The sequence below is a fragment of the Bacillus rossius genome, chromosome 16, assembly GCF_032445375.1.
Source record: "Bacillus rossius redtenbacheri isolate Brsri chromosome 16, Brsri_v3, whole genome shotgun sequence".
Lineage (NCBI taxonomy): Eukaryota > Metazoa > Arthropoda > Insecta > Phasmatodea > Bacillidae > Bacillus > Bacillus rossius.
In genome coordinates, this window is record NC_086343.1 from 30885241 (window position 1) to 31173598 (window position 288358).

Below are 288358 nucleotides of genomic sequence, written 5' to 3' on the forward strand. Positions count from 1 at the left end.
TAAATATGATTATTTTTTATTCATAAAGTACGCAATTATTTCATCAATGTTTTGTTATGACGTTGTCACGTTAAACTGTCGTCCGTAAACTGACTTTACAGACAACCAATATTTTTTTCTTTTCTTCGCTGCGGTCCACTCTTGAGGCTGGACCACTGGACGTGGGGCGGACTCCAGGAGACCAGGAGACCAGGAGACCGTGACCCAGAAACTCAGGGGACTGCCGGCGGCAGAGGTCGGGGCGCGCGGGAAACCAGTCGGTTAGGGAAACCGGTTTCGCGGCGTGGGAATAAAAAACCGGCTCCCGGTTGTGGCTTGCGAACTTGATCCAGCGCGACGGCCGGTTCCACATGCCGCCAGGCGGGGCGTCCTCTCAGCAGACCTGCGACACCCCGTGGTCTTAACTTTTAATTAATAATGAACATAAATAATTAAGATGAAGGTTTAATCAGATTTATTAAATAATATGATAATTTTTAATTTATAGTGCAAATAAATTATACATACGGGAACATGAACTGATATACACTTGAAACTACACTCGAAAAAAATTCTTTAACATCATTTATATCATTAATATTCTTAATAAATTTATGTTTTTGATTATATCGATGAGTAGAAAACGGAAAAATTCGCGGGTTCAATGACCTGTGGGATGAACTCCATAGCTCTACGTACACTCGGTCAAATGCCACCCACTCATTGGCTGCTGTCGTGTGAGACGTCCCAACGTAGCAGCCTGTGATTCGATAAAGCTATGGTTGGGTGTTTCTCATTGGCCCAGAGTGATCCAGGTGAGTTGTGAGCCAATAGCAGAGGCAGCACTGAGGTATAACTATTTGTATTTTAGCCTATCGCGAAATGAATTCGAGAATTTTTCCGGTCTCTATCAATGAGTATTTGAAATCAAGCACTAAAATATACGATTTAAGACACATATATAATTTTTATTTGGTGGACGGACGTCGCTAGCGTGTGTCGGTCAGGATTGTCCTGTGACCCTGCCCCATCAAGGAGTACAACTAACCTCGTCAGGGGTGTATGTGTTAGTGAGGCGGGATGATAAATGCGACGCTCGCTGGTGCTTCCAGCGCCGTGTCTCCTCTGGACTGGCGCGCAGTATTCTCGTCGTCACAGGACAACTGTGAAATTTTAGCGGTGACCGTAACATTATACGGCCGAGAAATGAAGATAAAGATGTAATGCAAGCCCCTTAAGTGCTTTCGATAATCTGTACTGGTTGTTTTACGTCTAAAATTTACTCTGAAAACACGCGTTTTAGCCATTTTAATTCTTCTAAAAATAGAGTTTAAAAACTTAATCCGAAATCAAAAGTACTTTTCGGCCCTCAGCGAACTCTTAAATGCTTTTTCGTGAGCAGACCCCACCCGGATGTCTTGAGTAGTTTTGGAATCGCGTTGTTTTACCTGAAGCTCTGCGCACCGTGTGTGCCATGGTGGGCTCTGCGCATGCGCACAGGCCGCAGTCCGAGGTTACTCGGGATCCTTCGGGGCGATTCGGGATCACATCGACGCGAGAACAAGGCTCACGACCCTTTACCCCGCCATTATGTGGCTCTGTCAGAAAAGCGGCACAGCAATTTATAACGCGCTAACAAAAACCAATAATAACGTACGCTGCACCGGTGCAGGCAACGGCATCCAGAAAGGCATTCATACACAAAAAAAAAATTCTGAACTTTTACAAAAGATTTCTTTGGTAACCAGTTGCCAAGAAATAGTTAGTAATATTATAAAAAAGATATTGTAACTTTGTACAACCACGACTATGGTTATTTTTTCATACATGAAATGAGTGTTTATTACGAAAGTTGACTCATTATTTTATATTTTAAATTATGTCTCATTCAAGCATAATTGTATTAAAGGATGGAAAAGATAGTCGAATATTCAACAATTTGACATTATTTGGTTTTACAGCGCTTATGAACGCGCGCACTTAATACTGGAAAGCTATTCAGGGAACGGTTTGTAAAAAAGAAAACTTCAAATATTGGTGGTGCTGGGATAACACAAAGCGTTCATAAATGCCCGGGTGGTAATCCGAAGCCCCAGTATCAATGCGAACACTATTTTGTAGTGGTACAGTTGTGTTCATGTAAATATACAAGTTGACAAATATCTGTAGGTTATCTTGAATATTTCTGTTCAGTTTACATGGGAAAATATGTGGAGGACCTGAGTTCGACTACCGGTCTGTCCCCATGAGACCAGCTGCTTGCCTGGACCACACCTCGAGCCGTGTGTCGTGGTGCGACAGCCAGAGCCGGGCATCGAACCACGGACCCGCGCAGTTCCAGGCGACAAACTGCCGCCCGTCACAATGTGTCCCACTCCTAGTTTACAGTATACAGGGTCTGATATCATCCTGCTTGATAACATTTTAAAATACTATTTGTATACCATCCTTAAATGTAATTAGTAGGGCCATGCATATTTCGCGAAAAGATTCCGAAACTAACTGAAAGTTAAAACGCTGTAGCATCGTCTGTGTTTCGTGATTGGGTGAGTTTCTTTCAGGTACATGACGATTGTTAAAACTCCAATCACAGTAATTCATTGCGGAAGCAAATGCGTCCTGAATGGCTCAGCAAAATAAGGCAACTACTTCTCTCGCAGGAAGAAACCGCTGCTGAGGGTATACATTGTTGCAGGTCCAATCAGTGTTCAGATCTTTTCGCGACAAATGCTTGCCCCTAGTAATTAGTTATATTCTTGGCGTGTAAGCATCTTAGCTCCGGATATAATCGCATTAGTCAGGAGTAATTTCGCGAATGGAACAGCAGTCGCTTGGAACGGAAATGTGTAACAACGGTGCTGCCATCTGTGGCGGATTGCGCGAACCGAAGTTAATAAGAGGTAAAGGGCAACTAAGTACTTAATAAATTTTAACCAGATGGGCAGCATTTTGATAAATTTCCTTTTGTAAATTCAGGTCCGAAGCCGGGGATTTGTACTTTTTCAAGACTTTTTTCAATTTTATAGGAGCCGTTTTATTGTATAGTATAACCTTTCGCTCTGCAGATCGAATGATTTGATAGTCGACGTAGCTGCACCGGCAGAGAATTATAATAGAGACGGGTGTGGAAAGTACGTGTGGTTCAAGTAAATAAATGTAGTTGAAAACACAATTTGCGTTTATTCCTCTCGCCCGGCATTATTTTAAGGAAATTGACATTAAATTTCGTGTCCGAGTATCATATTATAAGTGCATTTGCAACATGAGAACACATGAAATTGTTCGTTACCGAGGTAAGATATTACACATCACAGGCAAGTACTAAAAGACACGTTCACATTTTTTTTGAAGTGAAACTTCTAATGCGACTTCCAACAAGGTTGCGTTAAACGTTTAACGCTACCATGGAGGGGGTATGAAAGCACTGTTGCGTTAAACGTTCAACGCTCCTGGGGAGGGGGAATAGAAGAGACAGAGCGAGAGTGAATGCGTGGCACTCTAACGCATGCGCATAGTATACCTGTTACAAAAACAATGACAACAATTTAGCAACGAGTAGCGTCCAATATTCCAACGCAAGAGGGAGAGAGAAAGAAAGATACACAAAGGTAGAAAGTAGGAGAGAGAAAGAGAGTGAGTCGGTAGATCCCAAGCACATGCGCGTGGTATTCTTGCTATGCAGCGAAGTGAACAGTGTGGGCGTCGTGAAAACCAAAGGGGGAACTACCATTGATGCAGTTTTTGCAAGAAATATTGAAAAAATAGAACTCAAACATTTTGTATCTTACTTTAGTTATCATAATCCCATTGTTAATGTTATAGATTTGGATATTTCTCCACTCGAAAATCACAATTAAAAGATGCGATCAATTGTGAATTGTAAGCAATGTTAATAAAGTTTGTCTTAAAGAAACAATATGATTTCACTAAAAATCAATTTCTACCCCTTCCTATTTTCATTTCCACATTACGAAGTTTCACTTCTTCCGCTCGGAGGGACTCCACGCACCTTTTTTTTTATTACTAATGGATGATTTTTCTAAAACCATAAATAAGTGTATATTAACAGTTTTATTACAGCTATAGTCATTCTGAAAAAAATTATATATTAAAAGCCCAATAATTGTTTCATAGTAAAACTATTTGTAGCAGTGAAATAAACGACATGGTGTCGGTCGGGGCTCGAACCAACGCTATGCTGAGTGCAATTTCCGAAAACTATGTGCGTAGAAAACCAGATGAAGGAGAATCTTGCATATGTGATCAGATTCTTGAGGAAGTAGTTCCAACTGTGCTGCCTTCCTCAATGCCATTACTTACAACATTAAAGAGGCCTATTTATTTAAGTTCACTGTGAAAATTCATCGTATGAGTGCTGTTGTTGCAAATTTCAAAATGAGTCAATGCGTTGGCATGAATATGGATGATGATGGTGATGATTTCGGAGCCCGACGAGCGGTAAGAAGACGTGCGCTGGTTTCTCGCGCTTTCTTGAGATCACTCCATGCTAGTATGATTCCTTAAACCAGGCCATCTCGTTTATAAGCGTTATATGATTCCGTTTCCGATGGTCTCGCTGTCAAACGGACCTTCAACTCAACAAATACTATAGAACTCAAAACCGGACACTCTCTGGAAATAATGGAAACCACTGGGGAAGCCTACAGTTAACAGCTATTCCTAACTCCACGGTTCACAAGGATGAAAGCCATGCCCGAACAGTTACGAAGTTCTCCGAATTTTGCTAATCACTCGTGAAAAACACCATAATATAAAGATGTATATATTATGCGGTATTTTAAATAACATTACATTTTAGTTACGATACCTTAACATAATATACAGCCCCGGAAAACATAAAGAACTATCTGACTGACCTAACCTAACCTATTACTTCGGTCAACTTCAGAACTGTTTGGGTTGTGGTTGTGGCTTTCAACCCTGTGAACTGTAGGCTATCCTTGGGGTTCCCCTCTTTAATTATTTAACTGTCAAAGATACGTTCAACTTAAGAAATACTAAAGAGCTCAGGGGCTGGCCTTGTCTGAATGATTACATGGTAATTATTCTTCAGCTAATTGTTGTGCAAAATTGGTTAGACGCCCAAAACATTGACAGAAATGTAGTGTCATGATTTAAGAAACAACGATCGGGAAGGATTTATGAAAAAAAAGTAAGAAAGTATGCTTCTTTATGGTTACTGTGCATTGGTAGTAGTCAGGGGCGTTGAGAAGGGGGGGGGGATCATAGGGATACATCCCCCCCTCCCCGAAATGTGTGGAAGGTTTTTTTTACCTGAGTTGAGTTTGTAATTTTTTTGTATCTTAAAAGAAAGATTGTAATAATTCAATTGCCACACATAATTGTTACTGAGCCATTGTAACCATAAAAAGTATTCAAGTACGTAGTTTCATCTTTCTCCGATAGATGGCAAACAATGCCAAAAGATACAGAACAGTGTAGGGAATTAAAATCCGCGTGAAAGTATTTAAGCATTAACAATGGCATTTTTACGAACTAATGTTTGCCACACTGTTTGTTGATGATGATGATGATGATGATGATACTGTAATTTTTTGACACTGGCGTTTTATTTATATTTTATTAAAGCTTATTGTGTCGGTGATCTTATTTTGTGATAAAAAAATTAGTAATCTAAAAAGAAAACATTCACAAGCATTTGAAGCTACTCATAATACAAAGAAAACTATCAGTGATTATTTTAAAAGTGAACAACATGTGGATAGGGATGCTTCTCAAAGCACCTCTTCGCCTGCTTCATCATTGGACTCTCAGTTACAACATCATAATTTACCAGCACAAGACCAGCCGCAAGTACCTACCACCGAACCTGATAGTATCAACGCAAGTAGTAATACATCCGTTGATACTTGTGATGATGTTTTAAATAATCAATTTGATGTTGGTTTGTATGTAAATAACAAAAGACTTGATGATACTCTGAAATACAACATAGTAAAGATGCCATGGACTCCACCAGAGAATTATAAATTTCCAGCTGGTAACAGAAATTTAAAATTTCAAAGGCATTGGATAAGTGAGTTTACCTGGTTAGCCTACTCAGAACACTTACAAGGAGCACTTTGCCGTGTTTGTTGTGTGTTTGGAAGTGAACAAGTGGGTAAGGGAGAACATCAGCCTGTAGGGGCTTTAGTAGGTCAAGCATTTACTCGTTGGAAAAATGCAAAAAGTGACTAGACAGCATGAATCCACATCATACCACAAGAGATGCCATGTTTTTGCAGATAATTTTGTTTCTGTATTTGAAAGGAAGCGGGATGATATAATTCTCGAACTTGATTCGGAAAAAAAACTTAAAATTCAGGAAAATAGACAAAAACTTATGCCTATCATTAAAACAGTTATATTTTGTGGTAGGCAGGAGATTGCATTACGTGGCCATCATGACTCTGGGCCATTGTTGACTGAATCGTTAGAAAATGATGGTAATTTTCGCAGCCTTTTAAGAATTCGCTTAGAAAGTGGAGATGAAATCCTAAGAAAACACATTAACACCTGTTCAGGTAATTCTTCATATATAAGCCCTGATATTCATAACCAGATTATTGATGCCTGCGAGGAACTTTTTTCACACAAAATAGTAAGCAGAGTTAATGATTCAGAGTGCTTTAGTATTTTAGCTGACGAAACAGCTGATATAAGGGGAATTGAACAGTTATTGCTTTGTGTCAGGTATGTTAACAATACAGATTCTGGCTATATAATTAGAGAAGACTTTTTGAAATTTGTGCCAGTATATGACCTTCGTGGGTCAGCTCTTGCATCGACGATACTTACAACTCTGAAAAATAGTGGTATAAATTTAGATAATTTGTGTGGCCAAGGATATTATGGCGCAGCAAGTATGAGTGGACGATTACAGGGTTGCCAGTCAGCTATTCGCCAGTCATACCCAGCAGCTGTGTATGTTCATTGTGCAAGCCATTCTCTTAATTTAGCTTTGACTCATGCTTGTAGCCTACCAGAAATTAGAAACTGCATAGGGACAGTAAAATAAGTAGTTTCATTTTTTAGAAGTTCACCCAGAAGACAAGATGTTCTAAGAAATTGTATACTGCAAAAAGACCCTAGTATGCAGAGAACAAGACTTTTGAAACTTTGTGAAATTTTATGGGTTGAGCACCAAGAGTCATTGTTTTTGTTTCATGAACTTTACGATTATATATGTGAAGCACTGTTAGAGCTTCAAAATATCAGTCATGCAGACACTTCTACAAAGGCATTCAACTTTCATTGTGCTTTACAGCAGAGCAAATTTATCATTTCACGTGAGATATGTTGCGAAATATTTGGCTTCACAGTCAATTTGTCAAATATTTTACAAGGTAAGAAGTGCGACATTTCCGCATGTGTTAAGTATGCAGAATCGCTAAAATTAGAAATCCAAGGTCTGCGCAGTAACGCCACCACTAAATTCAATTAATATGTATTCCGCTGCAGTAAAACGGGCGCAAGACAATGATTTTGAAATCACTATACCGAGGAAATGTTGAAAACAAGTTCAGCGTTCTAATTATGCTACAAGCAATGCAGAAGAATATTACAGGCAGTCAATTTACATACATTTCCTAGACTATTTTATTAATCAAATTGATCAAAGGTTCTTGCTTCACAAAAATGTTTTGTGCTCATTAGAATTTCTTCTGCCAAGGAAATGTGTTCACCTTTCAGACATTGACATTCGAAGCAACATTCAAACTCTACTTGAGCAGTATCCTCAAGACATTTCTCAAACGGTGGCTGTTAGTGAAGTCCAGATGTGGCGACGAAAGTGGCTACTAGAAAAGAACACTGTTCAGTTGCAGAGTGATTTTATTGAATCATTGAATATGTGTGACAGTAATTTCTTCCCATTCACTCACAAAATGCTAAAACTTTTGGCTACTTTGCCAGTGTCCACAGCATCAAGTGAGAGGTCATTTTCTACACTCCGTAGACTTAAATCATATCTGCGCAACAGTATGTCAGAAAACCGCTTGAATAGATTAGCATTTAGCAATGCTTACAATTCACCGAGATACAGAAGTTGATCCTGAAAGTATTTTGGACATATTTGCAAGAAAAAATCGCCGTATACTATTCTGCTGAAAAATTAGAAGTGACTTAAAAAACAGATCTGTGTACAAAATTTAGAGTGCAGCTAAAGTTTGTACTAAATTGCAAAAATTGTACAAATCACAAATGTACTTTAATCATAACACAGTTATTAATTATGTTGCTAATGTTTTTACATACATGTAATTGTAAGTTTTAATGATTTTTTTCAGCCAAATACATGTCTGGAGGCATAGAGAAGTGGGGAAAAGGGAGGTTTGGCAAAGTAATTTTTGTGACTTCTGAAAAAAACAAATATTCTCGGAGTATAATATATTGGTTGAATGTGCATACAGTACATATTTTGTGTTCAAAAGAAGGCCAGATTTTCTGGAGTTATTGTTACCTTAGTTATACTAAGGGTTTTGTAATTTTTTTTGTGAACTTTTTAAATTAAAGGTAACAGCCTGCATCTGTTCCCGTTCCTCATCCTCTAGACTTAAGGAAATTTGAATGTTTTGTGATGCCTGAAGAGGACATGTTTCTGAATTGGTTTTATTTATTTGGAAAAGTTAATTTGTGTTATTTTAGTATTCAAAATAAATATTATTTACAGCAGTACAATATTCAATGTTATATTATGAAAACTGCTAAAATAGCACCATTATTCACGTAAAAATCCAAATTTCCCCGGAGGAGGACCCCCGGACCCCCCGCTTCATAAAGGGGGGTGGATGAATAGCCAAATGTTTAATTCCCCCCCCCCAATAAAATCCTGGCTACGCCCCTGGTAGTAGTAGAGATTGTCAAACACAGGTATCAGCAGGAGTCGCGCACAGGCCAGACTGCGCTCTGGGGCAAGCATCCGCCACTAATGACGGGGTAAAGACCCGCACTACGTGTTTCATGCAGATCTTTGCCCCTCGCCCGTGTATGTCTAACATACATAAATTAAACTGTTTAAAATAATGTTTTAATTTGAAGTCTCAGCCTCTCTAATGCTCAATATTTTGCTGTGGGTTTAGGCACTTGGAGGAAAATGTTTTGGCAATGTAAATGTAAATTTCATGATTTAAGAAAACAATTTTAAATAACTTTTTTTCCTTGATAAAAGTGAGTGTTGGGGAGTGAGCGGGGGTCTGTGAGTGGTGGGCACTGGTCACCCCTGCTGCCCCGCACACACGCGAACACGCGCTGTTGCACTCCTGCGGTCCTGGCCGCCGCCCACGGTCGCAGCCTCGCCCCTGAACCTCAAGGCCACTTCCACAATGAGTGGCCACTTCCACAATGAGTGGCCACTTCCACAATGAGTGGCCACTTCCACCACGAGTGTAACCTCTCAGGTCTCGGTACACGGCATTCCGCGAACAACCCGGGTGCTGCAATCCGTGGCGGCTGCCACGAACCCGAGTTCACAAACACAAAGGCTAACTCTATAGTTTAATACAATAACTTCGACATAAGTCATTGCAGTTTTACACTGTTTTACATTGGAAATTTTTTTTACATGCAATTGAAAATATATACCCACAAAAATCAAGCCTAAATCAGTAGATGTTAAACGGACGAACCCAGATATTATGGACAGCACAACCATGACTGCACAGACGAACAAATTCAAACTGAAATTTCAGTCAGCACTAGAGTTCTATGGAAGAAATTTACATAGTCATTAAAAAAATAAAAATAAACAGCAGAGACGATCACACTGTAAGTGCAGGCACACAACGAAATCTGGACAACGCAGCAAATATACGAACACAACGATGAAGATAAACAGCAATTATGGATATTTAATGATGACCACATCGATGGACACAGTAGGTTTCCTACGGCAAAACAGTTGCGACGTTTCGGTAACTGGCAGCTGTTCCCGTCATCAGGCACGAACAGGCTGGTATCGGACACTTTATAGAATCAACTGTGAACTGAATTTTAACAATATGGGTAGAATTTAAATAAAATTACTTGTCAGAAATCAGGTCCAAAGCTTCAATTCTTTTTCTGTTTTACCGGAGCCGTTGAATTATTTACGATGGATATTCGTAAAGTAAGCTCCGTTTGGTCATTAAAAAATAAACTTGTGTTAAAAAGTTTCTATTAGCAGTTTTAATTTACTTCGTATCTTCTTCACATCGCTATTGGTAACACTGCACCAGTTTCTTACACCCCTCTGCACAGAAACGGACGCCTTGGCCATAGGCATCATGGACTTCAAATTTACAATGCGTGTAGCCTATTTCCAGGCGCTTAGTAAACATCCCCGGAAAAGTTTTAAGCTATCTCCGTTCTCGAGTCGAAAATTCATTGCTGCCGTGTTTTTAGACGAAAAGGGCATCGTTTTGGTTGATTTACATAAACTTGTGTCAGCAATTACAACAAAAATTAAAAAAGTTACGTTTGTCAACTGGTTTAATTTCCAGGCGGTGAAATTCTATGCAGATGGGTTAAAGAAACTAGCGCAACGTTACGAAAAGTTCTAGGAACTATATGGCGATTATATGATAATGTTAAGTAAATCTTTAGTAAATTAAAACTGCCAATAAAGAAAATTTTTCTCACGAATTAATTTTTTTAATGACCAAACAAAGTTTACCTTACCAATACCTCTCGTAGATTAAAACTTCGCTCTGCAAATTGATAATATTCGTTAGTCGACGTAGCTGCTCCGGCAGCGCTTTCTAGCGGTGGGTGCATGTAGCATTAAAATCTGAAGATGGCTATTTCAATACGTAAATCTTTAACAACTGCTCGCATTGACATCAATATAAACGCAACTACTTAATGCCCGTAAATATTGTGATACATGTGTGTATTCAGGCGGTAAATGAGATAGCCTGCTTCCAGCATCTGTCTCTTGAAGCATTATGACTTCCATAGTTACAATGCATTCGTCACACTTTACATGCTAAATTTTGTGAACTGTGGTATCTAAAGCAAAATACACTTTAATAAACAAGTTGTATTTTTATGACAGGCTATTTCCTCACAAATAAAAGTGTGTCTTCCAAAATTTTCTCTTGTCGTCTTTGATAACCCACATGGTTTGTCCAGCATTCAGGTCTTTGTGCTTTAAGTCAGATTTGGAGTAGTTTTAGTTGAATTACTAGTTCAATCTATTCTTCAAAATACCTTCATTTGAGTGTGCATGCTTAACAATCAGTGTCCCTGATTTTAGGGCTGTTGAAAACTGAGTGTGGTGAGTGTTGCACACCTTCCAAGCGTCAAAAAATTTAGTTTTAGATTTTATTGTAATTTCTCGCGAAAATGGTGGGGTATAGGGTAGTAGAAAAGGGTGATCTTTTTAGTTACTTTTGACATGTAGGTCAATAATCAGACCTTAAAAACAAACATTATTTCTCCTCGTCACAAAAATTAATATGAAATAAGGACGTTACCCTAAAAAATGTCCAGTAAATAATTGTACTTCAGCGAGCAGATGTGCAGTATTTGTAGAACTTGGTTTAATGAAGTATTACACATACTATTGCCATTTCATCAAAAATATTTTCCTTATTATTTTCAAAATACTACCTGCTCAGCTGCAACTTCAAAGGCGTATAGGCCTACACTAATGGGAAGCAATAGTAGTATAGCATGGTCGGTCCTAGTCCAGGAGTAGGAGTGGAAGTAGTGGTGGGTGGTCAGTCTGCCGATGGCTTCCATGGAGGAAGGATCCAAAGCCATTATTTTTAATGACCTTGTCGGGTTTGAACCGAGGACTCTATGATTTTTTTAAAATTAAAATTTAATTATTATTTTTAGAGGTGGGACGATACCACACTTTCGATACTCGATTCTGTAGAGTTTTTTTCAGTTCGATACTTTAGATACTTCGATACTTTCGATACTTCGATACTTTCGATACTCAAGGGAAAAATATTTTCCCATTAAGTAACAATTATTACAAATAACATAAATTAGTTTTAAACTATATAAATTCAATCTATCATACCAGCACAATGTTAGATTAAACTTAAATACATAATGTGTAAATAATTGCATTATATTAATGAAAAATATGAATTCATCATTATATATACATATAATAAAACCACCAGAAATGTAAAATACAGTCCATAATCAAGTAAAGCTGACATGAGAAACAGTGGCCTTACAAAATGTTTGAAGTCCTTTCTTGGAGGGGGGAAAAAGTCACCAAGCCTAAATTAGAAATAAAAAAATTAGGCTATTGTAAAAAGAAAATCAGAAATTTTTGCTTGTTTGTTTCATTTTACAAACAACTTTATGCAACAGAACAATTATCAATAAAATTTTAACTTGAGAAACGTAAAATACAAAACAATTCGATCGTAAGAAAACAATAACAAACGGGTATATTCAGTTCAAAGATTAATGAATGCACAAAATATGAGATCCGTGCCTTGGTAAAGCGCTTGGTGCTGGCCATAGATGCTACTAGCGAAGTGCACAGTCTTCCTGATACTATCCATATCTATGGTGCAATAAAGTTATTTTCTTACGTTTGCAAAGGTAAACAATGAACTTTTTCCAAATAAAATAATTAATTAAAACGTAATTGATCAGGAGGAATATATATAACAAAAAAATTTGTGAATTTTAGGACTTTTCCGCTTCGTAAAAACGTATGAAACGGGAAATGAATGATTTTATAAGTGTTTGTTCCGGGAAAGTAAACCATTGTAAATATAGTACTTTCGGCGGGACCAAAATTAATCGGCGTATGACACGGGAAAATGTATGAAACGGGAACGTATCATCGAGGTTCTACTTTAGTTGTATTTTGTACGATGGCGACTCAAAACTTAATTCAATACAAATGAACAAGCATTCCGGTACCTATCGAAAAAATGTATCGAACTTAGAGTTTCGATACTCGATACTTTGCGATACCGTCAAGTATCGAAGGTATCGAGGTATCGAAAATCCCATCACTAATTTATTTTATAAAATTTAAATTTTTCCCAGTAAAATCTGATATTTACGAATTTTCAATATGGCAGACATTATTCAAAATTGTGAAGGTTGAATATTAAAATTTTACTAATTCTTTTTTTTTTAATTTTTTCGTTAAAATTGATAATAATTGCGGATTTGCAATATGTTTCCGTAACGAAAATTGCAACGATGACATCATAAACATGCAAGATGGCAACTGTGATGAAAAGTGCAGTGTTATAGAATCTAAGATGGCAGGTATAACGAAAAGTGTAACATTCTAGAATTCAAGATGGTGGCCGTGACGTAATAATCCGAGATGATGGAAGTTATTTTTATTACAGTTTAATTAATTTTTTTTTATAAATTTATAATTTTTCTGTTAAAATCATATATTTATAGATTTTCATGATGGCGGGCGTAACGAAAAGTGCAGCGATGGCGGTCGAAGTCAAGGTCAAATATTCCCTTCAGAGGCTTATTGGAGGCTTTCCCATGGGGAATTTGTCTCAATGGGCACATTTAAAGCCTCTGGCGTTTTGGGGAAATAAAATGAGAAACTTTCCCTCAAAACAGGGAAAACATTTTTTATCTGATGTTTTGAGATTTTTGGCAGAATTATATCTCCTAATAAATGGACATTTTGGCTGATTTTGACAAATTTGGGCAAATTTCGAGTAATTTTCAGCAATTTTGAAGTTCAAGGTCACGCAAAATGACCGCCGTGACGTCACAATCCAATATGGCGGACCGGCGTCACGTTCTTCACTACTACTGTGCTCGGACCGGCCGAGCTATACTACTAGCAATTTATACCATATGTCATAAATATATGTTTTTAACTTATGTTGACGTTTTGAATCTGTAGTCGAAGTTTGTTGAATTCAGACTCATCATGTATACATAACTCTCGCATTTATTTTTACTGGCGTTTTTACGTATTTAAATATTAAAAATCCACGTGAAACCCATTCTTGCTACATTAAGGACCTACCTAAGTCGTTTTCTCGTCCCCGAAAACAACTATTAAGTAAATTTAAACGAGATTTTAATAGGCTTTTCTAAAACGCAAGTACATACGATAAGTTGAAAACATGTATACGACTTATGCTCTAAGATAATTCCCAAGGCTGGCATGCATCTATGAATAATAAACTCTACGAATGTAATAGGAAACAAAAATTTAATTTGATTTTAAGCTTTAGTTACGGTTATCACTGGCCGAGAATTGTACCAAGGACGGATATCGATTGAATGAATCATTACTTTAATAACTGATGTTTTTTATGATTTTTGGAATATCTTTTTTAAATTTCTAGGTCAATAAAAACAAATTTCCAATATGGCGATCATATCGGTTTACTGGAGGCTGGTCGGTGAGGAACATAAGCTGCTCTTAGAATTTCGAGCATGATTTATAGAATAAGTATTTTTATCTATTGAATTTATTTATTCATTTATTTATTGAAGTTGTATTTAAATATTTTTTATTAAATTAAATTATTTCCCAAATAATTATAGATTTTAAAGATGGTAGACGAAATGTTATTGTATCAAAATGGCTGACCTTATTTATTAAAATTTTATTTATCAAATTGTTAATTAATTTTAAAATATTCCCCGATTTTCTAGCATAAAAATACGGTTTGTGAAGCAACTAAAATTGAAACAGAGATGTCATAATTCATAATGGTGGCTATGGCATTCTAATGGTCGATTTAATGACCTCGGCGTCTTATTGCGGCTTGCTCATGGGAAATTTAAACCACTTTGGGGAATTTTTCCTTCGAAATACGGGAATTATAATTTTTCTAATTTTTGAAATTTTTTGACTGAATTCGACGAATATTTTTTATTGTAAATTTTTAAGAGTTATGAGTCATTTTGGGGGATTTTTATAAAATTTTGAAAGTCGAGGTCAAAGGTCAAAGTCGAGTACATCCATACTAAGAGAAATGTTTGTTTGCCTCAACAAAATATTTGTTTATATATGGCGAAATAAATATATTTTGTTAATTCAAACAAATATTTTGTAGTAGGAAAGATTCTGTTGACCCAACAAAATGATTTTGTCAACTCAGATGTATATTTGGTTAGGTGTAACAAATTATTTTTGTTACTTACCGAGTTTGGTTAAACTAACAAAATATTTTGTTCCACCAAGTAAATATTTGTTTCGCCATATATAAACAAATATTTGTTTGATTCAAACAAACCTTTTTCTCTATTCAAGATGGTCGCCGTGACGTCAGAATCCACTATTGCGGACATCAGCTCAGGCTCCACACCCAGAACCCAGGCGTCGGACAAACATTTTACATTCTACTGTCATGAACCTGCAGTCTGTTTGTCGGTCGGATTCAGTATCAGCCTGTGTAATCAAAATAGAGTTCGCCTGTCGCTGTTGCTCGTGTAGCGAGGATACTTAAAAGTCCTAGCCGTGATATTTGGTACTCCAGTACCATTGGTGCTCTAGTCAGAGTTCGTGTGCACCTCGGTGACTTTTTGTGAATAATTTATTATATGTATTTTTATCTCGGTATACGGCATTTGGTGGGAGTAATTTCGTGAATGGAACGGAAAAAATGTAACCACGGCAAGGGGCGCAAATCTGTAGGATTCGCAAGGCGGGCCGCGCGAAAATTTGTGGGGTTAACAGAAACTTCACCTTCGGATACGCTGCTCATTATGTTGTATACTGCCCATATCTTGGCCTACATGCATGCAATAAGCAGAACACTTTAAAATATACAGTTTTTCATAAGACAGAGATTTGGCATCAAACCCGTTTCACAGTCACTCTTTTGAAAGTGCAGGAAGGCCCCTTTCAGTGTGGGGCTTCTTAATTTCGGGGGGAGGGTTTTTTTTTGTCTAACCCCCCCCCCCCCCCTTTTCATTCAACGTAATTTCCGCCCATGACCACGGTGCTGCTTTCCGTGGCGGATGGCGCGACACAAAGTCCACAAATCCACAGGGAAACTTTATAGTATTAACGGTTTAATGACTTTTGACAAGATGGGCAGCGTTTCAATAAAATTCCTTGTCTAAAATCATTTCCAAAGCCAGGGTTCAGTATTTTTTTTTTCTTTCCAGTCTTTTTCGCTTTTGTAGGAGCCGTTTCATTACGTAATTTAACCTTTCGGTCTGCGAATCGATAATCGATTGATTTGTAAGTCGACGCAGCTGCTCCGGCAGCGCATTCTAGCGGCGAGTGCAGAAACTACGTGTGATTCGCGTCAAGAAATATCCTTAAAAACACAATTTTTGTATATTTATCTATCACGTTAGGCATTATTTTAAATAATTCTACGTTGAATTTCCTGACAGACTTTCGTGTTATAGGACAGCACACGCGTCTGTTAGTTACCGAGATTACATGTCACACACGGCTGGCGAGTACTGGAAGACTCGTCAACGTATTTTTGTCCTTTGTTAATAATTGTGTTGAGGGACATCGGCTTCTCACTATCCCGTGCGAAAAACATCTACACAGCGTAACGAATAAAGTAGAGGGTCAGAAATTTTAAGATCGTTGCAGGTTTTTGTCGTTACAAATTTGTCATTTCCTTCCATCGGGCGTGTGTGGTCGATAACACAAGAGTTTTTATTATAATACTACCTGCCCGTATTTTTGTGTACATTTTTAATGAGGTCTTCCATTTTGATCTCAAAAGCTAAATATTCTTCGAACCGAAAACTTTTGAATCCATTATAGCGTCTTCGGTTTCTAATTGGACGATGTTATGTAAAAATGGTTCAAACCACAAACATTTTCAACTGAGTAAATTGAGCTCCAAGTTGAACACTCAATAACTGGTATTGTGGCAGTGCGTTGAATGTTTGGTCGCAAGATGGCATAGTAGCAAGGAATGACTGTTAGAAAAATTTAGCTCAATTAAAAGTGTCATTTTACCTACACAATTAGTTCAATAACATTTTTTTCCCCTTTTGTTGGTTAAATCATTTGTGCATAACACCATCAGTAGTATATAATAGGGGCTCCGGAAACAGGCGCCAGGCGGCGGTGCCTGTGGTGCCGACCGCCATTTTGGATTTGTGACGTCACGGCGGCAAAAATTCCTTAAAATTCCTCAAAAATGACTCAAAATGACTCAAAAATTCCCGTTTTAAGAAAAAAATTCCCGTTTTCGAGGGAAAAATTCCCGTTTCGAGGAAAATTTCCCGTTTTCGTTCGTAAAAATCCCAGCGGCTAGAAATGTCCTTAAAGAGGCTTAAGCATCCTTAACTCAAGCCTCAGTTAAGCCTCTATCAGGATGTGACCTTACCATTGACCTTGACCCCAGCGGCCATTTTTGATCCGCCATTTCGGATGACGTAATTGTGTTCTCGAACATTCCGTCATTGTGTTATCCGCCATTTTGAATTATGACATCACCGTTGCAATTCCCGTTACAGCCGCCATCTTTAACTTTTTTATTTATTATCCGATTTTAATGAAACATTTTTAAAATTTATAAAAAAAATTAAATAATAAAATTTTAATAAATTATTTATAAAAAATTGTACTTTTACGACACGGAGTTCGGAGTCCTCGGTTCGAACCCGGTGAGGGTAAAAAAAATAAAAATAGCGACCGATCCTTCCCCTGTGGTGGCTGCTGGCAGACTGACTCCCACCACTTTTTTTCAAAGCATATATAACATCATCTAGTATGACGTCATGACCGCCATCTTGTCTTCGATGCTGGAAGCCATCATCATTGTATCGTCGGCTAGAGTGCACCGACGCCATGTTAGTTTAATTCGTATCCGCTAGAGTGCAGTAATCATTTATTATTGCTGTGACACCCGCCATCTTGTCATTTAGCGGCCATCTTGAAAATCCGTAATTATTTAGCTATAAATTCGGGAAAAATTCCAAAATTCATTAAATAAATCACTCATTAATTTACATATTGATTCGATCGATTCCCGTCCTCGGTTCGATACCCGATCGATGCAATAATGTTTAATTTTATGAAAAAATAATAATTTCAATAAACCATGTTCAACATTCGTAAAGAGACTCTAAATCCTCTACGACCATCATCCTATCAGACATCAAGACCACCATATTGGAAATTCGTAATTGTAATGCTAGAAATTCGGGAAAAATTCCAAAATTCATTAAATAAATTTGTAATCTATATACTGATTGATTAGGTCGACTAAGGTCCTTGGTTCGATCCCTGGTCAATACAAAAAAATTAAATATAACATCAATTTAACATAATAGTAACAGGTTCGAGGAATTAAACACTGCAAGTTCTTTTACAAACATAATATTTATTACATAATCTCTATTCTACTACAGGATCAGTTGCGAAAGCCAGCAATCTTACAATCATTTAGTTCCGCATCGGTGTGAAATGAATAATTCTTAGCTCCAATCGGTTTATACTAGACAGAGTCCAACCAGAACCTTTACTGACATAGTCCTCCTCTTCTTAACAGAGTTTCCGGACACCGTGTTTAACAGTTTGCTTCACATCGTCAGAACTGTAAATTACTGCAGCCGATGTCTTGAATGCACACTTTTTCACTTTGTCATCGAACGGATATGGCTTACCATATAGACAGTCGAACCACAAGTTATATTTTAATGGACCGTTTGTTGCTACGTATCAGTAAGCCGATTGATTATGTCCTCTCTGATATCATCAAGAAAATTACAAATGTCTTTCGACTCACCTAACGTATTTAAATAATAGTAGTCCTTCAATGTTCCACGAAATGCATACTGCGCCAAATAGAAGCCATTATCGTTCACTTGTAATGCTCCGAACACAGTCTTAGGTTTATTTTCCTGTTCAGACGTCATACCAATCGGTTGCTGCACATCGGTTTTCTTGCTTGTACGCTCACGAGCCTTCAACCTAAACCGAGGAGTCGAAATTTCTGCAGGTTGTTACGCCTCTCGTGACTCAAAATTAATTATTTTAAATTAATTAAAAAGAGCCTTGGAAACTTGCTGGGTAAGAATAATAAGAAAAATAAGTCTATTGACCAGAGGTGGCACGAGGTGGAGAACAAGACAATTTGGAACTCCCTGACACAAGCAACTAGGGAGCTGGGGGATCGGTTAAGGGAAGAAGGTATATCATAAATAAATTAACACTACACAAGTAGCTTGGTCTATAGGTTCCCTTTTTTATTTAAAAATGTAAATAATGAATTCTGTTTTCATTTGATTTGGCATTTATAAGTTCCCAATTAATATATTAATTATATACTTAAGTTTTTCGAGAACGGGCCGGCCTTCTATTAGTATAACAACACATACTCAACTTTACCAACAAACAATTCAATAAACAAAAATTTATAAGTATCACACCAACATTTGATTTGTCCAATTATTACATCGATGATTAGTTTTATTGATTCTACATATTCTTGAGGAAAGCACTGTTCGCTGGTAGGCTATTCATTCGATTAATGTAGTTCGTAGATAGAAAGTTGGGGGGGGGGGGGGGTGTTGATTTTACATTACCACCCGGGTCTTCAAAAGATAATGTCGGGTCGCGGAAACATCTCTTCTAACGTGACCCGCAGTGGAGGTGCAGGACCACGAGCTGGGAGCAATTTGTCTCTCCAGCACTTCGACCCTGCCTGAAACCCAAATCAAATTCAAAACGAATTAGACTTGCTTCCAGACAGTCCTACACCGTCGGCGCAAAAGGCCAACAAACGGGAATGTGGGGGAAAAGTCCGCATTACTCACCAAACAGGGTGTAGAGTTCGGAGCTCACTAGGTGTCTCGCGCCGACATCAGGATGCCGCGGACCGAGAAGACGCGGATGCGCGAACGAAGCCGAAAATTAAAAATAAAAAAATACTAAAACTTAAAAATTAGAGAAATGACTTGAACTAATTACTACTACTGACCGACTACTGAACAAATGGGATCACATCCCTTAGAGAAACTGACTACATCTCTTCTGCACCCGAATTCGCAATTCCCGCGAAAAACCTCCTAGCGCAGAGGACGTCGAGAAGACGTGGTCAGTAGCCGCGATCAGAGGACTGAGTCCACGAGGGCGGACATAGCTCCTAATTAAAACAGGCGCTAAAGCCCTAGGGAGAAGGGGGGAAGGTTCGGTTCTAAGCCGAAAATTTCCGAAGGAGTCCGAGGCGGGCGTGACAAGAACACGACATGCGCGCTCTCTACCGGACAGAAACGAAGGCAACGAACAATCGACTTCTACAGGCCGCGAGAAGAAAGCATAGTGCCTTATGGCACCGCGACGCTGCTTTCTAGCGGCGTAAGGGGGAACTACTTGAGGCGGTGAGCTGACTTGCCACCAGGTGTCATGAGCGTAGTCTCAGCTCGCTGGCCACCATGGGTGAAGTTGCTTTTTTCTGCCGCTAGGTTTCGCGGAGGTCTCTTTAGGTCTCTTGGCTAAGTTCATGTCAGGTCACTGCTCCTGGATATCTCAGAACTAAAGTGATGTGGAGAGAGAGGGGGGGGGGGTACAGAAAACGCCACTCTGCTGGGAACACAGCTCCACTGGATCCCCATGCGTGACGAGACATGCCATTCTCAGCAGGTCTCTACAAGGTAGCAGCTTGCAGCCCAGGAGATGCTCTATGCAGTTTTGGTCATGCAGGTAATTAAAATTACAAACTCGGGACGTGACTGCAGGCGAGAGAAATTTCAACCGGGCTGACCATGTCCACATTAGACAGCAAAATATCAGATTGGCCCCCTGGGAAGGGGCTTCGGTCCACTGGCACAAAGTTTATCCGTGGCGTACACCGGTCTAACAAAAAGTAAATCACCCCCATTAACAACTAGATAAATTTAAAAAATAAGAAAACCCCTAAAAATTTTAAAATTATAGAAAAAATTTAAAAAAAGGTGACGAAATGCCTAAATTCCGGCACAAGGTAGTTCAGCAGTAGGCACACGGACTTCACCTTTACAGTTTTTCGCATGTCGTCACAAATTATCAATTCGAGTAAACCATTCATGACACTCATCACAGCGAAACTTCATGCGAGAAGGATTCTTCTTGCATTTGCTCCTCTCATGTCTTCGTGCATCATGAGCAAATGCGAACGTCATATCACAGTAGCTGCAAGGATACTGGGGTGATGAAGACGAACCTTTCAGACCCGATCCAGATACTGACGTTGCCGCAGTTGCACCATCTCCAGGCATACTCTTATCAACATCAATGCATCGTTGTTGTATAGAAACCTTTACTTTCTGCCGAACAGCAGGACCTTTGCATTTTTCATGTGTGTTTTCATATTATCTTGTCTTGAAAATTGCCTGTGACATTTGTTACCGCCAATCATTTTGCGATAAAGGTTCTTGGCACATTCTCTATTCACATGTCGTCGAGCATTGCTGTTGTTTGAGAAAATCTTGTCGCAGTAACAGCACCGATGTTCGTTAGTTAATGTCGATTCGGCATCCATTGAAGTCTCCATTGATGGCGAACCAGCGTTCGCCGAGTTTCCCTGTGCAGCCAGAACTAGCAGCATTAAAGTCTCTTCTGCTGGCGGTACCACGTCTGTTGAAGTCTCCTCCAGTGTTGACATCGACGTTGCCAACGGGATCTGCTCCACCATCGTCGACGCTGACGTCATGGTTCCCGCAGTCGATGGTACAACCTCCATCGAGTTCGTCGTTAAAGTCGGTAAAGATGCCATCGAGTTCGCAAGAACAGGTAATTATGTGATTAATGCACCAGAAGAAACAAACTAGGTGATCCTTACACCGACGACGTCAGTAACAAACTGAGCATCCTGTTGTCTAGGACTCGCTCATATACATGCACCGTATGGAATAATACGCTAGTCAAATCAAGAACAATTTACTAAAATACTAGAGTCAAAACAACATTAAAAAAATAGAAGCACCATCAACAAAAAAGGAAGCACATTTGGAAGCACCATCAAAAAAGGAAAAACAATAGGAAACACCGTCAACAAAAAGGCAGCACATCTGGAAGCACCGACAACGAAAAGATAGCACCGCCATCGAAAAGGCAGCACATTCGGAAGCACCGACAACGAAAAGGCAGCACATTTGGAAGCACCGCCATCGAAATGGCAGCACATTAAGAAGCACCGACTACGAAAAGGCAGCACATTTGGAAGCACCGACAACGAAAAGGCAGCACATTTGGAAGCACCGACTACGAAAAGACAGCACATTTGGAAGCACCGACAACGAAAAGGCAGCACATTTGGAAGCACCGCCATCGAAATGGCAGCACATTAAGAAGCACCGACTACGAAAAGGCAGCACATTTGGCAGCACCGACAACGAAAAGGCAGCACATTTGGAAGCACCGACAACGAAAAGATAGCACCGCCATCGAAAAGGCAGCACATTCGGAAGCACCGACTACGAAAAGGCAGCACATTTGGAAGCACCGACAACTAAAAGATAGCACCGCCATCGAAAAGGCAGCACATTCGGAGGCACCGACTACGAAAAGGCAGCACATTTGGAAGCACCGTCAACGAAAAGGCAGCAAATTCGGAAGCACCGACAACGAAAAGGCAGCACATTTGGAAGCACCACCATCGATAAGGCAGCACATTCGGAAGCACCTATTACGAAATGGCAGCACATTTGGAAGCACCTACAACGAGAAGATAGCACCGCCATCGAAAAGGCAGCACATTCGGAAGCACCGACTACGAAAAGGCAGCACATTTGGAAGCACCGTCAACGAAAAGGCAGCCAAGTCGGAAGAACCGACAACGAAAAGGCAGCACATTCGGAAGCACCGACAACGAAAAGGCAGCACATTTGGAAGCACCGACAACGAAAAGGCAGCACATTTGGAAGTACCATCATCGAAAAGGCAGCACATTTGGAAGCACCGACAACGAAAAGGAAGCACATTTGGAAGCACCGACAACGAAAAGGCTGCACCACCATCGAATAAGAAAGCACATTTTGGAAGCACCATCGAATAAGGAAGCACATTTGGAAGCTCCATCAACAAAAAAGGCAAAAAGGAAGCACAATTGCGAGATCTAAGTCTTAATTAGAAATCAGAAGACAAGAAATAAAAACATTAAATGTTTATAATTTTAATTATTTTTTTATTTCTTTACATTATACAAAAGGAAGTAAAACAAGCCATTATTGTATGTAGCCAGGTTTCCTCAGTTCCTTGAGTATGAAGGATATTTCTTTGATGCACGAATAGTTTCCTGCACAAAGCGAACCATGTAGAAGTCTTAGCCGGTCAACCAATATGTTTGGATCTTTCCATGATGTGTAATCAATCTCTTCTACCACCATCTTCCTTGCACGTTTATAATATATATTATGATCTCTGGTGTCTTCCGTTTTACCACCAACCTCAGGGTAACTTTCATTATTGGACGGTGATCATCACAAGCTTGATCAGATTTATTTAATATATCACGTCGTTTCCATCGTTTCGGTCTCAGGACACCACCACATTCTTCTATCTTGTCAGCTTTAGGTGCTTCATCATAGTCTATGTCTTTGTCAACAGCCTCAGAGTCACTGTAACAATCACCGTAGAAGGAATCGTCTTCACCCAATTTACCGTAAGAATTCGATGTTGATGATGTTGAAGTGTCTTCATCGTCTTCATGCTTCCTTTTTAGGAGTCCATCATTTCTACAAAGTAGGAATGATCTACTTGAATTCGGCTGGAATATATTCTCACTTTTTACGTTAAGGATTCTTCCACTGTCTTCATTCTTCCGTAAATCATCAACCTCCTTCAATTTAAGTTCTTTGTCGAGATCGGAAGAGCCAGGAAAATTATTGTCGTAATGTAGATCACCCTTCCTTAGTCTAGTAGATTCATCGTTGTCCTCTAGCTTGTACGCAGGCTTGGCGTTACAAGTTCTGCCATGTCTTTTTAAGCTCTCTCTCCGCGTAAACGTCTTGCTACATCGAACACATCTTATCATATTGCGTAGTGGATTTTTAACACAGTCATTCTTCTCGTGTTGTCTTTTATTCTTTCTCAAGATAAACTCTTTGCTGCAAAACTCACACCTATGTTCTTTCGATACAGCGTCAGATCCTAAATCGGAATTCATATTAGTTACCGAGACTAATGCCAGATGCAAACTAAGAGTTTTAAATTAATAACCATTACTTAAATACAATTTTTTAAATATTTCGTCAGCGAGAGTTAATTTATCTTATGCAAAGGTACTTGCTGCAACTAGTTCCGCTTTTCAACATCAGATGACGTCACGTATTGCTTGCAGGTAAATAATATTTATTTCTTTTATGCAGGATGCGGGATGCTCACTATCGATCGTATAAGAAGGATAGCTACGATAGTCTCCAAGGAGAAGGAAGTTCGTCCTTCCTGCTAGTGCTTCTCAGATTTCTCACGGTCCACCATCTTGGATTCCGACGTCACGGTGGCCATAATGGATGAGTGTGACCTTGAACTTTGACCGAAACCGCAGGAATGATCGCAAGCACACGGATTAACCATCAAAATATTAACAAGAATAATCGGGAGCACACGGAGAAAACCACCATAATATTGTTACGATCGCGCTTGGCTGCAGTGCTTGGCGTCGCCGCGCTCGTTCGGCCTGTCTGCGCCCCCTTCCACCTGCATCCTCTCCCTGGTATCTCGTGCCATACTATCTCGCGACATCCTGACTGTCGCGGCGCGCACCTGCCTCAGATCGAGTTACTTAAGGGAGGCCGCACTGCGGAATGGAGGGACTCAGACATGTTTATCGGTGTGTTTTGTGGGAACCCGATGCTTGTTGCGTTTATCGGCGTTCTTTGAGCAGCCGCCGCGTCCTTCGAGGACTCACGAAGCGTTTCTGGACATTTCGACGGCGAAGGTCGCGCGATATCTCGGAGACATGCCCGATTGTTCTGGACGGGAACCCAAGGGCTATAAAAGGAGGTTGGGCCGACCTCAGAGTCAGTAAAAGTCTGAGTGGGGAGTTCTCCCTCGGCGGAGTTTCCGGGCGATAGTGCCGCGGGTGCGGCAGAGTGGCGAAGTCCTTGGACGAAGGTTCCAGGGCAGGGAGTGAGAGAGTTCAGTGGAGTCGGGAGTTTTCCCGCGGTGGAGTTTCCGGGCGATAGAGTCGCGGGCGCGGCGGAGTCCCGAGTGAAGTTGCGAGCGAGTCGTCGTGTGGGATCCCGGCGAAGAGTGTGACGGCAGCGGCGGAGTGCGGCGACGGAGTCCCGCGGCGGAGACCTACGAGGGGTGCTGCGGTCAGAGTTGCGCCGCAAGTGCGGCCCAGCGAGGTGTGTGAAACGAGTGACTGGGGAATTGACATTTCTTTACGTGTAGTTAATTATTTGCCATCTTAAAAGATTATTTGTAAATGACAAGTAGTTGTAATAAATAAAACTGTGTGTGTGAAATAAAATCTATTAATTGGGCTATCCTTTACGAACCCTCGCGGAAAATCGTAACATTTTGGTGTCAGAAGTGGGATAGCACTAATTAATAGATTTATGATTCAGTTACATTATTAGAATAAAAGTTAAGGATATAGTTTAGTTTACGAGAATATAGTTAGTGTTTAGAACTTTAGTGAATTTGAAATTTTCTAGAGTTAGTTTGAGTATACTGTAGTCAGTGTTAGTTTTGAATGTAATAGAGTTATCGTTAGTTTAATTAGAAGGTTCGGCTAGACCATTTAAAATTAAGAACAGTATTAGAAAAAAAATATTTAGGTTGATTAATTAGTAAATGCTTTAGAAAGAGATGGCTGCTGAAGAGTTTAATGTAGAAGATATCAGGAAGATAAGGGTTATCCTGGAAGAAATGGTGAATGACATGAGGGAATGGATAACCAGTATGAAGAACTCTGCGAAAGAAGTGAAGAGTGAAAATAATGAGAGTAAGGACCATCATGAAGAAACGAAGAGTGGGTCAAATAATAGCCTAGAGGAAATGAAGAAGGATCAGGATGAAATGAAGAGTGGCCAGGAAGAAATTAAGAATGAAATGAAGACCGAAGTGAAGATAAGCCTAGAAGAGAAGAACAGCCAAGAGAATAATAGCCATGATAAAAACAGTAAAGAGAAGACCAGCCAAGAGAAGACCAGCCAAGAGAAGACCAGCGAAAAGAAGACCAGCGAAGAGAAGACCAGCGAAGAGAAGACCAGCGAAGAGAAGACCAGTGAAGAGAAGACCAGTGAAGAGAAGACCAGCGAAGAGGATACCAGCCTAGAGGGGAACAGCGAAGTGGAAATTAGCCAGGACATGAAGATGAAAGAAGAACTGAAGAAAAGAACAGAAGCAGTGAAGATGAGTTACAAAGTAAGGAACATTGAAAAAGAAGAAATGAAGAAAAACGAAAGAGAGAGGGGAAAATTCACAAAAGAGCTGAAGAAAAGCCGAGAAGAGATGTACATGAGTCAAGAAGAGATAGAGAAGTGCAAAGAAGAAACGAAGGAAGACCAAGAAGAAACACAGGAAGACAAAGAAGAGGTGAAGAAGGACCAAGAACAGGGGAATAAAGACCGAGAAGAGAAAATGAGAACACAAAGAGTGAAGAAGATGGTGCAAGGAGTAACTGAAAGCAGTCCAGACGATATTCATAAGAACAAAGAGGGAATGAGTAACCAAGAAGAGACGAAGAAGAGCCGGGAAGAAATGCTGTGCGAACAAGTAGCTGCGAGAGAAGAAATGGAGAGAAAAAGGGAAGGAACAAGGAAACTGTTGGAAGGCAATAAGCAATGCACTCAAGAGTATCGGGTCCGTCCAAGGCATCGGTCAGCCCGTCTCGGGCAGCTGGCTGAACGACATGGGGCATCTGCGACGCAGAAGTGTCGCCGGGTGACAAGAGAAGCTACATCTAATGAGAGAGAGGGTTATCTGGTGAGACTGTACAGCCCGCGATGGAGAAAAGGCAGGAGGCCTAAACTTCGAGTAGCATGGGGACCTCCAGGAGGAGATGCATTACCTGTTCGGGACGAACAGGTTTAAGGAGGGGGCAATGTTACGATCGCGCTTGGCTGCAGTGCTTGGCGTCGCCGCGCTCGTTCGGCCTGTCTGCGCCCCCTTCCACCTGCATCCTCTCCCTGGTATCTCGTGCCATACTATCTCGCGACATCCTGACTGTCGCGGCGCGCACCTGCCTCAGATCGAGTTACTTAAGGGAGGCCGCACTGCGGAATGGAGGGACTCAGACATGTTTATCGGTGTGTTTTGTGGGAACCCGATGCTTGTTGCGTTTATCGGCGTTCTTTGAGCAGCTGCCGCGTCCTTCGAGGACTCACGAAGCGTTTCTGGACATTTCGACGGCGAAGGTCGCGCGATATCTCGGAGACATGCCCGATTGTTCTGGACGGGAACCCAAGGGCTATAAAAGGAGGTTGGGCCGACCTCAGAGTCAGTAAAAGTCTGAGTGGGGAGTTCTCCCTCGGCGGAGTTTCCGGGCGATAGTGCCGCGGGTGCGGCAGAGTGGCGAAGTCCTTGGACGAAGGTTCCAGGGCAGGGAGTGAGAGAGTTCAGTGGAGTCGGGAGTTTTCCCGCGGTGGAGTTTCCGGGCGATAGAGTCGCGGGCGCGGCGGAGTCCCGAGTGAAGTTGCGAGCGAGTCGTCGTGTGGGATCCCGGCGAAGAGTGTGACGGCAGCGGCGGAGTGCGGCGACGGAGTCCCGCGGCGGAGACCTACGAGGGGTACTGCGGTCAGAGTTGCGCCGCAAGTGCGGCCCAGCGAGGTGTGTGAAACGAGTGACTGGAGAATTGACATTTCTTTACGTGTAGTTAATTATTTGCCATCTTAAAAGATTATTTGTAAATGACAAGTAGTTGTAATAAATAAAACTGTGTGTGTGAAATAAAATCTATTAATTGGGCTATCCTTTACGAACCCTCGCGGAAAATCGTAACAATATTGACAAAAATAATCAGAAGCACACGGAGAAAAACGACACAAGTTTTCTTTGATATCATAAAATTTGTCAATATTATGGTGGTTTTCTCCGTGTGCTCCCGATTATTCTTGTTAATATTTTGATGGTTAATCCGTGTGCTTGCGATCATTCCTGCGGTTTCGGTCAAAGTCCAAGGTCACACTCATCCATTATGGCCACTGTGACGTCGGAATCAAAGATGGTGGACCGTGAGAAATCTGAGAAGCACTAGCAGGAAGGACGAACTTCCTTCTCCTTGGAGACTATCGTAGCTATCCTTCTTATACGATCGATAGTGAGCATCCCGCATCCTGCATAAAAGAAATAAATATTATTTACCTGCAAGCAATACGTGACGTCATCTGATGTTGAAAAGCGGAACTAGTTGCAGCAAGTACCTTTGCATAAGATAAATTAACTCTCGCTGACGAAATATTTAAAAAATTGTATTTAAGTAATGGTTATTAATTTAAAACTCTTAGTTTGCATCTGGCATTAGTCTCGGTAACTAATATGAATTCCGATTTAGGATCTGACGCTGTATCGAAAGAACATAGGTGTGAGTTTTGCAGCAAAGAGTTTATCTTGAGAAAGAATAAAAGACAACACGAGAAGAATGACTGTGTTAAAAATCCACTACGCAATATGATAAGATGTGTTCGATGTAGCAAGACGTTTACGCGGAGAGAGAGCTTAAAAAGACATGGCAGAACTTGTAACGCCATGCCTGCGTACAAGCTAGAGGACAAAGATGAATCTACTAGACTAAGGAAGAGTGATCTACATTACGACAATAATTTTCCTGGCTCTTCCGATCTCGACAAAGAACTTAAATTGAAGGAGGTTGATGATTTACAGAAGAATAAACAAAGTGGAAGAATCCTTAACGTGAAAAGTGAGAATATATTCCAACCGAATTCAAGTAGATCATTCCTACTTTGTAGAAATGATGGACTCCTAAAAAGGAAGCATGAAGACGATGAAGACACTTCAACATCATCAACATCGAATTCTTACGGTAAATTGAGTGAAGACGATTCCTTCTACGGTGATTGTTACAGTGACTCTGAGGCTGTTGACAAAGACATAGACTATGATGAAGCACCTAAAGCTAACAAGATCGAAGAATGTGGTGGTGTCCTGAGACCGAAACGATGGAAACGACGTGATATATTAAATAAATCTGATCAAGCTTGTGATGATCACCGTCTCAAAAATGAAAGTTACCCTGAGGTTGGTGGTAAAACGGAAGACACCAGAGATAATAATATATATTATAAACGTGCAAGGAAGATGGTGGTAGAAGAGATTGATTACACATCATGGAAAGATCCAAACATATTGGTTGACCAGCTAAGACTTCTACATGGTTCGCTTTGTGCAGGAAACTATTCGTGCATCAAAGAAATATCCTTCATACTCAAGGAACTGAGGAAACCTGGCTACATACAATAATGGCTTGTTTTACTTGCTTTTGTATAATGTAAAGAAATAAAATAAATAATTAAAATTATAAACATTTAATGTTTTTATTTCTTGTCTTCTGATTTCTAATTAAGACTTAGATCTCGCAAATTGTGCTTCCTTTTTGCCTTTTTTGTTGATGGAACTTCCAAATGTGCTTCCTTATTCGATGGTACTTCCAAAATGTGCTTCCTTATTCGATTGTGGTGCAGCCTTTTTGTTGTCGGTGCTTCCAAATGTGCTGCCTTTTCGTAGTCGGTGCTTCCAAATGTTTTGCCTTTTCGTAGTCGGTGCTTCCAAATGTGCTGCCTTTTCGTTGTCGGTGCTGCCAAATGTGCTGCCTTTTCGTAGTCGGTGCTTCCAAATGTGCTGCCTTTTCGTTTTCCGGTGCTGCCAAATGTGCGTCCTTTTCGTTGATGGTGCTTCCAAATGTGCTGCCTTTTCGTAGTCGGTGCTTCCTAATGTGCTGCCTTTTCGATGAAGGTGCTTCCAAATGTGCTGCCTTTTTGATGGTGGTGCTTCCAAATGTGCTGCCATTTCGATGGCGGTGTTTCCAAATGTGCTGCCTTTTCGTTGTCGGTGCTTCAGAATGTGCTGCCTTTTCGTTGACGGTGCTTCCAAATGTGCTGCCTTTTCGTAGTCGGTGCTTCCGAATGTGCTGCCTTTTCGATGGCGGTGCTATCTTTTCGTTGTCGGTGCTTCGAAATATGCTGCCTTTTCGTAGTCGGTGCTTCCGAATGTGCTGCCTTGTCGATGGTGGTGCTTCCAAATGTGCTGCGTTTTCGTTGTCGGTGCTTCCGAATGTGCTGCCTTTTCGTTGACAGTGCTTCGAAATGTGCTGCCTTTTCGTTGTCGGTGCTTCCGTTTGTGCTGCCTTTTCGATGGCGGTGCTATCTTTTCGTTGTCGGAGCTTCCAAATGTGCTGCCTTTCCGTAGTCGGTGCTTCCGAATGTGCTGCCTTTTCGATGGCGGTGCTATCTTTTCGTTGTCGGTGCTTCCAAATGTGCTGCCTTTTCGTTGTCGGCGCTGCCAAATGTGCTGCCTTTTCGTAGTCGGTGCTTCCAAATGTGCTGCCTTTTCGATGACGGTGCTTCCAAATGTGCTGCCTTTTCGTAGTCGGTGCTTCCAAATGTGCTGCCATTTTGATGGCGGTGCTTCCAAATGTGCTGCCTTTTCGTTTTCGTTGCTTCCAGATGTGCTGCCTTTTCGTTTACGGTGCTTCCTATTGTTTTTCCTTTTTTGATTGTGCTTCCAAATGTGCTTCCTTTTTTGTTGATGGTGCTTCTATTTTTTTAATGTTGTTTTGACTCTAGTATTTTATTAAATTGTTCTTGATTTGACTAGCGTATTATTCCATACGGTGCATGTATATAAGCGAGTCCTAGACAACAGGATGCTCAGTTTGTTACTGACGTCGTCGGTGTAAGGATCACCTAGTTTGTTTCTTCTGGTGCATTAATCACGTAATTACCTGTTCTTGCGAACTCGATGGCATCTTTACCGACTTTAACGACGAACTCGATGGAGGTTGTACCATCGACTGCGGGAACCATGACGTCAGCGTCGACGATGGTGGAGCAGATCCCGTTGGCAACGTCGATGTCAACACTGGAGGAGACACAACAGACGTGGTACCGCCAGCAGAAGAGACTTTAATGCCGCTAGTGCTGGCTGCACAGGGAAAGTCGGCGAACGCTGGTTCGCCATCAATGGAGACTTCAATGGATGCCGAATCGACAACTAACGAACATCGGTGCTGTTACTGCGACAAGATTTTCTCAAACAACCGCAATGCTCGACGACATGAGAATAGAGAATGTGCCAAGAACCTTTATCGTAAAATGATTGGCTGTAAGAAATGTCACAGACAATTTTCAAGTCATGATAATATGAAAACGCACATGAAGAGATGAAAAGAACCTGCTGTTCGGCAGTAAGTAAAGGTTTCTATACAACAACGATGCATTGATGTTCATAAGAGTATGCCTGGAGATGGTGCAACTGCGGCAACGTCAGTATCTGGATCGGGTCTGAAAGGTTCGTCTTCATCACCCCGGTATCCTTGCAGCTACTGTGATATGACGTTCGCATTTGCTCATGATGCACGAAGACATGAGAGGAGCAAATGCAAGAAGAATCCTTCTCGCATGAAGTTTCGCTGTGATGAGTGTCATGAATAGTTTACTCGAATTGATAATTTGCGACGACATGCGAAAAACTGTAAAGGTGAAGTCCGTGTGCCTACTGCTGAACTACCTGCAGAAATTTCGACTCCTTGGTTTAGGTTGAAGGCTCGTGAGCGTACAAGCAAGAAAACCGATGTGCAGCAACCGATTGGTATGACGTCTGAACAGGAAAATAAACCTAAGACTGTGTTCGGAGCATTACAAGTGAACGATAATGGCTTCTATTTGGCGCAGTATGCATTTCGTGGAACATTGAAGGACTACTATTATTTAAATACGTTAGGTGAGTCGAAAGACATTTGTAATTTTCTTGATGATATCAGAGAGGACATAATCAATCGGCTTACTGATACGTAGCAACAAACGGTCCATTAAAATATAACTTGTGGTTCGACTGTCTATATGGTAAGCCATATCCGTTCGATGACAAAGTGAAAAAGTGTGCATTCAAGACATCGGCTGCAGTAATTTACAGTTCTGACGATGTGAAGCAAACTGTTAAACACGGTGTCCGGAAACTCTGTTAAGAAGAGGAGGACTATGTCAGTAAAGGTTCTGGTTGGACTCTGTCTAGTATAAACCGATTGGAGCTAAGAATTATTCATTTCACACCGATGCGGAACTAAATGATTGTAAGATTGCTGGCTTTCGCAACTGATCCTGTAGTAGAATAGAGATTATGCAATAAATATTATGTTTGTAAAAGAACTTGCAGTGTTTAATTCCTCGAACCTGTTACTATTATGTTAAATTGATGTTATATTTAATTTTTTGTATCGACCCGGGATCGAACCAAGGACCTTAGTCGACCTAATCAATCAGTATATAGATTACAAATTTATTTAATGAATTTTGGAATTTTTCCCGAATTTCTAGCATTACAATTACGAATTTCCAATATGGTGGTCTTGATGTCTGATAGGATGATGGTCGTAGAGGATTTAGAGTCTCTTTACGAATGTTGAACATGGTTTATTGAAATTATTATTTTTTCATAAAATTAAACATTATTGCATCGATCGGGTATCGAACCGAGGACGGGAATCGATCGAATCAATATGTAAATTAATGAGTGATTTATTTAATGAATTTTGGAAATTTTCCCGAATTTCTAGCTAAATAATTCCGGATTTTCAAGATGGCCGCCAAATGACAAGATGGCGGGTGTCACAGCAATAATAAATGATTACTGCACTCTAGCGGATACGAATTAAACTAACATGGCGTCGGTGCACTCTAGCCGACGATACAATGATGATGGCTTCCAGCATCGAAGACAAGATGGCGGTCATGACGTCATACTAGATGATGTTATATATGCTTTAAAAAAAAGTGGTGGGAGTCAGTCTGCCAGCAGCCACCACGGGGGAAGGATCGGTCGCTATTTTTATTTTTTTTACCCTCACCGGGTTCGAACCGAGGACTCCGAACTCCGTGTCGTAAAAGTACAATTTTTTATAAATAATTTATTAAAATTTTATTATTTAATTTTTTTTATAAATTTTAAAAATGTTTCATTAAAATCGGATAATAAATAAAAAAGTTAAAGATGGCGGCTGTAACGGGAATTGCAACGGTGATGTCATAATTTAAAATGGCGGATAACACAATGCCGGAATGTTCGAGAACACAATTACGTCATCCGAAATGGCGGATCCAAAATGGCCGCCGGGGTCAAGGTCAAGGGTTAAGGTCACATCCTGATAGAGGCTTAACTGAGGCTTGAGTTAAGGATGTTTAAGGCTCGGTCTCAGTCATGAGAAATTGTCCTTGCGGCACTCTGGCCGTTGAGGGGTGGAAAGATGAGCAGAATTCACAACACAATGCCTTACCCCCTCTCTAGATCAGCGAGGGAGGTAGGTTTTCCTTCGCCCCTTGGTTACCCTTCACCCCTCCTACGCATGGAACCGGTATTTACGGACTGCACCCCTCCCCCTCGTCCATCCGGTAAGTTGTTATCTCACAGGCGACCGGGAGGGAAAATCCTTCCGTCTGGCCAAGGCTCAGTAGCCTCGCATTTCAGACATGTGATTTGTCACGGCCACTATCGGTAACACACCGCGCCAGTCAGAAGGTGTCGTCTGCGTGTCATTCTGTTCTGTTTTGATATAGTTTGTATAGACCTAGTAACACAGGATTTTGCCCTGGTTTTATAACTGGTTTGTTTTTATATCTCAGTGCTATGGATAAGTGTATCAGTATAAATAGTTTTCCAATAACAAATTGGGAAATAATAATAAAAAATTAAAAAAGATAAAATTTATCTTATTTTCAGTAATTATGGTGTTTATAAGATCTTGTTTGGCTAGCCTTGCGCTGCATTCCTACTCCAGACATTACAATCTGTAAGTGCGAGGTTTACTTTTACCAATGCCAAACAGCAAATCGACACATAAACACACGGCATTTCTTGAAAACACTGTACCGTTGTCATGTAATTTTCATAACAAGTCAAATTCGGCCATTAAAAATACTTGAAGGAAACTACGCAGGCAAGATTTAAATATGAACTTTTTGACAATTTTCACAATTTTGTTTTCTTTTCATATACTAAATAGGATAAAAACTAAAGGATCATCTTTAGATAATAAATGTTTAAATTTTATTTTAAAATACCATAATCCCACACCGTTTACTTCCTGAGATACGCACATACGCATACAAGCTGAGTCTCACTAAAAAAAATCTACATCCCCAGTCCTCTTGAATAGATGTATGGGAACGTTTTCAGTTTTCTGTATAATCAGTTTTAAGACAGTAATTTACAATAAAAGAATGTAAACATCAACGAAAGTTAGTCTCCAAATGAAAAAAGTTGTCCGATTATGTGTAAAATGACAAAGAACCATATTCTAAACTCATCCGCTTAAATGTCATGCTGTAAACAAGGGAGCATGAAAATGTTCTGCATTTCATGGAGTAAAGCGGGAGTACAAATTCGATACTAATATATATATATATATATATACACACACACTAGCTGACCCGGCAAACGTTGTTTTGCCATATAAATTATTTCTAGGGAATTTCTAGTGTAGAAAAAAACTAACTTATTGTAGGTATGTAAGGATGTGGTATATGAGGATGTGGTGAAAGAGGCATGGAGCGCTGTGAACGATGAGGGAATATAAAAATAAACAAAACACCAAAAATTAATTTTTATAATTTATTTTAATTTATTATTTAAAATTATATATATCATTAATTAAATACGATAGTAACAATAACAATCAATGGCATTGGCAGCAATGAGCCCATTTTATGATACTTGGCCTCTGATTTTGAATGTAAAATTGTATTGTTGACCATTTGCATTAGTATTTCGAACTATTTCTGTTGCTCCAAACGATGTCATTTGAAAGCATGAACTGAATGTTCGAATTGACTTCATGAACACGCTAGAATCTGGATCCGTGCCGATAAGTAAACCGTTCAATGGTGGTGTTTCAATTTCAATTTCCTGACGCGCAACACATCCCGGCTGGCTCATTTTTGAATTTCAGAGCATGACAATGCGGGTATTCCTTGTCCATAGCACCAATTACCGCTTTTGAATGAGCATAATATTCAATATCGGGCTCATACTGGAATGCTGGACGCAGGAATGAATCAGATGTAAATGCTCGATGTACCTGTTGGCGTTGTTGGTCATTTGTTCTGCGTCTATTGACTGTGAAACGGCGTGATTGTCGTTGTTCTAATCTTCTTTATTCATTGCGTTCAGCTCGAGTATCTTCTGATAGTTCTTGACGCAATTGCGCCATGCTCACACGCGCATCAGTATTTTGTTTCTGGATTTCTTCTTCGGTTTTTTTATCTCGTCTATTTCGCATGCTTCTAGATCTGCTTGTATCACGGATCAAATTAGCCCATTTGCGTTGTTTTGTTGGCATTGTTCACTGTACAAAACACACATAAATAAAACTAATTGAATTACTTAATGAAGAAAAACATTATAGTAATAATGTATTTAATCTTTGATCGTACACACATAGATATACATATACATGTAAATATTAGACTGTTTTACGAAAGGGAAAAATGTTACTTTTCTTAATTATATCGAAAATATATTGTTAGAAATGGTGAAAAAGAAAATATGTGGAAATTACAACTCTTATAAATGAATAAAAAAAATTTACCCAATTATAATAAAAATCTAACTTTCACCTAATTTTTTTTGACCATTTCCAACAATATATTTTCGATATAAATAAAAAAAAATATTTTTTTTATAATAAATGTATAAGAATAATGTATACTTACAACACAAAATCCGTTGTTGGCGGGAGATCGTGACACGTGTTCAGTACTTTTGAGGGTATGTAAATCACTTAATGAACTAATGGTGCGAACTACACTCAAAATTAATAATTTTATTAATTATTAATAAAATAGGAATAAATAATTATAGTCAATCAAATTAATAATAAATTTACTTGAGAATATAGTTAATATGAGAGTTACACTGAGATAGTAAAATTATAATTGTAAACGTTACGCTTGATGCATAAACATTAATAATGGGCTAAAATTGTTGAGGGAGTGAGAGAAGGCTTATTGTGTGAGAGAAACAGGAGACCGGCTTCGGTCTCATCCCTACTCCGTGCTGTTTACGGGGTGAGAAGTGACACGGGTAGACTCCTGGCGGGGAAGGTTGATCAAGTGTTAATTGATCAGCTATCGACCGGGGTTGAAAAATATAAAATTCTATTAAAAATTAGTGGTAGGTGATAGAAGGGTGAAAATTTATGGTTGTATGTATTTTTTAATGGCACATTATAAAAAAATAAAAAATAAAAAATTGTCCAAAAAATTTAAAAAAAAATATTAGGGGTTGACAACCCTTATCACTTAGGGGTATGAAAAATAGATAGTAGCCGATTCTCAGACCTACTGAATATGCATACAAAATTTGATAAAAATCGGTTAAGCCGTTTCAGAGGAGTATTGTAACTAACACTGTGACACGAGAATTTTATATATATAAGATATATATATGTGTATATATACACACACACAAATATAAAGAAATAAAATCGTACAGATTTGGTACTTACTACACCAGAAAGTAAACTATAGTTGTTTCTGTAAGATCTCTTCCCCCGGTAGCAACAGCTACAACTGTGAGTAATGGAATGCCATCATGTTCTATGTGACCACTTTTCTTGGCCTCTTCAATTTCTTCCTTCACGGCTGTTTTCATTTCAGCTTGCGCAGCCTTCGCCCAATGTTCCTCCAAATTGTCATGATAATTTTTAAATGTGTTAGGTGCCATTCATGGGATATTCATTTCTTCTAGCTGAGACTGTCCTCCGCCAGTACTTATTGATGCTGACATAGCAGCAGTGTTTACATCCATGGATGTAGAGCTACGTTTTATATTCGTCCAAACGGTGGATTTCAAATCGCACATTTGGCAGTTCAGTACTTTTCCCGAATTCAGGCCTTCTCTTTTATCAGAAATGGGAATCATATATTTCAATGAACAATGAAAGGGAATGTGATCATCTAAGTCTTTTAACAGTTGGAAAAGGAAGCCGATATCAACAATACGTCTACCTTTAAAGGAATATGGACTTTTCTATGCACTCGTATCAACATTATTGATGTTTCTGGAAAAAAACAAAGGTCACTATAAACGGGCAATGGTAAATGCGTACTGCGAAGTGCAATAGAAAATAGTTTATTTATATGGTTGCTATTAAATACCTAAAAAAAATTAAATAGTACGCTGGTACAATTTGTAAATCTTCATATACTTCACAAGTTTAAGGACAGTTTAACTTAACTGAAACCGGAATAGTTTTTTTCCTATGCGTAAAACGGCTAAGTTCCAGTAAAATAATATTTATATCCTAAGGCAAGTGCACAATGGAAAATAAAGTGGTAAGGACTATGAGAGGCTGTTCAAATATACAACTTTTGTAAGGCATTGCTTAAATTCTAAATTGTGTGTGTCTACCAAAGTATGCACAACACAGTGCAACTAGTTTCCCCTCGTCAATACGAATACAACGCAGTTTATAACAGTCGGCGAGTACGTTTAATTTCAGGGACATACAGAGTCAGGTAGGGACAATTTTCATATGTTGATTTCAAAAGACCTAAACTTACCGTGAACAGCCTACACTGTAAAACATTACAAACATTAAAAAATGTTTTATACTTTAAAAAAAATCGAAACTAGCTCGCAAGAATTTTATGGTAAAAAAACACACCATTTACAATACAATTTACAAGTTATTTGTGTGTGGTCTACCAGTATCACATATCTTGTCGAATTGTCGAGTGAAAAAATATATATTTTTTTAAATATTTGGCTATAATTTATTTGTAAGTTCGCATTAATCTATATGTGTAATTTTATACATTTTTTATGTAGCTAATAACACCGTCATAGATAAGTGTAAATTATCTAATTTATGTAATTAACTTAGTTTATATTATGGTACTTCTGTTAAAATAAATAATAGTTTAAGAAACTAAAAAACACGCTTTGATAGAAAAAACAGACTAAAAAGTAAAAATAAATAGTTAAAAAAAAACTACAAATACACGCTTTAATAGAAAACCAAGCTAAAATAAAAGGTATAAAATAATTTTTAATAAATTTAAATTAATAATAGTGTGACTAACCAAAAACATTATTTAATTGTAAAAATGCGTGGGGTGCTTTTTAAGATATTTCCATAATGACTCTACTCTTGTCAATAAAATATAACAATTGACATCAAGCACCCCACGTTTTTTACAATAATTTTTTTTATCACACTATTCATAAATTAAATTTATTGAAAATTATTTTCTACTTTTTAGTTTGGTTTTCTATTAAAGCTTGTTTTTTTAGTTTTTTTTAACTATTTATTTTTTAATTTTTAGTTTGATTTTCTATCAAAGCGTGTTTTTTTAAGTTATTAAAATATTATTTATTTTTTACTTTTTAGTTTGGTTTTCTATTAAAGCGTGTTTTTTTTTGTTTTTTAAACTATTATTTATTTTTACTTTTTAGATCAATTTATCATTAATGTGTGGTTTTTAATTTTAAACGATAATTTATTAAGCTCCCTCTGGAAACTTTATTTCATACGAGTACATGGTGCAAGACACTACCATGTCTCCGGGTATAAAAAATCTCTAATCCTGAAGATCCTGATCAGGATAATGGGACAAACTGGTACTTTGTATAGAATGAAACTCGGTGGTGCTTTGTCGTCTCGAGCTAAACAGGGTCCGCTCCTGCGCCGACGAAGCTAAAACAATAAAACAAATACCTGGAACGCGGGAAAGACAACATCCGCCCGACCGACCACATCCTGCATCTTCGTGTATTGTCGGAAGCAAAAAGAAAAAGAGGGTCGCAGGTAAGTTGTGGCCACAGCGGGTGGTACCCCACCCCCTAAACCTCCCTTGCGAAAGTCCAAGCTCTCGCTCTGCCGGAGCGCGGAGGGGAAGGATATTGCCGGTGGTGGGGGAACAGATCTCAGGGTCGCGCATTCTTCAGGCAAACGCCGGAACTAAATATAAATATTTGAAATACTGTTTATAAGTAAACCATCTATCGAATGTACACAAATGTATATATATACAATATCCTCGTAAAATTTCCTATAGCTGTATTGTAAAATAAAACCAATTTTTGATAATTAAAAAATGAACAAATATAATATTTTTTAAAACTTATAAAAAGCAGTTAAGCCGCTAACTTTTACTATGCAGCCAATGTCAACCATGTCAACTTGCTGTAGATAATTAATTTTATGCTTTCTGATGTTTCTAAGCTGTGCTAAGAGTGCAGCAAAATGAACACTTTTTCCCATTGCATTTCTGCTATGAGACCGAGCCTTAAGCCTCTTTAAGGACATTTCTAGCCGCTGGGATTTTTACGAACTAAAACGGGAAATTTTCCCTCGAAACGGGAATTTTTCCCTCGAAAACGGGAATTTTTTTCTTAAAACGGGAATTTTTGAGTCATTTTTGAGGAATTTTGAGGAATATTTGCCGCCGTGACGTCACAAATCCAAGATGGCGGTCGGCACCACAGGCACCGCCGCCTGGCGCCTGTTTCCGGAGCCCCTATTATATACTACTACCATCCAAAAATAATCCCGTAAAGTCTTGGTTGTATTTTTTTTTTTTTTCAGAAGCTGACATATAATTTTCATCCTTTGTTTTTCCCTCGCGGCGTGGCAGTGGCGTGCCGAAGAGGAGGGGCATGACAATTGAGCAGTAAGTGTTTATTTTTTGTTATGTTGCCTACCACTTTATGCCAACAGCCAAAGGGTCAACTTGTCCTTGTTCAAAACATCATTATCAAATTGTAATCAAATATCAGAATGTTCATGTTACACCCGTGCCTTGTCCGGGAGGGACTCGAACCCAGGACCCCTCGCACCGTAAGCCGGTGTACATCCGACTATGCTAGCAGCAAGTGTTTTCTTCCCATGGACTCCCGTAGCGAAGCATGATACACATCAGCTGATGTACCTGTACGTTCACTAGAGAAGTCTGCAGGCAGAACACTGTCACACTGCTCATTTCATAGGCAAACTTCCTCGTTTATATATATATATATATACACACATACATATATATAGTAGGCCAAGTAAAAGACAAATAGTTTTTTTTAATACAATGTTTTCAAAAACACTTTTAAATATATCAATGTATTGATATAATTATAAGACCATTATAAATGGCAAGACAACCTGGGTAATTAAATGAAACTTGGAATTATTTTATAAAGGCTGCTTTAACATTGGAAATCTCTGAAGAATCCAATATGCACATTATGTCAATGCTACAGAAATTCATTCAGTCGTCAGAAACTGTTTGCATTGATGAAATAGTCTCTGATGAATAAATTCCACATAATAACCACTTTACTTAACTTGATAGGTTATCTCAAATGTGTAAATGCTATTTGTTCTTAGGCCTACATCAATGCACAGAGATGTTTTTAAATTTAATTCAACTGCACATATTTCTACAGAAATTCTTAAAGAAAAAACTTTATAAGGGTAGTCAGATCTAAATTAAAAACAAAAAAGAAATAAGTTGAAATATATATATATTTAAAAACATACACAAAAATGTGCAGAACTTCATTCTCTGACTTACAAAAAGCTTCTAAAAATGAATATTTTTTATATATATAGAATTATAGCAATACAAACCTTGAGAAATTGAGATATTTACAAAAACTATAAACATATTTAAAACTACTATACAAATCTCTACAGTTGGAGTTGTGTTCACAAAAACTATAAGAATAATTGAAACTACTAAGCATACATGTTGATGTATGCAACAACTAATACTGCTACATTGAAAATTGCACACACACAGTAAAAATTACAAAATACATGCTAAGTACTTTATACATTCACATAAGGCCTACATTAAAACCGTTAACAATACTTATATATGTAAAGCTATGTTATTTGTTAAGTTTGAATGGTCTTCGTGAAGGGTTCGCAAAAGTAATAGGATTTCCGCACACGAGTTTTGCATTTCTCTTTCCATACGACATAACGCAGCAGATGTTTTCGTTCCCAGATCTTCAACAGCAGTGCTGTTCTCTTCGACCTTCCGACCCAAGGATGCGAGCTTAATCTCGTATTCATTAATCTTATCGTCAAACTGCCTTTTAATGGTTTCCAGGCAGAGTGTTTCGTGCCTTCGATTCAGGATGTCCATCGCGGACTGGACGATGTCAGAGTCCATGTCAGAACCCTTAATCCAGCGAAGCACGTGTCGAAACCACAGACGCACTTCCCGCGCTATGCATTCCCAGTTTAAGTTCGAATGTAACGGAGTTCCGGTGACCTTCAAGTTCGGCATGACTTCAAAGCACGTGTCATCTCTGGACGTAGCTTCAGGGAAGAGGGCGAAGAATTTGAAGTGGCTTGTTGAAGGACTGGTGGGGTAAAACACGGTAGAGTTAGTCGAAACATAAATGTCCTCAAACAGCATGATGAGACGTATGGTGGAAACAACACTAAGAAACAGCGCCTTTTCTTTGATGGCCTGTGTATCACTGACTGCCAAACCGTTAAGTAAGTTCAGCATGGCAAGCGAAACAATCAGAACGAACACGACCAGGACGACGTGACTGGTGCCCGAGAGAAGTTCCAGAGGCAAGTCTTTGAACTCATACTCCCCTGTAGCCAGAACAATAGTTCGCACAAGAGAGAACCACGGCATCACGAATGTCTGATCATGTTCGCCCCCATAGAACAGCACGTGGAAACACATGGAAAAACCAATAATAATCAGAAGGAACCAACAAAAGTACCTGAGGAATGTAAACAGCACTGTTTTTAACATTTCATACTGGACAGACCACAAAGGAAGTCGTCCTGTTAACAGCACCAGCTCCATCCAGGACAAAAAAACTAACAACACACACATATGCCTCATATCTCCTTCAATACTGCCATCTACCGCTATGACAACAGACGTAAATAAGAATATGATAACTTCGAGTATATTCTCCAATGAGATATATCTCCAGCGTAGAATAAATATTTGAATTATTTCACGTAGTAGCATGATACCCATTAAAATTGATGTAACTATCATAAGAACATTACGAATTACATTGCTTTCAGATACTCCACTTTCTACACGTACCATTTCTACAGATAAATACGCGCTAAGGCACAAAACAAACACTGTATAAAGCCAAATGTTAAAATAAAATGGGAGCCTTAATCTATGATACTTTAAATTCAAAAAACTTCTAATAATTGGATGGAGAATCAAATGCCTGAGATGTTTCTTACTACTTATGTGCTCAATAACTCTCATCTCACCCTCTATTCCACCAGAAGAGTTGCAAGTTGCAGGGGGAACAAAAAGGTACTTGAAATAAACAGTATAGGACCTTTTATGAGGTTCACCAGAATGATCCAGGCATGAATCGAGGAATTCTTCCAGAGTATCTGGAGCTATGTCATCCAGAAGGTACCTCCCATTATTACAAGTCTCCCAGATATTAGATCCCCGACGCAACAATGTCAGAGCACCATCTTGATTTTTGCTGACTAATGCAAGATGAGCTGGAGTATATCCTCTTTTCTCCTTCTGATTCACATCAAGGGCCTCAGATGTACTAGCATCTCTCCAGTCCAAGAGAAAATTAAGGCAGACTTTTGCTCTCTCAGCATCTTCAACTGTAACAAACCAACACTCGGCAGCAAAGTGCAGCAAGTTTCTACCCTGACTACCCACAGCAAAAACATCAGTTTCTGAGTACTTCATCAGCGTCTTGAGCACAGCGAGATTCGCAAAACGCGCAGCCAAGTGAAGAGCAGTGTTGCCTCTGTTATTCCTGGCATTTATATCGATGCCCTTGCGACTAAGTAACAAAATAACACAAAGCTCTATTAGTTCATTGTTACCAATGGCAGCATCAGGGTTCTCGGAGAGTTTGTGCAAGAGAGTGTTTTTGTTGCTGTCCTTCGGTATTGTCTTCACTTTCTTGTGACCCAGAAGGACTTTCAGCACCACGAAATTTCCGCACCTCGCTGCCATTTGCACCGGCGTCAAATCATCCTTGTTTACAACATTGACATTTATTTCTGGCATGTCCATCAACTGCTGGGTGCATTCGTCGAACCTGCCTTTGTTGGCCTTGTCCCTGTACCTGGCACACGACACATAATGCAAGGCTGTGTTCCCGTGGCTGTCTTCAACATTGTACTCCGTCCCTGTTCTGCCCAGAAGCTCGCGAAGAGCCCCGATGTTACCAGCCCCAGCGGCGAGATGAACGGCACGCTTGTTTGTTTCTCTCTTGGTGTGCTCCTCGATGCTTATCTCCAGCCGGCACTCGTTCACAGCCATCGTCGTGGGAAACGTATCCCTCACCGCAAGACGAGGAATCTTGGCATTCGGGTCCAGTCCACTGTCCAAAAGGATTCGCAAATACTTCCCACTGCTGTCCCGCCAACATGCTGTTGCCACGCAAACATCGGCGGAAAACATCCCGTCGGTGTTGCCATGTCTCGCCAGTGCCTCCCTGAAGCTCTTCTCGTCGTCGCAAAGCATGAATATGACGAGATCATCTTCGATGTCGACAGGGAGCTGGGGCGCTCGCACCTCTTCGTCCCTGAGTTGGAAGAGATCGCTGCTGATGCAGTCTAACTCCTGAATCATCATGTACCTTTGGTCACGACTTTGTGGCACGGTAACTGGTGGAGACTCGGTATCACTGGAATAAAGAGAAAAACTATATCAGAAAGAGACTTCAACAAACACAGCAGAATTACATCGTAGTTTAAAGTAGTAAAGGTTTTAAGATAAGGCCTTTTTACAAGAATTTCCATTACTAAAATTAGGAGGTAAAACAGTTAGGGTGCATTAATTACTTTATTTTCACTCCTAACAGTTAATGCATTAAAATATATATAGAAATGTACAGTATTTTTAATTACAACAGGTTAACTATCTGAATAACTGTTCTGTACATAAAATATCCAAAAAAATCTATGAATATATTTTACACCTAACTAACCATAGCATGTCCCTATGATAGAGCCATTTATTTGAGATCTCACCAGGCATAAAGTACCTACTGAAAAGAAACAATCGATAAAGGTTGCTATTACCTGAATAACCTCTTTACAACTAATTTGTATTTCATATCAAAATAATTCCGATGTATATTGATATGCATGATTTGAAATATAAAATATGGCTGAGTTGGTTGTGACTGATTATAAAGTAAATCCTATTCTTAAAATGCGTCAATTCATGTAAATAAATAATATATTTTTGACATATGTAAATATTATTTCATCTGAATAGGAAATTATGCATCTAGGATTCGTAAAATTCATTTAATCAGTGTTGGTAAAATAAGACTGGTGATTCAAAATTATACTCAACTTTTCACACATGATTTATTATTATCTGGAAACAATTTACTTTATAACCATAAGCTGAATCATGTATTGGAAACAATAATCGAATGTGTCATGTTTTCAAACTGTACAAAACTTTAATAAAGAAAATATTTAATGAAAATAAGCTCTATGATTTTATTGTTAATATATATATAAATATACATAATATGAAATCAAAACACAGTTAAGTAATTTACTATGGTCCGATGAAAGTTTTTCAGATGTTAAGGACCACTTTATTTTAAAAATAAGTAAAGCTCTATTTTTTGAGATCTTTTGTTGAGAAAATATTCTACAATGACTGACTGCCAAGTATAAAAAGGTAGCATCAATGCATTAATTACGAATTATTTTAACAACACAAAAATAGGCTAAAGAGGTTTGATAATATCCTAACCATAAGATAAACCACCACAAGCCAGGTAGAGTATCTTTACCAAGCTATCTGGCGGGCTCGAAACATTTGATATGTCTGAAAAAGAACATTATCACCGCATTTCCAAAATGGAATAACGACATCGAAGGCATGAAAATAAGTTTGACCATTTTTGTACGGAAAATCAGTGCCGTCCAATAGCAAATATAAGCTTCCTTGCTTAAACTACAGGCGTAGATGGATTCCAGAAAATAATAAACTCAAAAGCGCAATTACTTTACAAAGGTGAGGAAGTCTCTGTGCGACCTATTTAACAAAGCTCTTGAAATTTTAAAGATGTTATCTCAAAAGTGCCACTTAACTCTAATCAATTAAAATATGCTGTGACATGACTCATATATAAATAGCATTGGCATGTCTTATTTTAATATAGACAATAAATGCCACATTAACTGCCAAGATCCAGAGAAAGAAATTCAGATGATGTTTCCTCTATAAGGGATTGGTGAATGAAAATGAGCATTTGAAAATAGTGCATTGTAATAATGATAGTATAAGGTGCCCAACCAAATACGTGGTAAAATTTCACTATTCCAGGACGAAATTACAAAATGTCCCTATTTTTTTATTAGATTATTTACCTATTTGGCAAATTTCTGAAATAAATTTTAAAAAAATCCAGCTTCCACCATCCACATAGCTGGCCTAGTTAAAAAAAAAGAACCTTGCACACACCATTTAGTAATGTGTATGACTATGCACTATGAATATCCAATACTTTTCAATGATTTCAAGTATATTCCCTGACTTTCACTGACCAATTACAACTTTCCTGACTTTTCCCTTATTTACCCTGACTCTCCAGCTTGTAACAATAATAATTTTGGGTTTTGGATTGAGACTTTGTCTTTGGGTATGATAATACCCTTGAAGTTTCAGCGCGCCTAGTTGCAGCCACCTTCAAGGGCGATTAACAACTGGCAGAGTAATAAAATAGGGCCATTCACAACCGAGCGAGCTATGGCGGCAATGATTTGAGGAATGCCTGTTCAATCAGGTAGCCATGAAGTATGATGTCCACTAGAATTTTGGTAAACCTTAACGCACACATTCAATTTGATAAATTCCATGGATCATTCTGTCATGACTTGTCCACTTAAAGGGTTAAGGATAGTGCAAATGGTATTTCTATCATAATGGTGTGTTTCAAAAAGAAATAGTTCGGTTTCAGGTGGCCGCCAGGCCAGAATATTAAACGGCGTGCAGAGCACCAGCAGAACGAGCATGGTTCTCTCTTTCACCCGTCATGAGGACGACGCATCATCGGTATGACGCTTCGCCACTAAAAGCGAGCCTGCAAATCGCCATACCCAAGGCGTCATCGCTAATGACACGCCCGTCGACCGTACGACACCCTTTTAACCCCGTCATACAGCCGACGAATGTCTTTCCTTTCACTGAATGCAGGAAATAATTATTCTTTCAAACAATCTCAATAGTTTTCTCGTCAAATTTAATTTTTTGCCTCAATCCTATACACTAAGAAATGATTTAGACGCGATACATCTATAAAAAGGTTATGTTGGTCTCTGAACCAACTTCGAAACTACTTGACTTCATTAATAGCTACGTGGCATGAATAAATAGTATTGTATGTTTCGTGCGAATAAGTCGCCATGATTCTTATTTTATTGTTATTTTAAACCGCAAAATGCTAATTTCGCAAAAATTTGCTATATTAAAAAAAAATAATATACATGCAAGCTGTTCAAGTTTGTCATATTATATAATAACAAATAAAGGTCAAGACAGAATGATGTACCCACTATTTTGAATAAGATAACGTGAAATTAGTCAATTATGGTTGACAAAAATTAAGTGTAAAACACATACAAACGTTGCATTAATATAAATTCTAAAATAGCGAATTTTGTCAGTACTTATTGACCAAATTCATTTTATGTAAACTGCATATGTACCCAATAATAAGAGTTCTAAATATTATCTGATTATTTGGCTGAAAAAATTTCGGGTGCAACAAACCACGGCTTTTTAAAAAAAAAAAAAAAAAAAAAAACTGGGGTTTTATGTAAAAAAAAAATATTTATCATTTCCTTAAGCGGAATAATACCAAATCCATCGATATTGTGTAGGAACTTTTATTAAAAACAATTATTTATACAACTATTCTCTACTGCAAGGGGTGAAATATAGGTTAAATGACAGAAAAAAGTTATTTACTCCCTTACATGGCATATTTTAAAATTTGTTTTAAAATATTATATACTTTATTATTATTAAACATGTTAATACACATTTTGATACGAAGAACCATTACCTACTGCAAATGGTGGCAAAAATAGGGACTAAAGAAGAAATAATCTCATAACTCTCTTAATAGGCATACTTACTATCACAATCAGTTCAACTTTTTTTTTTGTAAAGCTTCTAAATACTGAGTACCAAACTATTTTGTCCAATACATTTTTTGATTACTGCAGCCCTGCGCACAAGGGGCGAAAATATTTGTTTGATGCTTATCTTAGCTTACAAAATGGGTAGGTAGGTACCGAACAATGATATTTTTATGGAAGGTTTTACAATCGACACAGTACCTGCGCCAGACCAATCTCAAGCTCATTGATATGTCATTATCGAAAATATTCTTTAAATTGAAAGAAATGGCAACATTCGAAACATTTTGGCTTCATGGAGTTTGCGAGAATGCTTTTTGAATATTGGCGAACATATCGAATGTTCTGTACATTAAGTTTTTACAATCTTTCAGTAGTTCATAGAATGCTAGAATGCTCCAGAATCTTCTAGAATGTTCTGCCATATCTACCATTTTGGTCTCGGCCAGCACCATTAGGAACAAGTCAGTTCCATAAGAAATAAAACTTAGAAATCTACCTCAACCTAAGCAGTGCCGAAAGGGATATTTTTATTTGGTAAGAGATATGTTACATTGTTAAACTTTACTGAGACGTTGCAAATGTTAGTTGTAATGAACATTTTTTCTTGACCCAGCGATGTAAATCCATCAATTCAAAGGCTCAAATGTCGTTAAATATTTAATTCAAGAAAACAAATTCAAGAACTATGACTAAAGCTCCTAGGAATAAACCAGGTAGGGAGATTGACATTCGGAGATTTGTCACAGCCAAGCTCCAGAGGAACTCAACATAGCAGGAAAGCCAAGACATCCGAGAGCTGGTACGCACTTCTTCATTTGCAACCAAGATCGTCTTGATGTTATGTGACTTTGTGCAAGTTGCAAGCACTATGTGTTCGAGGCGTGTGTTGGGCAGTCAAAATCAGACACAGAGATCTTCTATTGTCTCCATTGTGCCTAAAAATGTTTTTGTGCCCTCGTATTTTTACGTTTATAGTAACATCATAGGTTGTTCAGCTTCTAGTGAGTTATATTTCGATAAATGTGTACACATGCGAAGTGTGTGTTGGGCTGACTAATCAGAGATTTTGTTTTGTCCCCAAGTGCCCAATTTTGATATTAAGTGATTTTTCGGTGTATAATATCTTCAGAGGTCGTTGAGCCTCTATTATGTTTTTTTTTTTTAATAATTTAGTGCTATACAAACACATTCAGAAATTTTTTATAACTTAGCCAAGTAAATATTATTGCGTGGCCTTATTTGAAGCATCTCGCTCCTAACAAGACCACTTTGCACTTATTTGAAAGAAAAAAAAATTAATATATGGCTAACTATGAACGTATTGAAGTAAAGAATTATTCAACATGAATTGAATTGATCAAGTAGGTAAGTTTTGATGAAATCGTGTAGCTCCTCTATAATTTTTTTAACCTTTTAAAAAACGACACGCAAACAATAAGTTAATGCGTCTAACATCTCTGCGATCTGCGTACAGTATACCGAAAAAATGCCCGAGTGTTTGTTACTATGTTAATGCTGCCATCTATCCGTAATACGAACTAAACAGGAAACACTCCTACCAGGCAACTATAGCTAGAGGTGGGTTGTTACAGCAATTATCGGTATCTGTTCCAACCTGATACTGATACAGCATTGTACCATGTTACAAGTCTCTGATACTTCTGTATCAGACAGTCCCAGGAGGCAACAAAGCTCCGCGTACGCAGACCGTGCGACCGGAAGGAGAATCTGATACATTATTTATCACGCCTGGTAATTCTCTACCTCTGATACTCTCATGCCCGCCTGATACAACCAGTATCAATCAGTTCAACATTCACTGCAGTTCGTCCTGGCCGTGTATCACCATGTACATTGTTGCGGGCTGTCATGCTTTGTAGTTAGTATCTTTATAGTGAAATAAGGAATGGATAAGTGCACGAAAAAGACTTCATTTGTGTGGAATTTTTTCACGGAAAATGAGTTTGCTAATTGTAATTTGTGTAAACAAAAACTGAGTTATAAATCATCATCGACTAATCTGAAGAAACATTTGAAACGTAAACATTGATATAGTATGCTCACTAATGTACCTATCTGTTTTTTTATTTTTGATAAAATCGTGAATTTTTAATGTATAAAAACACTAGTTACTAATTGTTTTCGAAAAAAGAAAGTCCATATGTTGATTACATCTGTTATTAGTGTCAACTGAGAATTTATTTGCATTTTCATAGCTGTTAGGTGCACAAATATAAATATTATATCTTGTATTAATGTACTTTTTAATATTAAAATTTCATTAGTTTTATTATTGAACGAGACGGTGCACGCACTGCGCACTGAGCGTACTTTGAAGTAGGACAATAAACAAAACGACTTGTAACAATTTCGCTTTGCGCCTCTCCTTCAACGCCTTCCCCTACGCTTCCTCGCCTACATTCTTTACCTTCTTTATCCCTTATTCGTCGTTCCTGCTCCCACCCCTTTCACAAGCTCCACCCAACTTATCATCTGCGATCCTGTTCTGCACACATTGGCCGTGGTGTTGTTCCAGGCGAATTCTGACCTGATACTAAAGTACTTGATACTTTTCAAGTGTACTAGTTTGCCGTTCCTGATACAGGCGCGTATCAGTGACAAAGTATCAGGTTGATACTTTTCGACCCACCTCTAACTATAGCAAACGTTGTTCATTTGAAACAATTATCACGTGCTACGCCATCCGTTAAATGGTCGTTAGTTACCAACAGCACGAGTAAATTTATGCGTGATGTCGCATTAGAATTGTGTACACAACTAATTTAGTAGCTCACAGCGAACACGTGACAGCTTAATGACTGCTATGTAAAGATGATAATGATAAGAGGTTAATAGCTAATATACCTATCATCTCAGCAAACATAAGATAGTAGTTATGCACAAACTAGCTATGTATAAAAACGATAATTTCGGTAATTGTTCCGTATCACGAAAGCATGTTTCTCTCTTGATACTGTATAATTGGTCCTGTAACTCAAAATTTCTGGTTTAATAAAAAAATAACATTCCACAAAACTTAACACAATGTTTATAATGTGATATTTTTTGTCTCGAGTATTTCTTACGTACTAAAATAAAACAACCCTTCACGTATCTTATAGAGGTGTAAAAGTAACGAAAAAAAGCGTACCCGTAAGTTTTCGTTACTATAACAATCAGTACTCGTTACTATCGTATCGTTCCTCGTTACTTCTGATACCGCATAACATGCAACGAATCGAGTCGTATTGCGTACGCGTACAATATGACGTCGCGTAAATAATAATAAATAGAATATATACAATTAACAATATTTGATAATTAACAGTTTTTGTTAACCAAGAAACAATTAAATCTCATTACAGCGACCTTATTATATTATCTCTTTTAAGATAATAAAAAAAAACTGAAAATTCGCGATAATAAAAAAACAAAAACATACATATTTCTAATTTGTAAAAAATACTTTCTTACGTTGTTTCTGTTCCAATCTCAAACTTTGTCTACACACACAATACCTTTAATAAACAGTAAAAAAACTTGGATGACGAATTTCCAAATTATACTTTACTTAATAAACAAACATCGTTTTTTGTAACGTAAATTCATCGAATATGCGCGCGCATGCGTGAAACATACGAAACATGCGAGTAACGAAATGCAGCCGTGTGTAACGTTTCGTTACTCGTATATAGACGTCGCACCCGTTACTCAGTAACGAATACATACGGTTTGCTACAGCTCTAGTATCTTAGGATCCATTATACAGGTTCAAGGGATATAATTGGGTCGTGATACAGAATTTCCCCTAAATGATAACCATGCCATGCAGGAGATCGGTGCTTGTTTACAAACACCACGCCCATTGTAACACAACTCTTAGGTTAGGTTAGGTTATGTTAGCACGTGCAGACTTGCCTTAGGTTGCTCTGCCTGGCACCCATTTCCGCAGTTGCACCCGTCACCTAGACCCTGAGCACGACCTACGCCAACACATCACGACCTCGCCGCGTCTTCAGCTGACGAGTGCAGGCGGCACAGTGGCGGCTAAGTGGCTGGCGCGCGGGTCGCACTCGACAATCGATATATGCGGCGAAACGATTTTCTCACAGCGCTCTGTCGACGTTCAGTTTATTGTACGCAGGGGCGCAACAGGGGGGCAAGGGTATTTTTCCCACCCTCTGAAACCTTGAAGTGGGGGCAAACGGGGGCAAAGAGAGTGCTGTGTAATCAATTTTTAGATAATAAAACTGCTTAAATAGCACCATTTTCCACCTTGAAATACAAATTTTCCCGGGCTTCAATATGGGGGATCGATGATTCTTTATAAAAATGTATATTGCCCCCCCCCCCCCCCCTTTGGAAATTTAGTTGTTGCGCCCCTGATTATACGTATAGTGCAGAGGTTCCAAACTGGTGACCCGCTAGATTTAGACGTGATAATGTCTTATAAATCGATGAACACCAGCTGCACGCACAAAAAATTGTCACGTTCCGCCTGAGCCGAGCGTGCAAGAACCGGCCAACCACCGTGCGAGAAAATCTTCTATAATATCAAACAGGTTAAGGCGGCGTTTTAACCAATTGTTTGTGAATATATTTAAACAAATTATTTTAATTAAATTTGCAAAAACTGTAAATAATATTTGAAAATTAAAAATTATGCATTTATTCATCAATGTTTTCTTATGACGTTATCACGTAAAATTATCGTCCGTAAACCGACTTTACAGACAAGCCCCCTTTTTTGTACCGAAATTATATCATAGCTAGTTTTATTCAGCTCATAATTTTGGTGTTTTTTTAAAAATGAAAGTAGGCTAGCCAAGACAACTAAGTTTTTTTCTAGAACACATCAGGTTTTGTTGCATAGGATAAAAAGAGGGGAGGGGGGGGGGGGGGGAGTGACAGCCAAGAAACATGAAATGAGTTTTTGTGATAGAAATGCAAACCATTTCTTGAAGTAGCCAGTGGCATTGCAGTTAATCCTAAAAAGTTTCAGTTCTGCAATAAATTAAATTCTCGTTATTTGTACAACCCAAAAAGGTTAAAAATGTAACTTTGGCAGCTAATTATGCAAAAAGTATGCAACTATATATATTTTTCATTTCGTTAAAGTTAAACGATTAAAAATGTCTAAAAGTTGATCAGTGATTAATATAAATCTAAAATCATGACCTGGAACAGGTCATACACCCTTAAGGGTCCACAAAAAACATTAGAATTATCACACCCTCTCCCATAAGTGCTTAAGGCTGGGCAAGGGCATATTCACAAGCCACCCTCTAAATCTGCCACAGCGACCGGGTTCACAAACTAATAATAATGGTGTTTTCAAATACCATTTCATAAATTATGTAAAACACAAAAATGCTAAGCAAGCAAATTAAAACTTCCTAGTTTACACCTCCCATCGTTGAAATACAATTTTATTTTTATCTAACTAATCACACAGTGAAGCAAACACCTCCTTTAAATCAAATTACTAAGAACTTCACACGTTTTCAATAAAAAAAGATTATTCACGAAGACAAATTTTCTTCATTTTTACAGTTTCAAGTTGCATATTTTTTCAACTACCTATGGCTATTACCAATAGTTTTCTTGCTCTTGCAAAGTTTATAAACCCAGCCAAAGACTTAAAGAATGATGGTGACAGCCAGTATTTTAGCATCTCCTGTAAACTGGTTCAAAAAGTCCCGAACTACTTATGACTCCAAACCATTTAATCAACTTTACTCTCACGTCTTTGGAAAGGGCACTTACCACCACCCTGCGGTCCAGTCATCGCCTCTCACATAACCAAAACCTCAGCATGCATGCCAACCAATAACCCAGGCAACTCATTTCACACAACTGCTCCTCGGTTCTGTCCAACACATTCTCCACTTTTGTCCTAAAGAACCGCAACTCCATTATCTTCGTGATGTGGGCATACTTCGAAGAGAACCAAATTATTTATCAGCAATCATTTGGAGTTGGGTGACCACTCCGAGTGGTCATCAAATCACTCGCACTCCATCTGGCCTGCTTTGTGGAAGTCTGGAGTTTCTGTGATGTCACTTGGTTACGTACATGCTGACACACAGAAACTTGCAACTATGTAGTCAGAGCCTTGCTCCACCTGATAATTGAAATTGAGTAACATTGCATGAACTTTGTCATTTTATCTCAGGTTTTAGCCTACATACAAAATGTTTAGCTACTGTACAGATTTGACATGATGTGTACATTCCAGGAACAATTAGTATGCTTTATTTTTCTCAATTGCACTTCACTGTTATTTGAAATGCTCACTTTAAGTATACACTTAGTTTGAGCAGTGATTTTTCAAATCACCAATATACTTGCAAATGTTACTTTTATTTATCAATTAATGGTAATCCCTTCAACTTGAAAAATGCCTAACATTTTTAGAGAATGTTGTGAACTGTCCCAACATTTTGTACATAACTGCCTCAGCCCTAACACTACGAGTGTATTTGTTCACTGAAGTGGACAATATATATCTCAATGATAGTGTATAAAACTTTGAATATGTGGGTTAAATTATACATTATTATTACAGTATAAATTTTTCACCACACAAAATATTTTTTTCCCCAACAAGAATTTTTTTCTCTCAATAAACTAACAAAGTGTTCAGAAGTAATGACAAAAATGTGTCCAAACATAGGATTTGGTGATAGCAAAAATCATCCACAAGATGTGGCATGGATGCTTCTGATGTGACCCTATTAAAGGATGGTCAACCCAAAAATGAGGACCAATCAAAAAATAGCATGCCAGTTTGTCTCTCCAGTATGATTCTTCAGAATCTACAACAATCCCATCTAACCCATTTCAAGCAACTTTTGTGTTAGTGATGGAATGAACAATTGAGCAGTATAACAGTAATACTACAGCTCTCATGCACAGCAATTAAAAAGTATATATATATATATATATATATATATATATATATATATATATATATATATATATATATATAAAATTTTACAATAATGTGTTAAATTGCAGTGATTACTTCTTCACGTGACAAGGCGCTACCCCGAGGTAACAGCACCGATGGAACGAATGTATGGTCAGGAGAAGGGAGCATCCAGAGAGCCCGCCAGCGAACAGCAACATTTGACCAGTTTCCTGTACGGCAAGAATCAGGCCCACCAGGGATCTAACCCGGATCTTCAAGAGAAGTGAGCGCAGGAGATAGTTCCAGTGGTAGGGTAGTGTTAGAGTGCAAGTCTGTCTACTTGTTTAAAAGGATAGCTCTCACCTGGACTCAACTTATCTCCACATGCTTGTCCGGACTAACTGGATATCAGACAAGGGGTATCCAGATTAGCAGGACTTATGTTCACTATACTTACTTTTTAAAATGTGTCATAAGTTTTCTGCAGAAATTTTTTTTTGTGTAGTTTAGATGATGAATCATCCAGAAACTATTAACTGTGCACATCAGTGAATTTCTGTTGTGTGTTCAGTTTTCACTACGAGATTCTACTGCACAGCATCCCATGGTTCCACCAGAATAGCTATCACTCTGGGAAATTCACTACGTTTACACTAGATAATGGAATAATACTGTCCGTAGATCAAGATTAAAAGTACACAAACTTACCTAGTCATTTTTTCATTTGACACTAACAAGATTTACCAGTGTCTCGAAAATACAAAATTTCAGGAAATTTTGCAAAGGGAAGAAAATATGCATTATTATTATGAATCTAAGTGATAATATCATCACTTGTGAAATGATTTAGAGACAAAAACTTATATAGAGTTTTCAACTGAAGAACCTAACACTGTTAATTTTTACAAAATACAACAATTATTATTCCAAGAGCTCTAGGAAAAAAAAAGAGGATAATTTACTATCCTTACGCAAAAAAATTGAACACAAATTTGCTAACACCTGAATGATGAAAATTATTTTCTTTAAATAATTCAACATACAAGCCACCCAAAGCATATTCAAATCTCATTAATGCAGAATTACAAACAACATTTTTGGCACTTTGTGATAAGGTTTGTTCAAAACAAACTACATATAACAAATTTAATGTAATAAACAATACTTACAATTTCCTATGAATGAATATATATATATATATATATATATATAAACACATCAAGGGAAATAAAAATTCATACTTTTCAATAATGTAAACTTCTAAAAAATGGTTAAATGAGATGCATTTATTAACTGCAATATTATTTAAACCTATAATTGGTAATGTTTGAATGGTTTACTGTGTTTTTACTATTAAATCACTTAAGGGAATTAAAACATCTTTATTAAATAGCATAAAACAAAAGTTTATCCAAGTCTAGTCTATGTCTGTTCGCTTAGTACTTCTAAACTACACAATGGATTTTGATAAGGTTTTCACCATTATTTAGAGAATTTCTTCCCGAATTTTTAAGTGGGCTAACAAATTTATACAGTAGAGGAATCTCTTATGTTTTGTAATAAAGTCATAAAAAGATGCTTTTAGGGCTTCCATGGCTTACACTGACATATATATCTGATACATCAAATTAATGTACTGCAGTTTCTAGGTCTTAGAAAAGTCTGCGTTAGTATATGTCTATATTGTAAATTTGACTTACAGTAACATTTTTTATATTTCAAAATTGGTAAAAAAAAAAAAAAAAAAAAACTTTTTTTTTTTTAATTTTTTGAACTTCTATATTTTCTACCTATGCTGGTGCATTTTTTTTAATTACCTAACTGCATGAAGACCCCCTCCCCACCAAAACAATTTTTCACCTAGCAAATCTTACTTCTATCGTACGTCGAGTTGAGGACAACGGTACACACTACATACAAACTCCACCACCATAATTATGTACGGTCATTTTTCTCTAAATGTTTAGCAAAAATGTTTGACAATGGACTAAGTATGATGTTAATCAATCATATATTTATATTTTAAAGATGCTCATGTTTATTTTTGTTACGTAATAACTGTAAGAGACATTCTTTAGGTAAAAAGGTTTCACTGTCAGCTATTAGCCAAAGTAGGGTCTATGTTAAAAATGTTTGTCAACCTAACTCATTTCCCTACTACAACTCTGAAAACATTCTGTGCAACTAAAAATTGATAAACAGCAAAATACCACGCAACAATTTCTGGGAATGGAAACTTCCGGCGTGACAACAAAAAAGGGGGTGGGGGGAATAGTAACGAACTATCTCCAGAGAACATCGTCGTTATAATGTTTTTAACTTACAAACATTGTGTTGAAATCTACAAAACTATAGTTAATAAAATCAATTGCTATACACAGGACCCTCATTTGTCTCTGAAGAAAGTTTGACTCATACATATTTATACAGATTCCAATTAGCAGTGATTTGCCACCCATGTTTTACTAAAATCAAGGAGTGCATAAAAATAAACTACTAATCGATGAGCAACCTGGTAAAATGCCAAAAATCGTGCTTGCATATGAGTGCTATTTTATAATTTAAAGATAGCATAAACATTGAAGCCACAAGAAAAAATTGTAGTTTTACTTTGCAGGCATCTTTATAGGTAAAAAAAAACCCTAAAAAAATTAAATCTGAACCAACCAACGGCATACTTACTGAAAGCTTTTTATAACCACCCTGATGAAAAAATTTTGAAAGAAAAAAAAAATACAAAAAAAATTACTACGTAACAAAAATATGCCTAAGATATCAGCCTTTTTTTATTATTGACAGTCAACTTTACATAATGAGGCCAAAATGTACAAACCTGTAAAATGCACTCTTAGAAAAAACACAAACATGTAACATGAATTAACAACCTCTTTTTTTCATACTCATAAAAACTCTCATCATAAGATAAAAAGATGCAAACACAACAAAAAAAAATCATATAAAATTCAACTCTTTGTTCAGTCTGAACAGTTTCCAGGGAATGAGAATGAATTTTGTTTATATATTTTGTATGTACAACTTGACTACCGGGATGACAATGAGAGCGAAAAATTTGTCGCAACATCACGAAAAAATCATTCACATCAATAACAATATTTAATTGCATTCCATTGCTTGCACGCAATAAATTCAATAGAAAATATAGAAGGAAAAAAAATAACACACACATTTAGTCTTGTTGAAATTATTTTTCAATGATGATCGCACTTACAAAATAACACTAGTCTACACATATACACATTGAGATATTATTTCTTTTTTTTAGTACACTAATTTTTTTCTGAATACTACAACTGACTCTTCATTGACAGAATAGTACACAAAGCCAATTATGTCAGCCAAGGTATGCTTGAATTGCGTTCCACAGGCCCGTCAAAACACAAATAATTAAAAATAAATAAATTTCATGTGACCTATTTTTTTTTGCAAAGTGCATAATTTAGAAGAAATAAAAGTTTTAACAACTCATATGGAATTTATTTAGATTCAACACTGATCAGGGTAAACTATACAGCAAAACCAGAACATCTACTCCCTTATGATACAAAATGCACAAACATTCCCTACACGCTTTATCTGAAGCTAACAAAATGAAAATGATAATAATCATCAAATTTTACAGATACAAACACAACGAAAACTGCAGAAAATCCTCTAGTGATCAACCGAACAGCTACAGAGAGGTACTGCATGGCCATAACTGCAAACAGGGGCGCGCTGCAATCCAAGTTACACCCAGTGTTTCCTGCCCGCAGCACAAATTTGTACATGTATATATGTCGCGGAAAAATTTTACAATGTTGAATGGTTCTCGAGGGGAAAACAAAACGAGACAAAAAAAAAAAACAAAGAGACTGTTTCGTGAAGGTAAAATAAGACAGGGTGGGGGTCGGGCTAGCTCAGTTGGGGGTCCAATAGGACGGGCTGTAGCCCTGCTTGCCCCCCGCCTTGGGCTGGGCTGCTGACTGCGCACGCTGCGTGGAGCTGCCGCTTCCCTCCTGCACACAACACCGGCCACCGCCGTCAGTCTACCGTCATCACAACACCTGAGCAACACCAGACAACACCAGCGTTACTGCCGGGCCCTGGCCGGCCCCCGGTGCTGCCCACCGCCCCCCCCCCCCCCCCCCAACGACGCCAGCCGCTTCCTTCACCTCCGTGTCACGAGACGCCAACGTCTTCCGGACGCTCGCAACAGCGCAGCGCATTTATAGAAATTGCAACGTTACAAACACAATTTTCCAGGAATTTAAATTCGATTCATGCGAAACCCCACGTTTCTCGTTCAAACAAAAAACCAAAACTGCTGTGAAATTATGTGATCAGATGTGTTAAGTTACTGTGCAAATCCTATCTGTATGATTACAATATGCAGTCACAGCAAACAATTAAATTTTTTTTGTAGCATAGTTACTTTTCCTATGTAAATTGTGTATACAAATTACCCAGTACAAGGATTAAAAAATAATAATAATATATAATTTAAAATATGACGTGGCAGAATATATTTGAAGAAAACTGCTGCTAGCATCCTTCCCCATGACATTTGCATTACACCTCACAAACAGAACACACTCAAGCAGTTAGCAGCACCGGGGCACATAAGATACATATGCACACACTCTTACAAACTAACTTAGCAACTAGAAGCAACTCTACACTGCAACAAAAACAAGGTTTATTAATTTTGCAATTATACAAGCACTTCCTGCATCCAATAACCAAAGTACTTTTAAAGTATTTTGTGTATCCATCACACAGAACGCTCATTTCAGTATCTGTCCGAAAATTTGTTTACGAAAGTCCCTTTCAAAAGAAACAGAAAAATTGAATGGCATTATTGTTCTTAAGAACATCTGAGGCACTTATATGAAATTCTATATAACTCACACAGGCTGTCCACACAAATCTGTAATAAAATTTCACTGACTTTTTCCCAATTAAAATTATAAATTTCCTTTAACTTTTTTTATAGTAATAATTTACCAATTGTGCCGATTTCTCAAACAAAGAAATCCAACTTCCACCATCCCCAAAGTTGGCCTAGGGCTTTCTCCAATTAATTCAAATAGAACCTTGGATATATCATTTTATAGTGTTTATGACTAAGCATTAAAAACACCTCTGGTAGAATAAACACTTTCAAAGTTCGGGTGATGGCGGAGGCTGGATGATATTTCCCCCTCAAATTCTCACAACTTTCCTAGAATTCAAAGTAAATTCCCTGACTTTTCAGATTGTTGACACCCTGTTACATGAGTAAGAAGGGTTTGTGGACCAGTTCTTTATCTTCATTATAAAAATGTTGTACTATTTCAGAAAGCCTCTGCAATACCAAATGTTAAATGCTAGACTTCAAACTAGTGTAGGAAAAAAGGTGGTCACAACTATTGAATGACTTTTAAAACTGTACTGTTCCTAATTCGCAATAACTGCTCAAACTAACATCAATTCAAGATCAACACCAACATTATTAAGAAAGCATTCAACTTAATTCAGGAGGGAAACAGATGGTGGGGGAATTACAATGAAAAACTAACAAACATTTTAGTTTCAAATGCACATGGGCAAAACAGTTTGACTGTAAAATATCTCTCTCACCCTTCCAGTTTCTTAACATGGCTTGGAAAAAATTACATCAAATTAAACGTGAGCAATAAACACAAGTGTATAGAGCAGTAAGATTAGTGAATATACCAAGGTAATCACCAGTGACGTGTGAACATCTAACTTTGGTAATGAGCAAATTCATCAGTTCTCATGTTTTTCAAGTTGCAAATAAACTTTTTGACAAGGAATTTTATTAACATACTGTCTATCTTGTTAAAATTCACTAAACAGTTAATACTTTAAATTTTCCGCATACATTAAAGGTTATACTTCTATGGCATTACTAACATATTATGTTTCCGGTTAATATTTAATATTATGTTTCCGGTTAATATTTAATATTATGTTTCCGGTTAATATTAGATGTTCACACATCACTGGTGATTAACTTGGTATATTCACTAATCTTACTGCTCTATACACTTATAGTATATGTTTGTATATTTTTTTTTGCATAAAAAACTGAAATCAGTCTGTGAAAACTTACTACAAATAACCTCATCCTAACTGAGCTGATGTAACATTATTTTTTTAGAGTATTATTATATTATGTTAATAACAATAATATATTTTTTTTCAGTGACGTGATTTGAACCACGTTTCTTGAGATTAACAATCTTGCACTTTACCAATGTGCAACACAGCCTGTTTACATACTGAGAGGAGAATATGTATTATAATCATTGTAATGCCAGTTTTCTTGGGTATTTTAAAACTTGAGATTACTTTTTACTACAAATATTTCAGTTTAACAAATATATTCCAGAGTAGTGTCACTATCGTAAAGTTTCATATGGCACACCAATACATTTGGTACGTCCCCTAATGTTTACGGAAGTAACTATATATGGATTTATGTTGCTATACGCGGGGTCCACCATATTTGTGTCACATTCCCCTTCATCCGACTTCCGTCCCATTCACGAAATTACTCCTACCAAATGCCATATACCGAGAGCTAAGATGTTTACACATCAAAAAGATAGTTTCAAGTCTTCACACAAAAGCTTGGGGGAGGAAAGTTGAACTGTGCCCCTACAAATCTCGGAACGACTCTTACCGTATTGCCACGGTGGTAGAAATTAAGAATCCATGCTAATTTTACCTTGCAGCAGGAATTTCGCTAACCCAGGATATTTAGCTTGCTGTATTCATTTTATTTAATAAATCTAGGAAAAGCAATCACCGAAGTAATTTTGGATATTCACTGATAACCAACATTTTTCTAAGTGGATACATTTTCCTTCCATCGTAAGGATGACTTCCTTTGCAAACAAAGCATCAATTTGAAAAATTTTGATGTCATTAGAATTATGGAAAATAAATATAAAACAAACTTTAGAAATTGACTGTGCCATTCTAGTCTACTGGCAACAAACCACAGAATATATTAATTCAAAATGTGGAAGTATTAAGATCAAACATAGCTTTTGGTTAAAATTAAATATTTTAAATTAAAGGGAATAATAAAATGCAATCTTTTAACATAGGTATATGTGCATAAAATTTACAGTATTACTAGGGTGATTGATTCCGAAATACAACTTGCTACAAATTAAAACAGTATCCACAATCTCCCCAAAATTTAGACTTCTTTTTAGTAACCCTTATGAACCAGTAGACAACCCTGTACAACCATAAAATATGTTCTACCACAACCCTAAAACAAGTCATGAAAAAATTACACACATATAAGTGAGCCAACAAAATTCAAACAAACCTTATTATAAAAAAAAATGCCCTTTTATTTAAAGCACTCGAAATAATGCAGACTATCAACACAATCATTAAACACATGTAAAGATTGATGAAGTCAGAAAATTAAATAGGCTGCATTCCTAAAGCAGCAAGCAGTTAGTCAACATACCTGATAAATTATTGCTTGATCATGCAATATCATAAATGTTATGAAGTTATACAAATGGAAATATTTGATTATTAGATGTCATTTATATGATATAAACTTTCAATCTTCCAGAAAATCCAGAGGATTTGCTTCTAGAACCAATGAGAACACTACAATGTACATTATCGTAGGACTCAAGTCTAAGTTACCTGTTAACTGTAAATAGAAACGATTCCAGGGATCAAACCATCAAATTTTCCAATCTCTAGTATCAGAAACACTTGAAGATTCAATAAAAAGAACTCAAAGAAAAAAACTGGAGGAAGTATACCTAGTATATTAAAAAATCCATCACAGATAATTCTGAAGTTTACCAGTTCTACTTAGGTTTTTCTTCACACTGCTCCACTAGATATTGTACTTTTAACACGTAATTAAGTAAATACAATCAAGATACACAGTAGTGGCGTATAATCTAGTGCAACTGTGCTGTAGCTCAACCACATTTTCACACAGTTTTATCAAATATTACTTATATGAAATTTAACATATTCATAGCTGTTGTATCATGAATTATTATATTCCCATCCAAAGATTAATTAATGTTGCTACAGAGTTATTTCCGGCGCCATGCTCTATTATTTACTTGTATCGCGCCCTGGAGCCACATAGGTCTACCAGAAAGGAAGTGCATCCATGCTATCTTTCCTCGTGCTTGTGATGCAAACAGCTGCGTGGCACTGCCCTAGCTACGCACAGCACGGCTTGCCAATGCCCGCATCCCCTCACCAAGTGTTGGGTTACAATAAATAATTACTGCAGTAGTATACATTGAATTTTTTTTTGTGTGGATTCCATATAGCTTTTACTATAAAGGTTGTGAAGTTGAGAGTGTGATTTGTCTTTTTTTTTAAAAGGTATTTAATGATTGCCTACTTTATTATTTAATGTTTGATATTCTTTGAATACTTTATATTTATTGTGTGCATTAAAATAATGATTAATTTTCCCTTCTTATAAAGAAAGCAGGGCAGAAGCCATTATTATCTATTACCCCCCCCCCCCCCCCCCTCCCAACTGTCCTATACAATGCTCTCTGCGATCTTTAATCACGACAGAACCAGAGGCATTTGATAATTTGCATGTTTCGAAAAAATATTTTCAATTTGGCTACATTCGTGTGGTTTGGCCTCAAGGGAGATTACAACATTAGTAACTTATTGGCTGCATTAATTTATGGTCCTACTACAGATGTTGCACATAGAAAAAAAATTATAAAATATTACCAAGGTAACCCCATGTCACTTAAGTTAAAGTTTCAGATTCTGTTAGTTCCAACCATTCCCGATTTCGCCCAGTCCCCATACCCCCTCCTCCCCTGGAAATCTGGAAATTTTTTCAACCCTAAACTCTCTATGCCATCTAACTATAACTACACCATTAAATTGTTCACTAGCTAATTACCCGCATCTTTGCTCGTGTAGTTTTCTGGATTTATTTATTTCTGTGATTCATCCCATAAGTTTTACTAGAGAAATTGACAATTTTTAGGTGTTTTATTACTAACTATTCTATTGACTTCTGACGTATTAATTTTTATTTTTAAATTCCTTTGGTCACCTTCAAAGTACTCTCCATCAGATGCGATGCACTTGTCAAGTTGTTTTTCCCAGAAGAACCTCTGAAACTCATCAACTTTGACATCCTCCAGTAACCTATGCGAAGCCATTTTTACAGCCTCCGTATCATCAAAACAATTTCCTTTTGGATTTTTCTTCATTCTCCGGAACAAGAAAAAATCGCACAGGGTTAGGTCTGGTGAATACGGAGGGTGGAGAACGACAGACCACCCCATGAGAGTCCAAATAGCAATTCACTCATAAGGCAGTGTGTGCAGGGGCTTTGTCGCAATGAAGGAACCAGTCACCTAACTGCCAAAGTTCTGGGCGTTTCCTCTGCAAATCCTCTTGTAAATGTCTTAAAACTTCCAAATAAAAGTGCTGGTTAACAGTCTGGCCAGGGAGAACGATTTCCCGATGCACAATTCCACAAACATCTAAAAGGACAATGATCATCATCTTAATATTCAACGTCACTTAGCTTGCTTGGTTTCTGGGTCATACCCATAACACCAACTCTCATCACCTGTAATGACTGGTCAAAAAGTTTGGATCACTTTCAATCTCTCTTTTTTTTTTTTTTTTTTTAAGTCCTGCTCAAATTCAATCTAATGGTTTTTTTTTTATCCTGTTTGAGAAGGCGAGGGGAACAAATTTAGTGGCAACACGTCTCACTTGCAAATCCGCAGTCAAAATCTGCTGACACGAGCTCCAACTCACTCCTGTCTCTTCTGAAATTTCATTGATCGTGAAACACTGATCCTAGTTGATTTTTTGGCGGATTTGTTCAACATATTCATCGTTTCGAGATATTGAAAGACACCCAGAACGAGCATGGTCTTCAACACTCATCTCACCACGTTTAAAAACACCCAAACCACTCAAAAATTTGTGTGGGGCTCATATCATCCTTTTTAAAAGCCTGTTGAAGCATTTGGTAAGCTTCTGTTGCCGATTTTTCATGCAGGAAACAAATTTTCACTCTCTTTGTTTTTTTTTTTAATATGACATAACGACTTCACAGACGGAACATGAGAACAGTAAGAGAAAAACAATACTATGATCAAACTTTCACCTACAAACTGACACAGTCTGGGCAGTTGCTTAGTGAAGGTATTTACTAATCCTATCTTGCGGGAGTACTTTCTACTACGTCTACGTATTTTACCTTGATAAAATTACACTTACTTCCTATCTATTTCATGAGGGCACATATTTTCAATAATTTAAAACACATCCCTACCTCATTTTAATTTTGCCATATTTTAACTTATGTAAATTGTGTGTGCTTAGTTTAAAACCTCTTGCTTGATTTGTTTAATCTCTCTTGCAAAAGATTTTGAATAATGGAAAAACCACACATTATTCATAATAATGTAAATTATTCATGTTTAGTTTCTTACATCCTTCTTGATTTACTTCACAGATATTTTTTATTACCATAAAAACTAATTTACACCTGTTCCACCTGTTTAACAGTCGAATCTCAAGAAAATGTAAAAACATGCCAGTTTATCTTTTACAAATTATTCAGAGATATGATTTTTTTTAAAGTGGAAATGTAAGTATGCTAATTTCTTGAAATCAAACTTACCCCCTTTACACTCTTATGGGTGGAATTTTGCTTAATGATTAACAATATACTTTACAACTATATCCACCCAATTTTTACCTCCTTAAGTGTTGAATTTTGTAATTATTTATAGCCTAGGGTTTAATTTAGTAAAGTAATTTACTAATAAAGAACATTTCATCAAAATACGCCAAAGTGTTTTCAATTGGTGAAGGAACAAACATTATTAAAATTTTTATTTTTTTCTAGATGATGATAACAGCCATTTTCAAAAAATTTTTCTTCTTCATAGTTTCATGTTATGTACAGACGTTTTACCTTGAACATTTTGATTTTTAGTAAACCAATCCCTCACTTAGCATGACTAATGCATTCCTTAAAATGTTTGTGTTATTGCTTAAAACTAAAGTGCGACCAACATAACTGTGGCCTACATGACATTTTACACGCAATAATAATACTTCTATTATTATCTCAAATACTTGAACACTATGCATTATATTCTCACTTAGAAGCCATGATTCCACTAGGATTCCAACTGCAGATAATTACGCACGTACAGTTACCGGCAGATGAATGGGCAGACGTTGCTTTTGTTTGTGTGAATTCCCTGCCACTGGCTGGACTGAGTTCACGGCCCAGTCTGTGGCCAGGCAACAACAGTACGACATGGCGGCATACACGTGTACGTAAAAACATTTGGTCCTTTATACCCAATAGCTAGAGTCAAGATTTTGTGGTGTTATTTTAAGACAAATTTCGGTGTAAAGAAATAAAGATTTCGGTGTTATATGGTTTTATTTTTTTGCTCAAAATACCCACGGCAAAATTTTCTTGCTTTTCTGTATGACATGCAAATTTATTAAAACAAATATTAATAAACACTAAAACCTCATGATCTAATTACAATTAAGTTCATTTGCAAATTCATAGATAGTTAAGTTCATTTGCAAATTCATAAATTCAAACTTTTAAATAACTACTAAAAATTTCACGACTTAATTACAATCACATACACTACAAAATTACACAATTAAGCACTTCCAAAGTTACTATTAAGACGGTTTTATTGAAATGCTATCATAGTTAAATTTTCCGCATTTTCTGGAGTGAGACGTTGTCTTCTGTCACTAACTACCAGTGAGTACCTGGAAAATGAACGTTCTGCATCAACATTTGATGTTGGGAACCAGATTGCCCTTAAACTGGCTTGAGCAAATTCACTGTAGTCCCCTTTAAGGGAGCAAAGTACCTTTGCAACATCAATTTGGCTTGTTTCTGGCAATGAAAGTTCATCCTCAATTATTTTTTTGAAAGCAACATAGCCATGTATGAATGTATCAATGGGAAGATGGGAAACAGAAGGCAAGTTATGCAGAGACTTCTGTAGGTTTGCATCTTCTATGCTAACCCTACTCACATTTCTTGAGTTGAACAGCAAATTAATGGCATTAAAGACTCTTAGACAAGGATGTCGTTTAACAGATGAGTTTTGCCTCAAACGCTTGTTTCTCACTCGCGACATGTTTCACAAGCGTATCGCGTCTCTCGTAGTCTAGCCTGCAGTTACAGAATTTGCACATTAAAATTTTATCCCTGATATAAAATCCTTCGCTGGAAAATTCTTTCGATCTGTCACTGGCAGAAACCTTAGTTTTAGGCATTATAAAAAAATTTTTAATCACATAGGAAGAATTTAACCTCTCAATACGCAAAAACTTGCCGTGCTGGAAAGATCAAAACAATGGAGAATAGATGCGAATACAAAAGCATACCGAATACCAACATACGTACGTGAAAATTAATACCGACATAAACATGTACTATTTATTATTTACAATCGTTACGTTAAGCAGGGTTAATTTTATTTTCGTAGCCTACGTACTTTATTTTAAATAAACAGTTAAAGCAATGCGCTTTAGTGTGTGATATTTTAATGATTAAAAACGTAATCTTAGAAAAACATATTTTGGACGTTTGTTATTTTTGTATTTACAGAAAGCGAACGGTGGCCATTGTATCATAGTTATCAACATCTTAAATTATTATGGTACACAAGATTACCGTTTAAAGAAAACATTACGTTAATTCTGAGACTTCATTTTAAAATCTATAATGAATCACTGTCGCATATAATATATATGGCTGCTAGTTACTGTAAGAAATATTTGATTATGCTGAAGATAGTGAATTGTCCTTACAGAATGAAAAAAAAAAAACGTAAATAATCAGGATAGACGAACTTTCGTGACATATCGCGGATTTCGCACAATTTCGTTTTATTTCGTGTTTTCAAGCGGTTTTCGGTGTTATTTCGTTTTATCGCGCATTACCATATAATTTGCCATAGCTGATGTTTATACAACAGCCGATAGGTTGTGAGACCTGCGCGCACATTTCTTCCTGCCTTGTATTGCTAACTGTATGCCACGGTACATCTGTTGTTTACCGAGTTGAAGCAGACTTCGTGGCGTCATGCCCAATTTTCTTTTTTGCCTGTGGCGATTTCGTGCTAACTGATATTTACAGATGTGCTATTCAAAACTGGGGCAGTAAAATTAACATCATACTAAATGTATTTACACAATTTGAAGACGTGCTAAGTGAGGGATTGGTGTATAGATAAATAGTAATTAAAATTTTGGAGAAAAATAAATGTTTTGCCTGACTAAGAGAACACAACACCTCTTCTTATCACTAACAAAAGAATTGAGGTACAGCAATCACAAAATGAAACTAACTCATACCATTGCAATGAGTATGGATGGGTCTATTTAGCATTTAAAGTAAAATTAGATATTTCAAATTCACCAGGAAACCAAAGATTCCACAAAATAACACTAAGAAAACCCAAAAATATATTTTGTCAACACCACACTTATGCACGCTAAGATAGCCATACACTAAAGTAACACCAATTTACACAATAATAATACAACGAAATTCAGGTCGTGCTCCAGAAATACCGGTTGAAATTAGATATCTGCAATTAAATTTTAGAAATTTTTTAAATTGGTTCAATGTGCACTAAGTTAAATCAATGTAACCAGGACTGCAAAACATAAAAAAAAAATTAATCCTATTCATATTATTATTTGACACAAGCCAATTATCTGTACAATTATTAATAAAGTAACTACAATACCCAAAAAAAATTGCCTTTTTAAAATTTCTAATTGAGTGGAAATACAGATGAGTACATATATAGTTATTTGGCAAAGCATGTGAAACAGCAGAGCAAAATTATGAGTGGGTTAATGCATTGAGAGCAAGTTGGCCAAGAATGCACGTTAGCTACCGGTACTTACGGAGCGTCGGCCTGGATTTCTCATTTCCATCTGAAAAGCAAAAAGGTCATGCCTTTATTTTTAAGCCTCATACACATGGATGTTTAATGTAAGCGTAAACTCCGCAGCTGTAAGTTAACCTGTTCACGTTCAATGCAGCAACGTATGGTACTAACGAGTAGAAAACAAGTTTTAATTATGCCTGTTGGAAATCAGTTTAGTTTGGATTATATTTGAAATAAAATAATCAGGATATTCTCAAATACAAATATTAAATCTGAATAGCCAGGAATTGCAAAAAATGATTGAAAATATTAAAAATATTTTTTAACAATCATTTGCACCTGCCTTTGTACAACAGCAACACATACTTCATGTTGAAGGTTGAAAATATACAAAATCACCACTATAGAAAAAGTACACTAAAAAAAAGTTATATACAGGAAGACTGCCTTCACAAAGTGCTTGGAATCTACAGTGGGACCACAATTATCATGTGACGTTTGTGTGAGAATTTTTCTCTCCAAATTTTGATGCTCTAAAATAATGGTGGGATGATTATGCGTGGTCAACGATTATGCGATAAAACACGGTACCTACTCAACTTTTTTTTTTTATAAATTCTTAACGCTTTTCTATAACATCCCGTGTAAATCAGCAATTGCACATGTCCATAAATTATTTTAAATCTTACTCATTGCAAAAATCATTAAAGACTGTACATATTTAAGTTTCCAGATGGTGAAAATAAAGACTGTGTGACTTTTAGAAACTACAGTTATTATCAATGCATTAAACAATCCATAAACGGGTGTCTGAAAATTAGTTCTGGACGAAGTCCAAAATTTCCAAACCGTACATATGAACTAAGTTCAGATTCACGTGTCACGATAATGTCTGAATAATTAAACGTCCATCTGCAAATTTGTGCCGGCCTGAAACTCTAAAAATACAGATTATAGAAAATCATTTAAACTGTAAAGTTGAGTAAAATTGCTATAAACACGTTCATTGGTGACAAAAATACTATCATAGCATAAACGAGCATACATCCACGAGTCATTTTTTCACGTTTGTTTTCAAGATTTGGCCAATCAAAACTTGTTTAATTGTAAGCCATGAACACATCTGCAAGAAATGAATTAATTAGAGGAGGAAGATAATTAACATGGCATACTAATTGATTCAAACTGTATATTTTGTGCAGCATGTGCTCCGTCTTAAAAATATTGCATGCATTCATTTATTATGTTAATGTACATACTGAAAGTGTGCATGGATTCAGGTTTAAATTCTACTGAGAGTTTGGAATATAAATGTTGGAAGTTGGAAACATTAAAATGTTAAATAATTTACTATTCCACTGCATTTTTCACATCAACCAGTAAATTACAGCGATGTTTAAAGCAGTGTTTGAAACAATAGCAAACTTAATGATTTAGGTTTTGGTTGTTAAACAATGTGAATTAGTGCACTGGAAACTGGACAGGATAGGAAATTAATGTTACAAATTTCAAAAATGTCTACACTTTAATGAGTGGAAAAATTGTGTTACACACAAAAGCCACTGTAGCTGACTAGGACTACAATACTACCTAAACAGAAGCTATCAAAGAAATCTGCTTCCAGATATAATGATTGGGATTAGTGATGAGCCAGTCGAATCCTGGATTCCCACAACTCCCACCGAATCTCAAGAGTTCAAAAGATTTGAGATTCGATGAAAAAGAGTGGAAGAAATATGTAAATTAATATTGAAAAAACTCAACATATGTAACTCCACATTTGACCTACAAACTCTATTACAGTAAAACCCAGTTGTTATGACTCAGTTTATTACAACTACACTTTTTACAACCCCTTTTCCAATAACTATGAAACATTTGAGCTGTTTAAAAAAAAAAAAAAAAAATTAAGCGAGAGTTACGCTGAGTTCCTCTAGATAGGCGCAGAACGGCACATGATGGCACAGTAGACAATCCCTCCCCCTGACTGATCCTCACCACTCTCTCTCTAACATGTAGGTAACAGTTCCGTGGTGCCTGCCTATCTTACCAACGGATGGTCGCCCCACTCCCAGCAGCCAACCATCGTGATACCGCTCTAGGACACGCTTCCCACTCTGTTTACTTGTTATTACAGGGTGGCCACACAAAATCTCAAATGAAATTCCCTGACTCTTCCAGCTTTTCCCTGACACTTATTTTGCAGTTACGCTACTTCACTTTTAAAAATTAATCAGCATTCTTTTTTTCAAACTGAAGTATTAAACAGACAAATGAGTAAACAAAAATTGAATTAAATTTTATTCAGTGTAGGGCAATATAAATCTGATATGTATTTCTAGTTGTTTATTATCCATGTAAACAATCCACAGAGAGTAAAAATATTATGAGATTATGTAAGTAACTCAAATTAGTTGTAACAGATAATTACGTCACCAAAATAAGACACAGTAACTCTAAAGGAGTCACTTGTCCGCAAAAATTATGATAAAAATTCACCCTTATTTTTTTTTACTTCCCGACATGTTTTCAAACTATTCTCTAAAGGGGTATTGTGATACAAGTAGTTTACCAGTAACTGACTATTTTAAAGAGTGATTATTTAAGTTAGCTTTATTAAAAACTTTTAACAGTGTGGATGGTTGTTTAGGTTAGGTTACCTACTTAAGATTTACTTTTAAATTATGATAACAGTTGGTTATCTTTAGGGGTGTGCGAATAGTGGATTTTGATGGTCGAATATTTTCGAATCGAATAGTAAAATTTTCAAATAGAATGCGAATAGTTTCGAAGTCGAATAGTTGTAATATATATTTTTTTTTATGTTACCACACTGAACAATGGCGGGTTTTCATATATTTAGTTTATACAAAATATTTTCTGTGAATGAAACCACAAAAAAAAAGTTCACTTAGTATTTTTAAGAGTTATCGAGGACATTAATTTTTATTTAATATATACCGTATTTACTCGCATATAGGTCGCGGCAATTTTACCAGATTTGATGGGAAAAAAATGAAGTGCGACCTATATGTGAAGAAAAATTTTATTTTTAAATTTTTTAGGATTTTTTTTGCAATATTTTGCTTAAAAATGCGAAAAAGAAGTTTATATAGGTATAGGCAAATTTATGTACAATGTACACATACAGCGAAACCCCTTATTTACGTTACCGTTATTTACGTTTTCCCGTTATTTGCACTATATTCTTCAGGTCCCGTTTAGTTCCCATTTAGTCCAATACAATACTTTAACACAAATTACCACTCAAAAATCGAATCCATCCCGCTATTTACGTCACGTAACAACCATAAACAACCAGAAAATACCGTGGGTACTTTAAGAGTACATAAGATTAGCTAGTAGGCCTAAAAACATCGTGAAAAACGTAACGTTTATAGTCTGCAATGAAAATTTTAAATAGCAAAATACAGTAAGTCCTCTATTTACCTCGTACCGATTTACGTCGTTTCGGATTAACGTCACTAATGTTTGAGTACTCATGTTTCAATTTAAGTTGTCGCCGATTCACAATAACGTCGTTTACAATGACAGCAAATCTTTATTTTAACCATAAACACCGTATATAATTCGTTTATATTTCTTTGTTTCCTTCGGTAGTTAATTTATGCTATGTAGCGTAAGCTACACGTTCACCGCCTTATCGTATCATACATCATGAGGGACGCTTCCTGCTCTTACGTACAGTATGTACTATATATCTGTTTTTATATTTCAATCAATAAAGGTAATAAAGCAGCTGGTTAAATAACCATTCTATAAAGCTGAGAAGTACTATTCTCCGTTCACTCTTAGCTGAGTTCTGAAATAAACAAACACCGCCGTATCACTGCGCTGCGTCAGCAAGTGATAGGCTGAATTCATCTGGCGCGCCAAGCACTAGTTGCAACACACACACACACACACACTTCAGTACAGTCGGTGCTAATAAAATAACGGAGACGTAATATAACAGGAAGCACCGTAGCACTTTGTTCAGCGTAGGTGGTTCATTTGCGAAGAAAAAACTATGCAATTTACGCCTAATAACCGTCTTCACAAAATCATCACAAGTTTTTATAACAGGATACTCAAGTTTCCTTTTCTTCCCGGAAGATGTAAATGTCCCGGTGTCCTGTAATTATTTCCTTGCACGAAGCACACTGCTCTTCGAAACACGCCTAAATTCCTCAGTTAAACTCGCGATATCGTTCACACGACAATCTGTATATTTGTCTGAAAATGTTTTAAAAACATTCAACACAATAGTTTTCTGTGCACTTTTCAAAGGCTTTCCCGTTCTGTGTTTTACAAAACTCGGTCCGACGTCAGCCATAACAAACCGTGCGCGCGCGAATCCGAAATGCAACTGTTGCGCCGGGCATCAACTGTACACTGTACAGTACCTTTTGTCTATGCCACCGTACACACGGCGTCTGCTAACATAATTGTAAGTACATACTTGCTGACACATTTAACTGTATTGGAAATTAATGATGAATCGCTATAATGCTATACATCAACAATTGTTATAAAAAGACAGAGTAAAAATACTTACAAATGGTACGTAACCAAGGGACTATTTCTTGCGCACGAATAATGTGCGCGGCGGCCGGCAGCCAATGAAAATGTTTGTTTACAAGAGGCTTTGTTTATTCCAAAACTCAGGTAAGAGTGAACGTAGAATAGTTGGACTTGTTTCCCACGCTGTCGGTTGTCATTTGCTGATAAAATTGCCCGTTGTGACGTCTGTATGCCAGCGCTTCCGGCCGGCCGGTGGCATGAAACATGGCTCATTTTGCGTCGTTTCTATTTACCTCGCGGTTTTCAGGAACATAACCCCGACGTAAACCGAGGACTTACTGTATACATATTTTATAACATGAAAAGTTGCTTTCATTTCTAAACATGTAATAATTTAAGCCTAGGCGTGTAAAAGTCCGAGTAATTATAGCAGGAGACAATCTAAAATGCACGAGGGAAAAACATAAACTCACGAATGTATGAACGTGGCTGATTGTTAATTTCTGATACTGTATTTATGTCACAACTTAGCCGAAATACTAGTACGAGACATAAACTTCACAAGATAAAATGAGCGGAGTCTTGGTAACTGTTTTATGTGTATTTTATAATTTCGGAAGTATTGTACAGTTGACGCATATTTTTAAGCTAACCATTTATTTCTGGGGATCGTAAATAATTAATTATTGGTATCAAGACATCAAGATGGACGTAAACTTGAACATGTCACGGCAACGAGAAAACTGGTGCGTATACCAATAAAGTGGTACTAGAACTGGACAAAACTGGTACACGGGAGGTGGAGCTTATATTTTTTTCTGCTAAGCTTGTTTCTATTGGCTGGCTGCTGATGCAAGGTCACGAGTCTGGACGGAGCGTTGAGTGAGTTAAACTGCGCATGCGCAGCTCCGTGAACAAAGAGAGCCAGCAGGCGCGCCGTGACAGCAGCTGATCGATTACAATGACGGCGCGGTAATGAATTACCGGTGCGACTTATATGGGGGGAATCTTAAATTCCAAATTCAAGACCTCAAATTATGGGTGTGACCTATCTGCGATGGCGACCTATATGCGAGTAAATACGTAATATTTAATAATTGTTATCATTTTATATTGATGTAAATATTGGTCCGAATATAAGGCCACCATTTTTACATAAACGCGAAATGAGAAAATTAGAAGTCGCCTTATTTTCGCACCCAAGACGTCAGCAACGCAAACATTAGTTCCAAGCTGAAAGCTACAGTAGAAACAATTTTAAACAAAATGTTCACGATTTTTATATTAACTAAAACTTTGTTACCTCACACGGGGAAAATGATAAATCCACCCAATATTGCAGTAATTCACAATTGTTTAAAGTTGAAAATTAAAATATTTGTTCTTGAGTAAAAATGTGAATGTTGAAGCATCTCAAAATGGCAACCTTTATTACACATATAATATTTGTACTTCCTGTACGATCGCGTGTTAACATTTACGTTCATTTAATTTCATATTTTTAACGGAAATATTTGTACTAAAATATCACAGCTATTTTCAGAACGATTGTTTACTTTTACAAACAGAAAATGTTAAGAACATTTCAGATGTAATGTTTGGAAATTCATGGCTGCAAAACTGTCTTTCCACAATATTTCTTTGTTGTAAAACGAACATTGCCGAACACGCACGAAGACGCCATATTTACAAAAATTTGGTACGTTGCTTCAAAAGCTATTTTAATAATGTTACAGTAGGTCTAATCCACTCTTTATTTATGTAAAAACCTTTCAAACAACATAATTATCTTAGATTATTCTTTAAAATTCATAGGACAGAGACACTCTGTCAGAGTAATATGGACAAATATTCGCGGTCACGTCACCGAAGTTATTCATGGCCGTATGCTTCACCATGGCAGCTAGCCACTTGTTTTGTTCCGGCAAGCTGCATTCTTTGTTTGCTTTGTTACGTTGAACACACTACTAAATAGTAATACGTAGCTGTGAAACGGAAAGTTAAATGCGGTATACATAAATGCAAAAAGGATTTATCAACACAAAACGTATGTCTAATGAATTTTCACATTAATTCTACCAAATTACATTACATTACATATTATTACATTTGTTTGGCCTCCTGAAACTGCAGGTCACCTTATATTCGGGCATACCGTATTCGCAATTTTAAATTTTGCTATTCGACTTACAAATGCGAATAGTTCGTCAGTTACTATTCGCAACTATTCGTATTTACGAATATTCGCACACCCCTAGTTATCTTTATTAAAAACACTATAAAATCGTAAAGATCATTGGTTAGATTAAGTTAGCTACATTATATTGGTAACTCTAACCAATTATGTATACAATTTCTCAGTATTTTTAATGTAGTTAACATAAGTTAACTGATCATTTTCACAATATCACAGTATTTGTAATATGTAACCTAACCTCACCACGAACAAACAGATAAAGCTTATAACGTTCAAAAACAATTTTTAAGAAAAAATTTACACTTCAAACAACTTCCTATTTCTGTTAATTAAAAAAGTGGTAATGTCCGAATAAATATTAGATTTCTACTTTAAAATACATACCGTATTTACTCGCATATAGGTCGCCATCGCAGATAGGTCGCACCCATAATTTGAGGTCTTGAATTTGGAATTTAAGATTCCCCCCATATAGGTTGCACCTGTAATTCATTACCGCGCCGTGCGCGGAGAAAAGTCATTGTACTAGATCAGCTGCTGTCACGGCACGCCTGCTGGCTCTCTTTGTTCACTGAGCTGCGCATGCGCAGTATAACTCACTAAACGCTCCGCCCAGACTCGTGACATTGCATCAGCAGCCAGCCAATAGATGCGAGCTTAGCGGAAAAAAATATAAGCTCCACCTCCCGTGTACCAGTTTTGTCCAGTTCTAATACCAGTTTATTGGTATGCACACCAGTTTTCTCGCTGCCGTGACATGTTCAAGTTTACGTCCAACTTGATGTCTTGATACTAGTGATGGTTCGAATCCCATTTTTCTCTAATCCGAATCTCGAATCCGAATCCCAAACAGTACCTCGAATCCACCCCTCGAATCCGAATCCAGTTCTCAAGGGTTAATTATAAAATAATTTATAAGTTAAGAGAAAAAATTAAACATTATGCCGAATTATTTAACCCTTTAAATTTTTATTTAAAAAAACAAGGATTTGACACGGTCTGGATCGACGATTCCGTTTTTGGTCACATATGTTTCCTGCAGTGCTGAACAAAAGTTCAGAGAACACTGTCGCAGGTGGTGAACACAAATATTTTTTGGACAGTTTATGTAGCCTGGGTGAACACGCAGACTGAGTTTTCCAGTATTCGAGGATGTTATTTCTGGGTTAACTGTAGGATCACGTAAGAATCTGGTCACTTCATCAATTGCTGTAGAATCCGACTTGGTGGATTTAAGGCATTCAGGCATTATCTGTGAGTACAGTGATTCATGTATCCACGGAAATCGGAAAACGAAATTCAACATCCGACAGAACAATATTTTGTAGTTACCAACTTGACATTTGTTTAAAGTCCCAAATGAAGGTAAATGCATTCCTGAAATATTTAATGGAAACTAAAAGGCGCCATCTTGGCTTCAATGGTTTTAGGCCATAAGAAATATTGTTGTGCGTTTTTAAAATTAAGCCTCACTAAAGCATAATGATTAATATGCCCGAAGTTAAAAGTGACAGGGTGTTTTCTCTAGTTTACCCATTAAAATTTTTTATATTAATATTAGTTATTTTTTATGTTGCTCAAAATGATTGGCTAACAAATTCATTGGTTGGCCATCATGGAATTCTCAGATAATACATATTTTAACGTTGGTAGTCTACACAAACCAAACTTGGTCCTAAAAAAATTCATTAATAGAATGTATCAGAAAATTTAAAATTGAATTGCGATTAAAATAATAATTGTATAATGTATTAATTTTTGTCATTCATTATTTAATTGTTATTACTACATGTGCGACCGTAACTTGTGATGAAAGTCGGCATTATTGTTGTATTACTAAGTAACAGATTTCTCGGTAAAGTTATTTAAAAAAAACAAGATTCATATTTAGTCTAGATCCTAAATGTGCTTTATTTTATTTTTAAGCATATTCTGAGAATACATATGTGATTTATGCCTTATTTAATGGCAATGTAGCGACAATGCATCCATGTTCATGAATATAAAGTAAGTTTCCCAAATCAGTACATCCTTCATAATTTTTTTTTATATAATAACGAATTAAAAGTACAATACAGTAGAACCTTGTTAATCCGTGATGCGCTAATTCGGGAATCGGATAATCCGGGAAGATTTAAAAGAGAAGTAAAAATTGTCAGCGCTTAAAATTAACGTCATGCGGGCCAGCGGCCGGCAAACACTACAAGCCATCGCGTGGACCGCCAAACTCTGCAACGCTGTTTGTACCGACCCTTTGTGTCGCCCCCCTTTCAGCTGTCACATTTGTCACTCTTTAAACTTGAGGGGGATGTCCTGACGTCTGATTCCCGTTTCCCTTTGTTTGTTTCCACCCGCCAACGCACGGCAGGCGCCTGGCGAGTGACGTGTCTGGCTGGCATTCGGCTGTACGATGAGGAGAGAGAGGGGGGGGGGGGGGGGGCAAGGTCAGCACGATCTTATCTTTCTCTCTTCGGCTGTTGTAAATGACCGTGAACTAATGGCTAGACATTTTTAAGCCGAGACACTAATTCGAAGACGGCCGGCCCTTACCGTGAACGGCCTTAACCCAGCTGCACGCCGGTGTCTGAGAAGCTTGACAAGACCTTCCGGGCTTTTAATCGCTAGTCCGTGAAATTCGGTAATCCGTGATTATCTCTGTCCTGACCACGTATTAACGAGGTTCTACTGTACCTCAATAGGATGTGTTCCAAGGAAAACGTAAACAGTAAATTGTAAGCATTTAAGTTTTTAAAGTACTACAGGGTGGCCACTCTTCTGGGATAATAAAATTCCTGGTTTTTTCCAGGTTTTTTCAAGGGTGGTTTTTATCAATATTTGCCTACAATTTGCATTTTTGTTACACAAAGCACACACAATATGATGTTTTATTGGCGTTAAACAATAGACAACTTAACTATACGCTTAAAAATTAAATCAATGAACTTGCTTAAAACAAAACCTACCACCAACAAAAAATTTATAATCTCACGTCACAAAAATTACTTGACACCAAACGCACGTGTTTTGCCTCTCTTGCGTGGCTGGCTAATGCTGTTCTTCCCATCCATGCTACCGATATTGATTTTAACATTACACAAATTGCAAATAGCGTGTGTCCTGCACTTTGGATCTTTCTCCACCCATTCAAACTCTTCCGTATATTTGTCATTGTACGTGGTGACCGAACTCGTTCACATTTTGATAGTCTGCGCCAATTACATGTTAGTTTAAAAAATTCAAAACAACGTCCCGCACAACTAAACTTTTTAAAAAAACTCGAGAAAAGTATCCGTGATACCGTGACGCAACAACATGAGCGCAAAGTAGAAACAAATATACATACAAAACTAGTGCTACCAACATGCAGTGCGAGAAATTACTACCACCCTACAACAACGTTTTCAGCCAAAATGCTGTTGCTTTTGAATACAGAAACATAATAAGTATGGAAGTCTGAATTGTTAACGGTTTCTTACGTACTACAAAAGTTTTTAAATGCAATATGAACAAATTAACTTTCACAAAATATAGCACACGAGCACGCTGTCGTGCTTCGACGGGTGGTGAACGTGATCATTTAACAGCCGTATGTTATTGTAACCGTTACTTCATAAAAAAATTCCCGGTTCTAATAAAAATTCCTGGTTGATTCCCGGTATTCCTGGTTTTTTTAAGAAATCCTGGCTATTTCCCGTATTTCCCGATTTCCCGGTTGGCTGGCCACCCTGTACTACATTTACATCAATATTTTTCCTCGAATCCCGAATCTTTTCCCTCAAATTTCGAATCTTTCGAATACTAGAGATTCGGTGGGATTCGAGGATTCGACCGGTCCATCCCTACTTGATACCAATAATTAATTATTTACGATCCCCAGAAATAAATTGTTAGTTTAAAAAATATGCGTCAACTGTACAATACTTCCGAAATTATAAAATATGTATAAAAAAGTTACCAAGACTCCGCTCATTTTATCTTGTGAAGTTTGTCTCGTACCAGTATTTTGGCTAAGTTGGGACATAAATACAGTATCAGAAATTAACAATCAGCCACGTTCATACATTCGAGAGTTTACTTTTTTCCCTCGTGCATTTTACATTGTCTCCTGCTATAATTACTCGGACTTTTACACGCCTAGGCTTAAATTATTACATGTATAGAAATAAAAGCAACTTTTCATGTTATAAAATATGTATACAGTAGAACCCCTGTCATACACTTTTCAACGGAGGGCACAAAAATGGTGTATGAAGCGGGAAAGTGTATGAAAAGGGAATGGCAATAATAATTTTTTTTTTCAATCTAGCATACAAGCACAATGTCAGATTAAACTTAAATACATAATGTGTAAATAATTGCATTATATGAAAGATATGAATTCATAATTATATATACATATATTAAAACTACCAGAAATGTAAAATACAGTCCATAATCAAGTTAAGCTGACACGAGAAACAGTGGCCTTACAAAGTCCTTTCTTGGAGGGCAGGAAAAGTCACCAAGCCTAAATTAGAAATTAAAAAAATTAGGCTATTGTAAAAAGAAAATCAGGAATTTATGCTTGTTTGTTTCTTTTTACAAACAACTGTATGCAACAGAACAATTTTCAATAATATTTTTAACTTGAGAAACGTAAAATACAAAACACTCCGATCGTAAGAAAACAATAACAAACGAGTATATTCAGTTCAAAGATTAATGAATGCACAAAAATATGAGATCCGTGCCTTGGTAAAGCGCATGCACCATTTTCATAATCATTGCTAGTTTGCGCCACTAGTCTCACTTGGTGCTGGCCATAGATGCTACTAGCGAAGTGCACAGTCTTCCTGATACTATCAATATCTATGGTGGGATAAAGTTATTTTCTTACGTTTGCAAATGTAAACAATGAACGTTTTTCAAAATAAAAGCATTAAAACGTAGTTTATCAGGAGGAATAAAACAAAATAATTTGTGAATTTTGGGCTTTAACGCTTCGTAAAAACGTATGAAACGGGAAATTAATGATTTTATAAGTGTATGTTCCGGGAAAGTAAACCATTGTAAACATAGTACTTTCGGCGGGACCAAAATTAATCGGCGTATGACACGGGAAAATGTATGAAACGGGAACGTATCATCGAGGTTCTACTGTATTTTGAGATTTAAAATGTTCATTGCCGACTATAAACGTTACGTTTTTCACGATGTTTTTAGGCCTACTAGGTAATCTTATCTACTCTTAAAGTACCCACGGTATTTTATGGTTGTTTATGGTTATTACGTGACGTAAATAGCGAGATGGATTCGATTTTTGAGACGTAATTTGCGTTAAAGTATTGTATTGGACTAAATGGGAACTAAACGGTACCTGAAGAATATAGTGCAAATAACGGGAAAACGTAAATAACAGTAACGTAAATAAGGGGTTTCGCTGTATGTGTACATTGTACATAAATTTGCCTATACCTATATAAACTTTTTCGCATTTTAAAGCAAAACATTGCAAAAAAAATTTAAAAAATTTTTTTCTTCACATATAGGATGCACTTCATTTTTTACCCATAAAATCTGGTAAAATTGCCGCGACCTATATGCGAGTAAATACGGTAATTTTATACGGAAAAAGTACCCACACCAAGCGCTATAAATCTAATAGCGGGACCAAAAACATTTTGCGACGTTTACGCAAGAAGTTTTTTTTATCCAAATTTTGATGCCCTAGAATACAGGTGCGACGATTATGCACGTACGACAATTATGCGAGAAAAGAGGGTAATGAGTAAAATGCCAACTGAAGATTGTAGCGTTGCAGAACCCTGCCCTCCAAGATAAATAATTTTCTTTTAAACTTCTTTTTGTATAGGTAAATATAAATAAGTCAATGTTTTTAGAGTGGTGTGTATGTTATGAGACAGTATAATCAGACGTTTTGGCTATTAATATATGTTATTTTCACTTGCTATGTGTTTTAAGAAGGTATTTTGTATTTTAGTAGACAATTTTAATCAGTACTATTTTTTATGTAATTATTCACCAAGAAGTCGCTGTACTAGAATTTTACCTGTTTAGGCCTACTTTTTCAGGTTTTTCTCAAAAAGTTTAATTTTGTAAAGTAATTTGTATTATAATTGCTGTTTGTAGTGTTCATTAACGTGTGGAATTATTCTAGAACACGGGACTGTGTCTGGTGTAATGGTTAGAAAGAGAGGCATGAGAGACCTGTAAGTGTAAGTGAGAAAGAAACAGTGCTTCCCCGCCAACCGAGATAAAGACGGTAATTTCCCCACTGTGTGTGAACTGAGTAATAACTGCTGTCTCACGGTATGGGAGAGAGAACGAGAATGGGAGTCCCCGATTTTGATGTAAAATTGAAAAGAGACAGATCAAGGGAAACCCCGAGTTCTGCGTGTACAGGGTTTTTCATGTATTGTAATTTGTTCTCTGATTGGTTTGTATCTGTAAGCGTGAATGAAGCGTGCGTGTGATTGGTCGGTGAGGTCATGTGACGTCTACTCCCTGCGTGGAGGAGACAGTGGCAGAATTTCACCAGTCGTCTGCCGATTGCTTCACCAGTAGGTCGCGTTCGGTGGCTTCTCGCCAAATTATGAAGTAATTTGCTGAATAGATAATTTAACGTTGGTGGTCAGAGCCAGGCCGATTATTAAGTTAACCTAATTATTTTTTATATTTCGTTAGGACATAATTAGAAATTGCGGCCACATTCGTCGGCCTTTTGGCTCGTGGCGAAATTCGTTTTCGCTGGGTGCGGTCATCAGGGTGTCTACCAGATCTAGTAAATTAAATTCCCTGATTTTTCCAGGTTTTCCAGGTCTAAAACTGAATTTTTCCAGGTTTTCTTTAACACAATTACGACATTCCAAGAAACTGAAAAAAAACTGCATAATATTACATTGACGGGTTTCAAAGTATTTCAACTTACTTAAATTAGTAAAAAAATTACCTTCTTCCAAACGTGGCCAAAGTGACTCAATTGATGGCAAATAAAACATGCTGCTACAAATATTTCACACACTTCCTTTTGCAAAAAAACATTAGTAAAAGGAAGCTCCCATCAATTTCGCAGTGACTCAACTTATGCGTCTATTGCACTTACTTCAGAACGAGCCAAATCCAACATTCGAGCCTTCTTCAACTACAATGCCTTGATCTCCTCTTCAACTCTTCTTTTTTCTGCCTTCTTCTTGTCTGTAGCTTCCTTTTCTTTTTGTTTTGTTTGCAGGGCTTCCTTACGCCTACAACTAGCATTTATTACATACTGTAAATTGGACTTGGTGATATCAACATGCTCTACACCTCCAGAACGTTGAACAAAGTCATACATCTGTCTTTGTGCAATCAGTATTTCTTCCTGCAAGTTTTCAGTCAGCTGATTAGAATTCACTGAAAATCCTCTTTCCAATGATGCATTTCCATGGGAAAGTACCAACACCATCCTCACAAACTTTAGAAGGCCTGTTTTGGCAGCTACTGTATGTGCCTTAAGAATGAGCATCCACAAGTGATCAAGGCACCCGTCTTCTCGAGAAAAAAAACGAGAACAGTGCTGCAGAATCTTGCGAGGAACATACCAATTGATATGATCACTCACTGTTATCAGCTTCTTGTCCTGATAGCTACCTGTTTTGAAGACAACATTCTAAACTATACTTCACACGCTGTTTCCTCACACCCGAATTTAAAGCCACAGACGGACATAAGCAGGTAATTCCCTTGGTAAGATTGTACTTCAGGGGACTTTTGTCTTGAAGTTTTTTTTACCATAACCTTTAGACAAGTCCTATCATTTTTCTGTAACAGGACAGAATTTTATGGTACTTTCTCTTTCTTGATGGCATGGCTTACTGCATAACCCAACTTGATATTGTTAGCAGTCAATAGATTTTCCTGGTTATCTACATCCAATCGAGATACATTGCGTTTCTCCCTAAAGCTCTTCAGTACTTCTGGTTTCAAAAACTTTCCTGCCAAGGCTAATAAAATGTCTACCAGTGAATCATAGAGAAAAGGTGCCATGGGTGCTTCACTTTGGAACATTGTGAGAAACAATTCCAGCTCTGATGCTAAAGAGTGGAAGAATGTCAATTTTACTTCTAGAAGACTATCTTCAAGAGCACTTTTCACTACATTGAAAGAGACAGATGAAATAGAAACTTCACTAACAAATTTCTTTGGGTGGGGTAACGTTTTCATGGCACGCTCAGCAACTGCAGTATTTTCTAACCATCTGATTGCATAAAATTTCTTGGGAAAAAGCTCTGATCCAGTTATTCTAATGTAATCTGCCCTCCATTCAGGTACATGCTTAAACAAAAAGTAACTGTGCCTCAAAAAACTAAAAACGTCCCATTGTGTAACAGAAATTCCAGTTTTGAAAGCACCATGGAACGTATGAAGCCCACAGCTACCAATTTCTAGCAACGATGGCAAATCTTCACAAAAAGTGTCTGTGATATGTATTTTCAAAGCTAACAAAAATGTCCAGTTTACGTTGAGGGCATCCATAGATACTTAAAATTTAATGCACCTGTCGGTATAATCTGAACGTGGGAAGCACATGCTGCAGCACGTCACGTCAGCAGGATAACAGACCAGTTTGAACCAGTTTGTATCACGTGATTTGATGCCACTTCCGAATCTGATCGTAAATAAAAGAAAATGGACGTGGGAACTGTTCGTTATTTGCCATTCAAAAATAAAAATGGGATGCGATACACTTGATGCTACGTCAATGCAAGCTGATCAATAAACAAAAAACGTATTGCCAACTACAACCTACCAAACAAAAATTCCCTGATTTTTCCCTGATTACAAAATTCCCTGATATTTCCAGGTTTTCCAGGGTCAGTAGACACCCTGGGTCATGTTTAAGGCCGCACTAATTTCGTGTACTTGCAGTAAAAGATTACTGAAGGACGCTATTTTTTCGTTAATTCTCATCACGCGAACTGCGGGCATTTTTCGACGGGCAGATGTATGTGGAAAGAGTGAGTAACCTCTTTTGGAAGTGTTTGGATTCGTCTGTGCATTCTATTTGAAAAAATAAAAACAACAAAATTACAATCGGCGTTCAACATCTGTTTATTTTTGTATATAACGAACCGTTATAAGATGTTTGTTTACTGCAGTGAAGTGCCATTAAAAGTTAGGCCACAATATTATTTTTTCTCTCCAGTCACATGTGCGTCGACTTTCTTCCCATTAAGTGATTCCCATTTCCTCATCAATTTTAATCATTTTAGGGGTTTTCAGCTTCTTTATATAATCACAACACCTAACCTTTGGTAATCATTGCATCTTTCTTCACAAATACAGTAAAACCTCGGTCGTACATCTCCCCCGTTCGTACATACACCTCGGTCGTACGTACAGATTTTCAGAAACCGTAAAAAATAAGGCAAAAAATAAAAAGTTTCAAAATATGAAAAGTGTAAGAAATACTTTAAAGTTTATTAAAATACAGTTGCAACCTCCAGTGTTTATAACAAATACGAGTTACGTAAACATTGCATCACAGAAAAAAATTAAAAAAAAAAAAAAAAAAAAAAGAAAAGGCCGCTAATTGATGGAAATTTACAGTCAATAGTGTGCCGAATGCGGAGAACGGTCATTGTACTCGGTCAGCTGCTGTTACAGCGCGGCGTATCCGCCGGCTGGCTCTCTTTGTTCGCTGAGCTACGCATGCGCAGTATAACCCACTCAACACTCCGCCCAGATTCGTGACCTTCCATCAGCAGCCAGCCAATAGATGCGAGCTTAGCGGAAAAAATTATAAGCTCCACCTTCTGTGTACCAGTTATGTCCAGTTATAATACCAGTTTATTGGTATACGCACCAGTTTTCTCACTGCCGGACATGTTTACATTCATCTTGATGTCTTGATACCAATAATTAATTAATTACGATCCCCGAAATAAATGGTTAGTTTAAAAAATATGTGTCAACTGTACAATACTACCGAAATTATAAAATACGAATAAAACAGTTACCAAGATTCTGCTCATTTTATCTTGTGAAGTTTATGTCTCGTACCAGTATTTTGGCTAAGTTGTGACATAAAAACAGTATCAGAACTTACAAGCAGTCACGTAATATTCCCAACATTCCCGTTACGTTTATATATTCGTGAGTTTACGTTTTTCCCTCGTGCATTTTAGATTGTCTCCTGCTATAATTACTCGGACTTTTACACGCCTAGGCTTAAATTATTACGCCTTTAGAAATAAAAGCAACTTTTCATGTTATAAAATATGTTTCTTTTGTGATTTAAAATGTTCATTGCCGACTATAAACGTTATGTTTTTCACTATGTTTTTCGGCCTACAAGCTAATCTTATCTACACATAAAGTACCCACTGTATTTTTTTACTTGAGAAAATATATATGTTAATTATTATTTTATTGATATAAAATATTAAAAAAATGTAAACACAGGGCTTAGGACACTGCCTTCAGAGTAGAGTTTTTTTTTATTTTTACATTTGATTAGCTCAAGTGTTGTTTCTGCACGAACAGGATATAATTTCGATCGAAAATACATCAGCATAATACAGTAACACCTCCATTAACGAATATTCTATTTAACGAAAAACCCCATGCAACGAAATAAAATTTTGGTCCCGCCGAACCGCCATAAGATCAATGCTGTTTTAACCTCTAAATACCGAATTTTATTTGTTCCGCAATAGTGAAATTCCCTTTACAACGAACTGCCGCGTTTGAAAAACACGCAAAAATAAACATCTCCTACAAGAAGACATCCACTAATATTTTTGCATTCACTGCTTAAAAATACGTGCGTATAATCTTAAAATAATAAGCACCATCGCGGAAGGCAATAAATAAACAAAGCATCATGGATAACACACGTCGTGTATACATGCCACACTTTGTTCAAAATGGCGGGTACATTTAGCGCTAGTGGCGGAAACCTCCCGTACCATCGCTCTGGCAATTCGAACAACTAGTATATTTTGCGTTTCTATGGTTAAAGATGCGCACACGCAAATATTTTTAACTGTGGTGTAGTACAATTTCCGTTTTTTCAGTTTTCACTGTTGTTTATTTATTTCCACACGTAGTTACGGAAATCAACACGTTACTACTGTAAAATGAATTCTAATCCTAAAAAGCTGCGACAGATTGACGTTAAAATAAAATTAGTAATTTAAAATGCATTTGATGAAGGTGGAAAAAAAAGTAATATAGCTAAACGTTTCGATATCCCGGCGTCTACACTTTCGACTATTATCCAACCGGGAACAGATCGAAACAATGCTTCTCTGGTAGGGACAAATCGAAAATGTGTGAAAGTACTTAAAAATTATGATTTGGACAAGATACTTTTTGACTGGTTAATGGAGGCTAGGGTATCTAACATCAACGTCTCTGGGCCTATTTTACAAGAAAAGGCATGCCAGGAAGCACTGGGGATGGGAATTGATAATTTTCAAGCATCAAATGGTTGGCCATTAAACAAGTGTATTCTATGTACTTTTTCATGTTTAATTCCTCATATTGTATTAAACAGTCAGAAAGAAAGTTCTAGCCATTTATGTGAAGTTTTATGATGACTAGAAATATATTGTGCAAAACCTCCATTTAACAAACCCCTTTACAACAAACACAACAAATTTTGGTCCCTTGAGATTTGTTAAATAGAGGTTTCACTGTACATAGACACGACAGGTCATTTCCCGTGGCAGCAGGACACGGCAACGGCAATTCATTTCCCGCCGCAGCGGTGGGAAAAATGGTGGGGGGGGGGAGATAGCCACAAATGGACATAATTTGGCCTCGCTGGTTCGTACGTACAACTCGGTCGTAAGGACGAATTTTGGAGAACCGTGAGTGTACGTAGAATCGAGGTTTCACTGTATATGCCTTTTCAAACCACATGCAATAGGTCTGTTGTCATTTAAACAACAGCAGGTTAACCAACATTGGAGCTTGAAGGAACATTTGCTATGCAGCATTGCCAAGTTTTGAATAAGCCATGCACCATGCTTTTAAACACACATTATGAAAATGATACAGCTAAGTCACATTTTTATAACAAATGGCCATCAAAGAAAGTATTACTTAGCTGACACAAGTTTATCTCAAAAAATTCCCTGACCCATCAAAAAAATTCCCAACTATAAAAGGTTTTCCCTCACTAGTTTCAAACACTATGAAGATTTTTTTTATATCAAATCTCAGGAACCTCCAAACACCAGTATCCTGAGGATGCCGACGGGTCATAAACATAGCGTAAATAATTATTGTGGGAAGCCATTGTCCATTATTGATGATCGGATCACGTATTTCTTTTGTCATAATCTGTGAAGGGGAGAAAAAACTTAATATAATCTTAAACTGAAAAATGTTTAAATATTTTAACCCAGACAGTTTACAGCATAAAGATACACAAACTTTTGTAGTTCTTGGTGGTTGGTTAAACTGCCTTAATCTTTTACGTTGCTTGGCGCATGTAAACAGAGGATGACCTAATACTATATTTAGTGGTATTCTAAAAGATGTTTGGAAAATTCATGAAAAGAATGTAGGAAGTACAAAAAATATATTAAAAACAGGTTAATATAGCATGTCTGGATTGATATGGCACTTAGAACGTAATCATATAATGAAAAAGGAAATTGGTCACTAAAGAAAAAAAATTAAAAACAAACCAACACAAACATCGTAATAAGTTTGTATGAGTTAACATATCTACTACTCAATTTTAAATGTGGGTCTAATTTAAATCCTACTATGGCTGTTTTTTTTATTGATCCCCTTCCGTGGGGGAAAAATTATCTCCCCCCCCCCCTTCCCCCGTCAAAATTTCACGACTCAAAAATATTTTCCTGCACAGCACTAGTTAATACATATTTTTAAGTTTGTGGATCATGGCATCAAACCGTGAGTGGTCCTACACTAGGCACGTGGCAACCAGCCCTGTTAAAAAAGAAAAAGAAAATTTTGATCTTGGTTGAATAGCCACGTTGTCGTTGCCCATTGTGTTACATATTTTTGTACAGATGTTTATGACTGGTTGTGTATTCTTGCTGTGCAATCATTTGCTACTTTAAATCAAACATATTGAAGCATATATTCTCAGTTTACTTCACAGCAATCAGCCCACCTGGTGCAGCGGCTGGTGCATGAGCTGCGTGGAGTGGTGCTGCTGGTGCGGCGGCATGGTGGGGATGAAGAGGTGCGGGCCGTACGCCCCGCCGGGCGTCATGGGCGTGCTCTGGCTGCCCGCCATGTTGAAGGGCGGCGGCGTGCCCGAGTGGAACCCCTGCTTCTCATACGACTGCAACAGCGACACCACCCATCCTCAGCCACTCGTCCGCCACTATCTACCTCGCAATTCAAAGAAACACAAATTCATGGTGAACTGCAATAAAACCATAAGGACGCCAAAACGCATGTCAGCACACCACAATGCAATTTAATACAATATATAGCACCAAAATGTGACAAAAGCCATAGAATTAGTTAGCATTTTAACAAAATCATGATTTCAATAATAAGTAATAATTAAGAACCAATTTTGCAATACAGGAGAATCCCATTATAGCGAGCACGGTAATAGCGAGAACACGGCTATAACGAGGTCTTTTTGAGGAATTTACGGCGTGATCGCGTGAAGCGCGCCTTGGTTATTTGTCTGCTTTATCTTCACCCCTCTCGCTCGCCACTAGACATCTTGCTGTTGACACCTGTCATTCTTCAGCCTTGCAGTCGCCACCTAAGTGCGTGGCTTTAAAAATAGAATCACGTCATTTCTTTCTTTTATCAAACTTCCGCTTGGCTTCAAGGCCAACGTATGCTCGACTGGAATAAACCAAGCCTTTGAATATACAGTAGAACCCCTGTCATACACTTTTCAACGGAGGGCACAAAAATGGTGTATGATGCGGGAAAGTGTATGAAAAGGGAATGGCAATAATAAAAAAAAAATTTCAATTTAGCATACCAGCACAATGTCAGATTAAACTTAAATACATAATGTGTAAATAATTGCATTATATTAATGAATTCATCATTATATATACATATAATAAAACTACCATAAATGTAAAATACAGTCCATAATCAAGTAAAGCAGTCCTTCTTGGAGGGGGGGAAAAGTCTCCAAGCCTAAATTAGAAATAAAAAAAATTAGCTATTGTAAAAAGAAAATCAGAAATTTTTTTTGTTTGTTTCATTTTACAAACAACTTAATGCAACAGAACATTTTTCAATAAAATTTTAACTTGAGAAACGTAAAATACAAAACAATCCGATCGTAAGAAAACAATAACAAACGGGTATATTCAGTTCAAAGATTAATGAATGCACAAAATATGAGATATGTTCCTTGGTAAAGCGTGTGCACCATTTTCATAATCATTGCTAGTTTGCACCACTAGTCTTGCTTGGTGCTGGCCATAGATGCTACTAGCGAAGTGCACAGTCTTCCTGATACTATCCATATCTATGGTGCGATAAAGTTATTTTCTTACGTTTGCAAAGGTAAACAATGAACGTTTTTCAAAATAAAAGCATTAAAACGTATTTTATCAGGAGGAGTATAACAAATAAATTTGTGAATTTTAGGGCTTTTCCGCTTTGTAAAAACGTATGACACGGGAAATTAATGATTTTATAAGTGTATGTTCCGGGAAAGTAAACCATTGTAAATATAGTACTTTCGGCGGGACCAAAATTAATCGGCGTATGACACGGGAAAATGTATGAAACGGGAACATATCATCGAGGTTCTACTGTACATATACTTGTACACATTTCTTCTTATTTAGAAAATAGATAAAATCTATTTTTTTCTCGCCATTAAACAACAATGCGCACTTTTTTTTAAATATAAATGCTCTTAATTAATTTGTTGGGACATTTTCATTAACGAATAATAACATTGTTTATAACTATGTTAGGCCAAAAATGTCAGAGCCGTCTTTATACTTGTTGATCGCGTTAATAATACACAAATATTTATAAACTTGTTTAGAATTATTTAAGTCATGACACGTTTACAAACACGTCACGTTATTTATTTTATTATCTGACAAATAGTAGGCATTACCGTATTTATTTCCGAATCACTAGGACAGTTTGTTGTAACTTTTGTTTCGGTCAGATGTTGGGAGTATCTGTCCGGAAAGGGGGTGGTGATGGTTTGAGTTTAATCCCAAATTTATTTTCTAAATAAGTTTACAGGTTTCTTTAAATGGAAAAAGAATAGTTTACCAGCGACTATTTCGTTTGAGGCGTACGTGCGTTGCTGCACTCCTGCTTTTTTGTAAGGAATTAATTTGTCGCGCTACACTAGCGCCACCTGTTTGCAACATCCCGAACCAACATGGCCAGCAGACAGCCCGCATCGACAATAGATAGCAGGACAATGCTGCGTCGGCCACGGGCCAAGTCGAGTAATCGATTGCGGGCTGAGATGCTATACTTACGTGGCGTGGTAGGGTATTCTGGTTATTTTGACGCAATCGGTGATCGCATCCGTACTTGTGGGGTATCATTTTAAAGAGAATTCACACATCTGCTCACAGAATTAAGATTTCGTTAATATAACCTGTTATTTTCCAATTATACAGGTTTAAACACAATTTTTATGCTATTTTCGGTTAATTTTTATTTTTTGGGGGCCAAAAACTGTCCAATTCGGTTATAGCGAGGACACGGTTATAGCGAGGATCAAACCTGGAACCGTGACACATCGCTATAACGGGACTCTAGTGTAAATGAATACATTAAATGGATAGGAAAAACTATTTTACATCGTTTGATATAATGTCAACACTCACGTTGACCTTGCTGAGAGCGACGTGAGACTTGGCACCGTACATGGGCGCGCTGAGATCGGCGGCGGAGCTCCCCCCCGAGCCGGCGCTGGCGCCCGCCTTGCCCTGGGCCTGGCTGGCCGACACGTAGCCCGTCTTGCCGTAGTCGGGGTTCTGGGTCAGGCCGTCGTAGCCCGGGCCGTAGCCGGAGCTGTAGCTGCCCGGCTTGGCGTACTGCGTGGAGGAGCTGCTGCCGTGCGTGTTCGTGGCCGGCGGCATCTGGCAACACCCCACCGGCCCCGCTACACCCTCCCGTGCTCGCAAGGGCGCACATCAATGGTAACGGTGAGATGGAGGGGGAAAAATTAAGCTTCTCCAAAGCATATTAACGTTTCAAGCCTAACAGTTCCACCGTTTAAAATTTAATATAAGTCCAATCCAGTACATGGTTGCTACAGAAATATAATCTTAGAATTCCCTGACTTTTCCCTGTTTTCCAGAAATTTAAGAGAAAAATTTCCTGACTTTCTTTTGAAGTACATACCATAAATATTAACGTGCATATTATTAAATGTAGTATAAAAATTTCAACACGAGGTAAAATAAGGTTGTTTTTTTCCTTCGACATGGCTGGTGAGAGCTCTTCGACCCATATTGCTGAGTTGAATACTTTAGTAGCACAAAATGCAGTACGCAGAATTTATACTTTTAGCAGAGGGTTTGATATGCTGTAACTGTGGCTCCTTGAGCCAATTCTCCTTAAAAGTAGTTTTCTTCGACATCTCTAAGCTAAAAAAAAATATAACTACACAAATACAAAAACTAGGGATGGGGCGAATCCTGATTTCCTTGAATCCGAATCCTAACTCAACTCCTCGACTGGAATTGCCGAATTTCGAACCCAAACCCGAATCTTTTAATAGATGATGTCCACATATCTAATGTATCTGAGATGTATTCTGCTTGCACTAAAAGTCCCTTGACTTTTTTTTTTATTTATTTTATTTTTACAATGTTCCGGAGAGCATAGCTCTGTTTTGGAACTATACATGTCACTTTGGCATAATATGACACATAATTTTTCATAACACAATTCATACAAATATAATAAGTTTCACAGGTAATAGTTATCACATGTAGTTTGGTACATTTCTGGTATAAGTGTATATAAAGACAAAAATTTATTCTTGAGAAATTTCAGTTTTAGTACAGATTAGCGGTTAGGATTTTTTCTATAAATAAGCTAGAGGTCTGCGAGCCTAAGAATTTTACTTCGAGCCGAGCTCGAGCTTTTGTGGTACAGTTACACTTTGGGAAATTATTTTTATCTTAAACTTAGTATAATGTTTGAATTAAGTATTAAAATGAAGTGGGCTTATTAATTTTGGGTAACTATTTACAGAGTGTGTTTACATTTTGCACTGCTAGAAAAAAAATAACATTTTTTTCCATTGAATCTTACCTGTTTCCATTGGTTCATTAGTAACTGATATCATCCAACTAACATAACCAAGTACATGTTTGTGTAAATGTAACATATCTTTCGAAAAATTTCATCCTTGTCAATTTTTCTGTAGTCCTTACTGAGCTTCAACAAACTTAGCACCAAAAATCATGTTTGAAAAGTACATTCACATTGTTTCAACATTTCCACTTTTCAGCACAATAATTCTGAGAGAGATTGTCACAGTATTAACTTCTGTTCTTTAATCTATCATGCAGAACAATAATTTATTCTGCACGTTTCAGGAGTTAAATTAGCTCTACGATTGGAGATAGTGTTTCCAGCAGAAGAGAAGCGTCTCTCGCTGGCAACCTGCTTGGCTGGAATGCTTTAGTAAAATTGCTTAACCTCAAAATTAGTGTCATAAATATCTGTAACTGGTCATTTAAGTTTAATCAATTGAAAGTAATAAAAATAAAAGCATTTTACTTCATTCAATTTACACTTGCAAAAAAAAAAACATACACACAATAAACCTACATGGAAATTAAAGTCTTTTTCAATATCCTGAAGTCTGAAATATGTTTACTCATGTCATTAAATGTAGAGCTGTATTGAAGAAGCCGATTTTGCCAATATTAAGTTGAATCGGCATTTCTGCCGACTTCCGATACAGTACGCTCGTTAATTTTCGGCCGATATTACTGAAAAACGAAAGAGAGTGCCATAACCTAAAAATCCATGAGTACCATTTTCACTTTTCGTAGTAGTACTGCATTCTTTTAGATCGCATTATTTCTTAGCAACATGTGCCAACCATACATATCAAAGTTTAACATCCTTTTTTTTTCAACAATGTTCTTTAATTTAATATGTCATAAATAAGTAAATAATACATTACTATCACAGTAAATATACATCTCGGTTGTTACGGTAACTATAGTGCAAATATGGTAGCTATCATGCTTCTGTAGTAATTATTGTATCTACAAAGAATCTTTAGTTCTTTTTATGGTAATTATCTTGAAATAACTATTGGGTTTGTACTGTATTTATGGTACATCATCCATATTTCTTCGTATGTTGTTGTTCATTTGTCTTTTCTTCATATTTACGTGCGCCATTATTTGAGACAGGAAGTTTCAGAAAAAATTTTAAAGGACTTTATAATTATCACACATTTAATGACGTAAATGATGAGACCTCGGGCAATTTAAACGCTTTATACGGAAAAACCTACCATGCGGGACCTCGTAAGAGAGTTTTACTGTATTTTTTTCCGTAAATAGTAAAAAACCGAATCCTTTGACGAATCCTATATCAGACCCGCCGAAGCTTCGAATCCCTAGGATTCGGCGGATATTGGATTCGGTCGCCCCACCCTAACAAAAACTATTACAATGTCACACCTAGCAATACAACAGGCCTACTTAGAGAATTACAATAGAGCATTACAACATGCAATACTCTTACAATCTTACAATGTTAACTAACGATTCTGGGGAAAAACATGTTCAGTTATGCATATTTTTTAATACATAATGTAAGTGTCACGCAACAGAACTCAGGGATTATAACGGTTGAAAAAAAAAGTAATTTAAAAAAATAGGTAGAAAAAATGCAAAAACATAACCGCACACAAAAGCCACGTGTTTTCGTATCAGCTTGGTAGTTTTAAAAATGAGAATTGGTATTGCCTCTTTATCAAAATGCACTTTATTTTCTTATGATCGCATCAAAAACTAACTTCACCTGAAACAATGCCTTTGAATTCACGTAATAAGCTTTGTACTCACCTTATTCCACGTGAAAATAGCCTTCAAAAGATAAACGACGCCATGCCCGTTCTGTAGTTCATTGCATGGAACGGAACATAATACAAAGTCTGAAGGGCAAATTAAAAAGGAGCAAAACATGAACAAATGAAGGCCTGGATTCGCTAGTGAACAAACGAGTGCTTGGATTGGCCAGAAGTTATGGTGGGTGGTTGTAACAGCCTATTGCAACGGACAATCGTAGACCAAGTAAAAAAAAAAAGTTGCAGTTGCCATGTGCCTTAAGCAGCAGCCTTTTAGCGGAGTCGTTCGGTAGCAGTGCGAGCGCATCATAACAAAGCTTTGTTTGAATTATACGCAACTTTAAAATTTCCAGAGTTCATAGAATTTTCCCTGACATTTCCCGGAATTCACTGACCATTTAAATTTCCCTGACATTTCCCGGTTTTCCATTCCTGTAGCAACCATGCAGTAAAACCATAGCAGAATAGGATAGCAAATTTGCAATAAGAAAAATTTAGACACAAAAAAATTCTCACAGGAAACGAAAAAGAAATTGGAAATAGAAGATAAATAAAAAAAGTTTTTTTTTTTTTAAATACCATTTAGGCTTAAATATAGTTGTGATAAAAGGATAGAGGGAGCAATCATTCGTGCAAAATACTACAAAATAAGAAAAAAATAATTTTTAAATACAGTATTGGCCCGGATATAAGGTGACCCCAAATATAAGGCGACCTGCAGTTTCAGGAGGCCAAACAAATGTAAAAATAATTTTGGTAGTAATTAATGTGAAAATTCATTAGACATACATTTTGTGTTGATAAATCCTTTTTTTCATTTATGTATAACAATTAATTTATATTTACATTTTTAAGTATTACACTAGAAATTTTTTTGATATGTTCATTCTAATGCAGCTGCATCATTGTCATCTTCAGAGCTGTTTATTTGTCTAGATCTTGTTCACCGGCGTTCCACCTATGTGTGAATGTTCGTTTTTCACAGTTTACTCATTACTATATCTACGAATTTAAAATTTTTACAATGGCGATTAATCACTCTTAAAATACAGCATTTAACTTTCCGTTTCACTTAAGCTTGTAAGGTTGCAAGACCCCTGCCCTCCTAGCTAATTATTTTTCTTGTAAACTATTTTTAAGCATGTAAATATTTCTAAAAAAGTCTTTCTAATGATATTTTACCGTTTTTATGTATTTAAGGGTTGATATGTCACTTGCTGTGTGTTTTAAGAATGTACCTTGTATTTTAACAAACATTTTCAATCATTAATATTTTTTATGTAATTATTCATTCACAAATCAGGGTGTCTACTGGTCTTCCTTTCCAAAAATCAGTGACTTTTGGTGACTTTTGGAGCCCACTTTCTGTCATTTTTGGTGACTTTTTTTTACTAAAAATTGTATTAAATTAAAACGGATATTGAATATAGGTCTAGTTTACTTATCAACTTATTGTTAAATAAATGGGATCACATGCAGTTTAAAATGCTAAACTTGACCTTAAAAAAGTTTTACTTTAAGCAGCTTTGGAGGGTAATGAAAAATAAATCCAAATAATCGATAATGACTTAATTTACAAATAAATAAATAGGCGAAACTAACAGGTATTTGAAATATAGTCTGTCATTTATAAACATATTTTGTTCCTAAGTTTTTTCAAATCCCTGTCTATTTCTAAGAGTTCTTCTTTCTTTTCTTCCAGCACTTTTTTCTTTTTCAATTCTAAGAGCGTAATTTCATGTGCTGCTCTTTTCCTTGCATTCACAGATTCATCCTCTTTAATCTTCTTCTTCATCAGGTCATCTCTTCTTTTTGATGCAGCATTTCTGAAGTTTAAAATCATCTGTTTAGATATAGTATGAGAAAAAGTTTCAATTCCACCTGTAACATAAAAAATTTGAGATTTAAAATTATTGATAAAGAAATATTTAAGTCTAACTTACATTCAGAAAGCATTTCTTTTTAAACCCACCTGGAAGAGAAGACACATGGTCATGAACAAGTCTTTGGGCAACCAAAGATTTCTCTTGAAGATTTTCCACTAAGAACTCCTTATTGAAAGAAAAACTTCTCTCAACTGCTGCATTACCATGAAAGCAAATCAAAAAACGCTGAATGAAAGAAACAAACAGGTTATGGGCATTCTCCATTGCCGAGCTTAGCAGTTGAAACAAAAACTTATCTAGGCTATCCTTTTTCCAGTTAAAGAACTTTGTTGCTTTCAGAACTTCAGGAAGTGCACAAAACTTAGCATATTCTCTTAACACAACATCCCCATCTGCTGGTGACAGGTGATTGAGAGAAATAAGTTCTTCAATGGCAATCTTGGCCCTCGAGGTTCTGACATCTTTGACAATCACTGAAGGAGATAAGCAAGTGGACCCAAGCACAATTCGCTTCCTTAAAGGGCTTTTCTCTTCAAGCTTGGAAAACAACTGTAACAAAAACTGTTTGCAATCTGCTTTAAATCTAAGAGAGTGTAGTTCTTTTACTTTCTTTAGGCAAAATGTTGCTCCAAAACCAATTTCAATAGAATCTGGCATTCTTAGGTCAGTCTCATTTTTGACATTCAAATGTTTTAACTGGGATGCACTAACAACCTTTTCCATTGCAGATTTTGTAAACACTCTACTCGCAATGTTCTTCATCAACTGGAAAACTTCTTGATAAAGAAAAGGCAGTAGGGGATCGTTTCTCTGAAAACATGTCAAAAATTCTTCCAGCTCTTCAGATATCATGGCAGAGAAATGTAGCTTAGCTTCTAGTACTGGGTCTTCCAACAAGGCCTTCTTTACCACATGAAAGTTCTGGGAGTTTGGAGGATTCTTTTCAATCTCTTTGTCTGTAACGTATTTCTTCAGATGTGGAATAATTTCTGAGCACCTTTTCATCACAGATGAGTTTTCAGTCCATCGTATGGCACAGAACTTTTTCGGGAACATTCTGGAGCCAGTGATCTGTTGATAAACTGCACGACGAGATGGGTAGTTCTTGAAAAGACTGTAAAGTGCTCTAAGAAACTCATTAAGTTGCCAACCAACTTTTGCATGAGCTGTTTTGTATGCACCATTTACAATGTGCAATGAACAGGTGCCTAAGTCCAAGATTTCTTTTTCGCTGTCAAGAGTACATCTCATGTAACTTTTCAGGTCGGAAATCAGTTTCAAATTAACATTGGGTCCATCAGTTGCAATTTGCACCAAGCCTCCTAGAGACAGGTCAGCTTCTCCAATGCATACAATAAGATTATTGAGCAAATCTGCAGCTTTTGAATGCTCCAGGAAAGCAGATGTCAGATATTTTGTACAAACACAACTGTTTTCTGCATCCCAATACTTTACAACAATGTCCATTTGCCCCTTTTGGCAAACATCGTTTAAACTTTCGTCAATTGACAAAGCATAAAATGGGCTTTTCTGAACACTATGTGACACACATTTCGCAAAATGGGGTCCAAGTCCATATGTTATGCTGTATGCAATTTTATCCTTATGCATTTTCATTTTAGAGGCTAGAGAGCTATCTGGGAACATAATGGGAAACAGCTTCACTGCTAATTCTCCCGAGCGGGATGAAGCATGTGTGAAAACACAGTGAGTTGCCCACACAATCTCTGCTTTTGTCACACTGTCATTAACTAGGAAAGTTGACAGCCTTGATGGTTCAGCAGTATGTTCTTGGCTAGAAGCAGACGTGCTAGGCTTAGGTTCTGGCAAAGATGGACTGGGTGTATTAGCCTGAGGAACACTCATGGAAGGCCCGTCAGTATCCATGGGTATAGCTCTGAAGGAAGACAGAGTTTTTTGTTTTCCAGATTTCAGGCAACTGGAAAATTCACTATGCTTCTTGCCTTTCTCGTGGCTTTTTATTGCATTCACACCAGAGTGGGACACATCAATTTGTTTTTTACAAAGAGAACAAAAACCAAAAAATTTATCTTTGCCTTTTCTCAGCCAAGTTCTCCATCCTTCTTCCAACCACATCTCTTGGAAGTGGCACTTACCCGGCATCTTGTAAAAAAACTGTTACACAAACACTTCATTCATTAAAAAAAACTGTCAACATAGTGAACCGTGGGGCAGTCTACAACTATTGAGCCTTGTGGGCGGTTAAAACAGATTGGCCTACATGAAAATATACACACTTAACCAACTCACTGTAATTTTAATAAAAAATAAATTACCGATTGTTAATTAGTGAGAATGGGGCCCAGTTCTACTTCTTTCACAAAGAAATATCATTACAAAAAACGCCGGCCGTTTACTAATTGTAAATAATGCGTCATAAAACGTAGCGGCCACGAAATCAAAAAAAAATAAACTTAACCTCCCCAAACTGTTGTACGCCGGCATATTATTAATTATAAATTATGTTTGGCTGAAACATAATAAACTATAACTGCAAGGACACCAAAAAATACCGTCCGCGAATAATCCAAACAAACGCAGTTGTTTCATGTGAGAGCAAAGCATATAACATATTGCCAACATTGATCGAAGCGTAGGTGAAAGTGAGAACCAGTCTAGCAGTTACAGCGTCATTATTTAAAAAAAAAAACATATTCCTACATACAAAACCTTACATCCTCACTGAATAAAAAAAAGGGCGGAAACGATATATCTGTTCCTTAAATAAATAATTAACAACGCAACAGCTTTCGAAGTGTGCTTGTCAGCCCTGGGCGTCCCACGATACTCGCACGTGGTACAAACACGATTATTATCCTACACTTAATGTTTGGGTTTGCTCTTGTTGGTAAGATATATGGTCCCATTGTACTAGTACGTACACAATAGTTCTCGTACGTTTGTTACATCATGTAATCGATCGGTATTCTTTTCTCCTCGCTTGCACTTGACAAAGAAAAAACACTACGGACGGCGCAGTGAGATAGATAGCGAGAAAGATGGATATTTCAGCCGTTATCTCTATCGAAGGGAGGGCAAGTAAACAGGTGTTCCAGAGGTTTTTGCGAGTTACATCACATTTATGTTCTCCACAAAAAAAAATCGGTGCCCTCTTTCCAAACTTCGTGACTTTTCGGTGACTTCCGTGACCCTACCCCAAATTCCATGACTTTTCCATGACTTCCGTGACTTCCGTGACCAGTAGACACCCTGCAAATAAGTCGCTGTACTAGATTTTGGCTGTTTTGGCCTACTTTTTTAGGTTTTTTTCTTTTTTTCTAAATAAGTTAGATTTAAAGTAATTTGTATTATGATTGCTGTTCTTAATTTTCATTAACGTGTTGCATAATAGTTATAGCACACGGGCTGTGTCTGGTGTGATGGTTAGAAAGAGAGGCATGAGAAGCCGTTAAGTGCGAGGGAGACAAAAGCAGTAATTCCCCTCAGAGATAGATAAAGGGGATTCCCCCACTGCGTGGGAACTGAGTGATACTTCTGTCTCACGGTGTGGGAGAGAGAAAGAGAATGTAAAGTCCCTGGCTCTATGTGTAGAAAACTGTTTTCAATGTGTGTTCTGTATTCCTATTGGCTTGTGATGTGTAGTTTGAATGAAGTGTGCGTGTGATTGGTCGGGAGGTCATGTGACTTCTCCTCCCTGCGTAGAGGAGACGGTGACGAGTTCACCAGTCGTCCGTCGATCGCTGCACCAGTAGGACGCGTTCGGTGGCTTTTCGCCAAAAATGAAGTACCGTATTGGCCCGAATATAAGGCGACACCGAATATAAGGCGACCTGCAGTTTTAGGAGGCCAAACAAATGTAAAAATAATTTTGGTAGAAATTAACGTGAAAATTCATTAGACATATATTTTGTGTTGATAAATCCTTTTTGCATTTATGAATAACAATTAATTTATATTTATCACATTAATTATTTAAAAAAAGTTTGAATGGCCTACCCTAAAAGTCAAAAGAAAACAATTAGAAAATATTTACATTAAGTATTACACTAGAAATATTTCGTATGTTTACTCTAATGAAGCTGCATAATTTTCATCTTAAGAGCTGTTTATTTGTCTAGAGCTCGTTCCCCGCCGTTCCACCGATATGTGATTTTTCACAGTTTACTGTATCTACGAATTTAAAATTTTTACAATGGCTATTAATTACTCTTAAAATATAGCATTTAACTTTCCATTTCACTTAAGCTACGTATTACCTCAGAACAAGGCGTATTACTACTTAGTAGTGTGTTAAACGTAACTAAGCAAACAAAGAATGCAGCTTGCCGGAACAAAACAAGTGGCTAGCTGCCATGATGAAGCATACGGCCATGAATAACTTCGGTTACGTGACCGCGAATATTTGTCCATAATATTATTACTCTCTGACAGAGAGTCTCTGTCCTATGAATTTTAAAGAATAATCTGTGATAATTATGTAGTTTGAAAGGTGTTTACATAAATAAAGAGTGGATTATTAAAATAGCTTTTGAAGCAACGTAGCAAATTCCTGTTAATATGGCGTCTTTGTGCGTGTTCGGCAATGTTCGTTTTACAACAAAGAAATATTGTGGAAAGACAGTTGGCAGCCGTGAATTTCCATACATTACATCCAAAATGTTTGTAAACGTAAACAATCGTTCTGAAAATAGCTGTGATATTTTAGTACAAATATTTCCGTTAAAAATCTGAACACAAATTACCGTAAATGTTAACACGCGATTGTACACAAAGTACAAATATGAATTGTGTGATAAAAGGATGCCATTGAGATGCTTCAACAGCCACATTTTTACTCAAGAACAAAAATTTTAATTTTCAACTTTAAACAATTGTGAATTACTGCAATATTGGGTGGATTTATCGTTTCCCCCATGTGAGGTAACGAAGTTTTAGTTATTATAAAAAACTGTGAACATTTTGTTTAACAATGTTTCTACTGTAGCTTTCAGCTTGGAACTAATGTTTGCAGTTTTGACGTCTTAGGTGCGAAAATAAGGCGACTTCCAATTTTTGCATCTCTCGTTTATGTAAAAATGGTCGCCTTATATTCGGACCAATACGGTAAATTGTGGGATAGATAATTTAACGTTGGTGGTCAAAGCCATGCCGAGTATTAAGTTAACCTAATTTTATTTTAGTTCATCCGGACAGTAATTATAAATTGTGATCACCTTCGTCGGCGCTTGGCTCGTGGCGAATTTTGGTTTCGCTGGGTGCGGCCCTGTTCCAGGTCGCACTATTTTCATGTACTTACAGTAAGATTTTACTGAAGGACTTAAACTACGGTTGTTTTTTCCGTTAATCTTCATCGCCCGAGCTGCGAGCAATTCTCGACAGGCGGATGTACGAATGGAATGAGTGAGCAACATATTGTAAGTGATTGGATTCGTCTGTGCAACATTCTATTTGAAAATAAAACAAAACTAAAATTGGCGCAACATATTTTTATTTCATATAACAAACTGTTATAAGCTACGTATTACTATTTAGTAGTAGTGTGTTAAACGTAACAAAGCAAACAAAGAATGCAGATTGCCGGAACAAAACAAACGGCTAGCTGCCATGCTGAAGCATACGCCCATGAATAACTTAGGTGACGTGACCGCGAATATTTGTCCATATTACTCTCTGACAGAGAGTCTCTGTCCTATGAATTTTAAAGAATAATTTATGATAATTATGTTGTTTGAAAGGTTTTTACCTAAATAAAGAGTGGATTACTGTGAAATTATTAAAATACCCTTTGAAGCAACGTACCAAATTCCTGTAAATATGGCGTCTTCGTGCGTGTTCGGCAATGTTCGTTTTACAACAAAGAAATTAGTGATTGGTCGATTCCGATTCCAGAATCGGTCGGTTCCACCGATTCCAGTATAATCGTGGGATTCAGAATACAATGGTTTTGGAATCGACCATGACCGATTCCTGCATTTTTTTAAGTTTGCAAAATGCATTTCCTACGCAACGTAAGAAAATATTAAAATGCATGCAAATATAATTTTTAATCTACATAATACAATCTTTTTTTTACGGAACTGATTTACGAATTACTGTGATTAACGTATTTATTTACTTACACCGCCATTTTCCCTACAGTAAAAATGCAGTATCTACTTTCCCGCTTTAAGCGAAAGCAATTTTCGGAAATTACGTTGCAGCAGCACTGCATTTAATAGTAAACCTTCAAAAATAATTAGACAAAACCATAAATGTTCAAAGAAAATTATGTAAATGTAAACGGCAAGTAAAATAATGTAAACGTTAACTATTTGATCATGGCAGATACATTTGCCATTGTAAACAACCTAATTTTTTGTTTGCTACCTGCCATGGTAAACCATACGGCCATGAACCAAATCTTTGGTGACGTGAACGTGAAAATTAAGATGTTTCACATCTCTGCACTTTAAACTTTAAAGAATTAAAATGAAATAATTTTTGAATTAGATTTTACCCAAATTCACAGTGGATTACTGCGACCATATTAAAGTAAGTTGAAAAGCAACATAACCAAATTGTTGTAAATCGGCGTTCTTGTGCCTGTTCAGCGATGCTCGTTTTACATTAGATATATTTTGGAAAGGCAGTTGGCTAATCTAAATTTCCAAACATTGCTGCTGAAACGTTCCTAAAATTTTTATCACCAAACATAAACAATCTTTTAAAAGTAGTCGTGTTAGTTTAACAGATTTGTTTCCGATAAATTTCTGAAATGAATTAAATGTTAACACGTGATTATTTAAAGAGTTTAAATATTTTGTGTAAGAAAATCTCACCATAAAATGTGGAAATTTTGAGATGCTAAAACTTGCACAGAACTTTCTTACTCAAGAACCGAAAATTTATTTTCTCTTTACGGTTGTGAATAACTGCACGACTGGATGGATTTATTCTTTTCACCAAGTGAGATAATTAAGTTCGAGGTAATATATTAAAACGTAAGCATCTCTGACATTTTATTTTAGTGTGGTGCATATTTGTTTCTTGTCATTTCCATCTTAATGAGATTATGAAGTTTTATTTTTACATTTCCCTCTTTTTATTTTTTTTTCGCCCTGGTCCCTTGAAATATGTATAAACGAGGTTATATTGTTATTTTATTTGGATCATTATTTAGTTGTGCTTGAAAATAAAATTCTTAACCTAACCGTACAACCAAATAAATAAAAATAAAAAAATTAAAAAAAATTTAAAAAAAAACAAACAAACCTCTTTTTTTACAATTACAGTGAAACCTCGTTTATTCGTTCCCGCATTGTAGAATTTCCCGGTTTTATTGTTCAATGTCCGTGGTCCCGAAAAAATCCCGCAAGAACAATGTTAAAAAAATCCCGTTTCCATCGTTTACGAATATTTTTTAACCCGGTTTAACGGGTTGAACTTTACAGGCTTTTTACCGATTTCACATTCAAATTCCCGAGAAATATTCCAGTTTACGCGTTTATACACGACACACAATACCAATATTTACATATGGCGGCCATTACTAAAAGAAAACGAATAAAGTGAGCATGACGCTGTTGCTAACAGGTTCACCAACTTTGATAAAACAACAGACGAAAGCTAACGCTCGCACGATAGTTCTTGCTTTGTGCGATAATCGATATAACAATATAACCGTGGTCGATATACTGTACATACTAGCCCAACGTAAACACGTTTCTATTTAGCGACAGTGAAATACTGCGAGAAACATAGACGAAATTGTTTATCCTAGCGTTTCCGTGGCCGGCCGTATATGCGCGAGATTTTCTTTGTTTACGGTAAATTAGCTTTACGCATTTAACTCTAATGCACGTGTGAAATTTGTAAAGGTTCATTGATATGTATCGGCCTACAAAAGAGGTTAAAACCATTAAAGAGCGTTTAGAAATTATAAATGCCGTTGAAAAAAATCCAGGCGAAAAACGTGTTGATTTGGCAAAGCGCTATGGTATTCCTCCATCGACTCTTAATTCTATCTTTGCTAGAAGAAATAAGATTCGGAAACAAGCAAGTCAGTTCGGCCAGTCTTCAAAAAAACGGAAAATGGCAAGACAGTCGAAATACAGTGAGCTTGAGAAAGTTTTGTTTTCTTGGTTCCAGCAAGTTCGGGCATCAAACATCCCAGTGGATGGCACACTGATCAAAGAAAAAGCTCTTCAAATAGCTTTACGACTTGGAGTTGAAAACTTCACAGCTTCCAATGGGTGGATTTGTAGATTCAAGGAATGACATGGGCTTGCCTACAAACAATTGTCTGGAGAAAGTGCTGTAGTAAATAAAGATACTACTGAGCAGTGGCTGGAACAACTTCCACAGTTATTAGATGGATATTCTCCAAGGGACATCTACAATGCTGATGAGACAGGGCTGTTCTTCAACTGTCTCCCCAACAAAACCCTTTCATTAAAAGGTGAATCTTGCCATGGAGGAAAGCAATCGAAAGAAAGAATAACTGTGTTGTTATGTGCAAATAGTGATGGAAGTGACAAAAGGAAACCCATTGTAGTGGGAAAATCAGCAAAGCCAAGGTTTTTTAAAAATGTTAAAACACTGCCAGTTACATACCACGCCAATAAAAAGGCATGGGTAACTGCTGATATTTTTAGATCATTTTTGTGTGAACTAGACTCCAGCATGGGCACTCACTGTCGCAAAATCATTCTGTTTGTGGACAACTGCGCAGCTCACCCGAAGGACATGTCTTTTTTACGAAATGTGCGAGTAGTCTTCTACCCTGCAAACTGCACTAGTGTGTTGCAGCCATTGGATGCAGGAGTAATAAAGTGCTTCAAGCAACAATACAGAAAAATGCTTGTGCGGAAGGCAGTGGGTCTGCTAGATGCCAGAGAGGAGAAGTCAGGTAAACCATTGAAAATCAATGTGTTCCAGGCCATCCACTATTTGTCAGTTTCGTGGAAAAACATAACAGCGACAACAATTTCCCACTGCTTCCAGAAATGTGGTGTTGGAAAGGTAATTTCACCAGTTGAAATTGTGACGGAGAGTGACAAGGAGTTCGAAAAAGATTGGGAAAAGCTGGGTGAAGATGTTGGCTTCGAAACCTACTGCAGTCTGGACGATGATCTTGCTACGTGTGGTGAGGTGAGCATTGAGATGTTGTGTAGCGATGCTCTAGGACAAAAGGAAGAAAGTGAAGAAGAAGCAAATGAAGATGATGGAGAAGAGGTACCTTCATTCTCGGAAGCACTAGCTGCTTTCGACAAAGTGAAGGCATTTTGCTATGCGCAGAAGCTCGGAGATTTGGAAGAAGACAGAATTTCAATGATGCAAACCTTGCTGTTCAGTCTTAAAAGAAGTTCTGATACCAAGCAAACAAAAATACAAGACTTCTTCACTAAAAAATAAGTGTCAAGGAGGATGTGAGACTTGTGTTAATTACAGTTCATTTGTACATTATTTCCCCCTTTTATTTGATTTAAATAAGTGTATTTCTTATTGTACATTGTATTAATAATAACAAACTTGTGATTACCAACACCAAAAATATTTTGCTGCATAAAAACTCATCTTATAATTTCTCTGCATTATAAATAAGAAAGAAGTGTGCATCTTATAACATGTGGTATGTACCTTTTAAATTTTGAATAATACATACATAATTACTTGCGTAAAACATACAAATTTGAAGTTTATTTTGTTTTGTTCATTTAAAAAAATTAAGGAAGTATAATTTTCCAATATTGATAGTGTATATACAGTATGCTGCTGGTGTCAGTTTATGGAAATACCTAACTGATTCACTGAAAGTTTTTGCAATAGTACATACATTGTGCATTTGGTAACTTTAGAGTGTGTTCCCACATTGTAGGATTTCCTGGATTATCCGTTTTTTACTCATGGTCCATTGGAAAACGGATAATCAGGGTTTCACTGTAATTAATTGAGTTGATAATGTAAGGTATCTAAAGTTGGTTAAGTTAAAACATTATTTACAATTTACATCATAAGACATCTTTGATTATTGGCAGTGTTTGAACACGTGTTTCGTCTAACTATATGCAAGGTTAAAAGGCCAAATTGTGCTAGAAATTCAAGGTAGCGTAACTTGATGGTAATGAACATACTTTTTAACATTATATAAGCTGTATATAATGTTAATTTCTGCACAGAAAATGAAACAACGCAATTACATTTTAAAAATCATAAACAAACTTTTTTTTTCTGAGTATATTACTCTGTTGAACATTGTCAGATAAAAATTAAGGAATCGGAATCTGATTCGAAGAATCGACCCTTTAATTTAAGAATCGAAAATGGAATCGGAATCGGTACATTTTAGGAATCGGCCCAACACTAAAAGAAATATTGTGGAAAGACAGTTGGCAGCCATGAATTTCCAAACAAACATAGTTCTAGGGCTGGGCCGATGCCGATCACCGATCACAATACAGTAGAACCCCTGTCATACACTTTTCAACGGAGGGCACAAAAATGGTGTATGATGCGGGAAAGTGTATGAAAAGGTTTGGCAATAATAAAAAATTTTTTCAATCTAGCATACCAGTACTATGTCAGATTAAACTTAAATACATAATGTGTAAATAATTGCATTATATTAATGAAAGATATGAATTCATCATTATATATAAGTTACATATAATAAAACCACCAGAAATGTAAAATATAGTCCATAATTAACTAAAGCTGACATGAGAAACAGTGACCAAGTGACCTTACACAATGTTTGAAGTTCTTTCTTGAAAGAGGGGGGGGGGGGGGGGGAATCACCAAGCCTAAATTAGAAATAAAAACAATTAGGCTATTGTAAAAAGAAAATTAGTTTATGCTTGTTTGTTTAGTTTTACAAATAACTTTATGCAACAGAACAATTTTCAATAAAATTTTAACTTGAGAAACGTAAAATACAAAACAATCCAATCGTAAGAAAACAATAACAAACGGGTATATTCAGTTCACAGATTAATGAATGCACAAAATATGAGATCCGTGCCTTGGTAAAGCGCGTGCACCATTTTCATGATCATTGCTAGTTTGCGCCACTAGTCTCGCTTGGTGCTGGCCATTGATGCTACTAGCGAAGTGCACAGTCTTCCTGATTCTATCCATATCTATGGTGCAATAAAGTTATTTTCTTACGTTTGCAAAGGTAAACAATGAACATTTTTCAAAATAAAAGCATTAATTAAAACGTAATTTATCAGGAGGAATATATCTAACAAAAAAATTTGTGAATTTTAGGACTTTTCCGCTTCGTAAAAACGTATGAAACGGGAAATTAATGATTTTATATAAGTGTATGTTCCGGGAAAGTAAACCATTGTAAATATAAGTCTTTCGGCGGGACCAAAATTAATCGGCATATGAAACCGGAAAATGTATGAAACGGGAACGTATCATCGAGGTTCTACTGTAGTTGTATTTTGTACGATGGTGAATCAAAACTTAATTCAATACAAATGAACAAGCATTCCGGTATCGAAAAAATGTATCCAACTTACAGTTTCGATACTCGATACTTTGCGATACCGACAAGTATCGAAGGTATTGAGGTATCGAGTATCGAAAATCCCATCACTAAAGAAAACAAGTGTTCAAATAACACCATATTAACACTTTTAACCAAATTTATTAATATGTTTGAGTATTTTTGATGACCACATACACAGTTCAGGAATACTAGTTGTACAAACACATTCATAGCAAATACGTTAATTTCTCATTTTTGTTTATGTTTGTTTATGATCTGCAAGCCACAACATCTGTAGTGCAGCACATAGGCTACTACTAAGTAAACAAATTGTTAGATTGTGACTACTGATATCCATTACTTTAAATAATGAACATTTTGATGCATAAAGTAACTCATTTTACAACCTTTAATTTTTCGTCTTAGTCGCCGCTGTGTACCTCTTGTCAGAATGTAGATGTGCTTGTTGGCATAATTCATGTTTGGTTATGTTGATTCCTGTATAGAGAGTGCGCACGTAGTCGAATATCGATACAGATAGCTCACCGATTGAATGCAACGAGCGCGCTCTGTCCAGTGCCTAGTTAACTACATTTGATAGCCCACACTTTCTCATGGTGTGTACTACAATAGTTATGTCTTATGACTCACGTTGACATCATGGTTTAGGTTTTTTCTATTTAAAGTTGAACAAAATGTTTTTGTTGCATAACTTATTAATTTAAATTGTTTGGCATGCTTTTGTATAATCTACTTTTTAAATGAATGAACTTTCCATGAATAGGTTTTGTTTTTATGAATAACTTTACCTAACAAAAATTGCTTTTCTCGCATAAACGTCCACCCCTACTTTTCAAAATTGATTTTAGTATAAAATGTGCTACGATTATGCGGTAAAACACTGTATGTGTAAATGTGTGTGTGTATGTTAAGTGTATACATAAAATTCTGGCCTCCAAAATTTTTTTACAAGAAAATAAATTGCCAAACTTTAGAATTTAGAATGCGCCAAAACCACAGAAAGTGGATTTCAGAAGACCTTTCACTGTATACGATGACTTCCAGTCATCAAGTATACGTACAGATCTTAAAAATAGTGAACACTGTAACACCATACCTATAAAACCCACAAAGTACGTAAATGAAGTGAGGTACTGTGTGATGTGATGAGATCCCCGGGTGAGTTGAAACACGGACGTACCGGGTAGAGCGCTGGCGTCCCGTACTGGAAGCTGCCGGGCATCATGCCTCCTCCGTAGAAGTACGCATAGGCCGGGGGCAGGGTGGTGGCATTCAGCATGGGTTGCTGGTGAGCCTGCGTCACGTTCTGAAAGACGCAGTGCCACACCTGTCACCCTTGCACACACGGCTCAACAGCCGACCCATCACCAGTGGACTAGTTGCAAATAAAATTCCTTAACCATTAAAAATGCTTTCCTGATCAAAATGTTACAAATTCTTTATACTTGTTCATTAGCTTAGACACACATTTTTATGGTTTATTTATAGCAATTTTCATTTTTAGAGTAGAAAAAAAAGGTGATCTTGGTTTTATTTTGTTAAATTTACTTGTTTTCATAGAAATAGTGTCATTTTAATTGCTGTACATGCTGTATGTGTTATATGAAACCATTTGCAATGTAAATTTCTTAAGTGAATTTACTCGCAACAAAGAAGTCTTTTCTTAAATATGTAATGTGAGTCACTAATTTTTTAAGGAGATAATAAAATATAATGAATTAGTCAAAGATATTAATTTGTACAAACCCACTTTGCCCAAGAAGGTTTTATTAACTAGATGCTAAAAAATTTACTTTTTTACTGATATTATGGATCAAAATTCACCAGTGAATTATTTATACAAATACATTAGGGGTCAAGAGATATTTATTCTTATGGATTAGCAAAACATTGTTGATGTTTCTTCATCCACAAAAACCACACAAATATTTTGGTGTAGCAAGTATCATTATAAAGATGATGAGCACGGCTGAACGTCTCATCGGCATCTGGGTCAAAGGACACACAGAGGGGTGATAGACGAGACGAAAATGGAGCATTGACAAATTAACCCTACAACTCTGTCTGCTCAATTTTCCTTAATACTCTGTCTGGGGTCATATTTGACCCCATCCTATAATCCATTAAGAAAATTTTACTGAACTGCCAATATGTATCGGAAATATTTATCAGAATTTGATCCAGTTATTTCCATAGGTATTGCATGGTTTAATGTTTCTTAGTGTTCACTATACAGTATTACACGACATTTGCAGCATTTTGAAAAGTTTCTTTCACTTAACTGCAAACATCATTCAATCACCTCCATCAGAATTTATTCTAGACTCGTCTTCACAGTTTTTGCATGTAGTTAATGTTTCAGAATGTTCCTTGCACACAAATATATTACATCGTTTGCAGATTGAACTGTATTTGGTGTCCTTTGACCGGGGGCAAATGAAGCATCTTCCTCGCTTTCTCATTTGATTGTTTGGGGTTGGTTCTGGATGTTTTTTTTCTAGAATATCACCAAATCCACACATTTTGATGCTACTAACAATAGCCGTGTTTCTTGCTTGTGGTAAACCGACACGGTGCTCCACTTGAGGCTTTGCCATTTCTTTAGCCAACTTCATTAGAAACAGACGTCTCTCTGTTTTCTCTAAGCCTACGCAGAAAAGTCTGTAGGCGTTGAGTGCAGCAAGATCAACGAGATCATAAAATATAGCTAACGGCCAACGTTTCGTTCCCTTTTTTACAGAATAATGACGGCTCACTTGGTCGAGTGTGTCAACGCCTGATTTTGTGGAGTTGTAAAACAATACAACTTCCGGTTTTCTTTTCAAGTTGTTTTCTACTGGTACTGAGAATAACTGATGTTGTGTAGACAAGAGAATCACAGCCTTATTTTTTTTTGGAACATAAGAAACTAATAGTGTTTTGCCACTGCATGCAAATTTGGTGGTGTTTTCTTCTCTAGTTTTTGAAGGTAGCATCTCATTTGGGATTTCTTTTCGTGAAGAGCGTAGAGTGCCTACAAGAGTTAAGTTCATTTTCAACAATTCTTGACCTAAGTCAAAGCTCGTGAAAAAATTGTCAGTGGTAATGTTTCTGCCACTCTGAGCTAGATGTTTCACTAAATCTGTGACCACTCTCTTGCCTTGATTCACTTCCCTTCCATCACATGATTTTCCAGTGTAAATCTGAAGATTCACCAAATAACCATTTTCACAGTCTACAGCACACCAAATCTTAATGCCATACTTTCCTGGCTTGGAAGGAATGTAGACCTTGAAACTACATCGACCTCTGTATACACAAAGATGTTCATCTACAGTAATGTTACTAGAAGGTATAAAAGATGTTTTGCACTGCACAACAAACAAATCAAATAGTTCTTGTATAGGTTCAGCCTTATTTCCAGTCCTTTCTTTTCTTTCAAGTCTTGTGTTGCAATCATCGAAACGAAGGGAACGCAAGATTGCCTGAAATCGTACCCGTGACATAGTAGCACGGAAAAGAGGAATGCCGTATTCACAATCCCAAAATTCTTCAATAGGTTTCCCACGACCCTTTTGTACACCATACATAATCAGCAAACCTAAAAATGAAATTAGCTCGCGCCTGTCTATATTACGCCAGTCTAATAGTTTTCCCGACATTTTCAGTTCATTTCCCCGTTGATTGGTGTACCGAATTATAATATCTATCATTTCATCTGTAAAAAACTGTTTGAAGCAATCAGTAGCCGAGTTAACAACAACTGTAGTAGGAATACTTGATACAAATCGTTGTATGTTGCGAGATGGTAACCTACGAACTGTTGGTTCTTTAGTACTCCAGTCAATATTTCTACTTCTACTTACAATTATTGTATCTTGGTTTTCTCTTTCTTCATCCGAAGTATAATTTTCTTCTACTTCAATTTCATTCAGACAAATGTCATCATTTTCTTCTATTTGTGTCTCTGTCCCATCATCATCAGCATCACTACCATCTGAATCACTGCTGCTATGAAACAAGTCTTCCATAGCTTGTTCTACACTGTAGCCACGTGCAAAATTTACACCTTCCATAACTGAACTAGAATGAATCCCAAAACACCCACACAAAATTGTTATTTAGCTAACAATCTCAATCTACAACTTTGAGGTTAGCTCACAATAACAACAAAGGGTAGCATCACCAACTCAGAGTAGCCAACTAACGTGTACTAAAATCAATGTTGCCAAATTACGCTTTCTGAAATCAGTGTTGTCCACCTGACTGGTGGAATGAAAAGTGTTAGACGGGAAAACCAATTGACAATTACAAACTAAACAATTAGTTGGCAATACAACCAGTTAACTCCCAGTGTCTACCAGTCTTTGTACTCCCACCCGACTCATGTACATTAAAATCTCTGGGATATACATAGGTTTTTGAAATCTTAGCAAAAGTTACATTTAATCTATCTGGGGTCATAAATGACCCCATCTTAACTGTTTTTATGAATTGTATGTAAACAAGTGCGTAGAACTTGTCGTAAATTTCAATGAGCAAACTAATTAATGCTGCAAGAAAAGTCATTAAACTTCAGACTTGTAGATTAAATTTTAGACATCCTTCCGCCACATGAAAGATGCTTGGGGTCCCCAATGACCCCAGACAGAGTTCTAGGGTTAACGGATGGGGAAATGCCCGCAATTTTCTAGGAAGTGAAAAATCTTGCTAGGACCCAGTCAGGAATAGAGAGACCCAGATTGTCTTGGTGAGAAGTGAGATATCTGAACACAATATATTACACATACTCCAGATTGCAAATCGCAAGTTGTAATTTTTTCCAAGCTTCAGCAAATAAGGCATGCTGTCGGCTGATGGCAAGCGAAGACACATCACCTGCTGAGGTATGGTGGAGGGCACGGGGGAGGCGTTGTCCGTCCGCGCAAAGCGGCTGTCCGACATGGAGTACGCCACGTTGGCCAGCGTGCCTTCCCGACCCGTCGCCAGGCTCGTGGGCGCTTGGAAACCCATGTCGTAGTAACCCGTCGCAGTCTGCAACACAGTGGTTTGGCCCGTGTCTGAGATCTACGACTTTTAAAACAGCTTTTGTGTCACACTGAAAACACTAACAACTATAACAAATTAAAAAATATATATACTATATTAAATAATGACACTAAAATGAAATAAAATTCATCAAATATAATTTTTTAACACCTTTGCTGACACAAGCAGTAATTCCTGCAACGGACAATAAAAAATTAGCATGTTTGTATAATTTATAGTTTGGCCTTTGGCATTATGATAGCATTAATTCAAATTTAAAGCCAAATATTTTAAATTACTGAGAAAAGTTTCAACAGGTGAGCGAGCAGCTTACATGACAAAAGGTTTAATAACAATTTTAAATTACAAAAGAAGGAAATCGATTTTGGTTGTCTGCATCATTGTCTCATGAGGCCGAGTGTGTGTATAAGATAGAAAAAGTGGATGCTATTGCTATCACTCCCTCACACACACTTATGAATACCTTGCTAGATGAGCTTCTTGGTGCTTAGATGAAGAAAAACACGCTCTGCGCTCTGGTCCACAAACTTCACTTAGCCCTTTTCTACCACTACGGGCATGCACACAAACACATATTCACACTCAAACGCACTAGTATAGTTATTACCTGGCCCACCCCCTGGGAAGCAGTTGTTCGCAAATCCACTGTTCTTAGCTGCTGGAAATAGGCAGTTCACAGGGACTCTGTTTGTACTTTAAATGTAAAGCTACTGGAAATAAAGTCTCCCCTAGATAAGAGTGGCTGCAGAAGGCCCCACTCACAAAATATTACAATGCACCACTTCCCATCTCCTGCTCAACTGTAACCAATGTAAATGTGTTTACACTGATTCTTTCATCATACACCTCACAGAATTTGTAATGATCCTATTTGCTCGTTCAGCAACAACATTTTGTTAAAGCAAGTTCACTACTGTTTTCCTGTGTACTAATCCACATGCTTTCAAGTATGTCTCAAGTTGGTAAATTTTCTCACGTTGTGACTATTTCCTAAAGAAAATAACATTCGGAATTTTTTTTTTTTTTTTGCAAACACTAAATGCGTTCCTCTATCTACCCATACTTGCCAACTTTTGAAATTCCCAATCCAGTAGAAATTTTAAATGATTAATTACCATAGCGTAAACCAAACACGGCAATTTGGTTACTCCACGATTAAACATAACAAATAACCAAATACTGTATATTTTATATTATTTAACAAAAAAGTACATACAGCTATTAAATTACCTAAACATCTGCATTGTAATATTGTGAATTTCATATTTCACACACATCTGATATAGAAGTTTACACAATATTGCACCCATCATCAGCTGCACTCAATTCATGTTCTTATGTAGGTATGTAATTAAATATAGGCCTACAAACTTATTTACAACACTTTCGAACTAGCTTTTTTTTTTCTTAAGGAAAATGCTTCAGTGATGCTGCAGTAGCTTTCTTAGCTTTTTGAAGAAATTTCTCAGAAAACTTCTGATCATAGCAAAAACCCACTTGTCTGGATTTACAGTGAAACCTCTATTTAACAAATCTCAAGGGACCAAAATTTGTTGTGTTTGTTGTAAAGTGGTTTGTAAAATGGAGGTTTCGCACGATATATTTATAGTCATCATAAAGCTTCACATAAATGGCTAGAACTGTCTTTCTGACTGTTTAATACGATATGAGGAATTAAACATGAAAAAGTACATAGAATACACTTGTTTAATGGCCAAACATTTGATGCTTGGAAATTATCAATTCCCATCCCCAGTGCTTCCTGGCATGCCTTTGTTGTTTGATGCCCTAGCCTCCATTAACCAGTCAAAAATTATCTTGTCCAAATCACCATTTTTACATACTTTCACACGTTTTCGATTTGTCCCTACCAGAGAAGCGTTGTTTTCGATCTGTTCCCGGTTGGATAATATGGTCGAAAGTGTAGACGCCGGGATGTCGAAACGTTTAGCTATATCACTTTTTTTTCCACCTTCATCAACTGCATTTAAAATTTCTAATTTTATTTTAACGTCAATCTGTCGCAGCTTTTTAGGATTAGAATTCATTTTACAGCAGTAACGTGTTGATTTCCGTAACTACGTGTGGAAATAAATAAACAACAGTGAAAACTGAAAAAACGGAAATTGTACTACACCATAGTTAAAAATATTTGCGTGTGCGCATCTTTAACCATAGAAACGCAAAATATACTAGTTGTTCGTCTTGCCAGAGAGATGGTACGAGAGGTTTCCGCCACTAGCGCTAAATGTACCCGCCATTTTGAACAAAGTGTGGCATGTATACACGACGTGTGTTATCCATGATGCTTTGTTTATTTATGCCTTCCGCGATGGTGCTTATTATTTTAAGGTTATACCCACGTATTTTTAAGCAGTGAATGCAAAAAAATTAGTGGATGTCTTGTAGATGTTTATTTTTGCGTGTTTTTCAAAAGCGGCAGTTCGTTGTAAAGGGAATTTCACTATTTCGGAACAAATAAAATTCGGTATTTAGAGGTTAAAACAGCATTGATCTTATGGCGGTTCGGCGGGACCAAAATTTTATTTCGTTGCGTGGGGTTTTTCGTTAAATAGAATATTCGTTAATGGAGGTTTTACTGTAATATCAGAAATGCTTTCAAGAGAGTTATTTGACAACTGGGATCTGAACTGGGTCCTGTTTTTCTTGACCAAACTAAACACCCTCTCGCACTCTGCATTACTGTGAGGGATTGTGAGTATGGAAAACATTACTCTGGATAGTCTATCAAATTTTGGTTCCCCAGTTATGCTTTTCATATTTGAGACACTGACCCATTTTTCCACAATATTGGCACTCTGTGTTAAACAAGAAAGATCTAGCTGAAGGGAAATGAACTATTTGTGAAGTTCATCCATGGCCATGCTCCTTGTTTCATTGTCTTTAAGTGGTAACATTACAGGAAACAATTTCAGGAAGTACTCAACATCAGAGAAACTGACATTTTCAATGCCCTCAATGTTGGCAACACTTGCTTTCATCAAAACTTCGTTCTTCAGAGGAAACTTGTTAACAATATAGTCACATGCAGTGATGAAATACTTTTACACAGATTCATAAAAAACTTTTTTGTCAGATGCTTTTAATTCACTTACAGTTTGTGAAGTCTGAAAGCCAATAACCATATCAGAGTCTTGCCTCTGATTTTCAACAGCATGATAGTTAACTTCAAGAATATCCACATTCTTGATAGCAGCAGGCTTAACAAACTTAGATAATATCTCTTTCAACAAGTCACAGAGCATGTGTCGCAAAATGTGAATTTGAGGTTCTGATGCTTGGAGCATTATGTTTACTTTTTCAAATGAGGGTATCACATGCAACAAAAACAAGCAGAAAGCTCTATTCAGTGGCATTGAGAGAAATAAAAACAGATTTTCTTCACGACTTAAATTTGAACTTTTACTTTTCAAAATAAGGTCAGAATCACTTACTGACAAGACTGCACCAGCCATTTTCTTGTAAGAGACCTTAGGATCATCTCCTTTTCTTTTACTTGACTGTTTTCTTTCAAAATTAAAAGATTCTTTTGTTCCAGACGGCTTGGTTGTCATGCTTGAAGGTGAGGAAGAACACGATGGTGAAAGAACATCTGACTTACCTACTGATGTGAAGTTCTCTTTGGGCAAGAGTGAAGAACCTGATGGTTTCTGAGTCATGCCTACCCTCTCTCCAGATTTGTTACTCTCTTTCGGAATCCTATAAGATGTCAGTGACGAACACTGTGGTTTCTGATGACTGACTTCTTTCTTGAAGAAACTCAACAAAGGTTCCCACTGATCTACAAATCTAGTCAGACTTCTACCCAATGACAGCCACCTGGTACAAACATGTTTCAAAATCTTCTTAGCATCTTTATTGTGTAGATTTTGAAATTCTGCCAGACTTTCTTTTCGTTTGCTGCTTTTCTCAAGATAATAATAAATGTCTATTAAAATTTCGTCAATTTTTACTGGCAAGCAACTTGACCCCTTTTCTGCAGCCAAATTAATCAAATGGCACAAACATCCCATCACAATAAGTCCCTCCTGAACATTTTTTAAAACAGCTGCCACACCATTCTTATGTCCAAGCATAACTGCAGCATTGTCTGCAGAAAATGATATGTTTTTTATGGGTACTTTAAGACGTTCCAATTCTGCCAACATCAAACTGCCGATATTACGACCTGTTGCATCGCCTTGTAAATTAGGCAACGAAAGAATGCACGAGACCATTTTTTGCACACTTTCGCCAAAAAACGTAACCACCACTGGATACAGTTTGGAATCGGAATCATTACTCCCATCGGTTGACAAACAAAAAGGGCCATTTTGCAAATGCGTCGCAATATCCTCTGTAGCATTTGCAGACATTTCTTTAACAATAGCAGATGTTTTTGTTCTGCCACAGCTATATTTCTTTGCAACGTCGGATGAAGGAAACATTTTCCTAAATAAAGGCCCGGCGTGGTCGGCCACACTAAGCGGCAGGTTATGTTCCACGATGAAATGAGTGAACAAACACTCACTTCTAATGACGGCATTATCCACGCTTTCAGTTTTCACAAAATAATTCTGAATTTTCGTATTTTCTTCGCCACTTTTCATGTTATTGTTGTGTTTGGTGGTTTTGCCATGATTTCTAATGTCGTTTTTTCCGCCGTGTGCAATGTTTACATCGCAACGACAAACCTTACAGAAGGCATACTTATTACCTTTATCAGACTTGATAATATACGGAAACTCTTGCATATACACGTCTCTGAATGCCTGCGAGTACTGCTTGGTTTTCCCGCACATATTGTAAACAATACAATCGTACTGATGCCACAAACACAATTACAATACACGCATCTTTAAATAATTATTTACGTAGCACTACGCATTTCGTTTAATGCAAGCTAAATAAAAAAAATAATTATATAACCGTATTCAAACCACAACACTTTATTCCGCGCTAAAATACTCCAAGACTGCTATAATAAAAAAAATAAAAAAAAAAAAAAAAAAAAACCAAAAGATAAACACAACATAAACTGCGCGATGATTGGCTTGTAGCAACCAATGAAGAAACAATTGACACGGACGCATTTTATTTGACCTTGATATCCCGTCGCTGATACGATACCAAAATCTTACAAACGTATTTTAATAACGTAAAAATGTCGGAAAACCAGTAAAATAACTGATATGGCCGTACAATCGTACAATAACATGATTTTCCGTACATTTTACGGACAAGTTGGCAAGTATGTCTACCCTATAAACAGTGTTCCTTAATTCCTACTGGTTTCTGAGAAATTACAGTTTGTAGGTCACATCAGATAGCCTATGCAGTGAAGTGGCCATCACAAAGTTGTGCTTTAACTGCATTGTTAATCCTGTGGTTTTCATAAGAACATGAATATTCAGCATTTGAATATTGTGATGCAATGGAACATAAATAATATCTCAAAAAATTACTTGATTCCCTACCATGCATCAAAACAAAACCTAAGTGTCTACCCTTGACAGGGATTTTTTTATTTAGCAGTATGGAGGTGCGAAGTGCCGATTTGTTACTTATGATAGCACGTAACCTGACATACAAAAGGAATTATTGCTTGTATCAAACGTAATAATTTCTTTTATAAGTCAGGTTACGTGCTATTGCATGTAACAAGTCAGCGCTTCACACTTCCATGCTGCAAAAAAAAAAAAAACTGAACTTATTTATCAGAAGTCCACTTTTAGTTAAAATGATCATCCTGTCAAAGTAAAAAAGATGGACAAAAAAGGGTCAGGATCTCGGTATTAAGAACACTTTTTTACCTTCAGACACATTCTGGTGGATTTATATTTCCCTGCCAGCGATGTGAAGGATGAGAAGGGGAGGACGGAGACTGCTTGCTGTTGCAGTCAGCAATATTAGATTTAAGAACCTTTAAATTCACTTGTACTACTGGAGCTTAAAGAGAAATTAAGACGTGTGCATGTGCATTGGTCGGTCACAGGAAATATAGGCTCCCCTACAACAATGTTTTATGGGTTTTACAGTTCAAGTTTACTGTATTTTCACTGGGAAAGGTTTGGCTGTAAAGCTTTCCCTGGTACCGGGATTATATGATCGGTTCTTGGTGCCGGTTAATTTGAGGAAAACCAGCAGAAATGACTTGAAGAACCGGGAGACACACAGCACTGTGCACGGAGGGAAATGAAGGACAGACTCACCATGTGAGGTATCCTCTGCTGCACCAACTGCAGGTCCTCATAGGTGTAGACGGGCTGCTGGAAGTACGGCAGGCCGCCCTGGCTCATGATGTACTGGTGCGCGCCCATGATGGGCGTCACTCCAGGAGGCATGCCCGTCACCATGCTGCTCTTGCCCGCTGCAACACCGCCAATGCTCGCTTCATTGCCACCCCCACACCACGCCATGGTTCCTACCCTCTCATGCAATCAACAATCAAGGACTTCCTTCACTTCATCACCTTCACCACTATCATTGTAATATCAAAAAATCCCTCAAAAAAATAAAAAAAGTTGAATATTTCATGGAAAAAAAAGTAATTTCCTTCGTTGGTTCAATTCATACAGATACGCCCCTGTTGTCCATAATTATTTCTGGAACACAAACTTAATCTCAAGCATAGTATCAATTCACTTTTCAGTTTAAACGTGAGATAAATAAAAAAAACACTTAAAATGTTTTAGTTCATAAAGCAAAGTATTGTTTTCTGCCAAGACGGAAACAAAAGAACATTAAAATGCCAGCATTCATCACAAATATCAATCAAGGCTGCTATGATACAATTTAAAAAATACAAAAATGTGTGGTTGGGTGTAAAATTAAAGAATTTTCTTTACATGTTAAAAATTACAGGTAGACAAAAAAAAATTCAACATTACATTACCTAAAAAATTATTTTTCAAAAATTCAAATGAACATAATCAAACATGTCTTATAAACAGCAACCTGTCCACTATTGCAATTCAGTGTAAATATGATGGTGAAGTAAGATTATACACTTACATACATGCAATTATTGAGGACTCATGCATTTGAAGCTTCAAATGAAATTAATACTCATTTTTTGGAGTCAAACTGAAGGTGTAACAGCTTGGTGAAAGCTGGAAAATGGCAGAGTGTTACGTTTACCCGAGGAGCTGGAGACCTTGGTGGAGGTTGAGCTGACTGTCTGGCTGGCGGTCAGCCCCAGCGCGGGGGAGGCGTTCACGTTCACTGCCAGCGTCGTGCTGCTGTTAGTGCTGCTCAGGCTCGAGCACGTCGTCGCCACTGCTGCATCGTACTGCAAGCACACCGCACACCCCACCACTAGATACGGAAATTTCGCACATTCATTTAGTCGCAAGTTAGAATGCAAACCTCCACACTGTCGCACTGTGTTCATGATTGGGCTGCAGTTATCTGGACAAGCCCCTCTACGACCGTGAGCCAACGATGCCCAGCTAGGAGAGAAGTAAGCGAATCAGGTAGTGCCAAATAACAAGGATAAAACTGTTCTCACTAAGAAGTCAACCAATGGATAAGCAAACATCGGTTTAACAAACCTATGACTTTGAATTCTACCCTGAGCCCAGACGAATTCACGAAATTTCCGGGTCTCTACCCATCACTCCACTCAGCCAAGCATCCCGGGTTACGCATTTTACTAGTTTTCACAGATACTCAGAAGATTAAAACAAACTGGTGGAAAAGCAGCGACGATCATGAATATCTAAATTGGATAGGCTAATATTTCCCCAGTTAAAAAGCATTCCTGTACATACTTTCATTCCACTCAACTGATTAACAACATGGAGACGTCTAACGGCGAACAACTCAGATTGTGTGTGGCACCATGACACTTTCGGAGTGTAATGGCTTAGCTCTTAACTTTAATTTTTGTGTGTTTCAGATTTATGAAAGCAATGTTGTTCAAAGTAGGCATGTGTTATGGAGAGACTGACACATACGCCTCAAGGTAACTCTAGGAGACCCGAACGTGTGGCCGCACCCCCCGTTTCAGGTCTGCCTTGAGGCAGACCTCTGAGGAAAACCAGAGCATGTGTGGCCGGCCTTAGATGTCACAATTTTGTCATCAATTAACATTTGACTTACTATTTGCGTCTAGATGATAAACCTCAATTTTACAATCAGCGGGCGAGTTTGCAGAGCTGGTATCAAAGATGAAGGCCCTGAATCACCACTACTTTACACTGAAACTGTTTGTTACCGTGACTGCACCCTCGCCACCTGAAACCCACCTGAGAGTTGTTCGGCGCCGAGTTGAGAGAGGAGCCCAGCTTGGCGTGGTTCTGCGTGGTGGTCGCCGCGGTCTGCCCGTAGCTGTTCTGGTAGTGGGGGGTGCTGACTGCGGCCGGCACGTAGCTCCCGTACACGGACTGCGTCGCCCCGTACACCGAGCCCTGGTAGGCGGGGGTGGCGGCCGAGAAGGTGCTGGTGCTGCCTGCCTGGGTGAGCGAGGGGTAGCCGCCTCCCCCTCCCTGGTACCCCATGCTCGCCTGCGAGTAGGAACTTGTCTGGAAGGAGCTGGGCTGAGAGTTTGACGCGTAGCTCATCTGCACCTGGTTGGCCGGGAACACCGTCGTCGACGCTGACACCTGCGGACGCATTTCTCGTTACGGCACTGTAGCTGCAGCCAACACAGGACCACATGCATCACTCATGAGGGTGTGAAGATCTTCAAACTGGGACCTGTTCGAAAAACAGGTGGGTTGTCTGTAAAGTCGGTTTATGGACGATAATTTTACGTGATAACGTCATAAGAAATCATTGATGAAAAATTGCATACTTTTTAATTTTCAAATATTATTTACAGTTTTTGCAAATTTAATTTAAAGTATTTGTTTAAATATAATCACGAACAATTAGTTAAAAAGCCCGCCTTAACCTGTTTGATATTATAGAAGATTTTCTCGCACGGTAGTTGGCCGGTTCTTGCACGCTCGGCTCAGGCGGAACGTGACAATGAGTCATGCTTTTTCGTGCGTGCAGCCGGCGTTCATCGATTTATAAGACGTTATCACGTCAAAATTATTCATTTTCTCATTCAGATTATAAACTCAGATCCAGAAACACACGTCTGTCACGTTTGCATCCATTCCTCAGAATGAAGTGTGATCTCCCGTCTTCTGTTCACTCAGGTCTGGTGGCTGTGGCGCTTAGCCACTGTAGTGCAGTCAAGTCATGTCCGGTCAAGTCAAGTCAACGCCAGTCCACTCTGAAGCGCCTTAACTTTACGGAGAAAATGATAGATTTTTTTTCCTATAATTAAGGGTGCGACCCGTACGAAGGGGCGACCCTTCTGCGGGTTAATACGGCATTCATATTGATAGCTCGCCCATTGAATCCCAACACGTGCGCTTTGTCTTGTACCAAGTAAACTAAAATTTGATAGCCCACACTTTTCATGGTTAGTGTGTACTACGATGATAGTTATGCATTAGTTCAGGCCACTGAATTTTTGTTTTTATATTTTTGTATAAACCAGAACCCTGATTTTACTATGCGTACATTTTCATGAATCACATTCATAAAATCTCTACCTTGGTAAAAAAAGAAGGGGGGGGGGGGGGGGAATTTTACACCCTCTCTTCCCTCATGATTTTTTAAAAAAATTTTTTTCTAACCAGATATAACTGATAAAATTTGTGTGTATCTGGTACTAATAAATAAAATACCATTAAATATTTATTAATGCAATGGGGGAAAAAATACCCCCCCCCCCCCCAGATGTAGCGTGTAAACATGGAATGCATGATGGCTTTTCATGCCAGCCTGCCACCGTGCTGCCATTTGGCCGCTTGCTCGCCTACCTGCCCGCCTTACTCTGCTCTGCAGTCGGTCTCGCCTACTCAAACTTATTCTACTGTCTCTCCCGTAGCAAACATTAAAAAATATTGATTGCGCATTTCAGTGTATCATGCGGTGTCATTGTGACCGCCTTTCATACGCATTGTCAACATTGCCCTAAATTTATCATCATTTACACTTGTATTTTCTTCACTCAACAGACGACCATAATACTCCTGCCTTCTCAGAAGTTAACCTACTTGAACTCTAAACAAAATAGTGTTAACAATGAGAGTAAGCTTTTCTCTGCTTACATTTATTAGTTTCAGTTGAATTAGAAAAAGAAATTTCCTAACCTACAAACATTCAAAACAAAGGCATCAGTATTCTGTCACTGTTTTTTTTCTTTACATTACCTAATCTGGGATATTTGTAAAAACCATCCTTTACAACATATTTTACATGTTTACCCTTAAAACAAAATTAACTTTGAAGGTAGATACAGTATAACCCCGACCTAACGAACACCGTTATAACGACAAACTCTTTATTACGAACACGCAATATGGTCCCGCCAAAACTGTATTATTTTTTACGTATATTAACCTCTAATTAACGAGCATTTTTTCTTCGCCACATGACGTAACTCCGTTATTACGAATTACTTTTACCATAGGACGAGAACTAAAATAACTTTAAACACGATATAGTGTTTGCAAGCTACATATTTCCTTGTATGTATTATGCCTTCGCGTAATATGTATACATTCGACTTCACAACGTAAATATTGGCTTAGCTTCATAGATAACCATAGTACAGGCTACATACCACATCTATTGAAAAAAGTAAACATCTATGAAAACCTATTCCATAGCTGCGACAATACATTTTAGAAAAACCTCGACAGTAACTATCGATTATAGCCACAGTTGCAGTCTCATCTCTGTTTTGCCAGGTGACGATTACTGCATTTAAGTATGACATCTCTGACTGTTATGAGTTTTTTTTACCGCCCGCTAGTTACATTCGTGTGATGTTTGTGTGCGCGATACACTGCAACGAAATTAACGAAGTGAAATATTAATTTGTTTTGATCGATGGAGGGTAAAAGAAAACGCAATGCAATTTCGCTAGCCACAAAAATGGAAATTCTGCATGCTGTGGATAGTGGTGAAAAAAAATCTGACGTCGCTAAGAAGTATGGAATACCATCATCAACTCTCTCGACTATACTTTCGAACAGAAGTAAAATAGACAGTGCAGTTCTTCTTGGGACAGATAAAAAGAAATATCGACCATGCCAAGATGAAGCGTTAGATACGAAAATGTTCGATTTTTTGATGGAGTCACGATCAGCAAACATACCTATTTCAGGGCCGATTCTGCAGGAGAAGGCACGGTATGAAGCACTGAGAATGGGGATAGAAGGCTTTCAGGCATCTAATGGATGGTTGCACCGATTTAAAAGTCGATGGAGCCTGACAACTTTAAAGGTTTCTGGCGAAGAAGGCTCTGTTGACCCTGCAGTAGAAGAAGCATGGACTTCAAAACTCAATGGAATTACAGCCGGTTATGCACCAAACAACATCTTTAATGCAGATGAGGCTGGTGTGTTCTTTAACCTCCTTCCAGATAAAACCTTGGCACTGAAAGGGGAAACATGTCACGGGGGAAAGAAAAGCAAGGACAGGTTTACAGTTCTTTTGTGTTCAAATTCAGATGGAACAGAAAAGTTGGCACCACTTGTCATTGGTAAATTTGCAAGACCCCGCTGCTTTAAAAATGTGAAGAACCTGCCATGTCCTTACAAATTCAACAAGAAATCATGGATGACCTCATCTATATTTTGTGAGTGGCTTGGAAGCGTAGATGCACGAATGGGTTGTAAGAACAGGAAAATATTAATGTTTCTTGACAACTGCTCTGCACACAGAGTGGAAGGAATACAACTGAGAAATGTAAAAGTGGTTTACTTCCCACCAAACACCACTAGCAAGCTCCAGCCAATGGATCAAGGTGTGATATCGCAGGTAAAGAGGATTTTCCGTCGCCAACTTGTGCAGTACCTCATCAGAAAAATGGAATGTCAAGATACAGAAAACATGAAGTGGAACATACTACAGGCAATGCAACGCATATGTATGGCATGGAGCAGCATTGAAGCAACTTCCATTGCCAAATGCTTCCAGAGAGCAGGCTTTCAAGTTAGCCCTAACGAAATAGATGATGAAACACTTGAACATGTTGATGAGGATGAGTGGAAGCATGTTACCAACAATGCAGCAGGTGCTACATTTGAAGATTTTGTTGAGGTTGACAGTGCAGTCATCACAAGCTCATCTTCCACAGATGAAACTCAACCAACATGCAAGGATAATGAACAAGATGAAGAAGGTGAAGAGATTGAAGCTGAAGTGACCAGACCATCAAGAAAAGATGTGTATTCTGCTCTTGACGTACTCGAAAGATTCCTTTTGACGTCAGATTGTTCGAACAATCAGTCAAGCTTGAAATCACTACGCCAGGTAGAGTGTGCAGTTGTACAAGAAATGAAAATCAGCAGCTGTAAGCAAACTTCAATTCGGGACTACTTTTCAGAAAAGTAGATGTATATTTTCTGCATTGTACAGTAACCTGTACAGAATTACATATTAATGGGTCAGTGCCGATTGTCCTTATTAATCAAATCAATTAATTTTCTAATTTTATTGTGAAATGTTGATATTATTTGCTAGGGCCTAATTGTAAGTTATTCTCTTGCAATTGTGCCATGTTATTATTTTTTATGATTGATGTGTACAGTATGTAGGCTATTGTGTTTGTCTTGGATCGTTTACTGTATTTCAAAATTCCTATTATCGATACCTTATTAAATTTGTCAAAAAACAAACTTTTTCGAGATTTTGGATAAAAAAAATGACCCCTTTATAAAGAACTCCTTTATAACAAACATGCCAAAATTTAATCCCTTCAATTTTGTTATAAAGAGGTTTTACTGTATTTTTAAAATGCTGGCTGTGTTTGTGACATAGTTTAGTATTTTTATATTTATTGAATTACTTTAAATAAAATTTTAATGGCAAATCATACAAATTATTAACTTAAGCACTGTTTAACTACAAGTAAAAAGAAATGAAAATGTTACTTAATAAATAAGCGATGTACAATTTTTCATGAATATGCTTTTAATTTGATTTTTGGGAAAAAAAATTAGGTTTCAATTACAGTAGAACCCCGATTTAACGAAGTGCTATGGTTACCGAAAATGTTTACTCTAAATCGATGTTTCGTTAAATCCGATTTTCCGATTTTCAATGACCCCCGCACTCATAATCGTGTCCCTACCTGTTGCAAGCTTACTGTAATGCAGGGCTGTGAAATGATAACAACATTGTTCACTGCAATATTTACTGGGCATCTTTGTGTGCAGTCACACGCAGAGCCTACAGACACACTGTCCCCTCGCGAGCTCTCCCGCTCCCGCTTCACGGCACCCCTCTGTCCGCTACCCTTCAAAACCGGTTTCAATCCTCCCCTGCCTGACCCTCTTCTGCCAGTACAGTCTGTCCATCACCATTATTGATACACAACATCAAACATTCTCCACCCCCTTGAAACCATTGGTTTCAAATTTAAAATGCTAAGTACACACACAATTTGTTGAGAACAAACTCACAAAAACTAGTCTGTAGGTAAAATCACAAGTTTCTGAACAGGTCGCTTCAAGATGCCACTGGAAGTTTTTACATTCACCACCCTGACTACACCATCAGTTCCAGGATATGTCTCCTGGACAACTGCTAGTCGCCATCCAAGAGGAGGCATGTTGTCTTCCTTGACAAGGACCACCATTCCTGACTGAATGTTGGCATTCTTAGACTGCCATTTACTTCTTTGTTGTAGTGAGTTCAGATAGTCTTTAGACCAATGGGTCCACAACTGTTGAGATAACCTTTGAACATATTGCCACCTGGATAGCTGCTTCATTGGTAAGTCAGACACATCAGGCTCAGGAAAGGACATGAGTGGACAACCAATTAGGAAATGTCCAGGACTAAGGTAACTAGGGTCATTAGGGTCGTCGCACAACACTGTCAGTGGCCTGGAATTGAGACATGCCTCTATTTGAGCGAGCAATGTAGTCAGCTCTTCAAAGGTAAGAAGGGATTTTCCTGCCACCCTTCTCAAATGATGCTTCAATGATCGCACTCCAGCCTCCCATAGCCCACCAAAATGAGGGGAACTTGGAGGAATAAAGTGCCATGTGATACCCTCTGATGATGCAAACCCATGTAGCATTTGGCTGGATTCATCATTAAAGAAAAGTTTCCGAAGTTGTTGTAGTTCCTTGTTAGCACCAACAAAGTTGGTAGCATTGTCACTATAAAGATTTAACACCTTGCCTCGGCGAGCTATAAACCGCCGGAGTGCCGCAATAAAAGCCTCTGACGCAAGAGAACTGACCAGTTCTAAATGGATCGCTTTTGTTGCCAAGCAGACAAAAACAGCTATGTAGCACTTGACCACAGATTTGCTCCTGACACTACCAGATTTTACTGCCAGGGGTCCTGCATAGTCAATACCAGTGTTCAGAAATGCACGAGCAGGCCGAACCCTTGCTGCTGGTAATTGGCCCATCAGTTGTTGGGTAACAACTCCCTTCAGTTTTGAACATGTCACACACTTGTGGATGACAGAGCGCACATTTTGACGAATTTTTGGTATCCAGAACTCCTGGCGCAATGATGCTATCAAAAGTTGAGGCCCCGCATGTAGCTGTAATTATGAGTCTTGTAATGTGGTGTTTGGGTGGCAGGATAAGTTGGTGCTTGTTACCGAAAGGCAGCTCCGAATGATGTAAACGTCCACCCACACGTAAGCACCCCTTTGTGTCAATGAAGATATTCAAGTCCTTTAACTGACTTTTAGAGTTGACTACATTAATTTCCTTTAAATCATTTATTTCCTTTAGAAACTCCTCATGTTGTGCAATCTTGATGCAGGTTTGCAAAGATTTCTGTAACTCTTCAGCTGTCAAGAAGCCTGTCTTTTTGTTCACTGTATGTCTTGCATTGTATGCAAATCTTTGGACGTATGCAATTACTCTTTCCAGTCTAGCTAGTGAGGAAAAGTCTCTCAGAGTGTTTTGAAAACAGTTCATGGTTGGTTTTGTTGCCATTGCAGAGATCACTGGCATTCGTTGTTCTGGAGTATTTTTGTCTTGATCCTTGCTGGCTGTACAGGGCCAAGCATCTGGTTGCTGCAGAAGCCATGATGGACCATACCACCACAGATGTAAGTGATGCAATGTCACTGGATCAACTCCTCTAGAGATTAAGTCAGCAGGGTTGTCTTGCGATCTTACATGTCTCCATTGACATCCATTGGTTAAATCCTGAATATGTTCTACTCTGTTTGCAACAAATGATTTCCATCTTGCAGCTGGTGAGTCTAACCAGGACAGGACAATTGTGGAATCCGACCAAAGTGTGATACTGGAAACACTGAGTTCTAGAACTGGCAATGTCCTGCTTAATAGGTCTGCAAGTAGTACTGCACCACATAATTCCAATCGAGGAAGAGTTGTGTGTTTAACTGGAGCAACCCGAGATTTGGAAACCAGTAACTTCACTGCCACGTTACCACAACTAGAAACAGATCTTAGGTACAGACAGGCCCCATATGCTTGTTCGCTGGCATCTGAGAACCCATGAACTTGCACATCACAGTTTAGACCACTGACAAGTACATGTCTATCGATTTCGATGTCTCTGACAGCTGCTAGTCTCACATAGAGCTTTTGCCACTGCAATGTAAATTCTGGTGGAATGATTTCATCCCAACCTAACTGGAGGGACCAAAGTTTTTGTAGAAATATCTTGAAACAAATGACCACTGGACTAATCAGTCCCAAAGGATCAAATATGGATGAAACTGCTGAAGATATCATGCGCTTTGTTGTACCACTTAACTGATCATGTGTCCTCATAGCTGGTCCTATAGTATTCGTTGCTACATGAAATGTGTCAGTCACTGGCTGCCACAATAGACCAAGAGTTCTTACTTCATCTGAAGTTTCAAATGAGTGCAGTGCTTGATTTTCTCTATACTCTGGTGAAATTGCTTCTAGAACAGCTGGGTGATTAGAACAAAATTTTCTTAAGGGAAAGCCACCAGAGTTAAGAAGTTTGATCAGTTGATCTTGTATGCTAAGTGCCTCTTCTACTGTGTTAGCCCCACAGAGTACATCATCTACATAAAAATCCCTCTTCAATATTTCTGCTGCTTTAGGGTACTGGTGACATTCATCTGCAGCAAGCTGCTGCAGGCACCTTGTAGCCAAAAATGGCGCAGAAGCTGTGCCATAAGTTACAGTTTGAAGCTCATAGATCTTGACTAGATCATCTGGAGATTTTCTCCATAAGATTCGCTGAAGTCTGGTGTCATTAGGATGAATGTTGATCTGTCTATACATTTTTTCAATATCTGCTGTAAAGGCTATTGCATGTGTTCTGAATCTCACGATTATTGAATACAAGTCCTGCTGTATGGTTGCACCAACCAGAAGTGTATCATTGAGGGATACACCTGTTGTGGTTTTTGCAGATGCATCGAAAACTACCCGTGTTTTTGTTGTTGAACTTGATGCCTTTACCACTGCATGATGGGGAAGATAATATGCCATATTTTCATTTCTACTCGTATCCCTTATTTCTGACATGTGCCCTAACATCTCATACTCCTCCATAAATTTATTGTATTCAGTACGAAGTTCTGGTTGCTTGTGTAAACGATGTTCCAATTGCTGCAACCTTCTAAGTGCATGATCATGCGAGTCACCCAATTTAAGTTCATCTTGACAACGTGGTAATCTGACTGTGTACCTGCCATTGGAGTCCCTAGTGGTGTGGTTTATGAAGTGCTCCTCACACTGAATTTCTTCCTTTGAGCCTAGTGCTTGATTAACTTCTTCTATTTCCCAAAATTTTTGTAGTCTCCTGTCAAGTGTTAAGTCACGTCTGGAAAGGAAAGACTTAGAATGTGAAGATGGAACCTTTGTGTTATGTGATTTAACACGTCCAGATAGGATGTAGCCTAGCTCTGTGTTTTGAAGTACTGGATAATAACCTGTCCTGGTTCTTTTATCCCCCTTTAACAAATGACAGAAAAGCTCAGCTCCAATCAGAAGATCAATTCTTCCTGGCTGATCAAACTTATCATCGGCTAGCACAACATCATGAGGAATGTTCCAGCCTTGGGTGTCTATGGATACTGCTGGAACATTGTCAGTTATTTTTTGCAGAATTGCACAGTTGAGATTTGTCCTAAAGTTGCTAGTGTTAGAATGCAGCTCAATGTTTACACTATGAGTTGCTTGAGCCAGGACATTACCGATTCCATGTATGGGCATTCTGTCGTATGACCGCCGTAGATTAAGTAACTTGGCTAATGAGTCTGTTATGAAGTTGCTTTGTGATGCCGAGTCAAGTAGGGCACGGCACAGGTGCAGCTTTCCTGAACTGTCGCATACCTTAACTATGGCTGTTGACAGTAAAACATGAGTGGTACTTCTGATTTTCAAGCTACAATAACTTGCTGTTGAGCCCCTTAGGCTATTTGCATTGCCAATGCCAGATTCTTGTGTTGATGCAGTGCTGTTCTCTAGGTATGATATTTTATTGTTATGATTCTGGCGGGTTTCTTGATTTTCTCGATGTAGCAGTGTGTGGTGCCTTTTTGTGCATTTTCCACAATGGCCAGACCAACATTTTGCTTCATGATGAGATGATCTAAGACAATTGAAGCATAAGTTGTGCTGCCTTGCATATTCGTACCTCTCTTCTACACTGGCTTCTGCGAATGAACTACATTTGTAAAGTGAATGATTCTGATTACAGAATGGGCAATTATCAGTGTTAGTTGCCACAAAAATGTTAGTATTTCTAGAAGTGCTAGCATACTTGATTTTGGAATCATTTGAAGTGACACTGGAGGCATTATTGAACCTTGCATTTTGACTTGACTGAATAAGTTCCAGTGCCTGGCATCGCTTTTCCAGAAATCCCAACAGTCTCTCAAGGGAAGGAAATTCACAAGATGCAGTTTCGTGTTCCCACTCCCTTCTTGTATTGATATCTGTATGATCAAGCAATATATGTATGAGCAGGGTTTCATGAAGTGGTGTGTCAGTCTTGAGACTAGTTATAGCATTTAGATTACGCCTGACATGGCTAACGAGCTGTCGTAATTGTGGTCCTGACTCTTTGGTTACCTTTGGTGGTGTTAACAGTTCTGTTACATATTTGGCCACAATAAGCTTGGGATTGTTATAACGCTGGTTTAGTAACTGCCATGCCACTTGAAAGTTTTCGTCGGAAATAGTCAAATTTTGCACCATTTCAAGTGCTTCACCTTTCAATGAAGAAATCAAGTAGTGAAGTTTCTGTACTTCTGGGAGAGATTTATTGCCAACGATCAAACCCTTGAACGTGTCCCTGAATTGTACCCATGTTGCAAAATCACCAGAAAATGTAGGCAGATTGACTGCAGGGAGATGTAAATAATTGGGTTTGCCATGGGTAGATTTATCTGTTGAACTGAGTGTCATAAATGTTTCTAAGTGGGCCTTAACATGATAAAACATAGCTTCAAATTCCGCTCTGTGTTCACTATGGTCAGTTTCTTCATCATCCAATTCCAATTTTAATTGTACATCGTCAAACCGTGACCATAAGTCGGGAAGTGCCTGTAATCTACTTAGAATCTCACCAATGTTCTGAGATTCACTGTAATTGGATGCAAAGGTTTGCATACGAGTCAATGAACCCTTGTACACAGCGCGTTGTTTCTTAAGTCGTTTGCACTGATCCTCATCCATGGTCAAAAATCGACATACAATATACAATGGATATGAGTAGGAGGATTAGTAGGGACAAGGGAGGCCTGTCATGATGTCTGACTAACCTGTCTCTGTTCAATGTTGATCCTGAAGAACCCCAGTAGTAGTCCAAATTATACTTCGTCTGCTGGCATTTGCACTTTATTGCTGGGAATACTTGTCGCGGATGAACGCTAGTTCAGATGCGCGCGTAGTTGCGTTTTTACCGCTCGTGCCTCGCCGGAAACATGCGCGGACGCGACCGGGAATGATTGCGATGACGTAACACGGGAAGCTCCCAAACTGCACCAAGTCTCTTACACAAACACATTGACTGTTCGTTACATTTGTATAAATTACGCCACTGTATTGTTAGTCGTGTTTTCATAGTGCGCGGAACCGGTAAACACTCACTTGTCGTACCGATCCGGCCCGGAGGACCAAAATGTTGCAAGCTTACTGTAATGCAGGGCTGTGAAATGATAACAACATTGTTCACTGCAATATTTACTGGGCATCTTTGTGTGCAGTCACACGCAGAGCCTACAGACACACTGTCCCCTCGCGAGCTCTCCCGCTCCCGCTTCACGGCACCCCTCTGTCCGCTACCCTTCAAAACCGGTTTCAATCCTCCCCTGCCTGACCCTCTTCTGCCAGTACAGTCTGTCCATCACCATTATTGATACACAACATCAAACACTACCGTTTCCATATCGTAGACAGGGTCGACGCTGATATCTTGTGCTGCCGTGCTATCTCAGACTTTGTCAACTTTACATCTTCAACGTCTTTTAATCTCACTCGTACGGCCCCCGGTTCGTACGTACACTTCGGTCGTACATACAGATTTTCAGAAACCGTGAAAAATGAGGCATAAAATAAAAGTTTAAAAATATATAAAGTGTAAGAAATACGTTAAAGTGTATTAAAATACAGTCGCAACCTGCAGCGTTTATAACAAATACGAGCTACATACACATTGCGCCACAGTAAAAAATAAAAAAATTGGCCGCAAATTGATGGAAAATTTCCGTCAATAGCGCGGCGTACGCGGAGAAAGGTCATTGTACTCGGTCAGCTGCTATTACGGCGCGGCGTAGCCGCCGGCTGACTCTCTTTGTTCGCTGAGCTGCGCAGCACTTATAAAAAACGTATTCCAAAAACTAAACACCGCGCACAAAGCTCTTACTGAGAATAATAAAGCTGTAGCAAACTGTATGTATTCGGTACCGAGTAACAGGTGTGCCATCTAGTAACGAGTAACGAAACATTACACACGGCTGCATCTCGTTACTCATATTTTTCGTATGTTTTACGCATGCGCGCGCATATTCGATGAATTTGCGTTACAAAGAACGATGTTTGTTTATTAAGTAAAGTATAATTTGGAAATTCGTCGTCAAAGTTTTTTACTGTTTATTAAAGGTATTGTGTGTGTAGACAAAGTTTGAGATTGGAACAGAAACAACGTAAGAAAGTATTGTTTACAAATTAGAAATATGTTTTTATTATCGCGTATTTTCACGTTTTTTTTGTTCTTATCTTAAAAGAGATAGAATAAAAAAGCCGCTCTAATGAGATTTAATTGTTTCTTGGTTAACAAAAGCTGTTAATTATCAAATATTGTTAATTGTTTATATTCTATTTATTATTATTTACGCGACGTCATACTGTACGCGTACGCAATACGAATCGATTCGTTGCTGCAACATAACATAGCATGTTATGCGGTATCAGAAGTAACGAGTAATGTAACATGATACGATAGTAACGAGTACTAATTGTTATAGTAACGAATACATACGGGGACGCTTTTTTCCGTTACTTTTACACCTCTAGAGAATAATGATAATGGCGTATTGGTGTGACGTGGTCACAAGTTGAAAAAACCTGGAGGATGGGAAAGGGAATATTTGGAAACGTGTGATTATTGGCTATCACTAGGGACCTGAAAAAATCGCGATCGCGATAAACCCGAAAAATAACGCGAATTTTGATGTTTTGAAGCTAAAATGTGATTTTCTCATTTTTTCCCGTCTTTGTCACGAATTTCAACACAAAAGCATGAATGTTACGTTTCTTCTCCCCAATACCAAGAACCATCACGGTATCTTCACATGCTGGGCCGAGGGTTAGAACAGCTTAGTTGAAAAACTACACGCTTTGCCTTTAAAATGTGTTACTTGTGCCAGTTTTGGCCACTGTTATTTTTCTTTATGGCTTTTGAAATGTTTACAGAGGGCTGGAAGAGCTTAGTTGAGAAACTACACGTTTTGCGTCTAATGTGCGTTACTTATGTCAGTTTTGACCTCTTCTTGTTTTTCTTTGTGGCTTTTGAAATGTCGGCAGAGTGCTGGGTGAGTAAGCTTGGTTGAAAAACAACACGAGTCTAAACTGTGTTACTTATGCCTGTTTTGACGCTTTTGGTTTTACTGCCTTGGAAATGTCTCCGTGAAGCTGTAGGGAGAGGGGACAGGGGGGTGACAGGTGACGACACTTTGGACTTTCCCTGAAAAGGATTTACGATTGGGAGGAGGGAGGGAGGGAGGGAGGGAGACAGCGCTAATGGAACTCGCCACAGGATGCCTCAGCCTTCCTCCTTGCTTTGTTACTGCCGTGAAAGGCCGCCCCCTCCCCTTGTCAAACATCTATCTTTCCTCCGCTGCCCCCTCCCCTTGCCTAACATCTATCTTTCCTCCGGCGCTCCACATCCTCTGTTTATATGTTCGCGCTCAGAACGTCTAAACATACCCTTGTAAACATTGCCGTTATCAACATTTCCAGGCTTAAATGTTAATTGCTCCACATAAGAAATGCCAAAAAATGTGGTTAGTGCAAGGCAACGAGCTGATGAGTTCAAAAGTGATGGTATTTATGCATCCGATGCTGTTACACTAATGTGTAAATACTGTAACTGCAGAGTTACATTTGAGAGAAAAGATTCTGTGGCAAAGCACATAAAAAGTGACAAACATGTGAATGCCAAGCAAAAATTCTCTAGTGGTCCTTCCGATAGGAAATTGCAGACATCTGTTGTTGAAAATTTCAACAGTGTCAAACGGCAAAAGATAGACATTGAAAACTTGGCACTGAAGACAACTGAGGCGTTCGCGAAAGCAAATATACCCCTGGAAAAATTGGAAGATCCAAACATAAAGTTGTGGTTGAATGAATTCATTGAAGGTGAGAAGTTTTTAAATTTACTTTATTATGTAGTTCCAGTTATAATGTGGTTATAAAATCCATAATTAGAATGATGCATTTCTTATTCAAACCTGTGTTTATTATGTAGTTCAAGAAATCATAGAATAACTTGATTTTAGTATGTCAATTAATTATATTTTAGATTGTAGTGCATAAAACATAGCTGTATATGCTATACAAAATGTATTTTATAAAAAGTATCATCTGTAAATAAAATAATTATCTGACTTTTCTTTTGGTTTTAGGTGGTGGAGATTTACCATGTGTAAAAACTCTAAGGGAGAAATATACACCTCAGTTGGCAGAACAACACTTCAACAAAGTCAAAGATGTTGCATCAGAAAATCCTTTGTATATACTATGTGATAAAACCACCGACAGCAAGGGAAGGTGTGTTTTTGTAATACTGTTTCAAGTTAATACAGCAATATTTGATACTGCAAAACTTCTAGTTGCTTCCGTTAGTTTCTTGCAGAAGGCAGACGCTACAACTTGTGCTCAGGCTATAACAGACTGTATTAGCAAGTATGGTGTTAAGTACCAGAATATCATGGGACTCGTAACTGATTCTGCCAGATACATGACCAAATGTGTCACAAGTCTGCAAGTGTTGTTTGGTGATCATGTTGCTCACATCCAGTGCTGGGCTCACAAACTCTCCCTTGTCGGAAACGTGCTTAGTAGTGAACTTACTGAAGTAAACTCTGCTGTGGTGAATGTGAAGTCTGCATTCCTAAACACCAGGAAAAGAAAGCACCTGTTCCTCAAGTACTTGGAAGAAAAAACATCACAGCCTGCTTCGCCATTTCCAGTGCCTGTCATAACTCGCTGGAATTCCTGGTTCAAGTCTGTGTTTTATCTGGCTGAGAACTTTGTTCACATAATTGCATTTTTCAGGGGGTATGAGCTTCAGGAGGTGGGTAATGCTGGTATCAGGTACTTGTCTTCATTATCTGACAAGGATGTTAACATTATTTTAGCTCAGTGTGTGTTCATCAGACATCATGCAGCTGATCTCGTGAACCTTCTGACCAAACTTGAAGGTTCAAAGTATCCAACAGGTCATACTCTGTATGGTGATGTTGAGTGTATCCGTAAAGATTTTGAGTGTGTATCAAAGGGTGTGTTTTGTTCTGCTTTTGAAAATGCTACCCGTAACTTAAATACTAGTAACCAAGCTCGTGCTAGGCACGAATGCCAAAAGGCTACAGCTTTGAGCATGGACAAAATGCAAATGTTGTTGAACAATGACCCTTCTGCGGCAGTATTTAAGGCTTTAAATAAGTGTTTCAACCCAAAGAACATCATCCTTAACAAGACAGAAGATGTTATTTCAGTAATGAAATCCATTCCTGAACTCAGTAATTTTCAGAACACTGAACTTTTCAAGGGTTACGAAGCCCTGAAAGAAGATGTGCAAGAGATTTGCAAGACTGAAAATCATGTAGATATGTTGAAAGTGCTGACTTCTCAAAGTATAAATTACCATAATTTTGCATTAGCAGCCCTCCGTGCTGTTTACAGACCGACAAACAATGTTGACAGTGAACGTTTACTTAGTCACTACAACTTAGTTGTCACAGACAGAAGGCAAAACCTGAAAGAAAGAAATGTTGAAGTGTTCACTATGCTGTCATTTGATGACTGAATTCCTGATTTATAATTTGAATATTTATGAACATTTACTTTTTTTTAAAAATAGGATAAAACAATTACTTACAAAACAAAATTTCTGTAAAGTTATTTATAAACATTAGTTTACGGTTTGACCTTTAAATGCCGTCAAATAAAAATGAAAAAAATAAAAATAATAATCTCGCTTTTTGTTGCGAATTTTGTAAAAAATAACACCGCTTTTAAGAAAAAATAACCTCCCTTTTTTCAGGTCTCTAGCTATCACTGTTACTATGCGGGCGTGTTTGGAAGATAACGTGGTGAGTCAAGCCAGGCATAGAAGAGGGGGAGGGGGAGGGGGATGCGGACAAAGAAACCCTTCATGACGTCATGTGTCGCGGACAATCTATCTATCCAGGCGCGCGCAATGGCACGCACCTACGCAATTCAGTTACAGCGCCCGCAGTTTTTAAGCAATTTGAACAACTTTTTTAATTTTTTCGTATTTGGACAGATGATGCAAAGGCACATATTAATATATAGTACCTCCATTCTATTACTGACACCACAAAGTGTAATTTTTAATAAGATTCCATTACTATTTACTTTCATTTTTTGGAAATCTATATTATTATTTTAATAAATTGGTGTTTTTTTGATGGTTCCTGAAAACCTTTACGTTAAATCGCTGTTTTCGTTAAATCCGTGTTCGCAAAATCGGGGTTCTACTGTATTTTTTATATTCATATACAGTGAAACCTCTTTAATACAAACCTGAAGGGACCTAAAATTTTGCAGTTTGTATTAACGAGGTTTGTATTAACAGGTGCATATGCTCACATTAATAATAATCGACAAAATCAAGTATTGATTTTTTACTCGAAAATTAGTCAAATAGAGAATTAAAGAGGCTTGAAAAATTCATTGTTCTGCACTTTTTTAGTTGCATAAATGTCCTTTACTGCACTGCAAAGTTTATCGAAGGAAGACAAGACATCAGTGTCTACATCACTAGCAGCCAGAACATTTTTCAAGACAATTAATGCTGAAGTGGACTTCACTCTAAGAATTTTTAAAAAATATTTCAACCTCAAAATTAGTGTCAGAAATATAAAAGTTACTTGTCATTAAAGTTAAATCAGTTGAAAAATAAATAAAAATGAAAGTATTTTACTTAATTCAATTTACACTTGCAAAAAAAACATACGCACAATAAATCTACATGGAAATTAAAGTCTTTTTCAATATCCTGAAGTCTGAAATATGTTTACTCATGTCATCAAATGTAGAGCTGTACTGAAGAAGCCGATTTTGCCAATATTTAGTTGAATCGGCGTTTCTGCCGACTTCCGATACAGTACGCTTGTTAATTTTCGGCCAATACTACTGAAAAACGAGAGAGACTGCCATAACCTAAAAATCCACGATTACCCTTTTCGCTTTTCGTATGTGTACTGCATTTTTTCAGATCGCATTATTTCTTCGCAACATGTGCCAAACGTACATATAAAAATTTAACATCCTATTTTTCTATAATGTTCTTTATTTTTAATATGTCATAAATAAATACATTACCGTCACAGTAAATATACATCTCGGTTGTTACGGTAACTGTAGTACAAATGTGGTAGATATGGTGCTTCTGTAGTAATTATGGTATCGACAAAGAATCTTTAGTTATTTTTATGGTAATTGTCTTAGGATAACAATTGGGTTTGTACTGTAGTTATGGTACATCATCCAATTTCTTCGTAAGTTGTTGTTCATTTGTCTTTTCTTCATATTTACGTGCTCCATTACTTGGCTGCAGATTTAAGTTGATTTTTACTACTGTATACTATCGTTACTGTTTTTATGACAGTTTCTTTCTAAGAAATGGTTATTTCTGCAAAATCTTTAAGGTTAAACGATCATCTATTATAATTTATAGTGACGGGACCACATATTTTGTACGATCAATGCGGACAAAACGATAATTCGAACATCGGTACAAGCGGACTTTTTTAACCTTAGTTGTATGGCAATTTTGCCGGGACCGTAGAAAGTATACGATAAACACGGTCAATTGATACATGCGAGTTCGATAGATAGAGGTTTGACTGTAGACCATTTACCGTACAAATTATTTGCCGTTAACAGAATTATAGTGAAGCTGCGTGCACGTGATTAAAGTGTGCGATTCTTGTTCTAAAATTTCATTCGGTTTATCCGATAATAAAATAATAGTACACTACGTTGTAAGGAGGTTAGGCACTGACCTACCCTAACATTGATTCTTTAGCGTGGGGTTTTGAGAAGATAAAAAAATATTTATTCTTGTGTTATGTTTTGCATGGAAATATTTGTCTCTGCATTCCTTAAATGTTTTCTATAACTCCTTTGTTTCTGTCGGTGATTTCTGGCAGAGATGATTTATAAATTTAAGTTTAAGCCGGGTTTTGGGAAGAAGGAGTATGGAAGGGCCGTCCAGCTGGCGCCAGGTGTTTGAAAGTGTTGTGGTGTGACCTAGTTAGCTGTGATTGGCCAAGTGACGTTTCACTTTATTTGAGACAAAATCGCTGTATGCTGCCGCCATATTGTGCCGGAACTATTTCTTTATAGGTTGCCAGAAGTTATTGTAAGCTGTTTAAATAATGGTAAAGTAAATGAATTTGTGGTTTAAAATCTTGTATCTTTTTTTTGTTAAACTTATGTTACTTTGAAGTGTATATTTGGTTGAAGTAAGTGCCAATATTGACCGCGGAAGGATATGGAACTTTGTCTTTGGAGGGAGAGAGAGGCTTGTAACGGTGATTTTGGAAGGAGCTGTGAAACATGTGGTGAAAATAAAGTTTTTCTTTGTAGTTGGGCGTTATTAAATTATTACTGGAGAGTTACCCACTACATATTTTGGCGCCCGAACAGGGACCCGACGAAGTTGAGTACTCGGGTAAACAATAGACAGTGTTGAGTGAAAAAAAAAAAAGGGACAAAAGGAGTTGTTTGTGAAAAGGTCGGCGTCGGCGTGGCAAATGCAGCGGAAACAAAGGGCGGTGTAATCACCTAGGGAGCGTGACTGGAGGTCTGCAAAATGCAGAATAACGAATGCGGCGTAAATAGTCACTCGCGGTGTAATCACTGGAGGAAGTGTGATTCTACGTGTGAAGCCCAAGTGTCTACAGCGGCATAGACGACCACGTGTCTACAGTGGCAGAGGCGACAGCGTGGGACAGCTCGGCAGAGGACAACGGCCTAGGACACTCCGTGGACGACATGGCGGCATTCGCAGCGGTCACCAGGGAACCCGTCAATTAAGGTCGGAGATACACCGTCACACTCCCCTACATACACAGTATCAGCCAAGTATTTCGACTCGTCGGTTTGTGATAATAGCCTATTGACGGTGTTATATTTTTCTTTGTGAAGTAGTTGTGCACTTTTGTTATGTAGGGTCTTTGTAAAAAAAAAAAAAAAAGCATAAAAACGTGCAAAACAGGATAAGGTGCAGTGGTGTAAGTTGGAACTGTACTCTTTGATCGTTGATTAGCTGTACACGTTCGAGATCCTGTGGGGTTTAGTGGAAGGGAAAATGTTTGTTTTTTGTTTTGTATATTTAGAGTAACTGGTGTATGAGTAAATAATATCTTTGTCTTTGAACATGGCGCCAGTAAATACTCGATCAACTGGGGCACTAGCCAGTAGCGCAACAAGCGCTAGTTTGGAGGACCTGCCACTAGTAAGTGTTGGGGTGCTCGATCAGCAAGGGGAAATAGTAGAGCAAGGGGAGGAACAATCTGTCGGGGACATATCCACACCACCTCCGCCAGCAGGGGAGAGTAACCAGGATCTAGCGTCACTAATTAAAGAAATGTTTGCGGTACACCATCAAAAGTTGGAAAATTTCAAAGCAGAGATCAGGGGGGATTTTGCAGAGTTTCGCTCGAGGCAGGAGGTTTTGGAAGAGCGGTATGCTGGTCGTTTAGCAGAAGCGGAAAACCAAGTTTCCAGCCTAGTCCAGGAACAAGTGGCCATTAGGGAGCAAATAGCCAAAGTGGAGGAGGAAGTAAACACTCACCAACTTGATGTCAAAAACATAGAACATCAGCTGACATCCCTAGAGGGAATGATGGCCAGCAGCCAAGGGGAAGTTTTGCTTGTTAATCAAGAGCTAGAGATGGCTAAAGCAAAACTATCAAGCGAAAGTAGGTTGCAGGAAGAAGCCATGGCACAAACTCGCAATGAGATGAACCAGTGGGGGCGAAAGATAGACGGGAACGAAACCAAGATAGGGAACCTCAGTCAAAAGTTAGCTACGATAGAGGGAGAACTTAGCGCTGGGGGGTGTAGTGGAAACGGTATGTGTCGAAATAGGCGTCTCACACAGCCATATCAGGACCGAGACATCCCTAAATTTTCGGGGCAGGATAGGGTACACCCAAAGAAGCATCTTGGCAAACTACACGAATTTTTCGCAGTTTATGGGTGCTCGGAAGATGAAAAACTTTTTGTGGCAAAGAGATCCATTGTGGGGACAGGTGAGAATTGGTTGAGGCTAAGTGAAAACCGCATTACCACGTTCAAAGAATTCGAAAAAGAATTTACAAGTGAATACTGGGGGAAAAGGGTGCAAGGGATAGATCGAGCGAATCTGTATCAGGGGAGATGCGTGGCAGGGCAGCTAGAGGCCCATCTTAGCAATGTAGTTGAGCGTAGTAGGTATTACGATACAGCGTTCAGTGAGGAGGAGATAGTTACTCTTGTGTATTCACAAACACCTGAACATGTACAAGAGGCACTGGTAGGAGCAGCTGCGCAAGGTACTTAAGGAGTTAGACCGTATCAATGCTTGGAGAGAGCCACGAGGTGCGTCTGGACAACCACAGAGTTTGGGGGTTGATAATTTTTGCCATGGCAAAGCAAGTGGGGGGTATCAGAGCCAAGGTGGGTATTTTCAGGAAAAGACCAGCAGCAGTAACCAGGACTCCAATAACAGCCACTGGGGAACCAGGCCATGGAAGGGAGGAGGATCTGGTAATGGGAGGGGGCAAGGTAGCTGGAGATACGGGAAGAATGGTAGTGGGCCAGTAGATGGGGATGATAGAAAAGCGGGTGCAGGACAGGGAGAGAGGGGTGAGAAAGAAGGTAAGATAGATGAGAGAGGAGGCAACGGCGACCACCGTTCTAATGCCCAATCGGGAAACGAAGTGGATCGTCGAGCCTAGGCAGTCAGGCTAGGGCGATCGAATCTGTTGAAGGGCCGCTAGGTGGGTGTAGGCCTATTCACATGGCTGCTGCAATCTTCACTGATGATAGAGAATTTTTATTGTCTGAAGGAGCCCAGAAACCAAATAAAGTATGTGTGCCTGAACTAATGTGTAAGATAGGGGACCAGGAGGTAGCAGTCCTTTTTGATTCGGGATCGGAAGTCAGTGGGATTTCCGAACAGTTCCTAGCAGAGCTAAACAAGCAGGGATTCACGTATCCCACACTGCCCGTACCTCAGCTGACGGTAATTGGGGCCACCAGGGGTAAAAGCAGAAAGGTAAACAAGCAAATCTTTTTGGATTTTCAGTTAGGGAGAGAGACCTACCGTGCAAATTGTCTGGTTATACCCAGATTAACCAAGGAGGTGATACTTGGCATTGACTTCATGCATAGTCACAACATAGTTGTTGATTTTGTTCAGGCTAGGATTTTCATTAAAGGAGACCCTTATGCTATGGTGAGGAGTGACAACTGGTTGGACCGGAGTCCGGGGGTATTGAGGGTACAGTGTGTGGAGGATTGGAAGGAGGGTAAATTGGAGGAAGAACTAGGCGAAATGTTAGAAAAGGACCCACAACAAATTCAAAGGGTCACCGCTACACCTTGGGAGGAGGAGGTGAAGCATATGTTAGAGCGATGTGAGGTAGGAAGTGAGGAGGAAAGGATGCAGTTAAGGGGACTGTTGCTTGAATTTAAAGATATTTTTCGGGGAGAACCTGGGCTGACCACCAAGTATGTGGCCAGAATACCCATGAAAGACGACACGCCATTCAGAGGTAGGAGCTACCCGATCCCTTGGGCATGTAAGGATGAGGTTGAGAACCAAATTAGGCAGATGGAAGCTAGCGGCATAATCGAAAGAGGGAACAGTCCTTTTGTAAACCCCTTGGTGTGTGCTAGAAAGAAAGATGGGAGGGTGAGGCTATGTGTAGATTCAAGGGCATTAAAAGGCTGAATTGTTCCCGATAGGCAGAGTCCAGTGGAGCCCAGCCAATTGTTCACTGCGTTCTATGGATGTAAATACATCAGCACGACTGATTTTGTAAAGGGGTACTGGCAGGTGCCACTGCATGTCAACGATAGAAAATACACAGCTTTTCTTTACAAGGGGCGTGTATACCAGTTCAAGGTACTGCCTTTTGGTTTACCTAATAGTGTAGGGGAGTTCTGTAGGGCGGTGGATGCTTCCTTAGGTCCCGAATTAGAGTCCAGAGTTCGAACCTATGTGGATGATGTGCTAATTGCAACAGAAACGTTTGGCGAGCACTTGGAAATTCTTGAGCAGTTGTTGTACCGACTAAGGGAGGTGAATTTAACCTTGAACGTATCCAAAACAATGTTTCTAAGGAACGAGGTGATTTTTCTAGGTTTTAGGTTGAGTGCAGAGGGAATAAGACCGGACCCGGAAAAGGTGAGGTTAATTAGAGAATTTCCGCGACCCAAAACTGTCAAAGAACTGCGAGGATTTTTGGGATTGTGTAATTTTTACCGAAGGTTCGTTGAACGGTTCTCAGATGTGGTGGCACCTATGTTGAATTTACTTAGGAAGGATGGCGTTTGGGATTGGAATGACCAATGTGAGAGTAGTTTCCACAGGGCAAAAACCCTTTTCGTGGACAATTGTGTAATCCGGCACCCTGATTTCACCAAGGAATTCTACATCAGTACAGATGCCTCCAGCTATGGATTGGGTGCAAAGTGCTTCCAGCTAGGGGAGGAGGGGGAAGAACACCTGATAGCCATGCTGAGTAGGAGTTTGAATGCAGCTGAAAGGTCCTATACTGTTACGGAACGGGAATGTCTGGCAGTAGTGTGGAGCCTCGAGAAATTGAGAAATATAGTGTTAGGCAGTAAAATCATAGTGCAGTCCGATCATCATTCACTAGCTTTCTTACAATCATGCAAACTGATGGGGAGCCGTCTGACTAGGTGGTGCCTAGCTCTGCAGGAGTATGACTTGGAGATTGTTTACATCTCGGGCAAGGAGAACGGGGATGCAGATTTACTAAGTAGGACGATAATAGAGCAAGGGGAGTTAATTATGGAGGAGAAACCCCGAGCAGGACCCATTATGGCCATTATTAATGTGGAAAAGGATGATGAACTATTTAGGAAGTTCACCAAGTTAGGGGAGGCCCAAAGGGAAGATGAAGTCTGGGGCATGATCATAGGGGTATTAGAAGATGAAAATAAAGATGTCAACCAACCACAAGTCCAGAAGCTGCTTTTGTGGTACTGTATAACGGGTAAAGTACTCTATAGGAAGGATGATTCGGGAAAATGGAGACTATGTATACCTAAGATATTGGTCAACCAATTAGTATGGCATCTTCACCGATCCACTGGACATTTTGGGAACAAAAAAGTATTTTGGTTAGCAAGTAACAGCTACTATTGGTCTAATATGGAAAAGACAATTAGGAAAATAATTAATAGTTGCGACATTTGCCAAAAGGCGAAATACCCTAATCGTAATTGGGAAGGTAAATGGGAACCGATTGTTCCATCAGGACCGGAGGATCTTTTAGCTGTGGACCTATATGGCCCACTGCCCAAGTCGAGGGGAGGTGTCCAGTACATTTTCGCTGTATTAAATGTTTTTACCAAGTTTGTGCTTTGCTATCCTTTAAAGAAAGCCACGGCAGCGGTATGTGTTGACAAGTTACTCAATCATTATTTTGAAAGAATGGGTGTACCTAAGAGAATACTGAGTGACCACGGTACCCAGTTCACTGCGGATGTTTGGCGCTGGGAGTTAGCCTGGAAGGGCGTTGATGTGATCTATAGCTCTGTCAGGCACCCGCAGGGGAATCCGATTGAGCGTGTTATGAGGGAAATAGGGAGATTGCTACGCACCTATTGCCATGAGCAGCACAGCAAGTGGGCTGAAGCTGTACCACTATTAAATAGGTTTTTTAATGAACACATTCACAGCAGTACAGGTTTTTCACCGCAGGAACTTACCAGTGGCAAAATTCAGCGGGACAGTCTAGCCCTAAAATTTAAGTTTCCTAGTGGGGAGGAGGATCAGAATAGTGACAGGATAGAGGAAGTTAAACTGAAACTTAAGCATGCAGCATTGAGGAGAGGAGTACAACAGAGAGTTATAAGCAGTAACTTCAAGGTAGGGGATTTGGTACTGCTCAGAGTTTGTGGGAGAAGTGATTTTATGTTAAAAGAGACGAAAAAACTGGGACTGCTATATGAAGGGCCGTTCAGGATCACTAGGGAAGTAGGAAAAAATGTCTGGGAGATTGGACACTTGACTGGTGGCAGGGGTGTTCGAGGTAGCTTCAACCAATATTTGTTAAAGCCGTACATTAGTGAAACGTTAATCCAATATTGTGGCGCCATTTTCAAGTTGATTAGAGTTTCGAGAGTTGTTTCATGTTATATTGTTTGATTTTATGTTTGTCGTGTGGTTAGTGATGTAACGGGATAACCTGCATAACATGTTGGCTTGAAGCAGGAAATCTCTTGAAACATTTTGGGACTCTCATAAGGGGGTTGTTGGTAAGAGCCAATGTGGGTTTATTTTATTGATGGTTGTGTACAAGTAGATTTGTGCTAAGGGTATATTCTTGTTTGTTTGTTAATTACAAGTCTGTAATTTTGTCTATTGGGATTCTGTGACTTGTTATTAACAGTGTTAGAGAAAGTAATTAAGTAAAACTGAACACTTGTAAATGGCTATCTTGTTTTGTGAGGTAAGTGGTGTAAAAGCTGGAAGGAAGTAACTAAGGGAGAATTGGTCGCCGGCTTGCACATACCTCAGGCAAAAGTTAAATTTTGTTTACTCAAACTCCATTTAACTTGGGGGGTTGTAAGGAGGTTAGGCACTGACCTACCCTAACATTGATTCTTTAGCGTGGGGTTTTGAGAAGATAAAAAAATATTTATTCTTGTGTTATGTTTTGTACGGAAATATTTGTCTCTGCATTCCTTAAATGTTTTCTATAACTCCTTTGTTTCTGTCGGTGATTTCTGGCAGAGATGATTTATAAATTTAAGTTTAAGCCGGGTTTTGGGAAGAAGGAGTATGGAAGGGCCGTCCAGCTGGCGCCAGGTGTTTGAAAGTGTTGTGGTGTGACCTAGTTAGCTGTGATTGGCCAAGTGACGTTTCACTTTATTTGAGACAAAATCGCTGTATGCTGCCGCCATATTGTGCCGGAACTATTTCTTTATAGGTTGCCAGAAGTTATTGTAAGCTGTTTAAATAATGGTAAAGTAAATGAATTTGTGGTTTAAAATCTTGTATCTTTTTTTTGTTAAACTTATGTTACTTTGAAGTGTATATTTGGTTGAAGTAAGTGCCAATATTGACCGCGGAAGGATATGGAACTTTGTCTTTGGAGGGAGAGAGAGGCTTGTAACGGTGATTTTGGAAGGAGCTGTGAAACATGTGGTGAAAATAAAGTTTTTCTTTGTAGTTGGGCGTTATTAAATTATTACTGGAGAGTTACCCACTACAATGTGAGCGGACGTGAGGTTACTTCGCAATACATAATAACAAATATTTCGTATTAACCGTATTGATTGACATTAAATATGCTATCCCAGTGTGAAGGGGAATCAAAAGTGTTCGAATAAACGCGAACTTTGAAATAACCGGTATTTTATTAACGAGGTGTTACTGTAGTAAGGCCAGTAATATTAAAAGTTATTGTAGTATCAGGTATTGCTGGTGGTAACAGGATATCGTAGTGTTATCAAAACAGCCCTAATAAGTTCTGAAATGCTTTCAGTAGTCAGACACCGCTCATTAATGTGACCATTTCCCGAACAAAATATTTTAGCTGAAAAGTTTTACATGTGTTGAATACTAAACACGAGAATAAGAAATGTGCAGGAACAAGGATATCAAGTATGAGGCAGGTCACCTGTGGAGATGAGTAGTTGGACGTGGAGTAGCTCGAGGCAGGCTGCTGGTAGCTGGAGCTGCCAGACTTCTGGCTCTGCTGGTATGACTGGTAGCTCGCCGTGTTGGCGACAGAGTACGACAGGCCCACGTCGTTCTTGTCCATGTCCAGCCCCGTCGACGACCCGGACACCCGGGCCGGCTGCGAGTAGTTCACTTGGCTCGACTTGCCGTGCTCCGACGACGACAGGATCGACGAGTCAACACTCGACAGCTACGACCAACACCAACCCCATACGTCACGAGGTAGTCCCCGCAAACATTGGCAAACCAATACTGCTACATACAGCCAAACACCTTATTTATACTCTTTTAAGAAACACCAGAGAAAAGTGTACATGGTCTGTTATCGTCATAATTCCTACAAATGTATAAAGCTTAAATGTTTTATGCATTGAATTTGTTCGTGAAAGGACGTCGCCAAGTTGCTTACCAGCAGTTTGGCTAAATTCTTTTAATCTTTAAATATCCATGCTGATAAATGAAACCAGTAAAAGCAGGCATGCTCAAAAGTGAGGTACTTTACGACATGGTTCCATAGTGACTTGGAACACCAAGCTTAGAACACGTATGCGCACCTTCTGGTTCTGGACGAGGGTGGACTTCTGCACGGACGACGAGGAGTAGCCGTCGAGCGCGGAGGTCTGGGAGCTGGCGGCGAGGTCTGCGAGGTTGGCGGGCGTGCGTGTCGAGGGCAGGGAGTCCAGCACGCTGCCCTGGTACTTGGCCGGCTGCTGGCTGGCCGTCGACGTGGCAGCCGCAGCTGCCGCCGCCGCGGCGTCGAAGGAGCCCGTCTCGCTGCCGAACTCGAGCCCGCCGAACTGCACGTCCAGGTACGCGATGTTGTTGCTCACCGCGTCCCCGGGCATCTCCACTGCACTCGACGGGATCTGCCACACCAGCCCGCCACCCCTCACAACTCCCACGCACAGACCGCCAGTTAGGAGCACTTTACAACAGTACCCTACAATTTTTGAATTTATACACACACACATAGGCCTACACACAAACATATGAAGTGTTTGATCGCATAACCTATTCATGGAAAGTATGTTTATTTAAAAAGTAAGAGAATACAAAAGCACGCCTAACAATTTAAATTAATTAGTCATGCACGAAAAACATTTAGTTCAACTTTAAAATAGAAAAAGGAAAACTGTGACACGAACCTGAACCGGAAGTAACGCATAACCATAACTATCTTCACATTCATAGTACACTCCACGTGAGAGTCAGAGCTATCAAATGCAGTTAATTGGAACTGGACAGAACGCGCGTGTTTCATGCAATTGGCGAGCTATCAATATTGATGTTCGACTATGTGCGCACGGGAAAACTACCTATACAAAGCACTTGGAATTTATCAGCAGGACCAAAAAAATATCATGCAAAATTTATGCAATATATAATATATTTTTTTCTCCAAATTTTGACAACCTAAAATAATAGTACGACGATTATGAGTGTGTGACAACAACATTTTTGTATTAGACTGTAATTTTTTATATACAAGCCAAATTATAGAAATTCAAAAGGATCGCCTATTCACAAGAACTGGCAATTGGGACACAATAAGGAAATTATTTTTAGGGTACTAACATGAAAATATATTTTTTATCTACGTTAGAAGAGATAAATTTGTTTTTAATTTGGTATGCCTAAAGATGTAGTTTCATAAAAAAATCAAACTTAGCAATAACTCGATAACCAGTTTCACAGGAATCAGCAAGGACATAATTTTTTTTTTTTTGAGAATCAGCCAGTTATGCCTACTTAAATAATTTTTTTGATACATTGTTTGATACTTAAACACATCAAAACATTTAACTAACTAGGGATGGGCTTGTAGAATCCTTGAATACCACCGTATTCGAATATTCTTAAGATTCTGGATTTGAGGGAAAATATTCTAAGAAAATTATTGGAGTGGAAATAATAAATTAATAAATTTAACACTGGCAAAAGTTTACTAGGCTTATTTAAGTTTACTTTTGTACTTATTCTAATACCATTCCCCACAATATTATTATTTTAATATATACAGTGTTTTATTGCATAATTGTCACACCGTTATTTTAGGACAACAAAATTTGGAGAAAATAAGATTTTTCCATAAAAATTGCATAATGTTTTTTTTAGATTCTGAATGCTTTGTGTAGGTAATTTTCCCATACAAAAAAAGTATTTTAAAGTTGAAATATAATATTCATTCGGATATTACCACTTACTTATTTAATTAACAGAAATACGAAAATGTCTGATCTGTAAATTTTCTTTTAAAGACGTTTTTAAACATTATAACCTTTATCTATTCGTCTTATAGAAATGTAGCCAGCGCTAGTTGGCATCGTTCATGTTTGGTTACGTTGATTCCCGTATAGACGAGCGCACGTAGTCTAACATTGATAGATAGGTCACAGATTGCATGCAACGAGCGCACTCTGTCTAGTGCACAGTTAACTACATTTGATAGCCTGCGCTTTCTTGTGGTTACTACGACGATAGCTATGCCTTCCGACTCACATTCAAGTCACAGCTTCAGTTTTTTTCTATTTAAAGCTTAACAAATTGTTTTTGTTGCATGACTTATTAATTTAAAGTGTTTGTCATGATATGGTATAATCTACTTTTTAAATGAATGTACTTTCCATGAATAGGTTTTTTTTATGAATAACTTTACCAAACAAAAAAAGCTTTTATCACATAAACGTCACACCCCTACTTTTCAAACTTAATTATAGTATAAAATGTGCGAGATAAAACATGGTACACATTATATAAATTAAATACTGTATTTACTCGAATAATCGTCACCATCGCTTAATCGTCACACCTATTGTTTGAGGTAATGAATTTGGTATTTAAGATTCTCCTCATAATCGTCGCACCCTAATTTATTGACGGCGACTGAGGCGCGGGGCGCGAATGGAACAGCCGTAAACACAATGAAACAGCCTGCTTTCATGTGGCGTGTAGCGCGATCGGAACAGCCGTAAACACAATGGAACAGCCTGCTTTCACGTGGCGTGTGGCGCTTCTCATTGGTCAAACCTTGAGCGGCAATTCCTAATTGGCAGTGTGGGAGGAAGGAATGTGTGTGGAAGATAAGATGCTGTGATGCCATTGTTTATCTCGTTTGCATTGGAGTGGAAAGTACCGGTAATTGCAGAGTTTGAGAAAGTTCATTTTGTAAAAATATGGGTAAATACAATTTGTATACAGTAGAACCCGTTTATAGTGAACCCGCCTATAATGAATTCCCGTTTATTGTGAATTTCCGTCTCGGTCCCGGCAAAATGATGTGAGGTTATGTATTAATTTATTGGATATAGCGCACAACTTTTGTCAATGTTGATACGTTTTCCCGTGTACCACGAACAAATTTTGCCAACATAATGCACATTTATCTCAAATATTTTCATTTAATTACAAGTTTTTTCACAAAACGTCTATTCTGGATCACATTGAAGTTTTTCTCCGCAATACGCTACTCGATTGTCCACTGTTCATATTATAAACAAGTCGTATTCGAGTGGCCTCGGTAGGCTACGTGTAGCCAAAGATGGTGATCAGTTTGGTGAAAATAAAAAAGTTTTCCCTTCATAGTTAAAGAATGGGCGAACGCGTGTACATTTAATATGTTATCAAAATTAAACATAAATTACCGCCACACAAATACGTATGTACATTATAGCAGCAAATTCAATATTTTTACGTTTAATTTTTTTCGTTCACGTTTCAGACATTTTGATCGAGTAAGGTTCGTAAGACTACCACTAGATAGAACTCTGTGGACTAAATTTTTCCATAGAAAGTGAGAAAATTTTGTTCCAGCTTTAGCAACTGCAATACAAAATGATACGTAGTGATCTTTGATGCGCCAAACTCGTTACTTTTCGTTTATTTACTTTTGACGGTAAAAAGAACTTCGTGTTATTAAGCTGCAAATGTGCTTCAATAAGAAATATGTACATAAAAAGGGATGAAAAACGCGGTAAAAAACATAAGGTATTATCTGTGCGAGATAAACTGGACATTATTGAAAAGATAGACTCCAACCCCACTGTCCCGCACGTGTTAATAGCAAAGGAACTGGGAATTGCAGCATCCACATTAAGTACAATATTAAACAAGCTGAACAATCTTCTTTCTCAAGCTGTGAATACGTCACAGAGTATTAAATGCCTGAAAAATGGAAAATACGCCGATGTCGAATAAAACCATTAATATAAAGTTTGTACATGTGTAGTGTATTAAAAATATCTGCATTTGCTAATAAAACTTGCTTTGAGTATTTTCATTCGTTCTTTTCTTGGCTTAGGCCAATGTGTAGTTAAGATTTTGCTTTTGAGTATGTATTGTCAATATAAAAGTTTTCCCAGATATAAAGTTTCCCCTCTATAGTGAACATATAAACTACTCCCTTCAGATTCGTTATAACAGGGTTTTACTGTACTGCCGCTTTCAAGTTGCGCGTAATCACATTTGCAGAAGAGCACGGAAATCGGGCCGCGTAAAGAGAATTTTCAGTAAGTGAAAACCTTTTTCGTGATTGGCGAAAACAAAAAGACAATTTGAATAACACGTGACGATAGCGGCGACTAAGATGACGTTGACGTCCCGGCAAATGAATCTGATACATCAGAGTTTAGTTCAGACAATGAATAGATAAACTTGGTTAGTGTTCAGACTGAGTGTGTTTTATAAATGTATTTTGTTTATTGATTTTTCCACAATGTCGTGTTATACTATATTTTTATTTTGCCAAACTTCTTGTAACCAAAAGTTGTTTTGTTTATTTTGCGCGTATTGTAAATAAATATAACGTATAGGTACCATGCACCTAGATAATAACTTATTTAATTTAGCATTTTCACGCGATTTACAAAAAAATTTTACTTAAATTTTTTTTTTTCAATTTTTCCTCACTTAATGCACCTCAATTTTTCTCCTTAAAATTTGGTAAAATTGCTGCGACGATTATGCGAGTAAATACGGTACATACATGTACTCATTAGACATCTGCGAATTGTGATTTTTCCTTTCGAATTGAATTCGAATCGAATTTCAAAAAAATTCACGAGTTTCGAATTTTTTTCGAATCGAATTTGAGAATATAAAAAGAAAATTGAAAAAAAAAAAAAATTAAAAAAGCAGGAAAGTGAAAATAACGGGAAGACCATAAAAAGTATCACAGTTTACCTTATTTAGCATGTTTGACTTTCAAGGATAAAAATATTAATAAAAATATCACAGCATAAGGAAGTTGTACAAAAAAAAATAACTAATTTACCGTTTTTATCACTTAAGCATCGCACATTTTATTCTAAAATCAAGTTTGAAAATTAGGGGTGAGACCGTGGATGCTACTATTATGCAAAAAAAAAAAAAACACATGTAAATAATCCATAAAAACAAAACCTAATCATGGAAAGTACGTTTATTTAAAAAATAAAAAGTAGACTTTGCGAGAGCACGCCAAATAATTTAAATTAATGAGTGATGCAATAAAACTATTTTATTCAACGTAAAAAAAAAATTAACCCGTAACAAGAACGTGATTTGTAACTATATGCATAATGATCGTTTCTGACAGAGCGCGCGCGTGCATGCAGTCTGCGAGCTATCGATATCGATCTTCGACTACGTGCGCGCACTCTATGCGGGAATACAGGAATCAACACAACCAAACTGGCGCTGCTTACGTTTTATAAGCGGTATAAAGCGACTCCCGAAACGTTAAAGATGAAGTTTATAACTTTTAAAAAAGTCTTTAAAACACGACGTACATATCAGATTACTTTGTAATAGGATTATTTAAGTTAGTATGCAGTTTTATCAGAACGAACGGCGTAAACTGCGTAAAGCCATAGGCGCGTGCATGCAGTCTGCGAGCTATCGATATCGATCTTCGACTAGGTGCGCGCACTCTATACGGGAATATAGGAATCAACACAATAGTGATGGGCAGAACGGATCTTTTGACCGAATCGGTTCTTTTGGATCAGTTCCGTGAGATGATTCGTTCAGAACGATTCGTTCATCTCAGTCAATTCGTTCTTTTCTGTGTATGGGATCTGGCTCTTTTATCAGGTGTTCATCCTTTAGAGTATTACGTACGTGTTTTTGTATTTGAATTTGAACATTGCATTCCGTAGCCAGTGAATCACAGTTGCGTATATGAAACAAGATTATTTATATTTTATTACTTTTTAAGTTACAAATATTAATATATAGGCTATTTACACTCTAGTGACAGTAAAGTGTTTACATGTAGACCAACACATTTAGAGAAAAAAGACAAAAATTTAATACTACTGCAATTCAGTACCTATGAAGAGAAACAAATGAAGTACATTAATTAACCCAAAAATGGTAAGTGTGAACATTTGTAGTTACTTTCCCTGTTAGTTTTTAATTCATGCGTTTTTTTTTTTGTTTTTTTAGTTTTTTATTTCCAAATTTGTGTATGTGAATGTGAAAAAGCAATTTTAAACCACTACTTAACAGTTGACATTTTCAGGTATAGATACTTTTCATGTTACCCTATTTTATTTGATCAGTTATCGTTTGCTCTTGTGAACATGCGCACGCTGTGATTACTAATTCTTCAGACTCCTGACGTCATGAATCATTTTACGAACGAATCAGACCGGGCGCGTGACCGGTTCTCTCATCTCGTTCTCTCGTTCTCTCGTTCTCTCCGTGTTTTCGTTCTTCCGAATCTTTCAAGGTACCGGCTCTCAAAGAGCCGGTTCTTTACATCGCGAACGAATCGCAAGATTTCGTTCTCTCAAAGATTCGTTCTTTTTGAACGAATCGTTAACGAACGACCCATCCCTACAACACAACCAAACTGGCGCTGCTTACGTTTTTATAAGCGGTATAAAGCGACTCCCGAGACGTTAAAGATGAAGTTTATAACTTTTAAAAACGTTTTTAAAACACGATTTACTTTGTAATAGTATTAATTAAGTTAGTATGCAGTTTTATCATAACGAACGGCGTAAACTGCGTAAAGCAATAGGCGCGTTGTACACAACTGGAATTTATTGCATTACATCAAATGAGGTTAAAATGGGACAGAAATAAAATGGTTCAAATAACGGGAAAACGTAAATAACGGTAACGTTAATAAGGGGTTTCGCTGTATAATTTTTGTTAGTGAAAGATGTAATCGTCTTTTTACATTACTTTAAAACATTGGGGGATGTCTTATATTAGTGTATCCGGGCCAGATTTTACAAGTCGAATTATTGTAAAATGAATTCGATTCGAATTGACGAATCGAATATCAAAAAATTCGAACTCGAATTCGGAAATTTCGAATATTCGCAGAACCCTAGTACTCATCTGGAAAATTATTTCATGAAACAAATATAAATTTATAGATTGCCATGTTTTAGGATCAAAAATATGGTGAGGGCGAAATTTGCGGAAAATGACCAAATTCTGTTGTTTTTAAAGTTTCCCCCCAAATTTCATATTATTTGTTTTGGAAAAAAATAAGTTTGGCGTGGAACACAGCTGTTTAACGATCTGGTCAACGTTATTTCTGAAACCGCCATGCGGAAGGTTATAGATCTTTGACACGAGAAAAATTTTTAATACCCAAGTATTTCAATATATCTCAAACTTGTTGATCTTTGTGCTGTTCTTGTTTGTCTTGTATCTTAATATCTTTAGTTACTGAGTAGGTAATATAATATAATATATAAAAAAACTTTGTTTACAAGAAAAGCTGGAACACATTTTATATTTACCGTATTACCTTGCGTATGGGTTGCAGATTTTATGTTTAATAAAATGTCCATTTTGGGTAAAAAAAAAAAATTGACATTGCATATTGCAACATTATCATTGTTGTGGCTGACTATATGCTTAAATAACTAGCCTGTGTTGGTTTTTAATAAATATGTCACAAGTAAATATAAATTGATTAATTAAAATAACCCCGCAGTGAGTGTAAAGGTTGAATTAACTGCACCGTTATGCTACATCAGCCACCTGTTGCGAGGGCTGGGCTTGGGAGCTCTGCAAGAGAAAGAATCTAAAAATAAACCTGCTAGAGCGAGAGAGATGGTGAGGTAGTGCCTGCATGGGAGTTTAAGTGCATGTAGCCATACAGCAGAGTTTATGGTTCTCCCTCCCTCTCTCATCTTCGTGAATTGGCACCGCACACAATGATCACGTCTATCTCAGCAGGTTTTTATGACGCAACCAAGTCCAAACATTGTTTTTGCTTGAAATTTCCTATGCTTTCTACTTCAACATTTCTTTCATGAAAAAATTGCCATTAAGAGCATGCTTGTGTTTATTAAAGAAACTGACAAAAAAATAAAAATAAAAAAACCGCCTGCTGTATTTTCTCTGTTGGGGAAGAGGGGAAGGGAAACATGGGTATAAAAATTAGCATTCTTCTCCTTTTTATTTTTTGTTAGTGCTAGGATGAAGGAGGGGGGGGGGGGGAAGGCCAAAAAGGATAAAAAGGGGAAAGATGGACATTTGTGCACATCAGCACCATCCCTATGTTTTCATTTACTTTAGTTATTACATCTAGAAGTGTATCAAACAGTGTATAGGTTCTACCCTGTTTATGCCAAAATATAGAGTTAGTGTACTGCTTCATTTATAAAAACAATAATACCGAAAAAAAAAAAAAAAAAACCCTGTTTCTGTTGAGACGGGGGACCCCCATGAAAAATTGTTTTCTCTAGATTTCCTATTTATTTATTTTTTTAAATAATTCTGCAAGATGGCACTGCGATGCTTAAGAGTAGTTTTTCATTTTATCAAATGTTAAAATAGAAATAAATTTATAATAATGGGATATTGTAAAATAGGTTGGTTGGTATAGGTTAGCGACATTGAAATTATTGTAAAATCATTAAAAATTTTAAATGTAGCTAACAATCTCAGAAACAAACCAGTACTATGAAGAAGCATTTTATGTTTGTTAAAATTTTAATATCTTGTACACTACTTCCATTTTTGACTCTTGAAACCTATATTCAGATTCGAGGGGGTGAATTCGAGGCAATCTTTGAGATTTGGATTCAAGATCCGGATTCAACCCATCACTAGAGATGGTGATTTATAGCATTTAAAATAATGACATTTAGCATTTTGAATTTGAAATTTAGCATTTTGTAGCATTTAAAAAAACACAATTTAGCCAATTCTCTCATTTTTCATTACTGAAGAAAAGTATATTTTTAAAAAAGAAACCGTTGCTTGCCGTTTTACCGACTTTTTTTCTTCAACCGACTTCTCGGTGAATCTTTTTTTTTTTTTTTGCAATTGATGTCCCTCAGATTTAATGTGCTTTTCAAGTAAATCATTTTTTTTTTTCCATTCCAGATGGCGATTACATAAATTAAAATTGTGCATTAAAATATTTGTATCACTTTCCTATAACTGTTCACTTTTGTATTCATTTATGCGATTGCGAATGGAAATGACGTTTCGTCCCATTTTTACCACGAGAAATAACAGTATACAACACATTCACGAGTATGCACGTATTTGTAAACACGCAACATTCCACAGACTACACAAGAACGTGGCTTTCACGTGAAACACAGCCAGAAAATGGGACTTACAATTGTTAGCGCAACGAAGCAGAGATGTCGCAATATGGTGGCCTAAAAAACTTGTACTCTGCAAGATGACGAACAATCTTCCAGCTAGTTGTTCTTTGCTTTGTTTACAATCGCGAGGCACGGATGGCCATTCTACATTCAATATTTACGAACAATAGTAGTTGTGAATGACGTGACAATAAGATACTTGTGCTGAATACGCCATAAAATGATGGCTTCTTTTGATACCGAACTGAAACAAAATACAATCGGTAAATAAATTGTGTAGAGTGAAGACGAATCTACGTTTTTTTACCTTGATTTCGCATTTATCTCGGAATAGTCTATATTTAGCATTTTATAGCGGAAAAAATATAATTTAGCATATTTTAGCATCTATTTAGCAAAAACTAAAAATCACCATCCCTACCCATCACTAGTATTAACAAATGTGAAAAATTCTCAGCTTCAATTACAGCAATGGTCATTGTTAAAAAATTATAGAATGCCAATTTAAGAAAGATATCTAAATGCATTGAAATATGGGGGGGAAGGGGGGGGGGGGAAATTGGTTGTCTGTAAAGTCGGTTTACAGACGATAGTTTAACGTGACGTTAGTGATGGCCCGATATTCGATATCCGATATCGGAGATCGGTAATATCGGCACATTTTTCAATATCGGACATCGGTAAATACTTGCGATATTTTGATAACCGATGTTTGCTCTCGCCAATAATACTTCTCACATAACCTTAACTGTAATTCCAAGCTTATTTTCCGCGGGCGTAATTTATCTTTCTTCACGTCACCATATTACCTAGTAATTCCAAGCATATTTTCCACTGAAACAATTTCAAGCCTATTTCTTCTTTCTGATACTGCAATGCATCCCGACGGGTCAATTCTTCCATGTGTACACAAATCCCAGTCATTAATACATATTTATTCGTTTCAGATATTCGCAAAATGTTTTCGCTTGATGAATTTTCGAAGTTCACTAAGTGTACATAAATTGAAAACATAAACAAAAATAATTATGATATTTAATTTAATAAGTGGTGTAGCCGTAAGTAAACATTGGGAAGAATAAAGTTGCTGCTTGATATAACCATAGAGTAAGTAAAGGATATAACAGGCTTTTCTTTCCGTGTAGTTTCATGGTCGCCAACTGCTGTTCTATACAAAGATGTTACGTAAGTTTTACAAAAGCTAAAATATGAAACGTGTTTAAGTAGGGCAAGTTGCAGCAAAGGTAATTATGTTGGCTATATTGCCAACAACATAAATAAAGATGTGTGGTTTTATAAACTCTGCAGTACGTTTCAAAGTTGTCTTGAAATTACTTTTCACGTATTTTTAACGTGTTTTCGCACCAATAAAAGGAGTGATACACTTGAACAATGGTCACAAAATTTGCTAATGGAAAACCTTTCTCTCTAGCGTGTCGTTTACCGTGATGAAATTTTACAAAGGGTACAAAAATTTTGATGTTTTTCAGACGGTATTTTTCGTAGATTACAGTTGAGACACTGGACGAAGTACATGCAGTGACTCGTGAATTTGAATTTAGAGAGCTTATTTGTAGGCCATTATGATAATTTCGTTATTAGCTTTCATTTTATTTGAATTTACAATATTTTACAATTAATAAAAAAAATATACATTCACATAAGTATGTTTTATTAATATTTAACATTTTTCATTATTGTCTCTAACAATACTCAAGCACCACAATTTTATAGAATCAGTATTAGAAATGAGATAGGCCTATTATCGGAATATCGGGTATCGGGTATCGGAACGGTAAATTTGGAAATATCGGAATCGGTATCGGTATCGGTATCGGGTTTTTGGATATCGGGCCATCACTACGTGATGTCATAACAAAACATGATGAAATGATTGCATACTTTTATGAATAAAATTGAATCATTTTTATTGAATAATCACTATTTTGTATGGATACAAAGAAGGACTGAAATGAAATCTACAATTTAATTGCTAAATTTACTTTTATTTGCTCTCATTAACAACTTTTAGACATGTCTGCTATTTAACTTCTTCCATCTGTGTTATTCTGTTAGAATAGGACGATGATATGAAAAGTAGGAAACGAATGGGAGTGTTTCAAGTTTAATATGCCTGGAAAAAGTCAAATGGATGGTTGTTCCAATCGAGTGCAAGAGAGATAGATGCGGCGCAAGCGTACAATGAGCGTAATGGGACACAGCGTAATGGGACACTTTTGTGCGTGCAGCCGGCATTCATCGATTTATTAGATGTTGTCACGTCAAAAAAAATGTCAGTTTTAGTTGAAGACTCGTAAACATCTCGTCACAGGCAGGATGGTACCTTGAAAGGTGGAGTTTTAGTTAAAGACTCGTAAACATCTCGCCACAGGCAGGATGGTACCTTGGAAGGTGGAGTTTTAGTTGAAGACTCGTAAACATCTCGCCACAGGCAGGATGGTACCTTGGAAGGTGGAGTTTTAGTTGAAGACTCGTAAACATCTCGCCACAGGCAGGATGGTACCTTGGAAGGTGGAGTTTTAGTTGAAGACTCGTAAACATCTCGCCACAGGCAGGATGGTACCTTGGAAGGTGGAGTTTTAGTTGAAGACTCGTAAACATCTCGCCACAGGCAGGATGGTACCTTGGAAGGTGGAGTTTTAGTTGAAGACTCGTAAACATCTCGCCACAGGCAGGATGGTACCTTGGAAGGTGGAGTTTTAGTTGAAGACTCGTAAACATCTCGCCACAGGCAGGATGGTACCTTGGAAGGTGGAGTTTTAGTTGAAGACTCGTAAACATCTCGCCACAGGCAGGATGGTACCTTGGAAGGTGGAGTTTTAGTTGAAGACTCGTAAACATCTCGCCACAGGCAGGATGGTACCTTGGAAGGTGGAGTTTTAGTTGAAGACTCGTAAACATCTCGCCACAGGCAGGATGGTACCTTGGAAGGTGGAGTTTTAGTTGAAGACTCGTAAACATCTCGCCACAGGCAGGATGGTACCTTGGAAGGTGGAGTTTTAGTTGAAGACTCGTAAACATCTCGCCACAGGCAGGATGGTACCTTGGAAGGTGGAGTTTTAGTTGAAGACTCGTAAACATCTCGCCACAGGCAGGATGGTACCTTGGAAGGTGGAGTTTTAGTTAAAGACTCGTAAACATTCGCCACAGGCAGGATGGTACCTTGGAAGGTGGAGTTTTAGTTGAAGACTCGTAAACATCTCGCCACAGGCAGGATGGTACCTTGGAAGGTGGAGTTTTAGTTGAAGACTCGTAAACATCTCGCCACAGGCAGGATGGTACCTTGGAAGGTGGTGGAACCCTCGGCCTCTGCGTCTTGGTCCGCGACGGCAGGGTCTGAGCGGGCGGGGCGGCAGACGACGGCACCTCCAGGCTGGGGTCCTCCTGCATCTGGACCCCGTAACTGCTCGACGAGCCCACGTAGTTGGTCGACGAGAAAGACGCTGTGGGATCAGCACAAAATCAGTAGTTCGCAAGCCTCCTCCACACAGTGTGAAACACAATAAAAAAATATTTATCTTACTTGTACAGCTTTGTCAACTTGTTCACTGGAGCTACACAAATCCCCCCAGTCTCATGCCGAGTAAACTACTCTCTTTCATGGTTAGTGATTACTGCGACGATAGTTATGGGTACGGTACACTATGTTAGTTCCAGCCCACGTTGTGGTCACAGATATCGGTTTTCTATTTCTGCTTTAACGAACTTTTCAATGCAACATGTGTTATTTTAATGAAAAACTTTACTCCAACAAAAATGCTTTCATTATATAAAAGTCACACCCGTACTTCTTTTCAATCTAGATTTTCGTATAAAATGTGCGATGATATGCAATGAAACACGGTACTTATGTGTGGATAGATGACTCTCATAAAGGGTAGATTTATTTTCATAGCACACCTCATAGATGAACCCGATTTAAAATAATTTTTTTTTTTTTTTTTTTTTTTTTCAAAAATTGTAATGACGCATGTATGCATCAAACAGCAAAACAGCTACATGTGCAAGACTTTCTTATGAAACACTGAAAACATACAATGTTTCTGATGTGACATTCAGTTTACCAGTTTCCATAGTAAATAAATAGATAGACAAAACTCTGCGATTGCATCACTGATTATCTAAACCAGTAATACCTTTGAATATATATACTATATAGAAGTCGCGAGTGGATAGGATTTACTCTACGTTTTTCAGGAGTGTATGATGAGCAGCTTGGGAACTTCACCGCTGCAGTGCGCTACCGTAACGCCCTGTATCGTCTTAGTTGTTATTTACACGTTAGAGCGCAGCACTGTCGCCCGCTGTCATTCCCCGCACCCCCCACCCATCATTCACTGCAGCTCAAGGTCGTTCAACAGGAGGGGGAAGGGTTGTTTGAAGAGTTCGACACTTGTCCGCTAGGGACCACCACAAGTCGATGCCCTAGAGATGGTGGCGATTGCGGCGGTGAATTAACCAACTACCTCAAAACCGTATTAGAAATGTTAACCTGGGCTGGCGACTTCTATACAGTATGTATATTCAAAGGTAATACTTGACAGCACCCGCACCTGAGGTGGCGGTGAAGCCAGACGGGGGACTGGGTGTCTGGTAGGCGGTGGAGGGGGTCGTCGCGTAGCTGGTGTTGGCCGCCCCGAACGAGCTGGGCGCCCCCACCGCTGCCTTGAGGCTCTCCGGCTGCGTGAACTGGCTCAGGTACTCGGACTGCGCGGCACTCAGGGTGCCCATGCTCACCTGGATGGGGCTCTACGGAACAACACCAACAACCTCGTCAAGTCGGCCTCCCTTCAGCACTGATACACGGATAACCCACTTATTTAGAGGGAAAATAAACAGAAAATATTATTAAATTTGGTGATTTTTAAAGTTTTGTTTTGTAAAATTTTAATTATTTCTGTGGAAATGCGAAGTTTGGCGTGAGAGAAAACCCCGTGTCTTTAACTGGTGTAAAAATAATCTCATACATATTATGTTACAGATTAGTATAATGAGAAAAAAAATTTGATAAAGTATGTACATATTTTGAACTAAGTTTATTTTCTACAACAGCACCAATCGATAATCTTGATGAAGGGCAGTGCCAATAACATGATATGCTGCTCTTTATGCTATGCATAGCAACACTAAAGTTATACATCTTATACCACATCTTCTGTTATTTACTGAATGGTGGCTTTGTTTACACAAGAAACTAGGCACGTACTATATATATATATATATATATATATATATATATATATATATATATATATATATATATATATATATATATACACATATATATACACATATATATATACATACACACACATATATACATATATATCATATTTATACCTAGTTTTACACAACCTTTTTGTTTTGTATGTGACATTTAAAAAGGTTTTTTTTTTTTCGAAGGAGGAAGTCTGTCTCCTGAAAAACATCTTAAACTAAAAATTGCAAAAAATACTCCTTAATTAACCTTATTCTCATTTATCTACAATTTTCATTTTAGTAATTTTACAGTTAGGCCAAGACATTTATGATATGAAGACATCTTACAGTATTTTTGTATGTTTCCTCTATGATCCCTTTGTTTAAATTTTAGTTTAGTTGAATCTATATCATCCATAACTGCACACATTGTGTAATGTTCTGGTTGTATAGGCCAGAAGTCAGGAATTGGGGTGCTGCTTCATTTAGTACTTTCCATATTTCTTCATGATTCAACACAAATTTATCTTAGTTTATCTTAGTTTGGTTAAAAATTATGAATGTTATAGAGATGATCACAAGTAGATGAAGATCTAAATTTTTCAAGAGATTGTTAGAAATAGTTTCTGTCACTGAAGATGGCTATTTACAATTTTTGGGGTTCCTACGAAAATATTTTATGAGAACAAAAACATAAAAATAAACATTATAGAACATAAAAGACATTTTGTGAGAGAAAAAAGGTGCACTCAGGTGGAACTGAACTGTATTGAACATAAAGTGCAAGTTTGCTTGTAATAGAGCTGTACTAATACACAAAATTTTGCTGATAGGCCAATACAATTGTTGCTGAATTACTGATGCCAAACCGATACGGGGGAAAATACAATTTGGTTAAAATGTTTTTTTATAATTTTTCTAAGTTACCCAAAATGTCTCATTCTACGAAAAGCATGCAATGCAAATAAATTTTAGTTTGCTTAAACAAAAGTTAATTAAAAAGAAAGATAACCTAATATGAACTTAATGGGATTTCTTTTTTTAAGCCAGCAGTAATATCGATACAAAAAACAAGCGAGTACTTGCCTAAAGTTCACTGTTATTAAACATTTTACAATAAATAATTCAACACAATTAACATAGCCATAGAATGGCTCAATATAGAAAAAATTTAACTAAACGACCACTGATTAGAGAATTCCTAATTTTCTATCAAAAAATATTCTAATTTTTCAATGAATGTCTCTTAGTGCCATAAAAAATACCACACGTGCAGAAAAGTCTCACATGGAATGCAACTAGCAGGTACACACAGGTACTTTGCAGCAGAAATACATAGTTTCTGTTGTACAGAAAACATTTATTTGCATTAACTTCTCTAAAACTGATATTCGTAACTTCATATGTGCGTTTAGTCTCGTCAAAAAACAAACATTCACAGTTTTCAGTTTAAAAATGAAAAAAAAAAAACCTCTTTAAAAACCTTTATATTTTTAGTGTGTTTTCATTTGTTTGTTGACAACCCATTAGTTACTTAACTATTCATGAATTTACTAATGGAGGCCGTAAAATGTAATTATTTAATAGATAATTATATAAAAGAATTTAAAAATACGTAACTATGATATATATTTACAAAATATGAAATTTAAAAAAAATTAATGTGCAAGATTGTGAGACTTTGTACACATTTATAATTCAAAAATGGGAATTTCTATATCAACTTAACACCACATCCAGCAGCGAAAATAAACGGTACCAAATATTTATACAACAATGAGTTTCACGTAGTCGCTTTGCATGGGAAACGAGAAGTAATGTATGTTATGCGAACCTCTATATTACGTTATGTTTTTAAATTAAATTTTTAAAGCTTGATGTAAGTTAATTTTAAAATGTCTCCGTCGCAATATTACAACCTTTCTTTTCAGTAAGCAGTCGTATCACTTGTTTGTAGTGGCACCCATGCTCTAAATACACAAAGGTTTTGTTCTTATGTAACTTTACCGTGCTGGTGATATAGTATTTATTTACGATATATTCTGTTCAAGAACGTTATTGAAACACAGGATATTTGATATGCACAGCTGGCACACGTAACTAATGATGCGAGTACTAAGCAGGTAGTGCTATGAAAAAGTGAAACAGGTATTGGTGGATTTGAAGGCTATGACTCTCCTTTTTCAGTAATATAGGCTGAAAATTAACAAGCGTACTGAGGAATGGCAGAAACAGCGATTGAACTAAATATTGGCAAAATCAGCTTCTGCTGATTCGTATCAGCATGGCTCTAGAAGACTGTACATAATGACAATAACTCATAAAAGTGTTTTGTTCAGTACAAACAATTTTCTGAATGTACATTGTTTCAATTTAATTTTTCCAACTTATTCCCCTAATCCAAATAGCTACCTTCCCAAATGACTCGTACTAACGAGTTGAGTACAGCTCTCTACAAAGGTAAAAATTAACTTGCATAATAGATTTACTGGAGTACAAGACAACCCTGAGAATAAAACTTTTAAAAATATGTGACAAATTTCTTCAATTTATTATATGGAAAATATCATTACTATATATTTTCTACTGCATTCTTGCCACAGAGACTAAAGAACAAAAGTACAAGAAGCAAGAAATGGAAAATCAATGCATAATTTAAAATGTTAATCCAGTCAATTTGTTCTCAAAAGGGCCCCTAGCAGGAAAGTTTTGGGGTAGTTTTGATTTCTTCCATGCTTATGTTTTTTGGAGTGCTGAATCCGAATTTGAGGTTTGCTGACAATATTTTGTGATGCAACATTAAAAAAAATTTAAAAAAGGTAAAAAATCTCAATTGTTGGCAGTTTGTTGCTTATGCCTCGAAAACTATCAACTTTTTGTAAATAACATTTCTATTCAAAATGAAAGTATCTAAAATTTCCTACCATTTTTCTTTTTTTAATGTTTTTTTCTCCGACTAACCGTTTGGGCTCAGGCTCTAGTTGAACATTGTATATTGGCTGTCTCCGAGAAAACCCCACCAAAACTCTAAATTATTATTAACGGCTGTCATCAAGTGAATCCCTCCGGGTTTAAATTGTTATGCCATCTCCAGTACTAAAAAACACTTTTATAATCCTATTGTATTTAAATTCTGTGCAAGTGTAATTCCGTCTTGTACATCTTTTTTTTTAATTTTTATTTATTCTCTCCCGACCTCCACAAAAGATTTTATAACTGCCCCGTCTAGTAAGTGCTCTTATTTTATAATGTTATTTTATTATAATTTATTATATTATTTCTCTCTCGTTGCTTATTTATTTTACGCTTTACATTCGGATCCATTACTCATCTTTACTGTGAATATACTTCACATGGTTAGTAATGCAGGAAGGGAGATGGAATGTCTCCACTGCAATACACTCCCTTCCCCCTCTTACCCTACTTTCCCTGTAGCCTCTTGCGATCATGAACAGCTCCATTCAGATACAAGATAGGGCTGTAGTCATCAATCCAATCACACTTTTTCAACGAATGACCACCGTGATACATTCAGATGAAGATCTGCGAGAATATTTGTGTCACAAACTTAGCCCCTACCCCCTCTCTCTCTTCGACGAGCATGGGATGAGAAAAGGAACAAAATTGAGCTTGTATAGGGCTTTTGCAACGATTGAACAGGCAGATTTGAATAATACAAAATATGTCATCGATGGAGGGTTTTTGTTACACCGGGTCAAATGGCACCATGGCCAGACATATGCAGAAATTTTCAGCAGTATGTATCATATGTAAGTCAAACTACAACTCAAATACCATTGTCATTTTCGATGGCTACCCTGACGAAGCTTGTGAAAGCACCAAGCGCATAGAACGATTAAGAAGAGCACAAAGAAAACAATCTGCTGCAATATCATTTACAGAATCGATGGTGCCCACTGTCTCACAGGATAGTTTCCTTGCAAATTGCAAAAACAAGAACCGGTTGATTTCAATGTTGATGGAAAATTTTCATGATGCAAAAATGTATTCACAGCAAGCTGCTGACATCCTAATTATCACAACAGCTCTTGACCCCATCAAATTAATATGTTCAGTGGTGGGGGAAGATATAGACCTTTTGGTGATTTTGTTTGGCCTGTGTAGCCCAGACATAAAAAATGTCTTCTTTTTGAAACCAGGAAAAGGAAAGGCGTCGCAAGCGGTCTACAATCCTTATCTTGCCACTCACAAAATCCTATCAGCCCATATATTATTCCTGCACGTGGTGAGTGGTTGTGACACTACCTCTGCTATTTTTAACCAGGGAAAACTGAAATTTCTCAAAGTCCTGCAAAAGAACAATGACCTGCAAGCAATCATTGATGCTTTCAAAATCCCTCATGCACATCAGGACGAGATTGCCGAAGCAGGAAATGTGTTTCTCATCGCTCTATATGGGAGAGGTCATGATACAAGCCTGAACGATTTGAGATACAGGCAATATGTATTTTCATCGTACAAAATTAAAACCAACAATGCCTCACTACCCCCCAATGAAGCTGCTGCACAACAACATTCACTGAGAGTTTACTTTCAGGTGCAGCAATGGTTATCCAGTCAAAACACACTTAACGCGCAACAAAGAGATCCGAACGAGTGGGGGTGGAAAAAAACAAGAGGTGGTATCGTGCCAGTTCCAACCACTTCCAAACCCTGCACCAGACTCGATACATAAGCACATTTCTTGTAAATGTAAAAAAGGCTGCCAACGCAATTGTGGATGCAGGAAGACAGGTCTTCATTGCTCTCCGATCTGCACATAGTGCGAAGGGCTGTGTGATAACGTTGAGTCCCCGGAAGACAGCACTGACATAGACGAAGAAGAGACCGAAGAAAGAGATCGAGAACAGACTGAAGAGAGATGCTTACACAATGTGCAAGGTATGTCTAATCTCACAATCTATTTCGTATTCATTCATGTCTCCTTGAGATATGGTCAAAGTTGTTTTATCACCACCTATTTCATTTTCCAGATGTACAAACCCCGACACTGACGATAGAAAAACCAGAATCTATGTCAGAACCCGCCGCCTTCGAAGAACCTCAGCCAGAAACCTCTAACCAACTACGGCACATATAATTTTTGCTAATATAAAGGTAGATATAATATATAAACATTTGTAATAAAAAAAAATAAGAAATTATGTTTCAAGATTTTTCATTGGAATTTCAGTTTTTTGTAACCAAATTTGTACAATTTCGGACTTAATTTAATAACTTGAAAATTATGTAATTTTTGAAAAATGACCTGTATCTACCTTCACATATACGATCAAAGTAGGATATGTACAGATAACTGAAAGGAATTCACTAAATTACAGCTGTTAATAATAAATTAGAGTCTTGGAGTGGAAGTAGTGAGTTTTTTGGGGACACAGCCAAACTACACCAATTTTCAACTAGCGTTTGAACCCAAATGGTTAGTCGGAGAAAAAAAAAAACATAAATAAATAAACTGTAGGAAATTTTAGATACTTTCATTTTGAATAGAAAGGTTATTTACACAAAGTTGATAGTTTTCGAGTCATAAGCAATAAACTGCCAAAAATTGAGGTTTTTGAAAAAAAAAATTTTTTAAATGTTGCGTCACGGAATTTTGTTAGAAAACCTCAAATTCGGATTTAGCACCCCATAAAACATAAGAATTAAAAAATTCAAAACTACCCCAAAACTTTCTTGGTAAAAAAACAATTTAACTGGACTAAGTGTAGATATATGGAACTAAGCCAATTACAAAAAACCAACCACAAAATTATACATATTTAATAAACAATTAGACATATCTGAAAAAAGTGGAGATACAAAAGGAGAGGCTTAAGAGGCTAAATGCTACATATATTTGATAGAATATTATTTTTTGGCAGGGAGAGGGGGGGGGGGGGATTTAAAACTCGCTTGGAACTGCAACATTCTCCTAGTTTCCCTAACGTTGCAGACAAGAATGGTACCGCTGCATGACTTGGATTTAAATCCATACCTATAACTGTGTTGAATTAGTTTTTACAATGATAAAGAAACTAGGTAACTTTAAAATGCTAGTTTCCTGAATACGTATTAAATATTCAATTCCACCTCAAAAATAAGTCACATATTACAAGCTATTTTATAGTCAGGGCAGTCTTGATCCTTACGCACAGTAAAACTTCAATTCTGCAAACACTTTCCGTTTCCTGAAATTTGACCACAACCAAGCTGTCCTTACGAAGTTTTTAAAAAGTTTGATATATAAACAGTTTAATTCATTAAAACAGTTCATCAGACCTTTCAAGTGAGAAATTCCTGTTTATATAACACATACGTATATACTCTGTTAATGACTTACATAGTTTTTCTTGTTAAACATGTTTGGAATAAAATGACAACCACCTGTTCAGGCATGTCCACAGAAAAATTTACAATCAGACTAACAATTGAGCAAAAAAGCAGACTTTGAATTGGTTTAATGATGACAATCAGCAAATTTGAGTTTGGTGGTTAACGGAAAAAAAATTAACTTTAGAATAAATTCAAATATTTTAACAGCTGCTCACATTCCAATTAAAAGTGATACCACAGAAATTCAGGGGAAAATACCCTCTTTTATTGCATAATTGTCGCACCTATATATTTGGCCGTCAAAATTTGGAATAAAAAAACTTCTCGCGTAAATGTCAAATGATGTTTTTGGTCCCGCTATTAGATGCCGAGCGCTTTGTGTAGGTATCTTTTCCGTATAAAACGATGGCCGATTGCATGCAACGTGCGCTCTCTTTCGAGAGCCGAGTTAACTACATTTAAAAGCCCGCATTCTTTCATGGTAAATGTGTACTACGGCAATAGTTACGCGTTGGTTCACATCACAGTTTGGTTTTTCTATTTAAAGTTGAAGAAAGGTTTTTGTTCAATGAATTATTAATATAAATTGTTTGGCGTGCTCTTGTATACTCCACATATTTTAAAAGAAACGTACTTTCAATGAACGGGTTTGTTTTTGTGAATAACTTTACCAAACAATTTTTTTTTCTCGAATAATCGCCACACCCCTACTTTTCAAACTTGATTTTAGAATAAAATGTGCGACGATTATGCGAGAAAACATGGTAATAAGAGTACCAATTTTACCTAAATCAATGGCAGACAATTATTTTGTAAAATGAGTGCTACAAAAGCATGGTGACTGGCATATCAAAACGTTTTAATGCTGTAACTGCATGGAAAAGCGGCATACCACAAGTTCCATCAAGCTCCAAGGTTGGATAACCAGCTGTTGCTTATTTGCCAAATAAAACTATTTTTTTTTGTATGTGGATCCACAGGAAGTGTTGCCATGACTACTAAGGTTTAAAGTTAAGGTCATTTAAGGTTACAGAGATCCTTAAAATTATTAATTAAAAGTGACATATGTGACAAAGAAAAATTAAGATTTGTTTAGAGTAATGTGGTGTTAAAATAAAAATTAATTTGAAAAATGAGAAATTGTAACATATGCTTCTTCAGAAATTGTCCAATTAACATATTTAGTTTGTAGCATTGCACAATGAGGATTTGTTATATACATATATATTTTATGGGTCATAAGAATATTGATTAAGAATAACTTTTATATGAAGGATAATAATTATTTAATATATAGATAAGGATAATTCTTCAGATCTGTTAAGAATTGTTATTAATTACATTGGTTAAATTTCATAGAAAGCCTTGAAATACTTATTTCCTTGAGATACTTAATTATTAATTTGAGGGTTAATTCCAATCCATAATAATTAATTTTGATATTTCATAATTAATTTCAGTAATTGCTTTGTTTAAAGCAGTGTAGACTATAATTTTAAAGGATATCATTTTTAAACTAAAATTTGTAATACGTAGAGACATGCATATTTCGCGATTGCGATAAAACGAATTTTTACGCGAATTTGAGTACATTTTTAAGAATAACGCGAATTTCTCACATTTTGGATAATAACGCGAAATCCTTGAATTTTCGGCGAACAGTCAGAACATTTTCCTCATTCTAACACGGCAATTCAATTTGTAAATACAGTAACCAACGTGAAACAACAAAAAACCAAAGATAACTACCCACACAGTGTATTTTATAACATGAAAAGTTGCTTTTATTTCTAAACATGTAACAATTTAAGCCTAGGCGTGTAAAAGTCCGAGTAATTACAGCAGGAGACAATCTAAAATGTACTAGGGAAAAACGTAAACTCACGAATATAGAAACGTAACGGAAATGTCGGAAATATTACGTGGCTGATCGTAACATTGTAAGTGCTGATACTGTATTTATGTCACAACTTAGCCGAAATACTGGTACGAGACATGAACTTCACAAGATAAAATGAGTGGAATCTTGGTAACTGTTTTATACGTATTATATAATTTCGGAAGTATTATACTGTTGACGCATATTTTTTAAACTAACCATTTATTTGTGGGGATCGTAAATAATTAATTATTGGTATCAAGACATCAAGATGAACGTAAACTTGAACATGTCACGGCAGCGAGTAAGCGGGTGCGTATACCAATAAACTGGTATTAGAACTGGACAAAACTGGTACACGGGAGGTGGAGCTTATATTTTTTTCCGCTAAGCTCGCTTCTATTGGCTGGCTGCTGATGGAAGGTCACGAGTCTGGGCGGAGCATTGAATGAGTTATACTGCGCATGCGCAGCTCAGAGAACAGACGCCGCAGGCCGCACTGTAACAACAGATGATCGAGTACAATGACCTTTCTCCGCGCAAGGCGCGCAATTGACGGTAAATTTTCATCAATTTGCGCCCCTTTTTTATTTATTTTTACTGTGTAATGTAGCCCGTTCTGAACGCTGCAGGATGCGACTGTATTTTAATTAACTTTAACGTATTTCTTACTTTTCCCTTTATTTACACTTTCCCGCTTTTTACACTTTTTTACTTTGTCCCCATGAAAAGTGCAAATAAGGGGTTTTGCTGTATTTTGATATTCGGCTCGCCTGGACAGTCGATTATCACGGTGTTTACAGCAGGTTGTTTCTCGAAGCGTTGTTCTCTTATATAGTCTTTAGCGTTGTTTGTCCATTGCGTCCATTTTTATTAACCAAATACCAAATTTAAAATGCAAACACGGTGACGATTCGTAACATTCTGTTGTGCGCAAGTTAAAGTTTAACGGGTCGAATTTTGTTACAGATAGTTTTCAACGTCTGTGAAATAAATTAAAGGTGTACAATTTAAAGGTCGGCTAAAACATTAGGCCTATTAAAATGCCTAAAGTGCCGGTAACTGCAAAACAGCGAGCCTCTGAATTTTCTCAACACGGACTTTATGCTAGTGATTCAACCACACTTTTTTGTCGTCACTGTAATGTCACCGTCTCTTGGGATAGGAAAGACTCATGTGAAAAACATGTAGGCAGTGAAAAACACAAGAAGCGTCTCTCTTCATTGCAAGGCTCATCTAGTGCGCCTGAACGCCAGTCGTCAATATCTTCAGCGTTTCAGACAGCAAAAAATAATGTCCAAAAAGACAAAAAGTTGGAATTTATAAAGGAAACAGCAGAGACCTTTATAAAGGCAAATATACCCCTTGAAAAGCTTGATGATCCTAATATCAGGGCATGGCTGAACAAATACATCGAAGGTGCTGGAGACATGCCACTTGCGAGAACAGTCCGTGAGAAATATGTAGGGGACATAGCCAAATGCAGAATTGAAGATGCCAAAACTGCATTAAAGGACAAAAAAATTGACATACTGTGCGACGAAACAACAGATAAAATGGGTAGGTGTGTATTTGTTGTTTTATTTAGAATTCTGAATCTTCAACAGGATAAACCAGAAATATTTGTTGCAGGAGTTCACTTTCTTGAAGCTGCTAATGCCACAAACTGTGTGAGGGCAATTTTAGATTCACTCAAAATGTACAATGTACAGTATGGTGATGTGCTCTCAGTAGTAACCGATGCTGCTCGTTATATGACCAAGGCTGTTAGTACTCTCGAAGTAATCCTTGGAGACCAGTTAACGCATGTCCAGTGCTGGGCACATAAGTTAAATCTTGTTGGCAATGTCTGGGTGAAAGAGTTGCCTGAGTTGAACAATGCTATGAGCAAAATAAAAAATGTGTTCAACAACACCAGGAAAAGAAGGCACCTGTATGCTAGCTTTCTTGAAGAAAAGCATGGAGAGAAACGTCCATTGTTCCCACTTCCTGTTGTTACTAGATGGAATTCCTGGTTCAACAGCGTTTTTTATGTAGCAGACTACATACATGACATTGTTGATTTCTGCAAAACAGATGAACTAAAGGCAACACAAAATTCAGGGGTTGAGTTTCTGTGTTCACTCACAGAAAATGACATTTCTCTCATTCTTTGTCAAGCTGTCTTTGTGAAAGATCATGCCAAGAGCCTTGTAGAGCTAATACAGAAACTTGAAGGTTCTTTGTCTCCAACTGCCCATTCACTATATGGGGACTTGCAAGGTATAAAAAAAAATTTGAAAACATCACTCGTGGCATTTATTTTGAGGCAACCAGTAGAGCTTTGTCTAACATGCCCCCCGCTAAAGCTGCTGAAGCTAAAGTGTCCATCACAAGAACAGCAACACAAGCCCTTTCCAAACTGAACTCTCTCATGACAACTGACCCAAGTAGAAAGAGATTTGAAGCAATTCAAATTTTTAGTCAGGAAAGTTTGTTGCTTGCTAAATTAAACCCAGAAATGGTGCAGAAACTGAAAACTGTCCATAGTCTCTACTCCATAAGCACTGAAGAATTAACAGCTGGTTTTGGTCAGCTTCAGGACATTGTTACAAAACAAATGGAAACAGACAATTCAGTGGACGTAGTGAAGTCATTGAATGTAGTAAAGCTGTCACAGCCATTGTTTGCTTCCAGCTGCCTTGAAGCCATCTGGATGCCTTCTGCAAACGTTGACTGAACGATTTTTGTCCTCATATAACACAGTCTTAACAGACCGCAGGACAAATTTAAGTGAGGCTAATTTGTGTATCATGGCTACTTTTGCTTTCGAGAGCTAAAGTTTGAGGATTTTGTTCCATGTGTTTATGTCACTATTTTAGAGACTTCATATTTATTCTTGCTGGTTTAGGTACTAAAATATTTTCAATTACTGTATGTAAAAAGTGATGTGTAAATTCGATTGTAAATTACTGCTGCTAGTGCAACTGTACAATGCAAGAATGTGTCCAAAATTTCAAGGTATGCTTAGCTTAATTTTTTAAACTTATAGTGCTAAAACTATTTAAAAAATAACACCGCTTTTGATGTATGATAACACCACTTTTAAGGGTAAATAACAACGAATTTTGCTATAAAATAAACCCCAAAACTGCATGTCTCTAGTAATACGGTATGAATTTCAACTTTGATTACTAAATTTTGAACATTGTATTTAAATTTGTTGGGTAATTGTAAATTCTATTGGATATTGTTAGTGTAATATTTCGAGAATAGTCTGGAAGGTACAGAAGGAAGAGCGGACAGGCGCGACAACCTGGCGCCAGAAAGTTATGCGTGTTTGGGATTTACGCGTCACGTGGATGCACAGCTGTAGAGACCGTCTGGAAGGGTCTCTGGAGGCTACCACTAGCCAGCCAATCAGGGCGAGCCCTGTAATGGAATGATGCGCCCATCCGAATTTTCTTATATGGTCATGTTTTGGAATTCTGTGCGCTGATTGGTCAGTTGGCCCACGGGATTGCCTCCCTTGTGTTCACCTTTACAAGGGAAGGTAATCTCGTCGACCAAGTCACTTGTTGCTCAATCGTTGCCGAACACGGTCGCGTCGTCGTTAAGTCACAAGACATCATGGAAAGTTACTAAGAGATAATTGAACGCCTATGGGCTGGGGCCAGGCCGTATTTTTTTAACCTAAGTTCATTTTTTTTCGGACTAATTAAGTAGAAATTTAGGCCCTAGGCGTCGGCATCGGCCCGACTTCGTGGGATTACGGTCCGCGATCGACGGTACCTTGAGTTATGTAGTTAACCAAGGGACATTACTAAGTTTTTTTTTCTTTGGCGAGTGACAAGACTCCTCGACCATCAACGGCAAGATGTATGGTGCTGTGGTATGTATTTGGACCTCATCCTATAAAAATTCAAAGACATCATTAAAATTTGTATAAGAAAAGACAAAAAACTGTGCAAGTAACGAAGTTTTCTAACTAAATTCATTTGTAAAATTGTGTACTGAGGCCATGTAATGATGAGAAAAAACATTTTTTTTTGAAAAGAAATAAACAAAGGTAATTTAATAAACTCTTATTTCCAAATAACGTAGAACGCAACCATCGTAATGAAAAATCCCTAAAGAACATTGTTTGTCTTTTGTTACGTTTCTCTGTGTGCGTAGCCGGGCCACACATACAACGTAACAAGTTTATAATCTCAAGGTTTTCATCATTTGCAGCAGATATATCTATCACTGGGGCTTTACTGCTGCAGTCTGCAGCCATTTTACATTCATGATGTTTTTTCCTCACACCAAGGTTAACACAATATTTAAAGTTATCCATTAAGAAATAATTTACTACACCATATCTTGACAAGGGCTGTATTTACATTAATTAAACTACTAGAAGAATTGATACAATTAATAGTACTCTTGCGGCTAGATCAAAGCGTGCTTAAAATATAATTGGCAGAAGGCAGTACCAGTACAAAGAATGCTATTTCATATAAATATTATAATTTTTTATATTATGTCCAGAATAAACATTAAATATTAACTTAAAAATATGGTATCAAATCCTGTTTTCAAAAGTTTATTGTGATGCTTATTCTAACTACAAATATTTTTGGTAATGAACATATTATTAGGGGTGAAAGGTTTTTTCAGAGCGCAGCTTATTCGGGTAAATACGATAAAACCACCTCTCCCATACAATTAATGACAAGACAGCATTCATACACCATACCTATTATACATACCGCCATCAAATGCACACAGTGAACGGGCATTCTCTGCATATGGACAAATATTCTTAGACTTAAGAGTGAATTTAAAACACAGAAACATAGAAATCCTCCTGACTCAGTATTTTGGCAGAAGGCTCGTCTGTTGAGAGCATGTGTTCAAAGACATATCTTTTTGTGGAAAATTGTTTTAAGAACTTACTATATTAATATGTAATTTTCACTTAATTTGTAAATTTGTTACTGCAGTCTTAGTTTTCTTTGCTATTGTTTGCCTATGTGACAAATATTTACAAAGTAGGCATGTGCTTTCATTCCAGGGTAAATGCAGACTTGCCAACTTTTGAAACCCTCAATTAGTAAAATACATAAAAAATAATATAATACGCGTAAACTGCTCGCGGCAAATTGAAAAATTAATAAAATTTCATTATATCACATTTTTTCTAGTAATCGAAATTATGTAATCGTTTTAACATACATTAACATTGCAGACCAACAACAATCATTCTCATTATTCACCATTATGGAAACATTTTTGCTTAGTATCACATCAAAGAAAAAACTTTGTTCCTTGTGGTACCCTACAAATCAACAGTGTGTACCTTTGTTACAATATACACTGATATCAGTTAACTTCCAGTAGAATCTTCCTGGAGTACTGGTAATGAAAGCGACCTTGACACTATCATTATCAAACTTGCATCACAAAATGTTACTACTAGTGAATATAATTTGGATTCAGAGTCATTGCTGCCATCAGCCACGACTGAAAACGCCACAGTTTGTAAATTACAAACAATTTTACAGTTGCATCTGTTGCCATTTCTTTCACGATAGCCGTCGACTTTGTTCTTGCGCAACCAAATTTTTTTTGCTACTTCAGAATTTGAAAACATTTTTCTGAATAACGGACCGGCGTGATCCGAAACATTTAAAGGAATATTATGTTCAACCAAAAAGTTTGTAAACATACATTCTGCGCGTATTACAGCATTGTCTGTGCTGTTATTTTTAGCGAACTAATCACTAACCTTTGAACTGACTGCGACAGTTTTAACATTTGCGAGATGTTTTCAACAGTTCACGTGGAGATTGATGTCATATTTTCCACCGTACCCAATGTTAATGTCGCATCTATACACTGAAAAAAAATGTGAACTGTGTTCCCTTGCATGATTTAAGAATACACGGAAAATCCCGCGTGTATGTATCAAAATGCCTGAGAATAATGTGTATCATTTTTCGGGGGCATTTTCTTCTTCACTTGATTCCACTTCCGTTAATTGTGCACATAACATGATTTTGTTAAAAACATGCAATAAATTTGTTTCCTAACCTGTAATAAACAAAATCAAAATTGGCTCAACTTTAACTGAAGAATCACAACATACGCTTATGCACGACACCATCTTGCCAAACTAAAAATGCTATTTAAACTGGTTCGTGATTGGTTGTAAGCGCATCAATGTAACTCAGGCGGCCAAAAGGAAAGATATATAATCGAACAACAAATTACGTGGTTCTCTGGCCTTCGACCAATAATATAACTCAATTACCGCACTCGTTTCCACAGCAACAACACATGGCAACAGCTTTCACAAACCATACAATAAAAAATTTAAGGCAGACGGAAAATACATGTTTTAATAAACGTCTCGTACTAAAATTCGTAAAAAATGCACACATCCTCGTACAATCGTAAAACGGACGTGATTTTCGTACATTTTACGAAAATATTGTAAAGGTTGGCAAGTCTGTAAATGTATTTAAAGATAATATTCTGTGGACTGCGTAATATTTAGTTTTTAGTGTTTGCCAACTGAGTGCATTTTACGTTTGGTATTTTTAAAAAATTTGAAGCTAAACCCATCTCATTTGTCAATTTCAATTTTAATTTAACATATCTCACCAAAATTTTACACGATTTTTTGCACCGCTTGCTAATTTTTACACCAATTTTTTGCACCGCTTTTGTCATTTTTTTACACCGAAATGAGCCAGTTTTATTTACCATTTTCTGGGGTCCCTAGTTATTGGCAACCAAAACTTTGCTTCGTTGGTGCGAGGAGAGAGAGTTAGATTTTTCAAACATTTTAATGTTAAAAGGGATTCAAGAACAAGCAATGACGGACTGCCTGCGTAAGAAAAAGTAGAAGAAAATCACAGACTTTTTTAACGTGTAAATATGTAGTATGTACTTTTTTTTTTACACATGTACTGTACATTTTACTTTACTTTCTTTCCGTATTTCTTTTAAAAACTTATTAATACCGTAGTTTTGTAGCCTTGTTTTAATGAATTACATGTACATATACTGTTTGCTACTTTTTGTTAACTTCATTGTGTTCAAAAGCATTGAGAAAAAAACATCTTTGATAATACGACATTTTCAGTAATTTGACACGCCCCTGTCGGATTATCGAGGGACAACTGTAGGTCCATTGGATAGAGCTAACTTCAGCACAGTTAGCATTCTTGGTACTGGTGTTACCTCTGCGGTTATGTTTTTGCAGCATTCTTTAATTCTGCTTGAAGGGTATTATATAATTTATATCTAATTTCAGTACAATTCCTTGTCGTAAATACATGTATCTAAATATACAGGGTAATAAATATTTTATTTATGAATTAACTCTGAATAATAACATGTTTACCATGATAGACCGGACAAAAAAAATCATGAATGTAATGGCTAGAGCCAAGATTATATGGTTTTATGCGAAATCGCGAATTTTCACGCGAAATTCATCCCAAACCGCGAAAAATGCAAAATGTTTTCTAACCACAAATAAACACCTCAATATTGATTTAAATCGTTAACTACCGACTATTGGTTGATTGACAAAAATTCCGTATCTGTTTGGAGAAGAAATGGTCGTCATCCAACTGCAGTGTGGTGGTTATTTAATGTGTTAATTATTCATCTTAAAAAATTACAAGATATCACAAAAATTGACGATTTCACGAACAAAAAAAAAGATCGTTATCGGAGTTAGGTTAGGGTTTTTAACGCATCTAGCCACTAGAGATCACGCAATATTAACAACTGACGATCGTAAACAAAAATTAACAAGTTAACAAACACAACAACGTGAAAAATCTCAGCGCCTTGTTTGCTGTATCCTTTGAAAAATACACGTGAACAAAAACTGCATTCATTAAATAAATACATATGAAAATAAAATAAAAGCGAACATTGATATTTAATGATCACTTGAAATTTAATGAAATTTCACTGTAACGCAATTTTGTGTGCTTGTTGAATAAGCAGTTTACCGTGAAGCCTTCATTTTCATTTCACACTTCACAGGCGAGAGAGCCAAAATTGTAACATAACGGCTGAGCGTTCATAGCCGACGGACGTGCGCGCGCGCTCCCCGGCTTCAATGTGCTATTATTTCTTCACCATCGTTAAGTTCGAGTTCCACTCATAATTGATTCATCGCTGCTTAATCTTTCCGACTTTCATGGGTTTTCATTACCCGATAATAATGATACGATCATTGAATTAGTTCCTGACACGGTTACTAAAATGTTCAGATCGCCTACTAAAAAAGTGATTTCTAATTCGCCGGGAATATCTGAAAAAGCAAGTGAAAGTTCATCGAAGCAAAAATCATCTAGTGAAGCTTGGACGGTAAAACTTCTGGATCCCACCATGGAAGACTTAATCTCGGCCGTGAAATCCCTCAGTATGAAATTTGACGAGTTAAAAAGCGAGAATATGGTGTTAAAAACCCTTCTTATCGACTCTCGTAGTGAAACTGCAGAGATAAAAAATGAAATGCAACAGATCAAACAGATCTTATCTTCTAAGACTGATTCTGTTAATTCATACAGTCAAGTAGTAAAAAAAGTCTCCTCAAACAAGAAACCTGTTTGTGTCGAGTCATCCGGTGTATCTGGCAACAGCGCGCCCACCAGTGACCCACTTACAACTCAGCGTGTCTCCAACGACGTCATCAGGAAAAACGGTAAACAGCCCGTCGACGAAGACGGCTTTACCGTAGTACAACATTCACGCAAGTCCACGAATAATGAAAACTCCGATAGAAAATCATCTAACACGGATCGTAAGAAAAATCCCTTGCAAATTGGCATCAGGAATGTTTCAACATTAAGAACAATTGCTAAACCTATTTACAAAAAAACAAAAGCTCTCTTTGTCACGCGTTTTGAGCCGTCTGTCACGGAACAAGAAGTCGTAGATTATATTTCCAACGAACTAAATCTCAAGCAAGTCAAAGTGGCCAAGCTCCGGACAAAGCATAATTCTTACGCCTCCTTCCATGTATCTGTTCTGGAAGAAGATTTTAGTAGAATTAATAATATTGTTTTTTGGCCCAGTGGCTGTTTAATCAGTCCTTTCTTTGGAAAACTGCATCAAGACCAAATTGTTAGTACTAATTCATCTCCTGAAGCTCTCGGCAATTCTACCCAATTACCTCCAAGTTCCTGCAGTACATCGTCACCTTTTACGCCAGCAACTTCTATGCCAGGGCCTGGAGGAGTGCTTCCTACTCACTTTCCAGTGAATGCCCAATCTTAATGAATGGGAAATTGCATATCAGAATGTTAGAGGACTTAGAACAAAATCAGTTGAATTCTTTGATAATCTTATTAATACTCAGTATGACATAATCTGTCTAACAGAAACTTGGTTCAACGAAAGATGTATCAATGCTCATTATTTCACCGATAATTATTCTATTTTTAGAACTGATAGGGATCCGCTACTCTCATCAATGGAACGTGGTGGCGGAGTGTTGATCGCAGTGAATAAACATAAATTCCCTTCTGTTCAGCTAATTCAATTATATGACTATCGTGGAGTAGAAGCCGTATGGATTAATATTAAAATTGCTTTTAATAAGTACTTAACATTGGGTAATATTTATCTTCCTCCAACTACATCACCTAATCTATTCACATTGTATTTTGAAGCTCTTGAACAAAAACTCGTTAATTCTCATGATAATGTGATTATCTTAGGTGACTTCAATGTACCTGGAATAGATTGGAAAGGTAATCACTATTTCAATATTGCCCGTGCACATGTCAGATCCAAGGCTCAGTGCCTACTTGATTTCATATCTAATTTGGATTTAATTCAGCACAACCTAATACAATCTTCCAATAATCTTCTAGATCTTTGTCTTTCTAATCTATCCCATTGTGTGGTTGAAAAAGCTGTTGAATCTCTGGTCAAAGAGGATATCTATCATCCTACCCTACTTATTAAACTACATATTGAGGCGACCTCACACAATTTTACTCCAGATTCTATTTTCAGAAACTACAAAGCTGGTGATTACTTAAGCCTATATAACTCTCTAAAAACCCACAATTGGGATGAATATTATAACACCACTGATGTAGATTCTCTTGTAGATCAACTTACATCTTGTATCTGTGATAAAATCAATACTCACATTCCATTATCCACACGTAAGGCCTCTAAACATCCTTATTGGTTCTCTGGTGATTTAATTCATGCCTTAAAATCTAAAAAACACTTTCATAAACTCTATAAAAGAAACAATAATACTCAGTATTACCTTCTTTTCTCTAAATATAGAGCACTAGTTAAAAATCTTAGTAAGCATGATAAAACTAATTGGAATCGTAGTATCAATAATAAGGTTAAGAATAACCCTAAAAAATTCTGGAGATATGTCAATGTTATGAAAAATGGTTATAGTGAATCCATTCTCTTAATGTCAATGGTGATATCTGTAATGATCCAGGTATTCTTTCTAATGTCTTTGCTAAGTACTTTGCTAGTGTATATGTACCATCCACCAACCACCCTCGTATCATTGATCCCGATATTATTCACGATTCAATTCCTGTATCATTCTTATCAGAAAGCCAGGTCTTATGGGGAATTAAATCATTAAAACCAACTATGTCTACTGGTCCTGACGGTATACCAAATTTCATTATTAAAGGCTGCTCTTTTATTCTAATGCCTCTATTGTTGCATCTATTTAATACAAGTCTAAAATCACAAGTATTTCCCACTAAATGGAAAATAGCTAAGGTTATTCCCATACATAAAAAGGGTAGTAAACTCAGTGTATTTAATTATAGGCCTATATCATTATTAAATGGCTTTACTAAAATCTTTGAAAAAATAATATTTAAACATATTAACTTCCCAATAAACAACAGATTAGCTCCTAATCAGCATGGCTTTAGAAATAGTATGACAACTTCTACTAATCTTCTCTCATTTATTAATCCTATATACAATAAAGTTACAACAAGGGGGCAGGTTGATGCATGTTATTTTGATCTGGCTAAAGCCTTTGATACTGTCAATCACTCCATTTTACTAGCTAAGCTTTCTAACTTCGGTCTCTAATAATTATATAACCTGGTTTACTAGTTACCTTAAAGATAGATGTTTCTTTGTTTCACTTAATAAAAAAACTTCTACTTTATATCATGCTACTTCTGGTGTGCCTCAAGGGGGTACTTTATCTCCCTTACTATTCAATATTTATATCAATGATATTTTTAAAGTTCTTCATCATACTACTGGTTTTCTGTTTGCTGACGATCTTAAAATATCCAGAGAAATTTCCTCCTTAAATGACTGTCTGCTTCTTCAATCTGATATTACTGAAATTGATAATTGGTGTAAAATGAATTTAGTTTCACTTAACAAAGATAAAACAAAAATTATTTCTTTCACAAGGAAAATTCATCCAGTTAAATATGATTATTTTCTTGACAACTCAAAAATTTCCAAATCTCTTAGTATAAAAGATCTTGGTGTTATTCTTGACTCCAAACTATTCTTTCATCAACATGTTAATTCTTTAGTATCCTTTTCCCGTAGAACCTTATATTTAATAAATTATATAACTTACTATGCATCTAATATTGAATCCATTCTTACTCTTTATTTGTCCTTAGTCAGAAGTAAACTCGAATATTGCTCAGTTATCTGGAACAGTATTAACACCACCGATAGTGACAAAATTGAATCCATACAAAATAAATTTTTCAAAATAATTAGTTCTAGACACCATCAATTACCCAAATTAGAATCTCTTTCAAATCGTCGCATCCATCTGGATGCCCTGTTTGTGTTTAAGTGCTATAGTTCAAAAATTAATTGCTTATACTTACTTGATAACTCTGGTATTCGAGTCCCGCAGTTCAAAAGCCGCCTTCGATCCCTATTATGTTCCTTACACAATAATAATGATTTAATTTACAGACTTATCTCAAATTTCAATAAATATGAAAATTTTATTAAAAACTTTAAATTTTAATTTTTATGATTACCCTAATATTTTGAGTAATTTTATAATCCTGTTTATTCTTCCCATTCTAGATCATTTAGTTAAGATTATCTCTGTTGCTGTTTTGTTTTGTTTTGTTTGTTATTGTGTCGTCTTTTATTATCCTGTGTATGTTGTATTTATTCGCTTGTATGTGTCGTCTTTTATTATCCTGTTTATGTTGTATTTATTCGTTTGTATGTGTCGTGTTTTTATTACTTGTTCTGTGCACACCTCCAAAGCTTCGGCTGTTCGTGTGCATGTCACAAATTTAATAAATAAATAAAAAATAAAATAATCGAAGTTTTCCGATCGCTAATGAAAAAGCACCATATTGCAAGGATTTATTTATTTTACGGTCATTTAATATTTTAAATAACGCTTACCTACCCAACCCTCCCGGAAAATAAATAAAAACATTTATTTCACTGACCTGACATAACCTAACCTTTTACTTCGGGTTGAGTATATGGTTCTCTCGCCTGTAAAAAGTAGGCTTCCCGCGGTTTATTTTTTCGCTACAACTTCATTAAATACTAGTTTATGGTACCTCCGGGCTTTGTTTACAAATGACGTGCATAAATGAAAGCTAAATTTCTTAATCATGCCGAAAAATAAAGCTACTGTGGCATCACGTGCTGACGAGTTTAAGAATGAGGGATATGTCAGTGACGGAAAAATACTTTTCTGTAAATATTGTAATTGCCGTTTGGAGCATGAACGTAAGGACACGGTAAACAAGCACATAATTAGCGACAAACAAGTAAAAGCTAAACGATCCCCATGCACTTTGAAACGACAGCTTTCTATCCCAGAAGCAGGAGCAGGGCCGCAACTAGTCTCTGGCACCCGGGGCATGAATGGATTCATGTGCCCCTCCCCCTTCCCCGGCTCTTTTTTTGCACATACCACACCAATGAAGCGGGGAGTCCGGGGGCCCTCCCACGGAAAAATGGTGCTATTTAAGCATTTTCCATACCTACATGTAACAGTTTCTGTGCTACTGTAACTTCCATGCATGAACCCACTATGTCCATAAAGTAGTCCGTATAATCACTAGACTTGTTCATTAAATATGTTGAGACGTTATATTGTAAATCAGATTAGACATTCCTGGCATGCAAGTTAAAAAACTTTTTACCAGTTACCAGTTGTAGTAGGAAGGAATTACAATGCAAGCGATTTCGGCGCACCCACAGCTTTGCGCCCGGGGCGTATGCCCCGCTTGCTCCCCCCTAGTTGCGGCCCTGAGCAGGAGTGGCGCAAATATGCGCAAAAAAATAAAAGGAAGATTTTGTTCTCGAAACTGTTGAAGCCTTTGTAGCTGCAGGTATTCCTCTTGAGAAACTTGGCAACAGCAAGCTGACTGCATGGATGCAGAAGCATGTAAGTGGTGCTGGTGATCTTCCAACAGCGGATTGGATGAGGAAAAAGTACATTCCCCTACTTAGAGAGAAAAAAGAAGTGGAAATCAAGCAGCAGCTCTTGGGGCAAGATGTGGTCATACTCGCAGATGAAACCACTGACAAGAGTAATAATTGTGTTTTCAACATCTTGTTTAAAATTCTGAAACCAGGTGCTGAACAAGATGTTATCTTAGGGGCTTCTTGTGTCCTTGATGCAGCAAATGCTGTTTGTTGTTCTCGGGCAGTGATTGATGTATGCTTCAAATATGAAGTCAAGGAAGAAAACATAATTGTGTATGTTACAGATAGTGCCAGGTACATGACAAAATCTGCTGGCACCCTTGAAGGTGTATTTGGTGACCACATGTACCACATACAATAGTGGGCCCATAAAGTAAACATTGTTGGGCAGATCTGGCAAAACAACTTGGAAGAACTGAACCTCTTCGTTTGTAAGGTAAAGATGGCCTTTCTTAACACCAGAAAGAGGAGGCATGCATACCTTCAATTTCTTCTCCAGAAACATGGAGAAAACAAGGCTCTGGTCAAGTTATTCACCATGCCAGTTGTTACACGGTGGAACACATGGTTTGAATCTGTATCATACCTCGCACTCCATCTGCACGACATTGTGGAATTCTTTGAGCAGCTTAGCGAAGATAACTCTGGTGTTAAATATATCAAGGGACTCCAGAAGGAAGAGTTACAATGTCTTGAGGCCACTCTTACATTTGTGGCTCAAAACTGTAACACCTTTGTAGAGCTAATTAATTTTCTTGAAGGAACAAAGTATCCTACTGCTCATCAGTTGTGCACAAAATTGAGTAAACTGCAAACTACTCTTAATGTCTTGGCTCAGGGAATATTTCCTGAAAATGTTGAAGACATTTTGGCTGAAATGAAAACTGTCAACTCTGCAGCCCTTAAAGAGCAGTTCAAGAACACAGCTAAACTCAGTCTTATAAAACTGATTGATCTGGTGAACACTGATCCATCTCGTCAACTATTTCTGGGAATCAGCGCTCTAATGAATCCTCAAAATGTAGGAAACATTCGTGTGGAGGAAAAAGAATTCCAGAAACATATTGGGAACCTACCTTTCCTTTGCAAGGTGCAGAAGACCTCTGTAGCGACAGGCTACATAACACTCCAAAACCTGGTTTCCCAAGAGCAGAAGAAACCGCATGTGAACTACATAGACATGGTGGACATACTATGTAAAATGAAAGCGGATTATCCTGAATTTGCAGCTGCTGCTTTAAAGTTAATATGGATACCTGCAACGAATGTGGACTTAGAAAGATCTTTTTCTAAGTATTCTGTAGTTGTAAGTGACAAAAGATCTCTAAAACCAGAGAATGCTGAACTGCTGACAATGGTGGCTTTTTCCTGAGTTTAATTATATTGCATTTATAGAACAAAAGTTTAACTGTAGTTTCTATTTTAGTTAATTTAGACTCTCTCCTGAACTCAGGAACAGTACTTACCTGCATAAGAATACTGAATATTTTAGTTGTTAATTTTTTATGTACTCTCAACATAGTATTGTTTAATGTGCATATTTTAAGTCTCTAACCACGAATTATTGAAGCATTTGATCAAGGCAGCTCTGCTAGGTGTGTACATGTTATTACATGTGTTTTAATTTTTTATGACGATAAAGACGAAATCCACAATTCTTAATGACGAAAAGTCCTTTTTCATAACACCATAAAATCTTGGCTCTAGTAATGGCTACTGATCGCGGCCACGAAAGAACTAAATAAATATCATGTTAGAAAGATTATTAACAAAATATATTGAAAATTACTGAGGAAGCACACGCTACAAATTCTCACCTTGAAATAACCTTTTTATTGCAATAACACCATTACTCAAACCCAATTTTTCCCCCCTCCAAGGTATATGTACTATTTTCTGCGACTTTAATTCTACCGAAGAAACAAATTTTCATATCACGAGTTTTTATTAATCATTTAAGATTTTAATTTCAGCAGGCGCAGATGATCGCTACCACAAACCTTCGGCAATCACTGCACCATCTTCTTACATAACACCAAAATCACAAAGCACAATCCACATTCGAGAGGTCTGTCGTTCTTTTAAGCAGCAGGAGGTCTACTGACCTTGGAGCTTGAAGGAACCTGTGCATTATGTAGTTTTGTCATGCAGCATTTTCAAGTTTGAATAAGCATCGTACCATGATATTTCAACACACATTTTACAAAAAATTGTGTAAAATGTACCGGTAAATACGGTATGAGTCCGGCCAAAAATTGAAAAAATAGCAAGCCCAGTAAACTAAAATGTTCATTCTTATGTCAACCATAAAAGTTTTTACTACAGTGCTCAACAAACAATGAAACTGAATTAGCTACTCATATTGATGTACCAGTTGCATCACATGTCACACAATCTGATCAACGAACGGCTAGTTTTGTTGTGTATTCGTCGACGTTATGCCTCGAGTAAGGGAAACGGTTTACAAATGGAACAGCCTCACAAAGGATACGACTGCAAGAAGATGTTATACGTCTGGTGGATCAGCTTGGTGCAAACGGCAAGAACAAGTGTGTGTAAGAGATGAGATTATGCTCACATAGAGATTAACTGAAAATAGTCGGTGGGATTAGAAGGAGGGGGGGGGGGGGAGAGAGAGAGAGAGAATGAAAATATGGTTAACATGTCTACCTAGTGATGTTGATGAATAATCGTGTAAATAAGAGTGGGGGGGAAAAAAATCATAAAAGTTGTAGTATTAAGAGATTCATAAATTATTTTAACAAAAAGAGGACGATTATTTGCAGTCACTAGCGAGCTGTACTTTCTGAAAGTGAACTGCGTTATAAAAAAAGGTATATCCCTTGAAAGCTTTCGAACATGCAATATGGTTTAGTCAGCAGGATCAAAAGGAAGCCGGCAAGTGCCACACAATCGAGGGGGCGGGACTCGGGTGCTCACTTGGGGGAGCTGGGGCGCCGCCGTGTGGACGTCCTGGCCGGAGCTCACCGCGACGCTACTCGACAAGCTCTGTGCCGTGAACGGCTGCACGGCCTCCGCCACGTTTGTGGTCTCCGCGAGCGGCTCCGCGCCCGCCGCGGAGGGCTCCGCCGCCCCGCCGCTCGGCGTGAATACCTTGCTATCCGCCAGCGAGCCGGTGTACTCCTCGTTATCCCATTCCTCGGGCGACGGGAAATCGTCGCGCCATTTGTCTGAAACGTTACCACCACTTATGTTCGGACCACACCTGGCATCGTAGGTGTCGTCGTTCCAGTCTTCTGCCGCGTCCACGCTGTTGCCCAACTTTCCTGAAACCATGCGGAAAAAACAACTGTCAGTTCACACAGCACACTAGGCAAACCAACACACAGAAAAATCAAACACATAACCCTACATATAACACAAAAATAAATGCTCGTAAATTCAGATTATACTCTAAATCATACAATTACTATACAGTATAACCTCGATGATACGTTCCCGTTTCATACATTTTCCCGTGTCATACGCCGATTAATTTTGGTCCCGCCGAAAGTACTATGTTTACAATGGTTTACTTTCCCGGAACATACACTTATAAAATCATTAATTTCCCGTTTCATACATTTTTACGAAGCGTAAAAGCCCAAAATTCACAAATGTTTTTGTTATATTCCTCCTGATAAACTACGTTTTAATGCTTTTATTTTGAAAAACGTTCATTGTTTACATTTGCAAACGTAAGAAAATAACTTTATCCCACCATAGATATTGATAGTATCAGGAAGACTGTGCACTTCGCTAGTAGCATCTATGGCCAGCACCAAGCGAGACTAGTGGCGCAAACTAGCAATGATTATGAAAATGGTGCACGCGCTTTACCAAGGCACGGATTTCATATTTTGTGCATTCATTAATCTTTGAACTGAATATACCCGTTTGTTATTGTTTTCTTACGATCGGAGTGTTTTGTATTTTACGTTTCTCAAGTTAAAAATATTATTGAAAATTGTTCTGTTGCATAAAGTTGTTTGTAAAAAGAAACAAACATGCATAAATTTCTGATTTTCTTTTTACAATAGCCTAATTTTTTTAATTTCTAATTTAGGCTTGGTGACTTTTCCTGCCCTCCAAGAAAGGACTTCATAACATTTTGTAAGGCCACTGTTTCTCATGTCAGCTTTACTTGATTATGGACTGTATTTTACATTTCTGGTGGTTTTATTATATGGATATATAATTATGAATTCATATCTTTCATATAATGCAATTATTTACACATTATGTATTTAAGTTTAATCTGACATTGTGCTTGTATGCTAGATTGAAAAAAAAAATTATTTTTGCCATTCCCTTTTCATACACTTTCCCGCATCATACACCATTTTTGTGCCCTCCGTTGAAAAGTGTATGACAGGGGTTCTACTGTATTAGATAAAGAGAATTGCTTAAAATTGGCATAAACAAATATTTTAGCATTAATTATGAATTAATGAATTGTACTAAACATCATTTAAATATTAACATAGATTAATATTGCATATCAAGTAGGCCTGTACGAATATCAGTTTTTTTTAGGTCAAATCAAAAATTAAAATTAAAAATTATTCTCAAATACAAATATTGAATTCTAACAGTAGGAATGCAAATTTGAATACTACTAATTTTTTCTTCACATAACATAAAAAATACATAGGGAAAGAAGAAGTAAATGTTTAGTGTAGTGGCTTCTGGGAAATTAGACAAATGATACTAAAACGAAAAGTTGGCTAGGTTAGGTTAAGTCACCTACAATAATGATAAATCAAATGTTTGTGATTTAAATTAGGAAATAAAAAATTAGGTTTTTAATTATGCAGCTAACCTACCAACAGTTTTAATTCAGTTCTTATTGACATTTTCCAGAACCTGTTACTCTAACTAAACATGTTGATTCAGAAAATTTTCCCAAAATCACAAAGGTACCATGAAATAAAATGCAATCCTTTTCACAAACAAGATTTTTTTTTAATGCTGTATTTCCAAAATGGTGATTAAATAAGCACATATTTAAACCCTATTTATTCATGAGTTTTCATTGTTAATGGCAGCCAGGTGAACTGTATGTTAGTTTAGCATTATTATAAACACAATTTATCTAATATCATGAGAAATCCGAAACCATTTCCTTTTTTTTTTTTTACATATTTTTTGAGTCTCAACGTCTTTTCTATTTTGAAGTCCCATTAAAACATCAAATAAGGTTATTTACACTACACAAATGACAATCTCAATAGTGAACATTGGATACAACAAATTCATGAAGTATGCTATGTCAAATATTTTTAAGTAATCAACCTTTATTTCAAAATGTTAGTATTCGAGGTTAAATCAAATACCAATAGTTTATTATTAGTATTCCAAAAACTGAATATTCGCACAAACCTAATGTCAAAGCACTTTTACTAACAATAGCATGTAACTACTGAATTAAATTTTTCTTTTTGTTAAATAACTGCAATTTTCATGAAATCATTAGATATTCCTGACTCAAGAAATTCTAGTAAATACTCAAACTACAATTTAATTCTGGACTAGACTCATCTGTATTAAGCAATGCCACCACCTTTGAACATTTAAGTTCAACATGTGGATAAAAACTACTACAGAATGTCCACATAAATCTATAATAGTTTCCCTGACTTCCCATGACAAAAATTTCAAATTTCCTTAATTATTTGTTAAAAATACTTTATCTATTTTGTAATTTTCTGAAAGAATACCAAAAAATAGCACCTCCGCCATTCCCATTGCTGGTTTAGATAATCCAGGAATATTAGAGGTTTCATCTCGGAATGAGAGATGGTCAGCTATAAACATGTATAAGCTTTTATTTTGACACCATAAAAGTTGTCTCAAAACCTACTTATCGTAGGGTGTCCGCGACTACAATTATTCCAAGGTCAAAGGTCAAAAAATCAATTGTTTACACATTTATTGCAAATATCTCGTTTACTATTCGGTGATTGATCACAACACTGTGCGAAATATTTGCACAAGTCAGATAGTGGCATATCATTAAAAAAATTATACTGAAAAATTTAATGACATTTCAACAAAAATTTTCATTATGAATGATACTTGGTGCACCTTAACAATATAATAATTTGTAATAAGCATGTCTTACTACACGGACAAAAACAAGGGCAAGTATTTATTTGAGTGTGTGAAAAATGTAGGTACCAACTAATGCAAAAATAAATTACTAATAACAGTTGCAAGATCAAAGTTAAAATAGTAATAGTAACAATATCTCTGATATTTGATACAAACTTCCTGCTAAATGAAAATACTAGAACAACATTTTTGTGATTTGAATAAATTTTTCATTAAAAATGCTGATTGATTTCATCATCTTGGTTTCATTTAATTGCTTTATGGTGTACAGTCAAACCTCTATCTATCGAACTCGCATGTATCGATTGTCCGTGTTTATCGTATACTTTCTACGGTCCCGGCAAGATTGCCACACAACTAAGGTTAAAAAAGTCCGCTTGTACCGATGTTCGAATTATCATTTTGTCCGCATTGATTGTACAAAATATGTGGTCCCGTCCCTATTAACTATAATAGATGATCGTTTAACTATAAAGATTTTGCAGAAATAACCATTTCTTACAAAGAAACCGTCATAAAAACAGTAACGATAGTATATAGAAATAGTAAAAATCACCTTAAATCTGCAGCCATTATATAATAGCAACGAGTGAACTGTCAACAAACAGTAGATGGCTAACATTGGTGCCATATTTCCATGAAATCGACTAGTCACGAAACGCTGCCACACTATCGACTTGTATTTATGTACGAAACTTTTTCAAGTCGGCTAAAATGGTAACGTAAAAAACAAAACATTTTATACCGTACGTATATAAAATCACTTCAAGAATAAACATGTCCCTTATTATGGCTGAGCATTAACACAAAATATATTTGCTCAAATAAAAAATACCGTGGGTACTTTTAGTGTACATAAGAATAGCTAGGAGGCCTAAAAACATAGTGAAAAACGTAACGTTTATAGTCGGCAATGAACATTTTAAATCGCAAAATAAACATATTTTATAACATGAAAAGTTGCTTTTATTTCTAAACATGTAATAATTTAAGTCAAGGCGTGGAAAAGTCCGAGTAATCATAGCAGGAGACAATCTAAAATGCACGAGGTAAAAACGTAAACTCAGGAATGTATAAACGTAAGGGAAATGTCGGGAATATTAGACGTGGCTGCTTGTAAGTAACTGTATTTATGTCCCAACTTAGCTGAAATACTGGTACGAGACATAAACTTCACAAGATAAAATGAGCGGAGTCTTGTTAACTGTTTTATACGTATTTATAATTTCGGAAGTACGGTATTGTACAGTTGACGCATATTTTTTAAACTAACCATTTATTTCTGGGGATCGTAAATAATTATTGGTATCAAGATATCAAGATGAACGTAAACTTAAACATGTCATGGCAGCGAGAAAACTGGTGCGTATACCAATAAACTGGTATTATAACTGGACAAAACTGGTACACGGGAGGTGGAGCTTGTATTTTTTTTCCGCTAAGCTCGCATCTATTGGCTGGCTGCTGATGGAAGGTCACGAGTATGGGCGGAGCGTTGAGTAAATTATACTGCGCATGCGCAGCTCAGTGAACAACGAGAGCCAGCCGGCTGCTACGCCGCGCCATAACAACAGCTGATTGAGTACAATGACCTTTCTCCGCACACGGCGCGCTATTGACTGCAAATTTCCATCAATTTGCGGCCTTTTTAAAAAAATTTTTTACTGTGGCGCAATGCGTATATGTAATGTAGCCCGTATTTGTTCTGAAAGCTGCATGATGCGACTGTATTTTAATTAGCTTTAACGTATTTCTTACAATTTTTCATATTTTTAAACTTTTTTTTTCGCAAATCTGTACGTACGACCGAGGTGTACGTACGAACCGGGGGCCGTACGAGCGAGGTTTTACTGTAGTTGAGAACACTTGATGGACGAATTAGGATTATTGAAAAAATTGAAATTGAATTGTAGGTCTATTGTGCATAGACTATGTTTTTTTTTTAAGTGTAAATTAAATAAGTACAGTCAAACCTCTCTGAAACGACCCCTCACGGTTCCCAGGAATAGGGTCGTAATAGAGGGGGGGTCGTAATAGATGTTTTCCAAAATTTTCAGTTGATTTCAACCCCCCCCCCCCCCCCCTCCTTTCATAAACCGCTACTCGCTAAGAAACCAGCCGTACAATGGCAGGATGCTGTCACTCACAATGCTTGACGGCTTTGCTTTAAACCCACTTCAACCTTCATGACAAGTCAGTGCCCTACAGGCCACCTCTAAAGAAAATATGTCAATAGACAGTTTATTTTTACTGGTTAGTTTACATGTACGTTTTCTGCTTGCCGTAGTTAAATACACTAGAACCCCGATGTCACGAACCCCGGATTTAACGAAGCAGTGATTTTACGAATACATTCTCGGCAACCGTCAAAAAATTGAACGTTTTGACCAAAATGTGAAAATCAGAAGAAAAAAATTAAAAATAAAAACGAAATGAAAGATCATTAAATCTGTTAATTTTAACACACAGCGTATTTTTGTGTCTGCTTTAATACTTCCAATAATGTTCACGTAAGAATAACAAAAAAATAATGGGACATTTCCTTTAAAAATATGGCAGCAGTAGCTTGTGCAACGTAAGTGGGAGCGCGGGAATCTCGTCTAGACAGGCTGGCGGCAGTACAGGTGGCGGATGCATGACGTCATACGGCTTACCTCTCCTTCCCTTGTCCAGACTTCAAGGTTCATCCCTCCCAGGAATACAAACCATCGTGTCTCTCTCCCCCTCCTCCCTCAACATCCTTTGGCATGTGAAACTGTCAACATCCTTCCTCCCCTTCTCCAAACTGCGTGCAACGAAAGCAAGGTTTGTATAGTCCATTTCTGGTAAAATGAAAATTTTTAAGGGTCCCCGCGGCAGTCATTTAACGTTAATTGTTTTGATACAATTTGTTTGTTAGTTACACAACTTTATTTCTGCTGGAAAATCACTGAAAATTCAAAATTTCTTTAATGGAAAAATTTAGCAGGGCCGTAAAAGTATTCATTTTTGCAACAAATGAACTATACTCGCCCTTCCTGCCGGACAACATTCTCGGCGCGTGACGCATGGCAACTACAGTCGTGTGCTGCGCACAGCCACGAAAAACCTACGCGATTTCCAAACTACACTAGAATCCGACTGGAGTCTGTTTATGAAAAGCATTTAAGAATTTGTTAATGCCCAACTGGTTCTATTGAGATAAAATGGCTAAAAGGCATGTTTTCGAAATTTTAGGTGTAAAAAACCCGTTACAAATTTCTTGAAAGTATCATAGGGAAATGCATTACACCTTTCTCTTTATTTTTCCGCCGTATAATGTTACGGTCACCGCTCAAATTTCACAGTTATCTGACGGGAACGAGATGACTGCGCGCCAGTTCAGAGCCTTGCACTTAGAGGTTTTACCGCGCTAGAACTACCATTGAGCGTCGCTCTTATCATCCCGCTTCACTAACACACACGCTGACCAGACGGCGCCCTAAAGCTGATTAGAGGAAGCATGTAGAAATGCAAGGCAGGAAATTTTTCCATCTTATCAACCAGGACCCAGGCAAGTCTTGACTATCAAGCTTTTCACATTAAAATATGAGAGACTTGTATTGTGTAATTTCAGTGTTATTTAGTGGTTTTTCTTAAAAATCGCTTTTTTCACATTTTCCATATAAATTCGCGGAAAATTTCGCGATTCACCATATAATCGTGGCCCTAGTTATTACTCGCGCGAGAGGCGAGACGTGGAATGTTAGAAGAAAGATAAATGCGGGGTAGACAGACGGCAGCCAGTGTGTTTCCTGCGCGGGGAATAAGTGGCGTAGCCTTTTTTTTTATGCTGGGTAAAGCGACCTTTTTCTATCAACCCACGGGAAAAGATAATTGCTTGAGCTGTCAAAATAAACATCGCTGCGCGGCAGTTAAAACAAGTCGAGGCGGGCGTGCATCCAGTCGGTCGCTGTGTATTGTCAACCGATAGTAATCAAAAACAAGAGAAATCCAGCAGGTAGCTTTGCCTCAACTGCGTACCACACTAGACACTCTCAAAAAGCTAAACGTAAACACGTTGCCACAATAACCTTTATCTGCACCCTGCCGGCAAAGGGACGTGGAATGGGGGTTGTTAAGCGCTGACAGCGGTCGACAGTAAGCATTTGGCAAGAGAAACGCAGTAATACGCTACTCTCCACAAGAAACTTATTTTCTGTCCGATTTTCTTCGGATTTTCTGCAATTTTTTCACGGTTCCTCGAAATTGGGTTGTAATAGAGAGGTGGTCGCAATAAATGGGGTCGCAACAAAAAGGTTTTACTGAAAAATGCTTCCATTTTTATTTTTTTTTTCAATTGATTAAACTTTAATGACAAATATATATTTCTGACACTAATTTTGAGGTTGAAATATTTTTTTCTAAATCTAAGTGTGAAGTCCACATCTACTGAATTTTTTTGTTGGTCCCCTGAAAAACGATAGATAGAGGTTTGACTGTATTAACTTGCATTTCAGTGTTATTTCAGTTTTATCACAACCTACCATATAATCTGGTACCTAGCCATGGTGCCAGGCGTGATGGAAGCTGTTCACCACCGGACTTCTCTGTGTTAATAGCGGAATAAAATATCAATACGTAATATTAATGGGCTAATACTGGTATAAAATGTAAAAATCTGTGAATGTGGCAGTTTTTTCTGCCAATTGTATTTTTACTCTTCGAAATGTGTTAAAAATGGATAAAACCCGTGAAAATGGCAGGTCTGGCATATGCCATTATGTGGTGTTTATGCACTAAAACACCATACGGAAAAAAAAATTTTCACAGTTTTGGTGATGGCAGACTATAAAGCATTAAATTTCCCCCCTCAAATTACTATCACTGGAGAATTCCCATGATTTCAAATAAATGCCCTGACTTTTTCAAAATGTGGACACCCTGCGCTGCAATCAAGGACGGGAGAGGCAAGCAGCGGACGCGGCCACTCACCCATTTTGAGAGCATCCCCGGAACTGTCCTCCGCGCAGGGGTTGTTCCACGTCTCGATGGGGCGGGAGAAGCCGCTCTTGTCGCGGCTCTGGAAGGTCCTGGGCCCCAGGCGGCCGCCCCCCCGGCCCCCGCGGCCGGACCGGCCCGGGCCGTTCATCATGCGGCCCACGCCCCGGCGATAGCCCCCTTCCCGGCTGTCCTCCAGGTTCCTCTCATTCTCCTTGTTCTCCCTGCCCCGCCCTGCAAGCATCCACCCCCTCTGATTACACACGAACTACCGTATTTACCTCACATCTGAAAATATACCAGCATTCACTCAAATTACACTAGAATGTAAACAAAAAATGAAAAACAGAAACACACTTAAACAGAAGTATGAAAAACTCGCAAGACATTAAGTCAAAAATTAAAAATAAATAAATAAATAAGAATAAACACAATTAAATGTTCACTGCAACTTTTATTTCACACTGCCCTTGAGAAATAAATTAATTTAGTATTTTAATTTATCTTGCAACAACATGTTAAATTCGTAAGTTTTCCTCATCACACACACACAAATGATCTGGAGGTGGAATTATTCCTACCTATTACTAGAGGCACAATTATATGGTAATGCGCGATAAAACGAAATAACACCGAAAACTGCTTGAAAACACGAAATAAAACGAAATGTTGCGAAATGTCACGAAATTTCGTCTATCCTAATTATTTACGTTTTTTTTTTCCCCCCCATTCTGTAAGGACAATTCACTATCTTCAGCACAATCAAATATTTCTGACAGTAACTAGCAGCCATATATATTATATGCGACGGTGATTCATTATAGATTTTAAAATGAAGTCTCGGAATTAACGTAATATTTTCTTTAAACGGGTATCTTGTGTACCATAATAATTTAAGATGTTGATAACTATGATACAATGGCCGCCATTCACTTTCTGTAAGTACAAAAATAACAAACGTCCAAAATATGTTTTTCTAAGATTACGTTTTTAATCATTAGAATATTACACACTAAAGCGCATTGCTTTTACTGTTTATTTAAAATAAAGTACGTTGGGTACGAAAATAAAATTAACCCTGCTTAACGTAACGATTGTAAATAATAAATAGTACATGTTTATGTTGGTATTAATTTTCACGTACGTATGTTGGTATTCGGTATGCGTTTGTATTCGCATATATTCTCCATTGTTTTGATCTTTCCAGCACGGCAAGTTTTTGCGTATTAAGAGGTTAAATTCTTCCTATGTGATTAAAAATTTTTGATAATGCCTAAAACAAAGGTTTCTGCCAGTGACCGATCGAAAGAATTTTCCAGCGAAGGATTTATTTCAGTGATAAAATTTTAATGTGCAATTTTTGTAACTGCAGGCTAGACTACGAGAGACGCAATACGCTTGTGAAACATGTCGCGAGTGAGAAACATAAGCGTTTGAGGCAAAACTCATCTGGAAAACAGGGAAAAGTCAGGGAATTCTAAGATTCTATTTCTGTAGCAACCATGTGGTAGTTAGTGACAGAAGACATCATCTCACTCCAGAAAATTCAAAAAATTTAACTATGATAGCATTTCAATAAAACTGTCTTAATAGTAACTTTGGAAGTGCTTAATTGTGTAGTTTTGTAGTGTATGTAATTGTAATTAAGTCGTGAAATTTTTAGTAGTTATTTAAAAGTTTGAATTTATGAATTTGCAAATGAACTTAATTATCTATGAATTTGCAAATGAACTTAATTGTAATTAGATCATGAGGTTTTAGTGTTTATTAATATTTGTTTTAATAAATTTGCAAGTCGTATAGAAAAGCAAGAAAATTTTGCAGTGGGTATTTTGAGCAAAAAAATAAAACCATATAACACCGAAATCTTTATTTCTTTACACCGAAATTTGTCTTAAAATAACACCACAAAATCTTGACTCTACCTATTACTATACCTTCAAGTGAAAATTCGGCTTGAGATAAAAATATTTAGTAAAATTCTTGACTTGAATCTTGCATTTCATAATACAATAGAACCTTGATTTAAATATTTCAAGGGACTAGGACAAAAATATGTAAAAAGCTGGAAACCATAAAAAGAGAGAAGTGTTCAAAAAATTCTATTATTTCACTATAATATCTGAACATTTTTTCAGGTCTCTAGTAATATGGCTAGAAAGAATTTACTATGAACTGTGCAAAGCTTTCCAAAGTGCTAATTCAACCACGAACCAACAATAAAGCAGCAAATTAAAACCTACCAGAAGGGTGCTTCTAGCTACAAAAAAAAATATGAGGGAAAAGCCAAACAAACTTTGTCTCCAACTCTCTCCCACAATACTGTAAAGGCTCTGCTACAATTGGACAGTTATCGGACGCGATGCCGTATTATTTTAACTTTGAAAGCTACAGTTGTGATTGCCAACTTTTATCTTTGGTGCCTTCAGATGACCTTCAGCAAGTCGACGGGGCATGCGTGATTGCCCGTTGTTCAGCAACACCATTAATGAAGTACGCCATTTGACATATCTACCTAACATACGAAGGTGCAATAAACACATTTTAGTTCCATCAAAAATATACCATCTAAAATATATTTTGTTTGTAGTAAGTTTTTATATTGATAAAACAAGCTCACTCACAAATTGATTGAAAATGTCCTTGTTAACATAAAACATTGGTTATGGTCACATTCATTTTCATTATTTTTTTCCTTTTATTACATTATATTTAATATTGGCAACATTTATAGTAATACAGTAGAGCTTCATTATAAAGAACATGAAGGGACCAAAATTATGGCAGTTTGTTATAATGAAGTTCTTTATACCGAAATCACAATGATTGCCTGATTTGGGTTTTTTAACATAACTCGATCTTGTTTAAAAAACAAAGTAGAAAATCTAATACCAATATGAGTGGTACAAGCATCAATAACTTTATAACAGTTATACTTTGGGATCAAGATACATAAGTACTACATAATTACTAGTATAGTACAGAAATACTATGTAGGTAAGTTGTTTGCCAAAACAGTAAGCCTACCTTTGGAATCAAGACAAGCTGTAATAAATCAAAAATATAAAATTTAAAAGTTAGGAAAAATTTTTTACATTTTATTGTCTTCCCAACTGGATCGCTGGGTGAGAATTGTGGATAATATTGATTTGGAGATACAGAACTTTTTAGCCACATCAGTCTTTTTATTTCCTTTATCTACTGCTTTTAACATTTCAAGTTTCACATCAATCGCCTTTCGTTTCCTAGAAGACATGTTCAGTAGTACGGTTTTTTAAATTATAAAAACAAATGGACCCGACACATGTAAAAATAGGGAAGCCTACAACTCACGTAGTTTCGGTTCCCTAGCACGTTCGTGCAACTTCGGATTTCTCTCAAAAATTGAAATTAAAAAAATCGAAGGGTTAGGTTAGGTTAGTCACAACATGCTTGTTTTCATTGGAAACTTCTGATTTAGCGGCTGAAGTGGCGTTAATACCAAAACGCAAAACTTCGGATATTCTTGCAGGGAACCAAAACTATGTGAGTTACAGGCTTCCCGTAAAAATAAGTTATACTCGTAGTATAGCCACGTTTCTCAAAACAATAAACAAGAAAACGACCAGAGATATGTATGTAGCAATACTTTATGATGCAGAACACGTGCGAGCATAGAACAAAGAGTAATGTCAGCGAACACCACAATGCAGCGCTTTAGCCGCTACACCAGTTTTGTGCATTAATTTCAACACTAGTCCACTGCAGTCATCTATGGCGCGTATTAAAATAAATATGATGGCAGTTTGTGGGTGAATGGCGACGATTTTATCCGTTTGTCGTTTACCGTGCCAGGCAGAAAACTGTTCGTTCAAATGAATATTTATAGAATATTTTTAAAATTTGAGCGAGAAAATTCGTACTAGTGAAATTTTTTTACGTTATGTTATATGGACGTCTGACGGGACCAAAGGCATAGTTCGTAGTAATGAATTGTTCGCTCTAATGAAGTTCGTTAAAATGGTGTTTTACTGTACATACAAAACCATTTTATTAATGTATAAAAATGTGCTGCGAATAATAAACAGAACTTACAAAAATATGCAATATTTATTTTAGCACAAAAAATGTACATAGCCAATGTTTACTCTATTTACAGACACGTGATATTGAATAGCAGGGAATCATAAAGAACCTTTGCATAGTTTTAGAGTGTATAAATAATTACGATCACCCTGTCACGTGGACGTGAAAATGGGCTCACCGTCCAAGTGCCGGCATCTATTATAGTACGAAAACACTATGGGACCAGCAGCGTACCGGCAGCATCATAGTCTTATTGTAACAGGCCCTCAATGGTGCAGGGTTGGCATACTTACAACCTCTGTTGTCGAGGGAGCCCCGTCCCCTCATTCTGGGGGGACCGCCCCCTCGCGTCCGCGAGCGCTCCCTCTCGGGATTTGTCTCCCGCTCCACCGACCAGTCTTCCTGATCAGTGTCCCGGTTGTTTCCTGGCGATTCCGACTTCGCTGTGCTTGGCTGCCGTATTTTCTTCTTTTTAACCGACGTCTCCCATTCTCCCTACAAACCATACACCAGCAACTTTACAAAATACATTGGTCACTTTAAGTTACCACACAAGCAATTCAATTATTCACACTAACCTAACATCCTAATTTTCTAAATGATTCATTACATGAACCACAAGCACACTGTATACATGTTCATAGAAACATGTAAAAATGAACAAACCATAAAAAATAATTGAAAAACTATCCAGAGCAACCCTTGCCAAATGAGGCGTTAACTGTCACAGTTCCTAAGGTTCCTTGGTCTAAGGGTTATGATAAAAACCCACACTGGTTCTCTACAAAAACATAGTGGTTAGGCTTTGCAAATAACTGTGGCAATAGGCCTGTGCGGTTCCTAGATTTTTCAGTTTCAATTTCAGTTCCTTTAAAATACCCAACCCGGAACCAACAGACAATTGAAATCTTCAGTTTCAGTTATGCATACTTTTTGGACGTTTCTGTTACCTTGCATAGTGATACGTTTATAATGCAGGAAAGGTAAACATACACATTCTTTAACATGGTTTGTACCCTCTTGTGCAATTAAAAATTAAGGACTATTTTTTTTATTTCATTGCCTGCACAACTATCAAGAAGTAAAAAATTATTTGTAACATCACAATAATTTCTCAAGAAAATAATGTTAAATAGTTAATGAATAAAAATAAATTTTCAGTTAGTTCAATTCTTGCAATTCTGTAAAAAAATCCATCTACACTAAGAATTGTGCATTTGAAATTTGTAGTCTAAAATTTATTTTATCATTGATTTTACTTTTTAAGTTAAAAATTATAAAGAACAACACAGTAAAAAAACATAAAAAAAAACCATTCATGGAAAGTTTGTTTATTTTTTAAAAAGCGGAGTATACAAGAGCACGTCTAACAATTTAAATAAATAAGTAATGAAAAAACAACCTTTCTTCAACTTTAAATAGAAAAACAAAATCAGTTACCCGAATGGGAGCCTGAACTAACTAGAGGTGGGACGATACCACACTTTCGATACTCGATTCTGTGTTGTTTTTTTCAGTTCGATACTTTTGATACTCCAGGAAAAAACATTTCCCATTAAGTAACAATTATTACAAATAACATAAATTAGTTTTAAACTATATAAATTCAATCTAGCATACCAGCACAATGTGTAAATAATTGCATTATATTAATGAAAGATATGAATTCATCATTAATCATTATATATACATATAATAAAATAGGGATGTACCGATATTGAAAAACCGGTTACAGATTACGATTAACGATTCACTAAAAAAAATTCAAATTCAGCCGATGTTCCAAACCGATTAAGAATACCGATTATATTTGCCCGATTATTACATACATAAATTAAAAAAGAAAGCAAAGAGAACAAAATTGTGATTAAAATTGATGTAATGGAGGCATGGACCATAAGTGTATATACATATGTATAGAATGCAGACAAAATCATTTTTATTTACATAAATATTTAAGATTTTGGTAAGCTAGCTAAGGCATTGCACATAACATTAATAGCTATAGTTAATAAATAGCGTTTAGATTTTTGTGAAGAAATACAAGCTGATTGACTGTGTGGCTCCACATATTACTTGTAGTGTAAGACGTTTTGTTTCCATGTACGCCACCACGCGATATTTTTTGAGAACAATATTTACACGCTGCATATTTATCGTCCGGCCCGGATCCTAAAAAAAATATTTCCACACAGCACTGCGACTAGCGTACCCATGATTATTATGCAACATTAAATAGTGAATGCAATGTATAACAGCTCTTAACAAATATTTATATTGGTAAATGTCATCAAATAGAAAACTTAGCAAAATATACTGTAATATTTTATCAAAGAATTCGTCACTCCGTTTACGTAATGTATGGACATGCATTAGCTAAACAATAAAAAAATCTACAGTTGCCGAGTCGTCTTCGCTAACACAGACATTACCAATATTAGAAAAATTAATTTCGGTCGCAAACGGAAATATTCCCACAACCGACCACCAACTATCTATCGCAATCGTGAACTTTTATTCCTGGTTAAATATTTATTGTTGATATACGGTAAAAATAAAAAGTAAAGAAGACTTTCCCGTTATTAAAGTGACTTCAATAATAATAAAAAATAATAGATAAAGGTTCACGTATACAACGGAAATTCCGGTGAAGTGAGATAAGTTGGCCAAATTGTTTTTGTTCATCACATGACGTGCGTAACCTAAACGTAAAATGGAGATCTTGTGATGGTGCTGTTCAAAAAATATTGTGTTTTATGCTGTTTTATGTGTTGTATTTTTTTTTACAAGCGGTACTCAAAGCAATTGTTTGATACATGAGCTAACAATAATGGAAATACTAGCCATACATGATAGAAGAAAATTGTCAATTGAATAAAATAAGAGTAATTTAATTTATTAGACGACTAAGTTTCTGAAACTTTCAGCGCGTGTGTAGGCCTACAGTCTGAACGGAGTTTCATGAATTAATCATAAAAGAGTTTACTATTTACCGTTAAAAGAATATATTAATATCATTGGCATGTTTTTCTTATAATGCTAAGCGATAACTATGATAAATATAATGAGAAAATGTTGACAATTTTGTCTAAATAATCGGTTGAAATATCGCAGATTAAGATTAATTACCGATTCTCTATTATCGGGCGATTACAGTTAATCGGGATTCGAATCGGTACATCCCTATAATAAAACCACCAGAAATGTAAAATAGAGTCCATAATCAAGTAAAGCTGACATGAGAAACAGTGGCCTTACAAAATGTTATGAAGTCCTGTCTTGGAGGGGGGAAAAGTCACCAAGCCTAAATTAGAAATAAAAAAAATTGGCTATTGTAAAAAGAAAATCAGAAATTTTGGTTTTTTTTTTTTTCATTTTACAAACAACTTTATGCAACAGAACAATTTTCAATAAAATTTTAACTTGATAAACTTAAAATATAAAATAATCAGATTGTAAGAAAACAATAACAAACGGGTATATTCAGTTCAAAGATCAATGAATGCACAAAATATGAGATCCGTGCACCATTTTCATAATCATTGCTAGTTTGCGACACTAGTCTCGCTTGGTGCTGGCCATAGATGCTACTAGTGAAGTGCACATCTTTCTGATACTATCCATAAGTATGGTGCGATAAAGTTATTTTCTTACGTTTGCAGAGGTAAACAATTAACGTTTTTCAAAATAAAAGCATTAAAACGTAGTTTATCAGGAGGAATATAACAAAAAAATTTGTGATTTTTAGGACTTTTTCGCTTCGTAAAAACGTATGAAACGGGAAATTAATGATTTTATAAGTGTATGTTCCGGTAAAGTAAACCATTGTAAATATAGTAGTACTTTCGGCGGGATCATAATTAATCGGAGTATGACACGGGAAAATGAAACGGGAATGTATCATCGAGGTTCTACTGTAGTTGTATTTTGTACAATAGCGACTGAAAACTTAATTCAATTCAAATGAACAAGCATTCTGGCATCGAAAAAATGTATCGAACGTACAGTTTCGATACTGGATACTTTGCGATACCGTCAAGTATCGAAGGTATCGAGGTATCGAAGTATTGAAAATCCCATCACTAGAACTAACGCATAACTATCGTAGTAGTACAGACTTACCACGAAAGTGTGCGGACCATCAAATGTAGTTAACACGGCACTCGACAAAGTGTGCGCGTTGCATGCAATCAGCGAGATATCAATATTAATATTTGACTACGTGTACGCGCTCTATACGGGAACCAACATATCCAAACATGAATGATGCCAACTAGCAATGGCTAAATTTTTACAAGCGTTACATTGTGGCGACACAGACGAATAGATAAAGGTTACAACATTTAAAAACGTCTTTAAACGAAAATTTACACATCAGACAACTTTGTATTTCCGTTAATTACCGTATTTATGCAGATATAGGCCGCACCCTAAATTTTTGATTAAAGTCTTAGAACAAATTAATATCTCAAAAAGAGGCCGCACTGAAATGCTGATGAGCGGCAATCACGAAGTACGTACCTATTCACAGAGCGATCGTGGCAACTGCGCGCCATCGATAAGAGCGTGCTGGCAACAGCGGAGTTTGACCTTGTCTGCATCCTGTGTATAGTTTATCCTCCTCCCCCCCCCGCCATGCCTCCATGGCTTTGGTAGCCATACACAGGCAGCGGACTTTGTTGACCTTGTAGTTCCCCCCCCCCCCCAGCCACCCCCCTTGCATTCTTTCAGTTCCGTTATCTGTGTCGCCCACTTCTCCCCTCCCTGTTCATCCTTGTTTCCACGTACCGGTAATTACCACCGTTGTTTACGAGAGTCGTGCTGCATAGCTACCTACGTAAACGTGTACTGGAAATTTCAGTCATATTTTTACAAAGTTTAATATTTATATTTATTTATATTTATTTATATTTATTTTCATTTACATATATTTATTTATATTTTGCGTGTGTCGGAGATGGGAAAAAAGACAGAGCTAGTTACAAGGCTAACTTCAAACTGAAAGTGGTACAGTATGCACAGGAGCACGGTAAGAGAGAGGCGGGAAGGAGATTTGGAGTGGACGAGAAGAACGTGAGAAGATGGGTGATACAGAAAGAGAAGTTGCAAGGCATAAAAAAAAATAAATGTACCTTACGAGAACAGAAGCAGAAATATCCGGACGTGGAAGATGAATTGTACCAGTTCGTCCTCAGCACAAGGCAAAATGGTTTTGCTGTTACTACTGAAATGTTGCTGTTCGAAGGCAGCAGAATCGCAAGAAGACATGGCATACCCGTCACCGAATTCAAGGTTAGTTATGGGTGGGCGAGGCGTTTTATGGACAGAAAAGAACTCAGTTTAAGGAGACGGACATCCATTGCTCAGAAACTTCCAGAAAGCTATGAAGAGAAGTTGATAAGTTTTCAGAGGTTTATTATAAATTTGAGAAAGCAACACAACTACCAACTAGGGCAAATTGGAAACGCTGATCAGACGCCGGTATATTTTGATATGCCGGAAACCACGACAGTCAAGCCTTCGGGTTCTCGCTCGGTGAAGATACTTGGTACTGGAGCAGACAAGCAAAGATGTACTGTCATGTTATGTGTGACGGCAGATGGCAGAAAACTACCACCATATGTAGTATTCAAGCGCAAAACCTTGCCAAGGAGAAATTTCCACCGGGAGTTATAGTGCGGGTCCAGGAAAAAGGGTGGATGTCTGAAGATTTGGTCAAGGACTGGCTCTCGTGTGTGTGGTGTCGACGGCCAGGGGGACTTTTGCGTATGAAATCATTGCTTGTTCTGGACAGCTACAAAGGCCAAAGGTGTAAAGAAGCAGATCCAGGAAGGAAAAACTGATTTGGCCGTTATACCAGGCGGTATGACAAGCATGCTGCAGCCGCTCGACGTGGTCATTAACCACCCCTTCAAAGTGCACATGCGTCGTTTGTACAACGAATGGATCCGGTCCCATCACGAGACAACAAAATCAGGCCGTCCGAAACGAGCTTCGCTGGCAGAAGTGTGTCGGTGGATCCTTGCAGCCTGGCGATCCATTTCTGAAGACTTAGTGAAGAAGAGTTTCAAGGTTACAGGTATCTCGTCGGAAATGGACGGCTCAGAAGATGACGCATTGTAGGATGCGCGAGAAGACGAAGCAGGCGACCCAAATGAACCAGAAGAAGACAATGATGAGGAAAGTGACAGCGAGAATGCGTAAATTGGATTTTTTTAACAAAGAGATGTACGTACGGTATATGTAAAGTGTTTTTTTTCCCCCTAAGATTTACGGTATATGTAGTGTGTTCTTTTTACGGTAAGTAAATTTCATCAGTGTTTGTAGTGTCAGCTTTTTGATTTACTGTTATACATACAGAAAGAAAAGCATGTGCACTGTGCTTTATAGTAGGTATTGTAGTTATTCAACAACTGCAGATTTTAAAAATTATTTACGGCAACACTCACTTGGCAACATCGCAATCACCACCTTACTCCACACTCCGCCTGTTAGAGCCTAGATGCTACCTAGGTAGTTGCGCGCGCATCAGACGCTGGCAACAACATTCGCCTGGCACTCAGTAGCGCACTGTGCACGGCACTTGTAAACAAAGCTGACTTGCAGGTCTGCTTCTATAGCTTATTTACTTTACTTCCAAGTTTATAACGTTTAATGGTTTCTTTTATAAACTCACAGTAGTAATGCATCTCTAGTCAAAATATTTGCATAAAAAAAAACACACGCAAATAATGACGTCTACGTGTAAACACCAGGACCTACTTTATTTTCAGCTCCAAACTTTGTTAAAAAAAAGGTGGGGTATTTACAATTGTAAATACTACTTTACCTAATGTTCAAGAAAACTATTTTGTGAGCGGCAGTTGCCACCCCGCTGCTATGGTGCATCACGAGAGGTTAGGGACGATCGGCAGCGGCCCATTCTTTGATTACATTGTAGGTGAGTCGTGTCTTTATTTTTTATTACATGTAAGTACTTATTTGTTTATACTTTAGACTTTCATGCATTGAAACTTAGTTTAATCAATTGTATATTGACAAATTTAAAAATTTTTTTAGGAAAAAATGTTTTTTTAATTTTTATCTCACTAATAGGCCGCACCCTAATTTTTGGGATCATAATTTTGGAAAAAAGGTGCAGCCTATATCTGCATAAATACGGTAAATAAGTAAGCGGTAATGTCGGAATAAAAATTAGATTTCTAATAAAAATTTTATTGTTTTATACGGAAAGAATACCTACACAAAGTGCTCAGAATGTAATAGCAGGACCAAAAACATCACGTGACATTTATGCGAGTTTTTTTTTAATCCAAAATTTGCCGTCCTAAAATATTGGTGCGACGTTTATGCCATAAAACAGGGTACAAGCACTTTCAAACCACAAGCAAGATGTCTATTGTCATTAAACCAACAGCAGGTTAACCAACATTGGAGCTTGAAGGAACTGTGCTAAGCAGCATTGTCAAGTTTTGAATAAGCACCATGCTTTTAAATACACATTTTAAGAAAAATTATATATGGATTATTAGGTGAATATGGTAACATGCAAACACAATTTCGAAAATGATACAGCTAACTCGCTATTTTTTATAATGAATGGCCACTGAAGAAAACTATTACAATGCTGAAACAAGCTTATCTCAAAAAATTCCCAAACCCATAAAAAAACCAACTTTTCCCCGTTTTCCCTTATGTGTTTCAAATTCCCTGACTTTTCCAGTTTTCCCAGTCTGTGGCCACCCTGTGCTTATGTTTTTTTTCTTCTTCTGGCACCCTTGAAAAAACACTATAACAGGGTTCTGCTGTAGTGACTAAAATCACAAAAGTCGAGCAGTGCTCTCACCTGGGCCATACCCTCCAGCAGCATGTTGACGGCCCGGTCCGGGTCGTTATCACAGTCGTGCAGAGCGGTGCATACCTCGTCCTCAGACTTGCGTGTGGCGTCCATCACCTGCCAAACACAACCAGAGGTCAGCCCCCAACACTCGATCCTGCCGACAATCTGCCGTCTCTGAAGATTAAAAAAATATTTCATATTCATGAATAATTTGATATTTGATTCAATTTTTTTTTAAAAATTGTTTTCCTATTATTTGTTAACAATAGATTCACAAAATAAAAATTTAAAAAGTAAACATGTGCGAAGCTAAGATGATTTGTTGAAAAATTTGGATTTTTCTCCAACATAACACATTCAATAATATATGTAACAAATAATCTGTGATTATGATTAATAATAATTAAAATTACTCTATTATAATAATACATTGCCAATGAGTTGGAATACAAAACATATTTCAAGTGTAAAATTTTACAGATTTGTAAAAAAACCATTGCCTGGTTTTTTTTATTGTGTTGCATTTTAACACTACTCTATTACTGTATTTTGCATCAAATTTTCTTGGACTCCTGTGAAATGTCAAAGAAATAAGTTTCACTATAGCTTTAAATTTAATTCAAAATATATTTGATATTCCATTCAAAATTCAATTCAAATTTTAAAAAAATAGAATTTTCCGAAGCATATCAACTACGCCTGGAGTCCATGACGGTTGGCATTGGTGACACTATTTGCTAGACAACAGAACAAGATGACAACGGTAAAACATCAAGACTCATTAAGGGCCGATATTATGACCTCCGGCTAAATCCTCAGGTTAGCTAGCCTCCAGGTAAGGCTAGCCTCCGGTTAACGAACGAGGGGTGTATTATGACCCATACTTAGCCTGCGGTTGGCTAACCGGAACCTGACGAAGCGTGTGGTGTAATAATGGTTGTGTTGGTAATGAAATAAAACAGAATTTGGTAACTTTTGTTGCAAGACAGTTATTTTTTCTGGTAGAATGTTAGTCAGCTGTTTGTTTGTATTGTGATTCGGAATGTTTACAGCTGCAGTACAGAAATATGCCGCGAACTTTATCTTGCAACAGATATAATTAAATTAACCAAAAATTACTTTGACGTCAAACCTGCTTTGTATTAAACCATAAAATTACAATTTACGATTCAAAACCGTGTGTTTTCAACTTTACTCTTGTATTGAAACACATGATTTTGTTAGGTTATATATTAAGCCAAAACTAACAAAGTAATTCTATACCAACAAATAAATAGGGATGACATTTTTGCTAGAGAACACTTATTTCTTTCATAATCAAATAATATAGACCCCGTTTCGGGAAAATACTTGTCGATTTTCATTTCACTGGTGTAGGTTTCATTTTTGTACTAATAGTTTTGTATCACATATCCAAATTAATCCGATCCTGATGGAATTAGTTTGTGGTATAGGATGCTTGCTGTTTTAATTTAGTAGGTCAAGAGATCCTAGATATATTCACTGGGGAAATAATTATGATTGTAAAATGTATACGAATGAAATATATTTTTACAAGACCTGACATAATTTGTTTGCATCATGATATGTTAGGTATTTTGTGTTATGTACAGGATTTTTCAACATTCTAAATTAAAACAGCAAGTATAATGTAAAACAAGACCAACATATAAAGGGTCATGCCGATAGGATCAAGGGATAAACTTGGATACGGTAAACAGAATAATTCCAGTGCTGTTTTCGTTTTGCACTTGCGTGGCAGGTAGATAATAAGTACCTAATGGTTTGTAAGATAGGGAAGGGATAATTGGGTAACATTTATTTTCACATTCAATTAAATTCATTGAATCAGAGCCACGTCTGAAGTCGTATGAAGTGCATTTCATTCCCGGCATATGTCCACTGTATTACGAATAAAAATTCACAGATACAACTTCCACGAAAACACGCATTTTATAGGTAATAATAACCCTCGTTTTGCAATTATAAAATTCACTTATTTACACATATTCTTAAGCAGGAACATTTAAGTTTATATACATAGCATACGTTTATGTACTTCGTGATAAATTAAAGTCAAATAATAATACACGACTCGACGAAAATAGAAAAGCGTGACTACACTTTCATGCCATGTAATTTTTAATAAAACTTTGACGAATACGGCGAAGCATTTTACATTTAGTAATAAATTATTCCATCGCATCCTGTAAATATTCAATAGAATTCCTCAAATAGTCATCATCACTATCAACAACTAACCTCGCCTGATACATCGCCATTTTATTTTCTGTTGCTTAGCCTCCGGTTAAGCAGCTAGCGGCCGGTTCATCCACCCGCTAGATTAGCCGGAACTTTAGCTGGAAGGTAGACGTTAACAGGGAGTCATAAAACCAAAATAAGAGCTAGCCTGCGGTTAAATTTTAGCTGGAACTTTAGCCAGAGGTCATAAAACCGGCCCTAAGTGATCCCATTTCCTAATGCTTTAGCTACTCTAATTGCTGTTATGAAAAATATATCAGATTCCTTTGGACAGTCTTCTTGTATGTCTCTCATCGCCAATTACTTCAACAATGAGAAGCAGCGACAAAGGAATAATTTTTTTGCTCACTCACACATTGTGTTTAACTTGCAATTACAATTTTCTTTCTTTTTTTTATGACACCAGACTACAGTTAATACACTATCATAGTTCTGACATCAATTAAAAGCACATAATGAACAGTTTGCAGCACTAAGCTGATGTTTTCACTAATAATTCCTTGAATTTGTGGCAACAATACAATTTATATCACAGCTCAGCAATGCATAAAAAATAAACGTTGGCCGTTTATATAAAAATCTGCCATTCAGATACTATGCGTTTAGTTTGAATACTTTAAACAGAAAGCACCATATTTCCAACCTCACACTTAAAATGCAAATTAAAAAAATAAAATAAATTATAAAAAACCTACAAATTATGAGATAGAGTACTTCCCAAGGCTGTTATATGGTTTTAACATTGAAACTGAACAACGTTTCTGCTGTAAACAATAAATATGAAGTATTTCAGCAGAAAAAAATGTATGGATGTTTAATTAAATAAAGTTATAAAACCAGTGCATACTTGTTTTGTCGCTGTTTAAAATTACAAAATAATTGCATCTACATAAATGGAGGTAAAACCATATTATTCATATCTTTTTACAACATTTTATCAACCCCCCCTCTTCGGGCCAAATTATTTTCAACTAATCATTTTGCGATATCAACAAGTGAAAAAACACAGAAAACTAGCCTAGTAACTAGTGGCTAAACTTGAGAAATAAATCTCCAAACACTACATAAAGAAGGAACTGGACTGTGTGACATAAAAGCGAAATACACTGCATAATTTGAGTTAGCTTAAATATACCAAAGTGCTAATAAAAAAAATACCACACTAACAATAATTACAGCACAAATTCTATGAGCACCAAATAATGCTGCGCACATGCACAACTACTGTTTTGCAATTTTCTGGTACAATATAAAATATTTTCAGAATTTTCAAGTTACAAACTTTTCAAGAATGGGAAATTTTTATAAAAAAGTTGGTATGTTCTTTTATTACTTTCATAAGTTTTTTTTTTTCAAATTTCTATTATTTCTGAAATATTATAATGTTACCGACCCAACATAAACCAACATTCCCCATGATTTCACTGTATTTTAAATGTCTCTTGCCTAACCTTAAACAACCTTCTGTGTGATATTTTGATATACTAATTCTTGCTGACTTACAGTAACAGGGTGGCCACCAAACTTTGATTTTGAAATTCATGTCCATTTGAAGGTTTTCAAGGAACAAAATTTAGTCTTTAAAGGAATTTGCTCAATGGTGAAACTATGCATATTTAAGATGTTGATATAAAGTTATGTATTGACACAGGTCCTATATTTATGTTCCAACAAAAGACAGAATAAACAATTTAATTATTGTTTCCGAGTTGCCGGAACTTAAAAAAAAATTGTAATTGAATAAAATAGTTCCCAAACTATATACCCGACCAAAAATGATAAACATACATAGTCATTTGGCAGGTTAAATTTCTTAAGTGCCTCTATTGGCTTATTACTGAAACATAAGCTACTTATTAAAATATCAGAAAATATTCAAACACTGTTTACAGGTACAGGTACTTTACCATTTTAAGATTCATATTTTTATTTTGAAATTATTAAGCTTACATTTCATTATTGTTCGCCATAACACAATTAATTGCAGCGAATAAAAATAATAATGGTAGGCAAAAACAATTCCAAGAAAACTATGCAAAAATTTGTTACGCTCCTGCTCTAGTCAATACAGATCTCAAGTTTGTGCATTAACATTGGCTATGCATATTTTCATGCGCTCATCAAAATACCTGCATATTTTTATTTGTGAACAGAAGCTTTCGTGAAATTCCCATTGCCATTTTATAAATAAACTTTTGATAGGTAGACCTATAAATTCCAACAAAATTAAATACAACATAATAAAAGAATAGAAAAGTGAAAAATATATCATTGTTTATGCTCTCAAACACATCTTCTGCCAGCCAAAGTTTGTGAGTGGGCATGTCCTAACAACATACTTTGCTTGTTAGGATGTTTTATTTCATGTAATATATATTTTCAATGAACCCGAATAGTGTTTACTGCACCTTTGTACATTTGATAAACCTCTGATTTGGCATGTCATTCATGACATCACAAACAATGGTGAATGGAATCCACACACCCTGCCAGCATGCTGATGACCCCATATTATAAAGTTGGCCAACTCCACACGTACAGAGCAACATCACATAGATACAATTCCTGAAACAGGTAGTGACTCACCTTTGAGAAACACCTAATTGTAGAAGGGCTTTAAATTGTTTTGGGCCGGGAAAAAAAAAAAACTTAACTCTTACATGTAAATGGTAAGAAAATTTTGTTTTATCAGTACTGATAGAGCCAATTAAGTATGCAATTAATGATTTATGATAGGAAATAAATTTACTTACATTTTCCCCATGAAACATAACAGACACACAAGTGGGGATAAACGTCCAAATTTTATCATCGTGCACAGAAATAAGAATAACTCTTCTGAACAGCATTTTGGCAAAATTACATTTTTCACTAACTACCAATATAGTAAGTATCTTGTCTGTATGAACTAAAACCGGAAAGATTCTGGGAATCTATTCCATAAAATTGGCCGGGAGCTGTATACAAAATTCAAAAATAGAAAATTGAAAAAAAAACCAAATTAAGCAAAATTAACACCTTGTAAGCAACGTTTCAATACGTTGGACACCTTTTGTATGTATTTAAAATCATATTCACTCTATGTCTAAGCAATAACACCATCGCCATACCGAAGATGGGAATGCCCAAGGACGATAAAGGTATTCAACTGTTTGGTGATCAGCCTCCAATTTTCAATATGGCAGTGGTCAAATTAATCAAAGTTGACGAAACCATGTTAAAGCAGAACTCGAACTGCCACCATTTAGCAAACTGGAAAAATTATTACTTTTTTTTCGTTAATTTGAAATTAAATTGTAATTTCATCAAGAGTGTGGATTTAACATAACCTGTAAAACTAGCAGACACATTGTCTGTGAGAGAGAGATATGAAATTCCCAGCGACAAGTAATTCAAGGATAAATCCAGGTTTTTCTCAGACGACGAAAATTCATGCATGTTTCCAGCTTTTTCCAAAATTCAAGGCTGGTGGCCACTCTGAATAATAAATAACCTCTCTTTCCATTTTAAATGTTCAGTATTACATGCATAACAAACCTACCCTAATTTACAATTAGTGAAATCAAAAAAAGTTTACAAAATATCAATATAAATTTAAAAGAACGAGCTCTTTTTTGGATTATTTTTAAGTTGCTCCACTAGAAAATAACCCTATTTACTAATTGACCATTAGCGAACACTGTAATAGAATAATTTTAGTATTGTAAAAGGTAATAAAAAAAGTAATAATATACATAGTACGTTGCCAATTTTGAATATTCATTGTTAAGGTACCCTGATGCAAAAAGTAGAGGAAATACTGTTCTTGACAGTTCAAGCATCTACAGCCAAAAAAGTAAATATAAAAATAAATTGGTGCAATAAACCCTCAAATAGCAATACAGCAGTGCATTCATAATATCGAAGATGACTACACATGAGCCATGCATGAGAAATTAAACAGTTACATACACAGAACCTCTTAACAGACTACACTTACCTGTTTGATTTTGTCTTTTAAATCGGCATCTTCAAATTTGGTCTCAATAATTTGTGCGATTCTCATCTGTTCAGCTGTAGGCTGTGAAAAGAAACATATTTCACATAAAGGCAAAACAAGATAAAAAAAACATAAACTTAGTTATTTTTAACAAAAAGTCTACAAATATAAGACTAAATTGTATTTACACAATACAAAATAATTACCATATCTAAATTGTTTCAGTTTTATGACTACATATACTTTGAATTATAAACTAAGCATTAAATATAAAACAAAGTTGTACCTTAAAATGATTTAAAGGAGCTGTACAATACAATGGAAAATTTGTTAAACCTGGTTTCAACTATTGAAATATATTTTGTTTCAATGTTTATCTCAATTAATGTCTTTTATTTTAAATTATGGCATATATGTCATTTTTAAACACAAGGCTTCAAAGGGTGACCATGCTACATGATTACATGCTAACAAGGCGAAGCCATATTGGTTTAGATGCCCAAAACATTGGCAGATATGCAGTGTTTTGCATTGTGAAAACAGCTGTAAATGACTTTTCTTCTAAAAGTAACTTTTCAATGAAACATTCCAATTTATAGTACTTACTAACCACCATCAGATTTATCAAGCACTATTTAAACAATGTTTTGGGCAGGACAATATAGCGATGGCGAGGTTAAAAATTATGTCACAGCATGCCATCTGCTGACAATTAACTCAAATCTTATTCCATAGCTTTACAGTTTCTTTTCTACTGTAGTAAAAAAGGCTCCATGAAATGCAATGAATAAGTAAATAAAAAAAACATCTCTTTCAGTAACACTAGTCAATTTTTTTATATACTATTTGCAAGAATGGATTTTTTTTTCCCAATTTTTTTAGTTATGAAGTCAAAAAAGTTTCAGAGATAATAACAAAATCTAAATGGACTGTCTCTAACTAAGGCACCATAAAACAAAAGGCAGGTTAGCAAAAGACTGCTAGAAATTGAATTTTCATTGCCTCCAGCACCATTACTGTTTTATTTCAGGATTTTTTTTTTGTGTGGGTAATGATCTAACACACACCATTTAATTGAGTTTTTAATATAAAGAATACATTTATCTATAAGAAAACACTGGTTCATACAGTTTAGTTTATGCTCTTGAATTCTTTTCAGCTCTGGCCAGTGAATATTACATTGTGCTCATTTATAAACGCCTGCCACACTTTTTTGTTAAAAATTAAATCACAAAGTGTGTGAATCACACACAATTAGGCTAACATCCACACCTGTATCTTTGGATCCAACGATTTTGGCGAGTCTGATTTTGAGTCTGACTTCTGTGTTTTATTTGAAGAGCAAGCGTCCAGCTTAGCACCTTTGCCACCACGAGCAGTGGAGCGGTTAACCGAGCTCATTCTACAAACTCTATTTACAACTGCTATGTACAAAGTGTTGCAACTGGAACAGAAACAAACCACGGTACTTGACACATGCACTGCACGTACTGCTAGCATAAAAACAACATACACCATTGTGCTATAAACATGTACACTGTTTGAAATGCTGTATTGCAAACGTACACACATCTAACAACATCGGGCTAAACATATGAGCATAATTTTACACACACAGGGCTGTAGACATGTGTGTATCCAACAATACTGGATTGTAAGGCGAGGTTTACAAACTAAGCAAGTAATTAATGCAACAACGCAACCAAAACCAAAAAAAATTACGGTTGTTTATAATTACACTAGTCACAAGCCATCACCAACCCTACTACTTGAAATTTCAAAATGTAGAGAACAAATTTCTTCCCTAGGATACCTTTTCATAATTAACTTTTATCACGAAAACATATGAAATTATAAAATTTCTTTCACTGTGCGAAAGATGAACAAGTAAATACATTTTGTATTTAATAATGTATTTGCTTTCTATGCACATTATATCTAAGTCTTCAAACATTTTGCCTTAAAATAAGTAAGACAGAAACTCAACAAGCGGACAGTTGGCAAATGCTTGCATTGTGTTTTTGCGTCTTGCGTATGCATGCATAACGTACACTGTCAAGGTTTTTAATATATGTGATTAATATATAACAAAAAATACTTAAGCTTTCGGCCACTTTGTGATGTAGGTTAGCTAATAAACAACACGTCACATCACTTTCTGCCAGTTTAAAAGTTGACATCCATCGACCGCTTCCAAATTTTGTTTCAATTGGAATTACATGTTGTCTACAAATACCTTACAGGTGAACTTAATTCATGATCTTTTAATAAAACTTTATTTTATCCTTTTTTATATCACAAGGTGATACACATAAATATACGATATGCAATAGTAATCATATGCTAATTTTACACAAAATCAACTATTCACAGGAGCGAGCAACCAATTTTTTAAAGTTACCTATAATTAGGGACCGGAAAAATTCACGGGTTCAATGACCTGTAGGATGAACTCCATAGTTCTACGTACACTGTCAAATGCCACCCACTAATTGGCTGCTGTCTTGTGAGACGTTCCAGCGTAGCAGCCTGTGATTCAATAAAGCTTTGGTGGGGTGTTTCTCATTGGCCCAGAGTCATCCAGGTGAGTTGTGAGCCAATAGCAGAGGCATAACGATTTGTATTTTAGCCTATCGCGAAATGAATTCGCGAATTTTTCCTGTCTCTACCTATAATGCTAAAATTTTTTTCAGAGATAATTTCATGATTTAAGTACACAGAAACCAACTATTTATGTTTGACATGAGGCTGTAAAACGAAGTATTGCACACACAAAACGCAAGGCTGCTGAAAGTTGAAGTTTCGCCACTTCCAGCAACGTTATTACTGTTTATACCAGGGACACAACCTGCAAACACCCTGAATTATTTAAACTGACGCTACGTCGGTGACTTTTCACGCAGCTCTCAAGACTGATACCAACCTACGATCATCTCTCCTCCATATCACGACAAATGCCACTCCTTCCCAAACCTGCTTCAATTTAATATGCTGTCTCACTCGTGCGACCATTTACACTCAACGTGCATATTGCACTATTAAAATATTATATCTCCATTATGTTGTCTCCAGTATTTTGTGACTTAACTGCAAGCACGTTTCTGAAATGATTTTTATAAATATTAAATTACTAAATGAAGTACCCAGCGCTGACCGGGCTAAACACATGGTGTAGAGGCTTATTTTAGTCAAATAATGATTTCCAGATACAAAAATCCAATATCCGCTGCCATGAAATAAAGAAAGCACCATCATTAGGGCACTGATTTTTGAAAAATCCATTCTTAGTGGATGCTTATGTAGCTAAATTTCAAGTCTGTGTATCTTATAGTTCCGGAGAATTTGTGATGAGTGAGGCAGTGAGTGGTATTTTGGTTTTATATACAGGGTGTCTACCAAATCTAATAAATGAAATTCCCTGATTTTTCCAGGTTTTCCAGGTCTAAAACTGAATTTTTCCAGGTTTTCTTTAACACAATTACGACATTCCAAGAAACTGAAAAAAAAAACTGCATAACAATACATTGACGTGTTTCAAAGTATTTCAACTTACTTAAATTAGTGAAAAAATTACCCTCTTCCAGACATGGCCAAAGTGACTCAATTGATGGCAAATAAAACATGCTGCTACAAATATTTCACACAATTACTTTTGCAAAAAAACATTAGTAAAGGGAAGTTCCCGTCAATTTCGCAGTGACTGAACTTTTGCGTCTATTGCACTTGCTTCAGAACGAGCCAAATCCAAAACTCGAGCCTTCTTAAACTGCAATGCCTTGATCTCCTCTTCCACTCTTTTTTCTGCCTTCTTCTTGTCTGCAGCTTCCTTTTCTTTTTGTTTTGTTTGCAGGGCTTCCTTACGCCTACAACTAGCATTTCTTACATACTGAAACATGGACTTGGTGATATCAACATGCTCTACACCTCCAGAACGTTGAACAAAGTCGTACACTTGTCTTTGTGCAATCAGTGTTTCTTTCTGCAAGTTTTCAGTCAGCAGATTAGAATTCACTGAAAAACCTCTTTCCAATGATGCATTTCCATTGAAAGTACCAACATCATCCTCACAAACTTTAGAATGCCTGTTTTAGCAGCTACTGTATGTGCCTTAAGAATGAGCATCCACAGTGCTTCAGAATCTTGCGAGGAACATACTAACAGATATGATCACTCAATGTTATCAGCTTTTTGTCCTGATAGCCACCTGTTTTGAAGACAACATTCTAAACTGTACTTCACACGCTGTTTCCTCACACCCGAATTTAAAGCCACAGACGGACATAAGCAGGAAATTCCCTTGGTATGTTTGTACTTCAGGGGAATTTTGTCTTGAAGTTTTTTTACCATAACCTTTGGACAAATCCTAACATCATTTTTCAGTAACAGGACAGACTTTTCTGGTACTTTCTCTTTCTTGATGGCATGTCGTACTGCATAACCCAACTTGATATTGTTAGCAGTCAATAGATTTTCCTGGTTATCTACATCCAATTGAGATACATTGCGTTTGTCCCTAAAGCTCTTCAGTACCTCTGGTTTCACAAACTTTCCTGCCAAAGTTAATAAAATGTCTACCAGTGAATCATAGAGAAAAAGTGCCATGGGTGCTTCACTTTGGAACATTGTAAGAAACAATTCCAGCTCTGATGCTAAAGAATGGAAGAATGTCAATTTTACTTCTAGAAGACTATCTTCTAGAGCACTTTTCACTACATTGAAAGAGACAGATGAAATAGAAAATTCACTAACAAATTTCTTTGGGTGGGGTAACGTTTTCATGGCACGCTCAGAAACTGCAGTATTTTCTAACCATCTGATTGCACAAAATTTCTTGGGAAAAAGCTCTGATCCAGTTATTCTAATGTAATCTGCCCTCCATGCAGGTACATGCTTAAACAAAAAGTAACTGTGCCTCAAAAAACTAACATCCCATTGTGTAGCAGAAATTCCAGTTTTGAAAGCACCATGGAACGTATGAAGCCCACAGCTACCAATTTCTAGCAATTATGGCGAATCTTCACCAAACGTGTCTGTGATACGTATTTTCAAAGCTAACAAAAATGCCCAGTTTACGATGGGAGCATCCATAGATACTTAAAATTAAATGCACCTGTCCGTATAATCCGAACGTGGGAAGCATATGCCACAGCACGTACGTCAGCAGGATAACAGACCAGCTTGAACCAGTTTGTATCACATGATATGACGCCACTTCCAATTCCGAAAATGGACGTGGGAACTGTTCATTATTTGCCATTCAAAAATAAAAAAATGGGAGGGGATACACTTGATGCTACATTAATGCAACCTGATCAATAAACAAAAAAAAATTGCCAACTACAACCTACCAAACAAAAATTCCCTGATTTTTGAAAAAATTCCCTGATTACAATATTCCCTGATTTTTCCAGGTTTTCCAGGGTCAGTAGACACCCTGTATATAGCTATGTGTATATATATTACATACTATATATATATACATATATATATAAATCAAATAGATTTTTAAAAATTTCACAAATGTCACTGTGCTAAAAAACACTTGAGTGATAGGATTCAACAAAAAAAATTTTTATTTATTTTTCTTATTAACTTAATAGCTCTAATTAACTGGAAAGCACAGAAATTGTTTTGTTACACATCCCTACACTGAAAATTATCATTATTATAACCTACATCACTTTAACTTTTGATTTACAACATTGTTTCCACTTAACGTATTTTAGAAATTATTGTTTTTAATTCAACATTTAACACTAGCTCTACCTGTTTAAAAACTCAGTAAAAAACTAAAATGGAAAAGCTAAAAAAAAAAAAAAACACACTGACAACAAATTAAATTGATAAGACACCTATGAGTAGGGCCCATGGTTTTATCTCAAGTAGGTACTAACAAAATTATTTCATTAAAATGAATGTATTTCCAAATTAGGCTCAGAAATGTATCATTTGTGTCCCTTATCAAAGTAACATATACAATATTTATTATTAGTGAGGAATTATGACTGCTTACTTTACAGTTTAAATGGAAATGATAAGTTGACTTCGGTAACAAATCAAACAAAATGGTACATTGAAAAGTTTCATATATTAGATGGGGTAAATATAAATTAGCATTTGCCATCGTGTGAATAAAAAAATCGTAATAATAATAGTTTTGCTTCAAATCAATAAACCATTGCAAGAAAATTGAAGAATTTTACTATAGTTAAATGTATGAAAACTGCTTTTAATATCATTGTTCACAATTTATCAGCAACATTGAAAAACTATTATTTATAATGTATAGTGTTCCTTAGGTGATTGAAATTAACATTGAGAAATAAAATATACAAAAAAGTATAATTAACAAGTTTAAAATTCAATTTTATCCCCATCTTATAGTCACAGGGAAATATTTTAAAAATTACTTTATCATAAATAAATAAATATATATTTCCAGGAATAAACAAAAATAGTTTTTATTCATATTTATAGTTTTGCGCTACCTCCATCACCCCACACATAACAGTAGCCACTAAGAATAAGAAGTTATTTGATCATCAAATGTCAGTTTTGCACGACGGTTAATGTGATGTATCTTTCCGAGCAGTGACGAGAACTGTGAAGATATCCCGATTTTATTGTCCAAATTAAATGCAAATGGTTAACATTTAGCACATTTGTTTACATTCACTATCTCTTGATAACCCTACACACTTGGCATGGCAAAAGGCCCTTACACATGTTAATTCGACCCAAAAAAGGGTAACCCCCAAGTAGTTTACTCACATTTGAAAATTGATTAAAAAATAGGTAAAATAGACAGCAAGCAAAAAACAAGCAACAGACAATGTAACCATACAAAAACAAAAAAAAGCTGTTTATATGTTTAGCAAAATTATGGACAATATTTACCAATGTTAAACGTTAGTATTGATAAAATAAAATAAATTAGCAAATAAAGATATGTACCCATCATTTTCTTAATTACCTAGTGCACACACAAAGTTACACATTCACTATAAAAGATAGGGTAAGTGGACAATCAGCAGTGGTGTGACAACATACATAACATTTGTAGCATAAAGTGATCAAAATGAATAATGACAACCTGAGACTAGAACAAATGCCGGTAGGAATAAAACACAAAGGTAATAAGTTAGCGTGGAGAACCTAGAATAATGTACACACCACCAGATATATTGTACAAAAAAACTCGAGTTGAGACATGTTTAAAAAGTACCACATGATATATGTCAGGGAGATTTTAACATAAATGTATATATTTAATAAAAGCAGAACTAAAAGTCAAATATATTAACAAGATTATATCAATGTCAGCTAGAAACGATAGTACCAAATAGAGTAAGAGTGTATTCCTAAAAATCATATTAATTTGGTATTTGTAAAAAGAAACACCTAGGTATTATTGTACATAGGACAACATGATTTATTGGAATATATTGACCACAACATTGTTCAAAGGTTCTCATTTCCTAACACCTACTTATGGGTCATAAATGCTCAAGATTAATTCACAAGCAATTAAAACTTCATTTGATGAAAAGGAAGTATTAAATACATGTTTCAACTTTCATTTTATGTTAAACAATTTAATTTAGAGACTAACAAGCCTTAAAACTATTAGTAAATTATTTTATGTCTATGATCGCAGTCCTGATCATATGGCGTGTTGAAGACAATCAAGTGTAACTCATGGAAGTACAAGTATGGTACAATATGGTATGTACAACCTACTGAGTCCCAACCACAAATGACAATAAATTAAATAGTGATTCAACATTTCCCGAAAAATAGAAAATAGCCAAAGTAGGAAAATTAAGAACCCATTATATCATAACCCTTAGACCACTCAACATTTTACCATTACTTTTTTAATTATTACAAAAAGTGAACTACAAACAAAAATGATTTAAACTAGGAAATATAATCGAGCATTCATCCCCAACAGAGCACAAACACTACTCTTAAGATGAGTCACAATGCCACTACGTGTCCGACAAAATATGCAACCTGAAAGCTCGCAATAAGTAGATTCTATTTCTAATTTTGTCGTGTCAAATCGCAATACGGAAAGCATGACAAAAACCTTACAAAACTAAACATAAAAAATAAATACCTACTCAGTTAATCTTTATGCTGAAAATCAAAATTTATTTTTCACTTGTATTTTTACTTTAACATTTGTAGTAAACATTATTCCAAATTTAGTCAAGAATTAATTTTAATTCTTTGCATAGCTAAGAGCAGAATTAATTTTTCTGTCCCTTATACGTTTCTTCCTTGTATCTAAAATCACTTTGTGCCAGAGTTGACTAAATGTTATGTTTTTATGCAAATCAGCTGTCAACAGGGTTCTATAGGCCCTATATAGTTTTTAAGGCATTCTATACAGCACTTGATGGATGCATTTGGCACGGGAAGACATGCCGATAACCACATTAGAGTTTGTTGTGTTAATATCGCCGTGGTATTGTGACACTATGCTATTAACTGTCATGCTAGAATGATGTACGACGTCTAATAGCATTTGTCCTGTGGTGGCATTGTGACTTCAGTTATAGACACAAATATGATATTCACAAAGCACTGGATAAATTTCAAATTCCTAATTATGTTAAACTTTTTGAAAGCTTTCAACACCATTTGCCATAACTTGATGGATAAGTTTGTTGGATCTGTTAACCAGTACTGAATGATCTGACCAGCTGGTATTTCAGTATTTTTTTTTTATGTCAGAAACTTAACCCAGTGAACTGTTCACACATTTCATAGTATTTAAAATGTCTCTAACCTTACCTAACCAACCATTCATTAAGTTATTATCAACTTAACGTGCTAAAACCTAATCTCTAAGGGGCGGAGGATGAGAGGAAACGAGGGGGAGAAACTGAGCAAAAATTTTTTTGCGGAATTTAAATGCTCTAACAACAGTTCATACATAAACTATGTAGATGACAATTAACAAACAATTACTGTAGTTAAGATCAACTAAAAGTACAAAACTCCTAGGCTAGTCTCTTAATAAAAAAAACTATTACCTTCCGTAAAATTACAACTGTTACGACCCCAATGTAACAGATTAAAATACACAACACATATGGTAAAAATATAAAATTGCATCAATTAAAACCCACAAAAAACACACATTTCGAGAACGCTCTGCATTTCTAGTGCACACTTTAAAAATTAGAGGAAAAAAATGCAAATCACAACTTATTCATAGAAATATTGTCAGAACACATCTGCAATATTACACCATTCACATGATAATTGGAGAGTAAAAAAATTGACATGTAGTTTCTCGCCTGAGGCAGGGTCGGCATGGATGGACACTCACAGCAGCCGGCAGCCCTACCCGAGGGACAGACCTGTCGCTCCGGCCAGCCTGGAGAATGTGTGAGGTGAGTTTAGGTGGAGCCAGGGGCATAGCCAGGGGGGGGGTAGGGGTTCTAAACCCCCCCCCCCTTTAGCCACAATTACTTTTACTTAACTGAAATGTTAGCTAAAAGTCTGGGTGTCTTACTGCTATCACCGGCCACTGCACTGGAGGGGAAGAGTAAGCGAGCCCTACCGATTCTCCTTCCCTTCCCCTACCCCTGTCACAAGCAGAAGCTATAAGGTTGTGACGCCGTGACGGGTCCCTAGTTTTCAACTATCTTACACCTATTGTATTTAACCAGCGCTGTAATTATAAGCAGGTGGTGACAGGGTAACTCTTCAAGCTAAAGCAAATTTTCCAGGAATAGGCCAGTTCTGCCGAAACCCAACCATTTTTTTTTCTTTTTTTTTTGTATTGTCGAGCTTCGAGCATGATTTATGATTTGGAGTGGACGTGGGCAAGGCACTTGGATTGATTAAAACATCTTTAATTAATTTCCTACTTCATCACTCAAACAATTTTTTTATTAAAAAATTAATATTGTTACCATTACAATATATAAAGTTAAGTACCGAAAACTGCTCAAATAGCACTCTTTTACACCTTAAAATCCAAATTTTTCCGGGGGAAGACCCACGGACCACCCACTTTATTAGGGGGGGGGGGGGAGGAACCATGCTTCTTAACCCCCCCCCCCCCCCCCGCCATACACAAATCCTGGCTACGCTACTGGGTGGAGTGTGGAGCAACAAAGGAATGAATTGGTGGGGGAAACGGGAGCACTCTGAGAAAACTCAAAGGCCAAGGCCACGCCTGCCGTGTTTCCCACTTGCAGAAAACCCAGGCTCGACCCTGCCGGGAATCGAACCCCCACTGCCTTGGTGCGAGGAGAGTGTTACAAGCATTTAACCACCCCGCGCGCCGCTTAAATGATGTGTAAGATCTTTATATAATAAACCACTGCATACACCACACTATTTCACAACCATGCAAACACACGAGGAATATTATAATGGCTACAACAATTTTAATTCCACTATCTCCTACTTACTAACCACCAAGATTAATATGTCTAACTTTGAAAATACAAATCTACTAACTGAAACAATAAACAACAATAAATAAACAAACAGGGCAATTATCTAAGAATAAACACACACACACACACACAAAAATAAAGCAAATAAAAATCTGAAATTGCCTTTTTTTTAACTTCCTGACAATTTTCCTAATCATTCTGTAAACTGGTAAAGCTAAATTTGTATCATTTAATTACAAGAGAAACAATTATTTTCAAATAGCATTATATAGAATAATAATATCTCTACCATGTTGAATATTTTAAAACATGATGTTTGCATGTAGTGAGCAGATGTGATTGCGAAGGTAAGTTATTTAATGTATTATAATATTTTCAGAGTTGATTTTTCGATTTCATTAATACACGTTTCCAAGATTATACTTTTAAACTGGAAAAAAGAATATTTTATAGAGTTAGGTCAGCTTAAAAAACATGTCAGTTTTTTACAGTATCAAAAATTTAGGTAATTTAAGAATAATTCATATAAATTTATAATATTTTTCAATATACCTAGCTAACTTAACCATTCATTAAAACTGAAAATTACCGGTAAATTACTTGAACTATAGCAATATCATTTTACAGACTGTTTACAAAAATTTCAAGAAGTCAAAATTATTCTGAAGAGCTTTTTTTTTTTTAGATATATATATATAAACTAAAAATTCCAATTTTTTTCTATTTAAAACATATTGTACAAACATTCTTTAAGATGACATTGTGATAATTTTACCATTGTAACAAATTGTTAAGTTAGGGTTACATATCAAATACTGTCTCACGAGAATCGTTGGTTGGAATAGGTTAGCTACATCAAAATAAATACCTTAAAATAGTATGGATGATTGATCAGTTTGATTAACTACATTTCAAAAACAGTTAAATCTTTGTAATAACTGGTTAGGTTAAGTAAACAAGTTTAAAATACTGTAAAATTGAATGGTTGGTTAGGTTATATTAGTGATATTTTAAATGCTGAATGACATTTTTCAAGACTAGTAGTCAGAAATACCATTTCCTGAATTTTTTTTCCCACCTACTCTAGGAAATAACAACAAAAGACTGTAAATCATTTCTTTTGTTGGTTTGGAATTTAAAAGTTCAAAATTTAGTACAGTTAGCCTAACCAATCAATCAATCTTACTATTTCATAGTACATATTTTTAATGTAGCTAAGCTAACCACAGCAACCACAGCAACCATTCTAATGATTTTATGCTATTTTTAATAAACCTAACTTAAACACTCATTAAAATGTTTAACTACTTTGCATGATCATACCCTCTTAGAGAATGATTGTAAAACATGCCTGAAACAAAAAAAAACTGCATTATTATTTTTTTTAAAAAAGAGGCTCTCCTTTATAATAACTGTAAAAACATTAATTTTTTATACTTTCTTTTTTTAATGATGCATACCCCTGCTAGATAATTACCATAAACTATATTTACAACACCTTGAAAACAGCTAAAATACATTGAACTCGCAATTGCTTTTTCTCCCTATGAGTTATAAGAGTTAGGAGCAAATGAACTAAGGTCATAAAGAGTTGGTAACTCATGTATGCAAAGAGACGACTTGGGGTTACTTTATTTTACCTTTTTTTACACTGCAAAATACAATTGCGAAGTAAAATTTGTTTCAAGGTGAGAATGTTGGTACAATACATAATATCGTGCCACAAATGATTAGAGCTAGTTTGATTAGTTTGAGATTAATACATGTTTACAAACAATTACTATTAATTAACCTGAAACTATTGAGTAAAGGCTATCAAACATGGGTGTAAACATGGGTACATTGTTTTGTTGTTGCTCAACTATGTGTTAAAACCAGAGAATTCACGAAAAGGAAAATCAACCAATTTTCTTAATTTTTTGTGTTGTCTAAACATCCACGAAAATGGTATTTTCCATTACACTTTTGTTAGAACAAGAATATATTCCAGAAATATGCAGTAACTTCCCTGACTTTTCCCGAAATTCCCTGTCTTTTCCCAGTTTTCTAGTCCTGTAATAACCATAACTATTTCACAATTAAGATCAAATACAATCCAAATGAATGCCATTTGAACTTTGGGCCAAGTGCATTTTATAAAACTGGATTCCAATTGGTTGAAAATAACAGAGGGGATAACTATGACGTCACTTTAGTAGACCAAAGAGGTTGGATTATAGTACTGAAAAATAGTACGGAAGTGAAGGTGTTGGTAGTACAAGAGGTAAGTGTTTTGATGTTTGTGTTTCAATGTTTGTGATTTTAGGGGTAGTAGGTCTACATACTAGATAAAGAATGTTATAAGAATCGTATTGAACACGTGTGCAAATAAGTGTAATTATATCTACTGAAGAGCAAGGTGTTTATTTGTAACAGATTGTTATAAACGTGCACTGGAAAGAATGTGTGAACTGAGTTCATATTAGTAAATGGACGAACAACGGTTAGCGTTTTGCAAGATATGAAAATTAAATGGAGAACCTGCTATTGGACTTAGAGTGAAATAATGCAACTGTAAGAGAAAAACTGATAGTATAGAATCACTGCAGTAAAAACAAGAAGAAAGGTAAGTGGGGTTGAATGGATGTGAAGTTTTTGTGATTTGTAGTTGTTTTATGTGTATGTCGCGTCGTGTGTTAGGTGACAGCTGTGTATTTAATTTAGGTGAAATATTGGTTTAGGTAATCATAAAGTAGATTTAATTTCAAACTAGGTTCTTTAGGGATACTGGTATTTTATGTGATGAAAGAGAGATACATTTTCCAATTAAATCTTCGCGGTATTGTAAAGCAGACTTTAGTCCCACCTGGTGTAGTATAATTACAGATACAGGTAAATAATGGAAAATAAGAAATTATAAGAACAACTTCACAGTATAATGAAGTACACTGGAGTTTGTGATACCTGTATTTCATTACATATAAATACAATGTTTCAAGATAATATTTCATGGGTATCGTTAAGTAAAATACAGTCCAATGCAGTATAGTCTATCGTTAAATGAAATTTTTAAAAATTACCAGTTATAAAGAAGTACAATACAGTACCACCCAATATATTGTATGTGCTAAAACAGGAAATAATTATTTGAAAGTAAGAGTTTTATAGGAAGAAGAATCACAGAATCATTAAGTAGACTAAAGTTCCACCCGAATGTATTTTGTGATACTGATAATTAATCTATATTAAAACTAAGAATTTATAGGAAATTTATTCGCGGTATTGTGAAGACTGAAGTCCCGAGCTGCCTATAGTATTTTGCGATACCGGAAAATTATTTATTAATAATAATAATAGAAACAAATATTTGCAGTATCATGAAGTACACTAAAGTTCCACCCTAACTATTGTATTTTGCAATACCGGTAAATAAATGAATTATTGAATGTAATAAATAACAGAAAAAATGATCACAGCATTGTGAAGTTAACAGTGAAGTAGTCCCAGCTGATATAGCATATTTTGCAATACCGTTTTATTTCTATACAATTCACGGTCCCAGCAACTTTAAATTTTCAGTATCATGAAGCTCTTTCATAAATAGGGCACACTGTTATATTTCACGATACCACAGCAATTTATAACATCTACAAACACTGATCATTTGGAAATGAAATATTTTCTAGGTATCGAGAAGTAGACTACAGTTGCACCCTGTCTAGTCTATTTTGCGATACCAATAATTAAGTATAGAATGTAAGAATTACATAGAAAATATTTTCTCCATATCGTAAAGTAGACTAGTCTCACTCCATCTAATGTATTTTGTAATACCAGTGATTAATGCAATGAAAGTGAGGCTTTTACAGAAAACATTTAATGACATTATGTAGACTACAGTCCCACCCGTTCTAGTGTATTTTGAGATAACGGTCTTAATCCTTTATAATTCACGTCTCCCGCAACTTTTATTTTTCAGAATCACAAAGTTATCTAATAAATAGGGCACATTGTTATAATTAACGATACCAATGTAATTTATATCATGTAGAGAAATGTGTATTTGATAGGTAATGAAATTTTATTATAGTGTATTTAGAATACTGATAAAACATATTAAAAACATGCAATACCGTGATAAAACAGTGTGTATATAGTTCCCTACCCAAAACCCCCATATTCCAGTGCTTGTCCCATAAGAATGTACATAAGCGACACCATCTAAGTGACGTGACAACATTAGTACTGTTATGGAATGGTAAAATGCACTAGTTCCTGAACATTTCCTTTAGTCTTATCAAACCATAAGCTACTACTTCAACTTGTTTTTTTATATTTGCAACATATATGTTTACTTTTGTCCAACTCTTTTGTATTTACTTGAAATCTATAGAACAGTCAAGGCTTGCGGCAAAAGAAACTATCAAAACTCTTGTTTAACCTGAAAAATTTAAAGATTTCACCATTGATTATTCTGTCAACATTATTCATAAACAGTACAAATCATTTGCATATTACATAATATTTTTAAGAATGAAATGTTATTAGGCTTATTTATATGCTTTTGTTGGATGAATTTTTAATTGTTAGTTATTTTCGTTAAAGTAAAATTAAAACATAACACCGAAATTCATTATTTACATTTTTAACATTCAATATTTCATTCATTCAGAAAATCAATGCAGAAATATAATTATAAAACTTTGAAGTTTTTTTCCTTGATGATCACCATAACCTAACAAAATTACACCACATTAAAACAATTTTTTTTTTCAAATACCTATATACTAACAGCAAAAACTTGCAACTGAGTATTTAAAACCCGTATCACGAGCATGCAAGGCCAAATATTTTTGGACGTTTGCTTCCAAAAGGTCAATCACTGGTCTCGACCTATATTAAAATAATTTTTACATATCGCATGAAATATATCGGCTATAAAGTACTAGGCATGCATTTACTCAACTTCAAACGTAATACTTTACCCCAAAATGTTTGTTTTTAAATCGGATACTTTGCAGCAGTCAATTCGACTACAGCTTCAATACATTATACTAACTGATAAGACAGACGTGAGTATAAAAAATGTCACATTTTTACAAAATATTAAATACGTTATAGCCACTATTTACGATTTCATTCATTGTAAGAACAAATAATTTTAAAACATGTAAGGCAACAAATAAGTACATACAATATAATGACAACGGACTCAGGATAGAAAACTCTTTCAACAGTTTTGACCACCGGTAAATAAAACTAAGTACTAGAAGGTTTAAAACGGGCTAAATTCAATTGCAATTTTAAAATTAACCAATTTAGTGCCGGGTTAGTATTTAACCATGTGGGGAGGACGCCATTTCAAAACCTTCGTTAGGAGACTTACTACTGACAACCATCACAAATGAAGTTTGTATTCTTACGAAAAAATCGCACATACAGACGAATGTCAAACGATTACGGATTAATTTAAAAGTTAGGAATTCCTTACCAAACAATGATTCGTCATGTACCCACAAGGACTTCCACCAAATAATAAGAAAATAGAAATAATACAATACCTGCACAAAAAGCGCTCTAAAAGAAGTCACGTGACTATAAATTCCCAGCCAGTACAATGAAAAGACGCTGCGAACGTGTTCCGGAATTCACCATATAGTTAAATGTTTTACTGTAAGCTCTTCTCTATTTTCTTGATATTATAACAGTAACTTGACAAGACGTCACCAAATGTATTTCTCAGAAATTGAAGTGACCTTTATGGTTTTATATACAGAAAATGTAAATATATATGGGTTACCTTCGTTTATTTAATGTTTTTGACACTGTGAAATATATATTTGAAATTTTACAGCTAATTGTTCGAATTAAATTAAATTTAAGGCCAATTTCACCATGCTGTCGTTAACATAAATTTAACTAAAAGTATTTTTAAGTTACCTAAAATTTGTTAAACTAATGTTAAGCTTTTTCACTTCATCACACATTCTTGTGTTTCCCTAATTTCCGAAAGTAGACAAAGATTTTACTTTTTAAAGTTGGTTAAAAATTCAAGTACAAGCTGTTGACGTCGACCCAAGTGTCTCCCCTGCTCATAAAGAATGTTATGCTGCGCCAACCCCTGATCCACCCCTGCCCCATGCAGTGTGTTAAGTGTTATTGTGTTTATTTGTTTAATAAAACATTTCGACGTGACAACATGAACATACCCATATGTAATGAACTCTAGTGTTATATATGTAATTGAGCCAGCCACCAGTGCTCCCTCTGGGTCGCACAGGCCGTTACGTCCAATCAACACTTACTCGAATTGCGTGTGCAACGATAACGCCCGCGCATGTTGTCCGCCATGTGAGTTAAAGTGTGCCGCGACGAACAGCAAGTCGACTACAGTGCCCGGCCGGGTGTGGCAATGCGCTAGTGTGTAATTAAAATATAATTCCTATTTTCAAAACCAAAATAATTACAATTAAAAGATACTGAAATAATATGAGAATTATGTGCAATAGTTAAATAATCATGAAATATCAAATTTAACAACTAAGTCCAAAACTGTTCGTGGCCGCTCCAGCGTCAGTTGCCGTCGGGAGCTCACAGGGGTCGGTCGCTCTGCGAATGCAGAGCTTACAGTTTTCGCGCCACTTTTTTCCAGTTCATCGCCATAGTCGTAAGTTTACCTAATTTTTTCAATTAGCTCTGCTCCAGACCCCACTTAGCCGTACGTTATTACGTGCGGCTCTTCGCCTAATCATTTAAATCCCAACAGGAATATTTCAGCATATTATGTAAATTTCGTGTTCAAAGTACTCGGACAGCAGATTTGAGCCTTACACATTTTTCCAGGCTTCGATGCCAGTTAATCGTTGTTTGATAAGAGCTTCTGGCAAGCCTTTGGTGTAATGGTGTACTAACATTTTAATATACGTGTCTCCGATTTAGCTAATGTTGACTGTGTGATATATGTATATGCAATCTAACTTAGTAATAGCTTTGTCAACCTTTAAGGAGCTACTGTGACTCACGTATGATTTTCATCTAGCCGAGTTTATGCTAAATTCGTAACATTCGCATTGTAGTGGGTTAGATTGAAATCACGTTTAAGAACGTTTGATCGTAGACTGCTGCCATTGTATGTTTATCTTGCCGTCGTCCAGGGTCTCGGGCTCGAGTCCCGGTACGGCTCCTAGCGGGAATGGCTGTTGTCGATTTAGTGTTTCCGGGTGGGCGCCAGACTAACTCTGTTTCTAGTCGATAGGTGGGTCGTGGGGTCGGATGCCCTCCGTGGCCCACTAGGACCGTCGGCGGTGTTGCGTGGGATATGAGGAATTCCCTACTTGGCAGTGGTTGGGAGTCGTATGGTTAATTAATCATACGCTGAAGTGATGCAACATATGATGTGCATCGTTTATTCATGCGACTGTGGGTTTGGTGTAATACCGTTGATTACACACCACGTCGTACAGAGAGTGACGTCACACAATACAGAAGTTACATAATTACACAAAGTTAGTCTGAAAAGTTACGTAATAAGGCATGGCACAAGTTTACAAAAATGTTACGTGGTGGTGCGTCGCACAAGTTTACTAAAAAACGTTCCAGGTTCAAGGTGTCGCACAAAATTACTAAATGTTACGTATTAGCGTGGCACTAGGCGGCACTGAGCCTGGTTACCCTAAAGAGGGGTGAGGGCGATTGGAGGCGGCCAATCCCGTATATCAATGTCTCGAGGCGGTGTTTGCGTCCACTGTAGTGGAGCGCGGACTGCAGCTAAATTCGTCCAAGTTCCCTTACGGGGTGGTGTCAACGCCAGGGCGACTGGTTTTAGTTCAAGTTCTGTGGTTCAGGAGGCGGCCCGTGCCATATACTGAAACTACCCCGCAGACCAAGTGTGGTGAAGGGGGTTTTAAAAGTTATGCGGCCGGATTAAGTCCTGGACCGAAAATTTGGACTGGGTACGCACGGAGAGATTAGTAAAAAGAGGTTTCGAGGAAGTGACTATAATTACCAGAAGTGAGTTCAATGCAGACAATGGATGATGTCTCTCCGTGGGACGTGCGTCCGTTCCGGTCCACGAGTCGCGCTGTACGGGCGTGATGTCATGGTGTCCGGCCAAGGCTCAGTGTCCCTCACGCCAGGATTGACCTCATTACATTATTTTCTAATGTGACACGTTAATAAGATATTTTAAGGGCGCTGAATTCCTACATTAATTATTAAGGCTAAATTAACATTACTCATCCCTTCTACAATTTAGAGTTAGTATGTTTACGAATTATGTGCTTTAAATTATACCAGAGACTGTTCATCTCTCGCTGGACTGCTCCGGTGGGGGGTAATAACGAAACACAAGGGTTAATAATTATGTCACATGGGTTTATTAACTAATCTAGGCAGAAGGCCGCTAGGGGGACACTCACACAAGTATCGACACTTTCACACACGTGAGTGCCCGGGCACTCCTACGTCGCACTTTTGTTAATCAACTTTTAATTTATACGTAATACTGTTTAATATTCTGTGTGTGTTTTAGCAACGTGGTCGGCTGTAATGTCGGTCTGTTTATTATGGGGCTGGGTTCTACCTTGTCTGCTGGTGGCTCGCCTGACTCGGGTGGGCCATGGCTAGGGGCGCGTTCCGTTAGCAGGGTTGAATACTGGCGGTTGCATGTAGGGCTTTAGGGTGGCCTTTGGTCGGACGACGTCAATCTTCGAATTCCATATAAATAGTTGCAATTTATCAGTTCTACAATAATATGCCACAGCCTTCGCATTGTCAGAATCAGTCTCAGGACAGTACTTTATACACGTGTTTGCAGCCTATCCTGTTCGGGCACAAAGGCAAAGTGTTGAACCAATCGTGAAGCGACGGTCTGACAACAGACTCGGCCAGGCGTTGGACAGGCAAATGTATCAAACCGAAATAAAGGGCAGTGTTTTTCAGTCAGTTTCCTTTTATTTCAAGGTGTCCTGGGTGGCCTGAACAGCCCAGGTGGTTTAAAATCACGACGTGCTCCTGCCTGCAGCCACGAGGTCGAACCCCCCTTTTTGCCCCCTGAGATCATTTTCAATTTAATATTTATTCAAAACTTAATCAGGCAGCAGGAGTGGGTTCATATTATTTTGTTTGTAATAATAATTAAATGTTTTTCATAAATGTAAAATAGATGTATAACATTGTCCACCGGGCGACGAAGCTGAGGCCAACACCTGGAAGCACCTGAGCGCTGCGCGTGTCGTGGGGTGGGGGAAGGACGGGCGGACGAGGTGCGACGCGCAGAGAGGGGAGCAGTAGTCATCTGGCGAGCAAACGACGCGGACGTGCGCAGAGGACCGGGTCGGAGAGCAGAGACTGGTGAGACCAAGCGTGATAAGTGGGAAGTATAGCGAACTGTTTAGGACAATCAGGGACATATTCATTAGGAACAAGAGACTAGTGGCCACAGAGAGAAGTTGAGAACCTGCGAGACGTACGCGAGTAGACTGTGCCGAGGGCGACGTCGAATCAGGGTTATGTATGGTACATCGCGAATCATACCTGTAAATGTTATAATTGTAAATAAGGGTTTTAGTGTCCAGACAATGCATGTACCATCGGTTGTGTCACCAAAGCAGCGGGGTAGACTTAATGACTCAGTCGCCAACACCTTAATTTAACTTCATTCCGACTATCAACAAGAGAGGGCAATAGCTAGCAAATCGTACAAATGTATCACGATATTACGGGGGCAGCCCGCACTAGGCACCTGCCCACCGAAACACGTGCAGCCGAGCTTCACTCCGCGGGTGCACGGGTGTTGTGCCTCAGGTAGCCCCATGTAAAGAGACTGTGTGAGGAGTGTATTAAAAACATTGTACCCGAACTTGCAAACTTTTATTAGTAGTGCGGATAGGAGTTGTTTTTCCTCCTGCCACAAGGCCTGAACCCGACCCTAGTATTGAGACCATACAAGCTTCGCATGGGGGGTGATATCCGCTACTACGACACTGTGACCATTCTATTTTGTTCCTTTTTGGGTGTAATCAAGTTCATAAAAAATAAATAATATTTAAATTACTTAAACAATCGATATATTAATTGCACAAAAAGTTTTTTAAAGCACAACAAATATTATTTTTTTAGGTTAAGATGTTTCTGTTAAATGAAATCATATACCCATCTGAAATAAAGTTATGAAAATGCATTAATGATGTGTTAAATGAGCATATAAAATTGAGATGAAAAAAGTATTTGATTAAAAATTATAATAGGAACTTATTTATTTTAAAACCATCACGTAAAAAAACTTCGAAAAGATTTCTTTGTAAAAATAAAGCGACATTTGTTTGATGAAATTACAAGCAGAAATTTTTTTAACACGTTCTTTATTTAGTTAAAAATACACTTTTTAATCATTAAGGGCAGTATTCCAAGACGTTTGAGTAAGGTAGCGAATATGCACTGCCTTGTTGGGCAACTGCCGTACCCTAACTCTCGGGTCATATTCCAAAACGTGTCCTAACTGAACCCCTGTAAGGTATCAGATCGGCTACTGTTTTAATAAACGAGGACTTGTGCGAGGCTATAAACAGTTGTACTTCATGGAATCCATCATAATTTTAGTTTTTTTTTTAAAACTATGGAATTATAATGTGAAATAAAATATTAAATTTTGGTTGTACAAGAATAAACAATGGATTTTTGGCCGTATTTATGTTCGCTGTTTTTTAAGATATTAGGGGGAAAATTGAAATTGTAAAAGTTCTGTTAAAGTTCATTAAAAAGGAAAAAATATATATAAAGTTGACGTCCATCGGCTTTTAGTCCCTGATTCCCCGTTTGCGTAATTGCCCTGTGTTGCCCGTGCAGCCCTTGTCGGTGAGGTGTGAGTCCAGGCCAACGTGGCCGGGACCGGGAAATGCGGGACCTGGAGGGAGTTTAGGTGGGGAGGAAGAATGGTAGGCAGTTAGAAGGATAACTCGGTGTTGACTGTACCACGAGCCCCTTTTATTGTCGCTTAGAGAGCCTGCCGCAGCCTGGCAGATCCGTCGCAGAATGAGCACCCACCCCGCTACGACCCGGACTCCCGGAGGAAAGTCTCGTCCGTTAACACGTCCCGACACAAACTGAGAAGTTGTTCCCGTAAAAATGGCTCCGATTAAGATTGCTCCGTAACGATGCGCAGCGCGTACGCTGTCCGTCACGTAAGAGTCTCGTACTGACTGCGAGGTTCGGTGGTCCGTAACTGCGCGTACACGGCCTACGACGTTCGTATGGTGACGTCCCAGAAAACTCGTAAAACTCAATACGGTGAGCGATACAACGGATGCAGCTCGGCTGCAGTGACAACCCGTGATGTTACACTGTCGTCGGACTACGATCCGAGAAGACGCGCCTCACGAGCAGCGTGGAGCGGCGTGCACGTCTGCTCTCGATCGCGCCCACAACACCACTGCGCTCTCCCGACCGCCCGCGGACCGAGGCCCGCGGACCTGCGGGGGTGAGGGGGAGAAATCGGCCGGCGAGGGAGAGGCCCGCCCCGCGACGCGCCAGACTGCGATTACATTACTAGCACGGCTAAAGCACTTGAGAAAAATCACAGAATTATTTACACAACTTAGCGAATAATTAATTAAAAAACGAATTTACACATGAATTAATTAGTTACGATTACAAAATATACACAATTGTTAAGGCTCGTGACCATTTAAAAATACATAAAAAACAGAATTATTTATAACACTAAAAGAGGCCCACTGGCATGCTAGGGCGCACGCGGGTGCATCCCTGACCGTAGCCCTTTACAGATGGTGCACTGGGGGACAAAACTCGCTCAGGCCCACAGGTACGGCCTCTGCATCTGGGAGGGTACAACGACTGTCGTCATATACCCCCCCCCCCGAGACCGTCCTGGCCCCCGACATCGACCTAGACCGGCAGCTGCGTCCGCGTCCGGCCACGTGTCTGGTCGTCGGAGTTCGTTATGTCATTATGTATGGGTCGGGCGAACTGGGGCAGGAGCTGCATCACGCTGCAGTGTAGCCCCCCGGCGGCCGTCAGTCGTACGTCTCGGGGCATGTACTGACCCCCCCACTCGTAGTCCCGGAGGTAGTGAGGGGCCATTGTCTCACGCGTGGACCGGCGCAACGCTGGTCCTCTCCCCGCGTGAGTGGTCGTCATCGGCTCCCCGGAAGGCAAGTCCAGGACCACCTGCTGGGCCCTGTCAACATCACCCTCCCCACTGAGGAGCCGGACCGTTACCCCATCTGTCACGTCCTTGTTCACGTCTGTCCTCGTCACCCGCCGTTCCCAGGGGTGGATGAATCTCTGTCCACGTCTCTGGGCAGGCTCCGGCAATGTCACTACTGGTTCACTTGGGGCGATCAGGTCGCCCTGTGCTGTGTTGTCATGCGTCACGTCCTCGATGAGAGGTCTGTCATTAACGTTGGCGTTGGCGTTGTCGTCATCGGGTGGAAGCACCCGGTCCACAACGCGTTCCAGCTCTGCAATGCTCGTGCCACGCAGGCCCCTTCTGCCCCTCCTGTCGGGCGTCCTTGCCCCACCCCCTCTCGCCAGCCGAGAGCCGCCGTCTCCTCCCTGATGTCCCCTCGTAGGAGGCGGAGTCGGTATTGTCGTGCAGGCCCGATTGTGCATCGTGCCCCAAGTGTCATCGTCTCCGTCAACGTCCCCGCTTACCACCCACCGTGACCTGGGGTGGGCGTGTCCCCGTCGACTTCCCTGGTCCAGCTCCGGTGGCATCACCACGGGGTCACCCAGGTCGACCAGTATTCCTACGGCGATGTTGTCATTGGCCCTGTCCTTGGCCACTGGCCCGCTGCCGTCGTGGCCATCCTCGTGCGTCCCGTCCCGTGTGTCATTGTCCTCGTCAACATCCCCGCTTACCACCCGCCGTGACCCGGGGTGGGTGTGTCCCCGTCGACGTCCCTGGTCCACCTCCGGTGGCATCCCCATGGTGTCACCGAGGTCGACCAGTTTTCCTACAGTGACATCATCATTGGCTCCGTCCTCGACCACTGGTCCGCTGTCGTCGTGTTCGTCCTCGTCGTGCGGCTCGTCTATCAATCGGATGTCGTCTCTGTGTACTTTAGTCGTCCGTCCGTCGGCGCGATGTACGACGTACGTGGTGGTCCCCAGTCTGTCAACTACCTCCTGCGGGCCTGACCACTTAGTGGCCAAACTGGCGCAGAAGCCCCTCTCGCCAGACGACAGGTGGTGACACCTGACAAAAACCTGCTGGCCAGGCTCCAATTGTCCTGGGGGCTTGTGCGTCTGCGGCGTGCGTCGGGCCAGGTAGTCAGCCTGGCGACGTCGGGCGTCTTCGCGTAGATCGTCTGTGGTCATGTCGTGCGAGTCGGGGGTGTGTGTGCTTCCCCGGGCAAGGCGAGGTTTCGGCCCTGCACCAGTTCAGCGGGGGAATGGCCCGTGACAGCGTTCATCCGACGGCGCAGGCAAAACAGCAGCATCGGCAGGTGCAGGTCCCACTTAGTGTGGTTCTCGTCCAACCGGATGCGCAGCTCAGTCTTAATGTCCTGATTCCGCCTTTCGGTCAGATTCGCGCGCGGATGGTAGGTGGGCGTCGTGTGATGCTCCACCCCCCATCACGCGCAGGACATTCGCCAGCTTCTCCCCGTGAACTGCACCCCATTGTCCGTCAGCAGGACCGCGGGTACCCGTATCGCGGGAAGAACTCGCGCTCGAGCAGGGCAATCACAGTGCCGGCCTTCACGTTTGGCACTGCGAACGCCTCCGCCCAGCGGGTGACGACGTCCGTGACCACAACAATGAAACGCCGGCCATGGGACGTGCGAGGATACGGCCCCATGATATCCACCGCCACAGTGTGGAAGGGATCCCGGGGCCGTCGCGGGACCTGTTGCTCCTTGCCGTTGAGTCGCCTGGACTTCCACTCCTGGCAACGCAGGCAGGCCCACACGTAGCGTCTCACTTCTGCCACGTCGCCAGGCCAGTGGAACGTCCGTCTGACCTCACGAAGCGTCTGCTCCGCACCTGGGTGTCCCACCAGGGGCTGGTCATGCAGGTAGCCCATGACCCAGCGCCTAGCCTCGGGCGGCACGTGGGTCTGCCACCTGCTCATCCTGTGAGCCCTTCTGGTCTGGAGCACCCTGTTCAGACTTCGGCAGCCCGGTACCACCTTTTCCCCGCACTCCGTCAGTCGAGTCTGGGTTTCGGGGTCCCGGAGCTGCGCAGCATGGACCAACGTGAGCAGTTCATTCATAGTCTCTGGTCGCACGTCAGGCGCAGGGGCAGTGGAGCTGGACAGCGCGTACAACACACATGGTCGCGGCACCGAGTCCTCTACCCCGCGTTCGCACTCAGGGAGGAGCACTTCCTCCCAGCTCTGGTTGTTGCGGAACTCATTCTCAGGATCCGGATTCCGGGACAACTCGTCGGCCAGCTGATTTTCACGTCCAGGAATTTCTTCGGCCGTGAACGAGAATTCCTGGATCAGCATGGCCCACCGAGTGAACTTAGACCTCCGGCCCTGAGCGGAGTCTAGCCAGCGGAGGCATTGGCTGTCGGTTCTCAGCGTGAATGAGCGCCCCTCGACGTGGTGACGGTACCTCTGCAGGGCCCAGACCACCGCAAGACACTCCTGCTCATTCACGTGATACCTCTGCTCAGCCTGCCCAAACTTGGCGCTGGCGTACTCGGTTACGCGCCTCACTCCCTGGTCAGTCATCTGGTACAGTACCGCACCCATCCCCTCCTGACTCGCATCCATCTGGATGAAGATGGGGCGACTGGGCACCAGGCGCGAGAGCGTGTGACAGTTCCTGAACCAGTTCTTCACCTGTCGCAAGGCTTCGTCCGCGACGGGGGTCCACCGGAACTTAGTCTTTGGCGACAGCAGGTCCGTCATCGGGGCCGTGACCGTGGTGAAGTTGGGGACAAAGGACCGCAGCCAGTTGAGCAGCCCCAGCAGCTTCTGGAGCTGCTTCCTGGTCTTCGGTGCCCCCTTTCCCTCGATCAGCTCCAACTGCTCGGGCCGGGGACGGCACCCCTCCGCCATCACAATGTGCCCCAGGAACTCGATCTCAGTGGCCCCAATGTGACATTTCTTTGGGGCATACGTCAGTCCGTGTCTGGCCATACGTTTTAGCACCAGTGCCAGATGGTGCGCGTGCTCCTCCCACGTCCTGGACGAGATGATAACGTCGTCCAGATAGGCACTGGCGAATTCGCCAATGTACCCATCCAGAACACGTACCATCATGGCCTGGAACGTTGCAGGGGCATCCATGAGACCAAACGGCATGGCACAGAACTGGTATCGCCGGTCATCTGGTGATGTGAATGCCATCTTAGGGCGGTCCTCCGGGCATACCGGCACCTGCCAGTAGCCCGATTTCAAGTCAAGTGTCGTGAAGATAGTCGCGTCCCCCAGTCCGGCTAGAGCGTCCGTGATGTTGATCTGCGGGGGCAGGGCTGGAATGGTCAGTTTGTTTACCGCCTTGAAGTTCACGCAAAAGCGTAAACTTCCCTCCTTTTTGGTGGCCAGCACCACCCGCGAGTTGTACGGGGAGGTGCTGGGCTCAAACACTCCGTCACGTAACATCTTGTCAATCTGAGTCTGTATGGCCTACCGCTCTCGGATACCAAATCCATACACCTTCTCAAAGGGAGGGCGGTGCGGTACCATCGGTATCCGGTGTTCAGTCACATTCGTTCATCGTAGCCGGTCCGCGGCCGCAAATACCTGTGCTTGGGAGGCGAGGACACTGTTGATGGCGTCGACGTGCTTCTCGGGGACACCGTGCTGAAGATCCTCCAGGCAGATGACTGACTGAGGGGGACTGGGAGGAACCTGGTGCACGCCGTACACCATCCAGCGCCCCCGGGTGCCGAAGTGCATACGCCGAGCTCGTACTTCCATTGTTGCGTCGACCTCATACAGCCACAGGACTCCCAGGATCAGCCCCTCGCGGAGCTCGGGGACCACCCAGGCCTCGATGCGGCTAACGTGACCAACGATGCTCAATGTTACCTGAGTGATGCCCCCTGCTGCGACGACGGCATCCCTGGTGGCCAGCTGCACCAGCTCCCTCCGCAGGGTTACTGCCTCCGCCCTTACCAGGTGGGCCGCGATGTAGGATCGGCTGGCGGCGGTGTCGACCAGGGCCAGCATTTCCCATCCGTTATCGTGGACGGGGACTCGCAGCAGCTCCTGCTCCCCAGGGCCGACCTGCCCCAGCTGTGCAGTCATCAGTTCTCCACCGCCCCTCGGCCTCCTGGCCGTCCAGGCTTGGGGAACTCGCGGCAAGTTCCTCAGCTTGTCCTGGAGTTGATGCGTTGATGTTACGGTGGTCCACCTTGTCGACGGCAGGTCAACAAGGCGGCTGGTCCGGCCCCGGAATAGCCTCCGTCGGGGCCGCTGCGGTCGTGGTGGTACTCGGTTGTCCCTGAGGTTGTCCCGGCACAGGAACAGCTGACGGGGAGCATTTCTGTTGCCCCTCGCTTCCCGGCGATGGACATGATGCTGGTGTTGTAGGCGTGGGCGGTGGTTGACGAGTCCTGCTGGTTACTGGGTCTGCCGGTGGTTGGCGGGTCGGGGAGCGGCACAAAGTTGTCCCTTCGCCCCCGTTTTCGCATTTCCCGCCTGCGACGTGTTGCCCTCGCCCTCCTCCTCCCACGCGGCTCTGGTGGGGCACAGGCGATGCCAATGGTACGCCTCTGGGCAAAAACGGCATCGCGGCGGACGCTCGTCCCTCTTCAGCGTTCCTGTCCGCAAGTGACGTCCCCCTCCTGCTGCAAACGTCTCTGGGCGCCCCCTGGTGCCACTTCGGTCTGCTGTCTTCCAAGGTCCCACGCCGTCGGCGCAGCTCACCACGGCCATGTCATTGTCCGTGACTTCTGTGACGGTCACTCCCCGCGGTCCTGAGCGGGCCCGGGAAACTCTCGCGCCCCTAAGTGCCATCCTCCACTGCGACATGTCACGCTCAATCACGCGGGTGAGGGCTACGAACTCCTCCGTGTCGCATCCGGCGGCTGTCCTCATGAAGGGGTGGAACTCTGGTAGCATTTGTTCGACGATGGTTGGTAACGCTGCACTCACATTCCCACTTGTCCCCAATTGGCGGAACATGCACAGCTTCTCGTAAATGAACTGTTCTGTGCTCTCGTCCTTGTCCTGGTTCCAGCAGTAGAATGTCCGCAGACACATCGCACGCGCCTGATCGTTATCGAACCTAGTCTCGACTTGGCGTACAAAATGTCCCCATTCGGTATCAAACCTCCTGGCCATTGACCACCAGTTTCTCGCCTCGCCGCGGAGCTGTCCCGCCACTCGCGACGCCCACTCTGCCCGTCGCACTTCTTACAGCTATAGGAGGTGCTCGCACTCCCGCAAAAACTCTCGCGGGTCATCGTTGTCTCTCCCCGCGAACACCGGCAACTCGAACTGCTTGTTTACGTACCGCACTACCAGCCCCTCAACGTCCGCGGGCATGTAGCTCTATTCCCGTTTATAGTTATTATCTGTGCTGTCCATGCCGTCTGCTCTCCCGGCCGCGCCGCCGGACCCGCACACTACGCTTTTCACGTCAACTTTCGCGGAGTCCCCTTCTCCGTACATGTCTGCTTCGAAACTGATCAGATCGTTTCTGTCTTGTCCTGTCTGTTTCCACGCCATCCTTCCCGCCAGCGCTACTGATCCGGGACTTAATCGCAACCTCCCCCAGTAATACAGTCCGATCCTTCCCATCGCTTTATCTTCAGTCGGAGATCCCGCTGCGCCGCCGTCTTGAATTCCCCTCGCTCCCACGCCATGTTATCTCCCGCCAGCGCGCCGGTGCGCCGGCTCGAGTTCGCGTCGCTCTCACGCCACGCGGCTGCACCTGCCTCCGTCCTGTCTGCGTGCACTTACGTGCGCTTACGTGCGTTCGCGTGTGCTTACGGCCACACTAGTTGGGCGCCAAATGACGTCCCACAGCTTTTTGTCCCTGATTCCCCGTTTGCATAATTGCCCTGTCTTGCCCGTGCAGCTCTCGTCGGTGAGGTGTGGGTACAGGCCAACGTGGCCGGGACCGGGAAATGCGGGACCTGGAGGGAGTTTAGGTGAGGAGGAAGAATGGTAAGCAGTTACAAGGATAACTCGGTGTTGACTGTTCCACGAGCCCCTTTTATTGTCGCTTAGAGAGCCTGCCGCAGCCTGGCGGATCCGTCGCGGAATGAGCGCCCTCCCCGCTACGACCCGGACTCCCGGAAGAAAGTCTCGTCCGTTAACACGTCCCGACACAAACTGGGAAGTTGTTCCCGTAACAATGGCTCCGATTAAGATTGCTCCGTAACGATGCGCAGCGCGTACGCTGTCCGTCACGTAAGAGTCTCGTACTGACTGCGAGGTTCGATGGTCCTTAACTGCGCGTACACGGCCTACGACGTTCATATGGTGACGTCCCGGAAAACTCGTAAAACTCAATACGGTGAGCGATACAACGGATGCAGCTCGGCTGCAGTGACAACCCGTGATGTTACACTGTCGTCAGACTACGATCCGAGAAGACGCGCCTCACGAGCAGCGTGGAGCGGCGTGCACGTCTGCTCTCGATCGCGCCCACAACACCACTGCGCTCTCCCGACCGCCCGCGGACCGAGGCCCGCGGACCTGCGGGGGTGAGTGGGAGAAATCGGCCGGCGTGGGAGAGGCCCGCCCCGCGACGCGCCAGACTGCGATTACATTACTAGCATGGCAAAAGCACTTGAGAAAAATCACAGAATTATTTACACAACTTAGCGGATAATTAATCAAAAAGCGGATTTACACATGATTTAATTAGTTACGATTACAAAATATACACAATTGTTAAGGCTCGTGACCATTTAAAAATACATAAAAAGCAGAATTATTTATAACACTAAAAGAGGCCCACTGGCATGCTAGGGCGCACGCGGGTGCGTCCCTGACCGTAGCACTTCACAGATGGTGCACTGGGGGGAAAAAACTCCCTCAGGCCCACGCCGGTGGACAGGTACGGCCTCTGCATCTGGGAGGGTACGATGACTGTCGTCAAAGTTATGGATCAAATCGGCAACAGATAGGACACCATAAATCAGTGCCCTAAAAATAAGGGACTGGCCGTGTCCTATTGTGCACTTGGAATATGGTTAGGGTACAGGAATTGTATATTCAACACCTAAACCCTTATTTTTGTGTCTTGGAATACGGCCCTAATATACCAACCATTATATTTAACCAAATTTTCTTGCTTATATAAAATATGAGGTTATTTATGAGTCTTGTTTTCGTCTCCAAGTATCAGCTGGAACAATTTTGTGGCCATTTTGGTATGTGCTAAACATCTGTTATTTATTTAAACGAACCAATATTTCGTTTTACGTTTTGAATTAAAAAAACTGCATACGGTATATAAATTTTGATAACTTTTAAGTTGCCTCCAGATCTAAATTTTGTGATGCAAATTTAAGTTAAATCAGCAGAAAAGGTATAAGGTGCACTTAAAATGGTCGATGTTTTTTAAATACCACGTAGTATGAATCCGTAACCAAGTTATATTTAGTATTTAAATTTTTACTTAATTAAAGTAATAATTTCCACAATAATTGTAGATTACATTTGTATTGTAACATAGTACTGCCTAAACAGTAAGAAAAACCAAGATTCTAATACCATCCACGATTTTTGCAGCGCACCCAGTCGTGCAACAGCCAGCCACCAACAGTGTTGTATTTTACAGATTTTGCTTTAAAACTTTAATCAGAAAATGGCTGGCATTGTATATTCCAGTGCAAATTATTTGCCCTACAGCCACCCAAATACAGACTGGCAGCAGCTGAGATTTACATTAATGATATTAATGACGCGAATTACACTTCACAGAGTAGAAGCTGCCTCCTTGTAACTTGAGATCCAGTCATATGTGCGACCCACCGGCAGGCTCAGACCTAGTCTCAGGGAGCTCCCATCATTGACTTGTCTTAACTTTTTAGTAAACACTGTGGTTCTTAAAGTACTGTTTTTTATCTCCTTTATTAATTCTGGAGCTTCGCGTGCATCTCACAAAGTGCTTTTTGAGCTGGAGGCCTAGACCATCTCCTAAGTTCTTCGCCTCGCACCATAGGGCACACAGGCAGGCCCCACACTTACAGGACCAGCCAACTACGGTGTGTTCATTCAAGGAATTAATTGAACAGGAGCCAGTACCATTGTAAATAAACAAATTATAGTTTTATCCAGGAGTGTGTAGAATACTGTGCAGTTGTACTTATAAGTACACGCGAGAACTACATTAAATCCGGACATGACTACTGATGTGTGAGTACGTACTGTTTATCGCCGATCATTATTGTGTCCCAGTGAGTGTCCACAGTGTCATTTCTAACTAAGGGCATACCTATTGGCCTACAACAGGTGGGTCAGGGGATGTTCAGTCTAGGCTACATAGCTTTGTTTCTGTTAAGCAGAAGACCTCCCTCGGCAAGTCACCAGGCCAAACAGTCCACAACTCACCTAATTGTGGGAGGGTGCTCTTACTGAGAGAGCTGGTGTCAGGCAACAACATCTAACCACAAAGCTACCCAGAGACGACCGCCTTATCTCCACACTTCATAGGAGACCAGCCTGTGTTGATTACAAATGCAACCTATTTTACTATTTACATCTTTAACTGCAATAACATTGTTTTTGTTTTAATTTACACACACTATTTTAACAGTCATTGAACTGACTAGTACCCAGAGTTGTGACTTATTTGAAATACTTATTGTATTTAAAATGCAAATACAAAACACAAAATACGTATTTTATATTTTGTACTTAAAAACCATTTTTTAAAAAGTATTTTGTATTTTATTTGAAATACTTTTCGAAATGTATTTTATATTTGTCAAAATAAAATACGATTTTACTGCCTATGTGCAAAATTACAGTTAAAACAATATGAACGTTATAATCTGTGAAACATGATGCTACGCTTCGCTTTTTAACGAGATTGACATCGATTTTGTTTCGATTACTTTTTTTATTTTACCCGTTAATAGTGTTTGTTATCAAAAATATAGAGTGACGTCGTACTTCCGGAGGCCATTAAGCCCGGCCTCTACCCGCCAGTATTGGCTCCCGCTGGTGGAACGCACCCATGCAAACTCAACCCGGGTCAAACGCGGAGTAGATACGCAAGTACTCTAGTGTATAAATTTTGTCACGGAACTGCACCTGATGCAAACAACCAATAATAATTCACGGAGTAAGCTCATAAAGCCATCCCCTTAAACTAACACGTGATAAGAAATGTGCATCGTAGAGCACGAGTGTTATCCCCCTCTGGGCACAGTGTTTTGATACGCCCCTCGTGCCCTAAAATTATATTATTTTAATTAAATAAAAAAAGGCCTAGGAAACAGCTGGGGAAAATTATAAAGAAAAATACAAGTATTACCAGAGGGGGCAAGAGGTGGTGAACAAGACAAATTTATACTCCCCACACACAGGCAACTTGGGAGCTAGTGGATCGTTAAATAGTTAAAGGTAAATGATAAATAAATAAACACTTCATAAGTAGATTGGTCTATAGGTTGCCTGTTTTATTTAAAAAAGATAAATTAAGTAAATCTGTTTTCCTTTTGTTTTGGTATCACAATAACATGCTGGTATTAAGTTACAAAAGGAGGGCCGGCCCAAAATTATTAAAACACGTTATACTATACATTAAACAATTAAAAAAATACATTTTATAGCGGGGTAGCTTCGTCCACTCATTGCTGTAACAATTTCACATTTTTTTTTTTTTTTACTGGATAAGTTCTCTATGGCACAGCTCGCTGGTATATAATTTGTTTCGCTGGCGGTAGGGAAAAGTTATATGTTAAATATCACCCGGGGCTTCAAGCTTGACATCTGACCGGGAGGAAGCTCTTCTTAGAGAGAAATGAAACTGGAGGTCCTGGACAACATGATGGGTGCAATTTCGGCGCCCAAATATTGGACCCTGTCAAACAGGGTGTAGCTCCAGGACTCAGGAGATGTCTCACGCTGACATCAGAAAGGCGCAAACCGAGAAATGCGTGGGTGACGTGGCAGAAATCAACATTTAGTAAAAAATAAGAAAATGAAATAAACTTAAACCAAGACATGACTTGTGTTCTAATAGCTATTACTGACTGGCTACTACAGAAATTATAAGCTGGGATCACATCCCTTTTAAGACAGATGACTACATTCTTGATTCGAACGAGTACGTTGTTGCCGAGAAAAGCCTCTTAACACAGAAGACGCCGAGATGACGCATTAAGTAGCCAAAGTCAGAGTCCCAAGTGCCGCAGTGGCGGGAAAATATCCTAAATAAAAACGGGCGGTAGGGCCTAGGGAAAAGAGGGGGAAGGTTCGGCTCTGGGCCGAATATTACCGGAGGTGGCCGAGTAGTCGTAACCACGACTTCAGATGTTTGCGCCGAAGAGGCGACTACTGCGTTCTCTACCGGCAGGCACAGAAAGCAACATACAATCGACTATTACAGGTCGCGAGGAGGAAGCATAGGGCCTTATGGCGTAGCTGGTGTTACACTCTGGCGGCCTAATGGGGTCAGAAAGGGGGAGTTAGCAAGATGGCCCACAGGTGTCGCGGGCGTCCGCTCCAAGAGCTGGCGCCCAGAGCAGACGTTACTGTTTCTGCCGATAGATGTCGTGAGTGGTCCATCCTTGCACATATATTTTTTTATGGCGAGTTGTCATTGGAGTCGGTCACTGCCTGGCGAGTTCACGTCAGGTCAATGGTCCTGGGCTACATTCTCAGAACTGGGGGGGGGGGGGGGATGGGGGTGAGCGGGTACAAAAACGCAATGATGGCTGGGAACGGGGGTTCACGGGATACTCGTTCGTGCCGAGACTCGCTACTCTCAGTGGGTCTCTGAGAAATAGAGCTTGCAGGCCAGAAGCTGTTCTATGCAATTTGAGTCATGTAGGGAATTAATATTACAAACCGGGGACGTGACTGTAAGAGGTAGAAATGTCATACGGGCTGCTAACGTCTACATAAGACTAGCAAAATATCAGATAGGTCCCTGAGAAAAGGTGCTTGGTGCTACTGCCACAAAGTTTAACTAAGGAGAGTACACCAGCCTAACAAAGTGTAAATCACCCTTTTGTAATTAAATGAAATAGAAAATAAAATTTCCAAAAATAATTTAAAATTATAATGATTTAAAAAAACCGTGCTGAAATACCTAATTTCCGGCACAGTTTAATGAACGGCCTTAATTCTCATCGCGGCCATAATTTAAGTAAGAAACAAATTGCTGAAGCAATATCCAGAACAAACCCACAAACATAAACATAACCAGTGGTTTTTACCAACTAGTCAGTAGTCTTTAAGTTGAGTCATCTTTTTAAATAATAATTGTTCAATTTCTTAAACTGAAGCTTTAATCAATATTTCATAATATATTTAATGTCAACATTAATATTCAAACAAGGGTCATGTATAATTAACAAGTACCTAAGTTTTTAATTGAAAATCGAATAACGGTAATATATTTTCTTCACTTGTGGTTCGGCGCGCGGCGGAACTGTTTACCCCCCGCGCGACAGCTCCCTCCGGCAGTCCAGATCAGTTCGCGGCCCGAAGTGGATGTGTTCGTGTGTTCGTTCCGTGGGGAACCTTCAATTTAGTAACTCACCGATTCTTCACTCTGGTAAATATAGTCATGACCAAATCCTTTATAACGTCAATTCCCCACGCGACCCCGGGTCGGTTTTTACGGTGCAGGGCTGAACCCAGCCGTCGTAATTCCTGCCTTAAGGCCACGGGCCACAGGGCCGCCTTTATGGACCTGGCCGACTCAAGGACAACCATCGAACTCCCCCCTCTAACGAACTGCCTTAGTGAGAGACAATCATAATTAATCAAGAATAGTGTCGTGTAATATCGTGTACCCAAATATGTCCGTTAATAAATACGTGTACCACATGTTTTCAGTTCCAGTGCGTGTATTACATCTGTAGTTAGGCACCAGCCACCTTATGCTGAACAGGGAGAGTCTCCATTGTCTACTAGCAGTTAATACCACCCTTAAGATACAGCCACCGAGTCTAGGGAAACACTCTGGGGCCGATCGACCCACCCCATTGGTTAGACGTACATGCTAACCTGGTGCCCTCCCGGGGGAAAAAAAAAACAAACCATAAAACACCACCAGCCCCTTAGACTCGCCGCGGGACTCGAACCCGAGACCCCGGCCGATGACATTTGGCGCCCCTGCGTGTGGCAACGAACAGAAAAATGCAGTAAAATTCAGCAAGAAAAACACCCATCAGGTAAGAAACAACACATTATCAAGGGTCACATATTTTTATGGTATTAATTTACTTTGCCTTTTTTGCTTAGGCACCTGCTCAATCCTTGCATACTGAACGAGATTTAGTGAAAATTTTCCGCGATTTCGTGAGTGAAAAGTGATAAAGTATACTTACTTGTGGGACTGCCGAACTCAAAGTATCATATATGTTTGTTGTATCTCTTTTTCTTGTGACCACGATCCTTTTCGGTATAAAGGAGTACACTTTAACCTTTATAATCAATTGTCGTTTAGGATTAGAAAATGTATGTATTTTAGTGTTGTTCATTTGAATTTCGTTCAGTAGTGATTTGATGGCCGACATATGAAGTGACTGGCCTGCGCGGTGCTCTGATTCAGCCGGAATTTGCAATGGAATCGTGAATGCGAGGCTAAGGCCTCATTGTCAAGCAAGTTATGGTATGCCCTAAGTTCCTGGAAATTTGGCAGGTAGTCCTCCTGGATGAGAGTGTGTTTGTGGGGGGAAGAGGGAAGGCATTACGGACAGTACAGTTGCTCCCAGAAGCTAGAACATTGTAGCCGCCCATAAAGCAGACTTGCTGGCAAGTAATATGGCCTTAAACTGGAACTTACTGAGTCTTTTGTTTCATGAACGAGGTTCTAGCCAGCAGAGCTCCAAACTGTATCAGGCAATGAATACGAGATAAACCTAATCACAGAGTGTCAAATATCTTTACACACGTGGTCTAAAAACAAAGCTGAAATATAACATGTGATCTCTGTACAAGAAAACTTACTACTAATATCTTTCAAAACATTGTTAAAAAAAATTTGTTCTTACTGATATTCTTTTTGCTAAGAAAACGAACTGCCATTACATCACAACATTACATGTTATTGTTATAAGGAAACGTGTGTTAAATCACAAGCCACCTACAAAATGAAGTCTTGAAGTCAGTTACCAGATTCACACTGCATTTATCGCCGCCATAAGACGACAAAATTTATTTAGACACATGTATTAACCCTGGTTGTTTAGTTATCAATCAACAAACCAAAATAAGTTTTATTTTCTATTGAAACAAAATCATGCATTATCTGAAATTAATTCTCAAGCTGTGTCCAAATACGCCTGATGTACATACTTAAATATATGCGTTCCCCCGTCCGAACTGTAAGTGAAGTACACAGGTATGCAGGTAAACGAATGGTGTACTTATTGCGCACTCACAGATTAACTAAAAATTTTTTTTCACCATTTTGAAATTTTTATATTTTAATTGAGAAATGAGTATAATTAAGAGACTCGTAAAATAAATTCACTTTATACTTTACCAGAGTTATAATTTAAACTGAACACAGGTTTGTAACTAAAAAAAATTTTTGTAAACAATTTACAAACCAATAAATACATGCACATGCACCGATCGTAACTGTCACAAAGAACGGTAGAAACTTACGTAGGTTAGTATATCAATTCATTTTCTTGAAGTCTTAGTGCACGGACCTAAACATGTGGTATTTTCAGCTGAAATTTGGTTTTTGAAAATGAAACAGTTTGTTTTTTAACCGGTTAACCTGGCAGATAACCGTTGTGGAGGCGAAGACTCGGAATGCCCTGGCGCACCGCGAGGACAAGTGAAGAGCGCGGTGTGCTGGATGCAAGACGCCCCCTCCCCCCCATCGCGGGGGCAGAGGAAAGGAGACTTTTCCGACACCGAGGAGTGTTGAGCGACGCTGCAGACGCATGCCGTGTGACACGGGAGACTGTGCCCAGAAGGGAACCACACATAACTTAGAAACACACAACTTAGAACAGTCATAACTTAGAAACCTCGAATAAATCCACGTAACTTAGAACTGTCATAAGTTAGAACGATAATCATAACAAACGCAACGCAGAACCACACAACTTAGAAACGTCATAACTTAGAAACACACTACTTAGAACAGGCATAACTTAGAAGATTCTATCTTGTGTGTTTCTAAGTTATGTGTTTCTAAGTTGTGACAGCACCCCTGCCCAGAAGCGGCGGGGGGCAGCCGCCACCAGGACGCACCAACCAGAGGAGGGGAATTCAGACTAGAAGGAGAAAGGAGAGGTGCCTCTAAAGGCCGGTCCACACGCAACGATTTACCTGCGCAGGTCACATCGTTGTAGACAAGACGTAGCGTGCAGACAGGAAAACTGCGCAGTTTTGTAAACTGCGCGGAGACGGAACACGGAGAAGGAAAACTGTGGCCCAGAGCATTTATGTTCGCGCAGTTTAGTCGACCTGCACAGACTTGTCGTAGCGTTATGGACACTTCCTCCGTCTTCTCCGTACACGGGGCTCAGTTCTCCCTCGGTATTTGTGCCGGAACAGTGTAATCTGTTCAACGATGACCGATTTGCGACAGTGTTCACGTGAAATTCTAACAGAGTTCATTGGCCTATACAAGTCCTTTCCATGTTTGTGGCAGGTCAAATCAAAAGAATATAGCGAAAGAGACAAAAAAAGTCAAGCGTATGAAGCACTTGTGCAAAAATACAAAGAGGTTGACATCGCGGCTAACAGAGATAAAATAACAAAAAAAAAAATTAACTTTTTGAGGTCGGTATACTGGAAAGAATTGGCAAAAGTAAGGAATTCTCGCAACTGATAGTATAAAACTTGGCTACAAACTGTGTTGTGTGGACACAGCTAAACTGCAACCTTTTGTTTGCACAGTTTTACCTGCGCAGTCAAAACTGTGTTCAAAACGTTGCCTGTGGACCGGCCTTAAAGGAGATGGAGCACACGGTAAAACCAGGGGGGGGGGGGTGAGAGAGATATAGACATCTGTTCCGCCCCAACTTGAATTGCCGCGAAGTGGTATCACCACAACTTCCCAGCGTTTCAAGTTCGAGCCATAGCTGTCACAAAAGAAAAGGGCAAAACTTTAAATCTCAGAAGTTCAACTCACAATCACTACACACAGTTAGTTACTCAAGGTAAACGCCGACACATCACAAGTACATAAATATTACACCTAGCTAGAAAAGTTTCTCTTTATTTCTCCAGCGCATGAAAAAGTTAGTGTATGTGTCAGAGATGCTTAACGATTAACGATGGCACGCAACACAAGACAAGAGAGCATTAATTCTTGTATGTAGAAGGTTGGCTCAAAACAATGCAAACAAACTGAAGCGGTGTCCCGGTGAACTTTCTTCGTTGTCTCGGAGTTGGGCCGTCTGCTTGTCTGCTCAGGCCTGAAGGATAGGCAACTTGCCAAGTACACGTGTGCGGCGGGCGATAGGACGAGCAGGGAACGGAACCCACTCGGGCGCCGTCAGCAACGGGCGCCGCGGACGTGCAAGGCGAGCGGCCGGCGATCACGTGTCACAGCTCCGCCCAGACCAAGGTTGAATCCCCGCCGTGGAGGACGCTAAAGTCGTAGTCAGCAACGGGACTCAGCATCGGGATGACAGGTCACCCAAAACGATTACAGGCGGATGCCACCTTGGGCGGACCGGGGTGCTGTCACAACTTAGAAACGCACAACTTAAAAACATATGAATTAGAAACACACAATATAAATTATTCTAAGTTATGCCTGTCACAATTGATGTGTTTCTAAGTTATGACCATTCTAACTTACGACAATTCTAAGTTACGAGGATTTTTGACGTGACAACGTCTAATAAATCGATGAACGCCGGCTGCACGCACGAAAAAGTGTCCCGTTACGCACATTGTCCCGTTATGCTGTGTCCCATTACGCTCATTGTACGCTTGCGTCACATCTATCTCTCTTACACTCGATTGGAACAACCAACCATTTGACTTTTTCGAGGCACATTAAACTTGGAACACTCCCATTCGTTTCCTACTTTTCCTATCATCGACCTATCCTTAACAGAATAACACAGATTGGAAGAAGTTAAATAGCAAACATGTATAAAAGTTATAGTTAAAATAATCTCTTCGTTAAAGTAATAAACACATTTGAAATAATGAATGCAAATAAAAGCGAATTTATCAATTAAATTGTAGATTTCATTTCACTCCTTCTTTGTATCCATACAATATAGTGACAATTCAATAAAAATGATTCAATTTTATTCATAAAAGTATGATATCATTTCATCAATGTTTTGTTATTGTTACCACTAGGGTGGTAACGGCGTCACCCGGTTACCTATGCTTTGTTAACGGCATTTATTTGTTATGATTAATTAATTTAGATTTATTTATTTCTAGTAGTAGGTAATATTTTTTATTTTTTTCTTCCGAACTTTCCCGTGTTTGTACGGTCTGGACATACTGACAGTTTGTGAAGTTGGTACCAGTGTGACTGACACCTTCGGGGTTTTTCGGTGGAGTCGAGGATTGCCGAGTGAGGAGTCGACGAGCCGTGTGCGGATTGCGCGACTGAGGACAGTGCTGGTCTGGACGCCGAAGTGGGCACTTCGGGAAGTGGCGGCGAGGCCTTGCAGATTTGCGGCCGAGCACGTATCGTCTTCGGGGCTAGTGGAAGTCCCAGGGTATGGCGAGAGGCATCACGCTGTGCCGGAAATGAGGCATTTCGACAGGTTTTTTAAAATTTTTATTATAATTTTAAATTAATTTTGGAAATTATATTTTTCTTTTTATCTGGTTGCTAAAGGGGGGATTTAATCTTTGTTAGGCTGGTGAACTCCCCTTAGTTATACTTTGTGCCATTAGTCTGAAGCACCTTTCCCAGAGACCTATAGGATCTTTTGCAGATCTAAGACTTTGTTGGCAGCCCGTTTGAAATTTCCCTCGCTTACAGGCATGTCCCAGGCCTGTAACGTTACTTCACTTCATGACTAAAACTGCATACAACAGCTCTGGACGAGTTGTTACCATTTCTCAGAGACGAGCTGACCATAGCCTTTACCGTCACGCAAAAGTCTTAGGTTCTCTCCTCGAAAAGCACGTCATGGAAGCGTGTTCCCAGCGTCGTTGCTATTTATGCCCCCCACTTACTCCACTCGCCCCCTTCAGTTCTGAGAATTCAGGTTCGGAGCATAGCCCTGCTGTTAACCCCGCCAAGTGTTGGCCAGCGTCAAGGACGACTTGCATAAAAAATGTGTGTGCAAAGATGGACCACCCCACGACATCTAGCGGCAGAAACAGTAACTTATTATCTTGGCCGCCAGAGTGCGACTCTTGACTGCGCCCTTTAACCCATGGTTTAAGCAGACACCTTGGGCGAGTCAATTCTTTTTTATTTCAGACACCCCTCAACAGGTAGCGCTATGGTCGGCCAGTGCTACCAACTTCGAGACATCGAAGTCAGAGTTTTTTTTGATGCCCACTCGGGGAACTTAGGAACCTTTCGGTCCGAACCTTCCAGTCCCTTCCCCCCTCCACTTTTGATAGAACATTTACTTTTAATTACGAGACGCGGTTCTTCGCGAGACACTTCGCGTCGCGACTGCAGACGGACCGTGTGTGATTATCGGCGAGTCGACGAGACACTGCAAGACTTCCATCCGGCCGCAAGCGACTATGTAGTCGCTTAAATAAGGGATGCAATCCCTGTAATCTTCATTATGTAGTTTAGCCCATCTGCACAGTAAAAACATAATAGTTTTCTTTTAAATCTTTTTTTGAAATGGGAGAAACATCCGCGCCCAGTCGCGTATTCTCGGGATCCAGTTCCTGGCTGGCAACGCATCGGCAAATAGAAGCCAACTTCCCTGTCTGGTGAGTGACGATCCGCGACTTTCCCCAACCTTCCCTTAACTTTTGTGGGTATTCTCTGCCCAATTTATACTGTCCGTGTTCTAGTTCTAATCAATTTTGATTCGGACTGTTCGCAGACAGTGTCCGAATTTCTGGGGAGAGAAATTGCTCCCCGCATGATCTTCGGGACCTCCAGCTGATTTCCCCCTTTAGAAGAGTTTTCCTCTCGGTCCGACGTCATCCTGGGAAGACCCGGGTGATATGAGCTATATATATTTTCCGCTTGCATAGAAGGAACTTAATTCATTCAAAAGACACCAGCGAGCAGTGTTTTAAGAACGTAATCCTCAAGAACGTGTAAAATCATGGAAACTAATATATATGTAATCGTTGGGAAAATTAAATTTTGGTGCTATACTTGAAATTTTTGTTAATGTAATCCTTTGTTTGTTAAGGTGTAATAGGTGTAATATGCTTAAAAGCCCCACCCGCCATATTAGCTATGACTAAATAAACATAACCTCAAAACCTCGCGCACAGAGAGCGAGATGTTGCCCGCTGGAGCGTCACTCATAAATTGCGCAATTATAATCCCCACATCATATTATAAGCATAATAATGTCTTTAAAATCAACACTATGTGTGGAAATGCTTTAAGTAATAAGCATAGTTAAAAAATATAATATTGTGCAAATAATGTGTTAAGCATAGTTAAAATTTATAATATTGTACAAACACTGTGTTAAGTATTAAGCATAGTGACTATTACTTTTCGTCGAGTTACAAACGCTGTGCTAAGAGCCTCGCTCGTGCGACCAGGAATGTATTAAGCATAGTTAGGACCCCTGCAGTTAACACGTAGCGTTAAGTAATTAAAAATAAAACGTAGATGCGGCACGAACGCCAGAAACATATTACATATGTTACCGAGGTAATAAAAAAATAGCAAATAAGCATACATAAAATAAAAACTCACCAGAACGCACCCTAACCACCCCGGTGACATGTAACAAAATAAATATAAAATAAATGTTGTGTAGGGAGCTGCAAGCATGGTCTCACACCGGTGGCCACGCTGTGTCTGCGGGGATCTGTTGACAAAGAGCCTGACGCTAGTGAAAGTGGTTACCGATGCAGTGCGTGGCCGGAGGGGGGAGGTGAAAGCTCAACTCCCGGACTCGCTCGCGAACGCCGGAGGGGTGAGGATGGGAAAGTTGTTATGCCGGACACAGGTGGCGAGGCCGAAAAACAAAGCTGGAGGGGAAATGACGGGCGACCCACAAACCTAACATCGAATGTCACGGTAAGTAATCCAGGTCTTTACGGATACGGGAAAACCTTTCCACGACACTAGGAAACGTTCGCCACACTTTTTATGAATTTTATTCACTAAATAAGTATCGGGGTACGCCGTTACTTGAATCTCAGGACCATAAAATCCACCTTTAATTTCATTACCCTCCAAATCACTCAAATGAAACACACGTGGAAAATTATTCGTAACTTTGACCACTCTGAAAACCTCGTGCGACCACCTCGGTTTGAATCCCTTCTGAAACACCGTCTTGTGTTTTGATATACGTACGTATGAACCCACGCGAGCCTTTAACGGTCTAGAATCTATTTTCTTAACATATCTGTAAACTGTTTGTAGTAAAGAATTATCCCTCACAGTATTCGGAGCCATGCCTATAGTGCGGTGGAACCTATTATTGTAGACAGAAAGTAATTTTGGTAAAAGTGTAAGCCACTTATAATTTCCTTGTGCCGAGAATTCACGGTAAAGTATATCCTTTAAAGTTCTATTAAAACGTTCTACAACAGACGCCTTGACTTCGCTATAACTAGAGTAATGATTAATTGCATACTTTTGCATTAAGGCTTGAAAATGTTTATTGTAAAATTCCGCTCCAACGTCGCTTTGAATATTCTTAAAACTTCCCGCCTCATTTAAAATACTCTTCATGGCCGCGGTGACTAATATTCCTGTCTTTCGTTTAACTGGAACCGCATAAGCACGTTTGTTATAAACATCTATAGCAGTAAGGATGTACTTGAAACCGCTATTTATCCTGCTGTACGGAATCATCTCCACCAAATCAATCTGTAATAAATCGCGAAGCCCATAGGTCAACACAGGTCTACGTGGAAAAATTCTGCGAACTCCGCGATGCAGTTCATTAGAAATCCCACGTTGTGCGACACTCATTTCGCGATATATCCAGCTTCCATCAACTCTTCAAGAATAGATATCACCTCGTTGCTATGTCCGGTATGGCCAGCAGCTTGCGAGGCCATTAGTAATCTGAGGCGAGCAATAAGCTGGTTCGGGTTGTCCCAATAGATAAATTGCTTTGTGCGTTGCAAATCCAATGTTTTTTGTAACAAACCACTTCCTCGCTGAGATGAGTCAATATTCGGAAACAATCCCCTAATGATATCAAACTTTGCATGTGTTTCGCTTTTATAACATTTTGTCGTAGGATCATTTCTTTTATAATAAGCATTTGTAATATCTAGTAAATGTCCGTATTGTTTTAAGGCAGACTCGGAGTAGGTGTGCGGCACACGGCGGAACAATAATTCGAATAAGCCGGGAGCAGGCTGTATCAATTCTTCGTTGACGCGAATTAAAATATTATCGTGAAAAAAATACTTCCGTATCCCCTAAGAACCAATGGTTGTTGCGTTTATAGAGACCGTAGGTCCCATCACCCGAGCGAAGGTTGTAGCTCCGTAAGTAAGACTGTAATTCACCCAATCAATCATTCATAACATTGCGACATATACTAGTGTCAGAATCATAACCATCACTCATTACCGGTTCCGGCTTCACCTCCGAAGACTCTTGTTTCGGAACAATATCATGTTGTGGGATAGACTGCACGAACGACTGTCCAAGCTTATCCAAACGCGAATTAACAGACTTGAACATTTCCTGATTAATCGCATCCCTCTCCATTCGCGCTCGCTTAGCCAAAATATATTTGGCACGTATGTTCCGTATGACATGATCTAAAGCGTTTGCCTCGGCTGACATGACTGAAGATAACCATACAGCATAAAGCCTTTTTATATACAAAAATGTCTAAGTTTTAGGAGGCGGTCTCTGAGGTGTGGGCTGCTTATCAACAGTCCTCGCAGTCGATGCAGAAACCAGTACATCAACAATATTCTTAACAACACCAATAGTATGAGCCAATTGAGAAACACGTTGCGAAATGTCAGCACCACTAGCGGTAAGTTTCAATACCAATTCCGCCAAGATACAGTTTACCTTTTCTATAATCGTATTCTCAAATAGATCGAGTTTATTCTCCAACAAATTAACATACATATCACCCAACTTTGTTGGCAGTACCGACAGACGAGTACTGATTTGGTCCACAGACCGCTGCTCCTTCACCTCCATATTACGTAAAAACTCGATAATACCAACCTGCACATACCGTACATTGACTAACGACGAATTGAGCTCCGTAAACCGACGCAACAGATCCTCCGTCACCGTGCGAGTGATTACACTCGCGACCAAGTCGATATCATGTTTACTCGCGCCATCCCCAGCATCCTTTGGCATACCCACATGCTTTAAAAGTTTTCAGCCCAAATCGCAATTCCCATCAAGATCGCGAGATATACTCGAGTCAAGCTGACGTTTCAGAGGACCACCTCCAAACTTTGATACGCTGTAGGACATCCTTAAATGACTCGCTACAATAAAATGATCAAAACCACAACGATACCTGCCATTAAGTAAAGGATAATCCTATACGATAACCAGAAAACCATGTTCATTTTTCCAACACAAGAAGCACATATCCTTAAACGTGCGAAACTCCATATCACTTTTTACATGATAATTGTAGGCATGTCGCGAATTAAGCATATCCATGCGGAAAAGCACGATAACATTCGCATTATCACGAAGCAAATGTTTAGGTATTCTGCCATAAGTTTGACCTAAGTAAAAACAATCAACATGTGCGTGTCGACCCATAGAAAAATACTGCTGTATGATTCCTTGTTTCTCACACATTATATCATCAAACACAAACACTGAATTGGCCCTGGCTTCGCTAGGAGGTATCACATCAGCATTTTCCGTATACGGGAAAAATCCCAAACCTTCCACCGCTCTAAGAACCGTAACCAGCCGTTTATACTTTGGTTGGTGCAGCGATTTTAAATATAGATAAACATTCTCGAACCGAAGACAGTTCGGTTCCTCGAGTAAACTAAGTAGGACACACGTTTTTCCGCATTCGGACGGACCTACAATCAAACATCTTATTGTCGAAGGTAATAAAGAACCATGCCGCGACTCGCGAGCACTGGCTTCATCAGTCTGTGTAATCCGCAGAGGCAGCGACTCGCGCTGTGGCACTACTTCCATTACGCAACTAAACAGAAAACTATAAAAGCAGCATACTTATACCAACTCGAATCAGTATAGTGTTATGCGTTGTACACAAAAGAAGGTACAAAGAGGTGGAGGAATAATAAACTCTGTTATTAACAAGCTGCCAGTAGAAGTACATCTGCCAGGATATAATTTCTGCGGACCGGGAACGAAACTCGCCAAGAGGCTAGCACGCGGCGATACAGGAGTCAATTCCCTTGACGAGGTGTGTCGTCTCCACGATATTAGCTATTCTAAAAGTAATAACCTAAGTGACAGACATATAGCCGAGAGTATATTAGCGAACCAAGCCGCACAAATAGCAAAGAATCCAGCAACGAAATTCGGTGAAAAGATTGCAGCGTGGGGAGTCAATAAGATAATGAGAGTAAAACGTAAGATTGGCGGCGACGTCTCAACAAAGAAAAACCGCGCGAAAAAAGGCGGGCTACTACCTTTCATTTTCCCAGCGCTGGCAGTGCTAGGCAGCCTGATTGGCGGAGCGGCGGGTATAGCCAAGACCGTAAACAACGCACAGCACATTAGTAAAATGTGGGCGCTTGCAAAAAACGGTTCGGGCCTATACCTGCGTCCCTACCCAAAGTCAGGGGGAGGGGTCAAGCGGTGAAGAAGGAAGAGGGGCGGGAAAAGGAAATGAGGATACTGAGTAACCTGCCAAAGCGAGCCCTTACCACCACAGACTTAAAGACAGCAATTAGGAAATTAAAAATTCCACATTTTAGAATTGTGTTTATGAAGGATAAATTACCCACGAAACCATATCACAACGAGAGCAGTATTATTAATTTAGATACGAGTAAGGGGCCTGGAATGCATTGGGTAGCGTATGCCAAGACCGGTCGTACGGCTCGGTATTACAATAGTTTTGGAGACCTGCCGCCCCCTTTAGAAATGCAGTGATACCTGAGAGGCTGCAAAATAACATATAATTACGATAGACAGCAAAAGTTAAACTCATTCAACTGCGGACACTTGTGCATAAAGTTTCTCATCTCGGTATATAAGAGAACCCGCTTTGAAAGAACATGTCCATCACGCTAATACTAAGTGGAAACACATCGGAACTGTGTTCAACACACTTCCCACCGATCGATGTAAGTGACGGGTTATGGCAGCTCGCTCTCGTGGATTTTACCGTATACAATTCTATCCCGAACGTGGACGAAAACAACCGGATGTTTAGGTACAAGCTGAAGAACGAAGAGATGACGTTAGAGATTAAATTACCTATAGGTTCCTACTAAGTCTTACACATTGAAACGTATATTAAACAACAGCTACCCACAGACGTAATGTTTTCGTTGAAAGGTAATCCAAACACTCTACAATGCGTATTGCACAGCAATGCACAAATCGACTTCACCGGCGACTGTTCCCTAGCCCCGATGCTTGGATTCGAACCGGAAGTCTACAAGGCGAATAAAATTCACGAGTCGACCCAGCCCGTAAACTTTATGCCGGTAAATGTGATTAGAATCACGGCGAATATCATTGGCCACAGCTTCCTTAATGGAAAACCAAACAGTACGATACATTAATTTCCCCCAAATGTTCCTCCAGGATATAAGCTCAGTGATACGCCTCAAACACTCATTTACAGTCTGGTTACCGTGCAACCAATACGAGAATTGGTTATTAGAGTGGTAGACCAGAACGGTAAAATAATCAACTTTAGAAACGAGGTGATTACACTACGCTTACATTTGAAAAAAGTATGGGGGTAAGATACTTTGGTTTGCATAAAGGGGCGGGGGTGAGCAAGCATAGAGCCAGTACGAAAGCAAACATCAAGCGGTTAACACCTGCCAACGTGAGGTTCCTAGAAAAATTAGGTTTTAAAGTATTTCCAAATGGAATATAGTATACTCGATGTGCAACAATCACCGCAGTTTGACGATGCAGTCTCAAAATGCGAAATCACACATACAAACCATACATTGCGGGACCGTACGAACCAAGTTCCGAGATAGTTATAGCAATACAAAACTCTGACGTGTATACGCACATTGCTAAATCGTTTCTGCGAATTCGCGGTGCATTCACGAAACCAAACGGGCAGAAACCAGACAATGCAAAAATCGTAAACAATGGTATACTACATATGATAAATCGAATATCATTCGAACTTAACGGCGTGACAATCGACGAGGTACGCGAAGTTGGAATTGTGACAACTGTGAAAAACTATTTATCGCGCACGCGTGATGAAAAATCCGTAAGTAAGATGGTGGGATGGTGACCGGACGGCGATTACAGTTTACCACTTACAGCGCAAGGCGAGTTTGAAATATGCGTCCCGTTGAACCAGTTACTAGGCTTTGCAGAAGACTATAAACAAATATTAATAAATTGTAAACAAACGCTCGTTATAATCACCGCAAACAGTTATATTAACGCTATAATGGACACAAGCGATCAGCCACAGCAAGTGACATTAAGATTGCAATCTATCGAATGGCTTGTTCCGCATGTAATGGTAAGCCCCGCCCAGCGCACACGGCTGTTGAAAATGGTTGAAAAAGGCCGCGACATAGATATGGCTTTCAGATTGTGGGGAGTAGAAGTTTACCCGAGATTACCACCATCACAGAGCGTCAGTTGGGCTGTAAAATCTAGCTTCTCCAGCGAACGCCCTCATTATATAATAGTGGCATTTCAAACCGGCAGGCATAATGTTCTAGCCGCAAACAAATCTATATTCGACCATTGTAATCTACAAAATATCAAGGTCTATCTTAATTCCGAGGCGTATCCATATTCGGACCTAGCAATAAACTTTACAAATGGTTACTACCTACTTGCATATAATATGTACTCGGACTTTCAAGCGAGCTACTACGGTAGACTAAATACGCTTCTACTCGACCCGGAGGGATTTAAAGATAAGGCCCCTCTCTTTGTATTCGACGTGTCACGTCAAAACGAAAAACTAACCTCAACCGTCATAGATTGTAAAATAGACATTACCGCAGCAAACAATATACCGCCGCTAACACAGGCATACACAATTATTCTACACGATAGATTAGTATCGTACAACCCGAGGGATCAAAGTATTAAAATAATGAGCTAAACGCGATGTATGTTTAGTCGTGTCTCAGCTGCCATGGCGAACCTCCAAGGCTTCTTCTCACAGCACGGGTTTATCGTTAAGGAAGTTAGCATCGCAGACTCTGAAGGGAACGTGATTACACGCTCGTTTCAACCACCATTTGCGTGGGAACACTTAATTAAAAAGCATCAACAAACAAACACGTGGCTCACCAACAACTTCCACAATCTGAAATGGGAAGATGGAATATTTCCCTACACAAGTCTGCCAAACATATTGGCGGCGCACCTGAGTGGAACTATAATGGTCGCCAGGGCCGAACAGAAATGTTGGCTAGCTAAACATTGTCGCAAACATGTGCGCAGTGGACGTTCAAAGTGAATATGGCTGCCCATCATTAAAAGATATTAGATAAAACGTACAGCAACAACTGCAGAGGCACAAGACCGGTGTCGTCGCGCCACAACGCAGCGCTGCTCAGAGCATGGATGATTGAAAACATTGCCGAGAGCAATGAGAAAGCGAAATGTCAGAGGAGGAGGAGGGGTAGGCCTCAAGGTCGCAGCAAGCGGCGAGAACGTAAAAAAAAGAAGTTGTCGGTATAAATATAGCTCGGTGGTCCAGAGTTAACCAGTAAACGGTAGCCCACACCCGTTGGGAATGACATTTGACCCAACAGCACACTACCTGGAGGTAACGCCGGGCTTCCGCTGCGTGCAGTGTGTCACCCCGGATGGTCATTTTCAGCTACACATATGCAACTTTGATCATCATTGGGTGAGTGACTGTGACGAGGAGAACCCAGACATCCTCGAGACGCCCTGCAAGCTGTCAGACTGTGTCGTACACCATATATGGCCAGACACTACTTTCCCCACAACGCTAGAAGAACTTAAGGCAGCAGCCGACACTGAAACTATAAGTTCAGTCCCCGATTATTCCTCCGTAACATGTGAACTGACACACATCACGAAGTCAGATACTATTGTTCGTTGGGTAGAGAGGTGCGGTGGATTTATTCACTATACCATATATGGTAATCGTAGATGGTACACATCGTGCAGCTTCCTACAGTGTAGACTCTTCCGCTTCAAACCCCTCGTGTAACAATGTTACTTAACCGCAAACCAAGGACTCTGAACGAAGCGATCGCAGCAAGACATAATGTTGGGCGCTGGGATGAAGACTATATACCTGATGCTATAGACATACACGATGATCCTGTATTCTACCCGCTGTGGAATCTACCGCCGGATCCAACACATTGTGAAAGGCAGGCATGCACTATGTTTGACCCTACCGAAAAAAGATACATGCTTACCCATGCGGGTTTGCATAGTATAGAATACAGAATATGCTTCTTTGATACAAACAATCCAAACATTATCAAAGCCTTTACATACCTCGAGTACTGCAGAGACAACACGCATTTCCGATTGAGGTGGGAACCGAAACGGCCATATAATACTGTGCGACGTGTGAGCGTGTTTCAGTGTGAGGATAAAGACTGTATTGTCTATTTGAACCATCCGCATGCACACTTCCCATGCACGTGTCACGACCTCGAAACATACAGAATACCTGATGAAGAATCCGGTTACGTCGTGACGTGTGCCGGATCATCACATTCTCGCTATGACATGCAATTACCAACAGGATGGATACAAACGCATAACACGCATTGTAGTCACCATTTGTGTCCGGTGGGGCGAGCCTACATATTAAAATTAAACAACTTCTCAGTGCCTTCGTACCTAAATACCCAAGTAACAGGTCGTGCACCGAAACGTTGCCGTTTGATGCCACTCTTCCTCATGCAATGAACTGTTCAGAGTGCTGTGATTGCATAATACATTTAATTATTCATCTGGTAAATATTGTCACGCGGTAAAATTTTACGTGTAGGTTTTTTTGAACTTGGCTTTGCGCTTGTAGTGCTTTGTGAGCCCGCGTGAGTTCCTGACACATGTTTGCGACACTCGGGCATTGACTTGTTTTCCTGGCGTGGTAGATTGCTAACGCTCTCTGGTTTTCTGGGACGGTGACGTGATTCGCCGCCCGAGAGCCTGGCCAGCTGCGCGGGCGGTTGCGTCATCCTGTCCTGGAATCTCCGGGAGTGTTGGCTGCCCTGGTTGGTTTCGCTGCGTTGTTGTTTCTCGCGCAGGCGCGCGCCTGACGCGCTGGTGTTTGTGTCACTACCAGGTGGCAGAAGTGCGAGTCTGGAATGACCGGTGGGAGGGGGGGATAGCGTCGGTTGGCGGAATCGCAGTTGTGTTGTGGAATCGCGGCCGGGATTCTTGTTTTCGCGTGGAGTGTTCTCGACGTGATGACGTTGTGAAGTGAATTTAATAAAGGGGGCCACCCTGGGTGCGCCCGGGGTGGTTCTTCTCGGTGAGGTGCTGGAGGTCTGTCGGAGCCCCGGCCTGGCGGGTAGCTGCGTGCTACCGTTCGACGGTGTTGTAAGTAATGGCGAACTCGTAATTTTCTTTCACCTCTTGTAACATCTGGGGGCGTATTTCAAACTGGTATTAGGATGACTTAACGTTTTAATTCTTTCCAGGAGTGCAGGCAAATTGAAGTATTCAGTAATGTAAAATTTCTTTCGTTAATTTTAGCTTAAGGATGGGTCGAGGTGTGTGTTAAGAATAATCATGTTATTTTAAAAAAATAATACTCGTTCTATTTTATTTATTTCAAAAGAGTATTTAATATTTTTTTTTGTTTGTTACCAGAGATATTTTGACATGATTGACTTTATTTATTTATTTAATTAGTTATTTATTTACTTTTGTGTTGGTCATAGTTTACCAGAAATAAAACCTGAAACGATGTGGGATAAATAATACTTTTTTTTCTTTCAGTCAACACCCTACACCCCCCTGTCCTAAGGAGGTTAGACAATCCCTGTACCAGCTCTACTGCTACCCCCCCCCCCCCTAATGTTTATTTTGAAATAATAAGATGTTATCTTATTATTTTTATTTTTGAGTGACATCTTGTAGATCTTGACGGAGACCGAGGGCGATTGCGACAATATTGTTTTAAATTGACACGCAGGTCCGTGCGTGAACAGTCGTGCGGAAACAGTGACGGTGTAAAGATGGCTAGCTTTAATCCCCGGAACACGTATCCAGATGTAACTCCAAGCGGAGGCAGTGTAGAGTATAGCGAGTGGAGTCAGGGCGCGTTGAGACATGTTACGGAAGAATGTGACTCTACCATGCACTCGAAACATATTCACAACCCAAGACCGGAAGACCTGCCTCTAGAAGTGATTCCCTGCCCCGGCTTCGGCGAGTGCTGCGTTAGTATGCTACGCAACGATACAACTCTACCCGCAACAAGTGAAGAGGTCTACGCACACGCCTTCGAGACGCAGCCGCCATTGCCCGCCTGCAGCCAGACCTCGCCGCCGCCGCCGTCGGTAGAGCCGAGACGCCGACGCCGCCCTTCCTCCCGCAGAGTGCGGGGCCGTGATGAGGGCGACCTGGGTCCAGCGGTGAGCAATGACCAATACTAAGCAATAGACGAAAGAGTGTTAGACATTGCCAGAACCACACTGCGCAAATTTCTTACAGACCTTATAAAGAAAATATAAATTATTTTATACGTAAATATTAATTACAATGTAATATCATTTAAATGTAAAAAATGTAATTTTTAATTTCCGTGTAATATCTTTATACGTAAAAATTGTTTTCAGTGTAACTTTAATTTTATTAATTTCAATGTAATGTAACTTTTATACATAAAAAATTGTTTATACGTAAAACTTAATTTCAGTGTAAAAAAACTTTTATTTTATTAATTTCAATGTAATAACATTTAAATGTAAATTGTTTATACGTATTATTGATTTCAATGCAATATCATTTATTCGTAAAATTGTTTATACATAAAAAATTGTTTATACGTAAAATAAAAAAATTATGTTTTCAGTGTAACTTTTATTTTATATGTAAAAGTAATCTAACATAATAAGTTAAAAAAAATACTTGGTTTGTAACTCTATTCCAACGGGTGTGGGCTATTAAAAACAGAAGAAAAAAATGTCTCGATGTTTTTTTTTTCTACTTGACCCTGACAACTACATAAAGAACTAATGTGTTCACACTTGACCATGCAAACCACATAAATATTTTTTTTTAAATGTGTTTACTCTTGACCTTGCAAACCACATAAATATTTTTTGAAAATGTGTTCACACTTGACCTTGCAAACCACATAAATAATTTTTTTTAAATGTGTTCAGACGGAAAACGTCCGTGTGACGTACATGTTTACGGACGTGTGGTGAAAGTGTGTCCAACCCGGACTGACCTAGCTGGGCATGCATAAATACCGCCGGCGGGAGGCGAATGCTTGCATTTGATGTCCGCGCACGCTACGTGAGGTAAGTCTCATCCGCTAGTGTTAATTGTATTACACATTTTCTATTAATCACGTCTCTACGTCTCTACGCAGTCCCCTCCCCGACTGCGGGGCGGGCTCCCCTCCCAAACTGGGGGGCGGGGAAAGGCTCGTTGCCATGACAACACAGCGCGGAGCGGAGGGGAGTGCGCTCAGTCACGTTTACGGTGTTACATGTTCACATAGCTTGGGCTCAGTCACGCTTAAGTAGCTTGGGCTTCACTCAGTATACACAAGACCGTTTCCTTTAATATTTACAAATGTTTATTTTATGTTACCAGAACGTTATTTCTACCGCTGAATGTAACTTCCTGTCTATCCCCTCCTCGCCATGTCTACTCCCCCCGAGGCAAAGCGACCCCGTCCCAGTGAGGCTTCCACGTCAGACACTCGCAACAGTGCGCGGGCGTCCGGGGTGGAGCTGCGTGAAGCTGGCGACTTGCCTCCCCTGGAGAGTGTTATCATGGACTCTGCTTTTGCTAACCGGATAGTGGACTTTCGGATCGGAAATGATGTTGAGCCTATTGATCCCGATTTGGACCGGTTTCTACAGAGATGTAGGGTTCCCTTTCTGGCCTTAACTTCCGTCTTGGTACGCCCCTTTAAAGTCTACATTTCACTCTCGGCTTCATTTGTTAAGGAATCTGTGGAGGGAGGCAAGAGTGAGACATTTCATTTTACATCCCACTCAGCCACGGTAATGCTCTCTGATGAGGTAGGGGAAATCTATGATTCAGTATTCATTCCGGAAATGAATAGGAACGTTAGCGATTTCGCTGCTCGTGGCAGTGGGTGGGCTCTACAGCGATTGATTAACATAGATGTACATGTTTCAAGCTATAGGGCTTTCACCGTTGGTGCGCCGCACACGAAATTACCGACGTTTTTATCCAATAAGAAAGCTTGTGCCAATATTGAATGTCCCGAACAGCATTGCTTTCTGTATGCCGTTATGGCAGGTGTGATGCCGGCGGAAGCCCATGTTAACCGAGCCAGTTCGTATCCGGATCCACTTGTGGCTTTCAATACGTCTGGTTTGAGTTTCCCGTCCACTCTCCATCAGATTAAGACATTCGAGAGGTACAATAATATTTCTGTTAATGTTTATGCTTGCGTAGACAGTAAGGGTAGTATTGTTGATGAATGTTTTAGTGGCAAGTCTGTATCCTCTATCCAGCCTCTTCGCGTATCCTCTGAGCGAAGAGAGAGACATGTAAATGTTTTAGCGATTCGTTCTAGTGGTGCGGCAGAACACCTACACTTTGTAACAATTAAGAGTCTGTCCAGATTATTAAATTCCCAACTGTCAAGGTCTACTCATAAGAAATGGATTTGCGAGCGCTGTCTTCAATACTTTACAAGTGAAGACAGGTTAACTTCACACACTGTTCTCTGCAGCCAGCATCAAGCAGTGCGTTCCTGTTTCCCTACAGAGGAGAACCAATATTTACAGTTTACAAATATTGCAAAACAGGATCGCCTCGGCTTTATTGCGTACTGTGACACCGAGTCATACCTTAAGCCGATATCGACCTGTTTACCCGGTGATAAGACATCTAATACCACACGGGTAAACGAACATGTACCATACACATGCAGCATTTTGTTAGTGTGTAGTTACGATAGCTCTTTGACCAGGTATGTGCATTTCGAGGGTGATAATTGTATCTCTGAAATGGTCGCCGAATTAGTTTCAATGACAAAGTGGGTATGTGATATTTATTCAAAGACCATTCCTATTAAGATGCCGACTCCAGCCATCTCTGCAAGGATTGCGAGTCAAACACATTGCCATATCTGTAAGAAGGTATTGGCTGGGCAGAAGGTGCTCGATCACTGCCATTTGACTGGTGAAATACGTGGTTATGCCCATTCGAAATGCAACCTGGCTTTCAGGATGCAAAAGAAACAGCTTGTCGCGGTATTCCATAATTTGCAAAATTATGATGCCCACTTTTTAATGAAGCATTTAGTTTCGCGGCGGATTGCACAGCCGGACGGCTCCTTTGTCATGGAGAATCCCGGCGAGGTCAAAGTATTAGGCGTAACTCTAGAGAGTTACAAATGTATTACTAAATACATACATGTCTCAGGTAATGCGCAAGGAGGCGTGCGCGCTGTGCGTCTTCTATTTATTGATTCACTTAACTTTTAAAATTCATCTCTGGAAACTCTTGCTGGCAATCTCACGCCGGATCAGTTGAAACTCACCCGTTCAATGTTTCCATATGACGCACAGTTTCAGTTAGCTACGCGTAAAGGAGTGTTTCCCTATGACTTAGTTAAGTCTAGTGAACGTTTGCAGACTGCCTCGCTACCACCAAAGGATGCGTTCCATAACGTATTGAGTGGCACGGACGTGAGTGATCTGGACTATACTCACGCTCAAAGGGCTTGGGACGTCTTCCATTGTGCCACATTGAAAGAGTACGCACTTAGTTACCTTAAGGTGGATACTTGTTTGCTGGCCGATATATTCGAATCTTTTCGTTTCGTTTGCCTACAACATTATTCGCTTGATCCCGCTCATTACATTACCGCTTCCTCGCTCGCATGGGATGCACTTTTAATTAAAACCAGTGTGCGTTTTGAATTTGTGACCGACCCGGACTAATACCTCTTCCTAGAGTTTGCCGTTCGTGGAGGTGTTACAAATGTAAGTCGACGTCACGCGAAAGCTAACAATGTCTACATGTCCAGTCACGATCCGAGCCTTCCATCTTCGTACATCTGTTATTTCGATGTTAACGCACTGTATGCTCACACAATGTTGGATAAGCTTCCTGTGGGTAATTTCCAATGGGTTCCCAGGGATGAGTATACGAGTTGGGATTTCAACACCATTGACACCGATGGTGATACATCATTTTTCGCGGAAGTAGATTTGACCTTTCCCGATGATTGTCACGATCGCCTATCAGATCTGCCTCTGGCCCCTGTGAATGGCGTACCGCCAAACGGGCGTATGAGTAAATTACTGTTAACTCTCGCGCCGCGTACTAAATATGTTGTCCATGCTAAAACACTGCGGCACTACGTTCAGAATGGGGCGGTCATCGGCCAGGTTCACCGCATGCTGCGGTTTGCGCAGGCGGCCTGGATGAGGGACTATATAGCCATTAATGCTGAGCGTCGTGACCAGGCTGCGAACCCCTTCGAGAAATCGTTTTTTAAATTACTGTCGAACTCGGTTTACGGAAAAAGTTTGGAAAATACGCGAAAGCATAAGGATATATGCATTGCTTCACGATACGATTCCATTTATGGGGCGGCTGAGCTGATTGGTCGTCCGACATTCAAGGCTCGGCGAATCATTTATGAGAGTTTAGTCCTCATAGAGATGCAAAAAGGGACGATTACCTTTGATAGACCATTGTACACAGGTGTCGCCATTTTAGATTTATCAAAATTGGTTCTCTAGGATTTTCACTATAATTACATGCAAAAGAAATTCCCTCCACAGTCTCTGCATCTCCTGTACACGGATACGGATTCGTTAATTTACCACGTTGTGTGTGACAACATTTATGATTCGATTCGCCCCGATTTAGCTTCCCATTTCGACACTTCAAATTATGTGCCAGGTAATGAGCAACGCTTCCCCTTGGTTAATAGGGGTGTAACGGGGGTGATGAAGGATGAGGCCGCTGGCAATATCATCACGGAGTTTGTTGGTCTTCGCCCGAAGCTTTACGCATTTAAGATGGAGGACGGTTCTTCTACGCGTAAGGCCAAGGGAATCAAGGCCAGTGCACTGCGTTCACTCCTGTTTCCTCAATACCTGGAATGCTTGCTTCAAAATTCACGGGTTCTCGCGACCCAACACCATTTCCGATCGCGAGGCCACACTGTGTTTACGGAGCGTGTGACCAAGGTAGCATTGTCTTCAGGAGATGATAAGCGTTGGCTTTCTGAAGACGGTGTCAGCACTCTACCTTGGGGACATAAGGACCTACGCCTTTCCCCGGACCACGATTAGCCCTTTCCCATTGTTACGTTCAGCTATGCTGTCGTCTCCGAGAGAGGGGTGGCCTAGTGCTCCGATCCTCCCACCCCCTCGAACCACGCACCATTGCACGTGGAGAATAACCTATTGGTATGTCACAGTACACAAGTAATTTAATTTTCTCTTTTAAAAATAATAGTCATCTCTTTTACAAAGGCTAATGTAATTTATTTTTCTCTTTAAAAAAGAAATGTTAACATAAGTTATATAGTTGTTTACGTTTTTTTTTAAAGCTATAATGATTTTAATGTAATTTATACAAGTTTATATATATTTTTTTAATTTAAAGCTAGAATGGTCTTAACGTAATTTATACACACATAATTTATTTTACAAAAAGAAATGTTAACGTAATTTATACAAACGTTAAGGAATTTTTTTTAAATTTAAAGCTAGAATGTCTTTAACGTAATTTATACAAACGTTAACGTATTTTCTACAAACGTAATTTATTTTATTTTACACAAGTAATTATTTTAACGTAATTTATACAAACGTTAACGAATTTTTTTAATTTAAAGCTAGAATGTTTTTAACGTAATTTATACAAACGTTAACGTATTTTCTGCACTTGTAATTTATTTTATTTTACAAAGTAATTATTTTAAACATTACATTTATTTTACATGTATTTCTTTTCTCTTTAAAACATTCTTAGCGTAATTGTTTTACACACTTGGGTTATGCTGTAGCTACTGCGTATGTATTGTTTTGCAGATCTCCCCAACACAAGATGGCTGTATCCACACGTGATGAATTGTCAACCCTTATTCCGAGAGAGTTAGCCGAGCTGTTTTTTTTATGGAGGAGATGTTGGAGGGTGAACCACAGCCACCGCGGGAACATAAGCCTGAAGATGGCCGCAGCGATGGCTCGACCGCGTGTTCGCTGCGGCCGAGGGTGTTGAAGAGTTGGCGGGGCCTTCGGGGTTGGGGTCGTCCGCCACACATGATTTATACCATAATTAAAATAAAACCAACGTTCTTTTTTACCCGTGTGTTGTCTACATTATTTCTTTTTCCACCTCTGTATATTCCTTGTGCTTGCTCCTTTCCTGTACGCAGCGATGGCCTGACCTTGTTTCTCTGTGGTAAACACTTTCACTGTCACCCAGCAGGTAAACACATTCCTGGTCGCCGGCGCACGAGCCAGGCTCTCAGCACAGCGTTTGTAACTCGACGTAAAGTAATAGTCACTATACTTAACACCTTGCCCGAGAGCCAATTACTACACAGTGTTTGTACAATATTATAAAATTTAACTTTGCTTATTTTCTATATTTATATTTTATAAATTTTAACTATGCTTAACACATTGTTTGCACAGTATTATATATTTTAACCATGCTTATTACTTAAAGCATTTCCACACATAGTGTTGATTTTAAAGACATTATTATGCTTATAATATGATGTGGGGATTATAATTGCGCAGTTTATGAGTGACGCTCCAGCGGGCAACATCTCGCTCTCTGTGCGCGAGGTTTTGAGGTTATGTTTATTTAGTCATAGCTAATATGGCAGGTAGGGCTTTTAAGCATATTTTTTTCGAAATTTGATGGTTGGGAATTAAACATTGCGGTTAAGCATACTCGGAGTGGAGGGGTTTAGTCATAGCTAATATGGCGGCGGGGTTTTATAGACATAGCTAGAATGACTGTATTATTTAAGCATTTTTTTCTTTCGAAATTTAGGCATAGCTAGTATGGCGGGGTCTTTAAGCATATTTTTTAAATTTAAAGACATGGTGGTTAAGCATAATAGCGGGGGTTTTAGGCATACTTAGGGTGGGGGTGGGTTTATAGACATATTTTTTTTCTCGAAATTTAAAACATGACGGTTGCTTCTTTTAAGCTTTTTTTTTTTGAAATTTAAAGACATGGCGGTTGTGGAGTGGTGGGGGTTTATAGACATATTTTATTTTTTTTCGAAATTTAACGGTTTAGGCATAGCTAGTATGGCGGAGCCTTTAAGCATATTTTTTCGAAATTTAAACATAGCTTCTTTTAAGCATAGCTTCTTTTAAGCTTATGTACGTTATTTAATATCCCATACTTCATCTAGTCCCATGGTCTAGTGGTCAAGACGCCTGCCTCGTAACCACGACGTTGGTGCATCCCAGGGATCGAATCCACCCGCCGCCCGCGATTTTTTGTATACAATTCCCGCCTTCGGAGCGACGGTGGCGCGCTCCGGTAACTAAAGGCTGAACTAAGATGGCAGCCTCCATGAAAAAAGATGGCGGCCCCCAGTGGCTGCGACGGTGGCGCGCCCTGGTAGCCAATGTCAACAACAATGGCAGCCCCCACGTGACAAGATTGCGGCCCCCAGGCTCGTTCTGGGGCAATGTTTACATTTCAATGTTTACTTTGGTCCAGTAACGGCTTGTCACTCCTACTTCCCTGTACCGAAGAATGTAAAGGGGGTAATGCGATTTTTAGGAATGTTAGGGTACTTCAGTCGTTTTATTACAAATTACGCGACTCTATGCGCGCCTCTAAATTACCTCAAAAGGAAAGGAGTAAATTTTGAATGGGGGGAAGAACAGGAAAATGCTTTTAAGCAATTAAAGTATGCTATTTGTCACACCCCGGTGTTAGCCTTGCCCGATTTTTGAAGAAATTCATAGTTCAATGCGATGCTAGTAGTCTAGCATTAGGAGCAGTTTTATTACAGGAGGGCGAGAAAGGGCTACAACCCATTATGTTCGCGAGTCGAACCTTTACCACTGCGGAACAACAGTACAGCGTTTACGAGAAGGAGGCGTTGGGGTGTATTTTTGCTTTAGAGAGATTTGAAACCTTTATAGAATTTGATAAATTTGAATTATGGACTGATAATCAGGCCTTAACGTGGCTCTTTTCGTACCCGCGCCAATTAGGCAAGATAGGTAGATGGATTATGAGGTTGACAAAATTCAGATTTGACATAAAACACGTGAAGGGTACCGATAACGCGGTAGCAGATGCGCTGTCCCGCATGTATGACACTCAAGAATTCTACCAAGAAGAATTGGAACAGGAACCTACGGAGGAAAATGGGGAAAAAAGTGAGTTGGGGTGGGGAGAAAATGAGGCAGATATTGAGTTCTGTAATGTTTTAAGAAATTATCCGGAAGCTTTTTGTGACATTAAGGAGTGGCAACGTAAGGATGAGGAAATACAAAAAATCATGAGTGATGCTGACGATATGCGAAGGAAAGGTTTCGATTGTATAAAGGGAGTTTTATATCAAGTTAAGGATAATAAGAAAAAAATCTTTGTACCCAAATAAGTGAGAGACATGGTTCTGAATTATTTTCATGATTCCGTCTTGGGTGCTCATGGGGGCATAGATAAGACCTGGGAAAAAATATCTCATTTTTTTTTGGCCTAAAATGAGAGGGATATCGAGAGTTATGTACGGGAGTGTAGTGCATGTCAGCTGGCCAAACAATCACGGACTAATAAAGTAGGGTTGTATTCCGTGGAACCGATTGTCAGGCCCTGGGCACGAGTTTTTATTGACGTTTTGGCCCCTTACCCCGTTCAGTGAAAGGGAATAATTGTTTGTTGGTCGTTATTGATGGTTTCACGAAATTTTGTTTCTTGTTAGGTATGCGGGATATGAAGAGTAATCACGTTATTAAAACTTTGGAAAATAGAGTGTGGAGTGTATTTGGGGGGCCGGAGCAAATAATATCCAATAATGCTAGTTACTTCGTTAGTGCGAAATTTAACGCAATGTGCTTTGCTTGGGGTATCAAGCACACAAAGACTAGTCCTTACTACCCTTGTCCGAATTTAGTAGAGCGCTTGAACAAGAATATTAAAGTAGCGCTGACAATTTTCCATCAGAAAGATCATCGAAAATGGGACGAACATTTGAATTTTTTAAGTTTAGCATTTAACATGGTTAAGTACGACTCTACCAAATTTTCTCCCGCCGAACCTTTTCTAGGCCGTAGCCTGGGTCACATTCTATTGAATGTGTGGGGCATTTCTCCGGAATGTTTGGCTACTTCGAGTCCACGTTTATTAGAAAAAAGTTGGGTACTGGCTGCTGAGAATCTTGAAAAGTCAAGGGTGAAAAGTAGTGTATAATACAATAAAGACAGAAAGAAAAACAATTATGTGGTAGGAGAGTTGGTGGTATGTAGACAATTTATTTCAAGTCAGAAAATTAAACATAAGAGTGCTAAGTTAGAAAATGCTTACGCGGGTCCGTACCGCATTGTGAAATTTTTAGGACAGTGACAGTTCTTTTGGAAGACTGTGAGAATCCATTTAAGACTAGGAAGGCTCATTTGAGTCATTAAAAAAAGTTTTGTACAAATAAAGATGAAAAAATAGATGATCATACAGATGATATTACAGATGATTAATTTTTTTGATATGTATAATTTTTTGGTGAAGTTGTTCAGTACCGTGTATTATGTGGGTTGATTTTTTTTATTGAATAGTTTGTTTAGTTGCGCAATAGACGTTTGGGTATTGTGGAAGAATGTTTAAGTAGTTGGAAAAGGGGGGTTCAAGCACAGGCGGAGGAGCCAGGAGCCCGCCATCTTGGATGACGTCATCGGCGGCCATCTTGGTTGACGTCATCGGCGGCCATCTTGGATGACGTCATCATTACCTTTGACCTTGACCTTTGACCTTGTCAATCTATGCTAATCTATGCTAATCTATGCTAATCCGTATGCCAATCTATGCTAATCTATGCCAATCTATGCTAATCTATGCCAATATATGCTAATCCGTATGCTAATCTATGCTAATCTGTATGCTAATCCATGCTAATCTGTATGCCAATCCATGCTAATCCATCCGCCATTTTGTATTTCTAGAAATTTCCACCAACTTCGAATCGTGACGTCACCGTTGCACTTTGTGTCACGGACGCCATCTTGGATTTGAATTTTTTTTTCGAACTTTGAAATTCGATGTAAACATCAACCGCCATCTTGTTTTCGTCTGCTGGTGGCCGCCATCTTGTTTTCGTCTGCTGGTGGCCGCCATCTTGTTTCGTCTGCTGGAGGCAGCCATCTTGCGACGTCATATAGTTCTGTTGGTCGCCACCAGATAGCAGCAGGGATTATTTTATTTTTTTTCTTTAACTAAAATAATTTCAGTGCCGAGGCTGGGATTCGATCCATGGGACGTGAAAACGTCCAGGATGTCGTGGTTACGAGGCGGACACCTTGACCACTAGACCACGAGACCAATTGGGATAAAGTGGAATAAATAATCTATATATGCCACGTACTGACGTCAAGTTTTATGATAAAAGGGGGGAGGGTGTCTTTGCCTTCCCAAATGCATGAAATTCAAATTATTATTATACCATCGCCATCTTTAATTCCAGCACAGAATACCTAATGGCGCCAAATTCAAATATTAGTTAGGGAGTCGGCAGGCAGGTGTCGCATGCCGCCATCTTGGTTCTCAAGTTGGCTGGTAGATGTCGCTAGTATCGCGCGCCAAATTCAAAAATTAGTTGCCAGAGACGCCGCCATCTTGGTTCTCAAGTTGGCTGGTAGATGTCGCTAGTATCGCGCGCCAAATTCAAAAATTAGTTGCCAGAGGCGCCGCCATCTTGGTTCTCATGTTGGCTGGTAGATGTCGCTAGTATCGCGCGCCAAATTCAAAAATTAGTTGCCAGAGGCGCCGCCATCTTGGTTCTCAAGTTGGCTGGTAGATGTCGCTAGTATCGCGCGCCAAATTCAAAAATTAGTTGCCAGAGGCGCCGCCATCTTGGTTCTCAAGTTGGCTGGCAGATGTCGCCATATTTTAGTTCATACAATCGATACCAGATGGCGCCACCGTCGCCATATTTTAGTTCATACAATCGATACCAGATGACGCTACCATCGCCATCTTTAGTTCCTAGTGTTGCTACCAGAGTGTGCCACCGCTGCCATCTTTAATTCTTAAAGTTACCGCCGGAGCGCGCCACCATCGCCATCTTTAATTCATAAAGTCGCTACCGGATGGCACCACTGTCGGCCATCTTTAATTCAAGGTATTGTCGCCGGATGGTGCCAAGTTTGAATTTAAAAACCTACAAGTGTTATGCAATGTGTAACCAGTCGAGATAAGTTTGGAACCTGTAGCCATATTATTATTATTATTTATTCATGACGTAGCCTATGGTTGACTGCACAAACACCCTGAGTGGCTCTGCGTGTTTCCTCCTGCTCGAACACGCGCTGCTGTGAAAGCCTCTTCCCGAGCACAGACGTCACTCCCGCAGCAGACAAACAGGCGTATGCTACAGGAGCTAGAACAATTGAATAGCCAAATATATATTTAGACTACCCAACTTCATAAATGACATGAGATAATTCCTGTGCGATAATCATACTTTAAATGTTGTAATGTATGTATAAACAATAATCATGACTAAGTACTTGAAAAAAAAAAGTAAGTGAGGTGTTATTCACCTTTAGCGCTTCTCGATTTATGTATCTGCTACCCACGAATTAAATTGAGATGGGAAACCCCACCATATCACAAAAGACCGGCCATTTCTTCGTTTGAGAACTTTTTCCACCAAATATGTGTTCGGATACATCGTAGGCTGGATCTCTTCAGCATAGAAGCCACCACGAATAGGCTTATGGTCCAAGTCTTCGAGGTAGTAGGTCCTGGGTTCCGATTCGCGAACATGTGTCACACGGAAAAGTTCAGAACTCCAATTCGCTGTGAAACCTTTCTCAAAGACACCTTTCTGCTTGGAGATTCTTACAATGTCACCAACATTAGCTTTATGCTTGCGTGTATCTTTCTTCTTCGTGTTGGTGAATACAGTCCCAAGCAGACGATCATCCTTTACATCTTTAGGCTTCATTTTCGTGGTAGAATGCACTGTGGAATTATATTCACTTATAAGTTTCGACAAAAGATCCAACCATTTGTAATTACCATTAACTGTGAACTGACGCCACATATTGGTGCGCAATGTTCTGTTAAACCTTTCTACTACAGAAGCTTTAACATTACTAAATGTGGAGTAGTGATTGATACCATGCTTTTTCATCAAAGCCTTGAAGGCTGCATTGTAAAATTCCTTGCCAAGATCTGTCTGTAGGTGTGACGGTATGCGTCCATCACGCAGAATGTCTGCCATAGCCTTGGTTACATCGGCTGCATTCTTCGATTGTACAGGTCTGGCCCAGGCAAACTTGCTATACACATCGATGACTGTTAGCATGTACTTGAAGCCCTTGTTTATTCGTGAATATGGAATCATCTCAACAAGGTCTGCCTGAAATAAATCATTAAGACCATACACTATAACCTTACGACGTTTGTAGTTCTGTCTTGCAGGAGCATGAAGCTCTCGGGCAATCCCAGCTTTACTCATGATATGTAACCTGCTTCACGCAGTTCTTCCAGAATAGAGAGTATTTCGTTATCGTGACCACTATGTCCGGCTGATTGTGAAGCCAGTAACAAGCGAAGTCGAGAAACTAACTCGTTTGGATCATCCCAGTAAATATAGTCTCTTTTGCGCTTCAAATCAAATGTTTTTTGCACTAGTCCACTACCTTTCCGCTGCGACCCGATACCTCCAAACATGTGGTATATAATGCCGAATTTTGGATGTTCCAATGTCTTATACTGTCCAGTCAAAGCATTATTATTTTTAAAATATCCATTCGTGATTTCAAGTAAATGTCTATACTGTTTTAAGGCCATGTCGGAGTATACAGATGGATCTCGTGTGAATAGTAGTTCGTATAAGCCAGGTGCAGCCCGAAAAACTTCATCATTCACACGTACCTCACTTTTGGGGAGAAAGAATATTTCTGAATTTCCTATAAACCATCTGTTTTTGCGACGATATACTCCATATATGACATCATTTACTCTAGGGTTAAAATTACTTAGATATGTTTGTGCTTCATCGGTATTGGATTCATCTGATGTAGTAGGTTCAGAATTCTGATGTTTCCTATACCATAGATTCAGTGGTAAATCATCATCGCTACTACTAGATGTAGCCTTAGGTTGAGGGTTTTTAAAAGTAGATTGTAAGGGTTCTTGTTTCACAATGGGCGCAGGTGCTACCTTTTCAAGTCGGGAAGTAATTGGTTGAAAAATAGCTTCATTGATTTCATTACGCTCTAGGCGAGCCCGTTTTGCTAATAAATATTTAGCACGTACATTCTTAATGACGTGGTCTAGCTTATCTGCCTCGAGCGACATAACTGAAGACAAACGAGATAACTGAAGTCTTATATAGCTCTAAACCCGAACCGCTAAAAGTGAGAGCAATCGCACTTGTGTACCCAGCTTTACATCCTACGATGTCTTAGGCTTAGTACGGGGAGCTATTGGTTTAGGAGTCGCAGGCTTCGGTAGAGCTATTGGTTTAGGAGCAGCAGGCTTCGAACCTGTATTGATGAGAGAAAGTAATGTATGTATATCATTCTTCATGCTATCGACAGTGCGAGCCATTTGTGTAAACCGCTGAGTGTTATCTATGCTACTTACACTTATTGTCTGGAAAGCATCTGTTAAGTTTGATGTTAGCACATCTTTAACACTAGTCAAAATCGATTCACGCAACTTTCCTTCAAATGAAAAGAGCTTATTTTCCAACACCGAAGTAAACATGTCACTTAATTTTATTAGCATTTCAGAAAGATTTTTATTCAGTTGATCCACAGAGTGCTGCTTATTCGTTTCCATAGTATGCAAGTAGTTGGTAAGCTCTAATTGTACACTTCTCATGTTAGTGAGTGAGCTATTGAGTCCAGTAAACCATTGCTTCAACTCATCCGAAATGGTTCTTAAGGCATGAGTAATCAATCCGGAAATACCGTCAACATAGTTTTTATTAACAGCATCATCAGGATCTTTAGGTGTAGCCACGCGTTTCAAACGTTTACCATCCGCACTGCATTGTCCATCATATGTAGGAATCAAACACGACTCATACTGACGTTTAAGACTCCCACCACCAAACTTGGAGACGCTATTGTTCATTCTTCAATGATGCACAACTATGAAGTGGTCGAAACCGCAACGATATCGTCCTTTAAGTAGGGGACTGTCCTTTACAATCACCAGAAACCCATGCTCATGTTTCCAGCATAATGAGCACATATCTTTAAAAATATTAAATGTCATGTCTGTGTTTACATGATCATCATAAGCGTGATGTAAATTAAGTTCGTCCATGCGGAAAAGTACTATAAAATTCGCGTTATCGCGGAGCAAATGTTTGGGTATACAGCTATATGTCTGACACAGGTATATGCAGTCTACCTTGGCATGTCTGCCCATGGAAAAGTACTCTTTAATTATGCCTTGCTTCTCGCATGCAACATCGTCGAAAATAATCACCGAATTAGGCTTCGCTTCGTCAGGGGGCACCACATTGGTATTATCGTTAAATGGAAAATACTCCACTCCTTCCACCGAGCGTAGAACATTGGCTAAGCGCAAGTACTTTGGCTGTTGTAGTGATTTCGAGTATAGGTACACGTTTTCGAACCGAAGACCGTTTGGTTCCTCTAGTAAACTCAGTAGTACACACGTTTTTCCGCAGTTGGATGGGCCTGCGATTATGCATCGAACAGTTGAGGGTAATAAAGACCCATGTCGCGAATCACAAGCATCTACTTCATCATCATTAGTGATGCATACTGGTAACGACTCGCTCTGTGCTACGAGCTCCATGACACTGAGTGTAAACCTATAAAACAGGCATACTTATAAAGAATATTATCAGTTCGTTGTTATGACTCGAGCAAGAAGGAAGGTACAGAAAGGTGGAGGGTTAATAAATTCTGTTATTAACAAGCTACCAATTGAACTACACCTGCCAGGATATCAATACTGTGGTCCAGGGACGAAATTATCGAAACGACTAGCACGTGGTGACTCAGGCATAAATTCTCTAGACAAAGCATGCAAACAGCATGATATTAGCTATTCGCAAAGCAATAATCTAAGTGACAGGCACATAGCAGATGGTATATTAGCAGACACAGCTGCGCAAATTGCAAAGAATTCAGGGACGAAATTCGGGGAGAAAGTTGCGGCTTGGGGTGTAAATAAAATCATGCGTGTGAAACGTAAACTTGGATCGGGCATAAGACACAAACCTATGAAGAAAAAACAGAATAGGAAAGCACCCATAAAGAAGGGTGGACTGTTGCCCTTTATTTTCCCAGCATTGGCTGCGCTAGGTAGTTTGATTGGTGGAGCTGCAGGCATAGCCAAATCTGTTAACACTGCTAAGAACCAGGTGAAATTGCTAAGTCAAAATGCTCAGCATAATGCTAAAATGCAGGCACTAGCACACATTTCAAAAAACGGGTCCGGCCTCTTCTTGCAATCTTACCCAGTGATGGGAGGAGGAGGAAGGCAGAAACCAAGAAGCAAGAAGAAGAGAAACAAGAAACAATAATAAATAACTTACCGAAACGACCTCTTACCAATGTAGACTTAAAGATAGCAATAAAAAAATTAAAAATTCCCTACTTTAGAGATGTGTTTATGAGGAACAACCTACCAAGAAAACCATGGCATAACGAATGTGCTATTATTAATTTAGATTCCTCTGAAGGCCCTGGAAGTCATTGGGTTTCCTTTAGCAAGAAGGGTCTGAATGTTACATATTACGATAGTTTTGGAGATTTACCTCCACCCCTGGAACTAAGACAATATTTTAATCCATCAAATATAACCTACAACTATACTAGGCAGCAGAGAATAAACTCATGGAACTGTGGTCATTTATGCATACAGTTTCTGCTCTCTGTATATAAGAAACACAAGTGAGAGTTTAGGCTCACAGTTCAAAAACGAGGGAAAGTGGCACCACATAGAGAGACGTAATCGTATAACCTGAAATGTCGATCACGTTAATACTAACGGGAAACAGTTCGGAACTATGTTCCACACACTTTCCTCCATTGGAACTTAGTGGTGGAGAGTGGGAAATGGCTCTTGTCGACTTTCACAGCTATAATAGCATTCCTAATGTACATGAAACAAACCATTATTTTCGTTATATCTTAAAGGGTGAAGAGCAGTCCCACGAGCTGATTCTACCAACAGGCAGTTATGAAATTGCGGACATTGAGATGTATGTGAAACAAAAGCTACCAGCTAACATCATCTTCACACTAAGAGGCAACCCCAAAACACTACAGTGTGCAATGTATAGTGATGCAGCAATAGATTTCCGTGCTAACGATACTCTACGAGGCATGCTTGGCTTTGAAGCTGGAATCTACAAGGAAGGAATAGTACATGAATCAACACTGGCTGTGAATATCCTTCCAGTGAACGTCATACGTATTACAACCAATATCGTCGGTAACAGTTTTCTCAACGGAAAGGTAAACAGCACGCTACATGAGTTTGCCCCACTTGTACCACCCGGATATAAAATAACGGAACTACCAAAAAGTCTCATTTATACTCCAGTCACCGTCAAGAGAATACAGGAACTGATTGTGCGGGTTGTTGACCAGGACGGTTACCTAATTAACTTTCGAAACGAACAAATCACTTTACGTCTACATCTGAGGAAATATGGGCGTGAAATACTTTAATCTGTATAAAGGTAGGGGAGTGACGAAACCTAGAGTCAGTGGATCACGAGACCTCAAGCGACTAACACGTGTAAACGTACGCTTACTTAAGAATTTGGGGTATAAAGTTAATCAAAATGGCCGATAGTATTTTAGAAATTGAACAGCCGATACAATACGATGATGACATTACCAAAAATGAATACCATTCTTATAGGCCATTCCTACATGGTCCCTATGAAGCAAGCTCTGAGGTAAGAATTTCAATACAAAATGCTGATATCTACACTCTAATCTCCAAGAGCATTCTACGCATACGTGGCACTTTCACCAAGGCCGATGGTACAGCACCGGATAATGCAAAAATTATAAACAATGGAATAATGCATATGATGAGTCGGATAGCATATGAGCTGAATGGTGTTCAGATTGATGAGTGTCGAGATGTGGGGACTGTATCTACCGTGAAAAACTACTTGTCACGCACAATTGATGAAAATGGACTTAGTGAAATGTCAGGGTGGAGTCTCGAAGAGAACTACAGCCTTCCTGTTACTGCAGCTGGACAGTTTGAGATTTGTGTGCCACTAAACCATCTGCTCGGATTCGCAGAAGACTATAAGCATATTATCATAAATGCAAAGCAAGAGCTAGTGATAGTATTGGCAAATACATTTACTAATGCCATTGTAGATGTAAGTGTCCAACCACAACAAGTGTCACTAACTCTAAATAGCTTCGAATGGCTTGTTCCACAGATCACTGTTTCACCATCCCAAAGAACACGGCTTCTTCGACTGGTGGAGAAGGGAAAAAATATCGACCTAGCTTTTAGATCGTGGAGCATAGAATCATATCCTAGTTTACCACATGCTCAAACAATTTCTTGGAATGTGAAATCGAGTTTTTCCACAGAGAAGCCACGGTATACAATCGTAGCATTTCAAACTGCTAGACATAACACCATTAATGCTGATAAATCGAGATTTGATCACTGCGACGTAAAGAATATCAAAGTATACCTCAACTCAGAAAGCTACCCCTACATTGATTTAGAAAACAATTTCACTAATGGATATTACTTACTTGCATATAACATGTATGCAAACTTCCAGTCGAGTTTCTATGGACGGCAATGTGCACCGCTTTTGACTCCTCAAAGTTTCAAAGACAGAGCAACTCTATTTATGTTTGATGTATCTCGCCAGGATGAAAGGATTGCTTCAAATGTAATAGATTGCAAAATTGAAGTTACAACTTCAAGGAACATCCCTGCTTTAACTCAAGCCTTTGCGATTATACTACATGATAGACTTGTATCGTATAACCCAAGAGACAAAACTGTTAAAATACTGACCTAGAAAGGATATTGGCTTAGTCTCGTCTCGACCGCCATGACGAAATGTGTAAACCTCCAAGGCTTCTCTAGTCAGTATGGGTTTATTATCAAGGAACTTAGCATTGCAGATGAAGAAGGAAATGTAATAACACATAACTTTCAACCTCCATTTGAATGGCGATATCTCACCAGGAAGCATCAAAAAACAAATGCTTGGCTCACTAGAAATTTTCATGGTTTACATTGGGAACACGGACTCTTTCCTTATGCTTCAATACCCAACATATTGGCAAGTCATCTGACCGGACCTGTATTGGTTGTAGGAATAGAGCAGAAACGGTGGCTGGCTAGCTATTGTAAGCATCATGTGCTAATATTAGATGTACAAGCAGAATATGACTGTCAATCATTGAAAGAATTAAATAAATTGTACACGTGCAATAATACATGTCCAGGTCCGATCTCAAGACACAATGCGAGCATGCTTAGGGCTTGGATGGTTGATCACCGCGTTGGAATGTTGGAGGCCGTCAGCAAGGTGGTGGGGACAACAACGGAAGCAACGGTACATGTGACTGGACTGGAGGGGGGTCCTAACGGTATAAATTAACGTCAACACCCTAGACACAGCAGTCAACTCATAGTCGAGTGGGTATAGTGCTGCTGCTACAAATCCAAGCAAATGCCGTTCGATCCGTCTGCAAAGTATGCGGAAGTAACGCCAGGATTTCGCCGTGTGAACTACATCACCGAGGATGGATACTTTCAACTAGAGGTCTGCAACTTCGGTCATCACTGGACCAGTGATTGTGACGAGGAGGCTCCGGACATCATCGAGACATCCTGCAACAAGGTAGATTGTGTCGTCCATTATCTAAGACCTGACAGTACATTCCCTACAACATTAGAAGCGCTTAAGGCTGCATCAGCGACTGAAACTATAAGCTCGGAACCAGACTATTCCTCAGTAAGGTGCGAGTTGCGGCGCAACACCGATCCGGAGGCAGTTATTAGTTGGAAGGAACAGTGTGACGGGTTTATTCACAACACCACCTACGTTAACCATCATTGGTACACATCCTGCAGCTTTCTACTGTGTAGACTCTACCGCTTCACACCCTTCAGTTAAATTTGTAAGCTAAGAAGCAATTTGAAGGTTCGTGCGGTTGTTATTATGTCTTCACGCCATGACAATGATTTCAACAGCTTGTGGCGGAATACGTGTGAATGTATTAGGACCATACCCTTAGAGGACATACCAAGTGAAGCAGAGGATGAGGAAACATTTCTACACAATTGGTTTGAAATCGAGTACTGCAGACAACGTGGGCGACGGTGGTCACGTGAAGAGCCGTGGGGACGATCCCCTGAGCTTGATCGTTCACCAATAGAGTCATCACGTCAAGTTTTTAGAGATGTACCTACAATTCAACCTGCTCGTGAACCAATGTTACCACCAAGCATCGTTAGTAACGATGCTGTCGAACCACTGCCAATTGCATCTCGTCAATCACCTCCTACATCAATCAAAGAGAGACCGTCACCTCCATCAATTGTGGGGAGACCAGCACGGACATCGCATCTCATGCTAGGAGCAAATCTAACGTCTAACTTTATAAACGTAAGTGAATCAGCAATTAACATCTCATAGAGTATAGTATACAACTGAAAATAATTTTAACAATGGACTGTTCTAATAAATGCTCTACTCTATGGAATTGCATAACAGACATATTTATCCAAGTGATACATATATTTTTAAATACGACCCTCGCCTCGTGCGATGGCAGTCGAGCTGAAACTGTGGTGGTGTAAGGACCTACAGCAGAAGTAGTTAACCAAGATGTCTAACTTTCAACCGAACATGATATACTCCAGTGTAACGCCCGGTCTAGGTACTGTTGATTACAGTGAGTCTATCGACGGGGTTTTAAAACATTTTTCGGAGAGATGTGACGCTGTGTTTCACGTGAAACAGGTTTTAAACCCAGGACCTCAAGATACACCTCTAGAAGTTATCAACTGCCTGGGCTATGGACATTGTAGTGTGAATATGATGAGAGACGATACAGTTCTCCCTGCAACGCCTGAAGAGGTTTTCGCACATGCATTCAACCTACCAGCTATTCAGTCACCGCCAGCATCTGCATGTGGCCAGACTTCGCCAGTACAGACATCAACTGCCTGTACCCAGATGGGTGCTACATCGCCAGCACCTACTACATCAGTAGCAGTCCAGCCTAAACGCCGGCGTCAGCTTCGCCCTCCTACATCTCGCAAGAGTCGAACCCGAGATCTCAGTCATCTAGGTCCGATCAGTGAAGACACCACTCAAGTATGTTCCACAGAAAACACTAGTGATGAAAGAACTGTTGAGATTGCCCGTGTAGCTGTACGTTCATTACTTCTGGAACTATTGAGCAAAGTATAATGTTATTTATATCAATTTTCTCTTTAATATGTATTTCAGAGTTTATTATACTCTATGTAACTTGTAGTTATGCTTAATATTTAGGTATTGGGTCTCGAGTTAATGTTGCCTTTGTCACTATGATGTGTAGTGTGTGAATATTATGTGATTTTATTACTCGTTATTTACTTCTTTTAAATCATCGATTGTTCTTACCCCTTGCTGTTTGTAATAAGATTTAAATAAATATGTGTTTAACATTTACGTTGTTTGCTTTAATTTCAAAAAACCATTTAATGGTCCCTCTTATTAAAAATTGTAACTATAAGTTATTAACCTCCTCAGCGAGAGTGATTGCTTTAATACATAAATTCTAACACTACCTTCGAGATGTCTTCCGCCACTACGAGAAGAGAGAGAGACTCTACACAACACCAATATTTTATAAATACTCTATCATATTTAATAAACATACATTAATAAATAATAATAATAATATGGCTACAGGTTCCAAACTTATCTCGACTGGTTACACATTGCATAACACTTGTAGGTTTTTAAATTCAAACTTGGCACCATCCGGCGACAATACCTTGAATTAAAGATGGCCGACAGTGGTGCCATCCGGTAGCGACTTTATGAATTAAAGATGGCGATGGTGGCGCGCTCCGGCGGTAACTTTAAGAATTAAAGATGGCAGCGGTGGCACACTCTGGTAGCAACACTAGGAACTAAAGATGGCGATGGTAGCGTCATCTGGTATCGATTGTATGAACTAAAATATGGCGACGGTGGCGCCATCTGGTATCGATTGTATGAACTAAAATATGGCGACATCTGCCAGCCAACTTGAGAACCAAGATGGCGGCGCCTCTGGCAACTAATTTTTGAATTTGGCGCGCGATACTAGCGACATCTACCAGCCAACTTGAGAACCAAGATGGCAGCATGCGACACCTGCCTGCCGACTCCCTAACTAATATTTGAATTTGGCGCCATCTGGTAGTCTGTGCTGGAATTAAAGATGGCGATGGTATAATAATAATTTGAATTTCATGCATTTGGGAAGGCAAAGACACCCTCCCCCCTTTTATCTTAAAACTTGACGTCAGTACGTGGCATATATAGATTATTTATTCCACCATATCCCAATTGGTCTCGTGGTCTAGTGGTCAAGGTGTCCGCCTCGTAACCACGACATCCTGGACGTTTTCACGTCCCATGGATCGAATCCCAGCCTCGGCACTGAAATTATTTTAGTTAAAGAAAAAAAAAATAATCCCTGCTGCTATCTGGTGGCGACCAACAGAACTATATGACGTCGCAAGATGGCTGCCTCCAGCAGACGAAACAAGATGGCGGCCACCAGCGGACGAAAACAAGATGGCGGCCACCAGCAGACGAAAACAAGATGGCGGTTGATGTTTACATCGAATTTCAAAGTTCGAAAAAAAAATTCCAATCCAAGATGGCGTCCGTGACACAAAGTGCAACGGTGACGTCACGATTCGAAGTTGGTGGAAATTTCTAGAAATACAAAATGGCGGATGGATTAGCATGGATTGGCATACAGATTAGCATGGATTAGCATACAGATTAGCATAGATTAGCATACGGATTAGCATATATTGGCATAGATTAGCATAGATTGGCATAGATTAGCATAGATTGGCATACGGATTAGCATAGATTAGCATAGATTAGCATAGATTGACAAGGTCAAAGGTCAAGGTCAAAGGTAATGATGACGTCATCCAAGATGGCCGCCGATGACGTCATCCAAGATGGCCGCCGATGACGTCATCCAAGATGGCGGGCTCCTGGCTCCTCCGCCTGTGCTTGAACCCCCCTTTTCCAACTACTTGTTTATTGAGCTTTTAACTGTTGTGATTTTTTGTGGTTACTTAAGTGTCTTGCGAGTTTTTCCTGAGCTGTTTTCTTTTTCTTCTTGGGATTCTCTTCTGCTCTTGCTCGTGAGTGACGTTTTTGTGGTAGATTCCTAAGAAACCCAAACCTCTGGCGTGCGATTTTTTTTTAAGGGAGGAGGTTGTTACCACTGGGGTGGTAACGGCGTCACCCGGTTACCTATGTTTTGTTAACGGTATTTATTTGTTATGATTAATTAATTTAGATTTATTTATTTCTAGTAGCAGGTAATATTTTTTTTATTTTTTTCTTCCGAACTTTCCCGTGTTGGTGCGGTCTGGACGTACTGACAGTTTGTGAAGTTGGTACCAGTGTGACTGACACCTTCAGGGTTTTTCGGTGGAGTCGAGGATTGCCGAGTGAGGAGCCGACGAGCAGTGTGCGGCTTGCACGACGGAGGAGTGCTGGTCTGGACGCCGAAGTGGGCACTTCGGGAAGTGGCGGCGAGGCCTTGCAGATTTGCGGCCGAGCAAGTATCGTCTTCGGGGCTATAGGTTAGGTTAGTATTTATTTATTTATTTATTTATTTATTTATTCATGCACTCCGTTTAGTCCCAAATTAGGGACATGGAGCAAGTTAAATACAATTTAATACAATAGAAGTTATATAAAAATCAACAATACAATCATACAATCATATTACATATTGTTAAAATAATAAAAAATCTGTGTACATGCCCTTACATTTAATATGTTTTGCTTGTGGGACATTACCTAATATATAACCGAAAATATAAAAACGTGTCTGTTTGTAATTTGCCCGACATCCAAAACAAGAAAGCTGCGAGGAAGGTACTTTTACACTATTTTACAAACACGCCCCAACCTAACGGAACGTTTTCACGCACATACTTTCATAACGTGTTAATTAGTCACTCACTTTTTCACTGTCGTGACGCCCAGATCTAGAAGAAATGCTGTCATTTCTGCGACATCACCCTGTTCCAGTTGACCTGTATTCATTAACATCGTAACTCTTCGTGCCACGTTGATAATATCGTGCTGTCTCCTTCTTTACATTCATTTTAATAACCTAACAAACCGTTATAACTAACACAAAGTTACACTGTAAAAGCAATAGTTCACTACAAGTTACAATTAAGACAACCCTTTAAAATTAGAAAATTAATTAGTACACAAATACACTGGATGTTTTCGGAAAATCAGAAGTCGTTTTGAGCAAACAAGCGTTCAACATGGCTCGGGCCGACACACAGTTACGTAGGTGATTCATCCGCAACAGCTTGCAACGTCATCTGTAAACAAAATAACTTAACTTTCGTATATATTAAACAATATTACTCCAGGATCTGGAAATAAACATATGTGAAGCATTTTAAGCAATATTTATCGTTATTTCAGCTGTTCAAAATTACATACTAAGGAACTATTTCTTCAAGTGTGTAGCCAACATACCGATAAATATCGTTGCCACGCGTGTTTAAAAACTTACATATAAAATTAACAAATACAAATTATTTCAGTAAAAATACACACGTACGGAAACGTAATAGCTTGATAAATTATGTCGTCCTATTTTGTTTATTTATTTGTCAAACAAATTGCACAATAGTAAACCAAATATTCTTAGTTCCATTTTTCAACAGTTCTTCCCAAAAGTACGAACTTACCGATTTTTTTTTTTCCTAACCTAACTAAAACTAAGTGTATTTTGGAGGGGTCCGGGTTAGGGAGGGACCTAGGTGCGTCTCAGGCCGAAGCCTATACGCCTAGTCATGCTGGGATTAGCCATGCAAGGAGAGGGTCGCATGCATCATGTGCTAGGAGGGGATTGGCCAGCCATGGCAGCGATTGGCGCCATGACTAACTCCCCTCACTCTTAAATCTAGACTATAACTAGAGATAGGTTGGGCCCAGGTAAAACCTGCATAGACACAGGGAAAACCCTGGGCACATTCATGCGGGATGCAAATTGGCATGCATTACGTGTAGGAATTTACAGGAGACAGAGGATGGTCTGGATGAAGTGTTGGACAGAGTAGAAAAGAGTCTACCATGCGGGGGTTGGGCACTTGGACTCGTGGTCCGCTTTTCCAGTTTTCCAGAACTGGATTTAGTGACCAGGGACGCAAGCGCCCCTGGTGGTGAGTGGTTGCACTGACCACTCACTCCGCCGCCAGTCAGCACCTAAAAAACTAAGAAACTAAAACAGAAAAAAGATAAATGACTTACAAACTAGGCATTTCGTTACGAAATATGCAAACAGCCAACTCAGGGATGGACGTGCAGTGCTTAAGATAAAACTAAAATAAGAACTAAAAATATTTATTAATTTTTTTTTTTTTTAGTTTTTTTATTATTATTTTAGAAATATATATTTTTGATGTCTATTACTAAGTATCTAGGACTTATTACTAATTTACAAATCTCTAATATCTACTACTATACTACTAGTTAAATATAGAGGAACTGTCGGTGTATAAAGTTACAGGTGAATTAAGTCAAGACCTATTCGCATTCTGGCATTTGTTGCAAGCTTGTAATTCAAAATCCCATGTATTTCAGAAACACAACCGGCACTGGAGGTGAAGCCTGCCAGGCGGGCCATGCCCATCGTACATAGGGAGTCAGCCCTAACACAACAGGCAGTGAACTCCCGGGAGCCGAACCTACACCTGCGTGCTTCGGACCATTTTGAATTAGCTAATTATTCATTAATGTCTATAATTTAAGTTTCAACTCGCGGGAGACTGATTGGCCGATCGCTCAGCCAGCCACAGCACACTACGGAGGTCTGTGAGCCAAGATTGAATTTGGCATTTTATATTTTCCATGCAACTCAGGATCTTGTTCGCCCAGTGATGAAATATATGGGTTTCTGCTTATGGCACATTTATCATAGAATTTTTGCGCAGTTCGGAAATAATAATGTTTTAAAAGTTCGAGTTTGAGCTCTCTGTGCATAGCCCTTACGGGGCAATACACAGGCGCATCTGTCGCAATACGAATACTCTTATTCTGAATTCTCTGTAGCTTGATTAAGTGAGATTCCGCTGCTGTTGCCCACACCGGCGCTGCATACGTGATTATTGGTTTTATTAGTGCGTTATAAATTATTATTCCGTTTTTAACAGAGCTACCTAAACGTCTGCTCATGACGGGGTAGAGGGCCATGAGCCTAGTGAAAGCTGTTTTTCTTTTCGCCTCTATGTGATCGCGCCATAGTAGTTTCCTATCCATGTGCACGCCTAAATATTTAACAACATTTTTGTGAGGAATTTGCTCATTGAAAAGTGTTAGTCGTGGTCTATCTTCGAGTGGCGGGAGATGTTTACGCGTAAAAACTATAGCTTCTGATTTAGTAGGGTTTACCTTAATTCGCCATTTTGTGCACCACTGTTCTATTGAATTTA

General features: G+C 38.5%; 2 protein-coding genes across 10 annotated transcripts; both read right to left on the reverse strand.

The window, feature by feature from the left end:
• Positions 1 to 40541: 40541 nt before the first annotated feature.
• Positions 40542 to 51426, reverse strand: LOC134540048 (transient receptor potential channel pyrexia-like). Its single transcript, XM_063382492.1, has 2 exons — positions 51102 to 51426; positions 40542 to 43696 (listed from the first exon to the last, which is right to left on the reverse strand). The coding sequence occupies exons 1-2, from the start codon at positions 51125 to 51127 to the stop codon at positions 40903 to 40905; spliced, it is 2820 nt and encodes a 939-aa protein (XP_063238562.1). The 5' UTR covers positions 51128 to 51426; the 3' UTR covers positions 40542 to 40902.
• A 6143-nt stretch (positions 51427 to 57569) lies between these two features.
• Positions 57570 to 227581, reverse strand: LOC134539790 (protein lingerer). 9 transcript variants are annotated; one of them, XM_063382045.1, is made up of 20 exons: positions 227507 to 227581; positions 212815 to 212986; positions 211543 to 211623; positions 205308 to 205415; positions 197755 to 197956; positions 193391 to 193630; positions 185264 to 185610; positions 160020 to 160215; positions 158749 to 158909; positions 146434 to 146745; positions 145818 to 146069; positions 120448 to 120804; positions 119339 to 119489; positions 118411 to 118568; positions 112028 to 112183; positions 108351 to 108476; positions 90588 to 90842; positions 87908 to 88081; positions 68071 to 68100; positions 57570 to 58112 (listed from the first exon to the last, which is right to left on the reverse strand). In XM_063382045.1, the coding sequence occupies exons 2-20, from the start codon at positions 212941 to 212943 to the stop codon at positions 58014 to 58016; spliced, it is 3534 nt and encodes a 1177-aa protein (XP_063238115.1). In that variant the 5' UTR covers positions 212944 to 212986; positions 227507 to 227581; the 3' UTR covers positions 57570 to 58013. The 9 variants fall into 9 exon arrangements, with proteins under 9 accessions (XP_063238115.1, XP_063238117.1, XP_063238123.1 ...); XM_063382047.1 differs by having other exon boundaries at positions 227437 to 227519; XM_063382053.1 differs by lacking the exon at positions 227507 to 227581 and having other exon boundaries at positions 185438 to 185610.
• Between the last annotated feature and the right edge of the window lie 60777 nt (positions 227582 to 288358).

Bases quoted from the DNA above. Each gene is read 5' to 3' on its own strand.
- LOC134539790 (XM_063382045.1), bottom strand. From the start codon at position 212,943: ATGAGCTCGGTTAACCGCTCCACTGCTCGTGGTGGCAAAGGTGCTAAG. The intron at 193,631-197,754 runs GTAAGTATGCCA...GGATGCTTGCAG, and splicing joins CTCCCTCGACAACAGAGGTT to GGCGGGGCAGGGAGAACAAG. The intron at 185,611-193,390 runs GTGAGTGGCCGC...GCATGGTTTCAG, and splicing joins CGGGGATGCTCTCAAAATGG to GAAAGTTGGGCAACAGCGTG.
- LOC134540048 (XM_063382492.1), bottom strand. From the start codon at position 51,127: ATGGGTGCCAGGCAGAGCAACCTAAG. The intron at 43,697-51,101 runs GCAAGTCTGCAC...TCTTTATTCCAG, and splicing joins GCCAGGCAGAGCAACCTAAG to TGATACCGAGTCTCCACCAG.